This window comes from Oryzias latipes, chromosome 18 (genome assembly GCF_053564925.1).
Source record: "Oryzias latipes strain Hd-rR chromosome 18, Olatipes_Hd-rR_3.1".
NCBI lineage: Eukaryota > Metazoa > Chordata > Actinopteri > Beloniformes > Adrianichthyidae > Oryzias > Oryzias latipes.
Window position 1 is genome coordinate 29563239 of NC_136254.1, and position 287463 is coordinate 29850701.

The following is a 287463-nucleotide window of genomic DNA, read 5'->3' on the forward strand; positions in this document are numbered from 1 at the left end:
TGCTTTTCCAAAGAGGTCTGTGGGCTGCTCCTCATCCATCAAGCCTCGCCAAACACAGCACCTTGGTTGCAGTTCACCTTCCCTCCATAGACGGGGTCCCTGGGAAACGCACCCCACTGCTCATCAGGGAGGCATGAACCAAGGGCACATTCTTGCTTGAGACCTGGAATTGCCCACTTCTGCCTTCCTAAGAGCCTTCAGGACCCTTCTTGCTCTGCTTGGGTTCTCTGGGATGCTCAGAGGGTGTCTGTGGGACATTCTTCCGACCTGGAATCAAATTTTCCTCCTCGTCGGAGTCACCTGTTCATTTTTCAGTTTGTTAAATAAACATATCTCTGTTCCCCTCGTGCTCCCCTGCCCTCTTGGCCTTTTGTCCTTCAACAAAACAGGGATCCCAAACGGTCGCCGCCTGCCCACTCGTTTCAGCGCCGAGGCCCGTTTCACATTTTCCTGCTCCGTCCATTAAGGCTGTTTTCATTTGTGAGTCATGTGCGTTATAAAACAGGTCGTTTTTTTCCCGTCGCCCTCTCAGGAGGGCGTTTTTCTGATGAGCCGGTATGCAAATGTCCACATTTGACGGAAGGAGCACTTTCCCGCGGCCATATGTACCTTTTTTGGGACCAATCTGCAGCATAATTTCTCAGAGCGCCGCGCTGAGTGAGGACTCTCGCTGACCTTCTATGGAAGGCAGCCAGGGTACAAGTGGTGTGAAATTTTTCACGATGGATTGAAAAATGTCTTTTAAGGATGCCAAAGCTGTCCTTCTGGCGCATCTCAAAGTAACCGGGATTACGTTGGCATGATCACATTCAGAGTCGACGGAGTGAAATTCAAATCAGATTTCCTTTGAACAGCGTTTGCTTTGAACTCTGCCCGAGCATCGTTTAGAGGAAGGTCTCATGACACAATTTGATCGCTGAAATGCGTGCAGGTTGAAATCCACCTCTCTCCCCGTGGTTAGTCCTAAACTTTGAACTTGACATGAGAAACTCTGCAGCTCCTCGTGCAACCTCTCATCTGCTCCCTCGCAGCAATGGAGGCGCGTCAGAGGTTTGAAATAGGTGCACAAATCTGGGATTTGGAAAAAAAAATCAGCAGAACAAGTCAGTCGTCGTTAATTAGTTTGGCTCTGAGGGACACGAAGCTCCACGAACATTCCTGAGGAATTCTTTTGGACGGTCCAGCTGAAAATGCAGCAGCAGAGACGAAACTTTTGGTTTCCAGGAGCAGAGCCACAAACAAGCTTCAAAAGACGAGACTGCTCCTCATCCAAACAGCTTCTTTTCCTCACTAGTCGCAGGAGCAAATTGCATGCTTTAGCTGTTAAGACTAATCCCACCAGCCTGGCACTCGCTTGTCCTAAAGCTCTTTCATAAAGGGGGGGGGGGGGTCACATCTGATTTGAGTATCTGAGAATGGAAAAGCTTTTCTGCCTCTCATTGACGAAGGCTTCACGGCGATCAACACCAACACGCCGGCATTTTGCTTTTTTTATTTCCACTGTAGAGACGAAGGGGAGGGTAGATATTCATGTCAGGCAGAATTAAGGTGGCGTTGCAGGACCCTTCAAGGCCCGCCCCCATGAAAATTGTGTTTTTACATATTTGGGGACATTTATTTTATGATGGAAGACACATGTAGAGAAACTTGGGGTTCAAATTGCCTTTCTGAGTCCTGTATTTGCTGCACTTAATTTAATAAATACATAAATAAAACTGCACCTTATAACTCATCTGTGATGCTTTTGCTGTGCTGAACCCTTGTGCTATCCTAGGCACGTTAATGTTGGGAGTGGGGTTCATCTGGACCCCACAAGATCGCATGAGGGTTAAGAGCATTTTCAGGCTCTTTTTAAAAGGCGTGTTCAGATAAACCATGCCCAAGTTTTGCCTAAAAGGGCCACTGATTTGGTGGAGACACTGCAACGAGCCTGACGACGTCTGGTTTGGCAATTAAAGACAAAAACCAAGTCCACTCTCCGGACACGACGGTGATCCATGTCCGCCATTGCATAGACGCCTGCCGAACCATTTCCATTTTGTGCCTAAGCTGCGTAACTTGCAGCGCTTCGACATTTTGCACCAACTGTGGAAGAAGAGGAAAAGCCCCTCCCCCGCTACTCCATAGTTACCCGGCGTGTCCGTAGAGTTTTAAGTTTGGTGCAGAAATCTGTTTTTTTTTTTTTTATTCAAACTTTGTGAATCCGGAGCAGACAAAAAGAAAAGCTTAGTTTTGTAGTAAATTCGCTGGCTCTCCATTCTGATGCCTCCACCTGCAGACAAACAGATCCATGAACGTCTTTGTCTTCCTGGTCTGAGCTGGAATCTGGATCTCAACTGGACGGTTGGATGGCTCCATGAGTGCTCGCCACTTTTTGTTGCACCGCTAGTGTTAGGTTGAAGTTGTGAGGGGCTTTAAGCTAGCAGGAGAGAGTGTAAACAGAAAGCTCTCAGCTATAGGCGATTGGAATGGGGGCGGGGTTGCTCCACACCAACAGTCCGGCCGACAACTCAAAGGGGAATTTCTAATAAGCTCCTGCAGAAACTTTCAAATTTTGGCTAAAAACAGCGTCGACAATGAAAACAGGACTGGGAAGGATTTGAAAATAGAAGAAAAGCTGATGACGGCGGGTCTTTCAGTGCTTCCCATTAGCCGTTCTACAGCAATGAGCTGCTTGTAATACAAATGTTTATTTCTGTACATGAAGTCTTTGAGTGTGCTCCGTTTGCAGCCATTGTTTCATCAGGATTTGACTGACAGCGCCTTTGGGCGATGTGTCCTGTCGCATCCATTTCCTCCTCTTTAAAGGGTGCAGGTGCAGCAGCAGCAGCTGAGGCGGCGGCGGCGGCGGCGTGTGAAGCGCCTCATATCCGGCGTGACTCCCTCACGTTTGTGCAATAGCGATGTAACTCTGTGAAAGACGGCAGCCGTCTGATGCCACTGCCTGTACTTCCCGCTCGGCTGCCTTGTGCGAGCCGGTTCCAGCTTCTTACAGGTGGGCGGAGTCCACCGGACCACCCCAGAGCCTGTGCCCCCCCTCCAAAAGCAGGGGGCATTCCTGCGCTTTGGCCACGACCTTGTAACCCGAACGTTTTCTACCATAACATGACGCTTGGCGAGCGTTCAACAAAAGAGCGGTGTTTTGGACATAAACTTCAGTCATGACGCAGCGGAAGAGGCGAAGGCTTTGTTTTGGTGGTTTACGCCGGAATTTCTCTGGGAATGCGGCTGAAACAAAAGTCCGCTCTGGTTTGTTCAGGGTTTGCCGTCGGTTCGCCGCCATCCTTCAGTAACCAGTGAGGCTCACACGGATGAAATGTCCTTGTTGGGATCTGCGGCTTTCTCTCCCGCAGCTGGGAAAGCTCCCCAGAACCCGAAACAAGTGAATCCTGGTGCGTTTCACTGTAGTGGGAATGCAGGTCAACTGCAGTGGATAAACAGGGATAAACCAAACCAAAAAGGGCTCTAAAATGAATAATTTACCTAATGGAGACGCACCTTTCAAGAAACCAGTACAGAATAAAGGAAAACAATAAGTAAAAAGAAGAAAAATGAAGAATGAAACCATAAAAACAGTTTTTTAGAAACGTGAAAGAAAACAAATGTCTTTAAAAAAGTGAGACAAAGTTTATGTTACTGACGTCAGGAGGGAGAGACTTAGAGTCTGATGGAACCAAACGCAGGAAATAAAGCCGGCTGGAGGAGGAATATCAAAAGAGGGTAAGAAGGAATGGAGGTCATGGAGGAGGTCATGGACGACTGAAACCACCTGGGAGGATTCAGGAAGTGATTCTGTGTAACTCTGTGTTGTGGGCGGGACTGTTGGCTTAGAGCAATACCGCCCCCCCTCCCATCCCCTAGAACTGAGAGCTCTCCGTTTTCACACTTTCCCAATAGATTACAGCCCCTCACAACCCCTACCCAACGGCGAGCAGAAACAAAATACTCTGAAACATAATGGAAATATTCATTTTCTTCATATTTGTCTTCAATTATGAATGAGGACGTTCACAACAGCGTTTTTCTCAGAGTGGGTCTTTAACGTCTTTTTTACATTTCGCATTCAGGTTAGATGATTGCATCGAGTTTCTCCGCATTTTGACTTAATTTTCTCTTAACCAGCCGTCCCATGAACAAGAACTCCAGACTTCCATTTTCCGACTTTTCGGGTCAAATCCCGGCGGAGCGTCGGGTTCAGCTCCGGTTAGAAGCGTTCGATCGGCTTCGGGACGCCTCTGTGCACGCCGGAGGAATCCAAAGCTTGACAACCTGCCATGCCGAGTTACTGGAAATCATGACGAGACAGTTGCCTCTAATGCAGGAGAAGGAGGAGGAGGGGAGGGGGGGTAGTTGGCACTCTGCAATCTGTGCTTACAGAGGAAGAAAATACCCACAAATCATTGCAACGTTTCTGCATCGACGGCAGTGACAAAATGTTTCCGAGTGAGCAAAAGTCTGCTTTAATACGGCCGTCCTGCAGCTGCGGTTCGGAGTTTGCATGACAGGTTTTTTTTTGTGTTTTTCTTTGTGTGTGGGGGGGGCTGGTTGCGTGACAAGCACAGGCGCTGATAACTTCTGTCTGTGGAGTCTGCAGCGACAGCGTCCATTTCAGCCATATTTAATCATGTAAAAACAGACCCCCCCCCAGCACCCCCAACACCACCCTGACCCCCAACCTACAGCCGGCCCGTCCTGTAGCCGCCTCATCACCGAGCCCAGGACAAAAATGTTGTTGTGGGGGGGTTGGGGGGGGGGGGGGGCGCAGAAGATGTGGATTCGATAACCCCCCCCGTCTCGCTCCTCTGTCAGGGTTTAATTACCCCTCCCCTCTGAGCTGCCTGTCCCCCCGCAGGAAAGCTGCTGCGTCCGATCAAACGGCGTGACCTTTGACCCGTCCTCTCCTGCCCTAACGTCACATTTCAGGTCCACCAGGTGCGGGCCGTCCCCCCCCGCTCGCGTTGTTGTGGGGCTCCGCTGTATTAATCACGCCGGCGTTGTAATTACAGCAGCTCCAGTGGACGTCGGCATCCGTCTGTTGCTCCTCTTCCTCTTCTCCCTGACCTCGGTGGTGAAGGCGCCACGTTCTCCCGCGGTTTTGTTTGGGAAGTCAAGTGGGCCCGTCGTCGGGTTTGACGCCGCGCTTCAGCGCCGACGCCTTTTCAAAATGTAATTTAAGGGATTATCTCTCTATTGATTTCACTTAAAACTCATTCTTTTTTCTTCCTTCTGCTGCTGGGATCAAATATCTGCCGTTTTTTTTTCTTTTTTCTTTTCCGTCCTCGCCGATGCCCGGGAAGAGCCGCCTCGCCTGGCAACGCCTTAGCGCACGCCGAGTTCCGCCGCCAATCTGCATCTGCCGCTGTGTGTGGATGCGGCCTCCGCGGCATTAATATTCATCTGTGAGTGCATAGAGCAGAACAGATTAGCAGCAGTAATGATGAGCGTGTGGCGATAAGGGGGCGGCGGCGGCGGTCCCGGCAGTCTGAATGGGCCTCCCCGAAACCCGACTGGAAGGAAGCGAGCGAGCGAACTCATTACGGCTTAACAGCTATTAGATTAGCATTAGTTCCCCTTTGAAAGGAGAACTGCTGCGGTGATGAGGCATTCAGGGAGCGCCGTTAGCCTGTTGTTGACGGCTACCAGGAACAACCGAGGAGGAGGAGCCGCAGCCCAAAGCAGGACGAAGAGTCTCTGAAAATGCTGAAACTCACCGTAGGGGTTCGATGGCAGGAGAGGAGCTTCCATCGGTGGGTCTGCGGTTCTGCTAAACAGTCGCAGAGATGTTTTCCACGGCTGATTAGTGAGATCTGCAGCGTTTTATGTCCATTTAAACGACGAGAACACGACATAAAAAGCTTCTACAGTAGCACTTTTTTAAGACTGCCATAATTCTAACAAATTTAAAAGTTTTCATTTCAATTATGACAAAAATCGTGCATTTTACAAGGACTCACCAGCTGCGTTTCCATCGACTATGAAATTGAACAAATTGGATTTGTGATCATAAAATCGCCTAATAGAAACAAGATCATGACGTGGACGTGGTAGACGTGGTTTTTGAGGCGTAGCGGAATGACATATTTGGCAAAACCGCAATGGAAACAATTAAATGAGTCACTTGACAAACAACCGTGTACTAAACTGTGCAGCGGGCGCCGCTGGAGGTCCCACAGCATCACAGCTCATCAAAAGTTGAGCGTGTCATGTGGAATTGTTGGATCCACAGCTCCTCTGTGAAATCACCAACCACCATTTCCCAAAAACTCTTCATCTGTAGCCCCTCCCACATGTGAGAAGCTTGACAGATGATGAGATGATGGCAGAAATCTGAATGTATCTGCTGTCAATCAAAGTATTTTTCCTCCGTGTTTTCGATTGACTCATCACGTGGGCTGGTTTGTGTTTATTCACATCGTTAGGAAATAATGGAAACAGAAGTACGAATAAACCATGCAAAGAAGACAGAAATCAACGTAAAAGCGAAATATTGCCCAAAATCTGTGCGTCAATTACGTCGTTTTGACGCGATGTAAAAGTTAAACATCAGTGGTACATTCGTGAAAAGTCTGTTTACGCAATTTACGCATTTTTAACATCGTTCATGAGCAATTGTTACGTAAATCTTACCAAATTGTGCGTGACTTTTGCAATATGCGAACGCAAATTTGTGGCTTTGCCTGACCGTTCCACGTATGTCTAACGGACATTTCACGAAATGTGTATGATGTGTAACTTTTATATCGTGTCAAAATGTCGTAATTGACGCAAAGATTTTGGGCCAAATTTGGCTTTTACATTGATTGACATGTCCTTTGCATGGTTTATTCATACTTCTTATGGGTTGTAACCCTTGTGCTATCCTAGGCACTTCACCATTGGGAGTTGGGTCATCTAGACCCACTAGACAGTGCTCTGAACCTTTTTTCTTCAATGATTTGTGATCTTCACTGGTGTCCATGGATTACATGAAATCTTTCCACCTTTATCCACCTTTGTCATGGTAGGGAGAACACGTCAAAGTAAGGGTGGGGTCATCTAAGATAGCCCAAGTGTTAAATTGGTTTGTGATACATCGTGAGAATTTTACGTAAAGAACCACAACTTTTCCCATTTCCTCCAAATTTTTTCACGTATGACCAGTTTTCATCCGTGTAATATGCACCAAATCTACATAGTGGCCGTACATTTTGAGATGCACACGATCTTCTCCATGACCCTCCATGAGGACGGACAACCCGAAAACCTGCAGCACTCGTACCGATCGTCCCTCTACATGGGTGCATGTCACAGCAAGAATATCAAATCCTGACATTCCTGTTGTTCCCAACCCAACAAATCTAACCTCAAAGACGGAGCACTTTTCCAGGTTGTCATTCCACTTTCAAATCCAATCGTTTGCTGTCAAACGTTCCTTTATTTCCTCTCATGACCCTTTTACTGGCGAGTTTGGTGAATGTAATTCTTAACGTCACATCAAAGTTAGAAACTATCAGAGGTTTTATTTAAAAGCCACATTCCACTTATCTGCGTCGGTTTGAGAGTCACTGGTGTTTCTGTGGGAGGTGAGCTCCACCGCCGCCGCTTTCAGTTGTGAAGGAGAAAAAAAAACCGAAAAAAATAAGGTCTTTGATGTCAGGAATGAGAGATAAAGAAAGACGACTGAGCCGACTCTAATTAGAAAACAGTTCTCCGTTCCAACCCTCAGTCGCAGTAAATAACCTTTTAGCTTTACAACCTGCGTGTGATTGCGCTTTATGAGATTAGAGCCAAACGCTTCCTGCTGGACGCCGTTTGAAAACGAGAAAATTGCTGCAGGGGGGATGCCGGAGACAGCCTGCAGGTGGCGGCTGGATAAGCAGCCTCCGCAGGTTGACGGTGGGCACATTTCCATCGTTCTCCAGGACAAAACATCCTTCCGGTGTTGAGTCGGATAAATGTGGGTTCTGCGGACGGACGCGACTAACCCTGGTGCTATCTTGTTGGGTCCAGATGACCCCACCCTTACATTGACGTGTTCTCCCTACCATGACAAAGGTGGATAAAGGTGGAAAGATTTCATGTCATCCATGGACACCAGTGAAGATCAAAAATCATTAAAGAAAAAAGGTTCAGAACACTGTCTAGTGCAGGGGTGGGCAATTCCAGGCCTCGAGGGCCGGTGTATCTGCATGATTTCCAGATAGTCTTGCCCTTCTCATGGCTGATTACCTGGTTCAGGTGTGTCCAGCCAATTAGAACATGCCAGAGCAGGGTATGCTGGAAAACATGCAGGAATGCGGCCCTCAGTGCCCACCTCTGGTCTAGTGGGTCTAGATGACCCAACTCCCAACGTTAAAGTGCCTGGGATAGCACAAGGTTTAAGCACGGCAAAAGCATCACAGATGTGTTATAAGGTGCAGTTTTTTAAATTGTATTTATTAAACTAACACTAACAACGTTACCGTTGAGGATGGGGTCATCTAGACCCCACAAGATAGCACAAGGGGTAATAATCTTGCTTTCGTGGATCACAGATCAAAGGGAGCAGAGACCCGTGGGGTTTCCCCCCGGCGCTGACCACTGAAACGTGGAGGACCGGAAGATGCCGACGCAAAATCTGCTCTGTCAGTACGTTGCCCAGGCAACACTCCACACTAACGGAGCTCTGTTTGATAAGTCGTTGATAGGAGCGGTGGGAGAGCCAGCGTGTGTCTGAGATGCTATTAGCAGAGACGGTGGAAAGGACCCCCGGCGGGCCCAGCCCCCGCAGACAGATAAGGGCAGGGACCCGCCATTTAAAGGCGGGGTCAGCAGGCCTCCGCTCGCTTTCTTCCCCCCCCCCCCCAGAAACCAGTCACGCAACACAACCAATAAGACCGCCTTCAACTTTTTTTTTATTCAATCTTTTTTTCTTCCAAACCAGGAATGTTTTTCCCTCTCTTTAGAGGCATGTTTGGGGGGGGGTATTATGGAGGGAGGCGTGATGGGTAGATAAGAAGAGAGGACACAAAAATAGCCTCTCACGCACAAAGGTGTCCCAAATCCCAAATCTCTGCTGGCACAGAGAAGCACTCACACATTTACAAACACGCACTTTCAGCGAGGGAGGGGGGGCAGCTTTTTTATTTTTAAAGTCCCACTCTGATCGTCTTTTATTTTCAGTGTTCTCAGTGGTTTTTTAACTGTGATTCGGCCGTTTTTAGCCAAAATCCAAAAACCTGTCATTTTCTAGGACATGCTGTCTGCACGAGTTCATTGGAAAAGTGACCTCTGAGTTGTGGGTGGGGCCAATGGCACAGAGCAACCCCGCCCCCTTTCCCTTTGAGGACAGCTTGGAGCAGGTGATACACAGAGTGTTTTTTCTACATCACAAATAAGTAACGAACATCTTTTCGTTATGGAAATTTAACGGGAAGGTTTCAAAAGGTTTTTAGCTTTGGAATTTTTGGTTTAAAAAGGAGCATAACAAGAGTTATGACACAAAATTAAAAATTATAAATCCCTTGAACCCTGAGTAGAGGTTCGCCTGTTTTGCTTTTCTTTATGTAATTTCCACATTTTTTCTTTGCTTTGTTTGCGGATTTATGCATTTTTTATTTATTTCTACATGTCTGATCCTTTGTTTTAAGCATAAAATCAGCTTTATCTCAATTTTTGTAGTTAAAAAAAGACCAAATTTACTATTCAGTATTGACATTTTTGGACAGTTTCGGTTAATTCTGAAATTACAGATAATATAATAAAGATATATCTTTTAAAAAAAGAAGCTATAAGGCACACTAAAAGCTGTAGTTTCTTTTTTAAACAACAACAATCTGCCTCATAAACTGGAGAGCGCCTTGTATATCGATTCATTGTGCTGCAAACGAGGGTGGTGTCATTGTGAATATGCTAGCGTGGCTAACATGAAGCGTGTTGGACTGTGTTTTTTTTTGTTGTTGTCACTAATAAGGTTGGGATTAGTTTTGTCACGGAACTGTTTATTTTAGCGGTATAAGTTTGTTTTTTATATGTTGTAAACACAGATGGATTATACAGGTGTTGTGATGCGCTAACGCGATTCCTGCATGGCTAACGTGTAGCATGTGGAAATGTGTTTTTTTTTGTGTGACAAAGATGGTTGGGAGTTAGCGTAGCAACTGTAACACTAAATTTAGCGGAATCAGTCAGTTTTCTATGTGTTGAAACGAGATTGGTGTCGTTGTGAATATTTAATTTGGTTTTATTTATATAGCCCAATATCACAACAATAGTCGTCTCAATGGACTTCCAACCGCTAATTAATTGTATAGTCAATATGAAATCATAAAGAAAATGAGAGTCGTGCAATTCAATAGGAAATGGCTAAGCTAAACTGGGCATCCCTGCCCTTCGACCCCATATGCTAGCCTAGCATATGGGGTCGAAGGGCAGGGATGCCTGTAGTATGTCAGTACGAGTATGTCAGACTGAATTTTTTTTGTGTTACTAACAAGGTTGGGATTAGTGCTGTCACAGAAATGTTTATTTTTGTGGTAAAAGTCTGCTTTTCATGTGTTGTCAACACAGTAGGATATTACTAGTGTTGTGAATATGCTAATGCAGCTAATGCTTCTAACAAGGCTAACATGTAGCATTTGAAAGTTTTTTTTTTATCCCTTGTAACTAAGAAGGTTGAGAATTAGCGTAGTCACAGATCAGTTTGGTTTAGCAGTATCAGACTGTTATTTGACGTGTTGCAAAGACATTACAGATAGCCTATTGTGAATATGCTAACCTGGCTAATTTGTAGCGATGTTGCACTTTTTTTTTTATGTGGTTGGGAGTTAGCATAGTCACAGTAACGTTTGTCATTAGGGGATTTTTCACGTGTTGCAAACACCGTTAGCAGTAACTAGCGTTGTAAACATGCTAATGCGGCTAACACTTAACATGGCTACTGTATGTCGTGTCACAAACAAGTTCTAGAGTTCCTGTGAACGCAGTTATGGACTTGGTCTATAGTTCAGTGTGTCTTATATTTCAAAATTTGCCCTTCCCATAGTGCAGAAAATACAATCTATGTCCTCCATCAGCAGAAAACAAGAACACCTTAAAACACCAAAAGCGCCATTTTTATCGGAGTGGGTCTTTAAAGCTGCTCTTTACAGCCCCCCTCTAAACTATTTCTCTTTAAAACATCAGCAGCTGCGTCAATGTTTGCTTTTTTCATAAAGAAAGCCAGACATCACACCGACATGAAAATCTAAAGAAAAAGAAAGTTCTTTTCTTTTACTGAGGGAACAAAACAACAGAAAATCGGTTATTTGTTGTTGGTTTTTTTTTCTGCCGTAAACACTGAAGAAAATGATCAACAGAGAAAAGCAGACACTTCATTTGGCATGGAGGAATTTTTTAAAGTACTCTGAGCATGTTTAAACTGACACAGACTCAACAGGATACAGAAAAAAACACAAATTGGTACAAAAAAGAAGAATTTGAGGTGCTTTTTTTTTGTTTTGTTTTTTTGTTGTTGTTTTAAGACCCACCCAACTTTTCTGAAAATCAACTTTAATACAGTCAAGTACAATCCGAACTCTTCCTCCTCCGATGGAGTGAAAAAGCATTATGGGAACATCATCATCATCATCATCGAGTGCCAAACAAATTCATTTCAGACGAATGTGACACGCAGGTATGAAAGATTATATGATACAAAACACAGCTGAGAATTGTTGAAAGGTTTCAGGTTTAACACTGGCTTCACACAGGATACATGGCAACAACACTGGAGGCTTTGTGTGTGTCTGTGTGCGTCTGTGTGCGAGTCTGAAAGGAAAAGCGGTCCACCGCCACCCAGTTTACACATAAGCCATAAACATGTTTGAGCAACACAAAACAGCTTTATTAGTATGCACATTTGAACACCTCTGAACTCTGCGAGCTCGCGGCGCCGGGCACTGGCGTGTTTGCGTGTCTGTGTGAGTGTGAGTGTGTGAAGGAGGAAAGAAAAACGCACAATCGCTCGTTTCATCCTTCCCGTGTCCGGCGGGTCGATCACGGGAACACAGAGTCACATGACGGCGATCAGTATAGGTGAGAAGTGTGTGTGTATGTGTGAGAGGTGGGAAATTGGAAAAGGGGGGAAAAGGGGAGGGGGTGACGATGCGCCGCCCGCCCGACGCGGCTGAGAGGCGTTTGCGACAGTCATCAAAATGTTGGGGAATCGGCGTGTTTGGTGGAAACGGGGCGAGGCTCATGAACCGTCTGAACGGAAAGCGTGGCGGCGTCCCGGTGAATGTGTGTGTTTGAGAAGGTCCGTTCTTTCTGCTCGTCAAGAGTCCAACCCCCCTCCCTCCCCCCAAAGTCCACTTTGGCGGTCGGTCCATCAAAGAGGAAGTCTCTTCGGTCTCTATCCATCCTTCATCTTTCACTCTCCTCCTCCTCCTCCTTAGTGTGCAATTACTTCACAGTCTTTCCTCGTCTTCTTTTATTTTTTTTAAGTTCTTCATCACCCCCCTACCCCCCTTTATTAATTATTTCCCCTCCCCCACCCCCGCATCCGTCCTCTCCCCCCTCCCCCACAGGAAATTAAAAATAAACAGAAAAACTTTCATAAATGTTTCTACCTCAACACTTCCACGAACGAGGTCTAGACCTCAAAACTACAGCATAGTACAAGGAGCTAGAAAAATATACAGTGGACCCTAAAGGGGCGGGGCTGAATGGGGGGGGGGGGGGGGCATCAACTTCGCTAAAAAAAAAGAAAAAAGGATTAAATTATTGTACAAGGCAAAAGGCAGGAGATCAGGTCAAGTTTGAAAAAACAGATAAAAATCAGTAGAGGTGGACTGGAACGGAAAAAAGCCAAACATGGAAAAAAAAAAAACAGAAGAAAAGAAAAACATCTAGAAATTTTTTACTGGATATTCATATATATATCATCTATAAGTGTTGATAGCCATAAAAAATCTAACCTTTTTTTTCTTGATATTCACTCACTAATTTGTGTTTTGGTATTTAAGACAAGTCTAAAGGACACACATACACACACACACACACACACACACACACCAACCTGCTGAACACACTCGTCTAAAAGTGCGGCAGCAGTACCATAATTATTATCCAACCTGTATGCGCACACACACACACTCACACGCACACTCACACACGGCTTAATAAAATATACAAGATTCTGAGCGTCACCGATTGTTCCGACCACGTCGGGCCTGGGCGTGGTCATGTGAGCGCCGCTCGGGCGATCGAGTCAGACGAACCAAAGGCAGCGAGGCCCTGCGGTTTGAGTTAGTGGACTTGCCGCTTGTTCTCTGAGGAGGCGGGGCAACGGACCACGTGGGCGTGGCCTCTAACAATCAGAGTCTCCTGAGGTTTTTTCTCTTTTTGGGAAACCTCACATGACTCGGCACCAGGTCCGTACCCTTCCAAAGAAGGGGGTGTGCTGCGCTTGCAAGTTGGCCCCAGGCGGTGACGGTTCAGTAATGCACGGACGGGGCGTGTTTAGCTCCTCTTGCCCCTTCCTGAGGGCCTCAAGAAGGGTCGTGTATCACCGAACACACTTGATGGCCCTCTTCGGGGGAAATGGGGCGGCGGTTTGTTCAGCTGGAAACTCAACTGTGATTGAGGGCCAAGAAGGGTGGGACGAGGGGGACAATACTTTCAGTATTGAGGCGATCGGGGCTGAAGCTGGGATGGCAAACGCTGGGATTGGCTGGGAGGAGGGAGGTGGGCGTGTCCAGTCATCCAGAGTGACAGTTCTCTCATACTTTGTAGTAAATGTTGGCCGGACTCTGAGGCGGCATCTCCTGGACGATGTACACCGGGTGACCGTAGTCCCCGCTCACCTTCTCGTAGTGAGGGCAGTAGGCTGAGTCTGAGGTCCGCAGCGGGATGATGATATCGCTGGGCTCGGAGCCGTTGTTGTTGGAGCTGGTGATGCCCCCGCCGCCTCCCCGTTTGGGGCTGGTGAGGGAGGACAGGGTAAGCGGAGGATGGTGGGTGTCCGAGTGTTTCGCGTGCCGGCGCCGGTAGCACACGAAGCAGATCACTGCGGTGACCAGCAGGAGGAAGGCGGAGCCTCCCGCTGTCCCAGCGATGACGGCGATGTTGGAGCCTTGGAGGGGGCCATTCTCACCTCCGCCATCCCCTCCGATCGGCCCTCGAGATTGGGTGGAGTTTCCTGCACCACCTAAAACACAACAGAAGAGTTTTAGTCCAGGGACCGACGAAGATTACACCAAATACACCTTTTGGCCTTTTTTAAACTGAGAGGAGCAAACACTATATTAGTGGATGCTCATTCCAACAGAAGCAGCAATTCAATGTGAGGCACAGTTTTTGGAAACTATCATTGAACAGAAGACAAGCCAAAACACTTAAGCCATTTCAATTATTCATAGAAAGACTGATAACTATTCCTTCAACTTTAGCCCAAAACAAGCTCTAAATCTTTCTACCGTCTTTATTTAAATATATGCCTTTATTTATTTTTTTATAAAAAGAGATATTTAAACAACAATATTTAAACAATAAGTTGCTTGTCTGGGCCCATAGAGGGTCATAGAGTAGGGTGGCCGCATCTTAATCAAATCAAATCAAATCAAATCAAACTTTATTCATAAAATAGTGCTTCTCGTGCATTTTGTGCAGCTCGAAGTGCTTTAACATTAAAAACAGAAAACACACAACATTACAGTAAAAACCCAACCCACCCTTCACCCTTCCCACTCCCCTCCGTTAAAACACATGACCCATGGCCCCCACGTACAAAGAATAATGACTATGTAACTTTAAATTAATAAATAAGCAAACAAACAAACAAGTATGGCTTGGCTCTGCTGTGAGGAAACGGTATTTGGGAATCTCTTCATACCAGGAGCCAGCCCGGCCACGGGAGCATCGCCACAGCGCCCCCCCCAGACTGGGACAACACTGGGGTCCACTTCACAGCCATGAAGCTGCAAAATTAGACCCCAGCTGCCCCAGCAAGGGCGAGAACTGCAGCAACAACCGCCGACCAAGCCAGCAAGCCCTGGAGGAAAAAATCCCCACAAGAAACACTGGAGCTAAAATCATGATAAGATACTAATATTAAAAACATAAGATGTATATAAAAACATAAAATTGAGAATAAGATGCATAAAATGAAAATAAATACATAAAATAGCCTAGACTAAAACTAATAGAAAAAATTAGCAGTTAAAATCAACTAAAAGCTAAATTAAAAAGGTGGGTCTCTTAAGGGGAGCGCCGGTGTGTCTTCTAGTTAGCTTGAGACTTGACCGTACTAAAATGGAATGTACCATTGTCGTGGGTGTGGTGGATGTATCGTCCAGTATTCGTAAGGCTAATGTAAGTTGCACGCACTTTGATATTTTATGTGAGCCATCTGCGCGCTCCGTACAGGTTTGACTAGTTTTTCCACCACAGACATCCCGTACCCACCCGTAAGGGAGGTTGTGACTCCTTTATACACTTGTATAAAGAAGATCAGGAGGTTGCGATGGACCAGCCAGAGTGCAGACCTCAGTCCAAATAAAATGCTGCGGTTCAACCACGGTGAGCTGTAAAAGGCTCCATTCCTGTAAACCTTAATGAACTGAAGCTGGAGAGCAGAGACTGATCATTACTGCTGCTGAAGGTGGATCCAACACAGACTAAGTCGTCTTGGGTTCATGTTCCAGAGATTTCTGCTTTTCATCTCAGTTTTTTAGGAATCTGTTTTTAACTTTTGTTGCTCCTCTTCCTTAAATTGTCCTTCTATCTCGACAAAGAAGCAATAACGCTGTAAGCTTTCCGATAGTGTGCGTTTATGAGTTCTTAAAAAAACAGCAGAGCTCTCTTTGCACCACAATAGCATGACTAATGGTGATGGTTTGGCTCCACCAGTAGAGGCTGCATTGGCTTGAGCCGGTGGAATGCTTTAGGTCTCCAGCAAATCTCACAGAAACTCATTTGCGGTCTCTTCACTTGTGTGATGAAGTGGACGGCGGCGCATAGAAAGCGGAGAGGAATGTCTGCGGCGGGACGCTGCACGGCGTTTGCTCCTGTGGAAAGCCCGGCTGAGCCACAGAGCGTGTGCAGGTAACACTCGACTCCCCAACCCTTAGGAACTGTGTTTTCTTAGTATTACGGCCCACCACATAAAGAGTGCTCCACTTGTACCACCAGACCACACACTCCGCCCGTCGTGTCCAAGTTGAGGTCAGAACTCGGCAGGTGGATGAAGGCCGGCACTGGTGTGTTTATGGAAAAGGGGCGCCGGACTGTGCTGGAGAGAGCGGCGAGCTGGTTACGACTTTGGATTGGCCCATCATTATTCCTGGCACACGTTGCTTTCTTCTCTCTCCATCTCCAGGTTGTCATGGCCGTAATGACCTGTCTTCCTCCAAAACCGGAGCTGAATCCACCTGAGCTCCCTTTACTACGTCCGCCTAATTCCAGACGTCGATTAGACTCCCCTACATCTCCCACTGCTTTCTTCCTCTTCTTATTAAACCCTCATCCCTTATTTTCCATCTTTGACGGCCTCTCCTCACAGGCTGACATCAACATTTTGCTCTTGGTTATGGTCACATGAGTGGGGGCTTTGATGTCTGTTTTCCTCACTGTGTTTCACATCTTTTCTGTTTGCCAGCCCATTGAATAACTAATGGCCTAGAGAGGGTTTATACTGTAGATCAAGTTGTCCTCAAGCACTGAAGGAAAAGAGTGTTTTATGTTATCAGGGACTGCAGTACTGAAGAAAAACACGCAGAAGGTTATGGTAAGTGTCTATTTTTTGCCGACATTACAGTCTTGAAATGGGAACACGTTGTTGGGATGCTTTGTTGAGGTTATTTATTAACCCTTTAACACCAGAGCTTTAGCTCCCGTGTTGACATTTTTTGAACTACTGTAACTCTTCAACCATTTAGGCAATTAACCGTAATTCTATCAGATTCTAACACTTTATGTTGAAATGCAACATTTTACACTGATGACACTCAAAGCTTTGTGCCAAGACACACCACTTTCCAGTAGTAACCATCGGATTGTGACAGACGCTCAAAGTGCTTGCAATGTATCTCCATTATTCATTCTCTCCTCATTCATACTTGGTAATGGTAAACTACTGATGTAGCCACAGCTGCCTTGAGACACACTGACAGAGGCGTGGCTGCCACTTCGCGCCACTGATCATCACCGGGACATTCATAAACATCCACCGACCAGTGGAGCCACACTGGAGGCGGAGAGGTTGAAAGGTCTTGCCAAAAGACACAACGACAGTTGGGGAGCGGGGTTCGAACTGCCAACCCTTCAATCATTGGACGACCTAGTCACCCACCTGAGCCACTGCCTCCCACAACTTCACAGTAGTTACGTGTTTACGGAATCAACGTAACTCAACGAAAGCAATTTTGTGCCATTACGCTTTACGTTAGTAATGATTCACCTTGATCGCGTATATGATTGAAGATTTACAGTATGTCAAAGAGCGTGTGTTATTTAGATTTCGCTGATGTCATCTCAGTGGCTAAACGGTAAAAGCATTTCGGTCAACGTCATCTTTGGGTTAAGTCATAAGAATTGAGCTTTGTTGACCAAAAACATTTTTTCCATTTTACACAAACCCTTCTGTACTTCTGTAAACTTGGAAAAAGCTAATTTTCTTTTTGGTCGTTTTGAGCTTGGAGTCTTCGGAACTTTTCCATTAGCTCCATGAGAGGAGTTAGCTTGGCGGTCACTTGCTCCATGAAAGGATACAAAGAAGCTTTGATATAATCAAGAATCTTTTTAAGGTCTTCGTAGTCACCTGTTGTTTGGTTTTTCTTACGGGCCATGGCCAGTTCTCTTTTGTTTTTGGAGAAAATCAAGTTTTAGTCACTTGAAGATAGATATATTGCCGCCGTGAGCCACACACGTCCGTGCTGTAACCCGCAACCGGAACTTGTGTCTCTGTCTTGTTTATTCTGGTAAACTATGAAACCACACCACCTAATGGATTGTTGGAGCTTTATGGGTACTGTAGTCCCAGTTGGAGCGCTAGTATTATTTTGTATTTAATGTGTTAGAACGGAACAATGTTGAGTTATTGTCAATAAAGTTTGTCTGACTTCTAGGTTTCATTTTTGCAGATAAAGGAGACAAAAAACACAGTTCACTACAAAAACTTCCCATCAAACCCTCTGACCAATTGCCTGCCTCTAAGACCCTCTAGGCATTCTGGGTGATGTGGTCATACCGCATTATCTGTGTTGCTTATGTATAAAAGTTGAACTGTTCATTTTTCGTAGTGCAACTTTGTTAATCCTTATGGTCCCAGTACATATAAAGGTAAACTGTAGTTTTGGGACTATAGGGAGCACTGGATCATAAAGAGCACCATCAATGAATGATCTACATTCAAACTTGTCATGTAGAAGGCGCCCCAAACTATAAGACGCATTAGGCGAGACAAAAGATTCAGAGATAAGTCTGTCAGTCCGACTTGATTGACTGCGTAACTTTAGAACTTGGTTGGACCGTGCTACATGTTAGCCACAGGGGAAGCATTAGCATACCCACAATATCCGTAACTCCCAACCTTGCTTGCAACACGTAACAAACAGACTGATCCAGCTAAAACAAACATTACTGAGACTAACCTAACTTCCAACCTTGTTGATGACTTGTACCAAAAAACAGGCTAACATTTAGACAGAGCGCTATGTACCTCTCAAAATCACTTCAACATCAGTAAACACAACCAGAATTTGTTGTGGTTCACCTTTTGGCATACTCCTTCAGGGGTTCACTAGAGATCTTCAGGGCGGAGGCCTTTCCTGACACAACCCTGTATTTTATCCGGGCTGGGGACCAGCACAGGGAGACCCAGACTTCGGCCCCTTTGTACGAGTGAAAGGTCTGGAGGAGGCTCACCGCACCCCAGTGGAAATCGAACCCTGGTTATCCTATGTAACCAGCCCTTTACTTAAGCAACCGAACAATTCAAGCAAAATGAATCCATACAGAAGGCGTTCTGCTGTTTTTAGAAAAATCCTATGACCCCACCATTGCATTGACATGTTATCCCTACCATGACAAAGGTGGAAAGATTTCATGTACCGTATTTTCCGGACTATAAGTTGCCCTTTTTTTTCATAGTTTGGCAAGGGGTGCGACTTATACTCCGCAGCGACTTATATTAGAACTAAATTCAGTGCGACTTATCTGTGTTTTTTTCTACTTTATAATGCACTTTTGGGCTGGTGCGACTTATACTCCGGAGCGACTTATAGTCCGGAAAATACGGTAATCCATGGACACCAGTGAAGATCATAAATGATTGAAGAAAAAAGGTTCAGCGCACTGTCTAGTGGGGTCTAGATGACCCAACTCCCAATGTGCCTGGGACAGCACAAGGGTTTAAGCTTTTAAGTTTGCCTTATAGTGTGGAAAGAAAGTATGGTTTTCCAATATAACCTCGTTTAACTTTAAAAAAACAGAAGTAACAGTTGGATTCCAGAGCCTTTTAGCGCCTTTGTGGTTAGCTTTTCGAAATCTTGTGATTATTTCTTTTACTCAAAAAATCAAAACCGCAGTAAATGGCTGTTTAATCTTTAGTTTCGCCCACAAGGTTTCTTTCTACAACCTTAAAATCTCTTTGCTCCTCCCATTTTGGCAGAGTTCAGAAATGTTCCCGAGCCCCGATGGAGACAATAACTAAGCGATAACGAAGCGGTCTTCAGACCAGCCCACTACAGATCAACGGGTGACATTTGTGTCTTTATCCAGCAACAGAGAAGACCTCTAATGAGCAACCACTGCAAAAGAATAACAATCAGCATTAAGCCTTTCTTTAAAAAGAAAATTCATTAACCCAAACTCACTTTCATATTTATCACATCAATGTCAGGTAGGAGCAAAAAACCCAAATGGCTTCCACTGATAACTGCGGGCGCATCTTTATTGTCGATTGAACAGAAAAGATTGCGGGGAACGTCTGAATGCTGCGGAGCTAGCAGCTAATTTAGATAATAAAAAAGTAATGCTGCTTTGGCAGTTCTTCCTTACGCGGCGCAGATAACAATCATCAGGAGCGCCTTATTCTTCGATATGAAACAAATTTATGGATGTGCATCCTCAGCGGAGTGTGAAAAGTGAATTAACGGGGAGTGTATAATTGTCAGCGTGTTTTGATTTGGCTGAGTGGAGTTTGTAACAAATTAGCTGACAGGGAGAGAAAACTCCAAAAACAAATTCATATCAATCAGAGAAAGAGAAAGAGAGAGAAAGAGAGAGAAAGAGAGGGAGGCTGGTTTTTCCAAAGTCGGGGTTCGTCCTTCCATCTTAAGGTAGAGGAAAGTCAGAAAATCTGCGTTTTGGCGTCCAACCGGTCGTTTCACACGTGCGGACAAGTGCGTGCGTTTTTTCCGCCGACTCCTCACATGCTGAATGAATCATATGCATATTTATAAGGAGAGTTGTTCACACGTTCTAGTCGAAGCATCATTGTTTTCTCACTTTGCACACTCGCCGCCTATGGACGAAGGTGTGAACGCGTCAATTCACGGCTCTGCGGATCCAAAGAAACCCACAGACTTTCATGTGCAGCTGGAAACAGCCGCCATGTTTACCTTCTCCAGATCCTTGGAACGCACGGAGCTGCAGAACCAACAAACTCCTCACAAGAACTCCCATTTGCTGCATTTGCCCTCTTCCCCCACTTTTCCTCCTCTCTTTTTTTTTTTCCTTGTCCTTCTCCCAAGGTAGCTATTATCCGTCCGTTCGCCACCCGCAGCACTTAGCTGGAAGGGCCGGGTGCAGAGACGAAGGAGCGGAGAGAAATATGGAATTAAACGGAGAGATCGGCAGATGTCACCGCTGCACATTCTCCATCTGTCGCCCCCTCCCCTCTCTTCCTCTTTCCCTTTATATCCAGCAGCCTTCGTTCATTCCTTCCATCCATTTTGCGGATGGATCTGCTGGGGATTAACTCCATTTGCTTTGCTGCTTACCTGGGTTTCTGCTGGTGGTGCGTCCCGCTGGAGGCTCCTTCTTTGGGGGGAGCCCATATGGGCCTGGATGGAGGGGGAGGGGAGAGAAGAGACTCAAATCAGACGGGTACTTTTCTCCACAGCAGTCGACTTTTTTTTTTTTTCGTTTAGTAAAAAAAAAAAAAAAAGAATCTAAAGAAATATTTTCTGCTGCTTTGACCCGAGTGCAGCTTTGGCGAGGCCGCTCGTAATCTGCCGACGTTAAATCGGGCCATCTGTCCGGTGCCGGCATTAAAGAGCGTTCACGAGCGCCACTGCATGAGATGCTCTGATGTTCGCATGGTCCTCAACCAGAATGTTCCGGCAGTCTGCTGAGCAAGCTGAAGTCAGGGGGTGACTGGGGTCAATGCCCCTCTGTAGTCAACAGGGTAAAAAGGTATTTGAAAGCCCCATTGCCCCCCTTTTTACCTGACTGACCTGCTCCGACACACACCCCCCCCCCCTCCTCTGCCAGCCTGGTCAGAGCTGCACCTCACAAATGCATAAACCCCTCCCCCACACTTTTGTTTTTCAAAATGGTGACTTTTCTAATGCTTTAACTCCATAGCAACCATTTAATGTTTTGGTCACCTGGAGGTGACGAACAGGTCTGTGTCATTTTTGGAAGAATTGGCAAAAGTAAATTTTTGGATTTCCTTAGCAACTGACGTTTTCTTTTTCTTTTTTATTAACCAGGCCCACATTCATAATATATACATATCAAATGTCATATTGTTTCATTCAGCTGGAGCCAACAATTCATGTTTTACAATTTCACATTATTCCAGTAAAAAAATGTGGGCGCAACAAGGGAACACCTATTTTGTGAGCTCGCCATGCTAACGCCACGCAAAACTGACAAACTTTACTTCCAGAATTGTTTTTTCATAGGTAGCTTCCCAATGGTGCGCATGGATTAGGAGATGATAGATGAAGGATAGGATAAGGATAGATAAAATTGTAGATGGAACTAAAGGTGGCTTTTGTTTGGGGTTGGAATATTCAAGATGGTGGCCTTTTCCAGAGGTCAAAGGTCAACAAAATTCGGGTGATGGTTGTAGACTGTGTGAAATTCTGTAAAAATCGTTTGAACAAGTTTTTCTTTACACACATTGAGTGAAAATGTGAAAAAAAAAAAAGAAATTTGACACTGTGCCACAAAACGGCTGACCTGTGGCCATCCCATAATATTTTTAAAACTTCCCTATGATATCCTCGATGCATTTGTTTTGGTTTCATTCGTAGATTTTGAACTTTTTTTGCTTTGAGCGACAAAATAACTTTTTGGTCCCCTTAATTTTTTTTGACACTTGTGCTAGCTGTGATGTCATCATTTTGTGTGTGTGTATGTGTGTGTGGGTGTAAATTCATCTTCACCAGGTTCTAGGTAAAGGTACTAGGTCCATGACTGCAGTGGGCTGCAATAAAACGAGCGGTTGAAGCTAGGCGCCTTATCTCAGCGGGCGCGAGGCCCCGCTTCTTCAGACGACAAACAACACGGACGTGACCTTTTCGCCTGATAAGACGGAGGTAAGCAAGCGCGATGGAAGATGGAGGTCATGATGAGGAGAGGGAGAAGGGGAATTTGGAAAGGAAGCAAAGAGGAAAGGGTTTGTTTCCACGGCTGGCGAGGAGAAAGAGTCGGGGGAAATAAAGGGAGCGCGGGAGGTGCTGCTTCTGCGGCGCTGACTCGGCTGATGTTCCGGACTGATAGAACTCAAACAGAACCTCCGATAACATGGATCAAAGACGCCGAAATTCGCAGGGTTCTTTTTTTTCCCCGTGTGTACGTAAGGGCGGTCAAACTGAGGACAGGGGGCCATTATGTGCAGAAACAGGTCAGAGAAAGTACAGAAAATGCCTAAATGGGCCTTTTTATATGTATTTTTTTCTTAAACCTCATTCTGGAAAAGCAGCATGTGAGAGCCATTAGCCGGGAATATTTTCCGAACAAATTAGACGCGCACGAGTCATTAAAAAAATCACAGAGTGCGTGCACTAACGCCAAATGCAGTCATTTAGTTATCGCGCCTCTGCTGCGTGGGGTCATGTGTGTGCGCGTGAGTCCGGGCGCCTGCGTCGACACCTGCGCATCACGAGCGCGGTCGACGGCGTCCAGTGTGAGTCAGTGGCGGCTAAAAGGCAGCGGGAGGAGGGAGTCAACAGGCCTCATTAGAGCTGACTGATCCCACACTTGTGCGTCGTTCTTGCCACTTAAAGAGCCCCTAATGTGCTCTGCAGAACGCACACAAAGGGAGGTGAACACACGTGTGTGTGTGTGTGTGTGTGCTCGCACCAACAAAGTAAGATTACAGCGCAAAGAAATAAAAAGAGAGGTGAGAAGACTTACTCTGTCCCACTTTTAGGACCACCTTCATGCCTTGTGTGGCGCACACGCCTCCTCTCATGCTATCTAGGTTCTGACGCGTCCCATCCGACGTGGCTGGAGGGGGAAAAAAACACAAGAAGAACACAATGAATCAGTCTGAGCACACACAGCTAACACTGGGTCACAGGTCTACAGGATGTTTGTAGAAGTTTTTAACTTCTCCTTGTTTTAGACCATCTGATCATCTTTAGACCATCTTGTTTTTCCAAACAAGTGCCATTATTAGAGGAAAAAAACTCATTAAAAATGAAGTACAGCACATGCAAATATCCAGAATCACTTTCTGATCCAACACTATTCACACAAAAATAGCTAAAAAATATTTCAATTATTACAAAAAGCAATCATTCCTGATTTTTTGTGGTTGGAATAAAAGTCACTACTGCTGTGAAGCTTTTTAAAAAAAATTCTTTTTAGTATTTTTATTATTTGGTACTGCCCGAAAAGAGTATCATGAAGAAAAAAAAAAGTGCAGTGTGTCTGCATTGACACTGCAGCAAATCGCACCAGAGTTCAATTGCAAGTACAGCAGAGTGAGGTGGTTTGGTCAACACTAAAGTAAGCACCTGCAAAATAAAACAAACCAGTTGAATTATATCTGATGATGCAAATGCTGTATGCTGAAACAGTTTGCTAAAGAGGCTAAAGCTAATTGTGTAAAATGCCAATTTATCTAAAACCAAAAATAGCAAAAAATGCCTACCAGATACTAGCAAAATTTGCCGATTAATCTACCATGATACTAATATTAGCAAAAAATATTTAAAGGACTAAGTATTATTTCCACTATAAAAAAATACACTATAAGAGTTAGCTTTAGTTTAATATTAGCAACATTTGTGTATCAAGCTCTCATGATCCTACAATACTTCACTCTAAAGCCAAAATGTGCTTAACAAGCTAGCAAGATACAAAAATCAAACATGAGTGTCAAAATAGATGAAAAACGAGAACTAAAACTAGCTAAACAAAATAGAAAAAGCTTACATCACCAAAATCTGCTAAGTGAGCTAGCAATTTGCTAAAAAGAGACAAATAGCCTAACTCCAGCCCTAAAACTAAGTACCAAATTATCTTGAAAAATGCAGGGCTACTTAATAAATTGGTGGTAAAACCAGAACTAACATCAGCAAACTTAGCTAAAGACCCAGCGAGAATTTAGAGCTATGAGCCATATTATCTTAAAACATCTAATAGGGAAACATAGCTAAAATAATAAATATAATACAAAAAATTAATTATCGAGGAGCATAAGCTGACTTGATGCTAATATTAGCTTTTTTTTTATCCAACTAATCCAACATAATGCTAACATTTCATGAATAATCAGCTAAAGAAAAACTCTGCATGCCATATTTAGCCCAAACAAATGTATTTTACTGGATTAACAGCACAACGTGCAGGAAAGCTGGTTCATGCAGAATGGGCTTTTATAAATGGTAAGATTGCTTGAAATATGTAAAGTAAATTGTTTATGCTGAAAGTCTGAAAAAAGCTCAGGGTTTTTACCTTACTATCATTTCATTTAAAAAAAAGCATAACCATCTATCCAAGATCAGAGAAAGTACACCAAAATACCAAATAAAAAAAAACTAAATACACACTACATAGCTCCACGTCTCAATTTGGCTCCATAGTTGAACTCAAAAGTTGTGGGAGAAAATAGATTTCATTGCAGACGTTGAAGCAACACGGCAGCTGACTCAAATGAAGACCTGAAGACGTCAGAGGTGCAGAGGTAAACCATGAATAAAGTTTGAATAAACTCAGAAAAACCCCGAAAGAAACTCATGGTGTGAAAAAATAAAATAAAATAAAAAGTTGATAAGCTGCTGAATGATGCTTGAAAAAAAAAACACAAGGAACAAGAGGATGTATTTAAACATCTGCTTGTCACAGCAACAGAGCCATAGCGCTGTGTCTCCGTGACACAAGAACCTAAAAAACTGAGTTTCAAACTGTGAATGCGATCGCACAGATATCTGCATTTGTCTCTGTGATCAGAAGTGAGAAAATCCAGCAGGACGTCTGTGTGACCCATTCAAAACATCTTGCTTTATAGTCCAGAGTGCTTTAAGTCTTACATATTACACATATGGATTAGGGTTGGGTGTTATTGTGAATACGGTAACGCAGCTAACGTGTAGCGGTGTCGGACTGTGTTTTTTTTTTTTTTTTAGGTGTTACTAACAAGGTTAGCAGTTAGCATAGTCACACTAACGTTTGTTTTAGCGGTATTGGTCTGGTTTTTTACGTGTTATAGGTTAGGAGTTCAAGGTATTGTGAATGCGCTAATGCAGCTAACGCTTCTAAAGTGGCTTAAGTGTAGCGGTGTCAATCTGGTTGTTTTTTTTATGAGTTACTAACAAGGTTAGCAGTTGGCATAGTCACACTATCGTTTGTTTTAGCTGTATTGGTCAGGTTTTTTACGTGTTATAGGTTGGGAGTTCAAGGTATTGTGAATACGCTAATGCGGCTAACGCTTCTAAAGTGGCTTAAGTGTAGCGGTGTCAGTCTGTTTTTTTTTTACGTGTTACTAACAAGGTTAGCGGTTAGCATAGTCACACTAACGTTTGTTTTAGCTGTATTGGTCTGAATTTTGACATGTTATTAACAGGTTAGGAGTTACAGGTATTGTGAATATGCTAACGTTTCTAAAGTGGCTAAAGTGTAGCGGTGTCTGTCTGTGTTTTTTTACGCTACCAACAAGGTCGGGTATTAGCGTAGTTTTAGTAACGGTTATTTTAGCGCTATCAGACAATTTTTTATGTGTTTTAAATGCACATATGCATAATGCCATAAACATTCTACAGTTCCTGAGCTTAAAGGTTGAAGCAGCGATTTTCATTAACCCTTTAACGATTGAATGAGTTTTACAGTTGACAGAAATCTGGAGATTTTTATGACCAGATAGTGTACGATAAAAATAATAATCATACAGAAATCTTTACAGATTTACGACAGCTGCCCTGAATACATGTCGCTGCATTCACACACACACATCGAAACATGGCGCTCCTGTCCGTGTGGTCAACTGTTCCAGTGACATTTGCAGAGGCGGAGCTTATAGATCGCCACCAGAAGCTTAGAAATGTCAAACTATAAGGGGCCGGTGCTTTAATAAGTCCTCATTTACCAGTCTGCTGGAATTCATTAACACCCTGGCTGCACCGCATGGACTCTACCCCTGCATTCATATGCAACTGCTGCACAGGCTGCAGCTTATTTGACTTACTAAAAAGGAACTGAGCATTTTCAGGAAGGAAACCTACAGCATCAGCTCTGCAGTATTGGACTATAAATCAGGGGGATCAGGGGTATTAGCAGGTTTCCACTGAAATGTCTGACTTTTCTGAACAAATCAAGTGAATTGAACAAGTTGTCAATGGACTCGGTTAGCATGGAAAAGCTTTGGTCAGCAGACAGAATGACTTCCCGCCCAAAAATGCTCAGAATAGTTCAGGTATGTCTTAAAAAATGTAATGAGAGATTCATCTAATCAAAATTAGAATGTCTCTCTGTAAGTCCCTACCCAAAATGAGTAGCAGTTTTGAAACCATTAAGCCCTTTGAAGAGGCCGCACAATCCTTCTTGTCGCAAATTTTTTTTAAAGTCCTCAACTAAAGCTGCAAACCTCGTGATGCGTTTCAGAAAATAAATGCAGCTGTAGAATTGTACAGTACTAGGACTAAAGTGACAGCCTTACAGGTCCAAAGCTTCATCATCAAAGGCTCCCGAGTTAGGGAGCAGGGCCCTGAATTAGAGGAAAGGGCCCCAATTTAAGAGAGCATGGCGTCCGAATTGCATTGGGGAGGCTGGATTTAAAGCCTTCTTAAAGGAATTTCCTGCTAGCTTGTTAGCTGCTAGCAAATATTGGTACTTTATCGGTGCCAACCCACAAGAAGGAACATTTAAGCAGCAAAGCAAAAAAAGAATTAGCATGACGCCTTCAGTGCATGAGCTAAACAAGCAACAGGGCGTGTTTTCCTCCTTAAACACTACAAACTCCTGCAAGTGTTCAGAATCCGTCGGAGGCAACGTTCATTAGAGCTGCAGAACGCTCGCCGCTGATTCGCGGCGGCAGAGACGCTTTGCCTTCAGGCTACAGCCGTCTGGAGCAGGGAGACGGGCATGGCAGCGGGAAGGTGTGAAAAAGTTCCAGCCTTTGCTTGTAACACCTCTCTCTCCTCATCTCCCCATCCGTGCAGGATTCAGAGTGTGAAAGTAGGAGGAGGAGGAAGAGGAGGAGGAGGAGAGAAGCAGGTGGAGGTCAAGGCGAGCAGCAGTGCAGTGAGAAAAAAAAAACATAAATAAGAAAGACTGAGGTGTAAAAATGGATTTGAATAAATTGTAGAGAACATTTTCTTTTAGGAGAACCTTTTCAGGAAGAACGTTCTGGAATAGATATTTTTCCAGGCTTTGATTGATTCTTTACTGTCTCTGTCGCGTTCAATCTCTTCTTTATGGGGTGAGATAACTGTCAGAATGAAACATTTAACAACTAGAAAAGTATTTTTGCAAAAAAAGATTTCTTGAACGTTTATCGTGTCTGGAGAGAACACAGTTTGTTTTTAAAAACAGAATTTATTAAAACCCAACAATTTAAATATAAGTAGCTATAAAACTTGGGAATATTCCAAGCACAGAGAGGTGAACAAGACAAGTGTTAAAAAATAGTCTTTATGTTTACCATCGGAAATAATAACTTATATGTCAAAAAACACTTTTGCCAGAATTTGGGGACATTTCATTAATTATGTCAGAAATAAGGATCTGACTGATCTTTTTCAAAAGCTTTGAACACAATAACACTTCCTCTGCAGCTCTAAAATGTTGCATTGTACCATAGTTTCTTATTTTGGAAAGACTCTGGAGGACTCAGTCATACTGAGGCTGATTGTACCTGTTTTAAATGATGCTCACCTGTTGTATTTTCATTTCATTTTCAACTGTTTCTATGCTATGTTATCTACGTATGTAAGACGTAAAGTCAGAAAATAAACATATTGATGGAAAAAAAAACAGAATTTAGTCAAAAATACGTCACGAGGATAGGAAACATCGACTCAGGAAGGTGCAGGTGAGTCCTGAGGCTCATTATTTACCTAGAATAGAGGAAAATAGAATAGAACAGAGTAGAATAGAAGAGAACAGAATAGAATAGAATACAATAGAGTAGAATAGAGTACAATACAATGTAATAGAACAGATTGGAATAGAGTAGAGTAGAATAGAATAGAGTACAACATAATAGAACATAGTAGAGTAGAATATAATGGAGTAGAATAGAATAAAGCAGAATTGAATAGAGTTGAATAAAATAGAGTAGAATAGGATACAACAGAGTTAAAGAAAAGTCTTAAAGTCCTATTAAAATTTAAAGAAGTTGTATTAAAATAAAACGAAATAAAATGTTAAAAAACATTATAAAATAAACAAAATGTATCGATGAAACAAAGAAAAACAAACGTATTTGTGTCCATTTCTGTTCTTCTGGTGCCTTCAAGCACTCCCCGTAAATGCAGTTTCGTGTGTTTTGCTAGTCGAGCACCACTTTCGACTCTATTTAGAACGTGTTACTGTGAAACAAATGCTAATTTTTTGGTCTTTTTGACATCACTTCCTGTGAGGAGTCGACTCCCACTGAGGTGAAAGAGCGGACATTTCTAGAAACCTTCAATAAAGGCTGCAACGGCAGTGACTCCAGCAGCTTACCCCCCTGTAACCCCGACTACTCTGAAAGTAATAACTGCTGGCACACTGAGAAGGACAACAAGGTGATGGGAGACGTGGAGACGCGGAGATGGAGGAGGCCGTGCTGGGAGAGGAGGCGCGGGAGACTGATTGCCTGTGACAAGCTGTCGGTGATACGATGGCGCCTATGTGAGAGCGTGGAGAGACGGAGGGAGGCGGGAGGAGATCCACGGGACGGAGAAGTTAAAAACGGAAAGTGAGGAGAGAGCTTCAATGACACGAAAGACTCTAATGTCTCCATTTTGGAAAAGTGGAGCAGTAATGGATGGAAAGGAGGAGAGGAGGAGGAGACAGGGGAGGCAGATTGAAGCAGGAGGGCTGCTGGAGCATTTTTGTTCCCCCCAAAACCCATCAGGCGCCGTTACAGGTGTCACTATTTCCGGGAATCTCCCAAACAAAGCCGACTGCGGCTCCTTTGTCTACAGATCCAAAGTGCGTTCTTCCCAAACGCCTCAGATCTCCCGATACATCTGTGAAACCCTGATGAGGGACGGAGAAACTCGGGGAGGAGATCTTCTCCACCTCGGCTTTGGACGATGGGAATCTGGGTTTAGATAAGAGGCGAGGAGAAAGGAGTTGGGCCGGGAAAAGGATGAGTAATTGAGACAATGATCAGCAGCGATGGGATGAGATGAGGAGCGCCGGAGGAGAGGGGAGGGGAAGGGCAGGGAGACGGTGGGTGGAGGCGGGGGAAACGGAGAAACCTAATTAATGAAATAATCCCACAGTCGGCCTCAATCAAGCTGCAGTTCATCCCAACGGTGGCGTGGAAGAAGTTAGCGGCGTTGACTGTATGTGGGAACTGGACTGAGTGACCCCTCACCCCTGGCGTTCCAAACAGGAAGTACCCGCTGGCTAAACATCTGATCCTCAGTCATTCCGTTTGTCAGAATAACCATCTTTGATAATCCTGTTTTTCTGTAGTTCAAGTTATTCAAGTCATAAACCGACCAATCGGATGCCTCCCTAAAAGTAGGCGGTGCCTGCTGGCCCCCCATGCCCCGCGTTCAAAAACTTTGACTGATTATGTGTTGCCTGCTGTTAAAGGGTAGGGGTGTGGCCTTCCAACAAGTGGGAGTGGTTGCCATAGCAACTCAGACGGACTGGGACCAATCACTGCATACCGACGACGTCTGGATCCATATTGCAAAAAAAAAATTTTGTGACAATTTTTCTGCGAAGTGGAAGTGTGCAAAAAAATTGGCGACTGAATGGACGTCATTTGGTTGAAGCCAGAAGTGAACCGTCTTCTCTGGATGACATCACACTGCCTCCTTCCAGGTCTCGGATACAGTCGATGGTTAGCGCCGAGGACAGGGATTCCTCTGCGCTTCCAGTTTGAAAGGGGGGTTGGATAAAGCTTTCTACCATACAACAATCAGAGTTCAACCGTAGCAGAGGATCATGGGAAGTGGGTAGATATATGCTGCCCCCCCCCCCCCCTACATGCAGCAAATCAGCTGAGTGACGGCCTAAACCTGGCTCTTCCTCCCAGATGGAACAAAGGAGAACTTTTATTTTTGTTTGTTTTTTTTGGCAGTCACTTGCTTTCAGAAAGATTTTTTGCTTTTTCCTCCACTCCACCGGAACCGCGAAGGACTCCAGCATAAACCGACTCAAGGACAAAGCTGGTAATTCACATCTCTGATTAAAGAAATAAAAGCACAGTCAGGTAAAAAGACCAGAAAAAAGTCCTTCAAAGAGCATAAATATGCGTATAACATCAAAATACAACTCAATGGAAGCAAACATAAGCTTGAAAAGTTGCACATATTTACTCTGAGTTTACTAATTAACTCGTTTTGAATGATTGAAATTATTTACAGGCTTTATTTTGTGAATGCTTCTGGTGCTTCAAAAAGTCAGTCTGTAAAGAAAAAAATCTGATTTCTTTCAAGAAGCTAAAGCAACTTTAAAGATTTGATCAATTGTGGGATTTTTTCAGTCGAACAACAAAACAAAACCCGTTTTAAAAACATTTTACGGCTTAAGTCCTTAAGTCCTATGGACAAATATTATTATATGTGTAATGATCATGAAAAATGGAAACAGGCAACCGCTCCCAGAAAAACAAGCTGAAGCTCGGCACCCATCCGAGGCAAAAATGACTTTTACTTTCCCCCACACCCACCAACGTGGTCCAATTATTGCTTTTGACCTTTGACCTTTATTTTACCCGGTCTACATTCCTAAAAAGCGTATCTACGGTTTTATTTCGCTCCATTAAATCTAGAAAAAAAATCTTGTGGGTCAAAAAGACCCACTTCATCTTATTTTAAAAACAAATTTCATCAGATAGAGGTCTCTTTTAGTTTTTAGTTTTTTTTTTTTTTTTGGGGGGGGGGGGGGGGGGGGCTGTAATGAAAGTTTTCAGTTTAAAGTTTAAACTTCGGTTGCTAAGGAAAACTTTCCACTTACTTTAATGTAAAGGCATGAAAATTGGTGAACACATTCATGAGCCCAGAACACGTCAAAAACAGTATGGTTGCTATGGTGATGTCATCTTTGATAAAACTAAGGTTATGATTTAAGGCGTGGTTTTCATTTAGTTTATATATAGTAACACTACAGCCATCATTTTAATCACTAACTTGGATGGTTTGTTCTTAGGTCACAAGAGGCGTGAAGCGAACGTGAACTAAAGGTTCCTGCTATGGTAGCTACAATATTTTAGGTTAATTATGCTCACTTAAAATAGGAAATTATGATCATCAATAGATTTGAAAAGTATCTACACCTTATTTAAAGCTTAAATTACCTCCTCAACCAAGTAGAAGGGTAGGCAAATAACATCTCCAGAACTTGGAAGGCAAAACCGAGGGCAGAAAATCCTCAAAAAATGAGCAAATAAACGAATCAACATTTCCGTGTCTGATCTTTTACCACTTTTGACTCTCATCTGGGTTTTTTTTATACAAATGTTTTTGGGATTTGTTTGTATTACCAAAGTATGAAATGGGAGATGGGAAGATGACATCCACGGCTAAAATCCCACCCGCTGACTGTGTGAAATCTGACTTTGGACAGTCGCATCATTGCTAAGAGGCACTGAGGCAGATGATCATCACTGCAGATGCTGGTCTTTGTTTTGTGTTTTTTCCTTTTTGATCACGGCTGTTTCATGGTTTCGTGTAACAAAGCCCTGATTCCCACACAAACTAAAGAGTTCCTTAAACCCAGCTGTGGTTGTGCCGTCCCTGTCCGCTGTCCCTCTGACGCGTGACGGAGCGTTTGCTGCGTCACGACTGTGTCGTGTTAGCAAACACTGCAACGACAGATGTAGATGCGATGTGAAAGGAAAAGTGGGCGTCGGGTTTTGCTCGGGGCGCTGTGGTGGAGCGTGTCTGTCTCTGTGCTCTGAATATTCCAGCCAGTCAGCATCCTTCTAAACCGGGTTCAGCTTCTCCAGGAGGTTTTGTTGCTCAGGAAGGAGGTCTGAGACCCCCCTTTGCCCTGAGAGGCAATCATTTGAATGACGAAAAGCGTAAAAAGTGGTCTCCTCTCCCCTCAGGCGGCGCAGGAGGATCCAACCTCGCTTCTCTCCGAGCCCCTTTCACACACACCAAACCCCACCAACTTGCAGCTGAAATGTCCTGTAGCTACAATCGTCTTCATAAATCTCTGCTGACACTTTCATAACCCGGCTGTGATGCACTAAAAAAGCCGTAATAAGCCGTTGCCTCGCTGCGGCGGTGGCCAGACTGCGGCCCCCTTGCTTTGGAAACAACCCCGACCCGCCTGCCTGCTGCTGCTTTCACCAGCAAAGCAGTTGTTTCTCAGAAGCTGCTGCTACAGGCCGTGTCGCACAGCCAGTACCTCCATTTGACGGATTTTCCTCAAATTAAATTTCAGTCTTTCGTGATACGGCTGTGGTGCAGCGGTAGGCCGGTCGATCGCTGATCAGAACATTGCAGGTTCGATTCCCGCCTTGCCCGCGTATGTGTCGAAGTGTCCTTGGGCAAGACACTGAACCCCACATCGCCCCTGGTGGAAGGTTGTCGCCAGTGTTCGGCAGTGGAGCTGCCACCAGTGTGTGAACGTGTGTGTGACTGTAAAGCGCTTTAGGCCTTCGAAGAACGTAGAAAAGCGCCATACAAGTATTTACCGTTTACCATTTACATGCGTGTTACACGTAATTTGTAAGTGTTTCTGGCGTTCGTCGATGTGTGCAGATGACCGGCGAAGGTTTTGGTGACGGGTTTTTATCTGAATTCGGTTCAAAAGTTTTGGTCTATTGAGTTTGCACGCAATCATGATGTAAATCTTACGCAAATATGCGTAAGATCGTACTTCCTCCGTGGTTTCAACGTGGTTCATCTGTGAGACATCCGTGAAAATTTTGCGTAAAGACCAAAGCTTTTCTCAATTTTTCCACATATATTGACCTATGACCAATTTTCATCTGTGCTATATGCACAAAATGTGGGACACGACCTTAAGGACGAGTTTTCCGAGGACAAAAACCCAAAGTTGGGAGGTTGTGGTCGATCCACGGATCAGAACAAGAAGGATCACAAGTGGAAATGGAGGGAAAAGCAGAACTGCAAGTCAGAAATACTTGAATTGCACCAACGTCTGAGGGCATCTTGGGTAATTTGTTTCTTGTTGGGGAGTTAAACATAAAAAAAAAATGAGTTTAAAACACGAACAAAGAATCAAACTCACATGATAGAAAATCTCACGGAAAGCCCTTCGATTCCATCCCCCACCCCCACCACCCCCCGCCACCTTCTAAAAAAGCTCAGCGCTGACACGCAACCCCCCCCCCCCATCCCGCTAAAGGGGGGGGAATGATCTCCGTGTCTCTGCTTGCGTGCTCTCCATCCTTCTCTGTGCTCGATGGCATTTTAATTCTCAGCCGTTATCGTCTTCCCGTCTATCCATGAAGACAACCTATCCTCCACAGCCATGCCCCCCCCCCCCCCCCAAGCCAGAAGATTAAAGCGATGAGGAGTCACATCATGTTAATATGGAACCCCTCCCCACGCTGAAACCCAGTCCTCATAGTTCAGCTCCATTCCCTCATTTTTCCGTCGTAATCCAGTTGGGAGTAATCCCGGCGTCCGTGTGGATAACCTCTGTCATGTGGCCAAGAGGTCGGGAATGTTTACGTACAACGCTGTGCCTGGACAATAAATCTCCCGCTCCGTAATCCCGTTTGCCTCTTTTTGGGGATGATTGCAGCTTTAATGCGGCGTACAAACTTTATGCTTCCACACACTGATGGACGTTCCTGATCTTCTTATGCTCCCTTTGGGAGACGGGTTTGCAGAAACTTATTGGAGAGTCATAAAGGAGGTCACCAGCAGGCGCTCCCGTCTTTGGGTTAATTACACGACGGAAAACAAATCGCAGCCAGAGGTTGAAATAATCCACCCCAAACATGATGAGCGCCGGAGCATAATGGACCGCAGAGGAGGAGCATCCAGCACAAAAGAGACGAGAGAGAAGAAGCGGCAGGGTGGAGAGGTCTTGTGTAACGTCAGTAAAGTGCTGCCCATGTAGGACAGCCACGACCAGTGTTCCGTACAACTGGGTCAACCGTCCCGTCTCGGGGCGACGAGGACATTCTGTGGGTTTTGTGTGTAGCCGCATCCGCAAACCCACGAGAAACCGCACTTCCTGTCAAGTGTACCTCCGAGTGGACTTCCAATGAATACTTCAATGACTGCTTATGAATTCTTAATGGATACTTATCGCACAGTTCCTGGGCGACTTCTACAGCAGTGATTCTTGGAAAAAAGAATCTATTTAAAGACATAAAAAGTCTTTTCAGTCGCGTCTGAGGGGAAAATGGACCGCAGAGCTCCTAGTCAAACGTCCGAACGGGACGGTTGAGCGCTGGTGTCAAACACGGAGAGACGTTTGAAGTGATCTCGCCGTCTGAAGACCCCAGTGTGTTTGTGTACGTCTGTCCACATGGATCCTTGTCTGCGGGCGTGTATCCGCCTCAGATACATTCATGTGTATTTGTAGCTATTCTCCATTATATCAGGCACAAGACCTGGAGAGCCTGAAGAAATGGGTCAACACCGACCCTGTCGCTACTTCCCGTTGTCTTCTCTCATGTTTTACTTCCCCAAACCTCTCTGGCTCCCAAGTGGCTCCAGGAATAAAAACACCTCTGGACGTCCGATGATCCTGCAGCTGCCTGGATCTGGGTTAAACATGCAGAGAGCGTCCACTTGTTTTCACTCTAGTGTTTCGGTCCTGCGTAGATTTACTGCTAACTTGTGGGGGGGGGGGGAAACTTGCTAACTTGTGCGGGGCCTTTGGGAATGACTAGAGTAGATGTTAGTGGTATCCACTCCCCAAAGACCCTGCAGTTACATTCAAAAAGAAGAATTTGGTCACTTCTGAAGGGTTCTGGTCCCCAGAAACTAACAGCCTGGGCTAAAACTTAAGCGCCGTGGATTTAACTGATATCTGCCGTTGGATTGGTTTGGGGGCTTGTCCGGGATAAAACTCAACACTTCCTGAAACTAAAAAGAACTTTGAGTCGTATATAATTGGTGCTGGATCACACTGTTAGCAGGGAGTTAGAGGACAGATCGAGGAATAAAATCACATTTTCTGTAGAACATAAAAAATGGAGTGTTTTATTTGACGCGTTTGAAGGTCTGATCCCCCAAATGGAAATTCAATAAACACAAAGACCGAGATAGTCACAGATGGTCTGAGAAGGACTTAAAGGAAGTTTCGATAGAAAAGGAGGTCGGACAATCCCTGCTTAGACTGCTGCTAACCTAGAAAAGCAGAAGAAGGTGCATAAATAAGCCCTTTGGACACCAACTCAAAAACACCAAACACATAAAACACACATTAAGATAAAAAAAACCATCTATGATCTTATATTTTATATGAGTTTACTAAAGTTTCCACTTTCAGTTTCAAACTTTGACCCAAAAACCTTGCAGGTCCTTCAAAGACCACTAGGGGGTGGTTGCAATAGTGGCCAATTTGGTCAATTCCATGAACTCCAATGTTGCAAACGTAAACTAAACAAAAGCAAGGTGCATTCTGGGTTTATAACCTTTTTTATGTTTAATGATTTGTTTATTATTTAGGACAACTAACCATTTCTTTGTATTTTATGTGGATTGGCATGCAGGTCGATCGATGGATGATCCCAGCAAACTTTATTTTAGTCTAATTGCAGTTTTTGGTCGAAAGGGGCGTGGAAATCTCCAGCCAACAGGCCCCACCCACTTCAGGCTTTCTTAGAATCCAACCTATGGCTCCTCCCCGAACAATCCAAGAGTTTCAGGACTGGAACGTCAGGCCCACATGATAAAATACCGCTGCCTCATGATGGCAGCTTGATGCATGGATGTGCCGGGGTTATGTCTGCCTTTGCATGATCTATGTGAAACGCCACGACCCGCCGCCACGGGCGCGGAAACACCTTCAAACTTTGGTGTATGTAGTTCAGGGTCAGGCTCACAGGGAGCGGAGTTAACCGTTTGGTAATGGTGGTCTCACACACTCATAAATACACACCTGTAGATGAAGCGGTCAGGTTAACAAGACCATAGAAGTGCCCCCCTCCCTTCTTAGATTTATGCCTCCATCATCCATGCTGCTGTCTTCTGTGGGGTCCTGCTCACACTCCCGGCCATCCCTCTGTCCTCGCACACAAACACGCCGAGCTCCGGACACCCACACACCTGTGAAAGTGCGCCGTGGCGCCGTAAAAGCCCGCGGTCTCGCATTAGCCTGATTTACTAGCTCAATTTAAGCGTGAGTCGTGTGCAGCGAAGAGGAAAACAAGAGACAACTGCAATTTTGACTCGTCTCCCAGACTTCCCTTCCTCTTTCCTCTCTTCTTCTTCGATGATTGCTTTACGGATTCACGTGGCGTTGTTCCGGCATCCTCCCAGGCGGAACCAGGCTGTGGCTGTTCGTCACCGCAGAACTGCAGCGCTGGCGCCGGGAACACGCCAAAGTCGAGCGCCCCTTGCAACACCTTCAATTGTTTCGTTCCAACAGGACAGATCTTTTTACCCTAGATTCAAACCCCAGAGAGGAGACACTCTGGACGAGTATTTCCTCCAAAGGTCAAACAGTCTGCAGGTTTTCTGCACTTCTGCTCCAGAGAAATTTGAAATCAAGACGATTCCCAGGGACGCCGCCGCGAGGAGGGAAGTGGGTCAGCGGCCTGAAGGGAGGACGGCGAGAAAGAGTGGGAAAAAATGGCGGCCAAGACGAGGTGAGCTTTCTAAACACAGAGGAGAAAGGTTTAGAAAGAGGAGCCAAAATGTCCGAACAAAAGAGAGTCCACGGGAGGCCAAGGGCAGGAGGAGAACAGGACCCATAACTGTCACTTCTTTACTGTGGGACGTAAAAACAGCAAATGTCAAAGAGTCGGAACGTGTGTTCCTGAACGCACAAACCCGTGTACGAGCGCGCAGACGATGACTTCTGAAAGGAGGCAGTGACGGAGAGGCTCTGCGGAGGAGCTGTACATCCTAAAGACTGTAATTACACACAACTGTCAGTCTAATTAAGGCTTTTAATGAACTCCACGAGAGCGCGGAAGGGATGGCGAGCGGCGGGCGCCTCAACACGGATTTGTTTCTGTGATGGACGACGCGCCCGGGAAGGAATGCGCAAGTAGACGCCGGCGCGATCGACCGTTTTCATGAAGCCGAGGGGGGGTGTCTAGTAAACACATGTACCTTTAAGGATCTCTGGTCTCCCACGGCAACGCCCTCAGGAAACAAACGATCGCTGTCACCTTCTGCGGCGATGGAGTGCTAAAGCTCACGGCGGCTATGGGAAGGACCTTTGGAACGATTGGATTTGCCATTAAGGAAAACTTTATTTAGGGTTTAGCTCCGCAGCAGAGGGTTATCTGCATGGCACATCTTAAGCTCCTTAAACCGCTGGCCGCCCTCTTCAAGGGAAATAGGCTGCAGTCAAACCCTGGAAAAACGCTGATCTCACCGCAGATATGGAGCAAATGTGAAAACTATGTCTGACTGTAGGTGGGCAGATTCAATTAGCTAGAATGGCGGCACAGAGCGCCCTTTTATGTGCCATTTGATATAAATATGTAACAGAAAGCAAGCCGTGGGTTTTCTTGGAGCGGAAATAGAGATGAAAAAGTGATAAAAAAATATATATATTTTCTCATGGCTCAAAAAGAATTAAGTGTCATTTAGCTAAAGCTCTCAGTTCTATAAATTAGCTTGCATTTTAACAAAAAAAAATTAGTTTTGGATCAAGTTTGATTTAATTTTGCTGCTTATTTTGTATACATCACAAGTGTAAAACATACTAAATGGGCTACTTTTTTAATGCATATTTTTTAACAGTGCATTGGCACATTTACTTCACTTTCTATGCGTCAAATTTCCTTGGATTGATGTAATCTATTGAGATTTCCCACCGTTGATTTACTTCAACAGTTTTGTTCTATTTTTAAGCTCAAATCCTAATTCAGAAGCATTTTCTAATATAACACTCATTTTTTATAGTGCAATACCAGTTCACAACTGCAACATTTCAGCAGATTGATGCAGTATATTAAGATCTTCCTCGGTTGCTTGATTTTAACAGTATATATCTATTTTTAAGGTCAAATTCTGAATCAGAAGCAAGTTTTTAATATGACCATTAATTTTTTACAGCGCAATGGCAGTTATCTATTGTTTTCTGTGTTGGATTACATAAGCTATAGTGGGACAACAGATGTAGTTGATCAGAATTGTTCACTTTTCTCTTAAAGTGCTTAATTTCAGACAAGAATTACAACTTAAAGCAGTTTAGAAAGTCTTAAGTTATTGATTTATTTAATATTTACAGTAAAAAGAATCCCAACTGGGACCTTTGTGGCTCCCCAGTTTCCTAACACAGTCCAAAAAACCTGCTCCATACTGGTGTCTCTAAAGTGTCCCTAATTGTGCATATGTGCGGTTGTGTGGTCCTGCAACACACCAGTGACACGGCCTACCTAGGATAGGCTCCAGCAACTCTGAGACCCCAAAAGGCATTCAGCGAGTTCTGAAAATGGATGAAGAAACTACACTTTACATTAAAATAATGTGGTTTTAGGGACAAAATGACAAATGAGGTGTAAAATCAAAGCTTCCCTCACATTTCCACACATAAAGTCCCCCCGTACCCACAAGAGTCTCGCCTTTAGAAGCAAACTTTTTGTTTTTTAAAGCAGAAACTTCTGTCACGGTGGTGGGGTGGCTCGACAGCCGGTAGGACCCAGAATGCAGAGGCAGGAGGCACAAAGTTCCGGGGCAAGGGTGTGACGTGGCATGAGACAAGGAACGAGGAACATGGCATGAACACCATAACAGGGGTAACTAATGGACCAACACAGGAGGAAGGCAGAGACAAGACTTATATACAGACAGGGCAGACAAGACACAGGTGGACACGATCAGGGCTGAATGGGAACCAAAGGAAGTAAAACTCAAGAAACCAGACAAGACAGGAGACTTTCAAAATAAAACAGGAAACAGAAACAAGACAGAACAAGGACCAAAAACAAGACAACAAAATCAAATCATGACAGTACCCCCCCCCTCAAGGAACCGCTCCGAGGTTCCAAAAGTCACAAGAGGGGGGGGCCCCGGAGGATAAACCTCGACGGGCATAAGAGTCCAGAAGACGGCCGGGGGGCCGCGCCGTCCGGCGAGGCAGGTCCGGAGGGCGGCCGGGGGGCCGCGCCGTCCGGCGAGGCAGGTCCGGCGGACGGCCGGGGGGCCGAGCGGTCCGGCGAGGCAGGTCAGGCTTGGAGGCGTCGTCAGGCATGGAGTCTGGCATGGAGTCAGGCATGGAGTCAGGCATGGAGTCAGGCATGGAGTCAGGCATGGAGTCAGGCATGGAGTCAGGCATGGAGTCTGGCATGGAGTCTGGCATGGAGTCTGGCATGGAGTCTGGCATGGAGTCTGGCATGGAGTCTGGCATGGAGTCTGGCGGGCCGGGCCAGCAGTCAGGCTCTGGCGGGCCGGGCCAGCAGTCAGGCTCTGGCGGGCCGGGCCAGCAGTCAGGCTCTGGCGGGCCGGGCCAGCAGTCAGGCTCTGGCGGGCCGGGCCAGCAGTCAGGCTCTGGCGGGTCCGGCCAGCAGTCAGGCTCTGGCGGGTCCGGCCAGCAGTCAGGCTCTGGCGGGTCCGGCCAGCAGTCAGGCTCAGGCGGGTCGGGCGTGGAGCCGAGCTCAGGCGGGTCGGGCGTGGAGCCGAGCTCAGGCGGGTCGGGCGTGGAGCCGAGCTCAGGCGGGTCGGGCGTGGAGCCGAGCTCAGGCGGGACGGGTGTGGAGCCGAGCTCAGGCGGGTCGGGCGTGGCCTTGGCAGTGGGGGTCGGTCGGGGTTCAGGCGGAACCCCCCTGGGAGCCGGGACGGGTCGGGGCGCAGGCGGCACCCCCCTGGGAGCCGGGACGGGTCGGGGCGCAGGCGGCACCCCCCTGGGAGCCGGGACGGGTCGGGGCGCAAGCGGCACCCCCCTGGGAGCCGGGACGGGTCGGGGCGCAGGCGGCACCCCCTTGGGAGCCGGGACGGGTCGGGGTGCGTCCGGGACCACCACTGAACGTGGGTGTGGTGCATCCGGGACCACCATCGGAACATGACGGGGATGGGGTGCATCCGGCACCACCACTGGAAAGCGATGTGGTGCGTGCCGGACCACCTCTGGAACAGGAAGGGGACGGCGGGGACGACAGCGACGACGACCCCCCCTCAGGGCAAGACGGCTCCCTGCGAAGTCCAGGTGGCTCCCACTCCAGGCATACGAGGCAAACTGGGCCTGGTCAAAAACCCAGTAAGACCTCGTACGCTCGGCTTCCTGGCAGTAAGCCTCAAGCAGCTGCATGTCCCGCTCTGCTGGGTCCAGAAAAATTGGTTGGTCCATTCTGTCACGGTGGTGGGGTGGCTCGACAGCCGGTAGGACCCAGAATGCAGAGGCAGGAGGCACAAAGTTCCGGGGCAAGGGTGTGACGTGGCATGAGACAAGGAACGAGGAACATGGCATGAACACCATAACAGGGGTAACTAATGGACCAACACAGGAGGAAGGCAGAGACAAGACTTATATACAGACAGGGCAGACAAGACACAGGTGGACACGATCAGGGCTGAATGGGAACCAAAGGAAGTAAAACTCAAGAAACCAGACAAGACAGGAGACTTTCAAAATAAAACAGGAAACAGAAACAAGACAGAACAAGGACCAAAAACAAGACAACAAAATCAAATCATGACAACTTCAGCTTTCATGCCGATAAATTAGTCATTGGTTGCCGCTCGTCGACCCGCCGCATGAAGTGTTCATCTAAACACGCGAGGGATGAATATTTCAATGAGACCACGTTTCCTGATCCACGCTAAGGTCACGGCTGCTTTTCCGGGAGGGAAAAAAAAGACGAGCAAAGCGGCCCAAACCCCCACGTCACCTGAGAGTCTGGCAAATCCGAACAAATAAAAAGTTTAGGAAAGATGACGCTCGCCAGCCCTCTGCTCAGATCAAAGCCACATCGCCGCTGTCAAAGCACCGCTCCATTTCCATCAGCAGTCTGGTTTTATTTCTTTCCATTTTAGCCGACCTCCATCCCAGAGTCGGAACGGAGTGGCGGTGGTAGAGGGGTGAAGAAAACGGTCTTTCTTCTCTCGCCGGCGTCGGGCTGCGGCCCAAACGGAGGCCCGGCGAGCACGGAGGTCCGTGTGACGGGCGGAGGCGGCGCCCCAAACCGTCCTCCAACCGCTGCCGTCACGGCAAGAACCGACAGAATGTTTCGCTAATCTTTACCAGTGCTGCCTCCACCGCTGCCATTATTGTTGTTTCCAAAAGAGGACAGAACACAACAGGAACACACACACACACACACACACACAGATACAGTACAATATGGGAGCCAGCGATGCGAAATAATACATCTTGACATCTGTGCCTGCATGCTGCTGCAGGGAGAGACTGCAGAGGGAGAAGAGGGCTGGAGTATGAGGGGGAAGATGATGGACAGCAGAAAGCGTGGGGCAATTATCCACCGTTTGTGTGTTACGTTGTGTGTTTTTGCTCCTCTGATTAAAGGAGAAGCTCAGAAAAACCCCACAAAAAAAACCCCAGCAACATCTAGTTTTTGTCGCCATGTTTGAGTTTATATTTACTGTGTTTACAGTTGTGTGTTGTTGGGTTTTTTAACGTCCCAAGTTGGTCTGGAGGTGTGGCAGAGCGCAGGCTCCGCCCCCTAAATGTGTTTCAATCGCCTGGTTCATGGAAGGACAGGAAAAACCTGACGCCTCGGCTCTGCTTGCGTTGCGTCCGTTTCTGTGACTTTGATAAGATCGTTTTTCCCGAGCGGCTCTGCCGAGTCGGATTAAAGGAACGACTCCCAACGTGTCACCGCTCCGTCCGGGAAGAGTGGTGCTGGCGGCAGGGAGGGAGGGAGGGAGGGAGGGAGGGGGACGACTCGGTTTGACAATGAGGGACCCGCGCGCCTGACACGTTCAAAATAAATAAAAAGGTCAAAGGATTGATTGTGACTCGCTGGACGGAAAATGCAATCCTGCGTCTGTTAATCATGACGATCAAAAAACAGATGCTGGAGCTGCCAAAGCCACCTTTATTTTGTTCTTAGTACTTTATGAGTCCATAATTTTAATTATTTGCATTTTTGTTTGAATACAATCGATTGGGCTCTTGTACTTCTATTCATTTTTTCTTTTTTCCACTTAGTTTTTACATAATCGTCTGTTATATAAAATAATTTTGGCCTCTTGCTGACCCTAAACGGGTGTTAATGCACCGTGGTCATTTCACTGCAGAGCCAATATTATAGTGTCTACTATTCTACTTTTTCAATGAATGAACATTGGATGTTTGCAGGTTTTTTGTATTTAATTTTTAATTTCTTTTTTAAATATTTTTTATGTTTTATATAAACATTGTTCATCTTTTCTTGATATTCTTTCATCTCCTTTTTTTGTTGCATTTTTTAAGACGTTTATGTAACAATTTAGACTTTTACCACCTAACATTTAGCTAGTTAGCTAAAATGTATGGATGTATAATATCACTTTTTTAGCATTCTTTCAGCTTTAAACTCACTTTTGTACCTCTTTTTGTGGCTATTTAGCATCTAGCATATAGCTACTTCCCAGCTGAATGTTACTTCACTAAAATCAATTTTATTGTTAGGCGTGTTTTAAATAAATATGCCTATTTTTCAGCACTTTTTAAACAGTGTTTGATGCAAATTAGCATTTAGCACTCGGCTAATTAGATAAGCTAATAGTGTTTACTCTGTCAATCTGGTTTATAGAGGACTTTATGGTCTTTTTCACATCAGCTTTTTATTTTTATTTTACATGTTTTGTTAAAGGCAATGCCTTTTCTTTTTTTTTAAGGAAATACCAATATTTCAGGGGTTTTTTTCACCCAGGTGCCGGCCATTTCTAGCCCATGTTTTCCTGACACCTGCACACACACAGGCTGAAAGGTGTCAGCTTTGTGCTGCAGAGAAGGGCGCGTATCTTTTCCCAGCGCAGCGTCGAATATAAGAGGTGACGGGGCATCTTCAAGAGTAATGAGTTTGCTGTGCAGTAGAGGGGCAACAGACAGAATGACAGACACACAGAGTGACGGAGACAGACGAAAACAGTAAGTGTACCACCTGACCGGGCGGGGATAGTTAACGGAGTCAAAAGTGCGACTGCGGTGCAACAACATCCCAGCACTGATGTTCACGCAGAGTTCCTGAAGGCTCTCCAGGCCACCCGCTCTACCTCTAAGGACGTCTGGCCGCCCTTTTACAGTCCTCCTGTTATCTTCATTTGTGAGGAACAGAAATGGCGTTCCTGGGTCAATTTGACCCGGTGCATGTTTAATTATCCAAACGTTATCTGAACCCAAAGACATCCTGACAAGCAGTGTGAATATCTCGTTACTAATTAGTTCATCAGTATACAGTGCAATAGTGTTCCTCGTTTCACTACTTTTTTGACACCCTTGTACCTGCTGTGTCAAATTGGCCCGAACAGTATCTATGTGATATAAATACCCAGGCGGTGGTTGCAAATATGAGAGATTAACCATTTTCAGATTATATGTTGAATACAATAATTAAGGCAAGCAGAAGAAGTCTCATACTGATAAAACACTTTTAAATATTTTTCCTAGATGTTCAATATTAAAACGGGTCAATTTGACCCACAACCGACAGCCAAAACATCACCAAACCAGCAAAGACGAGGCGAAAAGTCAGAAACTCGTGTTGCCTTCACTGACTTTTTCCCTGCTGGTAGAAAGGAAATCCTTCAATCCTTTAGAATTGTCAAAATATTTACATTATCTCAGGGTGAACAAGCAGTTTAAATCTGTGCCTTCAGAAGAAAATCATGGTTCCACCTACAGAAATACAGAATTGATGGAAATTTGTTTAAAAGGGAGAAAAATCTGCTTTTTGAATAAAAGACAGTTGGAACGGCGGTGAACCTCACTGAAAAGCACCAACAGACACCAGAAAGCCAACACGGACTCAAAGCATCCATCATACATGACCTTAAAGTTCAACACGTGAAGAACTGCACGCCTCACCTGACTCAACGTTAAGTAATGGATAATGGTGTGCATCATCAGAAGCTCACACTTCCACGAAGTGCGTTAATTTCTGATGATGCACACTTTGAAGCGTATTATCCCGCTTATACCATGGTCACTTATTCAACCAGTTTTTAGTACTTTATTCTAGCTATTTTTCGGTTTAGACTATTTGTTACGCGTTGTCCTGTTACCGGGACAACGCGACGCTTAGCCAATTTTGTCCAAAAGATGAAGCAAAAGTTTGTGTTAAAGAAGCCAATGCAGTGATTTAAAACATTTAAGCTATATGACCGGAACTACTTTTTTAGGCGCGCGGTTATCACTTTTTAATACACACCCAGCAGCCAATAAGAACCAAGGATTCACCCGGACCATGGTGTAAAGGAGGAGATACCGCAGACCAAAACAGACGCAGGCCACATCTGACAAAAATGTCTGGATTATCTCCAAAACCTTTGGACAAGTACTCAGGTCCATGACCTTTAACCCCTTTAAACTGCAGCTGTCAGCGATAACGTGGAATAACGATCGGTTATCGCAAACTACCGTGGTTACTACAATCTATCGTAACTCTTTCAGTTGTATTGATAATTAATGTAAATAAAACGAATTACTGTGACTCTTTAATCGTTTCCACAATTTACCGACTCATTTTTAACTATTGTAACGCTTTAGTTAATTCAAACTTTCGTGGTTCTTCAGTCGTTTCTGTAATTAGTTGAAACTATCGTAGATCGTTCACTGTTTCCACAATGAACGTAACAAACTTAACAACCATAACTCTTCAGTCGTTTCCACAAGTAACGTAATTACGCTGAACTAACCAAACTATAAACGCAACTAACCCAAAATGACTTTTTAGTCGTTTCCACAATCAAAGCTTAAATATTTAAAACTGCAGTAACTCTTCAATCGTTTGCACCAGTAATCATATACATTTGCGGTACTATAATTATTTCATCGTCTCTGCAATTCCCATAAGTATTTGAACTACCGTAACTCTTCTGTGATTTTTGCCGCCATGGTTTTTCCAACCATAAAGTGCTGCGTAACGCCGCCAAGCTGCTTTTGCCCGCTTCAGAATGACGTTTTAACGACACAAACGGTTAAAAAGTTACAGTAGTTCAAAGAGGGTTAGACCAAGTGCGCACCCCGTCTCAAAGCTTTACATAGAGATGGCACGGTGGCGGTAACATGATAGTGTGGGCGTTTCTTTCCAGCTTCAGGATGGAACCAAAACTTCTGCTCACTACCAGAGAAACCCCTACCAGAACTGAGCGAACTCACACCAGAACCAGGACTGAAACGCAGACAGGTTTGCTTTCTATCGTCGGTAACTGGAACGTTTCGGATGTGGCCACGCCAAAGAATTCTGCAGAGAACCACTTAATGGGAGTTGTGTACCACCCACAGGGCTACAGCCTGTAATTATCTATTTTGGGGGCAAATATTTTACACAATGACGAACGACCTGAAAGGAGCAAATACTTTTTTTCCGTAGCGTTGAGCGAGTTGACATCAATTTTCTCTGCAATCTTTGATTACTTGGTGAGCAATCTGAAAGCTCCCCCTGAACACGGCGGATCCGTCACGCCGCTTCAATCTGCGGCTCATCTTTCTAACCGGCAATAACAGACCTGGAATATCTTCATCTTTAGAAACAAGAGCTCAACCGAACGTAAGCCGTCTGAGGTTCACGGCACGACCGGTGACTCAGACGATGGTTTTTTTGTTTGTCTAGGAAAAAAAGAGGAGGCTTTTGCTTTTAATTAAAGCTTCATATGATTGATGTAGCAGCGCTTTCTCGGCAAGGTCAGGCTTGTAAACAGCGTTCTTCAATTTGGTGAAGAGACCAACCTTGATAAATAAAGGTTACACCGATGAAACGGCCACAAAGTGATGTTGGCGGCGGCGACGCCGCGCACGGGGCATCAAGAGAGCAACCGAGCGGGGGCCGGAGGTGTCCATGAATTAGTTCACTGTTTTCACTTCTCCCTCCCGCCTTTATTTACGGCCTTTTCTTCATCGCTGACTTGTCTGGCGGTTCCCGCTCGTAATGAGGCCACGGCGGCGTCTGAATGTGCATTTTTTTCCCTGTGAGTGTGTGAGTGAGTGTGTGAGGATTATGGCAGCTCCAAAGCTGTGAATGGGGGCCAATCTGGGCCGTGGCCCCGGCTGAATTAATTACACTAATTAGCTCCTTAATTGCATATATTAAACCGGTGGTTAGAACAGGACTGAAGCCGCGGTTAGGACCTGGATCTAAAGCGGGAGCCCCGGGGGCGCCGAAGGGGGCGGCGTGGGTGAACAAAAGGCTGTTTCACACACACGTATAAAAGTATAAGTGGGGAGCCCGCCCCAGCTTTGCCCCACCCAGGTGGGAGATAGTCTGAGCTGAGGGCTGCCCCTCAGCGGCGAGGGTATTCAATTATCCCCACGTCCCCCCTCATCAATATATAATCACTGCATAATGCTGCGGCAGATGTGCGGCACTAATGTGGACGATGAGCCCCCCCAGAGGGAGAAGAGAGGATTAATATTGAATCTACAGGGAGCGCTTCAAGTCATCTCCACTATATCAGTAACTCCTCCACGGTGGAGGTGCCCAGCCCCCCCTCCAGCTCTGCCTACCCCCCAATTCAGATCTACATGAACTACGACTGCACCATCACTTTCCCCACACAGACTGACTCACCACATGCAGTTCACCAAGTGTCCAGTAGGGGGTTTGTTAAGTAATCCCTATTCCCTCCAATGGAAGAACTAAAAATACAGTTTCTGTACATTTCTACAAAACAACTGAATGGGAGTTGAGTTTGGTCAAACTTCAGTTGCTGTTGCTGGAGCCTATCCCAGCTGACTGTGAAGGAAAGCAGGACACATTTCAGGAGGGGTCAATTTATATTTGACTTTTGACTGACAGCCTTCCAACTGAAGGAGAACTATTTCACTTCCTGTTTGAGCCCATGTTAGAAAATTTAAAAAAAAATGATGTAATTGGAGCCAGGTGCAGTTCACCGAGAATCCTCCAGGTGGCTTGACAGTCTGTGTATATTGAACCAACAGCTCCACCGAATCCTCAGATGTGGAACAAGAAGTGTTCTAACCAAAGTCCTTAAGTCTCACTTCCTGCTAGGGCAACTTTGATTTAAAGGTGCAGTTCACCAGGAATCCCCTAGGGGGTGGGGTTAATGTCAGTCCCTGTTCACTCCAATGTGTAACTTTGACAACAGAAAAAAACACATTAGTTTCCCATGGATGCACCTTAATCTATTTAAAGTTATTAAAAGTATGTAAACATGCACTAACGTAGGGGCGGGGCAGGGGGCGTGGTTTGTAGACCAGAGTCCAACACTCTCACTTTTTGGAACTACTTTACGAAGCCAATAAAATGATTGGAGCCAGGTGCAAATCCCGGAGAATCCTCCGGGGGGCTCCCATTCTGTCCCTATTCACTCTCATGTGAATTAGTCCAACTTTACAGCAGGAATAGACACAGTTTGCCTCTGTTTTTTCTATTAATGCAGCTAATTGTGTTTAACGGAAGTGTTTGTATTTGCATACAAATGGGGGGCGTGGTCTGTCAACCCACAGGTGCGTCAAATCCTCAGCTCTGGAACGAACCGTTTTAGTTTTTACACAAAGTCTAACACTCACTTCCTGTTTAAGTCCACTTCAAAAAAATGATTGGAGCCAGGTGTAGTTCACCGAGAATCCTCCAGGTGGCTCGGTTCACAAACTAGTCCGTCCTCGTTCACGTTCCTGTAAAACCAATGAACTGGATTCCAGCAAAAGGGCGTATTTGTTTTCCAGGCTGCTTTGGTTTTGGTTGACCCTCAACTGGAAGCTTTCTGGTTGGGTTTTGGGGGGGGGCTGGAGGGGCCTCACACTAAGAGAGAAAATGCGTAAAATGCCTCGTATTGGTGAGCCGTACCCACAGCCCTCACAACAATGGCATTTAGCTGAGAGCGAGTAAACAGCCAGCCCGCTAATGAATCCCCCTTCAATAAACAAGCGGAGCGTACATGCGCGTGCGCGAGCGGCTGATAATGATGTTCTTTGTGGAGTTTTTTGGGGTAATTAGAGGTGCTTAAATGCTTGGTAAAAAGGATTTGCAGCCGATTGTTTGTCCTCGTGCCTTTGAGCCGTGGGCCTTGTTGCTGCTGAGTGTCACTGTCTCTTTCTGCTGCGACCTCACGCTTCACAAAAGTCCTTTTCTCTTCATCCTTCAACAGCCTTCGTCTGCTCACCTCCCTTACTAGCACTTTTGTTCACTGCGCTGGAACTGAGGTTCTTCTCCACAACGGCGTGTTCTGGTGCGGTGCGTTGGCCGTAGCACAAGTTTTCCTGACAACAGCCAGGTTGGAGAAAAAAAACTGGTTCTATTGAACAAAGCTCCCAAATCATGACCAACAACTGCTTTAGCTACATCAGAAAATACTTTTGGACCGTTAATATTTCTACAAATTAAGCAACTGGAACAATGACGTTTGTGCTAAACTCCTGAGTTTTGACGTTCTTTCAATCACATCAACTCTTCAATCTATTATGCAATTAACGTAATTCCAACAGTTTCTGAAGATGAGAAAAGCAACTTTGAGCTGACAGAAAACACTCTATAGAGTAGTACAGTCTTTACGCAATCAACGTAAATCAGTGAAGAAAAGCAGCTTTAGGTACGTTACATAAAGTATGTACAACTGTTTTATATCCTGAAATACGTAAATGGTTACATATTATAAAATACGTAAATTATTGTATACGTAAAATGTTGCATATCGTAAAAGACGTAAAGTGTTACATATTGCGAAGTAATTAAAGTTTTCTCTCGTACAATTTGTAAACTGTGTCTTGCAAAGTGTGTGAAGTGTTGCATATCATGAATACAAAAACTATTACATATCGAGAGGTATTAAAGAGTTGCTTGGCGTAAAATACGTAAACTGTTACATATTGGAAAGTACTTAAAAGAGTTGCATATTGTAAAATATGTAAAGCGTGTATTGTAAAGTAGGTGAAGTGTTGCATATTGTGAATCCGTAAAGAGTGGCATATCGTAAAGTACGTAAAGTATTGTTTATCGTAAAATAAGTAAACTGTTACATCACATGAAGTACTTAAAGTGTTGCATATCATGAAATATTAAACAGTTGCATGTAGTAAAATACGGCAAATGTTATATATCGTAAAATACGTAAACTGTTGCATCTCATGAAGTACTTAAAGAGTTGCATATTGTAAAATGCGTAAAGCGTGTATCGTAAAGTATGTGAAGTGTTGCATATCATGAATTCATAAATTCTTACATATCATCATGTATTAAAGAGTTGCTTTGCGTAAAATATGTAAACTGTTGCATCTCATGAAGTACTTAAAGAGTTGCATATTGTTACATTTGTCTGTTTGCTACTGGTTCCTACGCTAAACCATGCCAAGGAACCGCCGTTTTCCTCTTGAACACGAGTTGTCCACCATCCTGATCATCGCCCAGCTCACCTTCCTATTGCTACACAAAGTCGACGACCACATCACCTGTTAAGCCTAACCTCACGGATCGTCTGACTCTCATCTGGCCGTCATGAATCAAACCCCCATCAGAACATTTATATTCTGATGGTATTCAGTTCCTTTCTGTGCTAAAGTTTCCGTTTTTGACCGTTTCCTTTGAACCAGGTACTAAACCCTGACTCAAACCAACATCTAGCACACAACTTAGCAAAGAACTATGATTAATTTCTAGTCAAACCTCAAAGAACTCAAAGAAAGACTTTGATAAAAACTTCTGTGCCAAACGGTAGAAATACTAAAGAAAATGTTGTGACTGTAGGCTAAACTCATGAAAAAAAGAGCATTTTTTGTGAAGCGGGTCTGGCACTTTCCAAAGATTATTGCACAAAGACTGCCTTTCAGGACATCGACTCGACTTTTTTCCAAAGAAGGAGAGAGATCCAGCTCAGCAATGACGGTAAAATCCTACAAAAAAGTTCTCCCTTGCATTTAAAATGATCATTTTCTTTGATTTGATTTTTTTTCCTTATAGAGTTGAGCCTCAACAATCAAGTTTAATTTTAAAATGCAACAAGTGAACAGAAGACCAAAGGCGAAGTGGACAACGTCCCAAAAGAACCTCTAAAATAATAAAAAATGTGCTAAATATGTTCCTCCAGAAGGAAAAACGTGATGCGAATTGACGCCAAAGCCTCAGAAAGGCGAGTTATTTTAGAGACACCAGCTGATCTTGGTGCTGGAAGAACATATTTCTTTCCTTTTTTGAATCCTCGCTGAGCTCGGCTAACCTCACTGGAGGCCGTTTTTATCCCTCGCAGAATCCCCAAAATGGTGAACAGATGGGAAGATCTTGAAAAGTTTCCTTATGAAGTTCATCAGTGTGTGAAAGCAAACACACAGGACGCGTCTGAGCGCCGGGACCCAACATCTGTCCGCGTGAGCGCGCTCATTAATGCCCATCGGGGGTCACGTTTGCCTGAACCCGGCAACTAAATCACGGCTGTGTGAGCGACGGTGACGCATGGCGCCGATGGCAGGGGTCAGCCCAGAGGTGCGCTGGTTTCTGCCGCCTGATTGCCAGGAAACACATCCCCGAGCAGAAGGCGCCGGCACAGTGATGGCTTTGTTTGTGGCGCCCACGTTTGTGTACCGACAGTGGGGGGAGGGGGAGGGGGGTTAAGTGAATTGTACGATGCTAACCAGCTCCAATCCAATTAGGGAGGCATTCTTCTCGCCTGACCTTCACCACGGGAACCGGCCTTCACACTCAAGCCCAACTGCGACCGCGCCCGCCAACGACACTGCCAGCAAAACCCGACAGTCACGCAAGCCCCACACGAGCACCGGCCGCCGCCGCCGCACACACAACCGCAGACGGCGGCGGCGCTCTGATTGCTGACCTAGATCGGCCGAGCGATCTGTCACTTTCTCTTACTCACACTCAGCACACATCTTTTTCTTTTCTTCTTTTGCTTTTTTTTTTTTTTCCCCCGGTCTCCTCCGGTGTCTGTTCACATCAGCTCAACTCCCGTCCGGCTACTCTGGTTGCCGCACGCGGGAGGCCCAACGCGGCGCCGCTGCGGGGTCAACAGAGGCCGTATGCTGCGTGCTTTCACAACCTGCGCCGAGCTGCATGTTCATGCAATAAAGACAGCAGGGGGAGGTGGTGGTGGCTGGAGGGACACCCCCCCCCCATCAGACATGATCACAGACTGATATTAGTTGAAATGAAGTCCTCTTTTCCTGATAAACTTCCCCTCTGGGGGTGAAATTATCATCGGTCCGTTAACATGTCGGGGTTTAACGGAGAACCCCCCCAAAAAAGTCCTCACGTTCAGTGGAACGAGCGAACGGGATGCAGGACAAAATTGAAAACAACCTCCACCTTAAAATAGCGGTTGGGGGGCTGGACAGCAGATCAGCAAGGTTTGTTGGGGGTTTGTCCGGGTAAAAAAACAAAAGAAAACTTCCTGTTTGTAGATGTCTTTTCTAGATAGTCATGTTTGATTGTTTCCAGTGGGGGTACGATGAATATGTTTTTCCAAATATGTCTTTGTTTACCTAAACAAACGTCGGGCGGACAACAAAAACATGGCTGCAGAGCAGACGGCGAGGTTTGTCGGAGTCTTCTATGGCTGTGAAAGAATTCAGAGCCGTTTCTTTGCTGTGTTGTTCCAGTTCATACAAGTTCAAGGGTTTTTGCTTAGTGGCTACAAAAGCAAACCCAGATTACCATCCTTCCACCGCCGTGCTTGACAATGGATGTGAACACATCCTGCCAAAAGAAGGTTTTAAAGGTTTGTGGTCTGTTGAGGTTTCAATGTTGTTGGTTCTTTTCTCCCACTGCTCTCTGCTGCCTTGCTAAAGGTGTGATGAGGCCTTTATTACCCATAATCAGTGTATAAAGACGATTTCCAAACCTCCATTTCTATTCTTTTCATGACGCGGATTATCTTTATTCCTAGGATTCCATTGACAGGAGGAGGATGATGGGAAATGCATGACGGGAAACGGCCATCATAGTAAAGGCATGTTTTTTTTGTTTAACAATAATCTATTTGTCTTTAGAAACCCAAACAACAATCGTCTGATATACTTTTGGACTTTTTATTTTGAAGGTTCTGTTTGTTACAGAGATTTCATCAACTTTTCCTCTTCTGGATCATTAAAAAGTAGTTGAAAGTTGTGGGTTTAGGAGGAAAACACCATAAAGATGGATTCAACTCTGCAAGAACAAATAACATTTAGCAGTTATTTCGAGGTGGCAGAAACGAGAACAAAGTTCTTTCTGGCTAGAACCTTTCCACCTGTAGGAAAAATCCCAGATGTTCTGTTCTGTTGTTCCACCTTCTGATTGGTTGAAGTCACATGACTCAGGTGTTGGAAGCTTCCGCTGAGCTTTGGTCAGACTTTTCAACCTGAAAAGATTCGAGTCTGTGCTCTAAAATGTCTCTCAGCTGTTTTTAAATCTTTTCTAAGGAATATTTGGTCACAAATTAAGAGTTTTTTTTCTTTTTCTAAGCTCTGCCGGTGCATTTAGAATGAGATAACTAGTCAAAATCGGGAAGAAGCAAAAAGAGGATAGGTAGCTACAATATTTTGATAAACGTTTGTTTACTTTTTGTCCAGTTTTTGTATATGAAATTATTTTATAGAAAAAAAAAAAAACATAATATTTTGCCCCCAAAAACAGACAGAACTGGAATGTTTCTGCCCTTTTAGTTGTAAAGTTACGCACAGAAATAGAAGGGAGGAGAAACAACTTTGACTCTTTTTTTAGATCCCCTCTAAACTGCTCCTCATCGCTCCCTGCAGGGGTCAAAGGTGAAGGTTTCCCTTTACGACTCTCCCCTCCCTTCCCTGTGGTCATCTTGTTTCCCTCCCTGCTCCTGCTTCAGAGCCTGGCAGGAGGCTCAAATCAGGGGGGCTTAAACTCCATCAAATATTTAGCAGCTATAGATTTCCCAGAGCCCCCCCCCCCCATGCAGCTGCAAACAAAGTTCTGCACAGCGGCGATGTCGCATTCGCACGGCGGGAGGGATGAGGTCACTTGGATGTGGAGGAGGAGCAGCATTCAGACTGCAGTGCAGTGCTCCTCTGCACACCCGCCCCCCTCCCCGTCAGAATCCAGCGTCGCTCCTTTCAGCTTAACCCTGATGAATAAACCAGAACGCCGCTGCATTATTGAGCGCACTGACATTACCGCCCAGAAATTAGACTGTGCCAAGTTTTCTGACAGAGTTTAAGGTTCTGGTGGAGAGGAGCAACAAACCCAAAAGGAGACACTGAAATTGGTCGGCGAAAACGAGTCCAGAACGTGCACGCATATGCACCGGCACACATTTCTGGGTTTGCAGGTGTCTCTATTATTGATATAGTGAGGTTGTTTATCTCTGCCACTGTGCGACTGCAAGGTCCCCGGGAGGGGGCGGGGGCCCGCTCTGTAAACACCCCACTGGGAGCCATTCATGCGAGCGCGCCGGCCCAGATATTTCACGCTTGTCCCACACCTGCAGGTCACGCACAAGAAACACCACCCCTTGTCCCACATAAACAAACAAACAAACACATCTGTAACAGCGAGTCACAACAACAACAACGCTACGACTGACCCAACGCGGTGAACTTTAGGGGAAAACACCTGACTTTGGGTCCTTTCTCTGAGGCCGGTTTGCACTGTCACGACCCGATCCGTACCGCAAACCCGATTTGTACCACAAATCCAATCTGTACCACAAACCTGGTTCATACTGCAAATCCAATCTATCAAAATCGCGAGCTGTACCGTGAACCCAATCTGTACCGTAAACCCAATCTGTACCGACTCTTGATCCATGCTACAAAACTCAATCTGTACCGCAAACCCAATCCATATTGCAAACCCAATCTGTACCGACTCTTGATCCGGATTGCAAACCTCCATTCATACCACTAATCCAATCTGTATCAGAATCCCGATCTATGCTACAAAACCCACTTCATACCGCAAACCCAATCTGTACCGCAAACCTGGTTCGTATAGCAAATCCAATCACTATCAAAATCGCGAGCCAAACTGTGAACCTAATCTTTACCATGAACCTAATCTGTACCGACTGTTGATGTGTATAGCAAACCTTCATCCATACCACAAACCCAATCTTTATCAGAATTCTGATCCATGGTGGAAAACCCAATTCATACCACAAACCCAATCTGTACCACAATCCTGATCCATACTGCAAAAATTTGTACTGAAATTTTGATTTGTACCACAGAACCCAATTAATACCGGAAACCCGATTTGTTCCAGAAACCCAAACCTCATGTGCAAATTGTACGTCACCTTTTCTCATCGGCAAAATTGCAACAGTTAAGCAATTTGAATCAGATCAGCTCTCTGTAGCATTTCCCGACAATTTGGCCTCCTTTTTGACGTTGTGAGCCATTGAAGCCCTTAACTCCGGAGCTGTCGCCAGCGGTGAACCTTTGACCATTTCAAAGTTTACTGCGCAGACACTGCACTACAGAAGAGTCGCATAAAAACGCAAAGCTGCTTTTCTCTGCTTCAGAATCCGCTGGAATTACGCTACTTGTGTAAATTAGACCCAAATTTATGATTTTCCTCAACAATGCAGGAAAAGACTTTCATAGATACGTTATCATGTTCCCTTTTTTAGATTTCCAACAAATGTCCGACATTTCTGTCGCCTCAATCTGCAACTCTATTAGTCTTTTTCATTTTCATCTGATGATAGATGAGAGACTCTTCTCCACTGGCCCAATGCAGTGCATACTGGGAAATAAACTGCCAATGAACAAAACAGATGAAGAAGAAGACATTTGCAAGTTGGAGTCAGTCAGCAAGCTGTGATTGGTCTGTGCCGGTCTTAGTCACCGTTTCTAAGGCAACCACGCAGGGAAATTAACAGTGAGCTTGTTGAAAGTCCACACACCGACCACTTGGAAGTGGGCTACACGAAATCTGCCAATCAAACGTTTGAAACATTGGATGTGGCAGGCTCCACCTACTCTTATTGAGGCATCTGATTGGTCAGTTTATAGCGTGAATAAATTAAAAATCATGTAAATCCATCCAGTTCTCAGACACAGTTACTGGTAGTCCCATCAATCTCTCGACTTTCACGTTCAAATTAAGAACTGTGCAGTCTTGTTTTGTGAATGATTAAAACTTTTTCATTATTGTAAACATTTAAAAGGTATTTATTTATACTGTTAACATTTCAAGAGATACTTTGACCTGTGAACACTCTAAAAAGCTTTGAGCAGAGGCAGACGCCGTTTGTGCTTGCGCTGTATCAAACTGGTTTCCGGTACAGATTAGGTAGCGACGTGTATGCTTGCCAGTGTGAAGGCCTTCATTTCCCAGAAAGCCCTGCTGCGCGGCTCACATCATGTGCCACAAACAGAGACGTCCACGTGTTTGCCGCGTCACATTAAAACAACAGATTTGTCTGTTACCCTACTGGGAACCGGTCGGTACGCTCCAGATGACTGGTTTTTCCAAAATAAAAGTCAGCTTCGCCCCATTTCACGCTCTCTCCTGCATCATCCTCGTCTGCTCCATATTTAGAAAAGCATGTTTGGACCCTTTTTCCTCCTTAATCCCGGTTCACAAATCCACTTTAATAACAGGTGACGCCGCCTGGCGCAGGAACGCGCCTCCACCTTCCTCTGATTCACGCTGAAGGCATTCCAACCGTACATCTGGATAATCCGCAGGACGGGTTTCTGTCAGGTCTCACCAGAGCTTCCAGGCGGTTCAAGCCGAGGTCACCGCTAACACGGCGGATTCTCTGCCGCATTTGAGCGAAGGTTTACCTGCTTTGACCTGCCGTGACCCCTTCAGTCACTATGATTTCAATACCCAAATGATTGTTTGGGTGGTTTTTGGCAAATTTTTAAGAAAACCAAAAGTTTTTCCGCACAGATTGTTTTATTTGATTTGAAAATAAATTTTAAAGGCTAAACGTTTTTTGAAGAAAACCAAAAAGATTTATCAATGCAAAGATTTATGTTACGAAAGGGACACCAAAACCTTTTTTTTTTTAACGACTGTCAGAGGATATTGGGAAAATCTCTACTTCAAAATAAAAGTATACATCCCATTATTATGGGACCTATTTTTCACATTAAATAAAAAAACATAATATTCTATTTATGAGTAAACACGTTTTTTTCTTAAAGAAAGAACCATCTTTTTGTTCTTAAAAATAATTGTATTTTATTTTTTAAAAATGCCTAAAAACGTACAGATCTGACTTCAGTCAATTTAAATGAAGGCTATTGACGTTTGTATTCATTTTAGTTCTTTATAAAGTCATGTTTCTCATTGTTTTCTGTTAAAGACTTACATTTTCTTTTTTTTTGAAATGTCAAATTGGCCGCATCTAAGCATGACCTGATTATTTCATATAAAATTCTGTACCTGGATATAAATATAAAAACAATCTTTGTTTGGGCAGAAAATAATCCACCCTTGACCTTGTAAAGCCCATGACTTAAAAAAGATAAATTGAGATGTTTTCACTCATAACAATGTTAGTTTTGGATGTCAAAATATTGACACGACCCACACATTTTTAACAAGGTTTAACTGTATTATAAAGAATTAACAAATTTGGCATTTTTTCAATATAAGTGGTCTTTTAAAAAACAGTAAAAACAGCAGTTTAGTTAGTTAAGTAAATTTCCCTTAAGTTTTTGCCGCCAAAAGCGTTTTTGAGATTTCACGGAAGCAGCCATTTTGAAATGAGCAGGCAAAAACCTTCTACTGCCCCTAGTGGAAGGATGATGCACTACAGGGTAAAAAAACATGGACTTGGCTAACTTCCTGGTCTTTAACTGTCAAATTCTCACGCAGAAGACGACTGTGTGGCTCCAAAAGAAAGAAGAAGTCACTTCTGTGTGAAAAAGGAAAGAAAACTGCACTGAAACAAACCACAAAGCCTCTGAAGGACGTTTAGAAGGAAAATATCTTCCGTTTTTTGTTTTTTTTCTGCAACAGAAACCAAAAGTAAAGAAGCTGTGGTAGTTGAGAGGCAGATGCCAGGCCGGAGGATCGCAGACAAAGCAAAGGATCGTGACACAGAAGGGGCTTTACGTACTTGCCTTAAGAAAGAAAACATCAGTCATCAAGCATGACTAATCACTTTCTTCCCCCGAGTAATCAGATTACGCCATTAAGGCATCTGTCTAAGTCTTCAAAAACAAAGGACAGTTCCGCTTTTCTCTGGACTGTTTCTACTTTCGACAAATAAATAAATAAATCCCGTCTGCTATGAGGAAGGAGATCTGAGAGCGAACAGGAAGATGATCAGTCAGTGGCCTTTAAGCAGGAGCTCTGTAATGGCTTTCACTTGGAAATTAACCTCCTTCGACCTATTTCTTGGCTCCGTCACTCCACTCCACACACATTTCGCCTCCCGGCAGATTAAATTACAGCGTCCTGTAGTTCTCTACTGGATCCTAGAACTGACTTGTAACCATAAACTATGGATTCTGCGTTTGGAATCCAGCAAACCTGGACTTCAGGGATGAATGGTTGATCATCATCTGAAAGGTCTCATTAAGAAAAGTCACGTTTCTTCATTAGTGTCAGAACATTGGATGTTATCAATAACCGGGAGGTGCAAGCAGAAATCGATCCGTCTGAACTTTACAGAACTCGCAGAGGAAGTGGGGGCTTGTCTGTCATTGAACTTCTCATAAGTTACACCGGAACGTGGATTTTGTTCCAAAGCCTGTTTTTCTTTTTCCTTTTTTGGGATCTGTTGGATTCAGGTAAAACTGGAGCTTCTACATGCTGTCCCTCTTGAGAAAGCGGTCTTACAGCTTTGTGCTGGAGGACGATGATCTAATCAGGGAGTATAAGACTTTTAGAGAAAAAAAAGTCTGTTTCTTCAAAGGTTTTGAGTTTGGAAAAACATCGGACAAAAGACAGACTCACGGTTAGTGAACCTGATAAACCCCGAACCCGACAGCAGCGACAGAACGGCAGATCCTCGTTTAGCTAGCGTAACTCCTCAACCGTTTACGCGATAAACGTGAGAGAAAAGCTGCGTTGCGCTAATATGAGACACTTTATGTACTTTACATAAGTTTTAGGTATTCGTTGCTAAAGTTCCCAACTGTACTAGTAGCGTTAAATAATGTACATGAAGCATAGGTGTATGTTACAGAAGTTTACATAGCTGTATTGGTAATGTAAAGTAATGTACGTAAACAACGTGTCACACAGCCGCTAGGTACATTTTGCGCATTTTGCACAGATGAAAATTGGTCATACGTGAATATCCGTGGAAAACGTGAGAAAAGTTGTGGTCTTTACGGGAAATTTTCACAGATGTTTCAAGAATGAGCCGCATAAAAACCACAGAAGAAGTACAAATAAACAATGCAAAGAACACGTAAATCAACGTAGAACATGAACCGTGTGTGATTATTGCACTGTTTATATGCGATTCACTAGTGATTCATGCATCAATTACGTAATTTTTTTAGTATTAACATTTTTTATTGTTATTTTGAGAAAAATAAACAGAAACAAGAGAGAAGAAAAAACATTAAAAATAAAATAAAAATAAAATAAAATAAAAACAAGAACATTTCCAGCACAACAAAGTCACAGCACGGAGGCAACACATCAGCCAGTTACATACAACTAGTAAATAAATAATGACATAAATTATGTCATGGGGAACCTAGTCATCATTAGTTCAATCAGAGGACAACATTTGGACTGCCTTTATAAAGAATGTTGACTAAATCACCAGGAAGATGATCAAGCAGAGGCTTCCATAATTTATAAAAAGCATCAGAGTTGCCCTTTAAGAGGGCACTGAGGCGTTCCATAGGAAGAACTTTGAATGCCTCTCTGTACCACTGTGTGACAGAAGGAGGTTGTCCCTGAATCCACTGCAGCAGTATGCATCGTCTCGCCAGGTGTAAAAGCTTCTGTAATAAAACCATCTCCTGACCAGATAGAGGTGGTCTCTCCACTGACACGCCAAGAAGAAATAACGCTGGGTTCAGAGGGATTGTTTTATGAAAAATACAACTGACTTCTGTTACAATATTTTTCCAGAATCTAATGATCAAAGGACATTGCCAGATGCAGTGATGGTATGTTCCTAAACCAGTTTTACATTTTATACAAAGAGGGGAAGATTGAGGATTTAATCTATGCAGAAGCTCTGGAGTGTATTGAAGTCTGTGCAGAATTCTATATTGATTTTCTCTAAGTCTGTTGCATGTGAATACTGTCTTGGCAGATACAAAAGCTTTAGACCACGTTTTACTACTGAGCTCCACTCCCAAATCCCGGCTCCAAAGAATCCTAGTTCCTCCAGTTGAGAGGGGGTTTAAAAGCATTAATTGTTCGTGAAAAAGTGAAATAAAGTTCTTTTTGGTTGTGGCATCGTCATTAAATTTAATAAGGAAGTTTTCAAGGGAATTCAATATAGGTTGATCAGCTGGAAAGGTGAGAGATGATTTTACAAAGTGTCTCACTTGGAGAAAGCCAAAAAAGTGTTTCTGTGGGATATCATATTTACTTTGAATTTGTCTAAAAGACATAAAATCACCTTTTTCAAAAAGGTTACTTACAAATCTTAAGCCCTTAGTGTACCATTGGTCATATATACTAAAGCTTATACCTGGTGGGAAAGCTTTATTTTTAATTAGAGGTTGCATTGCACTAGAAAACTTCCTTCGTCCACAAAAAGTCACAATGTCACGCCAAACCTTAATTGTAGTGAGCATAACATTATTGTTCTTAACCTCAACTGGGAGACCAACTACATCTGTGAATAAGAGACTGAGAGGTGACAATGGGTCACAACACCAACTGTCCACAGCTAACTCCCCCTGATGTAAAAAAGCGTGTAACCACCCCGACACTATTCGTGCATGACAAGCCCAGAAATAAAATAAAAAATTAGGAAGAGCCTGACCCCCCCTCTCATATGGCAGTTGTAAAGTCCTAATTTTCAATCTAGGTTTCTTCCCATGCCAGATAAACTTAGATAAGCATTTCTCCAGTTCTGAGAATGTTTTCCTATTAATTTTGAGAGGTAACATTTGCATAGGATATAGTACCCTAGGCAGAATATTCATTTTTATCAAACTTATTCTACCTAGCCACGACAATGGGAGGTCAAACCACCTATTAAGGTCCCTTTTCACCGAGGCCAGAACTGGACCAAAATTTAATTTGTATAGTTCAGCAATATTTGCACTAACTCTGATACCCAAATAGGTAAAGCCAGTGCTTGACCGCCTAAATGGAAAGTCTAATGGAGGAACCCACTGTTTTTGATCCGCCAAGAACAAAGCTTCAGATTTATCAAAATTAATTTTATACCCGGAGAGCTGACCAAATTTGCCAATAATTGCGGTTAACACTGGGATCGATGTCACTGGGTTAGTAAGAAATAATAGCACGTCATCGGCATACAGGGAGATTTTGTACTCCGTAACTCCTAATTTGACCCCGGAAATCTTAGGATTGGTTCTTATGGCTTCCGCTAATGGCTCCAATGCAAGCGCAAATAATAAGGGGGACAGCGGGCATCCCTGACGTGTTCCCCTGCCCAGGGGAAACATGTCAGAAACTGAACCGTTAACCAGTATCCTTGCAGCTGGTGCCCTGTATAGTAATTTCACCCACCGACCAAATTCAGAACCCAAACCAAACCTGTCAAGAATCTTGAATAGGTACTCCCACTCCACCCGGTCAAACGCCTTCTCGGCATCTAATGAGATTGCTAAAGCCCTGTAGTTTGTGTTTTGTGAAAATTGCAGAACATTTAAAAGGCGACGTACATTTGAGTGGGAGTATCTGCCCTTGATAAATCCTGTCTGGTCAGACTTCACCAGTGATGGCAGAACCCCCTCTAGTCTCCTCGCCAAGATTTTTGATAAAATTTTACAGTCAACACCAAGCAGACTGATTGGTCTATAGGAGGTACATAGATCTGGAGGTCTGTTTTCTTTCAGAATTAGGGTAATGTGGGCAAGATTCAGTGTGGGTGGGAGCGAGTCCCGCCTAAAGGCTTCCAAATACATATTTAATAATGGTTGTGCAATATGTTTGGCCATTTTTTTGTAAAAATCAGCCCCAAATCCGTCTGGGCCAGGGGCCTTTCCAGCCTTTAAAGATTTAATTGCCTCTATGACCTCCTGAGTCTTTATAGGTCTGCAAAGGTCTGATCTGTCTAGTTCAGATACTGTTGGAAGATTAATATGGTCAAGAAAGTCTTCAGGGGGGCTGACAGCTTCTTGATATTCGGAAGAGTACAGTTCTTGAAAATATTCTTTTAAGATTTTACTTATTTGTTTGGTTTCATAGTGCAGGTTGTTTTTTTTGTCTTTGAGGGAAGATATCAGATAGGATCTGTTTTTCCCTTGTGCCAGTCGGGCAAGAAGGCGTCCTGGTTTATTACCTGAATCAAATAGTCTGTGTTTTGCATAGAATATTGCCGTTTGTGCATTCTGAGTCAGTAGTTGGTCCAGAGCTGATCTAGCAGCATCGAGTTTTCCGAGCACCACTATGGCACGGGACTGTTTAAAATCCCTCTCTAGAGTAGCAATGAGTTGTTCAAGTTCTAACTGTCTGGCCAGGGTTTTTTTCTTTTTTGCTGCAGTAAAAGAGATGATGGAGCCTCTGAGATATGCTTTACCTGCTTCCCATAGAGTGGAGGCACTGACCTCAGGTAGGTCATTTTTGGAGATCAATTACGTAATTTTAATGTGATACGTGAGCCGTTTACGTGATATGCATCGGTGGAACATGCGTGAAAAGTCCGTTACACGTGGAACGGTTGTGGAAAGCCACAAATTTACGTGTGCATCTCTTAAAAATCACACACAATTGCATAAGATTAACGCAATAATTGCATTTAAACTACATAAAAGACGTGTAAATTTAGTACGGACAAGCAGTTCTGCTTGTGGCGTTATGCAACACTACTTTACCAAAAATGTAGGTTTATGTTACTAAAAATTACGCCACTTTACTAGTAATGTAACGGAAAGTGTTTATTAACGTAACATTATCGAACACTTTACATAAAGTACGTAGAAAATTTCATATCAGCGCAAAGCTGCTTTTCCCCTCTTTGTTGAAAATACATTAATTGCGTAAAAGGTTGAAAAGTTACGCTAGATCAAAGAGCGTCAACCCCGGTGCAAAAGCTCTGACGTATAGGGGTAAACAAATATGTGACGATATGGGAACAACTGGTTCTTTTTCCGAAAAAAAAAATCACAACTTAAATGTGAAAGGAAACAGTAGTGAACCCACACAGCTCCTGATGGATTATGGGTAAAATCTCCCGCTTATTTGAAACGTCAGCAGAGGATTTTCTTTTGTTGTCGTTGTTTTAGTTTATAATCACGATTTGACTCTTTTGATACAACGCTTTAACTTTGCGAGCATCAACCATGACTCAGCAGTTCCTGCATTTTGGTTCACAACCTGTATATAGTCGTTTAAACGTCATTGTGAAGTTTGGAGGCAGAACTGTAGCTTTAACTGCCAAGTACTTCACACACAAACGCGATAAAAGACTTTTCAGCGACCAGCTCCTTTCCTTGTTTGTAAACATTTCAGATCTGATTACTGAAGTAATCTGATTACATACTGTCATGCGTTTGTGTAAACAGAGTTTTTATATCTGAGGGACAGCGAGTGTCTAAGTGGGAGCACCAGTGGTCCTGAGAGGAAGGTGAATTTGTGGAGAGTTGTTGTTTTTCCGCCAGAAGTCACCAGAAAACCTGAAGGTTGTCGGTTCTGCTGTGGATCAGGAACCCTCCTGCGACGCCAGGAAGAGGTGCAGCTTCTTCACAAGTGAGGTTTTTTTTTTCTTTTTTCTTTTTTTGCACAGGAGCGAGTTGGTGTTGAACTTTAAAAGGATGCAGCACATAATGGTGCGCCGAGGGAGCGCGGTTAAATTTAGCTGTCTGAGAATCTGTTTCATGCAGGCCTGTGAAGGAGGGCTGCTCCACTTCTGGCCGCATTTGTGCGTCACCGAATCGAGAACGAGTCCGTCCTTTCCTCTGTGCTTTTCGGGGACAAACTCCTGCACATTGATGTGCATTTGACGGATTTTGGAGGCAAGAGTCTGACCTCTCCTCTCAGGTGAGGCGTTGGTGAAAGAGTGCTGGAGGAGCCAAAAAAGGAAGAATCTTCGTCTTGCCACCTTCGTCATAGCTCGGATGTATTTTTGTTCAAGCGTCTGCACACCTGACTGAGGAGATTGGAGGTGCGTGGGAGGAACCAGACGAGTCTGTCTTTGACTTCTTCCAATCCTGAGGTGTTTTATTTTCATAGAGTTGCAACTCCATGAAACATAAAACACTTGCACGTATGCAAGCAAGCATGTTTGCTTGCCTTTCTTCAGTTGCGACCTCTAAACACTCGCAGTACCGGTTTTCCAAAACAACCCGCAGGTTCCCATTGCCTTGCAGATGAGTCGGTGTGATAAGAAAGCATGGACCGCCCTGCTGGGTGACCACAGCGGAGGACGAACTCCAAACAAACCTGGCGTGCAAACCCAAACAAGCTGTACTCTGGTCGTTTGCGGTTACCGCCAAGCCGCCACCGACAATAAACAGCTGCTGGACAAAGGCAGAGGGACAGCTCGCCATTGTTCGACCCTGCAAACTAAATCCCACACTAGTGGAAGGAAGTGAGGAGGAGGACAGAGTTAAGCCTTAGTCATACTTATTGGTGGATAAGGTGAAAAATCTTCAAACCTGTCGGGGCACGCAGTTGACAGTTCAAAATATCGAGGCCGTAGACCAGACAATGAGGTTGTAGACCAGACGACGACGTCGTAGACATGACAACGAGGTCATTGACCAGACCATGAGGTCATAGACCAGACAACAAGTTCGTAGAGCACACAACGAGGTCCTAGACCAGACGACGAGGTCTTAGACAAGAGAAGGTCGCTCGCAGAAAAGGGCTTTCTGCGAGCGACAAGTTGTAGCGAAAAACATACGCGACACGTAACCCAAATCCTGCGAGCTGAGCAGGTAGCCCGTTAGTGCTGTTCATGTGATAAATGATTGTTCTAAATGACCAAATAAGCAATCAGAGTGTAGTTCGTGGATGTCCCACAAGCACTTAGGTACCTCCTGAACATGTGTACGCATTGGCGTGGGGTCAGTAAGGATCCAGTATACGCGCCGTCTGACTGCATCACCCGTCTGTCATAATTGAATTTGACCAAAACGCTCTTATTACAGCATATTACTCCAACATTCGCCCCATTCTGGAATACGGCAGCATCATCTGATCTGGGGAGACCAGCTCACAATTAAAAGGCTTAGAGAAGGTAGAAACCAAATGATCAACATCCCTTAACACAACCCGTTATGAACCTAGCATCAGAGGAACTACAAGACACACCTCCATGGGCAAACGAAAAACCGGCACCCCTGTATGGGTCAATCCCCCGTACAGGTGCATGTGACTAAGGCTTTGGATCCACCAAAGCTAAGGTGGCGTTAGGTCTGCACCTTCATCTGTTCATTTTTATAGCAGCCTTTCTGTATGGAACAGCTGGCAAAGAGGCTCACCGATGATGTAGTAGTCGTGCATGCTCTTGAACTCATGGCCCCACAGGTTGGGGGAAAACTCCTGGAACTTGATGGTGAAGCGGCGCTCGCGGGTGGGCTCGTCGCAGGTGAGCACGATGTTGGGGGAGCCCATGACTTCGCAGCGGTCCGCCTGCTCCCGTGACGACACCAGGTACAGCTTGTAGAACTCGTACTCCGGCGTGGACCTGGCCGTGTCCAGAGGAGGGCAGATGAGGTCCAGCCGGTCCCCGATCTGAGGATACAGGATGTAGCCCTTGTCGTCCTTGAACCTGGACGGAGAGAAAAACAAGATGGTTCAAATTAGACGGCAGAGTGAGCAAGGATTTGTTCATTCGAGTCTGGATCAGACACCTGTTTTCGCTGCTGAACGAGCAACAGATGGGTCCTTTAGCTCCCATTCCCAAAACAACTTTACCTTTTATTCCCCCCTCCCTCACGAGAACAGGTGTCTGTGCAGAGCAGGAGCTGTCCAGTCCACAGCACAAATATGATGATCCACACAGGGAAAATACACTGCCAAAATAAAAGTCTACACTGCCAAAATAAAAGTCTCCTAAAAGAGTTCAGAGACAGAAGACGGAAAGGTCCAGATCTTTTTGGAAATACTCCGATTTCAACAATAAAAGCTTTTATTTAGGAAAATATTCAACTGATCAAACAGACTCGAAGCTTTTATTTATTTATTTTTTGCCTCTTTCTAGTTTTTGCCTTTGAAAAGGCACCTTTGTGAGTCCAAAGCACACAAGGACGCAAACCTGGAACTTCTACCGTCTTTGCACGTACAAGAACCTTCTGTCTGGATTTGAAATACTACAGCTGAAGCCGCCTGGAAGCCTCAACAACAGCCTGTTTAGTCAAACGGATCTTTACCCGGGTTCGGGTGAATTCTCCATCCTGATTGGCTGTAGGCTGTCCATTAAAAAGTCATAATGAACACCTAAAGAAGAAAGTTCCAGTCTCATAGCCTGAATGTTCAATCTCAATTGCGCTGGCCTAAAGGGCAGTTGGTAACCGTAGCAACAGAGACTCAGAACATAGGTGGGCATATGTGTTAATAAATAATTTCATCAGTAACTACTGAAAGATGTTGATATGCATTTTATGATCTTAGTTATTGGTGGATATTTCTTCAATCAAAGTTATCCGGGAAACTATTTTCCTCTAACATGTCCTGACATTTAGCTTTCCTCCGCTGGTTACACCAGCTGCTGCAGAGCGATAGAAAGATTTTAGCAGCCGTTACCATGACAGCCCATCATGTCGCGTATTCAGTGTAAAAAACCTGAACTTGAAAAACTAAAATGACATGATTAAAGTACTAATGATTGATTTAATATTTATTTTTTGTGTATGTAACCATAGTATTAGCAGGATAATGCCCAAGGAGGTGTCCGCTCTAATGGACACCTTCTTGGGCATTATCAATTAAAAATGTTTAAATTAATTTGACTACTTTTCTCCAACCCCATCATCTGTTCTTTGGTTTATAATTGAGTAACAAACTTATTTTAGTTATTTCATGGAAACAAAACTGTTCCTCAGAGAAACCGATTCTAGATTTATTCGTTTTTTATTGATAATATTACTATCCCAATTTTGGTAACTTTTAACATTCATCATGAAGTCGATGGGTAGCCTGAAAGTGATCCCACAGAGTTTCCTGGAGTTGATTTGTCCCCTGATTGTCATCCGTCAGGTTGATTTAATTTTCATATTCTTATCTTACTTGTCTGGTTTTGTAGATATATTTGTGGAATATAAAGAAACATTTTCCTGCTCTCTGGAAACATCTGCGTCTTCTAAACGTCAGTCTTTGCTGGAGGATCTCCCGCCTGAGCTTGTTTCCTTTTCCCTGCATCTCGTGGACGTGGGAAGTGGGGCGTGTCCATGCAAACCGCTCTGCAGCAGAACAAAGAACCGCCAGGCCTCCGAATCGGAGGCCCGCTCGTTTAATTAGCTTGGTAATTAGCCGCCGCGGTGATACTCTGTCCCCCACGTCAGGATGTACGGTGAGTAGTGTATGTGACACCTCCACCACGACTCCATGACAGTCCTACTCTGAATGTCTTTTGATCCGTTTTCAAAGTGGATCCCAGCGGTCTTTTAATTATGATTATGCCATTTTAGCCAAAAATTTTAAAAACCTGCGTCGTAGTGCTGCACGATATTAGGAAAACTCGCGATATTTACTGTATGATCAATATTGCGATACATGAACAAACAGCAAAACATCCAAAAACATCATTTCCATTTCACTGCTACAGTTTAAAAATTATACACCAAATGACCCCCGTCGACATAGGAGGTGAACATCTAACATAAAAGGGCTCCATCTGATTGGTCAAATGCATAAAGGGATTGCTTTGATCCGTCAAATACTTCAAGCTGCCATAAGATTGTTTTAGCACAGTTCACGACTTTTGCGATATGCGTATTGCACAGCTTAATACTGCGATAACGATAAATTTGCGATTGATTGTGCGAGCCTAGTGTGTCGTTGTCTAGGTCCTGCCACCCATAACTGAGAGCTCTCTGTTTACATGGTCTCCCGCTACACTCAACGATTTCAATAAAGAAATCCTCAGATATGCTCTTTTTGAGCTTAATTTCCCAATGACATCAGAAAAATGCTACAAAACCCAGATAAAACATGAGTCGTGTGTTTTTAAACACAAACGTTTGCTTTGATGCTGTCAAACGGACTCATCGGGGTTAAAATCCGGGGTTTCTTCCGCGTCAGGTTGGAAATAAAACCTGCCGACGGGCTGAGCTTGTTGCTCGCAGGGGCCGAGGAGGTCATGGCGGTTTTTACAGAAGCACAGAAGAACGAGTGAGTCACACACACATCCCTCCTCCCAGGACATGGCCATCTTTCAGGCCCAACACTCTAGAACGCTCTCCAATTCGAATCCTCTGAGAGTCTGCAGACATCATCTCTGTTTGGAAGCGGTGTTCCTCCTGTCAGGAAACGGGTTCGGAGTAGCGGCGGCTCACGCATTTGCAGCAACGGCAGCTTCTGTTAGTAATCTAAGTGACACTTTGATGTGGAGAGGAGGAAGCCTGTAAAAGTTGAGGAGCAGTTGTCCGCTGCCTCACAAGTCATTTCTGTTTTTTTTTTGTCTCCCGGCAGTAAAAACCTGCTTAATTATTCTCTGTGTTCTGCTGACAGACGAGCATTGGAGTATTGAAAATAAACAACGGAGGAGGTTATGTAAGTGCTCTGTCAGACAGGACGAATCATGCTAGTGTCACAGCAACTGACAGTTTCATTTGTTAAATTAAAGGCAACAAAAAAAAAAAAAACACCTTTCAGTTCAGCCTGTCAGGATTATTACATAACGGTTTAAGCTAGCTGCAGGCACTTGTGGAAAATGCTGTTTGTTTGTTTCTTCTGCAGCAAAATAATGACAAAAAGTAAGACGATTTTCTACTGTTTGTACCTTAAACGAGTTAGTATAAGTACTTCATAGATGGTAGTGCTACGAAGCTAAAGCCTTACAAATACAGCTGCCATTGCGCCATGGGGATGCATTGGCAGAATCCTTAAGATTAGCTGGCGCCAATCGATTTTTTTTAAAACCATTGCCGTTGTCATGAATGTAGACGGCTTTACGAAATCGGGCGGCCACAGGGCAGCGGCAGCCGGATCGCCGGCCGGCAGCAGCTCTGATTGGACGATGTCTAAGTGTCTCTGGACGGCGGCCGTCCACATCAAGTGTCACAGGCCGCCAGCTGCCCGGCAACTGGGGGGTTATATAAAAAGAGGGCCGTTCAGCACCACAGGTCGTTTGCAACTTTTGAGCGCACAATATAATCCTGTCAATTTAGAAATGTACATATTTTTAGACAACATGCCTCCCAAGAAAGCACAATGTCCTGTCTTCTTCGTATTTTTCTCAGCATCAGTTCGTCTGACAGTCGCCATGATGCCGTCAACGCCATGATGACTTTTGTGCAGCATCAACGCCGTCTCCCCCTTTAGACCCCATGGTTGCCCAAATCTCCAGATTGACGTCTGGTCATTCCCGTCGTGCTGCTACCGCACAATGTCTAACAGTCGGACGGAGGCAGTGGAACGGCACCACGGGGGGGCAAAAAGGTGGCAGGGTGAAATCGGCCGACTATCAGACGATTTTGGGGACCATGAAGACCCGGCTATGGGTCAATTTTCTCCCTACCTGCCACCCGCACCCACACAGGTGGTTGTCCCGAATGATTGACGATTGACGTAAATTTAGCAAATGAACACATTCTGTTTAGGAGCCACGCCATGGAGGACATTGACCATCCTCTACAGCCAATCAGGAAGCAGAATACAAAAAAAATGAAAGGTGAAAGGTGAACATAGCAAGAAACTACTGTAACAATGCGGACAAAAACAATTCCACTTAAAGGTTTTCCACTATAATAGATATTGAATGGAGCCATTATATTGGAGTGACTGACTTCTGATTTTGTTCGGGAACCGGCCCCCTAGTGGTCGCCCGATAAACTGAATTGGTTGCAGTTTTAAAATCAACCTTAAACAGGAAATTAAAGTGTGGATTGTTGATCAAAGTGAACATAAAATTTTCTATTAGCAAAAGACGTTTAGCTTAAACCGCGTGGCGCTAGTTATCTTTGAGACACTATATATCCGTAAATGTGAATTATTATCAAAATCTATTAAAGTTTTGAAGTTATGGAGATGTTTTCCTTCTCACTTTTTTATCTGCTCCATTCGAGATCATGTAAATATGTCTGATTTGTTTGTATCTTTCATCTGCGACTTTAAAGTAAACGAGACGTGAGCTTGGCGCTTTGGCATGCGGTGGAAGGGGAACCGGAGAATGCAGACAGAACGGCGGTAGAGCTTTAGCTCAGACGGGCTTAGAGGCCTGCTGGGAAACCACTGTTCCCCTTCTCATTACCCAGGTCACTCGGGTTATCGGGCCACACTTGGACTGGAGAGGCAGGCACTCGGCGTCACTCAACACCCATAAACAGACGCGTATCTCGCCTTCCTGTCGGCCTCAGACTGGCATTCACACCATTTATAGAGGAGCAAATGTAAACACCGGCAAGTTCCCGAGGCGTCTGCAACAAGAAGAAATCTCTTAAACACACACAGGCCCAACAAAAGCCCAACTGCAGAACACAAAAGGTTCGCCCAAGCACATCCACCCACCTACGTCCAAACGCACAGGTTTAGATTTCCCTGAACAAGAATAACAAAAATCAACCGGCGTGCCTTTCTATTTTTTTTCTTTTTTCTCCGACTGGAGCACCTATCGCTTCCTGCACGGCGCATTGTGTCAGGTTTATCTGATGGTTTCCTGAGTCACAGCCGGGCTTCACTGCAGAGCAAACGCACACACTCAATGAGGGGACGCAAAACGCCACTGGGCATGTGCGGCGCTTGAAAATGAAAGACGGAGAGAGAGAAAAAGGGAGTAAAAAGGGAGAAGTTAGTGGAGCGAGAAAGCAGGAGAGAAAAAATATTGAACTAGCAGCAAATAGACCAAAGAAACAGAGCAGTTGGAAAATGTGACACACAGGGGGCATTTTTAGCATAGATTCACCTCTAAATTTACTCTTGGCGGTTCAATTCGATCACTGGACGCTCGTAGATGGTTTTACCGGGTCAGATCTGACCCCGGATCAACCTCGGCCACCAAAACTCGTATTTAAATATAAAACTCGTTTAAATGTTTCCCTAAAGGACTTCTTATTTTTAATGTACCAATTATCTACATTTTAAATAAAGATTTACATGTCTGTATGTCTTGGACTGGATTCAATCACCTTTTTCATCAATAATTTTAAGTTTCAGACATTGGAAAGTTGTATTTCTTTTAAAAAGTTGGGGAAATTATCTTTGGACCTTTCAAATTAAATCCTAAAGTGAATTTTACTCAGGATTCAATTTGATATTTTGATTTGGTCAACAAAATAGATAAAAGTGTTTTAAATGAGTTTCATTTTGGTTATAAGTACGACTTTGGTAAAACGCCGACGCCCTGAGGTTGTTGAATTTCTGGAGCATTATGGGTATTGTAGTCAGGAGCCTGGCGGAGTGATTCGTACCGTGCTGCAACATAACGAAATAAGCACTCTTCTCAGAGAGCGACTATCAAAGTGAAAAAGTGAAAGTATTGTTTTGTATTTTTTGTGTCAATAAAGTTGGATTTATCTGTTGTTTTTCTCTCGACAAAGGCTGATTTTTGCCAAAGACATGAAGAGTACAGTTCACTAGGAAAACTTGCCTGCCTCTATGCATTTTGGGTAGTGTAGTCCTAAAAATAAAAATAGCAATAACTGCATCCATCCTGCTTTTCTAAATCTGGTGTTCATGGCGTGAACGACACAATAAGGCCAGAGACGCCTAAATGACACTAAAAAAACAAGCTTAACTCTGCCATCGTCTACGCGATCAACATGAACGATTTGAAGGTAGAAGCAGCGGCTTTTGATGTTGGCTTTGCACCGAAACACTTAACCAGTGTTGCACAATCACGCAAAGCCGCTTTTCTCCAGCACACTATCAGCTGATTCACATTAACGCTTCAGTAATGTGAAGTGTTGCATGTTAATGCAATTCCAACGGATTCTTAAGCTGATATACAACACTTTAAACCAAAGAAAAATAGGCAGACAAATTTGCGTAAACTTGTTGTGCGCCTGCATGTCTGGAGTTCTCCACGTCTTGTGTAGACAACAATTTCCTTTGGGATAATCCATCCATCCATCCATCAGGATCGGAAACGTGCATTCAAGCGACCATTACCAATGAAAAGTCTACGTGTACATGTGTGGTCTTCCGTGTTCTCACGTTTAAGTATCGCTTGGCAAGTTCATCCATCCGTTCATCCATCCATCCATCTTTTTCTACTCATCCGGGACTGGGTCACGGGGGGCAGCAGTCTAAGCAGAGATGCCCAGACTTCCCTCTTGCCCCAACCACTTCCCCCAGCTCCTATGGAGGGACCCCAAGGTGTTCCCAGGCCAGCTGTGAGAGCGTGTCCCTGGTCTCTCTCTCCAGGGAGGCGTCCAGGAAGCATCCGGACCAGATGCCCAAGCCACCTCAACTGGCTCCTTTCGATGTGGAGGAGAAGGTTCTACTCCGAGCATCTCACCCCATCTCTAAGGGAGGGCCCAGCCACATTTCAGCCGCTCGTATTCGGGACCTCCTTCTTTCGGTCAGCGACCGCATAACTACAGACGCTGCTCTGAACTTGGCAAGTTTTTATGTCCGGCACGGCCATTGAACAAGCGCTGAAAGTTAAACCGACTGAACTTTGACCAATCAGGGATTCGGATTGGGTGGTGACGTACTAAAAAAGTACCAGCCCTTTGCAAATTGATCATTAATAATTGCGGTTTGTTTCTGGCCGGAATTTATGACATTGAGTCTTCAATTTATGGGAACAGAGCTGCTAAAATCAAATCTGAGGGAAGATTCATGAGCTTTGCACCGCTTTGACATTTGGCACTCAGCATCTTCCAGCTGTGAGTATAGGGACAGTGCAGTGTGAACATTAAAAAAAATATGCGACCCTGATTCCCACCTAAGAAAGATTGACTGTAAAGTTTATCCGGATGACAAATGTTTGGAGATCCCTGCGGTTGGGAGGGAGGAGGAGGAGGGGAGGCGGACCCATAAACAGCTTTATGGAGCTCTTCCACGGCTGCATCTAAATAAATCATCCCATTCAGAAGCAGCCCTGAGCAACGTTACGTTTTCTCTTCCCTCTTCTCTTTCGGGCTGGTTCTTTCCTTTCAGAGCGTCTCTCCTTTTTCATCTCTCCGACCACTCGGCCTCGCTGCCCCCCCCACCCCCCCACCCCCCCCTCTCTCTCTCTCCTTCCCTTTTTCTCAGCTGTTAACAATAGAGCCATTCATGTGGCCACACTTTGAAACATGGCATGGAAGGTTGGAGGGGGCCAGAGGTGACACCGAGGCGGAGGAAGAGGAGACCAAGCGAGGCGGAGTGAGGGGGGGGGGGGGGGGCAGCTTTCAGGCCTTTTCTTCTCTGAGCTCTTTCATGGCAGCAGAAACATCATTTTCTCTACCGGGCCTCGCCCCGCCGCAACCCCCGAGCTGAGCTGAGAAGACTCAAGTGTCAGCCCCCCCCCCCCCCCCCCCCCCGACCCCTCCACACCTCCACCGCCCCCCTTAATGCTTGTCCATCTGCGTGTCGTCTACCTGCTCCTGACAACATTTTGCGGATTCCACAGCAGGAAACCCGAGACTGAAGCCGGGTTCACAGGTGCGTCAGGCAGAGCGCCAACAAGGGACGGGGCTGTTTTCTGACCAACATGGGGGGTTGGAGGGGAAAAACAAAACAAAAAGAATACACAAATGAGTCAAAAAGTGGAGACAACGTTTACCGAAAACCAAACCAGGAGACGCCTCAGAGCAAACCGAGCAGCTGAGCGGAGACATTCGGATTGAGCGCCATTGGCTCCGGCGTTGGGGTGGATTTATGGCGGGCTCTTGCACATAAAGCTGTCCTAACTAATCTTGCGGTATACACAAACGCAATCAAGCGCGCTGGGGCCCGAGATGACCCCCCCCCCCCCCCCTTCATCTTCCTCCAAGCTTTTTTTAATGTACACACGCTGTCAAATGATTGGGAGGAGCGAGCCAAAAGGCGCTCACCCGCCAAACACCTGCAGGCCATCTAGTAGCCGTCCAAAGTAAATCCGTTGGGTCTCATTTAGTGGAGAGCTTCTCTCTGACTTTCACCACAAAGAGCAAACAGTCATTTCCAACATTTTACTTTTAGCTCTGATGAGGTAAAAAAAGACTTCCATCCAGACCCGCAGCATTCATCTCCGTCCAGCTAATGACTGTCCAATCAAGTCCCGGTTTAACCCTTCAACGACACGGCGTTAGCTGCAGTACTGACGTACTTTGAGTCACCATAACTCTAGAACCGCTTATGTAATTTCCGTCATTCCAACGGAATCCGACACAGAGAACAGCAGCTCTAAACAAATGTGCAAAAATGAAAACAATTAAAGGAAACTAACAAATTCTAAAGCGGTGATAAGCAGATTTGCGTTGATATGCTAACTTTTACGCTAGTACAATATTTACGCAACCAACATAAAGCAACTAATTACGAAGTGGAGAAATGCAGCTCTGCGCAATTATCGTAAACCCACAGAATGACACAGAAAAAAAGCCGGTGACATTTAAAGTGAAACAGAGCAGCTTTCGGCTAAGATGTTAACTCGTAAAATGTTGACGCAGCTAACGTAAACCAACTAGCATAAACCAACTAACGTAAAACATTTACGTAAACCAGCTAACATTAAACAACTAACGTAAAACATTTACGTAAACCAACTAACATTAAACAACTAACGTAAAAACAACAAACGTAACCCAACTAACATAAAACATTAACGTAAAACAGCTAATGTAAACCACTTAATGCAAAACATTAACGTAAACCAACTAATGTAAACCAACTAACGAAAAACAACTAACTATGAAGCTGAGAAAAGCAGCTATATGCTGCAACGCTACATTGTTTGTTAGTAAATTCCTTAACGTAAACCATCAGACTCACTGACGCAGAAATAAAAATTAGCTTTGTGTCGATTTAAATTTCGTAAGGACTTTACGTTCTTAAAAACTCAAGTCAAAAGATTTTGAAGTGGAAAACAGTGGCTTGCGTTGATATGCAACATTTCACGATAGTTTAATTAGGCAATTAATGTAATCAACACATTCCGAGGTAGAGAAAAGCAGCTTTGCACCAACGTGCAAGACTTTACGTTACTTTACTGACATAATGTTGCATATCAGAGCAAAGCTGCTTCTCTTTGCTTCAGAATTCGTTAGAATTTCGGAAATCGCATTACCGGTTGAAGATAGTTTGAAGAGCGTGGTTGTTTCTGCTTTTAAATGGTTAAACGCTAGAAAGAGTGAGGAATGGCCACTCAGGTACAGAAAAAGACATAAATGTAAAAAAATGAACCTCTTGGATCCAGTGAGGGGCAGTTTTTTGAGAAAATATTATTTCAAGCTCCACTTCTGGGTTCGATCACCTGCCTGGACGGGGATTTCAGAGCTGGGCACCGGCACAGAGAGGGGAGCTTACTCCCGTTTTTTTTTTTTTTTTTTTTACTCTCGTTTGCTGGAGCAATCACCCGCAACTCCCAAACTCCAGCTAAATGTGAAACACATGCTCCAGCATATATAAGACACGAATCCACATCATTGGATCCTGACGCGGGCTTTTGGCAGCTCCACGGCCTGACCCGTCACGCTCTGCTCTCCTTACCTCCATCTCCCGCCTGCCGCTCCATCTTTGCCATAAAAGATTGAGGAGCTTTTAAATTTTACTCATGTTGTGCCCTTTTAAAAAAAATTTTTTTAATCTTGACCTCATCTTTGATCAGCTCTGTGAGTGAGAGGGAGGGTTCGAGTGCATGTGCGAGTGCTGCCGGTAAGCCGTCGCACAGCCTGGGTCAGACTGCAGAGCTCGGAACAAATCCATGCTGCAAATTACCGCTAAAAAGCTGATCGTCTGGTCCCCCTTTAAAAAAAAAAAAAAGGTTCCTCCATGCCTCACATTGGAGATCCTGCGACTGCAGACGGAGCGGCTTCTGCTCCCATAAGTGCAGACGGTTTTAAAATAACCATAATCATTATTACTGTCTTCATTAAAGAAGCATATACCCCGAAGAAGAGCTGCAGAAAGTGGTCTTTGACTGTGTGTATGGAGCTGCAGAGGGATGGAGACACATTTGGATGAGATGGAAGGAGACAGAGAGGAGTTAGGAGGAGACGCTGAGGGGGAGAGAGGGAGCCGTAATGTAAATTGATGAGAGTTTGAGTCTCTTCGAGCCGTGGCCCAGATACCTCTGAGCATTTCCATTATGGATGAAATGTGGATTGGATGGATTGGAGTTCCTCAAGGAGTTAAGCAGAGAGACGGAAAGTTTTCCGGGATGACTTCAGTTGGAGGCTGGATGAACGAGAAGCTGTTCAATCGGGATGTTAATTCATAAAAACGTGCATTGCTTTAACCCTTTAACACTGGCAACAGTCGCCGGCAACAGCGCAACAAAACGCTCTTTGAAGTACTGTAGCTCTTCGACGGTTTATGCAATTTTAGTAGTTCCACCAGATTCTGACACAGAAAAAGAAGCTTAGCTTTACGAAATTTACTTTCGTAAAGAGTTGTGTAACGTCAACAGCAAATGCGATCTTCAAACTATTTGTATCTCTTCAACTGTACTCGCGTTTGAGGTCATTTTAACAGATACTGACGCACAAAAAAGCAACTTCGCAGTGTTATACAACACTTTACGAAATTTCGTAAAGGTTTTTGTACTCGTAAAGTGTTGTGTGACAGCAACAGCGAAATAACACGCTCTTTGAACTACTGTAACTCTTAGACTATAGACGCAAATAGGGTAGTTCGAATGGATTCTCACGCAGAAAAAGGTAGCAGTCAGACAACCCTTCACGAACTTTATCTAAGTTCGTAAAACGTATAAAGACAATAGCAAAATAACGAGCTCAGTTTCTGATTTTTGTTTATTTTAGATTAAAGCAAAACTGGAGAGATCTTTTCACAGTGTAGCTTCATGAAATAATAAAAATGTATGGCATGTCTTTGCTAATTCCTTCTTCTTGACCTTGTCAGACATCAAAGATGGAAAAAGACCCAAAGGAGAAATTATGAGACGTCTAGAAATGAGTTTTTAAAGAAATCTTCAACATTACATCGTTTTCAACAGTGATTCAGAAAAAATAACATTTTCATTGAGACAAATACTGAATGTTTTGTGAAACCATCTTATCTTTGACATCACAGAACCTCTGTCATTTTGTTTGCAATATTTATCTTATATTTCAAAATAATTTGTCCCGACTTTAGATGATTGGAGAAAAATAAACGGAACCAGAGGTGAAAATGTTTTTTTGACTGTAGTTATAAGTTTTTATTACCTTTAATACCGCTGGTGAATAAAAATAAGTCATGCTCTTTGAATTTGTCAACCATTGACACAATTCCGACGGATTCTGACGTGGACAAAAGTGGCTTTGTGTTAATTTGCAACTTTATGATATGTAAGACTTAACGTATTTGAAAATAAGAAACACTTTAGAAACTTTACGATATGCAACACTTTATCAACATAACGATTTGAAACACTTTACGTACTTTTCATTTTGCAACACTTTACATACTTTAAGATTTGAAATACTGTCAACTTTACAAAATGCAAAAACTTGACGTACTTTACGATATGCAACACTTTACGTATTTTACGATACGAAACACTTTATCAACTTTACAAAATGCAAAACTTTATGTACTTTACTTAACGATATGCAACTGTTTACTATATACACAACTCTACGTATTTTACATTACACTTTGCATACTTTACAGTGAGCGACACTATACATAATTTAAAATATGCAACATGTTATGTTGTAAAACAGTGGCAAAAAGCTGCTTTTTTCCGATTCAGAGTCCGCTGGATTGACGCTAAATGTGTAAAAGAGTTCAGATAATTCCGAGAACATCAACTAAAGTTCTGGTTTTAAGAGTTAAAGTTATAGTAGTTTACCTTCAAGGCGATGATAACTGATTTGCTCATGTAAAAGGCCATCTAGTGGCTACTCGGTGAACTGCATTTGGCTCATGTTAGTTTCGTTTTTGAAGGTGCTTCAATGTAGAAGTTGGAAGGTCGCTTCTCCTTCACAGCGTCAAACAAACTGAGCAACCATTATTATATTAAACAAGGAAATGTTTTATTCCAAGTGACACTCGCAAAAGTTTGTGAAACACGTGGATAAAGATCCAAAAGAAGGAACAGCAGCATCACAAAGAACTCGCCTGCGGAGATTTATGACCGACATCTCCAGCTGTTTTTGTGGGAAAATAAATGGAGTGAAATGGATGTTGAGAGGAGATAAAGGTGAAAGGACAGTCCGTGTCTGCCACAAGCAGCGGCGTGAACAAGGCGACGGCAGCACAAGGTTGATGTAAAGTCAGTGCTCGCCGGAAAGCCCCCCGGGAACGTCGGTGGGTGGGAAACGACGATGGCTTTAATGGCTCCCATATGCTGAGAGCAGGAGAAGGAGGGATGAGGAAAAGGGAGGAAAAACGGAGGAAACGTTGATGAGGCGTGCAGCAGGAGGAGCAGGAGGTGGCAGTCAGCAGGAAGGGAGCCTGTTTGAATAGTTAGTTGGCATCATGGGACTCTGAAGGTAACCGTGTCCTTGTCATGGCTTGACACACACGCATGTGCGTGCACGCACGCACGCACATCCGGAGGCGCCCGCTGTCCGGAGGCGGTCCAGAAGGCTGCGGCGTCCGTGTCACATCCAGTACATATCACACGCCGGATAACCGCGGCGAGGCGGGATGGAGGCCCGCTGGATGCCTTGGCATTTGAAAAGAGCAACTTCACACACACACACACACAAAGACACACTGTGTGTCTCCCCCATAAAAACACAAAAAAGCTCATCCTTCATCTCCCGGTGCCCCTGCTGCGTTCAATACACTCTGTAAAACACAATGCCGCAGACGGGCGTATCACGGCAGGCTGAAACTTGTCGCAGCGGAAAAAAAAAGGCAAACCGAAGACAAACCGACTAAATAAGCGCGGAAAAAGACTCCTCTTCCTCTTTGAAGGCACCGAAGTGCGCTGCCATATTCAGGTCAACAGAAACTTTCCTCCACGCTTCCTCGCCTGTCTCTCATTTGCATCCCCCCGTTGACTTTTTTTTTCTGTTTCTTCACCTTCATGTCTCCTGCATCTCCTGCTCTTCTTTTGATTCGATTCTTCTTTTGACTCCTGCAAGTGTTTCTTATAAGCGACTTCTAGAAACTTCTCTGCTCTCTCCACTTTTTTTTCCCCCCCTCTTGTTTTTCTTCCCACTTCTCTTTTCCACAGGCCTGCTCTCTGGTTTGAAACTCCTCCAGGGTATTTGTTTTCTGTCGAACGCTAGAATGTGCAGGAATCGCACATTAAAGACAAATGTTTATCATCCCGTCATGATGATGTTTTTGCTAGCTTTGGAGTCGATCTCTGAGGCTTAAGTTGGTTTGAAATGTGTTTGTTTACCAGCTTTAAGTCAAGCGTCATCAGACCACTGCAGCTGACCAATCAGGGCACACTTTGTCTTCAAGGAAAAACTCTTTTTTTCTACAATGAAAACTGTGCTGTGAGCACTTTTAAATAAAGGTTTTTACAAATTCATTGTTGGTAGCATGATAAAAGTTACATTTAAAGGTATTTACATACTTTTGTCGATAAGATTTTATCTGTAGAGGTAATTTTTTTTGTTGCATGTAATTATTTGCTTATTTCAGTGATGACATCATTTGGGTGGGCGGAGCCTGATCAAACTGCTGGAGCTGAGTTACACAATTTAAGATTTTTTAGACCATTATTCTCTTAAATCCTGCTAAAGATCTGACTAATTTAAATTGGGATGTTAAATACTTAGAATCAAATAAAATATACTAAACTCTATTGATAATGATAATAATTTACAGTATTTTTACAGTTTTGATAGCAAGCGAGCTCTTAACCCTTTACAATTGTAAGGGAAAAAAACACGCTCTTTGAACTGACGTAACTCTTCAACCATTTATGGGATTTCATTAAATTTGCACATTACTGTCGTTAATCAGCGCTTTTCTCAGCGTTATTTGTGTAAAAGGTCAAATTCTTTTCAAAGAGTGTCGACACTGGAGCTAAAGGGGTTCAGTATTTGCTAACTGACTGTAAATGAGAACTGGACTGAGTGACCCCTCCCACTTAATTATTCAAGTTATGAACTGGCCAATCAGATGCCTCAATAAAAGTAGGTGGTGCCAGCTGGTTCGTAACGTTTGTTTGATTGACAGATTTCATGTACCGTAATTTCCGGACTACAAGCCGCTACTTTTTTCCTGCGCTTACAGCCTTGTGGCTAATTCAGTGACGCGGCTAATTTATGGATTTAATTAGCGGCCGCCATGTACGTACTTTCGAACTCAGTGAATAGTTTGAATTCTCCATCTAACACCAAGCACGAGGCATTTTTATTCAACACACCTCTTAGCAGCCAAACAGCATGGACTTGACTTCAGGTCTTAGACACTTCAGTCATGGTTCAACAAAACGAAACACGCATGCCCGGCCGCATCCCAGAATCCTTTGGGGCCATGAGACCCAACGTGCACGTGATCGCCGCTACATTATGATGAAGCTTTCAAGTTAAAAGCAATCGTCTAAGGAAACCGTAAAAGCGGAATTTTGCTTTGAAAAACTCACAGCCTCCGTGTGAGCTGGAGACATCTTCTCCTGCTGATTGAGCTGCGGGGCCGATGGCAGTCTGATGGCTCCCACACGTAACAACGCATCCGCCCCTCATACACAAAACGTACAGTATTAAGTCCGATTGCTTTGCACAGAAACGATTTGCTCCATCCACCGGCGCAACGGGGAAGAAGTGCCCCTCCCTGAAGCCGCCCTGGCCAGAGGTGTCGGAGTAGATAGGAAGGGGAGACAAGGAGCGCGCGGGGCGGGAGCGGAGCGCAGAGGCGTCCGCGGAGTGCAGAGGCTTCTGAATTCTGACGCACGCGCCGCACTGAGGCGCGCGTATCACGCTGAGGCGCGCGCTTTTCAGTCGCCGCTGCTTTATTTTACCGTTGTGTTTTCTAACCAGTCCTGTTACTCCCATAACGCTGCTGCGACACAAGCGGAAGGAGAGCTTTTCCCGTTCACCCCTCCATGCACTGCTGCTACTTGCTAATTCTTAAACACGTACAACAGAATGGCGAGCCGGGCGTTGGCCCCGCCTTTAGCCCCTAAGACTCATGGGAAATGTGGAATCGCGGATGTAAATTTCCTCATTATAACTGAGGGATGTAATGTTGATTATATGGTTACTGTTTGTAATTTTATGTTAGATACCTAGATTGTCAATAAGTAAAAAAAAAATGAAATAAAAACACCATAACTGAGGGACTTGTGAACAGAATATAGGTCCATGCTGTTTGACAGATGTCGATACACTCAAATACGTGACCCAGAGGCAAAGCTGGCACCACCCACAATGTGCTAATGAACTGCACTCACTCTGGGATGCTGGGCGTGATCTGTCAGGATGACAATATCGGCTAACACATGCGCGGCTTGTACTCTGACGCGGCTTGTGTATGTATAAAAGCAGTCAAACACGTGAATATGGGTGGGTGCGGCTTGTAATCGGGTGCGCTCTGTAGTCCGGAATTTACGGTAGTTCGATTTTAAGCCGCAGTGGTGTGGCCTTCCAACAAGCTCACTCCTGATTGGCGAGAGTGGTTGCCGTAGAAACACTGCCTCAAACCGACAAATCCCGCCTATTGACGATGTCTGGCTCCGACGCGGCGGCGTCTAAATGGCGAAAATTAAGGAAGGAAGTTATTTTATGGGTGACATCACACGCACTCTGTCCAGTTCTCGTGTACAGTCAATGGAACTAACGTACAGATTGTGGGCGGAGCTATGCCTGACCAATCAGAATTTTTCTGGAGTCAAATTACTGGACATGATTTGTCTCAACACACCTACAGCTTTGTTGTACATTTTTGAGCTTCAGGGCATTTTTGGAATCAAAAACCATCGTGCTTAAATGTTGCAATAATTACTTGTCTTGAATTTATTTGTATTCATTCATTTTTTTGATAAAAAAAACCCTCATGGCCTTAGGCAATAGTTTTTCACCCCCTCCCTCACAGCATCCCTAATCTTTTTCCATTCTCTAAACCACCTCTTATTCCTGCCTCCCCCCTCCCCCAAACGTCCTCCCTGTTTTCAGCATGTACTCTGGGTAATTTACAGCAGTCTGGATTGGTCCCATTACGGTTGGTGTGGTGGAGGTGTTAGCTGACGGAGACCCGCGCACTCTGACAGCTCCGCGTGTCCGCGTGTGTGCGTGCCGACACGCAAACGTATACACCTTCACGTGCGCAGAAACTGGAGGTCGCCCTGGGGGCCCCGCGGCCTGCAGACTCCCTGTAACCCCCGCCCGGCTCCTCAGCATCGGCCGTGATAGCCTGCGACAGCGCCTGCATGAGTGCGCCGGGGCGAGCACGCACGGAGGCAGCTGCTATGTGCATCGAGTGTGAGAAAGGTCCTCCACTCGTTCACTCCAAACACCTCGCTAATTGAATTAGGCCGCGGCGGGACGCACAGACATGACGGTTGTGCCGCATGCAAACCTCTACTCTTCATCCCTCTGGGAGGGAGGGGGCGAGGTGAGATGCTGACCTGCCGTGCCGTGGGTCACCTTCATTTCTAAAGTGTGTGTTTGGGGGCGTCCACATGGATTCATGCATGGAGGCTGTGCACGACCCCCCCCCCCCCCCCCCCCACACACACACACCTTCTCATGTGTGACCTGATAGGCCTACCCATGTATGTGTGTGTTCGTTTTTCCTCTGCAGGGGCCACAGGGTGCAGAGAGTCTGAAACGTTAGCTAAAGGCGACTTAGCTTAAGCTCCACCGGGCCACGGTGTCAGGAGTGCAATGTAACCAATAGGGGCCCCCGGGGCCACCAAGTATGTGGGCCCCCAGAGACTTTTTTTCTTCTTTTAAATCAAGCAAGCAAAAGAAAATGAACGTAGGTTATTACTCGCTTTTAACCACATATTTGTACGTCTGGAATAATTAACCAAAAGCTTAACCTTAAGACTTTTGAGGGCACTAAAGGGTGGGGGGGGGGGGGCCTTACACCAAGCATGTTCGGTCTAAACCACACTATATTCTTTTTTTTAGGCAGGTGTGAAAACTCAACAAACCAGCAAACGTTTGTCCACGAAAAAATATATAAAACAGCCTGTGTTTACTTGCAAGTGAACCCTGGTATGTTAGGGGTACAGTGTGATTGCAGATCAACAGTAAACTAGCAATAAAAGTGGCGCAAATGCAGTTATTTTGAAATGACGGTGTGAAATCACTCGTATACTTCATTGGCAAAACTTGAATATTTTTCGCCATAATCTTTGCTAGCTGACACAGTTTGAAATTACCGGGTCTCTGGGACCACGGGGCCAACTTTTTTTTGTTTTCGTTTTTTTTAATCAAAAGTGTTCCTTATGTGGGAATTCTGAAACCCATTTCCTGTGGTACATGACGCTCAAAAATGTGTCCAGTTGTTTAAGTTTGACTTTGGTAAACTATGAAGCCGCACCGCTTCATAGATTGTGGGAGCATTATGGGTACTGCAGTCAGTAAGTTTTACTACTGAACAATGTTGAGAGTTGATGTCAATGACTTATCTGTTGTGTTGCTCTCTGTGAAGGCTGATTATCGTGGAGAAAAACATGAAGAAGCAGTTCACAAGTAAAAATGTCGCATTGACCCCCATCTGACAAATCCCCCCTTCTCTTGGCACCTCTGGGCATTCTGGGTAGTGTAACCATACAACATTATTTAACGGTTTTGTTTCGCTAAATGGATCTAACCCTAATCGAAAAAATGTGTTTCTATTCCGTTACTTCTAATTAGCTAATCCAATGTGTTGTATAACGGCACTGAGCTGCTTTTCTCCACGTCAGAATCAGTTGGCGTTACATTAATTGTATAAACGGTTGAAGAGTTGCGGTAGCTTGACGACTATTTGTTATTTGGCGTCACCAATGATATCTCCAGTATTAAAGGGTTAACCCTTGCATTGACGTGTTCTCCCTACCACAACAAAGGTGGATAAAGGTGGAAAGATTTCATGTAATCCATGGACACCAGTGAAGATCACAAATCATTGAAGAAAAAAGGTTCAGAGCACTGTCTAGTGGGTCTAGATGACCCAACTCCCAATGTTAAAGTGCCTAGGATAGCACAAGGGTTACAGCTAAAATTACTGGATTAGTTTGACAGTAAGTTACTTTAGAGTTTAAGAAAACCCATTTAAGGGTGTGTTAAAAATGAGTTCAACACTAGACAAACACCTGCTGTTTGCCTGATTTTTAAAACAAAAATCTAAAGCGACAAAGGAAAAGTTCTACAAGTCTAGTCGAGTCGAAATTTTACATTTAAAGGCAATTTTTAGAATTATTGATGAAAAATCTACGGTCAAGTCCTAAAAGTTTTAAGGAGGAGTTTCAAAAGATCTTTGAGGAAGTCTCTTAAAGATTCGTCTCCATTTGCTACTTTGATTTGTCGGGACTCGTTCACAAAAACATGTTGGAACACGTCCAATGAAGGAAAACATGCACCTTTGTGCCGACACCTAAACTAAAGTATGAAAGCTAAAATGTCGATGTACTGTACAAGTTCCTAGAAGTCAGAAAACCCAACTTCCAACTCCAATTATTACAGTTATTTGTCTGAAAGTTGATGAAATGAATACAACAAACACTTTCCTAAACTCTTATAGTTTCTGGTGCTGGAAGTTCTTTAAAGAAAACATCTGGGAATGCAGTTAAAAAGTTTAAATCAAGGGGGGGGGGGGGGGGGGGACGTCTCAGGGTATGGAAAAGGATTTACATTTCGAAGAAGCAGTCAAAGGATATGTGTGCGTTTTCTGTGTGTGTCCCCAAAGGAGGCTTGTATATCTGTAGCTCTGCCTAATCCACCATTGAAAATGGGAGCCTGGCCTCCATCGGCTTCCCCCACAGCAGCACCAACCCCCTCCCACAATCTCAGCTTCTCCGGATCGCATCTTGAAGCGATTTTGGGGCTCAAACCCAACCTTTTCTCCTTCTCTCCTCATTTTTCCCTCTCTGTTTATAACTTCTTCCTCCACCCTAAAAGTCTGATTTCCGCAACGGGGGAAGAGGGAGACGGGTTTAAAGACCCTCTCCGACCTGTCGTTAAAAGTGTTCCCCGGGGTCTTTTAGTTATGATTTTTGCCATTTTCAGCCAAAATCAAAGAACCCTAGTCATTTTCTAGGACATAGTTTCATCTGTAGTCTATTAGAAATTCACCTTGGAGTTGTGGGCATGACCCCCCTCCCCCTTTCCCGTCACCCATCTTGCTAGCTTACAGCCCCTCACACCGCCAATCTAACATTAGCGGTGCAACAAAACTGTCGAGCATCACCAGTGCTGTCAGTTATGAGCCAGATTCCAGCTCTGCTCGCCGCGTTTTGCCACGTCTTTTTCAAACGACTTGAATGTTTGTCTGCTCCCGATTTCCTATTTGAATAGAGAAATACTCAAAAATGCTCGGCCCCATATTACCACAACACCACCACCGTGTTGGACTGTTGATTTTTCTCCCGTGAATTTCATCCTAGTGGGTCTTTAAAGGAGGACGCACTCGATCCTGAAAGGCCTTGAAAGAAAGCACACCCATTCCTGTCAGAGTGAACGCCCGCTTCTTTTGGGGGGGGGATTTGGGGCCCGTCTAATACCCGCAGGTAAGCAGGTGAGCTGTTTTCTTAACCCACATCAGCTCTTCTTCTCCTTGTTCTCTTTTATCAGCTTCTATCACTTTTTTGTCCTTTGCTTACCTTCAGGCACCCCCACCCCCCTCCGCGTCCTCCCCCACCACCCTCCCCCTCCATGCCACTCGTAGTGTTTGAAGCAGAGTGTTTGTCTCTAGGGCTGGATGATTGACAGCTGAGAGAGAGCCAGGCAGCTCTCTGGTGACAGATAAGGACTTTGGCTCTATTACGCACCGGGTCTCACACAAACATTTGCGCGTAACGCACCTCCCGACGTGCACGCCCACGCCGCCTGTGCGCGTCCCACGTCGCTCGAGTTCAACGGGGAGCAGGAGGAGCCTCGTTTGCATAAGGAAGCTGGCGTGTAAAATAAATAAAGAATCAGATGAATCGAGGAATAAATAGACGAGGAGGGGGATGGGGGAGCGCGGCGTAGGGAGGAGCGCGCGCACGTGCACGCTCTGTGTTCTCAACCCCTGGGCTCCCCGAGCGCAGGGAGCAACGGTGCAGCAAGAGGAACCGGCCGAACGCTCAACAAACACGCACTCCCGAGTCAAACGTGAACTAAAAGCCCGAATCATTATGCTAATAGAAAAATGAAAGCGTCTAAAAATACTTTTTTTTTTTTTTAATTCCTCCCTTTGTTTGAGGGAGCTCCACAGAGACCGCAGGAGGAGAGGTTTGCGCTCCCGTCTGCTCTCCCGCTCCTCATCTCTGCTTTGGAAACACTCAGCCTGCATCAAAGAGAGGACTCGGATTGAGTGCGACTGCTTCAATTTGGCACACAACACACACAGAGACACACACACACACACAAAAGCCTTGGCAACTTGTTGATTGACAGCTGAAAGTGAGAGGAGGATGGCGCACAAACAGGTGCGACATCAGACGCGGCAAAAATGAGAAAAAAGTGGGGAAAAATAGATTTCTGGGAGGAAGAGGAGGAGGGGCTGCGGCGCTACAGGTGCGAGCGGCGTGGGAGGAAAAGTGAGTAAGGTTTAATTAGGACAACCCCCTGCTGGGGGGGAAGGGGGGGGTCAGGTTATATGGATGCCATGAACAGAAAAGATTGATTGATGGGTGGGGAGATGAAGGAATGCGGGGATGGAGTGACGCAGCAGAGGTGTGTATGCGGGGGGGGGGGGGGGGAGTGAAAACGCTCTTTGTGGTTCCTTCTGGAAGACAAAGGGAGTGTCGGAGCGCGCTCCTTTTTTTTCCCTAGCACTTCCTGGATGACAAAAGCATTTGTCTCCTCATTAGATAGTGGAAGGAGGGAGGGAGGGAGGGAGGGAGGGAGGGAGAGGGGGACGCACTGTTCTCCTTTCCATCTCTGCACACGCACACACACACACCCCAACACACACACTACCTTGTCCAAATCTCTCTTTCAAAACTCTGTTTCTCTTTTCTGGACATTTAACCCCCCCACCCCCCTCTGCTTTTCTTCTGTAGGGGTCAAAAGGTCATGCTCGAGTGCTGATGGAGCAACCAGCCAAACAAAGCAGATTAACACACATTCTGGACCCCCCCCCCTCCTTTAGGTCCTATCTCTTGAGGGAGATAGTGTTGTGCATGTTGGAGTTGCACAAATGGGAGGTCAGCCCCCCCCCCCCCCCAACTGATTGTCCGTGCGGTCAGCGGTCAAAGTAACCATGGCTACGGGCGCGGTCGTAAAGCAATTCACTTATCTGCAATATTTGTCAAGTTTAAGATTCATCAGGATTTCGTTTTTACTTAAACTGCCGCAATTTCTCAACATTCTACGCAATTGTCGTAAATCCAAAGGCCTCTGAAGCAGAGAAAAGTACTTTTGAGCCGATATGCGACACTTTACTGTAGTGGAGTGCATACGCAATCAACCGTGATCGCCCAAGTCCTTCACTACTTAGTGCACTATATATGTGTATGTATGTATATATATATATATATATATATATATATATATATATATATATACATATATATATGTATATATATATTTATAGGGCGCTCACCATTTTGTAGAGCTGTCCAAATCTACAATTCTAAAATCGAGTGCCCTATAATTTTCCAATCTAGTGTGCTTTGTTACTCACTAGACTGGCAAATATAGAGCATAAGAGAGCATTGCGTTCGAAGAATTCTTGCAAAAACAAAAAGTATTTAAATGTATTTATGTAATAAACCTTTAACGTTTCGTCATCAGAACACACTTTGTATGGATTCATAAGAAGCCTTCCTATTGATTCGATTTTCACTCTGTGAAATTGGTGATGCCGTCCAGGGCACTAGATAGTCCCGCACTATATCGTTTTTCAGTAGTTAGGGAGCAGGGAGGGAATTCGGACTTTGTTAATGGAAATCAACCGACTCTGACAAAGAAAACGGACACAGATGAAGCCTTGAGAACCTTTATCGGCTTCTTGGTTGAGCTTTTGTTGTATTTTCTGCTGATTTTAGTAGATCATAGTACTGTAGATGTTCTCACCGTGGATCCTTGAAGTGTACCTATTCCAAGACTAATTCATCTTTGCTTCTGACCTGTGTCTGGCCTTCTTTAGATGGCATCTTCCTAAAAACAGCTTTTGATCATGTGACTTCTTGCATAACCAGGTCAAAAAGTGCCATAGAAGGGTGCACAGTCGGATTCTTGGCAGTAAAACTTACATTTTCTGCAAGTTTACATGTGGCTCGTGGAATCACATGATCCCCGTTTGCTTCTGTAGATCCAGGAAAGCATGTCACTCTGAACAAACGCTGAAGGCAGAGGTCAGACACTTCCTGTTTTCGCTCTGAGCGTTGTGAGATTACCAGATTCTGACATCCCCATTAATTCCTGTTGGCCATTTATTCTGATTTGTAGACTCCAGAGAATTCTGGGATTTCTGCTGCATTGATCTTGTTTCCCTCACAGCAAGAAATAAGAGCTTTTCTGATATTCTATTAGTTTGGAAGCGAATAATTACTCTTTATCGTACCCAGATCTTCCTCTTTCCCATTGACCTCAAGGGGGATTTAGTAGCTTTGGTAACACTTTTGATCGTATCAAACCCCAGCAGTCAGGAAAACGCACCAGAACAAGTGTTTTTTCTGTCTGTGTTCCCTTTGTTGTTTCAACAAATTATTTTAAGGAGTCTTTTCTACCATTACTGCTTTCCATTTAAATAAATACGGCCAATTTCCAAGGAAAAATACACTTTTAGGAGGATTTTTTTATAAGTTTGTAAGATGCCTTTACCCTGGAATCAAGAAAAAAACGATTTAATGCTTTTGAAAATAACAGAGACAAGTGGATTCTCGGCAAAAACAGCTTGAAATGTCTTGGCAGTGATGGGGAATTTTTATTTTTTCCTACAGTAACAGTTGAAGGGGGCGGAAAATGACTCCAGAGTATGAAATGTAGAAACAATTGATCGAAGCTGGGTTCCTTCGCTCTTCTATTGATGTGAATGTGAGGTCCTTGTGATCTGGCTTTGGTCGGCATCACTGCCAGTCTGATTAGAGGTGCTAAACGCCCCCCGACCCACAGACGTCTGTTGTTGGACCCTCCTGCTAACTCAGATTGGCATCGATGCCCATGCTTGGCATCGTCAATCGGTACGAAACACACAGAACATTGCTTGGAGGCGGACGCGCCAGACACAGGCTCAGTGCCCGACGGGCGCTCAGCGGTGGCCCGCACGGCCAATGAGCTGCCTCCTCCTTCCGCGTTATCAGCCAGATACCTTCCGCCTCAGTCTTGCACACCGTACAGTCATTAATCATGATTCCCATTCATTATCTCTGCGCCCGGTTGGCTAATTAACACATCAGTTCAAGCAGAACTAATGCTGCATGCTAGCCCACCTCCCACTCACACCCAACACTCTCGCGTGGGGGCGTGTTGGGTGTGAGGAGCTTTAAATCCTGCCTCTGTCAGGCTCAACTTCCAGCGGGAGATTTCTGACAGAAACATTTCACCTAGAAACACAACCGAGGGAGGCCGGCTAACGTGCGCTCTCTCCGCTCTGAATGCTAAATGTAGTTCTCTCCATTTTGCTCTCAATGTCATGTTGTTGAGAGTAGAGCCCTGCGCGGGACTATTTTCTTCATCCCGCTCCCGCCCGCGCCCGCTGAATTTCTGACCAATCCCGCCCGCTCCCGCAACGTATGCGTTACACTCCCGCCCGCTCCCGCAATATGTATGTCCACTCCCGCCCGCACCCGCAAAACTCATAGAATTTAGTCCCGCACAGTAATAGAGATGCATTGATTTTGTATCGTCTCCCGTCCCGCAGGAAAAAAACACGTATTTGTATTGATATTATTATAGAGATTCATGTCCCTCCTCCAGCCTCATCTCTTCATGCATTCCTCTTGTGTAATGTGCAACATAATCATTAAATATATTTTCACATTCCTGTTCGGTTAAAAGTGTGCGTGTGTGCGCGCGTATACAGACGGCCTGAAGCGCTCTTAGTAAGAGGCGGGGCGGGGCGTTGCACACCCCCAACAACAGGTTAGATGACAGAGGCCATTGGCCGTCTCTACCTGGTGCTTTCACGGAGCTTCAGTACATAAGAATCCAACAGCCGCACAGCCTAACGTAGTCCGCTAATATATATTCATGAGATATTCATGGCAGCACTGATCCCGCGGGTTGTTTTCTTTTGCCGCCCGCTCCCGCCCGCAGCACAATTCAAACCGCCCAATCCCGCGAGATTTGGGTTGGGTCCCGCGGGACCCGGCGGGACCCGATCCCAATGCAGCCCTCTAGTTGCGAGCCTGCCCCCTAAGATTTTTGTGACAGACACTAAACAAAAACAAATTGGACACAAGCTGCTATTGTCACTGAACATGTTAAGGCTAGCTGACAAACGCACAGGTATGCGTCACTAAAAGACCAGGAGCTTTTGCATGATTTACAAGAAGGCTAGCTAACAAAAGCATGAATACATGCATCCCTAAAACACCCCAAGTGTCTTCAAAACAAGATCTTTTGTACGTTTGGATTTCTGCTTTTCTAAATAAAAGTGATGAGTATTTTTGCAATCACTCTAATTTGCATGCTTCTAGTTACTGTTTTTGTTATTTTGGAAATGCATCAGAATAGACAGCACAAGTCAGTCTGGAGTCCTGAAAATACCATGCAGAATGTTTTCCTGTAAATCTGTACTGTAGAGTACCACAGACAGACATATATGCATGCCTACTTTCAAAGAACACCGGTCCAGTACATATCTGTGCAAGCAAAAAACATCCATTGTCCACAAATGGCACACACTTCAGGTTTTAAGAGAAAAAAATGAAAAATGAGGTGCCAACCTTCATAAAATCCTCACTATTGGTCCCTAGGAAGACCAAACATTTAACCCCAAGCCATGACCCAACTCTGCAGCTTGTAGAAGCTGCTGTTACTGACGCTCAGGAACATCGGAAGAAAACTGGGGCCTTAACCCCACCTCGCAACGATCGCCACAAGGGCGCAATTTTCATTTGCTCTTGTGCTATTTGGGGGCTTGTCCGGGCGGTTTGGGAATTAAGGACATGCGGGAGCAGAAATTGCTAACCAACAGTGGTATCGATTGAAATCCACTGTTTGGACAGAGGAAAGTCTCCTGCTGGCCACTTCATGTGATTTAAATTCAGGTCCAGGCCCCTGCTGTATTTTCTCCCTTTTATCTCCCATGAGGCCTTGGGGCGAGAGTGGGATATGCGCCTGGGGGCAAAATGGAGGGTAATTCACACTAAGACATGGAATTATAATGTTCCCATGCATGAAGCCTTTGAATAATTTACAACTTCCAATGGCTTTCCATTACTCTTCCCACCCACACACACACACACACACACACACTTGCAGGTCTGGGGTCTGCTCAGCCCGCGGTGCAGATTTGTCCCTTCCCAGCTTCTCACTGGTGCATCACTAAACACAGTCCCCCTCATCTCATTCTTTCTGACAGGCTGTGCAGCGTGTAATTATGTCCCCTCTGAAACCAGAGCAGTAATCTCGCACACTTGTCTGGCCATTATTACGTCGGGCTCCTGCACCTCGCTCATGCACAGCCTGCCCTTTCAGCTGAGCTCTGATTTCTCCATCTCCTCGTCTTCATATCTCTGTCTCCTCCGCCCTCTCTACGGGCCAGGAGGCTGAATGAGAGAGGGAGAGACCGAGGAGGAGAAAGAGACGCTCTGACATTAACGAGATTGCTCGTTAAGAAAAAAGGGAGGCGCTCGGAGGGGAGGGAGGTGGAAAATGGAGTGGCTGTAATTGGGAGGTTTTTGAAAAGGAGCAAAAGAAAAGGACAGAATTAGGTTTCCATCTTGGCTCTGTGTGTGTGTGAAGTCACACAAGGGACTAAATATAAGGTGAGAAAATGACTTGTTGGATTTCACAAGAGGTGCTAAAGGTCACACACATCTATCAATCAGGTCCACACAAAGACCCCCGGTCTGGCCACCCACACCTCCCCTCCTGCGTCCTGCACCCTCAGACAAAGAAACACTTTACAGTAACAGGCTTCTGGAGAATATTTCCTCGCATTGCTGCTGTCAGCAGGGCCATTACACAAACGCATTCCACTGGCGTCTTGTTGGGCAGAAAGGCCGCTTCAAACACCACACACACCCTGCAGAGCCAGCTTGGTTCAACACCGTCCTCAACCAATTAATCCCTGAAGCCCAAAGTGTCTGAAAAATCGCCCAAAACAGACGGATATTCCCTAAGAGAACATTAAAAAGAATTCATACGGTGCAATTTCTTTTACTCTTTAAACTGTAATACTAAAAAACTACATTTTAGGCTAAACTGACATAAACTCTTTAACTGTGCCACAATCCTAACCTCAGTGTAAACACCTTTCTTTGGCTTAAATTTCCACCAATAAGTTACAAGATTAGCTTTGCGTATACGAAGTTTCATAGACATGTCACATTGATCCCTTTGGTCAAATTCGTAAAGCATGATGGATTTGCAGTTCCAGGCTGACACCTGTGGTAAAAAAATGGGCAAACGTGTTAGGAGTACGCAGGTGCTCTGCCCAGAAATATCAAGGTCGTAGACCACTACGTGAGCCCATCGAACCAAAATATTCATACACATTTCTTCCTGCAGGCAACAGGCCGTAAAAAACACTTAAACATGGAAGGGTCAAGTAGGTGAGACGCAGGTGTGTCAAACTCACAAATCCTGAGCAAGGGGCCGATAGGTGCTGTTTATGTGATGGGTGCATGGGCCTTACGAGCCCCGTACAGATGTCTCCATTTTTCTTCCATAGACAGTCCATGTCCACTCATAAGGGTGGAAGGGCACTAAGCAACAGCGTTGTACGATGTGTGGAACTTACAAGAGTCTTACAAATACTTCACGATACACTTACCACACGCAGGACAATGGTACGTTCCATTTTCTACAAGCCTAAGACAACTGCAAGACAACTATAGTACAGACCAAAAGTTTGGACACACCTTCTCATTCAAATGAATGGGAAGGTGTGTCCAAACTTTTGGTCTGTACTGTACCTGCACTCCCCTTAACCCTTGTGCTATCCTATGGGGTCCAGATGACCCGATCCTTACATTCAAGTGTTCTCCCTACCATGACAGAGGTGGATAAAGGTGGAAAGATTTCATGTAATCCATGGACACCAGTGAAGATCACAAATCATTGAAGAAAAAAGGTTTAGCAGACTTGTCTTGTGGGGTCAAGATGACCCCGCTCGCAATGTTAAAGTGCCTTTTGATAGCATGAGGGTTACGATCTTGAACCGGACGCTCCTCTCTACAACCCTCCATGGGCTGGATAACCCAGAAATGATGGATACAAGCCAGCCATAAGGTCCTTCACTTAACCGTACCCAAGTATGGATCGATTAAATGAATGAAATCCTGATAATCTACATCACCGAGATACGGTACGAAGCACTTGATCTGAGGTGATCGTTTTACCTGGCAGCCATTTTCTGGTTCTAATTAGGGGGAGGAGCTACAATATGGAGTGACACCAAACATGTTATGGACTAAAACACTAAATTCTGCTAAGACAATATGGCTAAATAAATAACCCGAAAAGTTGACAGAGTCAACATCAACACTGGCTGTTGCAGGAACTCAAAAACCGTTTTGTGTCGACTACAGTTGTGTACTTAGAATATTTATTGAGTGAGTTGTGTGGTCCTTTGTGTTTTTATCTGTATTTTATCTGCGTTTTATGTGTTTGATCTTATTTTCATTCATTTTATGGTTGTACTTTGCTTGTTTTTATTTTGTTTAGTAATTTTTATCTATTTTTAGTCACTGTAGAGCACTTTGGAAACTGTTTGGGAAATGTGCTCCATAAATAAAGTGGTCTGGATTGGATTTTTTAAATCTTTTGTACGATAAAATTTGTCGATGAGATAAAAGGATCTCATTTAGGGACAAATATTTTCGTTTTGATGATTTATTTACAACAGGTAATATAGCACAAGGTACATTTCTAAATAAAAGTTTTGGCTCCATTTCAATTATGTTTTTCTGACTTACGCCTATGTTAGCTTCACCCTTTGACCAAATTAACAAATATTTGACATAGAAGCAGTTTTACCGTCCTCCATCAAATAGAAAAATAAACCAAGGCCAGAATCTTTTTTCCCCCCCATAACCCTTGTGCTATCCTAGACACTTTAACATTGGGAGTAGGGTCATCTAGACCCACTAGACAGTGTGTTAAACCTTTTTTCTTCAATGATTTATGATCTTCACTGGTGTCCATGGATTACATGACATCTTTCCACCTTTATCCACCTTTGTCATGGTAGGGAGAACACGTCAATGTAAGGGTGGGGTCATAGGATAGCACAAGGGTTAAGGCTTCCTCAAATTGATTCAAGCATAGTGGCAAACACTATAGTTCTGATATGGGCTCAGGTTCTCAGATGTCCTTAGACTACATAATATGAGCCTTACAGTTGCAGACAGTTTATTTATTTAGCTTTTCATGTTTTTTTTAGGTCTGAAAAATGCAGGTGTAACAGGTGAAACCATAAGAACAGAAAGATGTTTTTGTCTGAAAAGCTCCAAATACATCCTGATAAATGTGCAGTATCCTCTTGCCCAAATGAGCAGGCCACCCAAAATATGTGCCAGTAAATGTGTGTGTGTGTGTGTGCTATGTAATCCCTCAGCCCCCCCCCTCTTCTTCTTCCAGAGCCAGATGAGGAGATAAACCGCCAAATTTGATGGGCAAGCAGGCTGCCAGCTGTGAGCATGCAGCTGGCATCTCCTCAGGAGAAAAGCCGAAATCTTCCCCGGCATGTCACGCACGCACGTGGGACACAAAGGGCCTCTGTGCACCGCATACGCATGCCTGAAAACTCCGTCTTGGGCTGCAAAGGTTTGTTCTTGTCTGCAGGTCTGGAAGAAATGATGGCGGCGGTGGCAGTGATGGTGGGGATTAAGGAGAGAGCTCCAAGACATACAAACAGGTGGAGGAAAAAGTTTGCAGTATAGAAGAAGCAGTGAAAAGAGGTAAATCTATGGTTCATACAAAAGGATGGATTATCTCTACCTCCATTTCTCCCCCCTTTCTGCTCCAATCTCTTCATTGTGTGACGCTATGGGGGGGAGGGATTGAGAGAAATTCCTTCTTTTACCACTTCTAAATTAATAATTTCAAGTTTTCCATCCTCCTCGGTGTGTTTTATCCCTCTATTTGCCCCCCCCCCAAAAAAAAACCCCATATCCGCCCTTTATCTGAGACTGTGTCTTGGTTCTATTCTTCTCTGGGCTGTTTACCGGAGTCGTGGAAGGATCTGCTGGTGTGTGTGAGGGGAGCGCATTCAAAGCGGGCGACACGGGCTGCACACCAAACGGAGCATGAGAGGTTTTCTTTTCTGGGTAGAGACTGCGGGACGTGAGAGAGGCGAAGTGAGAAGCGGCGGCAGAGGTAGAGAAAAGAGAGAAGTGAGTAAGGCAGGAGTGAGAATAAGTGGGGGGAAAAGGAAAGTGGCGTGCTCAGGGAGAGGTGTGAGATGAGACCCAGCAGATCAGAGTCACAGAGTCCGACGCATTTTGTGTCTGCGTGCTTCCTCACCGCAACGTTTCTGCCTTTTTTCTTGAGGAAACGTGAAAAATAAAAGTCGGAAATGCAGGAAACAACCGAGCAAACCCACCAAACACTCAGGAGACCAAATCATATCATTAATAATGAAATACTTTGGTCAATTTATTGCCAATTTAAAACATTTCTTTAATCATTTGTCAGATAATTTTATTTTATCGCACTGTTATTAATACTACTGTTCCATTTCTCACAACACACATAATAAAACAAAGCACATTATATTGATTAAAAAAAACAATTGTTGTAAGCCTCCGCCGCCCCATTTTGACCCGCCCTCACTGGCTGAGCGACAGCTCCACACCCCTCACTCTACCTCTCTTGCCCCTACCAGCCTGATCAGCTGCAAAGTCATTTACAAAAAAAGGCCACTTTTTTGTTGATACTATCTCCATAGCGACCATTGTTTTTTAGATGGCCAAATTTTACACGTTGCTGCAAGATGGCCACCGAGTTGAAGGAGGCCCTATGGCCATCCCATAATCATTTTAAAACTTCCTTTGGATATCCCCGACAAGTATGTTTTGGTTTCACAACTTGATTTGACATCGAAAATCCAGGAACTCTCCAGCTGTGTAGACAATATCAAATTAATGAATACAATATATAGAATTAAAAAAAAACTTGAAGAACTATAGATATATACATGTTACATTACCCTTTTTGTACTTCCTTTGTATTTTTTTTTCTTCTTTTCTTACTCAAGGTTCATGTTTTGTTAAACAGGTTGACTCCTTCAGTGAGTAGGGTTCTCCTGCTGTCATGTAATCATTTCTGGGTGGGGGGCGGAGTCGTTGTCTATGTCTAAAGTTCCTTTTCATCAGGTGGGCTATTAGAAATGTGCACTTTTCTGTGTTTTTGAGTGTATGGTGCGAGTGAAATTTTGCTTTAAAGTCGCAGTTAAAAAGAAGAATTGCGAAAAGAAAAAAAAGATCTAGTTCTTGCAGTCCAGGACTACTGCAGGCCATAATTAAAAAACGTCTTTTAAAATAGGAAAAATATGAAAATGTAGTACATATATCCATATTTAGGGCTTTTCTCAACGTAACCACTAATGGCTACATTAATTTCAATATAAGACTTGAAGCATTTATTCAGAATATTTATACACTAAAATAAAGTTGTGAGAGTTCCAAAATGCTGGCTGGGTTTTAATACGAGGGAAACATCTCTCATTTTTGTCACAAGCATTTGTGCTTTTATGCTACATTAACTTTGTATATTAAGGGCACAGCCGAGCCTAATTATGTTTTTGCTGCCTAGTTCCCGTATTAATGTTTTCATTTTGTCATTAACCATTAGAAAAGTCAACTGCCTTATTCATAACCTCACAAAGTAACAGGTCGTTGCTAATGCATTGCTAACATATTTTCATGCTAGCATGTTCACTTGACAGGATGTCATTTATTAAACCAGTTTCTTTTTTAAATGTATTTACTCAAATCCTGTTGCTAGCGTGTTTCAGAAAATTAATTTTATTAGCTTTGTATTTATAACAATTTATTTAGCTACAATGCCTAGTTACGTTCAAGATGCTAGCTTTAGCAGATGCTAATTCCTTTTGAGAAATCATTCATCATCATTTTTATAATGTCAAATGTGATGTTAAAAAGGTTAAAAAAAATAACTTACCAGAGGATAAAGTACTTCATCCAGTTCTGAACTATGTCAGAAGTCATAAAAATATCCCCTTTCCTAGTAAAAAAATAAAAGCACTTTTATTCAGGCTATGTCCCAAATCGTTCACTGCACACTACATAATGCATTATACAGTGCGTTTGCCATTTTGTAGTGCTGTCCAAATCTACAATTCCAAAATTGAGTGCCCAACAAATTTCCCAGGCATCTTTGTGAAAAACCAGTGTTCAATGATGCTAACTCGATTGGCAAATATAGACCACAATGCATTGCGTCTTAACAATTTTGCCAAAAAAAGTCTTTTTCAAAGAAACCATCAATGTTTTTATCTTCAGAAGAAAGTGGATTTATAAATAGTTGTCGCAAAACGCTCACATCAATTAGAATTTTAACTTTGTGAAATCGATGACGTCATATTAACCGTTAAAAAAAAAGTAGTGAGCAGTGTGTCCGAATTGCTTTTAAAATCCAGGGCACTAGATTTTCCCGCACTATAACGTGTTTTAGTAGGGTGGGAATTTGGTCACAGCCTTAGTTTCAGTCCGTATGCTAGCTAAGTCACAAATCTGAGACTTAAAAAAAAACAACTAATTTAACTCTAACTAGTTTGAAGCTACATTAACTTGATGTATTAATGTTAGACTGAATGATTACTAAATCAATGTTTTTATTTTATAATTAGCAAGAAGGCTACATTTGATTGCTTGTTTCACAGACAATTACTGTGGCCAACAACTCATTGCTAACAGATAAATGGACACAGATAATGACAGTTCTGTAGAAATTGGACTTGCAGGAATGTCGAATTTTCAAGGTCATATTATATGAAGCATGCTAGCTTGTTGCTAACTTCTTGGTTAGCATTAGCAAAATTTTCTTCTACATGTCTATAGGTTTATGTTAATCAAATTGTTCTTTTTTTTGTATCTTCACTGACAACTCACATTTCTTTGTAAAAACCTGGCTTTTTGTTGTGGTTAAAACGTCAAGCTAATCCTTTGAATGTTTTTGGCCAATATGCTAATATTATCATTAGCATGATGATTGAGGGTAACTTAAATAAAAACAGTTTGTAATCCAATTTTTTTAAAATTTCCTTTTGGGTTGTTGGTATTTTATGGAAAATGCTTCATTGTAATGTTTCATTTAGGCAAATTTCCCTTATCACAGTAATTCAGAAGAATATATGAAAAAAAAAACAGCAAAAAGGACCAGCATTGTGAGGTACAAAGGTAAGGCCACAGAGATTCCATTCGAAATTTGTATAAAAACAGATTATTTTTGATAAACTATCCAACATTTATTAAATACTTGATTAAAATCTAAACCGACTTTGGAAATGTGGAGTCTTGTTGGTATGTGTAATGCATGCTAGTTGTTTTATCGTGCTTTCCTGATCTTATCATTTGTTCTGACTTCCATGTTGGAATGGAAAAACACCTCGGTCAGTGTTTCTGTCAGCCCTTTTGTTTTTAAAATTCAGCTGTTTTTGGTTTTGCTTTCAGCAACATGGGAGCTGTTTTGCATTGTTGCTAATACAAACTGACATGGAGGCTTGGTGTTTACTGGAAAACATTGTGTGGTTGTTCAGCAGACGTTTGCTCAGACTTAACCCCCACCAAAGGAGTGTATTCAAAGGAAGTGTGTTTTGTCATAAAAACATGAAAGTCAAATAAAAAAAAAATTCTATTTCAAGTTAGGTTGTCATATGTTATGTCGTGCTGTTGACTGATAAAACGTTAACACCCAAATATTCCTTATCGTGCAGCTATCCATGAGATCACAGCCAACTGTTTTTTAAAAGCACAACACCTACACCAAAGGGATTAAGTATTTGATCTCTATCTGATTTTGTAGGTTTGCCCACCTATAAAGAAACTGACCGTCTATCGTAGAGATAGAATCTATACAGATACTTTTCCCAAAGAAAATCAAGACTTTATAGAATTTATATACATTTATTTGCATTTCATTGAAGGGAATAAGTATTTTATCGCCTCACAACCATTCAGAGTTCTGGTTCACTCGGACCAGTTTGATCTGATCACATGTAGAAAAGACACCTGTCCACAGAATCAGTCCATCAGTCAGACTCCAAACTCTCCATGGAACCATGGGAAAGACAAAACAGCTTTCCGGACTGGACTACAAGACCATCAGCTAGACGCTGTGGGTTCAGGTGACAAAACACAAGAACATGACCAGCAGTCAACCTTTAGGTCTGGGGCTCCAACCAAGATCTGACTTGGTGGAGTTTCCATGATCATAAAAACAGTGAGAATTTGGCACATGTTAGTTAATGATCCCAAAGCAGCTGAGACCACAGTCACCAAAAAAAAAAAACATTGGTAATACTTTACGCCACAATGCCTCACAGGAAGGCCTACCTGAAGTTCACCAATGAACACCTTCATGATTTACAGAGTGACTAAGAGATGGTACTGTGGTCAAATGAGACAAAAATGGAGCTCTTTAGCATCAACTCAACTTTCGTGTTTGGAGGAAGAGAAATGCTACCTATGACCCAAAGACCACCGTCCCGACTGTCAAGCATGGAGGTGCAAACATTGTGGTTTGGGGGGGGTTCTGCGCAGGGCTACTACGTGTTGATGGGAGGATAGGCGGAGCCATGTACCGTCAAATCCTGAGTGGAAAAACTTCTTCCCTACACCAGGAGGCTTAAAATGGGTGGTGGATGAGTCTTCCAACAAGATCTTGACATAAAACATAACAGCCAATACACCCAAGGAATGGCGGAAGAAAAGAGCATATCGAGGTCATGGTGTGGCCCAGCCAGTCTCTGGATCTCAATCCTATATTAAACTTATGAAGAGAGCTAAAGCTCGAAGCAACAGCCACCAAATTTAAATGATTTAGTCATCTGCAAAGAAGAGTGGACCAAAATTCCTCCTGATAAGTGCAGAAACATGCTGATCAATTACAAGAAACGTCTGATCTTTATGCTGCTAACAAGGTTGTGATCACAAAGTACTAAGTATTTCTAGCAAAAGGGTTCAAATACTTGTTTAATTATTTGGTAAACTGGATTTTTTTTCTAGTTTAGATAGCAGCCTTCATTGAGATTAAAAAAATAAATGCTGATATATTGAAGTTCAAACAGGAATTTAGTCCTGTATCTCTTGATACCAGTGGTTCTTCCTTGTTTGGATCATTTATGATATGAGCAAACGTTCATCTACAAACATTCAAAATTGGTTCAAATGGGTCTTTAAACATTGCTGATTTGGTTTAGTTTTCAATTCTCTATCACGACATGAAATTATTTGAGTGAGTAGTTTGGATTAAACTTGGTTTGAGTTTGAGTTTTGTTGCTTTTTGATCTAGCAGCAGCTTTTTTCATCTCTTCAATTTAAAAAAAAAATAAAAATGAAAGACTTGGATCCATTAGCAATGAAGACAATGACTGACAAGCGATTATGGCTCTGACAGTAAAGTGCATCAGCAAGAACAAGGACACTCAAAGGGCCGTTCCGGTGCCCCTCTGTTTCCGCCGCCTTCCCCGCTTTGTTTCTCTGCCAGAGGATGTCTTTAATCAGAGCGTCAATCAGGGAACAACACATGTAAGAGAATGAAGTTAAACCCAATACAAGATGCACAAGATAACGCAGCTGCTAAAACCGTCAGCCGCCTGCTAGATAACAGCCCTGTCAGCCACGTTAAACCCCCCCTCTCCGTTCTGTCACCGCCTCTCCTCGCCTCTTTCTCCCCCGCTTCTCGTCGTGGTCTAATCTTACCCTCTTAATGGTGAAATGAAAGGTTGTTAAATCTCTGCATCTCTTCGTCACTTTATTTTTATTATTATTAATATTGAAGTGGCGTTACATCATAGTTGACTGCAGGGTTATTATTGTTGATGATGAGAAGTCTAAATCTCGCCGTTGGAATTGGGTAAATGGGATTGGGAAAGATCTGAAGTGGAAAAAAAAACAAAATTCCAGACATCCGTCTGTAAGGATGTGCCAATGTCTGACTTCTAGCATGATTTTAACCCTCTGACATAAAAACGTTCGCTCCGGTGCTAACATTCTCTCAATTATCGTAACTCTTGAGCCATTTACGCAATTAAAGTAATTCCAACGGACTCTAGAGCGAAGAAAAGTAGCTCTGCGTTCATATTCAACACTTTACAGTAGTAAATTGTTTACGCAGTCAACATAAAGTAACTGATTCTGAAGTGGTGAAAAGCAGCTTTACGCTGATACCCAACGCTTTACTTACGTAAATATCGTAAAGCGTTACAGTAGAGTAAAACACTTAAGTAATATAAACATTGTAAAAAACTAACGTTAAGAGGTAATCTACAAAGTAACCAATTCTGACGCGATGAAAAGTAGCTTTTAGTGGTCGTAACGCAATTAACGTAAACCAACTGATTCCGACACAAAGAAAAGCTGCTTTTCGTCAAAATGCGACACTTTACAGAAGTCTAGTGTTTATGCAATTAACATAACTAACTAACTTACATTGATATGCAAGACTTTACTTACACAAATATCATAAAGCACTAAAGTAAAGGAAAACACTTTAGTGATGTAAATATTGTAAAGAACTAACTTAAAGTGTTGCTTAACTGCTTTTCTCTGCTTCAGAGTCCTTTGGAATGACTTAAACGGTCAATAGCTCGTGTTTTAACATTTCATCTTTGAATTTAGTCCCAACTACATAAACAAATATTCTCCCGCGGTTTTTTTTATTCAATTCAATTTAATTATGTTTATAGCCCAATATTACAACCTAGTTGGTTCAACGGGCTTCATTCAAGGTGATGCTAAATTTGGTAGACTGCTGGATTTAATGGTTCATTGTGAATATGAAGGGGTTTAAGAATCCTAATTTAAATAAATAAAAAAACTGAACTCTGTAGAGTTCAGCACGAGTACAGCTTGGACAGAAAACAGAGCATTGCTTAAATTCAGAGTTCCTGTCCTTCAAGTTTTTTCCCCTCCAACTCTGTCCTGCTCTCACAAAAACAAATCGTCATTTCTCCTGATGGCCTAACGGCTGATTGTTGGATTAATGCGGCGAGATTATTCCTAGGATTGGAGCGGATTAAACAGTTGAGGTCCAGCAACAAACGCGACCTGCTGGCAAACCGAACGGATTATCCGTGGCGGCGCAGAGAGGAAGAGGCAGAGCATGGAAAGCGGAGAGTCGGTGTGGAGCCAACAGCGGGAGATAAACAGGACCAAAGGTGGGCCGACCGGTTAGAGGAAGCGAAGACTGAGAGCTCATCAGGGCGTCGATAGCTGCTTAAACCAGAGAGACATTTAACAGACAGATAGATGGCGAAGATAAAGCCCGCCGCAGCAGAAAAACACAGAGTTAATGGAGCTGAAGCAGATGCTCCCGTCAGCACCTGCAGGAGCTGCAGGGCTTTTCAACGGGAAGCCCAAAGAAAGGGTGATAAGAGAGGACTGTTGGTCATTCATCACATTTACTGAAGACGTGGCATTTAGCTGCCTGACGGCGTGGCGAGTGCGTGTTGTGAGGATGCACAAGCCATGAAAAGAACAAGAAAGCAAATGACAAGAAGGAAAAGATGGATTCTTCCTATTCTGGTGTTCATTCTTTCAAATGTGCAGATTAGTGCGAGGAATCTCTCATATTTGATATGTGATAAATTACTCAACTTTATTGGTGTTGAAGTCAGAATGTAGGGTTAATATGAGTGGAGGATCTGATGGTTCCATTGTTGTGTTGGAATCATCAAAAGATCAACTCGCTTATCGTTGAATTTGAATGGTATTAAGATGCATTGTGTCTAATGAAGGTGGATGGAAAAACTATGACTAGCATTGGTTCATTATGGGGTAATTTGACCCTCCAGGTTGGTGTTATTGAATATGATTTTAGGCTAAAAGGGCCTGTTAGCCTAGAGATGGTTGGAGCACACCCAATAAGTCTGTTTTTTTTAATCAAAAAAGCACAGAGGTTAACCACAGATGTCTGCTGGTCCGTCTGCTGTGCACCTTGCTTGCGTCAGTTGTCTCTGTTGCGTCTCCAGTCCATCTCCCCTCCCCCGACTCCTGCAGAAGTGGTTTTGCCAGCTCCACGTCTAGTTCGTCCAGTCCTCTTCACTCATCCAAAACTGAAGCAACCCGGCCCGGTGCCGGTGCAGAAATGGGACTAATTAGCTTTTTTTTTTCCTCACTGAATCCTGCATGTTTTGTGTCATAAATGATGTTAAGCTTTTGTATTTCCAGAATTAAACCTTCGTCATCCACGGCGTAAATGGACGGCAGTGTTTTCCGCCGTGTTAACGTGAGTTGTCGAGAGGGCGTGCTATGTTATAAATAAAATGTTTATAAAAGTTTTATTTTGTTTGAAAGTACAAAGGAAGTTTTAATTTTGAAACCGAGACCTGTATCGCCTTTTTGTGGCTGTTTGCCTCAACATTGACGCTGGACTGAAATAGACTTCTTTATTGTGCTTCTAGCATAGGGTGTCCACAATGGATTGTCACTACCCAATGCTAGAAAACGTGCCTTCTGCAAAATGTCGAAGTGGTGCAAGTCTTGTAAATCTTTCTCCCATGTTTATCTTTCACAGCTCTATTCCGACATAAGAAAAACTTGTTGTCATAGAATTCTGGCCGGGCAAAAACCACAATTATCAATTTCTCCTCCGTGATCAATTTTCCAATGGTTGGCACTTTTGTGAATTAAAAAAGGCGCTAAGTCACTATCAAATCAGATCCCTCGATAGGTGAAAGTTCAACTGGTTTAACTTTCAATGCACATTTCTGTGTAGAGCCCAAAATCTGACTTGAAAACTTGCGTAGCGACATATGACATATACGTATGAACGCGACGTACGAAGGCGACGTACGAACGCGACGTACGAATACGACGTACGAACGCGACGTAAGAACGCGACGTACGAACGCGACGTATGAACGCGACGTATGAACGCGACGTATGAACGCGACGTATGAACGCGACGTATGAACGCGACGTATGAACGCGACGTATGAAAGCGACGTATGACCGCGACGTATGAAAGCGACGTATGAACGCGACGTATGAACGCGACGTATGAACGCGACGTATGAAAGCGACGTATGAACGCGACGTATGAACGCGACGTATGAACGCGACGTATGAACGCGGGAACCCGATGAGTGCATTTCCATAGACTTTACATTGGTTGTGGTCGCTTTTCACACTTTTCACAAACCCAGTGTGAACGTAGCATTGGAAACATCCGCAGTCAGCCTTACTGAAACTCCAGAGTGGACGTCTGTATTTTTTTTTTCATTTGACTTCCTCTAAACTTTTTGTTGGGTTTTATAGCGGAAATCAGCTTAGTGGTAATTATAATTGCACAGAGGTGCAACGATCTGCTGCTGTTATAATCATAGAGCAGGCAAATTACACAGTGCAAAAGTAAACTCTTTTCATTCCAGAAATACTTCACTTTTACTGCCTTTTAGTGGTGTTCCTAAAGTAAATGAATAGCTACCCTGACACTGAAGTCAATAAAAAGGGGGGAGGCCCTTTATTGTTTTGTCAGGAGCTCCTCCGTCATCTCCTGAAGACACACGGAGGCGCACAAACAAACACCTGTCCCTCCGCTAGGGGAGAAGGAAAGCACAGGTGGGAAAAAGAGATAGAGAGAACGGGGGCTTAAGCAGGAGAGGGATGGAGCTTAGTGGGGGGGGGGGGGGGGGTGGATGGAAAGCTGATGATAAACGGAGCTTCAGACGGCGAAGGTAAACCTGTGCGGAAGGAGAGGAGCACTTTGTTGTGAGAGGAGTCTGAAGGAGAAGGCTGGACGCCAGGAGTGGCGGTGATGGTGGGGGGGGAGGAGATGAAGGAGACAGAGTGATGGAGAGGAGGGTCCACAGGTTCATAATCCCCTCACAGACAGCTTTGTTGAGTGATTGACGTCCCGGCGCGCCACGTTAGCGCCACGGGAAGGTAGCGGTGGGATGAAGGCGGAGGGAAGGGTCGTCATGACTGGAGGGATTATCTGTCCCGCGGCTTACAACCCCCCCCCCACCACCACCACCATTCCCAACACCACCTCATCACCACCTCATCACCTCCCCTCTCAACAGGGTCAAGTGGTACAGGCCGGTCCTTGTTGTTTTCACTCTTCTTTTTAACTGAAAAAAAAAAGGCTCGGCTTTGTCTCGCATGATTGTCTTCTATCACAAATAATGCCTAATGTGATGATGGAGGGGGGAGATTGAGGGGAGGGAAGGGGGCGCACACAATCCCACGCAGGGCATGTACACAGGCCGCCCACGCATGACGCATGCCTGACATGCACACAACAAAAACAAGCGCGCGGAAACTCTTTCAACTCGGCACCGAGAGGGCATGGCGGGGATTCAGAGGCTCTCCAACAAAACCTTGAGCGAATCCTTTTATTCCCGCTAAGTGCCACTATAATGGAGTTAGCCAGCTCGCCGTGGAAATGATTACATTTAAGCGGAAACATAAGGAGTACGCAAAAGTCTTGATTAAGAAGGAAACACCATTAAAATGTAAAAAAAACTGAAGAAATGGGAGCGCTTGATATGAACCCAGTTTGGCTGCTCAACAAAGCTGCGTTCAGGCGCTGAGATATCAGATATGTCTGATTTACTGCGCGCCAGGATGCACTTTAGAGGCTGGACGCCAACCTCAGCTGTGTACACAAGCGCGTACACGTATAACGGCCACCCAGGACCACGGCTCCAGATGGGCTAGGCCTAACCGAAACTGGTGGCTCTACTGAAACATGCAAAACGAGCAGCAAAACACAAACAGCACAGCAGCTGTTTGTGTGTGTGTGTGTGTTTGTACGCGCTTGAGAACCCACATAGAGGTTATCCGTGCCATGCTTCGGAAATAAGCATCCCACACGTACGGGGGATAAAGCCTCGGCCCCATACGGTACAGGATTGCACGTTTGGGCGAAATGACCACTTCCATCAACCAAAACCAAACAAAAGAGGGACTGTCCCAAAACAAACAATACAAAAATATTTGTATAGCACTTTTCCAATTGACGTAACACAAAGTGCTTCACACACAAACATTTTCCAATTTTAAAAACCAAAAGCAAATAAAATAAAAAGAAAAATTCCAAAAACACATACAACTTGTTGCTCCTGTTTGGTGGTTGCTATAGACCTACTGGGTTTATCGTGGGTGGCCCCCTTTTCTACGCCCTTCTTAACCACCCTTTTAGACTTTGGACTCTTCTCCATAAGGCTTTCGTTGATGTTCTTTGTGAGGAAGACGGGGAAAGATGGAGGAAAAGAAAGAATGGCGCCCCATTTGCTTTTTTTCCTCCTCTTCTGAAGCTTTAGACTTACGATTCAGCTGCACCCCAGTGGAGATTGATAAAGGGGCAAAAAGGTTGGACGCTTTTGGAATGACGGTGACAAAACTGCTTCTTCTGGGGATGGATACCGTTTGGATTTTTATCCACTGCCGAATCGGTACTTTGGAAACGGTTCCAGTACTCAAACCAGTGCTTCAAAAGCGATACAAAATTTTCCCAAAAACATGTAAGTGTAATGAAGCAGTGTCACAGAGGGAAAAGGAGCGCTTCACTGTGTCTGAGACGCTTAATTTCCTTCTTTCTGAAAGTCTGCAGTGCAGTGATCTATATCTATTTTCACACACGCTGAAGTAAGCGCATATTTCACCAATCATCGCCATGACGACGGCCTTTTTCACCCTATCATCGGATCCATTTGATCGCTGGATTTAAAGCTTTGGCTGTGAAGTATAGCCAAACTTTCCCTGGCTTCGCCTTCTGCATTTCAACTGAAGCTCCGCCCATCCTTGCGACCCCACCTATTCTAATATGAGCCCACCCACAACTGCTAGGAAGGTAAAATGATTGACTAGAATTGTACAGTGGCAAAACTCAATAGAATACAAATGATGTACAAATGATGTAGAAATGAAGCAGCAAAATGTAGCACCAAAATTTGTGTTTTTTCTATGATGCCAGTAGTATATGTTGGTACTTGTAGTATCGTATACATTGGGACAAGTAGTACCATATACATTGATAACAGTAGTTCCGTAAATGTTGGTACTTGTATTATTGTATACGTCATTTTAGGCAGTAGTTTAGCCGTTAGCAACGATAGATGACAGTACATGTATTAACATATACATTGGTACCGGTAGTTCTGGTTGTTCTGTAAAGATCTGTACTTGTAGAACTATATACATTGGTCCCAATAGTTTTGTATACATCAGTACAGGTAGTTCCGTAAAAATTGGTACTTGTAGTACCATATATGTTGGTAATGGCAGTTCCATATCTCTTGGTTCTTGTGGTACTGTATCCGTTGGTAAAGGTAGTATTGTATACATCAATACCAGTAGATCTATGAACTTTGGCACTTGTAGTACCATATAAATTGGTAACAGTAGCTTTGTTAATTTCTGTACATGTAGTACAGAATACGTTTGTACAGGTAGTACTTTAAATGTCTGTACTGGTACATCTTAAAGCATCTGTAATTATAGTACCCTACACGTTGGTTACGGTAGTTTAGTTAACGTTGCTCCTTATAGTACCATATACATTGGTACAGGTAGCACCATTTCTATCTGTACTGGTAAATTATTAAACCATCTATAACTTTAGTACTGTATACATTGGTACCGCTAGTTCCGTATATGTTGGTCCAGGTACTACTGTATACGTCTTTGCCATTATGACCATAAACGTCGATTCCAGTAGATGCATAAATATCGGTACTTGTACCAAAAAGGCTTAGTACAGGTAATACCATGTAAGACCATTTACGTCGGTGTCAGTAGACTCGTATACATAGATACCGGTACCAACTTGGCACAGAATGCTGGTATCCATCCCTAGCTTCCTCATTTGCAGCAGATTCAGAAGAGCCATGCATCTGTTTGCAGAAATGATCTTCGGCTAACACTCCCAAATTACTTTGACCCAGCAGCGATAGGCAATCAGGATTATTCACTCCCCCTTTCCACTAAAGTTTTATTTACAGCTGGGCAACAGTGGGGACTGCAAATCAAGAACCATCAACAATGAAACGGAAACAAAAGGAGGAACGAAGAAGGAGGATTTGAGAGCAATTAAAAATAAAAAGAAGGAGCAAGGCGATAAATTTTTAGTGTCTTCCAACCAGCTGTAACTCGATTACTGCCGGGATAAAAAAGGAAACTAGTAAAGCTACGGGAAAAGCAGTGAAAAAGACAAAAGAAATGAAAGGGGGATTAGAGGCGAGAAGTGGACTAGTTTTTCCCAAACGATGAGTGTGTGTGGGAGGCAGTGGAGCCGCGGTCGAGTGTGTGTGGCAGCTTTCAGTGGATGCTCCAAGAGCCCTTTTGTTACTGAGGAACACAGGGAAGGGAAGGATGGAGAGCAGCAGAAAAAAGACTGGAAGAAGGGATGAGGGGCTACTGACAAAGGGAGAGAAAGGGGGGGGGGGGCCTCTGAGGAAACTCAACCCCTCCGCTTGGACTTTTTCCAGCCCTGGAAGCAATAACATTTTTCATCTGTGCATGCATGAGTGCGTTTACAAGCTCTCCTCTGTGTGCTTGAATGTCTGGATGAGTCTATCCCAGAGTATATATGAATGTGTGTTAATAGTAAGACATGAACACAAAGAACACACGTCTCACAGGGAAAGCCCAGGTAGTAGATGTGAGAGGGACGATCCACTTCACTCTTTTCCCAGACAAGACGGGCCACAAGGCAATCGGTGTATTCCACATGTAATACAAATATGCTAGTTTACTTTTGGACACGGTCTTAATTCATTGCTTCAGGTTGAAATGCTTTTATCAGCAAAAATGTCTGGTTTTCTGGAGGAGGGAGACGTTGTTTTAGTTTGACAACCATGCTTCTTTGAGATTGTCCACAGCAGCTCTGAAAGGGGTTCTGGATTATTTTCTCAGACCACAAGAACAATGGACTGCTTCATGTTGAGTGGAAGGCTGTGCGAGTCTACGGCAAAAACAAAGTCGCATTTCTTTTATCCTAAAAGTTAAAAACTGGACACATTTTTTAATCAATCTTAGCTTAGCCAGATGTTTTCTGAGATTCAGGTAGCGCAGGATCCAAAGTTAGCAAATATTTATTTAGTAGCATTGGATATAAATAAACATATTATTTCTGTTTTTCTATTATTTTAGACATTTTTCATCAAAATGTTACATATTAAGGTGCTAAGCCAACTGTACGTAGCGCTAGCTTAACTGTCAGCATTAGCTAAAAAAAAAAAAGAGAAATCATAAAAATATAAGTTGATAATGTTTAATAGAAAGAAATTTGGGGTATTTACTAATTTTTAGATAATAAATGTCTTTGCATTACAATGTTTTTGTTTGCAGCGGTTCAGCGTTAGCTAACCAGTACATGTTGGCTAACTTTTTGGATAAAAGACAAAGCTTAAGCTCTGATGTTTATAACAGTGAAATGGTTTAACATCATTCAAAATGAAAATGAATATACAGCGGTTCCTCGTTTATGGCAGGAGTTATGTTCATGAAGTAACCCGCGATATACAAACACCGCAGAGTAGTAATCTTTCTTTCTACAACCTTTTAATGCTGTAAACCCCCTCACTACACACTTTCACACTTGTCTCAGACAGACAAGATTATTTTTACACTTTAATTATTTAAACTTTTACAATTCAAACTTGCATTGAAAAATACGGCCAGTTTTATTGACGGAAAACAAAAATCTAATTGCGATTAAAGACCTTTGGAAATTTGGCTAATTGTGTACTGGAGAGATGACACACAGGAGATTGATTGACATTGGTCCACAGCCACGATCCAGTGTAAAAACAAAAAATAACACATAAATTGCGCTAAACAAATTTCTAAAACGCGAGGGATCACTGTATAGAAATAGTTTTTCTTTGTTTTTATGCTAAAAGTAGATGTGACTCAGCAAAAAACAACAACAAAAACAGTCCCAGCGACATGTATTTAGAGCTACCGTGGCTTAGTATGCTAGGCTTTCACTTACAAGTCGTCGAAGAATGTAAACATATAGGATTTCATCGATCTGTGGGGACTTGTAAGTATAAGTTGCGTGCACAAAGCAATTAGACGAAATACTAGTAGCATCGTCCGGTCTATCTTGTTTTTGAGCAGCTGAGCCGGGCTTTTTGGTGGATTGTAATGAGCCAAAATCCTATTAGTACATCGTCTAGGAAAATTCCATTTCGTCTTCTTAACCTCTCAATCTTTTTTCTCTGTTCCACTTAATTTGACCTCTTTGATGAGCTTTTCTCCCCAACCAAACACAGAGTATCATATCCGTCCCTGTGAGCGGAGCGCCATTCTGTCACTGCTGCTCAGATTATAGCCCAGAAGCAGCTGCGGTCATAAAAAAGTTAGTTTGGTGGGCAGACGCTTCAGCTTCCCGATGCGTCCATTCATGAAGCAACCCCCCCCCCCCCCCCCCCCACCACCACTATATATAGATATTTTTGAAGCAACGAGTGGGAGGTTGTCTCTTCATAGCCTCAGGCGAAGAGCACACATCTGCCGTTTCTAAAAGAGAATATTATTCCGCTAAAACTGGAATTAATAAGAGCCGTGACCACCATTTAATCGACAAAATTTCTTGAGACAAAACTTCTCCGTCACAAATTTAGAAGCCAGCCAGTTAAGGGGAAACATGTGGCGCACTTCAGCTACCCTTCATCTCGGCGTGTGATCTCCACATACCCAGATAAATCACAAAAAGCGTTCGCATTAAAGCCGGGCCCCGCTTAAAAACAGAATTCATCTTAATCTCAGCATTGCATCATCATTTTGCCCCTTTTTTTCTTCCCCCGCAACGTCAGCTCCACTTAAACGATATCAAATGCAGAACCGAGCAAATGAAGCTTGATTTTTTTCCCCGGCTCGTCAAGAAAAGCCAAGGTTAGTTTCCCCAAAAGACTAACAATGATGGTCTAATGCCAAAGCCAGATGCTTCGCGCACACTGTACGGTCTTTCAACTCCTAATTAGAAGTGCGCATTTGTACGCACACTTGAGGTTCTCAGAAAGGAAAGGGAAAAAAGAACGAAGCAAAGCCTGGAAGAATAATCAAGGTGTTGAGAGACCCAGGCGTGGGGAATATTGCGAAAGATCTGAGGTAGGGAAGCGGGCCTGTGAATGTATGGGCCAATAAATCTGCTCGTTTATTAGGAAGCCGCCTTTCAAGATGACTGGGTTGTTACTGACGCGGCACAGAGCACGACAGGGTTTCCCACCAAAGCCTCCTAGCATGAGGATAATCTCCGAGTCAATGGTAAAGATTATGCTAAAGCTAAGATGCTTGGGAGTCTTGGGAGTGAGACGTCTCCCCCCCGTCTCCCACACAAGAAGTCCAGAGCCAGAGGACGAACCCTGGACACGCCGGAGTCAGACATAAAACGGGAAATAGTGGCCTGGTTTGGTTTGCAGACTCGTTGCAGGCGGAGTGATTCATGGGCGCTTACGTTTGTGGCTCTGCACTCCCCGGATAACAGCTCCTTAAGCCAAAAATAAACATGTAAAATGATGTTATTTAAAGAAACATCCACCTGTAAGCGCTTCATCACGCTCCAAAAGCGGCTGCCGGCTGTGCGCAGAGCATTTTTACCGTCTTATTTTTGTTGGAGTGTTGTTTTCTGCTGGAGATACTCCTTCAAAAAAAACAAAAAACAATCCGGTTGAGTTCAGTACGGCGAAGATCCGGAGTGTCAACATCGATGAGCATCAACGAGTCCGAAACTCGCCAGCCATCGCGTCGGATGAAATCCATCAAAGTCCGGGCAGAGACGCGGTTTGACTGCAGCCTCAGCGCTGCAAGAATGAAAGCTGCGCTTTGGAAATGAAACGCCAGCTGAGAAAAAGTCAGGGTCACGAGTCTTCTGTTTTGTTGTATTGTTAGAGCTCTTCTGGCCTTCTGTAACGGCACATCAGAGCGGTCGACCGCTTCAAAAAAAAGATGTAAATTACAACGCTTCATCCTGGAGTGAACTTTGAAAAATGGATTACAGAGCGCAGCAGTAGCTTTGCCGTGAGAGGCCTTTAATCGAGCTTTTGGCAAATGACGTTTCTAAACATATTGTTTTGTGTTTGACATCACTGCTGCCTCTGTGAGTCATGCAAGCGGCGAGGAGTTTGCCTACGAAGGACGACAGAGATGGGAAACCGGCCTCCAAACGCAACCGACCCCGTTGATCAAAGGGTCTCCTCGTTCTGCCCCCAACAAAAGTCAATGAATTCCTTTAAAGCTTCCCAGGTTTCATGCTGGACTTCACAGGGATAAATATTATGGGATGTGTCAGTAATGAGGAATGAGGGGGCCAGCTCGGTTGTAGCTGAGCAGGAAGCGGCTCGTCATGGCGGTGACCTACAGATCATCAGTCACTCTCCCCGTCTGAGCCGTGTCACATCAGCCAGTACTTTTGTCAAACCCCGGCCCGGCTTCCACACCATCCATCTCCCTCGCAGCCCCCCCCCACCACCACCACCACCACCACCACCTTCATGGTTTTCGTTCTCTCCGCTGTCTTAGCCTCATCTCACCCTAACAACACCCACTTCTTCTATTTTTGCCCTCCTGCTCACATTGGTGGGAGAGGTTTGCCGAAACGTCAGCTGTGACGAGGCCCAGCTGTCTCCCTGCAGACCCCACTCATTTGTCTCTCTAGTGTTGACACCCACTTGCGCTCGCTCCTTCACTTTGTGTTACAGAACCATTTTAGGCCTTCGTCCGCCGGCAGACGGCGGTAAGCGACGGGTAGATGGCGGCGACGGCGCAGAGAGTTCAATGCAAAGATGGAAGCACACATTTTTTTTTGCTTTCGGTTATAGGAAATGCTGGAAAATGTTAAATGAGGTTTGAACTGCTGGCTTTTTAAAACAAAAACGGACACAAAACCAACAGATTCCATATAAGTCACCAGAGCTAAAGTGTTGACGTTCTTTGAAATGCCGTAACTCTTGAACCGTTTACGGATTTAACATGATTAAAATAGATTCTGACAACTGAGAAAAACAGCTCTGCGCTGATATGCAACACGTTACAGAAGGAAAGCCTTTACAGAATCAACGAAAACCAACTGATTCTGAAGTGGAGAGAAGCTCTTTTGCAGGTAATGTGTTGCTAATACGTTTACGCTGATTGTGTAAACCCTTTATGCTAGTAAACACTTTACAGTACTGAAGAGTTACTAGCGCAACTTTAAAGTAGTAAAGTGTTTACTAGCGTAAACCCTTTAAGCTAGTAACACTTTATAGCAATAAAGTGTTACTCGCATAAACCCTTTACGCTAGTAACACTTCACGTTGGTAAACACTTTACAGTAGCATTATCACGTTACGCTAGTAGCACTTTACGCCAGCAATACTTTGCAGTAGTAAAGTGTTTACTAGCATAAACCCTTTACGCTAGTAACACGTCACGCTAGTAAACACTTAACAGTATTAAAGAGTTTACTAGCATAAACCCGTTATGCTTGTAGCACTTTACGCTAGTTACACTAGTAGTAAAGTGTTTACTAGCGTAAACCCTAACTCTTCGCTACTGTAAAGTGTTACTAGTGTAAAGGATTTGCAATAGTAAACCCCCACTTGTAAACAGTAGAAAAAGAAGAAGAAGAAGCCCCTCCTTTCTTGTGCATTGTAAACACTCAATGCCTATTCAAAAACACGTTAAATGCAGGTTGTGTATCTAACTATAGATACAGCTACAACAACAATGCTAACTTTGGAGGTAAAATGCACTGTAAAAAATACAGAAAGGCAATTAAGCTTGATGCAGGAACATTAATAACGCTTGAGGTCAGCAAGGACATAAAATAACCAAAAAGAAGTGAGTGGAGAGTCAAAGAAAGACAAGAAAAAGCCCACAAAACTGAAAAAAGATGAAATTTCAACCCCTGTACTAAGTTCATACACTTTGGTACAGCCTTCCTGATACACCAGTCTGATTCTTTGCCACCAGAAGGGGGGGGGGGGGGGGGGGGATTGACCAGGCACCATCCAAATGTTGCCAAAAGGATAGGACGACCCTCCTTTTTTTTGGGGGGGGGGGGGGGGGTGAAGCAAGCTAATAAGAGGCCCATTAGTGTGCCTTTGTGTGTGTGTTGGCCGTACTTTGCAAAGAAGTTGCGAGTTCAGCAGTCAAGGGCAATCTGCCCACTGACACCGGGACACATGACCCCCCCCTCAGTCCCTCGGCCTGGGTTACCCCCCCCCCCCCCTTGTAAACCCATGTTTTTCTGTGGGGGGACGGGTCTTGTTTCTGCTTGTTGCCTGACGTGTTGAACCCACTCATCATCATCATCAACACTTTTAACTATTACTGAAAATCCCAAAGTCCCTCCTAAGACCTGGACGGGGTGGGGCGGGGTACATCAGTTATTTAGCTAACCCCAGCATATTTACAGCGGCACTTTCCAGCCATTATTATGTTGATGAATGTGCACCGGCCCGGCCAAATAAACCTATAATCGAGTAATAAAATAATGAATGAATTCCGTGTGGAGCTACAGCGCTTTGACGCATGCAAATAAGATCAGATCCCCGGTGTTTGTGTGTGTTTGTGCGTATGTGTGTTTACCACTTTTACAGCGCGCCCGAGCAACAAAGGAGACATATTAGTGCTGCACGGTCTTTAAATATGTGTCCGACTTGAGAAGGGAGAGGTCGAGCCCCGCGAGGCTCGTTTATTTGTGTCTGCAGACGCCACTGCAACACATCCTCCTTTATTTTTACAGACGGGCTGCAGACCATCTGCGCCAAAAAAACACACACTCAAAGACAGCAAGAAACCAGCCGGGTCGGTTGTTTCTCCTCCCTCTCGTGGCATTTCCATCCTGCCACATCAGCTGAAACTTCATTTTCGCAGCTCCTGTTGCTCTCAGCTCGTAAACTTGCGTACACTCTCCTCTATTCTTTTTTTTTTTTACTGACGGGGGACCGCCTGCTTCTCCCTCAAAAGTGCCTCTTGTTCTTCTCTTGTTTCTTCAAGAACAGAAAGCAGCCCCAGGAATCGCAGGCAAATGCTTCAGCCTGAGGTTGCAGGCCGACACCCAACGGGGGTGAGGAGGCCGTGCATTATTCACGGCGGGGGAAGGGTGGCTTTCACACGGGTGAAAACAGTTTCGGGTGTCGGAATGCCGCAACCAACAACCCGTCTGACCTACAAACGCTTTGTGAAAATGTCAGCGAGGTTTTCCAGCGATTCCACTTCGCCGCTTCACCGAAGCCGTTCAGCCTAGTTAGCTAGACTTTTATCCGGCGCCAATTAGTCTGTGAATAATAAATTATTGAGCGCCAGTTAGAGGGGAGGGAAGGGGAGGGGGCGAATACATTTTAATGTAGATCTTAAGGGGCAAAGTTGTATTACAAGTAACGGGGAGCTTCGCGCGTGCAGCCACCCACCCCGCGGCAACCGTTTATGATAATCCACAGACGTTTGCTAAAGTAAAAAAAAAAAGACAAAGGGGAAAAAAAGGGGGGGGATTTCCCCCCGGGTCTGGATGACCCGTCAGCCTCTAAACTCCCGAGGAGTAATGCAAGATTCGATCTTTCATTAGGGCGGCCGTGTAGGAGCGATAATAGGAGTTGCTGAGGTAAGGATAATGTATGTTTAGGTGGAAGTGGTGGTGTTGGGGAGTGGGGGTGGGGGCTCCTCCCAAGGTGATCGTTCTGGTTCAGTTCCCTCTTCCTCCAGCACAAATGGTATTGGCACTTGAGTCTTAACTGGTATCGATTTCCTTAGGGTTAGGAGAGTGTCTTCCTCCGCTCTCCGCCTGTTTTTCCCTCCCTGGCTGGAGACGCTACGCCCGATAAACGGCGTCTGATGGCGAATACCGGCCACCGTTTACTGTAGACGCGTGCCCCTCCGATGTAACCATAAAAGCCGGCTGTTCCAGCTCACCGCTGTCATCCCCAACGCGCTTCAAGCTGCATCAGTGGCTGCCGGCGTGCTATAATTAGCGGCTGGATGTGACACATGTTTCCAATTTGCCATGTTCAGTCAACGTCACGGAGAGGTTTGAAAGGTTGACGGCCCGTTTGCCGCGTCGGGCGGGACGGGAGGCACTCTGCAGCCACCTGAGCGGCGGACTGCTGCACCTTCCTGCTCGCCGGGCTTCAGGAGCACCGACCGGTTGCGTGTGCGGGCTCTGGCAGCTCCTCCGCTGGAAGATGCGCAGCGTTTAAACACGCAGCCCGAAACATGTTTGGCCCCAAGGCAGCTGACAGAAGAACAGCTCAGAGTGAGGAGGAACAAGTGTGCAGAGGAATGTAAAAGGACTAAGAAAATAAACTGAAGGAATGACTAAGCTGATTAAGCATGAATAGTAAGCTCCATGAATAAGCTTTATAAAGCACAATAGGCTTTGTACTTGGAATATATGACTGAGCAAATCTGCAGGACTAGCTGTGAAGTCGAAGTCTCCACCCAAGCCGATTCCGTCAGTGCAGTCATTTTTCTCTGATTCGTCTGAAACGCCGGAGGTTTTCGGGGCTTTTGGTTTGGTTAGCTCTCACCGTAAAGCCACAAAAGATGGGAGTAATAACAGGTGTGGCTGGGGGAGGGGTGCAGTTACTGGCCAAAGTTCGCTTAGACCAGAAAAAAACAAAAACAAGCGTTACCCTTCCAGACCGGTGTTTTAGCTCCGGTACCGACGTCCTGTAATCTACGATAAATCGCTGAATGTTCACGCAATTAATGTTATTCCAACGAACTCTGAAGCTACGAAAAACAGCAAAACTTTTACCACCGTAAACACTTTATGGTAGTAAAGTTAGCTGCATAGACACTCTTTAAGCAATTAACGTAAACAGCCGATTCTGGGAAAAGTAACGCAAAGTTCTGGTGCTAAGAAAAGCAACTTTAGCCATAACGCAACACTTTACGATAGTTAAGAGTTTCCGTATTCTACGTAAACTTGCCAATTTTAATGCAGAGAAAAGCAGCGCTGAGCCGATATGCAACACTTTATGTAAGGGGCAGACGAAGTGCGTTATCAGAAATTACCATACGTCTTGGAAGCCTGAACCGTCCAACGCAAAGCGGACTGCATTGATTCTGATAATGCACACTTCGAAGGCCATAAACCCGCTCATATCATGGTCACTTACAAAAGAAATAGATATTCAACCAGATTTTAGTACTTTATTCTTGTTATTTTTTTGGTTTGGACCAGTTTTTCCACAAAAAGCGTTACCGTGGCAATCTGCCCCTTAGCTAGCTCGGACCTCGACTGCAGCGGCAAAGGAAAGTATTATATCTATGCTGATCCTCATGATACGTTAAATAAAGCATCAATTCAGAGAGAAAGTTCACCTCTAACCGCTTGTTTTTGTCAAGATTATGAAGAAAAAGTTTGTTTTAAAGAAGTCGGCGCAGTGATATAAAACATTTTAGCTATGTGACCGGAACTACTTTTTTAGGCGTACAGTATTGTGGTACATCACTTTTTAATGCACACCCATCAGCCAATCAGAATCGAGAATTCTCCCGGACCATGGTACAAGTTACAATAAAGTCACATAAGGTTTAACACATCGGCAAAAAAATTAAATCAGTGTAAATTATTTTGATTGCGTGTTTACGAAGTCAACATAATCTAGCTGATTCCGACACGGACAAAAAGCGGATTTTCATGGATATGCAACACCATGTGTTAGTACAGTAGCTCAACGTAAAAGTAACATAAAGTTTCGAATACTGGCAAAGAAAAAAAGTGTATTTCTCTACGCCAGATAATTGCGTAACCGTAACTCAACGAATGTAATTCCAACATATTCTGACAGCGAGAAAGACAGCTCTGTTCCGACACGCAAAACTTTTGTTAGTAAAGTAACGAAACGTAAAAGAAAAAGGCTTTCCTCTGCGTCAAAATCCTTTGGAATTGTGCTGAATGCACAACTACTCGAACTCTGTAAAGTGTTTACGCAATCAACGTAAACTAGCCGATTCTGACGAGGAAAAAAGCAGTTTTTCACCAATATGTAACACTTTGGGTTAGTAAAGTTAAGTAACGTAATGTAAGTAAAGTATTACATATTACATGAAAAAAGTGCTGTTCACAACAGAATGCACTGGAATCACGTTGGTTGTGTGAAGATTTACAGCAGTTTAAAGAGCAATTGTGATTTTGTTGTCGTTAGCGATATCTCCAGTGTTAAAGAGGAAATTGTATCATCCTTTATATTGTATATTAGAACGCACTTTGACCTTACGTCAATTAAAAAAACACATTTTTAGCATTTCTGCACACTTGCTCCGCTCGGTTTTGTTTCCTTAATCAGTTCTGCATTCACACTGTAGCAAACCACATCACAATTCACTTGCAAGTTGGCCCGAACCCCTTTGTTTCCCGGCAGATCACTGGTTTGAGTTCAGGTGAAATTTCACACCTGTGAGTGCGGAGTAAACCAAACAGAGTGAGGAGCTCCGCTGTCCGTGGCTGCCAGAGGCAGCAACATGTCAAAGTACCACAAGGCCCGCTCGGATGGAGGAAAGTGCTGTCACAGGGAGCAGAGGGATGGGGAGCAGTTTCCTCGGCTCATGCCCGCCACCTCCAGCAGAGGAGAGGAGGACAGAGCGGGAATGATAATGAGCTGGGTCCTGAGTGGACACTCTGGGTGTTGGAGAGGCCCAGGCCTTTAATCAAGGTCATTGAAGGCATCAAAAGGCTGTCTTTTTATAGCATCTCTGCGCCCTGGAAGCGTTTGCAGCTGGATTATCAGCAGGAGTGGGGGGGGGGGGGGGGGTCGGGTCAGAACACGGAGTAGATTGCTGAGATGGTCTTTCATCTTTTCTTTTGGGGGGGGGGGGGGGGGTCTGCAACTGGAAGGGGACTTGATGCCCTTGTCTAACTTTGTGCACGTCACGTTGCATTACTTGCTGGTTGCATGCTCAACAGTTGCCTGCATCCCTCCCCCCTTCCCCCCTGTCATGCTGTAAAGTTAAACGCAGCTCCTCCTGGGCGCGTGCTTACCTCTCGTTCCGGGAATTCCAGTAGATCGGCTCCATGTTGCTGGCCGTCGACCCCAGTAAATCCAGTAGGAAAACCAGCGCGATCCACAATCCATTCCCGCTCCCGCGAAACGCCATCGCCGCCGCGGCGCCCAGCACGCGCAGCCCCATCCGGGAGAGAGCTCGCTGGTGTTTCTCTGCGCTTCAGCCGCGGAGGGGGGGGGGGGGGACGCTTCCACACAAAGCCGATCGGCCGCAGAGGAGTCAAAGTGTGCGCAGAGATTCTGCTGCGCGCAACCACATGGATCCACAAGGTGGACGGAGGGGGAAAAGGACACTTTTTCTACTTCAACCGTCTGGATCTCCAAAAGGTGCTATTTCAATCCCATGACATTCCCATCCACCAGCCTCCCTGGAATACTCCACAAGATTCTCCCCCCAAAAAGAAGAGAAAAGAAAAGAAAAGCTACTTCTGATTCCACTCGGTGCGCCCTGATTGTCTTCTCCCGAACAGTGTTCCCTTGTTGTTCTGCTGGACTCGGAGGGATTTCTCTCCCATTACCTTGTAGGAGGTCTTCCTTCACGCATCTCCAGGTTCCCGAAAAATAAAATAAAAAACACAAGAAGGAATAAAAAATGTTCGTTTTTGGTTCGAAGGATCCAGTTGTGTCGGCAAGTTTAGAAGGAGACGGCTGCCACTCGTGTCCACAGCTCCATCCTTCGTGGAGAGATGCTGCTCTTCAGTCCGTGCGCACGAGAATCCAGCTGTAAATCCGCAGATCTTTCACGAGAGTTTAGAAGATTAAAAAAAAAAGAAAAATCCAATCTGGGGATAAATCCGAGAATTTGAGGAGGAAAAAACAAAACACACACACATGAAATGTCAAGAAGTGATGAAAATAGAAAACAATCTAGAAAAAAAGAAAGTAATGATGCGCGCTGAGAGTCCGGGATGCGTCGCTTGAGGTGCGTGGTCGGAGGAACGCGCTCCCGTGCGCGGTCTCATCCGTCTGTCCTGCTCGAAATCCCACCGTTCTGACTCGCCTTAACGCTCGCGGCGCATTGACAGACCGACTGGCTTGTTTGAAGGGAGGAGGAGGGGAAAGGGGACGTGGATAAATGGGAGAAAAAAATCCCCATCCTCCGACTGGCAGGCAGAGCGCACTGACGGAGCGCGGCGCGCCTCCCAGGCTTGCGCGCACACACACACACACACACACAAAGGGGGGGGGGGTATCGCGTCCCGTTCAGCACCTCCTGTCTTCTTCTTAAGAGTCTCCCGGAGACCCACCACCACCCACCCCCGTACACCTCTCGGACTCGGACCTGTGGACTCCCTTGTTTTGTGCGTCTGCGGCGCGCCAACAGAAGAGCAAGAGCGCCCTCACCGACTCAGGAGCGGCGCGCATGACAACAAATCACTGAGAAATGTCAGAAATGTATTATGCAAATGTCAGTGATCCTATAGGATTGTGGGTAAACGCAGCGTCAAAGACCTGCAGGTGACCCCACCCCACAACACTTCAGAATTGACGCTCCAGCAAAAAACTTTTCCCGCAACTTCATGAAGGAACAAAGGGCGCATGTGCAGTCCAGACAACACGAACCCCTTCAGACCTCCAGGCTGAAGCTCAGCGGCGAGGATCTCTGCTGATGAACCAACTCCTTTCCCTCCGAGGACTCCTGTCTCACCACTAACGCCAGACTGGGACTGAGAGAATGCAGACAGGTACATGGAGGGGAGTCAAAGCTGGAGCTGCACTGCCCCCTCGTGGCAGAAAGGGCGCATGCGTCTCAGACACTTGGCCCTCCAGGAGCAGAAACATCAATCTGAGGAGGCAAACTCCTGACTTTATGGCTGCATTTACACTGCAGGTCTTGATGCCCATATCCGATTTTCTGACTATATCTGATTTTTCTGACGACCCGCTTACATCATCTTATAAAAGTGACCGATATCCGATTTTTGCATTTATACTATACAATGCTGAATATCAAACGTAGATGTTGTGACCTGGAAAAGGAAGTAAAACAACACTCGTTTTACTTCCTTTTCCGGGTCTGAACGTCTCCAATGGATACCGACAATAATACAATGGATTGAAAAATTATACAGTGTTTTGCTTTCCACACTATTTTGAAAAGTCAGCAAAAAAATCAGCTAAACATTGGTCTCGTACGGCGGAGAAAAAGAGGAGAACCCTTGTTGCAGCCTGGGCGAATTTAGTGATGATCGCTGCAACATCGGTTCAAAGGAAGGTTTGGATGCAGCAAAGGACTCAAGACTGGTGACTGTTGACATGTGATCTCAGTTGGTGGTGTCCGGCAATGAGAAAGCCACTGTTGAAGAAGACACACCTTAGAGCTCGACGGGAGACTCCACGATCAAGTGGAAGAAGATTCTTTGGTCTAATGAGACCAAAATTGAGCTTTTTGGCCATCAGACAAGACAACATGTTTGGCGGAAACCAAACACTGCACATCATCAAAAATACACCATCCCCTCTGTGAAGCATGGTGGTGGCAGCATCATGGTGTGGGGATGTTTCTCAGCAGCAGGCTTGTAAAGATGGAGGGCAGAACGAATGCTGCAAAACACACAGAAATCTTGGAGGACAATCCTTTTCGGTCTGCAAAACAACTACGGCTTGTGAGAAGATTTATTTTCCAGTGAGACAACGATCCAAAGAAAACTGCAAAAGCTACATATGAATAGTTTCAAAAGAACCAGATAAATGTTCTGGATGATGTCAAAAATTCACTTTCACCAGGTACTAGGCATGTGCTGATTTTGTTAGGCTTTTGCATTTGAGGCGTGGGCGAAGTTTCTGCACAAACAAGAAGGAAGGAGGAATTGCAAAAACCTGATTGCTGCAGAAAACAATCTTTTTTTCTTCCAGCAGTATTCCTCAGCTCTTTTAAATCACTAAGTTCTTCTTTTTGTCTTAGATTCATCGACTTCCCCACAGCGGAACCCCAGAGTCACCTCTGCCATGTTTGATTCCCATCAGCTCCGAGCTGCAGCAGCAGCAGACGAGAGGCGGCAGGAACTTCTCATATTTGTCATTGGAAGCTCGCCGCCGCCGCCTCCTGCTGCTGCCGCACAGCCGGGGGAAATAAGAGAGAAGCAGAGGACGGGCGGGGAAGTCGACGCGCCATCAGAGCTGCGCATGAAAGAAGGGAGTCGTGCTCAAGGGCACTGCGGCAGAGCAGACGAGCTGTGCCTGCTGGCGATGGAGCTGAGACGGAGTCGGCTCACATGCCTAACATCTCTGCTCTGATGACCTCTAGTGACCTCTGCAGGACAGAGGTGGAGCTGGCAGGAATCGCCTGCTGGTGGCTCCTCCACCTGCTGCTCCATCATGGCCCGCAACGGCGCTCGTTTATTTGGGCTGACCTCATTTACCGCGTCGACCTTTAACTCCTCCTCACAACCACGTCCCCCCCCACCCACCCACCCTCGGCGGCTCCAACAGAACCTAAACAATCACAGTAAGTGCAGGGCTAATGTGAGCCTCTGCAGGGATTACACGCACACCTCTGCAGTCTGAAGGGGGGGGAAATTCAAACGCATGCATGGTGGTGCAGATCCGTGGGTGGGGGTGGGGGGGGCTGCACGCCATCATCCCTCAGCATCTGGCGACCCTGGGGGATCCGCGTTATTGACTGTTACGACGTCCCCGGAGCTGAAGGTGCAGATTCCTTCGCTTTATCTGACCTCCTGACTGAAACCAGGTGCATTCTGGGACGGCTAAGATTTACTCAGCCTTTGATGTTTTTCATTTTTTACTTAACCTCTTTGAAACTGTCTTTCCCTGGACTTATTGAAGCAACATCCTGGTCTTCATGGCATTTATTTTTGTTTATCTTTACGATCATTTCTTTCACAGATTAGATCAGAAACATCTTTTCATTACAAAATAAAAAAACGTTCACCCTTTTAGAAAACTAATTTTTTCATTTGCTGTATGATCAAAATAAAGAATTTAGGATCTGCTGATTGAAAGAAAACACCCAAAATAGTCAAATTGGTTAAAAAAAACCTAGAGAGTTAAAAAAAAAAAGAGAGTAGAAAGTCTGTGTTGCCCAGCAACAGCACCAAAACATCACTGCTCTAGAGGAGATCTGCATGGAGGAATGGGCCAAAAAACGAGCAACAGTTTGTGAAGACCTTCTGAAGACTGACAGAAAACGTTTGACTGCTATCGGTGTCAAAAGAGGGTATATAACAAAGTATTGAGATGAACTATTCATTTTGACCAAATACTTATTTTCCACCATAATTTACAAATACAATCTTTAAAAAATCTGACTTTCTGGATTTTTTTTGTCACTTTGTATTTAATAGCTGAGGTTTACCCATGATGAAAATTACAGGCCTCTAATCTTTTTTTTATATTTTAATATTTTTGGTTTATTTTGTTAAATTATCCCAATCATCAAGACAAATTAAAAATAAAAACCATAATGTAGCGACAGGCACAAAAAAAAACGGCATTGAATAAAGGAAATTTAAAACAATACCAAGAAGATCGATCAATAAGCATTATGATTGATCCCCACAAGAACAGAGCAGAGACCCTCCCCGTTCACGCCCCCTACAGGCTGACCCTATGACCACCAGTTCCCGTTTGCACGCTTACATGAACTGCAACATTAGCTATACGCGGCGTAGCATCATTACCAAGGCTAAACTTATCTCGAATGTTAGCATTCTCTTGTAGTTTAACTCTTTAACGCTAGAGCTTTAGCTCTGATGTTGGCGTTTTTTTGAAAAATCATAACTCTTCAACCAATTAACGTCATTCCAGCGGGTACCGATGCGGAGAAAAGTGGTTTGGCATATTGGTTTTGCGCCAACATTGCATATCGGCGCAAAAAAAAGCTTTTCTCAGCATTAGAATCCGTTGGAATTATTTTGACCGTTGAAGAGTTACGATAACTCAAAGCGCGTGCGCTAGCATCGCCGTTACATGGTTAACCGAAACAAGGTGACTAACCGTTTTAACCAAAATTCCAGAGGAAAATGAACTACACGGTTTCCCGGTGTGCTAGCAAAACACACGTTTCCTTTTTTTTTTACCTCGAATGCAAACACTTGTTTTTTTTTTGTCTTTTCCCACTAAATCTATGACTAATTTCATAACCAAACTACGATGCAAAAAAAAAAAAAAATCAATGAACAAGTGAGAAGAATGTAATGAAATGAAGTCCTTCCTGCTTCGTCTCAGTGAACACTGATTAGAAGTGACAGTCCAAAGTCTCCCTCTGACATCCTTCCCTGCCAGCAGGAGCTCCTGCATGGATGGACACAAATAAAAGAATCTATTGTCATTGGACACCTGAGAGCAGCCCTGAACAGAGACACGCATGACCGCGTGTTATCAAAGGGCCTAAAGTCGGAGCTTCGGTCCGCTCCTCGCAAACTACACATTTCTCTGACAGCTGAGTAATTCCAGCCACAGAGAAGAGGCAAAAAAAATGTTTTGGAAACCCTGAAATGGGTTTCATTTTAAGTTTGTTTTCCTTTCCAACAAAATTCGCCCAAAGCTATCATTTATTTCCTCCTCGGTCCATCTGAGAAGCTGCTGGAAGAGCGAATAGACGAAAAAGTGAGCGTTCCTGTCCAACTCCTGTCCGTCGTTCCAGCGCAGGGATTTACAGGCTGCCTGGGAGACGGCGTTGGACGCTCTACTTCTGGTTTTGGCTCCTTGTTTTGAGCCAAAGCGGGATGCCCGTACGTTTCTTAGGATCATATGTTGCCCCAATACGCAAAATTACGAATCATCGTGATTTGAAGGACTGCCTCTTTCTACAAACTCATTAGTGAAGCACGATTGCAAGAATACGGAAAGAGAACATGAAAGGGTTCAATTATTGTGCTTTTTTGCATTCTTTCAAGGGTAACTGTATCCATATATATGATATTATATTACCTTTGGCACACTAACAAACAAATGTTTTATGAAATACAAGTCATTTCATTTTCTCTACCCAGCAGTAAGATGTCTTGATCTCTGAGGCTCCGTCTTGTGGGCCCCGCCCATGTCATGACGTCAACCTAGAGTCAGCCTCGGCAGCCTGTCTGCAAATAACATACAGACTTTTGCAAAGATGGATGTGTATATTGTGCATTTAAAAAACAAAACAACAAATGTTAAGCCAATCACCGCTAGCCTTGTGGAGAAAGTGGGGGTCTGTGTTAGCATGGGGCTGGTGCCGGCAGTGCAACTCTTCCTGGAAGGGGCTGTTCTTCACTTACACTACATTATCAAAAGTATTGGCTCTCCCATCTGGTGTTCTGATCCCGTGGTCTGGCCACAGGTGTGTAAAATAAAAACACTCAGGCATGCAGACTGTTTTTACTAACATTTGTGAAAGAATGGGTCGCTCTCAGTGAATTCCAGCGTGGAACTGTCATAGGATGCCACCTGTGCAACAGATCCAGTGGTGAAATGTCCTCTCTCCTAAATATTCCACAGGTCACTGTCAGCTCTATCAGAACAAAGTGGAAGAGTTTGGGAACAACAGAAACTCAGTGGTAGACCATGTTAACTGATGGAGAGGGGTCAGCGGATGCTGAAGTGCAAAGACATCACAGACTTTCTGCACGGTCAATTGATACAGAGCTCCAAACTTCAAGTGACCTTCAGATTAGCCCAAGTGCAGCACGCAGAGGGCTTCATGGAATGGGTTTCCATGGCCGAGCAGCTGCGTCCAAGCCACACATCGCCAAGTGCAACGCAAAGCTTTGGATGCAATGGTGGACTCTAGAGCGGTGGAGACGCCTTCTCTGGAGTGATGAATCACGCTTTTCCATCTGGAAATCTGAAGGACAAGTCTGGACATGTCGGACTGCATTGTGCCGAGGGGGGAATATGGCGGTGGAGGAATTATGGTGTGCGGTTGTTATTGAGGACCCCTTCCTCTCCCAACATGACTGTGCACCAGTGAGCAAAGCAAGGTCCATGAAGACATGGATGACAGAGTCTGGTATGGATGAACTGGACTGGCCTGCACAGAGTCCTGACCAGAACCCCATTGTACACCTTTAGGATGAATTAGAGCGGAGACTGAGAGCCAGACCTTCTCCACCAACACTAGTGTGTGACCTCACCAATGCGCTTTTGGAAGAATGGTCCAAAATTCCTAGAAACACACTCCTGAACCTTGTGGACAGCCTTCCCAGAAGAGTTGAAGCTGTTATCGCCGTAAAAGGTGGATCAGTATCATATTGAGCCCTGTGGGTTAGGAATGGGATGGTACTTCAGTTCACATGTAAGTCAAGGCGGGTGAGCCAAGACTTTTGGTAATACAGTGTAACTACATCAGAGCGCAGGTTTTAAGAGAGACAAACTCAGAAATGTGTGAATGAATGGATAAAAAATACCACTTTGGGGTTGTTTATAGTGAGGAATTAACATTATAATACACTTAAAATCTAAAAACAAAGTTGATTTTGAATGATGTAGGCCCTTTTAAGTAAAAAATACCCAGAATGCTTCTGGAAACTGAACCTTCAGAACTTTACAAATGCACTTCCGGCAGAAATTTGCGATAAAGAGACAGAAACAGGAGACAAACTGCAGAGTGAGACAGTTCCGGTTTGGTAGAAGAACTTCCCATCGACTCCTCTGACCAATCACAGCCTTCGTGGACCCTCTAGGCATTCTGGGTAGTTGTAGGAATTTAAGTACATAAACATAATGATGCATTTGCTTTTTTTCTTTTGGATTCTACAATTCAAAAAACAAATTGTAGCCTTGTACTAGGACAAAACATGGCTTTTTGATTAAGAAAAATCTTTGAACTCTCACTCCGATTTTCTCCACAGAAATTCTAATCCTGTTTAATTTAGATGAACTGAAACCTCTTAATCCATGAACCGATTCAAAAGGTCGAACAGAGGTTGATCTTCAGTCAGGTTTGGTCAGTGCAGCTTTAAAGGACGTCTGGCGTCTTTATCAGACCTTCGGTTGCGCCAGCACACTCTTCCCAGACTCATCGTTCCCAACTTTGATTTTGCTTCTCGCTTCCTTTGCACGCCTCTGCCTCCCTTCGCCCGCCTGCCTTCTCAGGTTCCCAGCGTGACACCTCCTCCTCCTCCATTTGCCTCCTCTGCGCCCAGCAGAGCTCCTCTGACCCACCTCCCTGCCCCCGCCTGCCCCCCGCGAGTGCGAGGAAGGGATGAGAGCGGGCCATGCTGCCCCGAGGGTAGGTAGAAGGATGAATCCAGGCTCTTCTGCTCTCTAGCTTTCCCCCCAGAGTGCAATTATGCGAGCAATTATTATCCCTGGGCGTCGCACACACTCTAAACCGCCAAGATCACATCCAATCTGCCGTGGCCGGCTGGGAGACAGGATTCTTAATGCACTTCAATAGGCTCTCTCGGAGGATAACTAGCTAAGGAGATCGCCACAGGGAATGTGTAGAGCAGAGGAGATGAGAGGAGGATGAGATGAAGGCGAGGGGACGTAGAGATTGCACATGCTCAGTCGATACTCTATATGTATGAGGGCTTATTTATCCGTGAGGGAAATATCAAAGCGGAGCCGCCCGTCTCCCCTTGTCTGGAACCACAGAACAGATGATGATATGACATGTCTCCAAGCCTGTGTTAATGCTCCGAGCCGTTTCAGATAGACATCCGTGCGTGAGGCTCCACATCTGGATGGAAAAAGGGGGAGATCAGACTCCGGGGTGAAATGAAACCTCGATAGCGGTGCCATTTCCTGGTTTCTCAGACCATGTGCAGGTGCCAATTATTTTCACATCTAATGTAAACCAGAGAACAAGAAGCCGTCGATCACATCTGCTGCCTTATGGTGGGATATGGGATATCTTCACAGGAAGAAGGCTATTTCGGCGGCAAACTGGGTGGAAATGTCCCTGCAGCCAATATCACACCAGTTTACCTATGCTGAGCAGAAATTGTGGAGGTGACAAAAAATAAATGTTTTACCACAAAATGTGAGACACTAATGCATAAAAATGCAACACACTGCAAGTATCTATTAAACAACTTTTTGACTTACCTCAGAATATACCTTATTTTGGTATTTATGTAGCTATGACACTAGAGGTGAATGTCTAGACTAATAAATTATTTTTTATTACACCTGAAGGCTGCATTTTAGCTAAATTAATTGTTTCTCTTGTCTTCAAGGTCTAAAACAAAAGTGTTCATTTGATTTTATTTTTTTCATAAAATGTGTGACTTTACAAAAACACAAAGGGTCAGTCTCCTTTCAAATATTTTGTTTTTAAACGTAATTTTAAACAAAGTTAATACAAAATAACTTAAAAAGCTCGTGCTATCTAGATTAAAAGTTGTGTGCGCTAGCGAAAATTTGATAGCTAGCTTCGGCTTAAGTTTGCCACTGCTTTCAAGTAATTTTTTTGTTAATTTTAGAGCAAAATAAATATTAGAATCACTCTTATTGAAACATTTGAGGTTTTGAAACTTTACAAAATTAAAAAAACAACAATCTTAGGAATTAGACTGGTGGGAAAGAATGTTTGCTAGCATTAGCATGCTAGCGAATTAGCATTGTTACTTTTTTTCTGTCACTTCTGGCTTTACTGAAGTAATTTAAGATAAGATAAAACAAAGCAGATAATAATCATAGATAGATTAAAGTTGCTCTAATAGTATACATGTTTTTGTAGATGATCTTTTACCAATAATTTCAGCTGGAAGTTGAAAATTAACTACCTGACCTTGATAGGGTTTTTTGTTTTTCCCCTTACCTTGTTAGGTGGATCAGATTTGTCGAGCATATGATGCCATTATTAGAATTAAATGCACCTTAACATCTCCAAAAGTCGTACTTACATGTCAAATGCTTGAACCTAAAATTCACAAGAGACAATCTTGTATTAGTGTACAGGATATAACATTAATATAAATGCAGAGATGAAGCTACCTTCAAGTTGGAGGACCACGTCCAGCTCCTGAGAAAACCAACTCCTGCAGGGGCTAGCTTTGAACCACAGTAAATAAATTACAAATGATTTATAAAAAACATGAACACATAAACGCATGCCTGTTGTTATTTTTTTACATAAAAAATCTTTTGATCTTCCTGTAAGCTAATAAAGGTTAAAATTAAAGAGACCACAGCCATGTTTTAAGGGTTTATTGATAGGAAACAGAACATCTTTTCAAATGATTGGTGCCCAAAATCCCATTTGTGGTGGATTTAGCAGGGCCGTCAGAGCCGGGTCAGAGGGAGTTCTGGTGCTAAGCGCCTGAGAAACGCAGTCAAAGCCCGGCAGAGATAAAGACGCTTCCCCTCGGACAAATGCCGAGCTTGACGGCATCTAAGAGCAACAAGCCGCCTGCTTCGTGTCCTCAAAAGCACATTTTCTTTGAAAAGCTTCGTGCGAGTGACAAAGCAGAGAGCCGTCGAGGCGTTTTAGCTTCTTGGCTCCAAGCTTTGAGCGCGCCCTCTTCTTTTGCGCTAATTCAGCCGGAGGTCACGCCGCTAAGTGTTTCTGCTGAGTGCTTCACGGTGGGAACAGGAGATTCAACCGGCAGCCAGCCATTTCCATAATTGTTTTCAAATGTCTTTCTTAATATTAAGATCCCATTACTTACTATTCTGCTCGCTCCCCGATGAGGAGCGGCGGAGCTGTTGGGTTAGCGCGCGCGTCCCGGCTAATGGAAGGCACTTATGCGAGGCCATGGAGACTCTGCTCAGGATGGAAGCGCGGGGACCAAACAGAGGCGCCGAACACTTCATGCGGATTGGCTCGTTAGCTGCACGGGTGCAAACACAACAGCGCGGGCATCACGGGACGACCACGGCAGCCTTGCTGTCGAAAGGTTTGGCTCTGCGGAGACGTTGGGGCGGCATCGATGTCACGTATGTGTGTAAAACTGAATCATATGTGGGAACGGCTGGTTGAAAAACATTGATTTGGAACTTCATTACTGGGAAGTGCACGTCTTCTGCACATTCATCACAAGCAGGAGTCGGCGCCGCTGGCACCGTCTCCACAGCAACAGAATCCTTTAAGACAATAATCCACAACAGCAGGATATTAAGGAAGCTCACACATTTACAGCTGCTCATAAATATAACTACATTTCCCCAACAGCTGGGCGGCACAGACTCACACAACGGCCCATCTTCTGCTTTATTTGCTGCATTAAATTGAACAACACTGTAACTCCTTATAGGAAATGTTTCATCTAATCAGAGCACACGCAACAACGTGACCTCATCAAACGCCGACACCGTGAATCGTTTGGGGGGAACAGCTGTTTGTTTTATGAGGAATCCAGAGGGGACAGGAAAACTACAAACAGGAAATTATGAGACACGGCTCGTCTGCAGGAATAGCAACACCGACGAGTTATTCATACTTTTAAACGAAGTTTCATTAAAAAAAAATTTTTTTAAGAAAAAGTGTCTTACAAAAAAATCTGAAAGTGTTCATTCTTTCATCTTCTATTCTGTTTTGTTCCCTTTGGGGGGCGACGGTGCTGCTGGAGCCTATCCCGGCCACTTGCGGGCGAAGGCAGGGGACACCCTGGACAGGTCGCCAGTCTGTCACAGGGTCACAATCACAAACACATGGACACTCACATTCACACACCTGTAAGCATTTTGTAAAAAAGAAAAAAAAAAAAGCAAGATATGGTTTCAGCCATGATGAAACCATAAAAAACAATTCTAAAGAACAAAACAAAACTATATGATCAGAAGGAATTATTGGGATTTTTTTAATTAAAAACACTGATGGTTTTTGTTTAATAACTAACCTCTGAAGTGATTATAAGGTTGGAAAAAAGGAAGGAGCAGAGAATCATCTGCATAGAAAGAAACCTAAATAGCCTCTACTCCCTTTGTAGCATGTCAACTTGCATTATTTTGGCTTCGTTATTTATATTTAATCTTTTAAAGTACAAATTGACAAACAAATTCATTTTCTACCCTTTTATCCCTTTCGGGGTCACGGGGCTGCCAGAGCCACACCCTGGACTGTTGGTCACACTCACACCGAGGGGACAAATAAGAGTTGCTAATTAACCTATGAAGCATGTTTTTGGACAGAGGGAGGAAGCCGGAGATCCCGGATAGAACCCACGCATACACGGGTAGAACATGCAAACTCCACACAGAAAGGTCCCCCGCTGGTGTTCTGTTTCAGGTCCCCCAGCCAGGACTTAAACCAGGGGCCTGCCTTCTGTGAGGCAAGAGCGCTAACCACTGCCCCACCGTGCAGCCGACTAACAAATAGTGTCATATGTAATGGAAGATGTCCCAACTATGAACCCTGGGGTACAACTGCATGGAATCACACCTAATGCTTTCAAGAATGATTTTAAGCTTTACCCTTCCTAATGTTGGATCCGATAACTGCGAGTGGAGTGTCACACGGATGGAATCAGACTTCTGTCCTTTAAGGAAAAAGGATAACCCCCATTTTTCACACTTTTGTCATTTGCGTGTTCAAAATGTAAAAAAAACAATTAAATACTTCCAACAAATTGTTATGATATGGAAGATGCCCCAACTACGAACCCTGAGGTACACCTGAATATAATCAAACAAACAAACAAAATGCTTTCAAGATTGATTTTAAGCGTCACTTTCCTTCTGTTGGATCCGAGGTAGCTGGTATGGCAGTGTCCCGCAGATGAAATTCTGTTCAAGAAAAACGAACAAATCCCCATTTTCCCCCCCAAACAGCAGTAGTTTGGGGGACCATTAAACATCAAAGACAGTTGACTTTTAATGAGCCAAAGCTTCTGCTCTGTCTGCAAACTTTCAACTCCACTTTTAACTTTTGGGAAGCCGGAGAAACTGATTGGTGCAGTTGTCAATCTCACAGCAATTTGTACAGAATTAGCATACGGTGCTGCTACTTTATTGATTAACCCAATCACGGCTCAACGTGGGATAAGTGCGGAGCCGTTCCAATCATCAAACGATTTGGGATAAAAAAGCATTCAAACACAAATCAAACTGAAATGTCTCTGCAGTCGGCACAGATTTGGCGGGTTTTCTGGGGCTACAACAGGTCAGCTTGACACCTTTCTGTGCTGCACGCAGGGATTCAAACGTTCATCAAAGCCTCCTCAGATTCCAAATCATTATTTTGCGTGGATTCAAAGCCTCTGTTTCACCCATTTATCAACTTTGATGACGTCCTTTTGCTTTTGTTTCCTGTTGAACTGCGTGATTGGATGTAATTTCCACTTCAGAGGATGAAGGAAGGCTCGCCAAAGATCCTGCGGCGGCTGAAAAAACCTGATTTCGTTTGGTCATTAAAGCTTTTTGATGAGGGTTGTGACCTCCTTGTCTTTTTTTTTGCCTTATGGTTGAGGTTAAAGTCGAAATGTAAATTTGAGTTGACGTGGCTGCTCAACAATCGCTACTTCAAGCGCCGAAAACCCTCTTCATCCAGGAGAAACATCTGGAAAACGTGGGAGAAAATGAACGAGTCAACGAATGAGAAAGAAGATCCGACTTCAATTCCCTCCACACGCTCTGAGTGGCGGCACACGCCTGGCGGCGGCGGAGCGTAAACGTGTTTTTCATTATGCAATCGCAGTTTTTGTAAGACATGAAACTGTGGAGGGCTTGAAAGGGAGGATACAAGGCTAGCGCTGGAGCGTGACGGGTTTCTGCCAAACCGGCGGCAAACGCCCCGCCCGCCGCGTCCGACTAAAGGACTGAGAAAACACGGTAACCAAGCAACGCTGGATGCAGCCTCCCTGTTCAGAGAAAACAACACAAACCCCGAAAACATTGACTTTGCAGGTTTAAGCGAGTTTTTTTACTGTGAATACATTCAAGAATGATCACGGCTCTACGAAAATATACGTCTGTAGGCACAGGTGGGCGCTGCGCGGAGCGTCCGACACATTAAAAACTTTTCCCAAAAAGCAAAGCCTGATAACAAAAATGGCACAAAGGTTTATGTGGCAAATGCACCGTTCGGACTCCTTCCACACAATCCAACCAACAATTCATATAAACTTGATAAGAATCCGGTTGAAGACAGAGACAAAAAGGTTTGACTGTAAACTAAGGGGTTCGAACTGTAAACTTGGAGGAGAAGAGGTTCTTTTTGTGTTGTTTTTAGGAATGGAGTTGGTGAAACGTTTGTCAGTCCGTCTGCGCCGGCTCCTCCCGGCTCTCCTCAGCCGGAGCGGCGAGCGGTCCGGCCCACCACAGAGTCAGGGCGTTGTCCTGCCGCGCCTCCTGCTGGGGGGCGGCGGCTGCCGCCTCTACCTCGGTGTCCGAGGCAGAGTCGCTGTCGTCGGGCCACGGGAACTGCCGCTGGCCGCTGGACGTCACCAGGAGGGGCATGAAGGGGTGCAGGCTGCAGAAGCGGCGAGAGTGAAGAGGATCAGGAATCGGGTTTGTGTGGAAATTGATCCAATAAATAAAAAAAAAAGGCGGAGCTTAAACGCTCAAAAGCTAAAATAGGGATCGTCTAGTTTTATATAATTGTAGATAAAAAAAGAGAACATACCTGATGCCGTTGGTGCAGTCCCAGTGAGCCTGGAACCTGAGCTGAGGCTGCAGAAGTCCTTCTTCGCCATCGGGGGGCGCCGTCTGGGTGTCCCACACCGACACCCCCCCCTCCGTGTCTCCACTCAGCAGATACTTGCCCGACCTTAACCAGAGGAAAAACGCCAATGCATTTTAGAAACAGGGAGCATCAAAGGTTTGGACCCACCCCCTCTGGTCATGTGACCCTGTGTTTGAAAGAGGTGGGGGGGCATATTTAAAACAAAACATGGCTCCACTGTTGCTGTAAGTCTGTATGTAGTGGGCCCCCACTTTTCCAAAAAAAGACAGCTAAACCAGGAGAAGGTCATTTTAAAGATGACACATTGTCAATCTAAAGGCCACGCCCCCATTTTACCACCATTTTAATAACGGGATAAAAAAAGCAGACATAGTAGACCATAAATCCCACAGAGGAGTACATATATTTTTTAGATCCAACTTTAAACCCCTAAATGGACATCAAGCCCCCTAGTGGTGACACTGTGAACTGAACTGGTTCCAAGAGTGAGGAAGTGTGTAGAAGGTGAGGGCAAAAAGTGAGTGTTTTAAAAACAATCCATCAACATATTCTCACTTTTGTGACACAATCTGCAACACAAAATCTTCTAAAAGCATAAATATTCCTACAGATATTCCAAAATCTGTTAATTCAGCTGCACTTTTCTGGTGAAAATGTGCAGAAATTAACCTTTCATGGTCCAACATTTTACAGGTTTGACTGATGGCAGCTTTTATTCCAGGAACCGTTGCGCTTCTTCTTCTTCTTCAGGTCATTTTTGCAACCTGCAGGGTGAACTTACGGGTCCAGGTCAAAATAGATGCGCTGGTTTGTAGTGACGTTCCTCTTCAGAGAGAACACCACCTTCCCGGGCTCCCTCAGATCCCAGCAGAGGATCTCTGGATCCTGGTGGCACAAGGACGCAGAATCCAATCACAGCTTTAGTACGTTTGTTCTTAAGTGTTAGGGCCACACACACACAAAAAAAAGAAGCAAAATTACGAGATTTAAAGTCTTAAATTTACAGGAAAGAAAACTTGTAAAATTGAGATTTAAAGTTGTAAATTTGTAAGTAAAAAAAAAAAAATCGTAAAATTACGAGATTCAAAGACATAGATTTAAAAGAAAACACTAGTAAATTAGGAGATTTAAAGTAGTAAAATTACGAGAGAAAAAACGTGAATTTCTGAGATTTAAAGTCTTAAATTTACGGGGGGAAAAAACTCGTAAAATTATGAGATTCTAAGTCGTAAATTTGCAAATAAAATAAAAAAATCGTGAAATTACGAGATTTAAAGTCGTAGATTTAAAAGAAAACATTAACAAAATCACGAGATATAAAAGTAGTAAATTTACGAGAATTTTTTTTTTTTAGAAATTTCCGAAATTTAAGGTCTTAAATTTACGGGAAAAGAACTCATAAAATTACGAGATTCAAAGTAGTAAATTTAAGAGAAAAAACATGTTAAATTTACGAGATTCAATGTGTTAAATTTACGGAAAAAAATATATGACTTTTTTCATGTAAATTTATGAAATTAAAATTGAGCATGTTTCAATTGTATGCTCGAATTGAGCATACAGAGCAGCAGCAGAGCGGACAGACTCAACCGACACAACAGGTGAGCTGAATGTTCATTGATAACATTACAATTTTTTTTGATTTACAATTTATCAATGTTTTATTCATTGATGGGTGTCCCTGCAGGCAGATGTCCACTTCAATCCGTTCTACTTCCATAAAAACCAACACCTCTAAGTCTTTGTGACACTTCCGTCTGAGGAGGAGGAACACTTTCTGGCATTTTCAACGTTGTAATGCTAATAGAACAACACATTGGTGTTCTGATGACAGATTCATGAGGTAATGAGACAAATGCACTTCAGGGTGTGTGAATGGAAGAGAAAATAAAGTATTGGTCCTCTACACCCAAACGTGTCTCTTGAGTTCCTTATTTTACACATGAAACTCCGACACTGAACCTCGGAAAGGCGACTACACTGACAATAATCTCATTCTGAGTCGCCAAGAGGTTCAGAATATCTGTGTTTTTGAAACCTATCCAGAAATAAAACCTCACAGAACGCTCCACATATTTCATCTTCCAGCAAGGCTCCAATAAACAGGCACCTTTGAGGTTTTTTCTTGTTTAACTTTTGACTTTTTTCTTGTTAATTTACGCGTTTTAAAGTCGTAAATGTACAGCTCAGCTGAACAGGTGAGCTACAGCCAATAAGACACACACGCCTCCTCTGACTCTCCAGCTCCACAAACACCACAAAGGAAACCAGGGAGAAGCGTGAAAATGTTGACCTTGCGCCCCCCGGTGTACAGGTAGTTGCCGTCGGGGGAGAAGAGCAGGTGGGTGATGCCTCCGTGGTGCAGCGTGGGCAGCAGAGCCAGCAGGGCGCCGTCCTGACAGGAGTACAGGCCGGCGCAGCGCGAGTACGAGCCGCAGGCGTAGACCGACTGGCACGGACTGAAGGCGAAGCAGGAAATGATGCCGTTCTGGCCCCGCCTCTTCACTGCAGCGAGGACAGATCATTAAAAAATAAAATAAAACTTTTTGTCACAAATAGGCTAAAGTTATTTTTCTGCAGACGGAAAAATCTGCAGACGGACGACCAGACGTCGGCTCCGAGAAGCTTTGGTGGCCTCGTCATGAAGCTCCGGTTCCAGCAGTAGGCGCTGTTGGACGGAGAACTTTGGCTTTTCCTGCAGTTTCGCTGTTTTGATCGAATCTCTTCAATTTCTGGGTTGAAAAATGACGAACCGCCTCCTTGAATGCATTTTTTGTTCCTGCTGATTCTTCAGATCAGAGATTCTTTAAATTCAACACGTTGTGGTTTTTTTAACCACAAAAAAAAACCAGGCAGAAGCTATGGTTTCTCATGAATCTGGCATAAAACCTGCAGCAAATCCAGTTATTTCTTCAAACCTGGATCCTCTCGATTCAGCGGACGGATCTTTGCAGAATTAGCAGAATCCCGTCCAGCTTTATTTACTGTCATTAAACCTTCAGTTTCAGCCAAATTCTGCACTGAATTCTACAAAATTGTACTATTCTGCAAGTCAAATTGCTGCTCCACTTTAATGGGTTTGAATTTACCGTATCATTATTTATTTAGTTATTTTTTAATCACTTTTGTCTCAAGCCGATTTTTTCAGGGAACTTCAATGATTTTTTTTTCCTGTTCCCTACGATGAAGCGTCAGAAATCTGCACATTGGTAGAAATTTTCTGATGAAGGTCTTCATCAGGTGTTGATGGAATAAAAACAGATGTTTGCTATAAATCTCACCGCATCAAAGTCATACTTCGATCTATTGTGAAAAGGGTTCCCTGTGTTTTTTTTTTAAATTACAATTTGAACGTTTCTTGGCCTGAAACCGGCGTTGTGTTCTAGGACATAGTTTCTGCAGAGCGGCTGAAGTTCACTAGAAATTCACGCAGTCCTTATTCACGACAATTTCAATAAAGAAACGCTCAGAAATGCAGAATTTGAGCTCAGATTTCTTTACTTGAGAAAAATGCGACAAGATGGTAAAAATTAAGCCTGCACAATAAATCTAACGTTATCGCGACATCAAGATGTGCAAAACTCGGTGAAAATTGCGATAAATGCTAACCTAATGCGTTGAATGCTATAAGGTATTCAACCCCTTGTTTTCCTGTATCTCTCTCTTTATTATAGTGCCTTAACTCCTCCTCCAATGCCACAGCTGGGTCTCAAACCTGCGAGCTTCTGCACCAAAAATTCCCCATTTATTTCAATGGAGGCAGAAATCCTGGAATATCTTGAAAGGTTCAGGGATTCAGCGGTTCGCGCTCTTTCCTCACAGCAAGACACCACCCCGGTTCAAGTCCCGGCTGGGGGACCTGAACCAGAACATCAACGGGGGGCCTTTCTGTGTGGAGTTTGCATGTTCTCCCCGTGCATGGGTGGGTTTTCTCAGACATACTCGTCTACATAGGAGGCGGACATCTAACATCAAAGGGCTCCATCCGATTGGTCAAACGCATGAAGGGATTTATTTGATGCGTTAAATACTTTAAGTTGCCATGAGATTGTTTTAGCACATTTAAGGTAGCCATTTAACGCAATTTTCGCAGACTTTTGCGATGTGCGCTTCCTCCGCTGGTCGGTGAAGGCTTGGCGGCTGTTGCCATGACAACGCGTCTTCTTCTAAATGTCCGCTAACACTGACTAACTTTGCACGTGAGCACGGTACGAGCGGGATGGCGTTAGGGTCGGGCGATGTCCCCTAAATTGGCCGTTGACGATGATTGCTGTCAACCATCGGGATGGACGATGACATCGTCGGGGGGGGGGGCTGTTTTTTACATTTTTCGTTCTTGTATAACTGCTATTCGTTATTTTATTTTTTTTATTTTATTTCCCAACCAATGACTAATCTGTGATGATCCAGTTTAAACTGAAGGAAGTGACTTTAACAAAAAAAGTAACAAACAAAATAGAAAAGAAGTAGTCCGCTCCCGCACTTAACTAGTCAAGTGGACCGGCGGAGCGCGGATTTACAGCTTTGTGTTTGATGGGAAGGGAGGGGGGGGGGGGTGCTCTGTTACATAGCGCTATGTGTGGGAGATTTAAGACTGCGATCCGTCCCGCAGCTCTAGGGGAACGAGCTACCGAACTCAGAACCGGGTCTAAAAGTGTGTGTCTGAGCACAGCTCGGATCGTCAGCACACACAGCGGCAGTGTGAGCTTCAAAGCAGAAATGTCGCTCAGTCCTTAGAAACCGTTCAAACAATCACGTGGATTTATGTTTCCAGTTGTGTCCCAACTAAATAAAGGCTGATGTTATTCCCACATGTTTACGTGTAGCGCCAACCAAAGCTAATGTTGTTAGCCCGTGTTAGCATACTGCTAATCCTGGCTTCTTTCCGGCTCCGTTCAGAAAAAGCATTGACCACACGGATTAAAATTCAAATGATAAGCGAACAGGTGTTTCATAATAACCATAACATTCTTAAAAGCAGGTTTAGAAGATCGTCTCGTATATTACCGAGCTGACATGTCAATGTATATAGCCGCTCAGCGCTGTTTAACATCGTTTTGTATTGAATTGTTGATGATATCGTCCATCGGCACAACCCTAGATGGCGTCTGACCGGGTGTCAAGAATGAACGTTTCGGTCCAGACGGAACCCCCCCCGACTCACCCATGGTGGGGCGCTCCTCGCAGTCTCGCCCAGGGCGTTCGGTGTGGAACACCCGCACAGTCTTCTCGAAGCCGCAGTACAGCCGCGTCCCGTCCGGACAGAAGCAGAGAGAGTGCGCCGCCGTCAGCTCGTCCAGGTGGTTGTAGGGCCGGAAAGTGGCGCGAACGTCGCCGTAGAAGGCGTCCCAGACATGGACCGGGTTGTCCCGGCTGCTGCTCGCCAGGCTGCGGGAGAGGGGGGGGGGGGGGGGGGGGGGGGGGGGGGGGGAGAGAGCGGGAGGGAGGAGCTTAGACACCCGCAGACGGAAGAGGAAACAGAACAGCCGAAGATGGCGTTGGAGGCGGTTTCAGAGCGGCTGGTGTGAGCGCTCACCTGAACCCGTTTCTATGCTTCACTTTAGTGTGAAGGAATCAGAGCACCGACAGGAAGTGATGTCAGCGCTAAGCTGAATACAAAAGTAAAAGCCTATTTGACTGACACATTTCACCTCCACAAATCTCCAAACGTTTTTCCCGCCCAGCGTTCCCGTCAGGTCGTCTCGCTGGTCAATGACCATAAATGCTTCGACGCGTGTTTTTTCGCTAAGCTCACGTCGCCACCGGCAGTGAAAAGTCGACGTGGGTGCACGTTTAAAACGCCGTCAGTGTCTCTACCAGCGCGTCCACGTAGGAAACGTTTGGCCGCTGAACGTGCGTTGAAAGTTAAAGCAGGTTGACCAATCAGGGACTCGGATTTGGTGGCGATCTATAGATGGCGCCCCCTCGTAATTCAGGGAAGGGCCGACCGTTTGAAAATTCAGGAGAAATTGATAATTGCGGCTGGATTTATACGACGCCAAGTCTTTCGTATGTCAAAATAGAACGGAGAAAGAAAAAGCCTGGAGCCGGATTCACCGGCCTCTTCCAACCGTACTCTCTGCTAGCATGCGCTAGGAAAGAGCAGGAAAAGAAGAAGCCCCTCCCTGCTTGTCCAGTGTGAACCCCAACGCCATGTCAAGAATGTGCCGGTAGCCCTTTCATTGAAACGGTTTGTCCTCAACCTCCATCAATTTACACTTTCCCAGAATCCCCAACCGGCGAGCAGGAACTTATTAACCAGCTGAGGTTAACGACCAGTTATGACACGCGTCCTTGACATGTTTAGTCGTGCTGTGTTGACGAGAAAAACCGATTCAATTGAATGTAAGAAGACAATGCAAAGCTTTCTAAAAGGTCATACTTTAGCTTTTAGTGAAATGTAAACGTAATGAATCAAATGAACTAACGGCGTTAAGAAAAAATAAAAATACGTTTCTAAATGAGACGAATCGATAATCAAAAGTGGAAAATGGTATTTGCATTGAGACACAGTAGGTTTATTTTACTCTAACGTAGCGGACAAACGCATAAAAAAAAAGGATCAACCGTCGTTCCAGTCCAATGGATGGAAACACTTCAAAGTCATGTGACAAAACAGAATGTTCTATTAATGTTCCCTATGGATGTGGAAAAACCACAGTGGACTTTAGGAAACTAAAATGGGAATACATTTGATATTTATTCTTGTTTACTTGTTTGTTTGGACATATGTTTCATTTGCACTTGATTAAGTGAGGCTTAATGTCGGCCATTAACCTGTTTATACTGTGGTCACTTAGAATAGAAATAAATATTCAATCAGTTTTTAATACTTTATTCTAGGGCTGCACGATATGAGGAAAACTTGCGATATGCGATATTAGTGATCAATATTGCGATAACGATAAATTTGCGGTAAATAAACAAATAGAAAAATAAACAAAAACATCATTCCCATTTCATTGCAACAGTTTAAAAATTATACTCCAAATGACCCTCATCGACATGGGGGACAAACGTCAGGGTGGCTAACCCTGGTCCTCAAGAGCCTCAACCCTGTCTGTTTTCCAATTCTCCCTAGACTGCTCGATAATGATAACCAAAATCAGGTGTGTTCAGTCAATCAGGATGTGAAATCACTTGAGTCAGCCAATCAACAGCAAGCTGGTTAAGGAGAGCTGGAAAACAGGCAGGGTTGAGGCTCTTCAGGACCAGGGTTAACATAATAGGCCTCCATCTGATTGGTCAACAATGGGAAGGCGTCCATCTGATTGGTCAAAGCATAAAGGGATTTATTTTAAGCGTTAAATGCTTCAAGTTGCTAGAAGATTGTTTTAACACATTTTGGGTTTGCGATTTATTGCGATATTCGCCGTCTTTTGCCATATGCATATTGCAGAGCTGGATATTGCGATAACGATAAATTTGCGGTATATTGTGCAGGCCTAGTTTATTCTTACTTTTTTTCCTGTTTTGGACCGCTTTTTTCACAAAACGTGGACTATTTGTTGCGTGGCGCGTAGTCACGGCGCCATTCCGACCTCCGACCCTGACTGCAGGGGCAAAGGAAAGCGATAGATTTATGCTGATGATCACGATGTGTTAATAAATAAAGCATAGTTCAGAGGGAAAGTTCACCCGATCGCTTGTTTTGGTCCAGATAAAGTTTGCCTTGAAGAAGCCGGCGCAGTGATACAGAACATTTGAGCGGTGTGACCGGAACTTCTTTTTTAGGCGTGCGATTATCACTGTAAATGATGACTTTTTAATGCACACCCAGCAGCCAATCAGAAGAACTTGCAATATGGAATCTGGAAAACTTCCCCGGCACTGTTTAGGACCCCGGGAATTCTCTCCGAGTCTCACTGGTTGAAGATGTTCTGGATCCATTTTAGGTCAGATCCCGTCTGATTCTGTTTCCTCATACTAAATCTTTTTTTTGGAGTCGCTTATATATTTTTCCTCATTTTGGTCTCTACATTCTCCGCGTTCATATATCCAATTGTTGCTGTTTTTGTCTTGTCTTCAAACTGAAAAGGAAAAACTTCTTAGTTTTCCTGCTCACAGCTCTTTTACTGCCCCCAAGTGGACATCTCTGGGACCTGCAGGCTTTGGTTTTTATTTTTACAGCTTTTGTTTTGGGTAAAAATCAAGGAAAGATTCAATAAATAATTATTTTTTTAAGTCAGAGTGAATAAAAAAAAGTATAATTTTATACTTTCATGGTGCAATTTCCAACACAAAGAATGTCTTTGTGGGCCACGGGGGATGAATTTGAGTGACCAGATTTCAGGCGAGCCTTCACACCTGCTAGACTCGACACACTTATGGACTGTGGCGAGGGCCACAACCGAGAGGTGATCAATGCTGCCTTCAGGCTCCGGCGTGGAACTCACAAACACGTGTCCGGCTCCACAGAGTTCATGTTGGGGTACCAGCAGTAGTCGTAGACGGTGTCTCCTTCAGCCATCCTCAGCACCGGACTCTGAGCCCACAAGACAAGCAGAGATGGAGAGAAAGGTGATGACGAAGGCTCGCTCCACGTGTTCGAGGTGATTCGACGTCTCCGCCTTCTAGAGCGGAGGACAAAGAATCTAAAGCTGTTAAACGCTAATCATACAAACTGGGTTTTGACATCCTGAGATGTTGGGAAATGCCTCCAAAACAGCCAATTCCTTCTAGTCCCATCATCTCAGACTCTTTTAAAGTCCAAAACCTTTTCTCCACCTCCTCCTTCCTGTCCTTCTATCCCCTTCGGTGTTTTTTCTCCACAAATTTCTGCCTGAAAACTTGACTTCCAGAGAAACAGGTGTGAAACAAAACAAAACAACAAAAAAAAGACACAATTGCTCCCAAAAATATCAACAAAAGCCTTATTTGAGCCTCTTAACAACTGAAAAACTCTGTTTTGGCCCCATTTCCCTTCCCTATGTAAAGCACGGGGGTGGCAGAATCATGGCTGGGGGGTTTATTTTGCTTGACAGAAACAAGGGCATTTTGAGGCTAATGTGAGGTTGGACAAAGTCCACAACAGGTTCTAGATCTGTTGCCACGGTAACCAGGGTCAAGTTCTCCACGGGGATGAGTGGACAGCTGTTTGTTTTGATCTGAAAAAAATAAAGGGGTGCAAACGGGTTTCCATGACTACAGATGCGGTGAGGCTCGGTAATCCGGACGGGAAAGGCTGCACCGCCAAACTCAACGGGTGGAGGACATTTGGAGTTTAAATGCAATCCCCAACAGATTCTTTTTTTTACGGGTCCCAAACTCACCATCTCAGAGAGCGCCCCCCAGCTGTAGCTGTACACCTCTGGCGGAAGGTTGTAGAGGCGGAGCACGTTGTCGGCGCTGTTGGTCAGGACGCAGGAGCCGTCGGGGGCCCTGCAACAGGAGACGGCGTCCGTCAGCAGCCCGCTTACCGGGACTGTGGATTAGACCATTTTTTTCCAAAGAACGGGGGGGGGGGGGGGGGGTTACCATTTGCACCCTTTGAGGTAATTCTCCGTGAACTTGGAGAACTCCGTCCAGGAGCCGGTCAGCATCTGGGGATCGTGGGTAAAATCCAAGCCGAGGCTGAAGGCAAAGCAGGACAGTTTTCAAACACGCCTTAAAAATAAAAAAAATAAAAAAGGAAGAAAATCCAAAACTAGAAATGAAAAATCTTCCGCGTACGACACGTCTACGAGAACTTCATCTGCCTTAACCCTTGTGCTGTCCTGTGGGGTCCAGATGACCCCACTCCCAACGGTAACGTGCCCCTGAGGCACGGGGTATTCACTCCAGTTCATGCTCCAGATCCACCTACTGTTGTTCTCCAGTGGGGCTGTCTGCAGATCTGTCACTCCTGCCCCCCTCCTCCTCCTCCTCCTCCTCTGGATCTCCATTCTGGTGACATCCCTCCCATCTCTGCTGCTCTTCCTCCTCCTCCTCCTCTCCGCCCTGCTGCGCCCCCTCTGCTCCTTCTGGCGGCAAAAGTTCATGCAGAAGAAATCTTGTTGAAGCTGAACTCGTGAAGACCTGTCAGATGGTCACGTGACTGTACCATGTTCGGACGGGGGGGGCTTTTCCTGCCCATCCTGATCCTCCTCCTCCTCGCTCCTCCGGGGCCGCTTGGGGCTTGGCGGGGCCCCCTCCTCTCCACCCGCCGCCGCCGTCGGTTGGGGCGGCTCGCCGTCCGCCTCAGAGTCCTGCCCCGCGCCCGTCACCCCCCCGCTTTCACACCCATCCCCCAAATCAGACATGGCCTCCGTTTTACCCCCCCGCCGCGCTCCAGCGTCTCGGTCGGTGTGGAGTCCGCGGGTGGAGCCGTCAGACGTGGGTGATGTAGGTACTACTGGGGTAGTGCTTCCTCCTGCAGTGGGGGTGTTTGAGTCTGCGGGGGTTCGTGGACATCACAACACCCGAACACCTGGAGGGGAAGAACCCAAACACCTGTAGCTAGTTGTGTTGTTGTGACGCGAAACACTCACCAAACGTGGATTAAGTCCGAAATTAGTGACGCACTTTCACTCAATAAGACACAAACTACCACTAAACGTGTCGAGTACTTCAGTTTATCGCTAACAGTCTGTTCTAAAGTGAACTTACCAACATACTGAACAAAACTAACACTTCAGTTAGCACCGGCTAGCTTTAGCCGACGCTAGCACTGTGAAGCTACGTACCTGCGCAGTAGTTCTCCGCGCAGTTTGGCAGAAATCCTCTCGGCGGTTTCGATGTTTCACACAGAGGCGGTGAAAACTGCAACTCTTTCGCGCGGAAACTTTCAGCTCACGCGCTCATGGTGAGAGGCAAAGACAGGTCTTCCATGTGATGTCTGTTAAATCTCGCGAGAGTTCCATCAATTTCCCAATGGCTCACGTCGTGATGTCTCGCGAGAGTTCCGTCGAGTTGTCTGAAAGTGTTGCGTTTACTGAGCGTCGAGGCCCGACAAACAAGACGTTTCCACAGCTAAATACTATTTATTTAGTATTTGTTTTGTTCTTCAAACAAACAGGAGCAGAACTATTTACAAATCTTTCAGTTGTTCTCGGAAACAATTTTAATTATTTCTTGTTTATATTAAAATACTTAAGCAGAGGAGCTGAGCTGACTGGGGCGCAGTCACTCGCTGAAGTTCGTTTAACCGAGGAGGTTGCGAACGCCACAAGCTGACTTCATCTGACTTCAAAAGTTTCCAGTACAGTAAAAGCGACGTACAGCCCAGAAAACAAACATTTTTGCCTAATCACAAATGGATTTTGAGTGGAATTTCATTATTTAAACGTTAGACCATTAGCAACTGGAAACTAAACAAAATTGAGGATTTAGAATTATTTACAGGAACATTATTTTTATTTAAAATCTGCATATTTCTTTATCAAAACTCAATTTGTTGACTAAAAACCTTACAATCAGATTCATAAGTGAGAAAGCCGGACTGGTTTCTTGTGCATAATCTTTTTCTTTTGGGGGGGGGCATGCCACCCCCGGTCAGCTCAGCTCCACACGCGACAGACGTCAGCCCTTTTTGAGCCTTCAGCGAAACCCCAACAAATTCACCCTTTAATTAAAAAAAAAAGAAAAGAAAAGCCAACCACCAGCAGAGTTTAGATCAAAAACATTTGCAGCTCTAGTCTGTACTAGTAAAGTTGATCAAATGCACATGTAGTTAGATGACAATCCTCTTTTTTTTTCTCTTTTTTTTTGTAGCTCGAGTATAGTTTCCAACTTAAACTTAGCATTGAGAGAAAACTTCAGTTAGTCATTCGGGACTCAACTATACAATTTAAGGCATGTTGAACAGAGTAATAAAACAAAAAACCCACTGAAGGAAAAAAAAAAAAAAACATCCATTATTTACAGAGCTCAGCGTTTATAGTGACGAGCGTCGCCGTCTGGGTGATTTCCCCGTTACAACCGAGCCTCCTCCCATGTGACTTCTGCTGAACGTGTGCACGTAGTGTGAACCTTTGGGTTGGTGTGTGGGTTGATGCCCCCCCCCCCCCCCCCCTCTCTCTTTTTGTACAAAATCTTTCAGTTCGTCCGGCTCCACGGCTGCAGGAGTTCCTCCAGTGTCCCCCCTCCCAACGAAGACAGAACACCTTAGTAGTTCCACACTGAGGTGCATCACAATCTTCTTCTTTTTTTTTCCTCCAATGGAGGCTGGAGAGAGTTCGGCCGAATCCTGAACTCTTCCGCAGATGGAATGATAAACCTGGAGACTCCAGCGGATGGTGCCGGCGACCCGTCCAGTTACAGGTCTGGAGGTTTGAGTCCGAAAGGCCCGGTTCTCTGACCGCCGCGTGGGCCGGCTGCAATATCGATAATCCCCTACAGGGGGCAGCAAAGGCCTCCTGGAGGGAACAAAAAAAAAAAAAAGGAAGAAGTCAAGAGATAATCCAGCAGTAATGAAGCACCAAACAGTTTGCATCAAACCGTCGGCTGGACTGGACCGAGTGATGTCATCTAGAGAAAGATGGTTCACTTCCTGTTGCAGCCGAATTCAGTCGCAATTTTAATTCGTTATATAGATACCACCATGTTGGAGCGGGACATCGTCAATAAGCAGTGATTGGTCTGAGTCATCGTTCCTATGGCAACCGCTTTCGCCAGTCAGGAGTGAGCTCATTAGAAGGCCACACCCCTTCCACTTGAAAGCAAGCTACACAAAATCTATCAAACCTTTTTAATCGAGTGGCAAGTTTATAAGTTGAAAAACTTTCACTGCCAGAAAAAATAATTACAAAAAAACATAAGGTTACCAAGAACTTGGTATCATTGCAAGAATGGTTGTTCTGACCAATAGGAGGACCTGCTTATTTTCTCTATTATCTCTATATTTGGGATTTGGGCTTCTTGGAACCAGTGGTCACTTCCTGTTTGGAATGCCAGGGGGAGGGGGGGGGTGTCACTCAGTCCAGTTATCATATACAGTCAATGGGATCAATTTAAGACTTTTTCAAATGGTTTTAACCCTCAGTAGTTGGTTGCAGTCGGTTGTTTTTTTTAAACTAATTTTAATGTATTTATTGACTGTTGCAGGATGTTTTTGGCTTCTGTAGAAACTTTATGCAGTTTTTTTTATGTGATCAACTATTATTATTAGCACTTTGACACCTCGGCTGTTAAGTACTTTAAAAAGATTTATTAATTCGGGTCACTTTGACCCAGAAGACAGCTAGAAGGCTAGAAAGTCTTTTAGAGAAGAATGTTTTTCATCTTCTTGAATGTAGAATATTAGAATTTTATTTTTATAGAGGTTTTATTCTTTTTTTTTCTTTTCCCCCAAACGGGTCAACCTGACCCAGAACACAACAGGAGGGTTGAAATTTGTTTTACAGGACAATTTGTTTCTAAAAAAGATAATATTTTTTGGGACAGAATTTCTTTGGAGGCATCAACTTAAACATGAACCAAAGACTTTCAAAATGGCTTTTAATGGTAAGTAGTTGGTGGAATCTTAATTTTTTTTATTTGTTTAAATCGTATTTGTCTTATTTTATAGTCTTTAAACATTTAAAGCTTTTATAAAACTAATTTTTGCTCAATTTTACAAACATTTTCCAGTGGAAAAATCCTTATTTTCTAATATATTTTTAAATGTGAAAGCGGGTCAATTTGACCCTTAACATAACAGGGGGGATTATAAAGTATTTTTCAAAAACAATGGTGTAAAGCGTGGAACTGAGAGCAGGATCTCACCATGCGGTCGTCCTCCACTCCTCCCATCGCCCCGCCCCTCCACCGTCAATCAAAGGCTCTGCTTGGTTTGTTCCGAGAGTCCGTACCGGAGCCACGGCCCACGTGGGTTTCCCTTCCGTGCTCCATGTTTTCTTTGCTTTTTTTTTTTTTTTTTCCAAAGATTACTGGCAAACCAAAAAAAAAAAAAGGAAACTCACAGCAAGTCCCCCTAAAACTATATCAAAAAGATTGGGTTTTTTTTGGTGAGGAACATTCACCCCGTATTGTCATGAATTCTTCTTCATCCATTCCAAATGTTTTTTTTTTCCATCTTTTTCTTTTCTACTCCGAGATACAAAAATATATACAGGAGGTGGGAGAATCTCCTTTCAGTTCGGGAATATCGTAGCGATCCTCCTGTTTGCGATGTGCTCCCGTCTCCCCAAAAAACAAAAATAAAAAGGTACCTCACAGCTTGAATGAACCAAAGTGCATAGGTGAGTTGGTGAGGGCAGGTGTGAGCGTGCTCAGTCGCCGTTCTGTGCGCTCGCACGGACTGTCAAGTCCAGAGCGTTGTGACGCCTGCCGCTTGTCCGTGGATGGAAAAAAAAAAAAAAAAAACCTTAAAAAAAAAAAAACCACACCGCTCAGTGTCCGTATGGCAGAAGCGCACTTGCAAACCCCACCCGTCTTGATGTGGGAACAAAAACAACCAAAAACTGCACCGACAGCTATCCATGTGGCTTGTAAACAACCAAAGCTCCAGTATGGAATAGAAAGAGTCTTTTACTTGAAGTTCTTCATCACTACAACCAGGATTGTAGAGGCAGTGTGTTCAATAGTTTCCATTCTGAGTTTTTTTTTTTTTCTTCTTCATCTTTGAAACTTTTTGTGTATATTTCCACTTTTGAAATCTTCCGAAGGAAAAAAAAAATCAGTTATCAGCATGGATTTCTTGTCTTTTTTTTCGGGTTTTTTTTTTTTTGGAATACATTCAACATTTTAAGAAAAACGAAAACAAAACAAAAAAAAGTACACACTTCACATGGCAAAAAAAAAATTAAGAAAAAAAAAATTTAAACACACGAAAAAATAGCAGCCCCAAGTGCTCATCATCTTAGTCCAAATACTTTTAAACTTTGTATATAATGTATATATTCATATATATTTCTCATCAATTAAAAAAAAAAAAAAAGTCGTCATTATCAAATTGCAACAACGAATAAGTAACACAATATGCTTCCGTTGTGTGCATTCGCACACCAGGATGCTGTAATTTCTCTTTTTTTTTTCCCCCCGTAGTCAGAAACTTTTCATTCACAAGGAAAAATAAAGAAACCTTCAAATGGACCCCCCCCCTTTGAACTGACACACAATGTGCTGAGCACACACACAAACACACACACACTCAGAAAGAGTTAATGTCTCGATGGCCATGCACGCGATCAGAGTTCTTAGGCACAAATGTGCATTCACACCAAAACACGTCTGCTGGATGAGTACCTGGAGTCTGTTTACGAGCAGGAAGTGACCCCGCCCCCAAGCGCGGGGTAAGGGGCGGGGCCTCGTCTCACCCGTTTAAAAAAAAAAGAAACACTACGAGTGGCGGTTACGATGAGAACAAGGCTAACATTTACAAAATGCCGTCCGTCTTTTCTTTTTTTTTTTTCTTTCTTTTTTTTTTTGAAAGAAGTGGAGAGAGAGAGAGAGAGAGAAAGGATGTTTGTGCAAAAGCCCCGCCCCCCTCTCTCGTTTCAGTCAGAACCGATCCCTGTTTGGAAAGGGAAACATACAAACAAACAAAAAACAAAATGGCCTCTTATGTCTTATACATCCTCATAAGCGGAAAAAAACAAAACATGTGCAGATGTTATTTTACTCACTCATTCACAAAAATACTTCTACAGCTAACCCCTTTTTTTTAATCTTTTTGTCGTTTTTTTTTTTAGGCAAGTGCAAATCTTCAAGTTTTTTTTTTTTAGAATCCATTTTTCAATAGCTTTAGTTTTATATAAATGTAAAAAAAAAAAAAAAAAAGCTCCAAAAAAGAGAAATATCAACAGTGTTTGTCTTTCGAGAAAAGGATTTGCTCTCTGGTTTTCAAACTAAAAGGTCCCCCTGACTGTGAACAAAACAAACAAACCCCCACCGTTTTTTTGCTCTCCGCCCGTGGCCCCGCCCACCTCCACCCGACCCACGCAAAACTGTTCAAATCCCATCTCAGTAAAGTGCATTTAGTTCAGTATAAGGTGCTTAAAACGTTTTTTTTTTGAGTGCCGGAGGTATCCGCCCGTCGCCCCTCTCCCCTGCTATAGTGATCAACGGGGTGCAGCAGGGAGCCCCCTTTTCCTCCACCCGTAGGGTAGGGAGGGGCCCCCCTCCCCCCTCGTGCTCACCCCCCTCCCTCCCACCCACCCCCACCCCCAGCAGTGCACATTCGTTATCAGGTTTGTCTGATTAAAAGACAGAAAAGGCCTCAGGTAGCTATTGCTGCTGCGCTGCTTCACATCAGTAATCCTCCACCATCTCCATCTCGTTCAGGCTCAGACACTCACTCGTGTTGGGGAATGAGTACCCTGTGGAGGGGGGGGGACGAGAGGGAGGGAGGGGGGAGCAAAACGAGAGGGTGAGTGAAACAAAGAAAGATTCAGTTTGAAAGTACACACTGTGAACTTCCACCTCTTGTGTCATCTTGTGTCCAGATGACCCCACTCCCACCCCCACAAGATGACACAAGTTCTCATATTCGGTCCAACGTTTTCAGCATCTCCCTCTTAACCCGGAACCGAACCATCGACTGTACGTGAGGACTGGACCGAGCGACAAAAGGAGGACAATTCAGCTTGGCTCCCGAGTCGGTCTGAGCCAACGTTTCCATAGCAACCGTCAGGACTTAGCTTATAAGGAAGAACACGCCCCCACCACTTGAAGGTCAACTGTGTTGAAGGTTGGAGCCAGCAGGCTCCACCTACTTTTATTTTATATACTTGAACAACAGAAAAGACAACTTTTGTAACTAAAAAGGCGTCAAAAAAGGCGTCTTGTATGGAAACTGGTTTGTATGGAAACTGGTTTTCTAAATATGATTATAACGTTAGTCCAAATCCATGGTAACAGTGATCACATAATGCATTATTATTATGGTCTGCGGGAAGGCTGCTGCAATAGATCCATATGCAAAGTAAAAGACTTCTGGTTTTGTCTTTTTACTGCAGACTTATGTTGTTTGAAGTCTTCCGTTTCCTCGCTGTGTAAACAAACTTTCCGAATACGTTTGCTAGTTTTTGCTAGAACTACTGCAAGTTTTTTTCTTTTTTGGGGAGCTCAGATTTAAAACGAGTCCATTTGCCTTAACGTCCAAAAATTGAACATGAAATCCAACATTTCCCTCAGGAAAGGAGGCGTCCGGTCCGCTCACATACCTAAGATGCTGGGGTCAGAGTGCAGCATCATGGGCGGCTTCTTCTTCATCTTTCCTCCCTGGTTGTCATAGAGACCAGCCTTCCCCATGTGGTTGGCCTGGAACATGGACTGCAGGGTGCTCGGGTTCATACCTCGCATCGAGTCCTACGGGGCAGAACACGCCGTCAGGGCAAGAAACAGTCTCGACAACATTTCATGGGCCGGTCTGAACTGGATTTTCTGTTTTGTTTCTGAAAATTTAGTTTAAAAAAATAAATACATATAAATAAAACGTTTGTACCCGTTTTTGTTTTTTTGACGAGGAATTAGTGAAGGAAGATTGGTGATTTGTAGAAGTAGTTTCTAATTTGCAAATACTTCAACATTTTTTAGATTAAATTCGTTTCTCACATGGAGAACTCAACCGTCCTTCAGAGCCAAAAGATTCTTCATATTTTGTTTTTGCATTGTTCCTGATTTATTGTGTATTTGTTGTCGTCACAGGAACATTTTCTGTTTTTAGGTTTCTTAACAGCTTCCTGCCTCGTTCACCATTAATCTCCCTTCTAGGGTTGTGCCGATGGACGATGGTGATGGGTGACTGACATCCCGATGGAGAGACACCATCGTGATGCCACGCCCCCGCCACGTTGCGAGTCGACACCATAATCCGCAGTTACATGTGCAAAATATCTTGATGGGATCAATGGTCGGATTAGAATCCAAACGTGTACATGGTTCCAGAAAAATGTTTTCAGAATATAACAAATGTTCACATGGGTCACACTTTCGGTCGGAATAAATCATTCGCACATGCGCAGTAGGGTTTGAAAAACCGGAAGCGGATATAATTTCCGCCGAGCGGCTATTTTTTTTTCAAACTTTATTGAATGTAACAATTCAATACAAAACAATGTTGCCGAGCTGCTATATATATTGACATGTCAGTGGCTGCGGGACGGATCGCAGTCTTAAATCTCCCACACATAGCGCTCATGTAACAAAGCACCCCCCCATCAAACACAAAGCTGTAAGTCCGCGCTCCGCCGGTCCACTTCACTAGTGAAGTGCGGGAGCGGACCACTTCTTGTCTATTTTGTTTGTTACTTTTTTTGTTAAAGTCACTTCCCTCAGTTTATATTGGATCATCGCGGATGAGTCATTAGTTGGGGAATAAAATAAAGTAATAAAGTAAAATAACGAATAGCAATTATGACAACGACAAATTTAACACACACACCCCCCCCACGATATCATCGTCCATCCCGATGGTTGACAGCAAACATCGTCAACGGCCAATTTAGGGGACATCGCCCGACCCTACTCCCTTCCACACGTTTCCTCAGATCACAAACATCTTCAGCAGGTCGGCAACTTTTTTTGGTCGAAACACACGGATTTTGCAGCTGAGCGCCTCTTGTGACCGACTTTTAAGGTGTGACAGATAAATAAAGCAAAATAAAACCAAAAAAAGAAAAAAACTATCCAAATACATTTTGTTTGCTTCTTAGCTTTGGGGTTTTAGATTTAGCGGTCTGGGCAACAGCTTCAAGTCACGTGTCGCGTCAAAACAGATGGATCGGGTGAAGAGAATCCGGTGGTTTTTCAAAATAAAACGTTCTTCAGTTTTAAAAAAAGAAACAAATAATCAAAGTACCGGTACCGGCCCGCGGACCACTGAACGTGTGTGGGAGTTCACCTGCAGAGGGAAGTTCATGTTCAGTCCTCCCACGTCCTTCGACAACTGGAAACCAAAGAGAAGAAAAGGAGCCGTTTAACACATTTTCTACATTATTTGCACTTTATTCTCCGTTTCTGAAAAGAAAAAAAAAGAGTTAAAAACCAGAATAAAGGCATTAAACTGTGAGCAAAAAACTGAAATAGTCGAGCTTTTTGAGAGAAAAATGTATCTTTAGACATGTTTCAACACATTTGTAAATTATGGGTTGAACTTTTCTCTGAAAATGTTACGACTTTAGTCGAATAAAATTGACTTTTTCATCATTTTACCACTTTCTTATAATTTTGACTTTAGTGTAATATTTTGACCAATTTTTCATGAATTTGCTGTTTGTCTCAGAATTTTTTACTGTTAAATTTGGACTTTTTTCAGAATTTCCCAATTCTTTTCAGATTTTATGACTGTTTTAAACAAAATTTTAATTTTTGATGATAATCTTACAACTATTGTAAATCTTGACCCATTTTCACTTTTTCTTTTGAATTTACAACTTTTACATCATTTCATGGCTATTCTCGCAAAAATTTTATTTATTTATATATATATATATATATATATATATATAAATAAAATTTTTAATTTTAATTTCTCTTTAATTTTACGACATTATTCTCAGAGTTTTACAACTATTCTTGTAAACATTAGACATTTTTAGTAGAATTTTTATGACTATTTTCATAATTTTATGACTTTTCCCTCATAATTTTCTGTTATTTAATGACTCTTCTTGTTAAATTTGGACTTTTTCATAATTTTTTTTTTTTAAATTTAACGAATTTATTCTCATAAAGTTTTGATTCATAATTTTTCCTGCTTTAATTTTAAGATTTTTCTAAAATATTCATCTGTGTATTCTTCTGATCTGCTTTCAGGAGGGCCGTGGCGTGTTCTCTGGACGCCCGGTCGTGTCTTGTGGCGGCGCCGACACCGACCTGCTGCTGCTGCTGCCTCTGTTGGTTGGCTTTCTGTTTGGCACGGCGCTCCAGAAACTGTTTGGCAAACTCTTTGGCTTCCACGGTGTCCCCAAGGTAAGACCGGATGAAATCCAGCACTGCATAGGGAGACTCCACCTCTTTCAGGTACGCCACGATGGTGGCGACTGTGCAAAGACACAGCAGAGGGCTGATTAGCCATGGGAAGACGGAGGGGGGTCACTTCCGGGCGGAAGCTGAGCGGCCTACCGTCCAGGGAGCAGGAGGAGTTGTTGGCGGAGCTGTTGAGAGCGTGCAGCATCTGCTCACACCAGGTGGTGAAGCCGTCCTGAGGCTTCATGCCCTGCAGCAGCTTCAGCAGCTTCTCCTCCTCCTCCGTCCTCTTCCGGCGCATCATGTACTGCTCGCTGAAGGAGACGCCACAGGTTACAACACCAAGCGACGGGATTCGAACCCGCCATTCCGGCCCGCCACCTACTTCAGGGAGGGGCTGCTGCGGCTGTTCTTCAGGCCCAGGTTGTTGCTGTTTCCGCGCAGACTGGCCTGGTTCTTCAAGGCCTCGTCCCACAAGCCCATGCTGCTCGACGAGCCGCCGCTGCCGCTTTTGGACTCCAGCGCCCCCCACATGCCCACGCCGTCTGCCCACTGCCCCCCCATGGAGGAGCTCCCCATGGACAGGCCCGAGTGCTGCGGGCAGAAAGGGGCGTGAGCGTGCGAGCGGCCCGCGGCAGCGTTTTTTTTCTCCGAGACTCACCCGCTCTCGCTGCTGCTGAACGCGCTGCTGCTTCAGGAGCCGCTCCGCCTCCTGCTGCATCTCCAGCAGGGCCAGCGCCGACGGCTTCCCGGGCTTCGACAGGCCGGACGAGCCCCCGCTCCAGTTGGAGCTTCCCGCCCCCGTCTGCTGGGGCGCCTGCTGCAGCAGCTTCATGATCAGCTCCTGCTGCCGCTGGACAGAGGAAACGCGCGTCAAACGGACCGCCTACTGGACACACAGATCAATAAACTCCCCAGCTTCGTCTCACCTTGCGCCGGAAGAGCTCCTCTTCCTCCCTTCGTTTCTGCTCCTCCTGTTGCCTCCTTTTCTCCTCCCTTCTCTTGCGCTGCTCCTCCTCCTCACGCTTTGCCCTGAGTTCGGCGTCTCGCCTCTCCTGGAGCTTGAAAGGAGCACATCAAATCAAAATCAAACGACCAGTGGGGTGAAATGTAGGCTCCCTTTGCCCCGTCTCCTGGAGGAGCAGGGAGCTGCAGTCACTCAAAGAAAAGTTTCTGCTGTTTCAGCTAAACTACCTTCTGAAGATGTTCCAGAGTTGGACCCTGAGTTGAAGAATTCATTGTTATGTCCCAAAGACTGGCTTCACCGCCTGCAAGACCAAGATCAGGGAGAAAAAGGCTCTTTAGCTTGAATTGAACCTCTGAAGACGAAGCGACGGCAGGCAAAACCGACCTGACGGCTGTGAAGCTGAGGTATGCATGTCCCACATGGACCCTGTATCTGGCACAGACATCGACCTGTTCATCGAAGGCATCAAACCCTGCTCACTGCACCTGGACAACACAAAAAGTTAAAAAAAGTCTACTCTTAACACCAAACTAGTTTACATGTAAAAACCTCCAATTATCAGGCTTTCAACATAAAAGTCAGACTTAATCTGATGAGGTTTCAGATTAGCAGCCCCTTTTAATCCAACAATTAGCACAGGGCTGTAAACGAGTATCCGAACATTTGCAATCGGTTCCTAAATAATTAAGTGCAAATATTTGTGACCTCTGAGATCGCAGATTTGCGTTTTTTTTGGCAATTTTCATTTAAAGTTAGAACTGCAACGAGTATCCTAATAATCCAGTGTACATGATCTCTTCTGTAAAAATAGAGTATAAATATTTTTGACGTCCAAGAGCGCAGATTTACGATTTTTTTAGGCATAGTAGAGTTTTGTCAGGACAGTAACGAGTATCCTAATAATCCAGTTTACGTGATCTATTTAAAAAAAATGGAGTTTGAATATTTGTGACGTCCCTGATTGTAGATTTGCGATTTTTTTAAATATAGTAGTGTGCAGTCAAAGTGAGGACTGTAACAGGTATCCATATACTCGACAATTTGCAATCGGTTCTGGAAAAGTCGAGTACAGATATTTGCTCCATCTGAGATCGCATATTCACGATCTTTATAAATATAGTAGTGTAGTAAAAGTTAGGATTGCAACGGCTATCCTAATAATCTGATATTTGTCATCTGCCCCCACCAATAAAAGGGGGGTATTGCAAATCTATATAAATGTAGTATAGTACAAGCTAGGGCTGTAAAGAGTATCCAAGTATTCTGATATTTGCGATTTGTTCCTGAAAAATCGTGTACGAATATTTTGTTTTCATCTTTTTGCGGGGTGTTGAATGAACCGGCATGAACGCCGGAGTTAACGCAGAACAAAGCAACGCTAGAGCTCTCGTCGTGGACCAGAGCTCTTCAAAATAAAAGTTTCTGAAATCAATTCGATGGCAGACTCTACAAAGGCGCTGGTGCGGGTTTTGTGATCTGGTTTTCTGTGTAAACAGGCCGGGGTGTCCCCCCCACCTGTTAATGAGCTGGAAAAGTTGCTGCTGTTGTTGGAGCTGCTGATAAATAGCTGCTGCTGCTATCTCCTGTTGCTTCTTCAGGCGCTCCTGGTCCAGGTTGCCCTAAAATTTGGGGGACAAACATCCAAAAATTAACATTTTGTAACCAAGCATTCTGCAGAATTTGCACAAAAACCAGCATGTTTTAGCATTTTAAAAAGGCATTTATAGTTTTCTCAATAACAAATATTAGCTTTAAGACTTTTATTTTATTAAACAAACACCCCCTCCCCTCCCCCCTCCCCTCAGAAACCCTCCAGGTTGGCTGAGCTGTGACTCACAGTCCCGGCGGGCCCCCGGTTGGGCTGCGGGCGCTGCGTTGGTGGGAGCTGTCTCACCAGCAGGGGAGGCGGGGAGGGCCCGGGGGCGAAGGGCACGCGGCCCCACATCTTTATGACGTCCCCCAAAGGCTGAAAGCCCTCGTCGCAGCCCCGCTTCACCAGCAGGCTCATGGTGAAGTAGCCGGCCTGGAACCACTCGCACATCTCCACCGTGGTGAAGGGACCTGGTTTGGAGGTGGGGGCGTTAGCTGCGGCGCGGTGCAGGCGTGCGTGTGAGCATGTGTGCTAATGATTGAGCGTACCCTGGATTTCCCCCTGCGGGTCTTTGTAGAACCACTTCATGGCCGCCTCGTGACTCAGCGGAAGAGCGGCCGCCGTGTTCCTGCTCTCCTGCTGCTGCAGCGCCTGGGTGAAGCATTCCTCCTCCAAAGAGGTGTCCTGCAGCGACGCCACCATCTTCTCCGCCTCCTACGCAAACGTAGCGCACAGCAACACAATCATCGGGAAGTTTTGCTTTGAAAACAAACCACTTTCATCGCATCGGTTTCGACCAAAAAAACCCCCGAAAAAGGTCAAAATTCTGAAGCTACAGAAGCGATGAGTCAGCACAAACAGCCGTTCCGCCGACTGCCAGTGTGTACCTGCTGCAGGTGTTTCATGCCGTCATCGTCCTCAGCGTCTCCTCCTGAAGGAGGAAGGAGAGGAGCAGCAGCAGCAGAGGAGGAGGAGGAGGAGGAGGAGGGAGCTGGAGGACGCAGACCAGAGGACGACGAGGAGGAGGAGGGCGAGGAGGAGCCAGGACTCAGCTGGGGCTTGGAGATCCCAATGGGAGCCAAGTCTGAAACGCAAGCGACACAAGATGACTTCTACTGCTAACCTGATGATGTAAGTGGACATAAAACCTCTCATCATCAAGCATTCCTGAGGTCTTAATGTTAAAACAACAACGATTTGCTATTTTTCTAAACACGGTAGTTCAAAGAATGTCTTTGCTTCCCGGCTTTATCGACTCGCTTCCTCCTGTTTCAATCTGATACAACAAATTAGCTGTCGGGTTTTAAAAGGGTTAAAGAGTAAACGCTAAAGAGCGGTCGAAAAACAAAACAAACGGTTGTTTTCAGTTCCCTAAGCCGTTAACACCAGACTGCAGTGGATGCAGTTTACTTTTCACAGACAGAACGGTGTCTCTGGAATTTGTTGTTGCTTCTTCATGAAGGGCAGCAACAACACTTAACAGTAAAAATGATTTTTTGATGATGATGTCATTCTAATGGATTCTAAAGCTTAGAAAAGCACATTTGCGCTGATATGCAACACTTTAGTATAGTGACATTATTAGTCCAGTGTGCACAAACTAAACTGTTGCATATCAGCGCAAAGCTACTTTCCTCCGCTTCTGTATTTGACGGAATGGCATAAAAAGTTAAACGGAGGTTGCACAGACCCACAGAAGCATCGTAAAGATTTAAAATGTAATGCAAAACGTTTTCCGGTTTAATTTCCAAAAGCCCTGAAACATCACGACACGTCTTCGATAGCTTACATTGTTTGCCGCTTCTACCAGGCTAAATAGCTAGTTTTTCAAAACAAAGGAGCAAAGAATGCTGGGAACTTACCCTCATGAGGTGTGCTGTTGCTCTTGATAGAGTGGCTGATGCTCAGCTGAGTGTTTTCCACCACCTGAGCCACCGGCTGAGGCTCCAGAGACGGAGGAGCGCAGTGAGTCGGGAGAGAGGAAGAGGAGGAGGAGGAGGAGACGGCAACCGGCTTTGCCTTGTCGTCCACCAAGGCGGATGAGACATCTTTACTCTCCGGGAGGGAAAACTGAGGAACCGCTGTGAGAGGAACCACAGTCTGAGATCAAACGTCTGCGTTTAAACATGCTGCCAACGATCGGAGAAGAATATTTACCTTTGTCTTTCTCTCCTTCTGTGTTGTTCTTCTCTGCCTCTGGCAAAATCTCCTCCTCTTCCTCCTCCTCCTCCTCTTCGATGCCCTTAAACTCAAACTCGTCCTCCAGGATTGTCTCCTTACCGCCTTTCTGTTGAGTAAACAAATCCACACAGGTGATTCTAAACGATGCTTCGCATAAAAAAACACCGAAGACGGAAGCCTTTACGCCACTGAAGACCTTCTTTTAATCAATTTGAAGCACGTTTCCGTTCAGCCAGGATTCTTTTTGTCAAAATCAAAAAACCCTCCGCCGTTTTCTAGGACCGTTTCTGTAGAACTGCAATGAAAATTCACAGCTGTGGGCAAGGACCAAGCCCACCCTCCTTCCCCTCTTCGTTGATGAGAGCTCTCTGTTTACAAGCTCTCCCGCCGACTTACACCTCCAAACTAAGCCTGCACAGTAAGTCGCAAATTTATCGCAAAATCAGCCATCAGCAATTGCGATAAATGGTTACCTTAAATGTTGACGTTACAATCGCAAGGCGGATTTACGCCATGGCCCCGGGTGAATTCTTGATTCCGATTGGCTGCTGGGTAGAGGTAAGATCGGGCCTAAAAAATCCGGGGGGTCAGGCTTAAGATTTTACCTCTACTGCTGGGTTTGTTTTAAAAAGTCATAATCTACGCTGATGATGCACGCCTGAAGAAGAAGTTCCGGTCACACATCTTAAATGTTCTAAATCAAGGCGCTGGCTTCTTTAAAACAAACTTTATCTGGACAAAAACAAGCATAGATCATCAGCATGTACAGAATGGAGCGGCTGCCCCGCCCAGCGTAATTTCTACGTCGCAACTACGATCATTTCCAAACCTCATTTTTTCGTCTGCTCCTGGTTCACAACAATTGCAATGAATAAATACTTAGAAATGCAAATTTCAGTTCAATTTTCTTCATCCATCATCAGAAGGAAACCACAAGAACCTGTTAAAAACGACGTTTTCACCGGAGCGCGCATCGTTAATACCTTAATGGACATAAAAGCCCCCGAGGAGTCAAAGGTGCCCATCTCTCCGTCCTCCTCCGCGTCCTCCGTACACCACTCGGGCAGACCGTCCCTGTCGTCCTCGAGTCCCTCGCTGCCCGCTCGCCGGCGCCCAGCAACGTGACCGTCGGAGTCCCGGAAGTCGAAGTCGAACTTCCTCCTGCGACCTTCACCCGGGCCGCTGTGGTCCCGCCAGCCTGCTGAGCGCGGACCGCCATCTGAGGAGGACATGGAACTCCCTCAGCTCAAAGATCGTTTACCCGGACTCAAACCTTTGGTAATTTACTGAATTTCTGTGAATATTCGTGCATTTCTGATCGTGGCGGTTTTTAGTAGCACAGAAACACGCATTAATGTCAGATATGGTCTGGTCGTACCGTCCCTGCGGGGCACGCCGTGCCTCCAGTTGGTGCCCGGCTCCCCCTCTTCTTCCTCCTGTTCTTCCCGGAGGGTGCGCCAGTTATCGCTGTCGGCTCTGGTGTAGTCCTTCCTCCCCGGAGCCCCGGGACCTCCAGCTTCCTCAAAGCCGGGACGCCCCGCCTCTCGTCGCAGAGGCTTCTCAAACCGAGCGTTCCCTCTGAGGAAAGAGCGGGAGGCGGGAGGCGGACAGGAAGTTAAACGTAGAAAACAGAAACACAAAGGACGAGTTTACGGAAAGACGGACTGAACGACAAAGGAGGACTGTGAGCGGCACAAGAAAGTCTGAGGGCGCCGTCGTCTTACCGGTCGTCCCAGCTTTGACTGCGGTGAATCTCACGGACGCCGCGACTGAAGCCCACCTCCGTTTCTTCAATACTTCTTTGGTAGAATCCACCTTCTCCACGACCTCGACCTGTCCGGAAACACGGACGGGGAGCTTTTATTTTCACATTTAGAGGGTTAAGGAGGTCACTTTCCTCAATTTGAGAAACTTTGGCTGAAAAGAAAAAAATTTGGAGCACAAAATGTTGCAGAACCCTGATTTAGATGGAAAAAAAGACAGTTTTTTGAATCCCTAGACTGACTTTCAAAAGAATAAAAGCATGTTTTTGTTGTTGTTTTTTTTCTAAGAAACCCAATGACCTTTCAGATTAAAAGCCTCGGTTGTTGTATTTGATTATTTTCTGGCAGGTTTCTCTTTTACCTCGTCCGCCCCGTGTGGCCCCTCGTCCACGGGCCACTCCAGCGGGGGAGGCCCCTCCCACACCTTTTCCCATGAGCCTCAGCACCGCCACACTGTTCACAGACATGGAGAAGTTCCTCTGCACAGAGCGGAGGAAGGAATGTGAGAAATGCGAGGAAACATCCAGCGGGGCAGCTTTCTGCAGAACCGAGCGGCTGTTTACTGCAAACGAAAGGCAGTAAAAAAAAAAAAAAAAGTGATGCCAACCTGCTCTTCCTCCGTGAGAGGCACCAGTGCCAGCGGCTGCATGGGGTCATTCTGCAGAATAGCAGCAAACTCCTTATCCTGCATGTCCTCTGGGACCTGAGAAAACCAGGAGCTGCGGTTAACCTTTCAAGTTAAAAGCCTCTAAAAGAAACAACCACAAAAAAAATTTTTTTTTTAAACAGTTATCATGATCTTTGTGTTTCAGCCATACGGTTGGGCGATGCCCCTTAAGTTGGGAGTTGACGACTTTTGCAGAATTTAATTTTATTACTACTATTTTATTATATAATTATTATTCGTTATTTACTTTTATTACTCCACTTATTTTATTTCCCAAATGATGACTCATCCAGTATAAACGGCACAACCCTAGTATCCGCTAGTTCTTTTTTTTTTTCTATTGTAGAGTTATTTCCAGCGGTGTTTCACGTTATGATTATGCAGCTTTTAACTGAGTCGGTAGCTCAGTTAGAAATTTACTTTTGGGCAGAAAAAGTGTCTTAATAGTTCATCTCCATTTGCACAAACGTCAATTATTTAACTTCCGTATTGAAGCCCCTTAAAAAAAGCCAAGGGGCAGTACACCAAGCAGCCACTGGGGGCTTGTTGAAAAAAAAAAAAAAAACTAGAAATTTCATGTGATGTAATTTAATTTTATTGTTATCGGTTTTGTTTTGAAATTGCTGCCTCTTGGCCACGACTCTTACTCTGAAAGGGACCTTCCTGGTTAAATAAAGGTTGAATGAAATAAACGAAAAAAATATCTTATTTTTGACCCCCACACACCTATCTCATATACATACACATATATCACAGCTGTCCTTTCCTGCTAAGATGGAGACGACAATCGTCTAAAAATAACAATAAACAGTCATGCATCCAAACGTTCTTTTCATCTTTATCTCCACCAAGTCCTAACAGGAGATTTTTTTGTTGTAGCTAGTCGTTTGTTATAACAAGTTGAAGGTTCTCGTTTATCCAGGAATCGTCGTTTAAATCCACGACGCAGCTTCAAGAAACCAAAGGAAAAGGGCCGAAATAATTGGGGTTTTGTTTCTCGGCTCACCTTGTCGTCTTTGACATAAAGTGCTAACATCTCCTCTCGGCCGTAGCGGTACTCGGCCAGCTTGTACTTTGGCATGGCGGGGGAAGGGGGGGGAGACGTCACACTCCCCCCACTGGACAGTGCACGGAGCCTGGGAGAGGAAAGCAGGACATTTAGAGCAAGCATCGGGTTTTCTTGGAGGCTATCCTGAAAGTGCATATCGGGTTACCTACGACATTTTAACAAAAAAAAACAATAAAAAAACAGAATCCAGCTCAGAAACTGAAGGTTTGTCAGACTTTGATAGAGTCTCCAGCTTCTCAATGTCAAGATTTCATTTTAAAAAGTCGGTGCAGGTCGTGAAGCCCGACCGCCAACAATGGCTCCTTTCACGAAGCCGCACAAAGTGTGTCATTGATTCTCGGCCCCACATCAAAACCATATGCGGCCCAGAAACGCTTCTGTGCTTCCAACGTTGACGTTTGGCTCACGCGTCTACACAACTCCACATCTCTGTAAATCTGCTTCCACCAAACAGACGCTCGCTCCCTTCTTTCTGATGCCGGCGCTCGTAAACGCGCCCGCTCTGGCGTGCGCTCGCTCGCTCTGTGACAACAGAGACAGGAAAGCAGCTGCAGATGTGGAAAAAAAAAGAGGGAAATATTCGGCGAGGCTGGCGGACGACCAAGAATGCACAGAGCCGTCAGAGGCCAGCAGCTACCAGAGTGGAGCCAACGCCCCCGATAATGGCTGTGCAAACATCCACCGAAGAAAAAAAAAAGCAGAGGGAGACGATGCTGCAGCAACACCTTCCATTCTGAGTCTTTGAAAGAGGAAGTGCAAAAAGCGGCTTCAGTGAGGCGTTCAGCTTTACTGCGGCTGGCATTTAGACCGCTGCAGGGATTTGCTGGTCACATGGTTAGCTGCTTAGCTTGAAGCCAACCGCTGCATCTGACCGTTATGATGGCCTTAAACTGAGAAAACGGCTGCAGAACGTGGGTTCTGGATGCTCTTCAACATCTTTCAGGGAGCAACGGTTTCAAGAGCCCCCTCAGAAGGAGAAGGGGAGGAGCCAAAGGTCAAGTGGAACAGATGAACGTTCTAGCAGCGGGGAGCTGCGGACACAAATGGAAATTCTTCATTTCTCATTGATGATCCATTTCTAAGCAACTGGTACTTCCATGAATAAAATTAAAAAAAAGGGATGCCCCCCGTACATCACTGCCAAACCCGAGTCCCTGATTGGTCAAAGTTCAACCTGACTGTACTTCGTTCAAAGGCCACTCGTTTTGGATTTCATAGAATTACAAGTGGGAGTTTTGGGGATTTTGGCTTCTTGGAGCCAACGGGTACTTCCAGTTTGGAACGCCATGGGGGAGGGGCCACCCAGTCCGGTTCTCATATGGTCGACGATTTAAATCAAGGCTTCAAACTCAATTTTTTTGAGTCAACCTTAACCTCGAGCGCCATGAAAGGCGTCTGAATAAAATCTGGATTTATTACTATTTCCACGCTTACAGACATTGAGATAACATTTCTAATCACACAACCGTGAAATGTAGCCGCAAAAATCAAAACTGTTGTTGACAAAAAGATTTTACACAAATAAACATTTGGATAAAAAATTGGTGTAATCTACAAAAAGAGCAATTTGTCTCCTGTATTGATTTTTAATACATTTTCTTTTTTAAACCAAAGCCTCTGACAAACTTGTATTTGTGTTCCAATAATGCATTTAAGAGCGCCTGAAAACCTGTGTTGGTAACATATGAACTAATTTAAACCATAATCGCAGCAAAATGGCAACTCGTTTCACGCTGAACATTAGAATAAATGAACAGGAAGTGGTTTCACGTCACTCAGGGACGAGCAGTGAACTAATCATCAGTGAAAACCCGGAAAAAAATATTTAAAAAGAACGGAAGAAATGGGAATTCTGGGTCAGGTGAAGCAGACGTTGGTGACAACAGGAGAGAAAAAAGGGAGGGCTCACCATTCTGGGCCGAAGTTAAGAGTCTCAGCAGTCATATTCCTCCCGTCCAATGAGAACTGAGTATCTGTGGAAACAACGACACGGCGTTCAGCTTCTGCGTGGACGCTTCCTGCGTCAGGAGGGGCTGAAGTGACCCTTCTTACCCTGTCCAGATAATCGGAGCAGGCTGGACTGGGCTGGACCGGGCTAGAGCTGGCTGGCTTTAGTTAGGCTTAGGTGACTAGAAAGGCTGAGTGGTGCTTAAGCTGTGGTCACAGAGCTCCCCAAACACACCGATACAAAGAGAATAGCTGCCAGTTTCAGGTGCTTGAGGAATCCCAGGTTATCGGAACCTAACGCGGTTAAGGAAGGGCTCCCAGCTATGCTAGCTGTAGCCGAATGGAAGCTCCTTCTCACAGCCACAAAAAGAATTTAAAATAGAACAAAAGAAACAAAAACAAAACAAAAAATCTCTGGAAATCAACGATTGAAAAAAGGAAAAAAAAAAAACACCTAAAATACTCTTGAAATAATGATTTTGTTCTATTTGTCTTACAGCAGTGTCACATTAAAAATACAAACAGAAAAAGCGACGCTGGAACAAAACAAAAAACAAACAACAACAGCCGAGCGGCTGCTGAAACAGCTGCCAAAAGCAGACGCGACTCGCTCCTCCGCTCTGCCTCGTTCCCCCGCCCAAAGTCCTCCTCTCCCACTCCTGCTGATATGTAGATGGATGGAGAACCTCCAGGTAACTCCGTTCAGTCCGGTCCTCCTCCCTTTGCACCACTGCGGGAAAAAGGAAACCTTTTAGGAAGAAAGACACAACTTTTTAAAGTTCACTTTTAAAGACGCATTCCAATGAAAAGGGCGTTTAACCACATTCCTGTTGCATTTTTCTGATGACAGAGGACTCGTACTGTGTTTCCCACCCCTAAAGCCTTCCTTTAAAAACCACGGTGTATCTTATAATTCGGAGTGTCTTAAAAATGGATTAATTCTGGCTGTGTTTACCGATACTGAAAAAAGTTTGAGAGGGACAGGGCGTCCAAAGTGCGAGTTTGTTTTCTAACGTGTTGCAAACAAGGTTGGGTGTAATTGTGAGTCTGCTAACACGGCTAATGTGTAGTGGTGTCAATGTTTTTTGGGGTTTTTTTGTTTAACCATTACTAACAAGATCGGGAGTTAGCATAGTGACAGTAGAGTGTGTTTTAGCGACATCAGTCTGTTCTTTGCGTGCTACAAACAAGGTCGGGTGTTATTGTGAACACGCAAAGACGGCTAATGCGTTGTGGTGTCGAACTGATTTCTTTTTAACCATTACTAATAAAGTTGCGAGTTAGCAAAGTCATAGTGACGTTTGTTTTAGGGGTATCAGTCTGTTTTGTGTGTGCTACAAACAAGGTAGAGAGTTAGCATAGCCGCATTAACGTTTGTTTTAGCTATATCAGGTTGTGTCCTAATTCCTTCCCTACTCACTATACAGTGCGTTCACCATTTTGCAGTGCTGTCCTAATCTGCAATTCCAAAATCGAGTGCCCTAGAAATTTCCCAGAAGTCTCTGCGAAAAACCAGTGTGTATCGATGCTCACTAGATTGTCAAATACAGACCACAATGCATTGCGTCAGAACAAATTTTGCAAAAAAAAATTTTTTTGAATGTATTTTTTAGTAAACCATTAACATTTTTATCTGCACAAGACACTTAACTGATAAATGGTCGGCGCAAAAAAGCTCATATCAAATCCAGGACACTACATAGTCCAGCATTTTCTTGTTTTTTTATTAGTTAGGGCTTAGGGTTACAGGTATTATGAACGCGCTAACGTGTAGCGTGTTACAGACAAGTTTTAGAGTCACTGTGAATTCAGTTAGTCTGACGTATCTCTGACTCTTGTTGTTCAGTGCGCCTTACAATGACATAGGTAAAAAAAAAAACAAAAAAAAAAAAAATACCTTTTCACGGTGCGCCTTATAAACTGGTGCATTCTATAGTACGCAAAATACAGGGTTTAGCACGGGCAACAAAAGTAGCTAGCACCCGGCAAAAATTACCACTCGCCAATTACAAGCATTTTGTCCTGTTTAGCTAGTTAAAAGGCTAACGTTTGCGTTAAATTAGCCATACTTATTAGGCTTCCTTTACGTGATTTGAGATATGCAAGCGATGCAAGAACGTAACACCGCCCCCCCCCCCCCGCCCCATTGCATCCTTGTTTTCTCAACGTGTTTTAATTTGAGTTTACAATTAGAATACTTTATTGTTCTTACCATTTATGATTTATTTTTGCGCCATTTAATTTTTTTTTTTGTATAAAAAAGGTATTTTTATCATCTTCAGCAGGTAAGTTTCAGGTGACTGACGCTGTGCTAAAGAAACCATTCCCGATAAAAAATTAAACACCTCTTTGACGGTGTTACACATAAATGCACTCAAACAGCTGTGCTTCTTCAGGGGCTCCTCCTCAAAAGTTTGGAAGTTGTGTCGTAGATAAGCAGTCACAGCAAAACAGGTTGGGGGAAAAATCATAGATGTCAACAGCGACAAAGAAGTAGTGAAATAAATACTAAATCCTGCTTCTCTTCTGCTTTCAAAGAAACTGCTTGGAGAATGCTTATAAAGAGCGCAAATTTTTGACATTTTAATGGGGGAATTTCACCAGAGTCACCTCAGTCAACAGCTTGAACCTTCAAAGGACTGTAAACCAGCCTGTAAACAGAGAGCTCTCAGCTATGGGTGACAGGCAGAGGGGCAGGGTTGCTCGGCACCAACAATAATTTAGTAAAAACTCCTGCCGCTTTGCAGGAAACTATGTCCAAGAAAACAAAACGGGTTTTTGAGATTAAGTCGGCATAATTATAATTAAAAGACCACTGGGAACGCTATTTAAATAGATCTTAAGATGATCGAAGTGGCTCTTTAAACAAACTCCTTTGGCTTTGTTTTGGTTTAGGCGGTCAACCAAAGAGGACATTTAAGGGAATCTGAGGTTTTTACTGCAAACCGTCAAACTGAAAAGTCCCAGACGGATCAAATCAATGCGTTACAGCCCAGCGAGCAGACAGAACTTCACAGCGGTGTTCCTTTACTAAATACAAAAAAAACACCAAAATTTCTTGTGGATCTAAATGTGATGCTTCAGTGTTTTTGCAGCTCACAGGAGACTTTTTCCCTCCACGTAGGAAGCCTTTTTTTTGGTGCGGCTCTTAAAACAGCTGCTCCTTAAGTTGTGCAGATGCTTGGAGATACTTCCAGAAAGTGTCATGGAAACCAAAACATCCAGGCAACCAAATGAATCGCCGCTGCTGCTTACACAAGCTCGGTCCTCTTTGAGTAAAGCAATGGGTTTGTTTTAAACACCCAGGTCTTTCTCTCGAAAACAGCGGAGTTGTGGTGAATAGGGACGGGTTCTGTTTAGATTTTATCCGGAGAAGAACTGGTACTTTTGAAACAGTTACGTTGCTCGAACCGGTGCTTCACAACTAAATACCAGTGCAAATTAAAATAAAATAAAATAAAAACATTAAAGCAGCATCACAGGGTGAAGGAGAGCGTGAATGTGTCATGGATGCTAAATTTCCTTCTGACAGCGCTGCGTCTCCGTTTCGCACATGCTGAAGTAAACGCGCATTTCTCCGCTCATCGCCGTGACAACGGTCTTTTCTCGGAGCGTTGTGCACGCCACTGTTATCCATAAGGTAGCTGAATTGGAATTTTACACCATGTACAGCAAAACTTTTGCTTGGTTCAATGAAGCTCCACCCACTCACACCTATTCTTATATAACCCCATAGGTTGGAAACCAGTCCAAACTATCCTACTCTTGGCCTTTAAGGCCTCCTCTGAAGACTAAAGGATTCCTTTATTCAATGAAGTTTACAAGTGTGCCGTATTTGTCCCAACACGCCATCACCTTCAGACAGATTCATACAGTTTACATCATGTTGACTAAATAGGTGATTAACGTTACCATATACATTGGTACCGGTACCAGTTGGCACCAAGTTTCCGTACTAATCATTTTTAGTGAATACAGCTAAGTCAGGTTAGGGCACCGTGAAGATGGCGTTCCAACACCTCTAAATGTGGAAGCTGAAGCCCGAAGTAGACATTGAACTCCAATCATCAACCAATGAGCAACAAACAGGATGAGACTTTTAATCTAGTTTTTAAAAGCCTCCGGATTACCCTAAGTGGTCAGTACCTCCATTGTATTGTATTGCAATATATATATATATATATAATATATATATTATATATATATTATATATATATATATATAATATATATATTATATATATATATATATATATATATATATATATATATATATATAATTTCTCTTTACTTTTAAAAGGGATTTTACAAACTGAGTTAATATTGTTATTTTTTAACAAATGTCAAAACTCTTAATTCTATTTGTACTTCTAGGAAGTTTCTAGGAGGAGGTTTTCAGTATTTTTCAGTCCTTCGTTTATCGTAGGAGTTACATTCTAAAAATAACCTACCATAGACAAAACCCACAAATTGGTCAACTTTAAAAAACACAAATATAGATGTTTTAAGGCCATAAAACTCCTCGCTACACACGTATCCACTTTTGTCAGACAGACATGAACACTTTTCCCTCTTTTTTACGCTCTCACAGAGATTAGTGATCAATATTGCGATGACGATACAACTTGCGATACATAAACAAATAGCAAAACAACTAAATAAATCATTTCCATTTCGATGCTACAGTTTTATTTAAATAAGATTTATCATAAATTAAATTACACTCCAAATGACCCTGGTCTACATAGGAGGTCGGCATCTAACATCAAAGGGCCCCATCTGATTGGTCAATGATGTAAAAGAGTCCATCCGATTGGTCAAATGCAGAAAGGCATTGTTTGATGTGTTAAATACTTCAACCTGCCATAAGATTGTTTTAGCACATTTAAGGGAACCATTTATTGCAATTTTCGCCGACTTTCTTTTTTTGGATTCTAAAATATTTGCATATTTACAACAAATCACCTTTTTTTTTTAATGCTAGATGTAGTAGTTTAGTTTTATTTTTGTACTTTCCATTTTTGTTGCAGTTTGTGCGCCTGCTGCTTCTTCTTTTATGGCATCTAACTTTTATTGTTCCTTCCACCATCAAAGCATGCTACCATGAATCCACTAAAGGTAACTTGATTCTTGGGAGGGGGAGAAAATGTCTTACTTCACTATACATTTTATAAATATTGCGCATGTTTAATAATGAAGATATTGGCTGCAGAAAAGTTTGAGTCCCTTTTAAGTAAGACCATGCAGCTGTAAAGTTTACTTACATTCAACAGAACTGTAACTGTTTACAAACTTACAGTAACTTCATGGTTTATAGCAATAAAAGGTGAGGTTATCACAAAGCTTTATATTGTCAGGGTGATTTATTTAAAGATATGAGCTCAAAGTGCAAAAAAACTTTTTTTTTAAAGGAAGCAGCACAAAAATATTTTGTTTAGTGATTTTTTTCCTCCATCAGTTCTATCCCTTTTTCTTTTTGCATATACATGAATACAATTCATTCAGAGCCATTTTAACCCCCTAAAATGAGCGGCCAGAACAGCTCTAAAAACACTGAACAGAGGCTGTAAATGTGAAGTTCTGGCTCCACTGACACACTTAGATACCGCAAACCACAAATAGATGTTCATATGGTGGATATAAATACAGACTGGTACAAAAAGAGCAACAGGGGTAAATATAGTTTTTTAAAATACAGAAAAAATGATTTTTTTCTGTATTTTTTAACCCTAACCCTGATTGCAGAAGTCGTTTTGATTAGCTCAGAGATTGTGGTTAAGTGATGATGTAAAAGAACTCAAATATAGGAAGACGGACAGTTTCTCCAATGTTTTTGTTTAGTGGTCAGTGTTCATTTCTGCCAGAATCGACCACAAATTGACAAAAATTTACAATTGTTTTCTCGGAAGTTTTGCCTCAAGCCTTTCAATTGTTCTCAAAAGTGCAGTGTGAAAGTTAACCTTTTGTTTGGGTGAGTCAGCGCTCACATTTTAAATTGAAATTGATCTGTGAGTTTATCATACAACTAACTTATCAATCTCATTTACAGGAGGCCTATGGCCGTTCTGGCTGATGCTTCCACAACAACATTGCAGTCCGAGTGTGATATTAAAGCTGGGGGGGGTAATCAATTCAAAGTACATGGTAGAAATCTCTGAATAATCGCTTTCTCCAAGATTCAGCAAGCTGAGGCCATTATCGTGTCAGCTCTAAACTAAAGCAACATTTTTCCTGATGTTTTTGCAACCAGCAGTGCGTCATAAATAACATTGAGCAACACTGAATACATTTAGGAAGTAGATGAGGTTATGCCTTTAGAATAAAGATGTTCAGCTTGCTTCATTTAAGCAAAAAAAAAAAAAAAGGAAAAGTCAAACTTTTTTTTCTATAAACACACTCAGTAAATCGCAGTTTGCTTATGCCAGAAATTAATGCAAAAGATTTATATACATTTAGAAGAAAGACTGCTTACGCTCTACAGATTCATTCCAATACAAATTTACATGTTTTTTTTCTGACTAAAATAGCCAATCTAACCATAAAAACAGACATGTAACGCATACAAAAAGGCAGAATCTTACAATCAAGCACTGGAAGTAGTTTTAGCAACAATATTTTGCTTTTCCTGAACAGATTTCCAGAAGAATTAGAGGGTAAAGAGGGAAATGGATTCAATGTTTGACCAAGCTGAGATCAATTCAGGCTAAAAAGAGTACACCTAACTACAATCATGCAGTTATGAAGCACAGATGCATCCACATTTACGAAACATCTTCACAGTCTCTACTCAAAATGGTGCTGCGATGGTGTATAATCCTCAAAATACATTTTTAGTCAACTTCTAGGAAATGTTTGAGGAGGGACACGGCGGGTTATTTGCCATTTGAAGCTATAAAAACTGTATAAGAACGCATCTATTCTTTTACAAGCACACGTACCTGGTTGGGTACTGGTTTCGGTAGATACACAGACTAACTTTTAGCTGCCACACACTCGTTATAAAAAATGCTAAACTCGCGGTGGCTAACGTAAATACGGCTCGAGGAGCTTCTGTGAGCCGCCGTAAACTCAAAGTACACATTTCATCACTTATGGAACAACAAAATGCCCCAATTTAACACTTAGGAATCAAACACGCAAATGGTTTCGGGAAATTGACGTAATTCGGTTTTCAAAAGAGTGAAACTGGCTAACAGGCTAGCATACACGGCTGCTGGTTCAGGCCTCTGGCTCGTAAGTTCAAATAACAGCAGATATGATGGCGGAGGGGGAGGGGGGCGGAGTGTTGGGCTCGGACTCTCCCGGCCTGCTTCGCAAATCTGAGGACGACCACCTCCGCCCCGCTTCGCGCGCTCTAGCCACGCGCGTGCAAACTGAAAAAAAAAATCTCAACGAGCAAAGAAAACGAGACGCAAACGCAACATGATATCCGCCATTTCTGTCCGCGCGGTTGAAACATTCCAGCAGGGTTTTTTTTGAGGCTGCAGCGGTGGAGGTTAGCTAGCCTTAGCCTAGCTGGTTAGCACAAAAAAAGCTGCAACATGGCTGGCTTACCTTCTGTTTGTAGCTACCAGACTGCTCGTCTCGGCACGTCTACAGCTAAGATATCAGTATGCATTGGTCTCTTTAAACACTGTAAACGTATTCATCAGACAGAAAAACCGCTTTTAAGAAAGTCGTGCTCTGTGTCTTTATTTATTATTCTTTCCCCTTCGCCTCCAACGGTCGCTGCTGCTGCGTATCAGTTTGTGTCTGCTAGCTCCCAATCGCTGCTCCTCTTGTTGTTTGTGTTTCGGAAACATGGCCGCCCCTGCGGCACCACGTGACACGGACGTTGACAAGCCGCGAGCCAATGTCGTCGCAGAGCAAACACACCCCTGTTTAACAGCGCTGAACGACACGGGTGTGTGTGTGTGTGTGTGTGTGCGGTTGTTTTACAGTCTGTGGTCCGAACGGGAAGCGAACGGTTGGATTAAGTCGTGAAATAGAAGCGACACTGTAATATACGACGTGTACGGAGTCAAGTTTACACCACAGACACCATTGCGGAGTCGTTTCTGCTCATGCTAACTGGTTTTATCGGGGTCGTTAGGGAGCCCTCGCGCTGTACCAGCGCGGGTCATTATGGGTAATCGGTAGGGGGATGTTTGTTGAAGAAGTGTTTTTGAAATTCTAATCAATTAATTTACTCTTGTTCTTTTCATGACCAGAAGAACGTGTAAAAATGAAAGAAGAAAGTAGCTTTTGATGTCTTTCTTTTACTCAAATATGCACATAAATCCACATCTATTCACATAAAAAAATAAACATTTATTTACTATATTCCTAACTAAACATTATGTAAATTTCATCCTTGCAATATTTGATTTGATTCCTCCCAAAGGTCAGAGGGAGCTCTGTGTAAAAGTCAAGTTTGTCCAAATTAAACTGTCTCATCCACATGGAAGGTAGAGTCCATTAACCGAAATGTGGAATAGTCCAAACTCTCTTAAGCCTCGTTTCCACTGAGCTGTCCGGTCCGGTCCGGTTTAGAATGGCCCTTGCAATTCAGGCGAGCATTTCTAATCAAAGTTGTACTAACATGGGGAGTAGAGCAATTGTAGACTAATTGCATATCTGGCATTTTTTAAATGGCAAATATGACGTCACCCATTTGCAGAATTAAAAACCTAGTACATATTTACACTTTACAAAGAATATTTCTGAATCCGGTGTGTTCTGATGATAAACATGGAGGATTTAGAAAAATAAATCTACATGTTTTTTCTTTCAAATGACAAATCGTTCAAACGCAATGCATTGTGGTCTCAATTTGCCAATAAAGTTGTCATCGATGCGCACTGGTCTTTCACTAAGACTTCTGGAAACTTTCCAGGGCTCTGAATTTTGGAATTGTAGACTTGGACATCCTAAAAAAGATGCTGAATGCCCTTTATGGTAGTGAGTGAATTTGGAAGCAACCATACATGATCAAAGAGAAGATCTTAGGTCTTAACACTGATCCCTGAGGAACACCACAAGAGATTTGAATTTGGAGGTAGCTTAATAGATGATTAATTATTGCTCTATAAACAATAAAAGAAAGCTAAAGGAAAACATGAGCTCCAGCTTCCATCCGTCCATCTTCTGCTTAATCCCTATCAAGATCACAATGTTGCTGGAGCCTATCCCAGCTTTTGTGGGGCAAAGGCAGGGTTCACCCTGGACAGTTCTCCAATCCAATCTGTTGCAGGGCCATACAGTCACACCTTTTACCTTTAATGTTTACACTTGACCCACATTTAAAACATTTCCTTATAAAGTATATATATATATGTATAAGTAGGCCACACAGTGGTGTAGTGGTCAGCACTCTCGCCCCAAAAAGAGAAGGCTCAAATCCCTTCTGGGTTCTTTCTGTGTGTAGTTTGTATGTTCGCCCCGTGTACGGGGAGGTTTTCTCCGGGTTCTTTCCACCGTCCAAAAACACGCTGCACAGGTGAATTGGTATCTCTAAATAGTCCCTCAGGTGTGAATGTGGGGATTGAGCGGGTTTAGAAAATGGATAGATGGACGTTTAAGTGAAACTTTTCACTTAAAACTGTAATAATTGTTTACTTTAGGCGATACATGCAGGTGAAATGTCCAGCGGCTCCCTTTTGCCCTAATACCACCAACAAGTTAACTCAGACTTTCAGGATTTTCTGGTCTTGATTTTCTCAAAAAGGAAAAAGTGTGTAAAGTCTAAAGTAAAGTAAAGTGTTGTCAGAGGCTTACAGCTGACATGGTAGCAAAACAACTTTTTAAATTTTAAATTTAAATAAATCGGCGACCTTGACTTCAGAGAAAGGTGCCTCATAAAATATATGTGTTAATATTATTATTATTATTATTTGTCTACCAGCTGGAAACTTCAAAATGACAGTACTGACTTATTTGTTTGGTCTAATAATTTTACACTCATGTTCTAAATTCTTCATTAATACCATAATTTGGGTCAAACCAATATCTGTAGTTTATCAGTAGTTCTTCTTATTATTTAAACAGTTACAGCATTAATGATAATGTTGTTGTTCTTCTGAATCTATCTTTTCAAAGCTCTATATCAGGGACTTTTTCTTTTCTTTTTTGATTGTGGTTTAGTAAAACCACAGATGTGACAGAGGGCGCTTTCCTTGCCACATGGCTGTAAGGCTGCAGCGTTATTCATTTGCTGACGGTGTGAAAAAAAACACCAACATGTGGCAACAACAGGAAGCATCTCTGCATTCAGAGTGACTGTCAGTCGCGAGCACAAACGCATATCTGGCAGCAGAACGGTCGGATTGGACCACCTCTTTGTTTTTAGGAAGCTCAATCTGCAAAAAAAAAGGTCAATAAGATCTTGCAATTTGAACAACTGCGCAAAAGTGTGAGACGATGGATAAGTCTGGATCTGAAACAGGTTTTAATCATAAAAATACACATTATTATTTGGATTTCAAACTGAATTATAAGACTTTTGCAAGCATATTTATTGATTTAGGAGTTAGTTTTTCCATTTGTCTCATACCTTTAGACGTTTATCAGACTATGGTCACATATCTCAAAATGCCACAGCGTGGCGAACCAAACACAAGTTTTTCAGAAAATTCGGCAGGTGGCCACGCAGCGGCGTTTCTTATTGGGAGGGGGCAGATAGAGTTTTTCTCACTGCATGGCGGCTGCAGAGGTTTTAAGAAAAATGTAAAATTTTCAGCGACAGAGCGATGTTTTGACATCAGGCGGTGGCCGCCCGGGCACATTTGTAGGTGGCCCGGTGGCAGCCCAGCAGGTGGCAGGAAGGCAGCAGCGGGACTTGACTGATAAGAAGGTCTCCAAGGACCCCAAAACTGTCTGATTATCAGTCAATTTCAGGTCGCCACCCTCCAGCCACCCCCCTGCCCCTGTGCTCCCGTCCCCACTGCCACCATCTGATTGTTAGAAATAGTGCAGTAGGAGCTATAGCACACGGGCCGAGGGCCCAGCAATGACCAGGCATCAACCTGGCGATCCCAGCCCCCGTGGGTCCTGTGTGTAAAAGGGGGCACGGCATTAACGCTGCATTGATGCTCTTCATCCAATGGTTGGACCGCTTTGTTTCAATGGGCGCTGGGGCTTTTCCTTACCTCGGTTTCTTGGGAGGCATGTTGTCTAAAATTTTGCAAATTTGACAAGTGACAAGATTATGTGTGCCCGAAATCTGTGTTAGAAAAAATGGCCAGTGGTTCAGAATGGCCCGCTTTTTTGTATATACCGCCGGGGCTACCAGGCGGCTGGTGGTACTTGATATGGATAGCCGCATCTCAAGACATTTACACATCGTCCAATCAGAGCTGCTGACTAACGCCTGAGCGCCGCCATCTACATTTATGACCACGCCAACCATCTTCAATCAATCTTGAAGATTCTGCCAATGCCTCCCCATCGCACGGTTGCAGTGTATTGTATGTGACCGTAGCATTAAAAACCTCAGCTATGCATGGACATGTGAAATATCCCGCTCTCATGAAAATGGTATTTTCAACATGTTCTAGTCACGGTTTTCTCATAACGGAGGACATTTATAAAAAAAAAAAAATAAGCTCAAAATAGCATTTCTGAGTATTTGCTCCTGATTCACAGCGATTTGGCTAAAAAAATAATTTTTTCATCATACCGAAGAAACAAACAAGCTGTTTTGAAGAAATTGAAAGCTAAAAGGTGCACATTTGTTCAAATCTACAAAGTGAACGTAACCACAATGCTGTCATGCACATGCAGAAGGGAACAGCAGATAAGCCAGGAGCCAATAGGTCTACCTTGAACCACTGCTGCTTTGCATGGCTGGTTTGACTCCAACTGTCATCACAAACCAGCAAGAGCAGCACAAATGGAGCATCTTATTATTTGGAAAAAGCGAAATAATGGATTTCCTGAAGTTGCTGGGCTTTCTGTGATGGGCCTGCTGACATGAAGATGAATTTGTTCGACCTGCTGTCTTTCTGCCTGCTGAGGGTCTTCTACCTGGGGAGTGCCACTGTGTCCAACAGCTTCAAGGACTGCAGCCAGTTCTTCTACATGCAAACACCTCCTGCAGGGATCAGGGGGTCAAACCTGAAGTGGATCTGCCAGACGTATGGCGATAAGCAGCGCTATGCCACGCTCTACGACTGCAGTCGCCGTCTCCCGCTCTACTCCGCCTATGTTTTCAAGAAGTCGGACGGGCAGAGGAGAGTGGACACGCCGTGGATGTTTGAACCTCAGGTAAAGAGAACAAGACAAGTATTTGTGCAGCGGTCCAAAGAAAATCACATTTTTGACAAAACAGTTCAGCATTTTTTGTTCAGTTGGAACAACATTTTTAGTAAAAAATAAGGAACAATGAGAGACCAGTGGACCCGAAAAAGCAGGCACTTAAAAACTGGAAAAAGTGAACAGTTTATTCGGCTTAGAAGTAGTATGAAGTAGTATCCTGGCAACCAGGTGGCAGCAGCGACTGCTCTGGGAAGTAGATGGTGGTTAATGTCTTTGCTAAAGGAGCGTGCGGGATGAGGGTCTGCATGCATCCGCTGAGGGGACAGGTGCACCTGGGGGCCGTAGGGACGGGTGTGGCTCAAAACCAGGAAGGGTGACGGGGAGGCAGAGGAACCCAAAAGGAGGAGGCAAACGTATAGTAGCCGTGAAGACCGACGAGACAGTAGACGAGGAGCCAGTCAGGGATGTGATGGGAGGCGCAGAACCGAGGACGTAGTGGGGGTCGAAAACCAGAACAAGACAACACATGAACTGTAGGAGAAGAGCTAGATAGCAACCGAAGCAGGGCAGGTCTGAAGAGGTCCTTAAATACTCAACAGGTGAACGTGATAATGACATGATCCGCAGGTGGAAGGGACCAGATCCGGACAGCTGTGTTGCTGACACATACTACCAACACTTTGTCTGGTAGTATGTGGATAGTACATAAATAAATAGTTTGTTTGATTGAATCGAAACTACTGAAAGTACCAGATTAGAGTTTAAAGTAAGGGTGTCAAATTCCAGACCTCAAGGCCGCCTTGGTTTTCCAGAAATCCTGCCTTATCTGCTGCTGATTACCTGGATCAGGTGTGTTTAGCCAATAAGGAGTTTCAATGGCAGCTTGGTTGGAAAACAGGTTGGCCTAGAGGCCTGGATTCTGACATCCCTGATATACAGCTTAGGTCAAATGCACCCGTACATATGGGTTGACCCGTATGGGTGCTGTGGGTTTTTGGGTTGTCCGGACCAACGAAGGCTTGTAGAGAGGTGCAGCCGAATCTTACGGGGAGCGCAGGAGTTTCTTTCAGTTCCCTTAAAGACTCCTGCAGCCATAAAAATGGAACGTACCATTGTCATGTGTTTTGCAAGTGTATTATGAAGTCTTTGTGAGGATAATGTGAGTCACCCACACTTATGACGTACAGGTGAGGCTGTCAATAAGGTGCCAGCATTCGTATCTTACCAACGACTGGAGTGCGGTGTTAGGGCACTACAGCATCACCAATGGTACGTTCCACTTTCACGTCGTCCCATATAGTGACCGTCCCATATAGTGATGAGAATGATAGTGACAAGAGCCTCAAGGGAACTGCAAGATTCCCCTGCCCTCCTCTTAAGAAGTAGCCCCACCTGTCCCCAATCCTCAATGGGCCAGGAAACCTCCCCCCCTCCAAAAAAAACACGCACCTGTACAGATCAACCTCTGTACCTGTGAATGTGACCGAGGCATTCGTTTTAGAATGATTCCAACTATTATGAAGACGTACTCTACTGCAACCCAGTCTTTAAAACCAAAGGAATATCCAACGTCTTAAGTTTAAATGTCTGTTGAAATGTAAAACATTCAGATGATAAACACCACATTCCCATCCTTTCATTTCCAGCTGGCTTCTGATGATGAAGGCAGCAACATGAGGGTTCTCCCTCTGAGTGAGGACACCCCAGCTCTGGTGGAAGACAGTCAAGCTGTGTTGGAGGATTACACGGATGCCGTGGAGTACAGACGCGGTCCACTTAACCCCGACTTGCACCAAGCAGAGCCCGACGACAAGTCCTCCACATACACCCTGACCAACGTGGTCCCACTGATCACAGACTTCTTGGATTCTTCATGGAACCCCTACTTGGAAACCATCCGCCGGCGCCTGAACAACTTCTGCCACGGCAAGTCCTTCATCGTGACGGGAGTGACTCTTCCGGGGATCGCCATCCGACGAGACAACAGGGACCGTATGACGGCACCGAAACACCTGTGGCTGGCGTATTGCTGCCCCTGGTTTGACCGTAACTCCCCATACGAGGTCAGGTTCATGTTCCCAAGCTACGGAGGCTACGCGCTGAATGAACACGTGGGTTTTAGCGTGGTCGAGGTGCCACTGAAGACTCTGGAGAGTTTTCTGAGGAACCAGGTGGACATTTACAGGGACATGACGGTTTTTTACAAGGGTTGTTTGTCAGAAAAAACATTCAAAAAAAAGAGGAGAGACTTGACGGTCACCCAACCACAACCAGAAGAACGGAAAAACGAAAGACGGTCAACTTGAGCTTTAAAACAAAGCTAAAAATTCCTGAATTATACAGTTTGACTTCAATAAAGTAAGATTTACCAATTTAAAATGTTTTTTGTGTGTTTTTGAGTCAAATTCGTCAGCTAGAAATTCCTCATTTTCTATAATTATCCAAACTCTTTCTTAAATCTCATGGCTTTAGTTTTATCCATTTCTTCATGGTAAAATACCATCAATATAACAACAAATTGAGATCATCTTTGTAGGATTGACTGTAACTGAAAGAAAAAAAAGTACATTTAAAACCATGATGCAAAATCAGCTTTTTTGAGCTTTAAATTGTTATATAATGGTAGTTCCTCGCAACAAACACCCCCAAAGCGTTATTTTGCTCCATTCATGCATTTCTGAGCATGAAGACCTGTGCACTGAACACCAACCCCTCCCAATCCCAGAACATGACCCACATTCATACATATGGACGCGGGGAACAGCCCCTTCCAGGAAGAGTCTGGCGATAGTCAGGTGTATAGTCAGGCTAACACACAACCACTTTCCCTGCGGAGCTAGCGGTGAGCAGCAAAAACCCTTTCCTTTCATATGCACAACAAGCGCATCCATCTTTTGGATGTTTTTTGTTTTCGCGGGCGAAATGGAGATACGATACCAAGGCCGGCTCTGGGTTGACTTCATGAAATGGGCGACACCCACAAGGAGCAACAGGCGGAGCCTCAGAGATGGAGTCATCTTACTTCCGGGTAGTAAGAAAATAACTCATATTTCATTTAAAAAAAAATCATTCCTTAGTGTGCCAAAGCATAAATATGGATATAGTTTACTCTGAAAGGCTTAAGAAAAGCATTACATAAGTCTTTTAATAAATATTTTATGGTAATCATAATTATCATTACTATTACGGTAACCTTTATTTAACCAGGATTTTCCAATTGAGATTAAAAACCTCTTTTGGAAGAGAATCCAAGCTAGTCAGTTCAGTTTATAACTAACTCAAAGACACATTAAAACAGGCATGTCCAAAGCCCGGCTCGTGGGCCAAATGCGCTCTGCGTTCAAATTTCTCCCTTATCGTGACTCCCATCATTAAAACCAATAATAGGCGGCCCCCAGTACTGTCTAAGAACATTAATTTCTTGATTCTTGATTCTGATTGGCGAAATTACGTTTTAAGCCATTGTAGAAATGTGGCAACAACCTTTGGCTACTTGACCTTTAGAGGTTTTAGGGTCAAATAAGAAGAACAGATTTCTTTCTTTCTTGGACAATACTAGGATAATAAAAACATAACAGCCAAAAAAACCATAAAACAATGAATCATAAAAAACAGTTAAATCAGAGATCAAGTGAAACAATTAAAGAATTTAGTGGAATTGACTGTTTCTGTGAGTTTGGCCTTGAAGACATATAACGATGGCAGTTTGGTTAGTCTCCAACTTTGCGTCTTTCCTCCCAAGCTCTGTTGGGGCATTTGGGCAAATTGAAAGTGGGTGTGAAGGCGGCAGTGATCCAGCCAAAGATTACAATAAAAATGCACCAATGGTACTGCCTCCCAGTGGAAGGAGAAGGCCATGCTGTTTGTTAATACAGTTGATAGTGATGTGTCATTGTCTTGCAGTTGGTTATGAACTGTAAATGGGACTGGTAAACACTGCAGTAACCCTTGTGCTATCCTAGGCACTTTAACATTGGGAGTTGGGTCATCTAGAACCACTAGACAGTGGGCTGAACCTTTTTTCTTCAATGATTTGTGATCTTCACTGGTGTCCATGGATTACATGAAATCTTTCCACCTTTATCCAGCCTTTTCATGGTAGGGAGAACACGTCAATGTAAGGGTGGGGTCATCTAAGATAGCACAAGGGATAAGATAAGTTGCATCTCTGAAAACAAAATGTATCATAATAGTTATGCAATATCCAGTCTAATAATCCATTTAGTCTCAAGGAAGATCTAAAAAAGAAGAGGTGCAACTGGATTAATGTTTAATCCCTTAACGCTGTCAACAGTGATGACATCCTTTGAACTCCGGTAATTCTTTAGCTGTTTACACAATTAACATAATTTGCAACAGATCCTGAAGCTGAGAAAAGCAACGTTAAGCTGAATTTGTGTCAGAATCTGTTGGAAATACGTTAATTGAGAAACCACCTAAAGAGTTACGGCAGTACAAAATGTGTGTTATTTTGCTTCGTTGGTGACAGCTCAAGTGTTAAAGGGTTAATATAAGTGACCGTTAATTAACCATCGATTGTTTCTTTTTAACTGTTTTCCCTCTGACGTTCCGCTTGTTTCAGGAATAAATAGTTTTTCCAATCGTTTCTTTGGTCCACTCTCAAAAGTGTTAAAGCTAATTTTATTTCAACAAGGGTGCGAGTATTTTTGTCTTTTCCTGCCTGATTGGTGTTGACCTCCTAGACCAGGTAAAAATAGTTTCTTTTATAACTTGTGCCTGAGGAGTGCTCCGGCTGTTCTGTCTGTGGGTGGATCAACCGCGGTGTGAGGTACTACCTCAGTCGCTTTGCATACTGAACCATGATTACCTGCGATAGCTGCTCCACTGAGCTCCACCGGCAGACGTAAAGTCTACACCTAACTCGGCTCACTATAGAGGACTATTCGCGAGAAGACTCCTGTAGAGGATGGCATTGGGTTTACACCTTAGCTTTGTGTTTCTTAGCACACTGATGTCGGCGGCGAGATGCAGGGTGGAAAAAGAGCTGTCTCCCGAGTGCAAAGCATTCTTTTACATGGAAACACCACCGAGAGGACTGGAGCACCACCCTGTGCGATATATTTGCCAATTTTACAACAAGAAAGCCCGTTATGTGACTCTGTACCACATTGGCTTTCGTATACCCGTGTACTCTGCCTACACTTTTAAGCGTACGGATGGGGAGAGATGTGTGGACGTCCCATGGATGTACGAACCTCAGGTAAGGAAAGCTGGAAAAGTCTAAGCTTGACAACCAGTAGCTTTAGCTCCAGGCTTGATCTTATTTGAATTACCGAAACTTTTGAACCATTGACGCAATAAAAGTAATGGATTTTGAAGTGAGAATAGTAGCTTTGCTGTAAGACGCAACACTTTAAAGTATTACAGTGTTTTCATCATAAACGTGAACCAAATTATTCTGACTCATAGAAAAAAGTGGCTTTACGCCAAAAAGCAACACAAAGTGCGAAATGACACATAAAGTGTTTGTATCGCAAATGCGGTAACTAAGAGGAAGAAGACAAAAGTGTTCCCAGTGGCGTCTTAGTTATTGGGAGCCAGTTTAGGTCAATTGGGGAGTTGGTTTAGCTCGTGCTGGTTTGCGGCGCCTTCCGTCCGTGAAACCAGGGTTCGACTCCGGGCTGCTCCCTGTTCCCTTCTCTACCTTTGTGCCGGTTCCAAGCCCGGTTTGAGAAGGTTGCGTCAGGAAGGGCATCCGGCGTAAAACATTGCCAAATATACCATGCGACTTGTTCCCTGATGGGAGAAGCCGAAAGAGGAAGAAGATCGCATATGCGGTAACTGATTTTTGTATAACTGCAAAAACCATGTTGGCTTATTCTTTGTGTCAGAATCCATTTGAGTTATTGCATAATCGGTCAAAGAATATCGGTAGTTCAAAGAACGTGTGTTATCTTGTCGTCGCCAGTGACAACGCTAGAAATAACCATTTAACACTGGAGCTATAGCTACGAATTTTACATCTTCTCGAGTAACTCTTTAGTCGTTTATGCAATTAACGTAATTCCAACTGATTCTGAAGCGGAGGAAAGCATGTTGGCTTTGCCTTTGTGTTAAATATCTGCGGAAAGCCCCTTCTCTCTGCGTCAGAATCCGTTGGAGTTATTGCGTAATTGGTCAAAGAGATATGGTACTTTAAAAAACGTGTTATTTGCTGTAGCCACAAATTTTAAATTTTTATAAGTAATGTAACTCTTTCCCTTTTACACAATATCGACTATACTGATAATATTCCATAGTTGAAATTATGTTAATTGCGTAAACAGTTACATCAGTGGAAAAGTTATGGTAGTTCAAGGAGTGTGTGTAATTTTGCTGTTGCCGGCAACAGCACCGATATAAAAGGGTCTAATATGAGGAGCGTTTTACTGATTATAGATTTTTACCTTATAGTGTTTCTCATGCTCATGCTTTGTTTTATCCAGCTGTTTAAACGTGCTTTTCTATTTGCACAGCTGTCAACGCTTTCCGAAACAGATGAGATGCAGCCCTTCCCGCGCAGAATCATGCACTTGAACTTTGAGGACTCCCAAGCGATCCTGGAGGATTACACCAACGCCATACATTACGAGCGGGGAACCCTGAACCCAGACGAGCATCAGGACGAGCTCGACGACAAAGCCTCCACCTACACCCTCACCAACGTAGTTCCCATGGTGCCCGTTTTCACCAACATAGTCTGGAGCAGACAGGAGCACATCGTCCGTAAAAGGTTGAACAACTACTGCCGCGGCACAGCTTACATCGTGACCGGCGTCACCACGTCTGGAAAGAGGATCCGCCGGGACAACATGGATCGCATTGCGGTGCCCAAGTATGTGTGGTCGGCCTACTGCTGCGCCGACTACGACCAAAACACGCCGTTCGGTGAGCGCCACAAATTCCCTTCTTTCGCACACTACGCCCTAAATGTGGAGGAAAACAACAACGTGGTGGAAATGTCCGTCCAGAAGCTGAAGGACTTCCTCGAGAAGACGACCTTCGTCAGCAAGAACTTCCAGATATTTGCTGGCGACTGTGTCCCACCAAAAAACAGATGAGGAGCAAATTGTGTTTCTGCGCAAAACTACACATGATGTCATCAAGATTTGTGAACTTATAACAGAAAGATTATGAAATGAAAAACAATGTTACAATAAAAACAAAATATAACAAATTAAATAAGTGGGGGGCTTCTAGTTTTATTCACCCATTTTCATGTGAATGTTACAGATTAAACTCCTTATTGGTTGAATGCTATAAAGCATTGTTTCCCCGTTTCTCTTTCTTTATTATAGTATCTTCCGCCAGTTTTTACAGCTTAACTCCTTCTACAAAGTTTCAGCTATTTTAACCATTCAACTATTAAAATGTTTAGCTCTTTCAGCTTTTGGTCCTTGAAACCCTTTCAAGATTTTCCAGGATTATATGAATTACATGTCCTGTCAAGTGTACCTGGTTGGTGGCGTAGTGGCATGACACGTGACACAATTTCGACCGTTTTGAAACCCAGCGGCTGCATTTCTCCCAAACATATCTTTTTTATTATTGTGCTGTCTCCACTTTATTTATAGCCAAATTTGATTTTTTCTTTCTTTTCTTTTTTTTTTTTTTTTTTGCCAATTATTACTCTTTAAGTGTCATTTTCATTCAGTAATATAGCATTCAACCCTTCTTTTTCTTCCGGATATGCAGCCACTGCTAGTTTTTCCCTGCTTTTCAATTTTAGGTTAATTTGTTTCAAATGCTTTCTCTATTTCCACTCATATTTTTTGTTTCGCATTTTTCTTCATTTATGTAGCGCTTCATATTTCATGTGGTTTAAACCTACCAATGGTTATTTTCTGCTTTTGCTCTCAAAGGCCCTCAGCAAAATGCTTATTTGTGCCCACAAAATGCCAAATTGTGGTCTCAAAATACAAAATTTTGACCACAAATTATTAATTTGAGGGAAAAATATTTTTTAATGCCATGTCTTTTTCTAGAACATAGTTTCTGAAAGGTGACAGGAGTTCATTAGAAATTCATTTCTGGCTTGTGAGCTGGGTCGTTGGCACGGTGCATCCCCGACCCCCTTTCCCTTCACCCATCCATTTTTATGTGCTTCCCGCTAGCTTACAGCCCCAATCTAGCATTACCAGTGCAACAAAAATGTTGAGCAACTTTGGAGCTATGCAGTCGTACAGTTTTGAGCCAGATACCGGCATGTACATGGATCCTTTTGTCTCCAAGTGGATGCAAGGAGATTGTGGCTTCTACATCACTAATACAATCTTTTTCAATCAACATGGCTTTTCCCCCCATATCACAACACTTTAAATGAAGAATTGCATGAAATCTAATTCTAAGCTCACGTTTTCCTTATATATAGCCTTCATCGTGAGAAAAATGCTACTAGAACGTGTGACAAACACCATTTTCATTGAAGGGGGTCTTTAAACTGCACCCTCATTTTCATAATAATAGAAATCAAGCTAAAGAATCTAATCGAAGTTCTAAAAAATAGTTCTTGTGTCTTTAAAGATATAAAAAAAAAATTGGAAAAATAAGGTGGAAATTTTAACAAAAAGACATAAAAGAAAAAAGCAAAGTACAGCAAAAATGCTAACTAAACCATGTGTGGATTATTTGCACACCTCTTTTTTTTACCTGATTCTTCAAGACATTTTTTTCTTCGTTTATGGATCTTCCACAGGCACATTTTAGCTCAACCTCATTGGTTTACAATACGGAAAAAAAAATCATTTGCATGATAAAAAGTCATAAAGAGCTTTTTCTTTCTGCCCCATTTGATTCCCTTGCAAAAGATAAGAAGAATTTGCACATCGACCTACAACTACAGGAGTCTGAATGTAACAGACAGCTGCTCACTTTCTGCACAGCTGTGGTGATAAATTCATGTGCAGTGTTGCCAGATAGTCATGGTTTTTCAGCCCGAAAGTCATCTAAAAACCACCATAAAAAGTTCATTAGTCATTAATTAGCTGCAATCACTAATTAATCATCCTCAATCTATTACTTCCCCATTTGATTGAAAGTCCAACTTTGAGACATCTGAGACATTTTTAATATTACATTCACAAAACATAACATAGTGGACTCCCATTGAGCTTCAGTAATGACCACAGCAGACCAATCATGCGCTTGTGTACCCCGCCCCTCTTCCTTTCCCCCCTAAACATTAAGAACATTCAGAAAAGAAAAAGTAAAGGCAACCAAAACCTTGTTGGTAACTTATTATCATGATCAAAAGTGGAAAGTTTTCCTGCAGTTTCACTTTTTCTAAATTTAAGTGAAGTAAGCAAAGGTCCTTATGAATCATATTGAAGAGGAGTTCAGATTTTACAAACCTGTTTCTGTGAATCTACTTTATTTTTTTTAAATTGATAAAACATTCAAAACTATATCAAAAATCACCTGGGATCACTCCAGAAACTATTTGGTGTTATCCTAATTTTGTGCAGCACCAACAGTAAAAATCCTCCCATAATTCATTTATAAACTAATGATGTTGTTTTCATAAAAAGCTCGGCTGTTTTTCTCCTTTCATGTCTTTTCGGTCCAGCTTTATGTCAGATCTGAACACTAAATTAACCTTAGATATATATATATATGAACTAATAAATGGAAAGTGATAGAAAATGTCAACAATGTAATGAAAATTAATAAAGTATTACATTAAGCTGAGTAAACTGATCAGCCACTATATATGTTCCCATGTGTTCTCAATTAGGTAGATCTGTTTAAGCAAGTTTGTTTGTCTGTTCAGATGTCTTCTGTTAAATTTAAAGCTTGAGTTGATTTTGTTACTTTGACCTCTTTTAAGAGCCCATTTTTTCCCATCTACATGTTTTGAAGAATAAATTTAAATATTCTTGATGTGACTTTTTCGCTGTCCTTGCCTTATACTGATCAGTCCATCACAGACTACGTACACACTGGGCATTAACACATGATGTTCACACTGGGCAAGCAGGGAGGGGCTCCTTCTTTTTTTGTTTTGTTTTGTTTACTAGAGAACGTCCGAAATCTACAGTTGGAAGAGACTTGGTGGGAAATGTGAAAAGCGGTGCAAATGTCGCAATTTGGGCACAAAACGTTAACATTTCGGTTCATTGCTGGGGTCCTTTCAATGGCGGATATGGATTACCATCATCTTATTTTATTCCTTATTTGAAAAACAAACGCAGACATCGTCCGGCTGGTCTGGGTTCACCGGATAAATCCAAATGTCACCACCAAATCTGAGTCCCTGATTGGTCAGTTTGACCTGGTTCATCGCTTGTCCAATGGCCGAAATGGTCATAAAAACCTGCGACGCTACTTGCGAACGCGAGTTTGTAAGCGGAATCCCGAAACTTGTGTTTACATAGACTTTTGTCGGAAGTGGTGGCTTGACCAGGTGTCGCCATGGGCGGTGTGAACGTAGCTTAAAATGCTGCAATTTCTGCAAAAACAAAAAAAACAAACAAACGTGATTTGATTGTTAGAAGATCAGGGCTCTGGGATCAACTGGTGACCTGTCCAGGGTGTACCTTGCCTTCGCCTAACAGTAGCTAGGATAGGCTCCAGCAACCTCGTGACAACCCCCCACCCCCCCAAAATGGTGAGCTACTTTGAAAGATAAAAGAATGAAGGGTTGGGGCTTTTTTCACACTGTGATGTTCAAAAAACCCCTTCCTGCTTCATCTATAACAAAAACACGTCCCTATAATGAAAGTGCACCATGGAGCTCCTTTCATGGAGGATAAATGCGGGATAAAGGTGAAGCTGAAGGTATCGCAGAAGCAGCTTCCATTGAGTCTACTCTATGGCTTGTCAGAGTCGTGGATGAGGCCACAGATAAAGTGATAACATTCACTCATTTAGAGCTGCTGCAACCATCTATGCAGCCATTTGAATATATGGAAAGGACTCCATCATGGGAGATTATATTCCTTGTAGCACAGATGAGCCAGAAAGGAAATGTTAGGTGTGATCGAGCTGAGAAGGACTTGCAGGTACAGCAGTGCGGCTGAGAGCAACTAAACTGCAGCGATGGAACCTGGATCTGTAAGCGGCGCTGCTGCCTTGCTTCTCACCATCCTGAGCTGTGTGGTCCTGCAGGGCGTCCAGACAGGCGTCGTGGGGGATTTCAACCATGTGGAGCGCTGCAAAGACTCTCTGTTCATGGGCACCCCGCCGCGGGGCTACTTCATCAAAGCCTTCAAGAAGATCTGCCAGAGGTACGAGGATCAACCGCGCTACGTCACTCTGTACGACACACGCCGGCACATCCCTGTCTACTCTGCCTATGTGTTCAAGAAGACAGACGGGGAAAAGAAGGTGGACTTTCCGTGGATGTTTGAACCTCAGGTGGGTTTGGGCTCGATCAAAAAATAATTTCGGTAATAAAATTGGACAGTTTCCTTGAATCCAACAGGAAAATGCAGCACATTTCATCAAACACAACAGGTACTAAAAACAAAGAACAACCGAAAAGTCTACGGTTGTGTCAGAATTCCCACACGACTCCCCAGTTACAGCACCATATGAGGCGTTCACCAATTTTCCAGGTGTCCGAATCTACAATTCCAAAATCCAGTGACCTGTATATTTCCAAAAAACCAGTGTGCACCGATGCTCACTAGATCAGCAAATATAGACCACAATGCATTGTGTGTGTTGAACGATTCGTCCTTTGAAAAAAATAAATAAATTATGCTGTTGTTAAAAGGGGAAATTACAATCCAGAGCGCTTTATTTATGGATTCATTCTTGTTGTGTTAACTGATGTTGAAGCGACTTTCAGAGGAACACAGCGCTCTGTCAAAATGTCAGTCGCTTACGCTTTACGAGTTGCAAACTAAGTTGGGAGTTATTGATACTGTGGACATGCTAACACGAGCAACAGGGTCACACTGTTTGTTTTTTGCGTGTAATCAACAAGGTTGGGAGTTAGCGTGGTCACAGTTATGTCAGTCTGAATGGTATCATTAGATGCGTTTCCATTGTTTATGAAATTGCGCAAATTGGATTTGACAATTTTGAAAAAAACTCGCATTTATCGAAAAAATGTTTTTGGGCTAGGAGGAGGGGGTTTTTGAACCGATACTGACATATTTCACAAAACTTCAATGAAAACACTTTCTTTTAGAATTAAAGTCACATGTCCAACAACCGGATGGCGATTTGCTTCTTGGTAGGAACTGGCTGTCTTGGTCGCTGCACGGCGGGCGCCACAGGAGGTCCCACAGAGTCACAGAGCTCATCAAAAGTTGAGTGTGTCATACGGAATTGTTGGATCCACAGCACCTCTGCAAAATCATCAACCACCATTTCCCATAATCCCTTCATCCGTAGCCACTCCCACGCTGAAGTCTCCTTTGATAGATGATGATGAGCGCTAGTGCCGTGGCAGAAATTTTAAAGAATCTGCTGTCAATCAAAGTATTGTGTACATCCGTTAGCGTATTTTTGAATGACGTATCATGTGAGCTGGTTTTATTTGCATGGTAACGATTTAATGGAAACAGTGTAATTTCAAAATTGAGTTTTTTCGACATTTCTAGAATTTCAGTAAAGTTTTGCACATTTGCGTCATGGAAACGTAGCTAATCTGTTTTATTACGTCTTTCAAACAACGTTGGGAGTTACAGGTATCGCTGACGCTTCTAACATGGCTAATGTTCTCTCTGCGTCAGAATCCGTTGGAGTTATTGCGTAATTGGTCAAAGAGATATGGTACTTTAAAAAACGTGTTATTTGCTGTAGCCACAAATTTTAAATTTTTATAAGTAATGTAACTCTTTCCCTTTTACACAATATCGACTATACTGATAATATTCCATAGTTGAAATTATGTTAATTGCGTAAACAGTTACATCAGTGGAAAAGTTATGGTAGTTCAAGGAGTGTGTGTAATTTTGCTGTTGCCGGCAACAGCACCGATATAAAAGGGTCTAATATGAGGAGCGTTTTACTGATTATAGATTTTTACCTTATAGTGTTTCTCATGCTCATGCTTTGTTTTATCCAGCTGTTTAAACGTGCTTTTCTATTTGCACAGCTGTCAACGCTTTCCGAAACAGATGAGATGCAGCCCTTCCCGCGCAGAATCATGCACTTGAACTTTGAGGACTCCCAAGCGATCCTGGAGGATTACACCAACGCCATACATTACGAGCGGGGAACCCTGAACCCAGACGAGCATCAGGACGAGCTCGACGACAAAGCCTCCACCTACACCCTCACCAACGTAGTTCCCATGGTGCCCGTTTTCACCAACATAGTCTGGAGCAGACAGGAGCACATCGTCCGTAAAAGGTTGAACAACTACTGCCGCGGCACAGCTTACATCGTGACCGGCGTCACCACGTCTGGAAAGAGGATCCGCCGGGACAACATGGATCGCATTGCGGTGCCCAAGTATGTGTGGTCGGCCTACTGCTGCGCCGACTACGACCAAAACACGCCGTTCGGTGAGCGCCACAAATTCCCTTCTTTCGCACACTACGCCCTAAATGTGGAGGAAAACAACAACGTGGTGGAAATGTCCGTCCAGAAGCTGAAGGACTTCCTCGAGAAGACGACCTTCGTCAGCAAGAACTTCCAGATATTTGCTGGCGACTGTGTCCCACCAAAAAACAGATGAGGAGCAAATTGTGTTTCTGCGCAAAACTACACATGATGTCATCAAGATTTGTGAACTTATAACAGAAAGATTATGAAATGAAAAACAATGTTACAATAAAAACAAAATATAACAAATTAAATAAGTGGGGGGCTTCTAGTTTTATTCACCCATTTTCATGTGAATGTTACAGATTAAACTCCTTATTGGTTGAATGCTATAAAGCATTGTTTCCCCGTTTCTCTTTCTTTATTATAGTATCTTCCGCCAGTTTTTACAGCTTAACTCCTTCTACAAAGTTTCAGCTATTTTAACCATTCAACTATTAAAATGTTTAGCTCTTTCAGCTTTTGGTCCTTGAAACCCTTTCAAGATTTTCCAGGATTATATGAATTACATGTCCTGTCAAGTGTACCTGGTTGGTGGCGTAGTGGCATGACACGTGACACAATTTCGACCGTTTTGAAACCCAGCGGCTGCATTTCTCCCAAACATATCTTTTTTATTATTGTGCTGTCTCCACTTTATTTATAGCCAAATTTGATTTTTTCTTTCTTTTCTTTTTTTTTTTTTTTTTTGCCAATTATTACTCTTTAAGTGTCATTTTCATTCAGTAATATAGCATTCAACCCTTCTTTTTCTTCCGGATATGCAGCCACTGCTAGTTTTTCCCTGCTTTTCAATTTTAGGTTAATTTGTTTCAAATGCTTTCTCTATTTCCACTCATATTTTTTGTTTCGCATTTTTCTTCATTTATGTAGCGCTTCATATTTCATGTGGTTTAAACCTACCAATGGTTATTTTCTGCTTTTGCTCTCAAAGGCCCTCAGCAAAATGCTTATTTGTGCCCACAAAATGCCAAATTGTGGTCTCAAAATACAAAATTTTGACCACAAATTATTAATTTGAGGGAAAAATATTTTTTAATGCCATGTCTTTTTCTAGAACATAGTTTCTGAAAGGTGACAGGAGTTCATTAGAAATTCATTTCTGGCTTGTGAGCTGGGTCGTTGGCACGGTGCATCCCCGACCCCCTTTCCCTTCACCCATCCATTTTTATGTGCTTCCCGCTAGCTTACAGCCCCAATCTAGCATTACCAGTGCAACAAAAATGTTGAGCAACTTTGGAGCTATGCAGTCGTACAGTTTTGAGCCAGATACCGGCATGTACATGGATCCTTTTGTCTCCAAGTGGATGCAAGGAGATTGTGGCTTCTACATCACTAATACAATCTTTTTCAATCAACATGGTTTTTCCCCCCATATCACAACACTTTAAATGAAGAATTGCATGAAATCTAATTCTAAGCTCACGTTTTCCTTATATATAGCCTTCATCGTGAGAAAAATGCTACTAGAACGTGTGACAAACACCATTTTCATTGAAGGGGGTCTTTAAACTGCACCCTCATTTTCATAATAATAGAAATCAAGCTAAAGAATCTAATCGAAGTTCTAAAAAATAGTTCTTGTGTCTTTAAAGATATAAAAAAAAAATTGGAAAAATAAGGTGGAAATTTTAACAAAAAGACATAAAAGAAAAAAGCAAAGTACAGCAAAAATGCTAACTAAACCATGTGTGGATTATTTGCACACCTCTTTTTTTTACCTGATTCTTCAAGACATTTTTTTCTTCGTTTATGGATCTTCCACAGGCACATTTTAGCTCAACCTCATTGGTTTACAATACGGAAAAAAAAATCATTTGCATGATAAAAAGTCATAAAGAGCTTTTTCTTTCTGCCCCATTTGATTCCCTTGCAAAAGATAAGAAGAATTTGCACATCGACCTACAACTACAGGAGTCTGAATGTAACAGACAGCTGCTCACTTTCTGCACAGCTGTGGTGATAAATTCATGTGCAGTGTTGCCAGATAGTCATGGTTTTTCAGCCCGAAAGTCATCTAAAAACCACCATAAAAAGTTCATTAGTCATTAATTAGCTGCAATCACTAATTAATCATCCTCAATCTATTACTTCCCCATTTGATTGAAAGTCCAACTTTGAGACATCTGAGACATTTTTAATATTACATTCACAAAACATAACATAGTGGACTCCCATTGAGCTTCAGTAATGACCACAGCAGACCAATCATGCGCTTGTGTACCCCGCCCCTCTTCCTTTCCCCCCTAAACATTAAGAACATTCAGAAAAGAAAAAGTAAAGGCAACCAAAACCTTGTTGGTAACTTATTATCATGATCAAAAGTGGAAAGTTTTCCTGCAGTTTCACTTTTTCTAAATTTAAGTGAAGTAAGCAAAGGTCCTTATGAATCATATTGAAGAGGAGTTCAGATTTTACAAACCTGTTTCTGTGAATCTACTTTATTTTTTTTAAATTGATAAAACATTCAAAACTATATCAAAAATCACCTGGGATCACTCCAGAAACTATTTGGTGTTATCCTAATTTTGTGCAGCACCAACAGTAAAAATCCTCCCATAATTCATTTATAAACTAATGATGTTGTTTTCATAAAAAGCTCGGCTGTTTTTCTCCTTTCATGTCTTTTCGGTCCAGCTTTATGTCAGATCTGAACACTAAATTAACCTTAGATATATATATATATGAACTAATAAATGGAAAGTGATAGAAAATGTCAACAATGTAATGAAAATTAATAAAGTATTACATTAAGCTGAGTAAACTGATCAGCCACTATATATGTTCCCATGTGTTCTCAATTAGGTAGATCTGTTTAAGCAAGTTTGTTTGTCTGTTCAGATGTCTTCTGTTAAATTTAAAGCTTGAGTTGATTTTGTTACTTTGACCTCTTTTAAGAGCCCATTTTTTCCCATCTACATGTTTTGAAGAATAAATTTAAATATTCTTGATGTGACTTTTTCGCTGTCCTTGCCTTATACTGATCAGTCCATCACAGACTACGTACACACTGGGCATTAACACATGATGTTCACACTGGGCAAGCAGGGAGGGGCTCCTTCTTTTTTTGTTTTGTTTTGTTTACTAGAGAACGTCCGAAATCTACAGTTGGAAGAGACTTGGTGGGAAATGTGAAAAGCGGTGCAAATGTCGCAATTTGGGCACAAAACGTTAACATTTCGGTTCATTGCTGGGGTCCTTTCAATGGCGGATATGGATTACCATCATCTTATTTTATTCCTTATTTGAAAAACAAACGCAGACATCGTCCGGCTGGTCTGGGTTCACCGGATAAATCCAAATGTCACCACCAAATCTGAGTCCCTGATTGGTCAGTTTGACCTGGTTCATCGCTTGTCCAATGGCCGAAATGGTCATAAAAACCTGCGACGCTACTTGCGAACGCGAGTTTGTAAGCGGAATCCCGAAACTTGTGTTTACATAGACTTTTGTCGGAAGTGGTGGCTTGACCAGGTGTCGCCATGGGCGGTGTGAACGTAGCTTAAAATGCTGCAATTTCTGCAAAAACAAAAAAAACAAACAAACGTGATTTGATTGTTAGAAGATCAGGGCTCTGGGATCAACTGGTGACCTGTCCAGGGTGTACCTTGCCTTCGCCTAACAGTAGCTAGGATAGGCTCCAGCAACCTCGTGACAACCCCCCACCCCCCCAAAATGGTGAGCTACTTTGAAAGATAAAAGAATGAAGGGTTGGGGCTTTTTTCACACTGTGATGTTCAAAAAACCCCTTCCTGCTTCATCTATAACAAAAACACGTCCCTATAATGAAAGTGCACCATGGAGCTCCTTTCATGGAGGATAAATGCGGGATAAAGGTGAAGCTGAAGGTATCGCAGAAGCAGCTTCCATTGAGTCTACTCTATGGCTTGTCAGAGTCGTGGATGAGGCCACAGATAAAGTGATAACATTCACTCATTTAGAGCTGCTGCAACCATCTATGCAGCCATTTGAATATATGGAAAGGACTCCATCATGGGAGATTATATTCCTTGTAGCACAGATGAGCCAGAAAGGAAATGTTAGGTGTGATCGAGCTGAGAAGGACTTGCAGGTACAGCAGTGCGGCTGAGAGCAACTAAACTGCAGCGATGGAACCTGGATCTGTAAGCGGCGCTGCTGCCTTGCTTCTCACCATCCTGAGCTGTGTGGTCCTGCAGGGCGTCCAGACAGGCGTCGTGGGGGATTTCAACCATGTGGAGCGCTGCAAAGACTCTCTGTTCATGGGCACCCCGCCGCGGGGCTACTTCATCAAAGCCTTCAAGAAGATCTGCCAGAGGTACGAGGATCAACCGCGCTACGTCACTCTGTACGACACACGCCGGCACATCCCTGTCTACTCTGCCTATGTGTTCAAGAAGACAGACGGGGAAAAGAAGGTGGACTTTCCGTGGATGTTTGAACCTCAGGTGGGTTTGGGCTCGATCAAAAAATAATTTCGGTAATAAAATTGGACAGTTTCCTTGAATCCAACAGGAAAATGCAGCACATTTCATCAAACACAACAGGTACTAAAAACAAAGAACAACCGAAAAGTCTACGGTTGTGTCAGAATTCCCACACGACTCCCCAGTTACAGCACCATATGAGGCGTTCACCAATTTTCCAGGTGTCCGAATCTACAATTCCAAAATCCAGTGACCTGTATATTTCCAAAAAACCAGTGTGCACCGATGCTCACTAGATCAGCAAATATAGACCACAATGCATTGTGTGTGTTGAACGATTCGTCCTTTGAAAAAAATAAATAAATTATGCTGTTGTTAAAAGGGGAAATTACAATCCAGAGCGCTTTATTTATGGATTCATTCTTGTTGTGTTAACTGATGTTGAAGCGACTTTCAGAGGAACACAGCGCTCTGTCAAAATGTCAGTCGCTTACGCTTTACGAGTTGCAAACTAAGTTGGGAGTTATTGATACTGTGGACATGCTAACACGAGCAACAGGGTCACACTGTTTGTTTTTTGCGTGTAATCAACAAGGTTGGGAGTTAGCGTGGTCACAGTTATGTCAGTCTGAATGGTATCATTAGATGCGTTTCCATTGTTTATGAAATTGCGCAAATTGGATTTGACAATTTTGAAAAAAACTCGCATTTATCGAAAAAATGTTTTTGGGCTAGGAGGAGGGGGTTTTTGAACCGATACTGACATATTTCACAAAACTTCAATGAAAACACTTTCTTTTAGAATTAAAGTCACATGTCCAACAACCGGATGGCGATTTGCTTCTTGGTAGGAACTGGCTGTCTTGGTCGCTGCACGGCGGGCGCCACAGGAGGTCCCACAGAGTCACAGAGCTCATCAAAAGTTGAGTGTGTCATACGGAATTGTTGGATCCACAGCACCTCTGCAAAATCATCAACCACCATTTCCCATAATCCCTTCATCCGTAGCCACTCCCACGCTGAAGTCTCCTTTGATAGATGATGATGAGCGCTAGTGCCGTGGCAGAAATTTTAAAGAATCTGCTGTCAATCAAAGTATTGTGTACATCCGTTAGCGTATTTTTGAATGACGTATCATGTGAGCTGGTTTTATTTGCATGGTAACGATTTAATGGAAACAGTGTAATTTCAAAATTGAGTTTTTTCGACATTTCTAGAATTTCAGTAAAGTTTTGCACATTTGCGTCATGGAAACGTAGCTAATCTGTTTTATTACGTCTTTCAAACAACGTTGGGAGTTACAGGTATCGCTGACGCTTCTAACATGGCTAATGTGTATGAAATGAAAGTGAAATCCATTTTCGATAAATAAGCATCAAAATCAAAATGTATCTTCAAAGACTTTCATTTTTCTTGCTGTACAAGAAAACAACAGTTTAGTCCGTTTCACGCATCGGCCCGGTCAATGTGGCGTAACACGTGTCTGTTGCGTTCAGTTCTAGACTCAGCTTCTATATCACCCCTAAAAGTCGGTTTACTTCTCGCTCCAACCAAAATGAATTCAATTCAGTCGCCGTTTTTTCACGATACACGTTGGAACCAGACATCGTCAAATACTAGTAATTGGTTCCAGTCAGTCTGAGTTGACGTTTCTATGGCAACCACTCCCCCCCAATCAACTGTAAAGTTGTAGGAAGTCCACACCCCTACCACTGGAAAACAGACCACACAAAATCTGTCAAACATTGGACGTAAGGACAAGCCGGCTCCACCTACTTTTTTCGAGGCATCTGATAGGTCAATTTTTTAACTTGATCAACTCGAACTACAGGAAAAATATCATAAATAAAATGGGGGTTATCAAGAACCCAAGAATGGTTATTCGGACCAATAGAATGACAGTAATGGGAAACTGGCTTTTTGGAGCCAGAAGGTACTTCCTGTTTGGGACACCAGTGGGGAGGGGTCACTCAGTCCAATTTTCTTACAAAGTCAATGGGTGATAGCTTGTCTAAAACGAGATATGTAGCTATAAAAAAGTGTCTCTTATATGAAAATGGAACTGTTATCCTGTCCACAGTTGGCCTCGGACCAGAGCAGCAGCAACATGGAGCCCTTCCCTCAGTCTTCAGGAATGCACATGAACTTTGAGGACACTCAAGCGGTTCTGGAAGACTACGCTGACGTCGTTCAGTACGAGCGCGGCCAACTGAACCCAGACGAACACCAGGCAGATCCTCTGGACAAAGCCTCCACCTACACCCTAACCAACGTGGTACCCCAGATCCGGGAGTTCAACCTGGGTCCCTGGGCCGAACACAAGGACCTCATACGAAGGCGCCTTAACAACTACTGCCGCGGCAAAGCCTTCGTGGTAACCGGAGTCACCACGTCGGGTCACACCATCCGCCGTAACAACCAGGAGCGCGTGGCCGTTCCCGAGTACACGTGGTCGGCCTACTGCTGCACAGAATTCGACCAGAACGCGCCCTACTTTGTGCGCTACAAGTTCCCCGTGTTCGGGGCTTACGGGCTCAACGATCGGGTCAATAACCACATGGTTGAGGTTCCTCTCAAGAACCTGGAGAAGTTCCTCAGAGGCAGGATGAATGTGGACAAGAACTTCCAGATCTTTTACAACGACTGCGCCTCAGAAACCTGAGCTTAATCGTCCGCTAACCTTCCGTGTCAGTGTGGGTCGGTACCGCCCAAAGCTACACTAGAACCTTCCATATGTGTCAAAATTGAACGGAAATTGGAGAATTGTGGATATTTCAGGATTGATTGTTCTCTTAATCTAATAATAAAGTTCAATCTTTACAAATATCTGAAATCCCCAACCTGTATTTTGACTAAATAAAAATAATGAGTGATGACAGTAGTTTTGAGAAAATTGAAGCTAGATCAGTGGTTCTTCAATTTTTACAAGTATGAATGTATTAACCCCCAAAGAGGACTGGAATTTAAGAAAACCCAAACAAAACAAAGAGAAAACAATTTTGTAAAACTCAATTAATAAAACTTTACATTAAAAAAAAAAAAAAAAAAAAAAAAAAAAAAAAAAAAAGAGTTTTAACTTGTAATAGCATCAAGCCCCCTCTAGGGGGACCTGAATTACAGTTGTTGGAAAATTACTTTCACTTTTATTAAAATAAAAGCTTATGGTCAGAATTTATAACCTTAAACATTTAGGTGAGTGATACCAGCCTGCAGGGGTCCTTATTTTTTATGATTGAAAGGAAGCTTTATTTTGAAAAACTACTGGATTCTCCTTGAAACATCCCACCCATTTTAAGCTGATGTAGTCGCTCAAACAATGTTTTGAAAATACTTGCTCAAAAACCAATTCTGATCATCTTTTGATCTATTCTACAAGCATTCTCTGCTATTATTTAATTGTGATTATGACATCTTTAGCCAAAACTACGGAGCCCTGGACAGGGCATAAACATTTTTTTCTTTAATTGTTGTTTATTTATTTTATTGTGTATTCGTATGTTCGATTCTTGCTCCCTCATTAATGTGTCCCCAAAAATAACACCAAATTGCACCCACAAAATGCTGACTTGTGGTGACAAAATGCTAGTTTGCGCCAACAAAATAGTAATTTGTGGTCACAAAATTCTATTCAATTCAATAATTCAGTGCCACAAATTATTGATTTCAGGGTTGTGGTTTTTTTAATGTCACGTGCAGGGCTCCATAAGATAAAAAAAACAAACTTAAAATGCAAGACATACTTTCTGCATAGCTGCAGGAGTTTATTGGAAAAACAGTAACACCGCCCCTCTTCCACTCCCCATAGTTGAGAGTTCTTGGTTTACACGCTCTCTTGCAAGCTCACACTTAACCTCAGGGTGGATCCAAAAATGGCGAGCAATTTTGAAGCTTCCCAGTCCTACACCTCATACAAGGAAAACAAAGTTGTATGTGGATCTGGTTGTCTACAAGTGGAGCGCTTGTGGCTCGCCCAGCGTATCTGTGATGTCACAGCTTCAATTGCCATTTCTTTTAATCTACTTCTTGTTCACCGAATCTTTAGAAAAAGTTATTTTGAGCTTAATTATCTGTATGAATGTCCACCACTATCAGAAAAATGCCGAACCTGTAATAGCACAAAGCCACCTCTAGAGGGCCCTGACTCACAGTTGTTGGGAAAAATACTTTCCAATTGAAGCATAGAGTCAGAATTCAAACACAAACTCATTCAAATCCATTTTTAACTGACAGGCTGTTTTTTTATGGCGTCTTTTTTGGCGTTTGTGGCATACACAGATTATAGAAGGAGGTCTGTTCTAAAGACGACACTCGCTTCCAGGACACCCACCCTCTCCCCTGAAACTCCTGCTTCTCCAGGTGACCCCCATAATAGTGGGGGTCCAGGACCAGCAGGTGGCTCCCGCCCGCCCCGGTGCACACCCCCAAAATTCCCTTGGAGGAGTTGTCCCTGTCGCCCCCCATCATGACAGGAGACCCGTGCTCCTGGAAGTGCCGATGGAGCTCCTGGACTGCGATGCTCTCCAGCTCCGCTCCACCGCGGATGTGGACCAGCTTACAGGGGACCTCATAGAGGAGATCCAGAACCAGGGAGCCCTCAAAGGTCCCGATCCACTCCCTGGAGCCGGAAAAGGAGCTGGGCTTGTCCCTCACGGTCACCAGGGCTTGCTGGATCTCCGGCAGACTCGGGACAGCTTTGCGTTCTGCGCCGCGGCGGTTGCAGCAGATCCAGGAGGACATGGTCTGGACGGTTCGATACCCACACCCCCATCCCCGGTCGTCCTGTCCATCACAGCCATAGTAAAAGTAAACGTAGTCCCCTCTGATCATGGAGCATCTAGCCGGTTCTTTAAGGGGCTGGGGAAGACCTTCATGTACGTTCTTCATCAAGGTTCTCCTGAAGTTCCCCTCCTCTAGTCCTTTCCCACCCCAGTCGATCTTCTCCTCAGACATTCGGTGATTAATTTTAATCAAACACTTGTTTAGCTTTCAGTATTGTTTTCTATATATATATTGAGCAAAAACTACTTAGAAACACCAAACAGCTGTTCGTCAAACCGGGAGCGCTCTTGTGTAACAGTACTATCAGTCCTGACTGAAACAAAACAGCAAGGTTCCGCTTTCTACACTGCTTATTCGCCTTGGTGCGTTCAGTTACACCCTGTAAACAATTAGCCCTATCAATATCTGTTTTTTCTTCATTTTGTGCAAAAAGTATTTTATAAAAGGGCAAACAGTTGTCCGTGAAACCGAGAATGTAAAACCAGTCCTGACTACAACAGAAAAAGTACAGTTTCCCCCCCCGATCTGCGCTCACTCGTATTGATACGTTCAGGGACACTCATTGTCCAAACTCTACGTCTCAAATTATCATTATTATTTTCAAAAACTACTATAAAAAACGCCAAACAGCTCTTAAACCCGACAGAATAATTTTATAACAATGCGTGTGCGTGTTTTTTTACTTTAAGCAAAAACTACTTTAAAAACGCCAAAAACAGTTTCTCGTCATGCCGAGTTCGAGGAAAAAAAGTTGAGTTTTTCAACATTGCGATTTTACTGTAAACGTTACGTTTGAATGTAATTTTTATTGAAATTTACAAATAAAAGTAGATGATTGAAAAAATATTATTTGAAAATTTACCATTAGAAATTAAGTACAAGTATTTTTATATTTTAATAATACAGATTTACAGAGTTTTCTATGCGTCTTCGAATGGATCCTACCAGCCGGCCAGAAATAACGCTAATTAGCGGCTAATATTGTGTTTTCCAGTTCCCCTCCTTTTCCCACAATGTCCACAATATTAAAATATCCTAAAATGAGGAAATTCGTCGCAGTTTTATTGTTCTTCTGTTGCGCATCACAGGAGCACACGTTAGAAAACCCGGAGAACGAGGAGCTTAAAATACAATGTGAAGAAAACAAGATGAGAATAACCGTTCAGAGGGAGTTCTTCCGGAAAACAAACACCCCGTTCAGTCCGGAGCTCATTCGGCTCGGATGGAACTCGACCTGTGGACCCGAGAGGCCCGGAACCGACACCGAGGTGATGGTTCTGTCTGCGGGGCTGCAGGATTGCGGAACCGAGTCCAGGGTGAGAAAAGTTAGCTCAAAACCTGAGTGAGATTTATAATTACCTTTTACAAAAACTTTCTATTGTAGGTTACAACAAATAAAATTATGTTTTAGTCATAGTCATTTTATTTTGAAATGTTCAGATACCTTTTCTGCACCTAATTTCACGATATTTCTAAGGCAAATTAGAAAGTCTGTAAACGTCAACTCCCACAATGCACCACATGGCAGTTCAGGCGATTAAAAAACGTTCATGTTCGAGAGCTTACAGCTGTAGAAGAAACTTTTATTCAAACTCAAAACGGAAAAAAAGTAACTGTTAGGGTCGCCAGTTAGAAGAAAGTTTTTTTTTTCCTCTAGATACGGGGAGAATTCCGTTTCCGGTCGAGGACTTCCGGTTGTGGATGTTCAGGTCTGCAGCTAGGTCCTCTAATTTTTTTTTTATAAATTCCTGCTACTTCATAACAAAAGTGGTATCATTTTCAATTATTTTTAAGTTTTAAAGTGTTTTTGTAAATAATTCTAATAACTCCAGTAAATATAAACTTATTGGTTTAAAAAATCTTTTAAAGATTTTACTGAATCTCGTACTTTTAAAGAGTGTATCTACTTATTAATGAAAATCAATAGTATTTGGTCTAACTTAGAAAACGTTGACTTATTTATTAAGAATAAACACTTTTAAACTACCGTGAGATTTATCAATGATTTTTGGGATATTTTAATGACTTTTCAATTGTTTTTATTTATAAAATCCCATTTAAATGCATTTCAATTATCCCTAAAATGAGGCAGGAAACCTAAAGTTTTTTCTATAAACCTAAAACGTTTTAATTTACTATGAAGAGGTTAGTACACTTACACTACACATCGTCTATAGTATACTTGCTATGCTTATACTCAAGGAAACTTGATAAAATAAACTTCAATGCTACTTTTTACAGCAAATGTATCTTTAAGTTAAACGCAATTTAAAGTATGGCAAATAAAAAGAAACTTCAAAAAAATGTGCCTCAAGAAAGAAGATGTACTGATAAAATATATATAAATGTTTAAAAAGCTTTAATTAAACCAAATTAAATATGAAAAACTGAAAATAAACTATAAATAAGGACAAAGTAAAAACCTCACTGAGATTTAAAATCTTTCTCCTTTGATTTACTATTTTGTATATTTTGTGTTCAATTGTTTGGAGACTAAATGAATGAACAGATCTGAAGTAAAACGTGAAATGATTACTGGTTTATGATTACATAAAAATAAGATGTTTTTTATTGGCCTGCAGGTTGACGGGGATTGGCTCTTGTACTCCAATCAGCTGCTGCTCTTCCCGGCTATCCTTCCCACCGCCACCGGCAGCGTGATCGTCCGCGGCGTGACCACAGTCATACCTGTTGAGTGCTACTATGAAAGGTGAGGCTAGACTATAAAAAAGTGTTTTTTTTTGTGTATAATTTATGTTTTCCTGTTGAGATCAGGAAGCAGAAAGTTATAGGAGAGCCACTGATGCCGACCTGGATACCGATGACGTCCAGCATCCGCGGCTTCGGCCTCCTGCGCTTCTCCCTTCGTATCATGGCGGGTGAATTCATCCTGTTCAGCCCCGACTTTAAAACAACAACAACAACAACAATGTCTCACCTGTCTGTTTTTCTGTGCTCCTCCTGCACAGATGAATGCGCCTCCGCGCGCAGCTCCTCTGTGTTCCAGCAGGGGGAAGCAGTGTTTTTGGAGGCCGCTGTGGATTCGGCGCTGCACCCCCCCCTCACTCTGTATGTGGACCACTGCGCCGCCACCGTGCAGCCTGACCCCCTCTCCGAGCTCAGATACAGCTTCATAACCAAACACGGGTCCGTTTTCTCGGTCAGATGACACGACAGGAGCTGGAGATGAGATCCATGATGTTTCTTTGTCCCTAAATTCCTCCTGTTGCAGATGTCTAATGGACAGTGTCCTGCCAGGATCTTCATCCAGATTCCTGCCCAGGCAGCGGGATGACCGGCTGTGCTTCAGCGTCCAGGCTTTCCGCTTCAGAAAGACACCTGTGGACCAGGTACTGAATAGACTTTTAGCATGGCGGGTATGGATTTAAGGACCGCAGTCTGATGAAAATGGTGTTTAAACAAGTTACTGAGGCATTTCTCTGATCTCAAAATCAAGATTTCAATTGCATTTCCGAGTATTTTTTTATTGAAATACTCATGAATCAGGAGCAGACCAAAAAAAAGGGCGTATTTCTAATTTCTAATGAACTCCTGCTGCTCTGCAGATGCTAGAAAATGACACAGGTTTTTAAATTGTTGGCTAAAAACGGTGCAGTCATGACTAAGAGACCACTGGAAACGCTTTCAAAGGGATCAGAACATGACATCAGGTCCCGGTTAAGGAGACGTCTCTGTTTTCCCTCAGATGTTCATCAGCTGCCACCTCAAAGCCGCCCCCAAGCGGAGCCACCACAGCCACCTGGACAAAGCCTGTTTCTTCCACAGAGCCACCTTCAGGTCAGCACGAGCGGAGCGGCTTTCAGCTCTTTGTTTTATTTCATTGTTTTACGGAGGCGCAGGTTTGTCAGGGTGGTTTCTGTCCTTCAGCTGGCGAGCCACCGACGGGAACGGCGCCGTGTGCGAATGCTGCGACTCGGACTGCCTGAGTCTGGAGGGAGAGGAGAACCGCGGAGACTCCACGTCGTTGCAGATAGGTTTGAACCCCACTCATTTGGTAGAGCCTTTGTCACTTGCACCCGGGCCCCTAAGAGGAGCGGCTGCATCCTAAGGGAAGCGCAGGCGCCTTGATACTTGACCTTGACATTTCCTGAAGGTCACCTGCATACCGCGAACAGATCTGACCATTTGTCCTGCAAACATCGGCCCGGACAGGCAGCCGGGACTGAGGCTTTGGCTCCTTTCAGGTGTTCTGCCGACAGTAAGCTGGCTCGTGATCTGGTTAACAGGTGGGAGGTTTGAGGCCGACAGGACCGTTGGACCACTGCACACTTTGGAGCGCTCTCATTGGACGGGCCGGCTGTCAGTCAATCAGTGAAGAGCTGCCCCCACAGTTTCAGACGGTAAGCAGCCTTTTTTTATTTTTTTATTTTTTTACGATGACTCCAAACCAGCGACTGTTTATGAAAACTGGAGCGAGCGAACTCCTGGCTACAACCAAATAAGGTCAATTTAGCCGCCATTTTCACGCAATCTAGACACCACCATGTTGGAACCAGATGACGTCGCTGAGCAGCGATTGGTCCAAGTGAAGCCACGCTCACAGCGGGCTGAGAAGTCTGTAAAAGCACGTACGTGCGCTTTCTGGTGTTCCGCATTCAAAACCCCTGCGTTCACGCATAGCTACACAAGTTGTACGTCTTTTTTCGGGATATAAGAACAATAGAAATTGAAACCAGTTGACCAATCAGGGACTCCGATTTGATAGTCCAGCCGTCACATACAGCGAATGCTTAGAAGTGTTTGTTAAAACATATCCAGGCCGTTACGATGATAGGAGTTTCACATGCGATGTAGAGAACTCTGGAGCATCTGGACGCGGCAAACATGGCAGAATGTGTCGCTGGATGGAAAACACCGACAGTTTCCCTCTGCTGTGACTTTGAGCAGGTTCCTCCATCTGGACCGAGGAGGTCGTTGGTCAGAGAAGTGAGCAGACCAGGACTTTCCAGAGAGAAGAACCACAATGGATGAACAGAAAAGAATGTGTGTGTGTGTGTGTGCTGCAGGAAGACCTGTGCGGTCCTGGGACAGCAAATGTGACGGAGCAGAGGGGAATCCTGCTTTCGGTTTTGTTTTTGCACACAAATAAATTCAGGGATTGATTTAATTAGAAATAAATAAAAGGATTCTTTTTTTTTCTCAACAGGCGGGTGGGAGCCTGAGCTCCATTTCTGTGAATGGATGAGTGATGTTTTGATTACATAATGTGCGTTTGTGAGTCGGCTTTCTGTCAATATTTGCTCAGAAACTAAAACAATGAAACCCGGTTGTTGCTCTGGGACGTGCGGCCTTTCGTCCCGTCTCTCTGCAGGTTTGACGAAGGCGCACGAACGTGCAGGAAGGCGTTGGGGAAAGACGCCGCAGCCACGTTCATGTCAGCGTCTCAGGGGGAAACACACTGGTCAAAGTTTACGAGTTTCCGCGTAGGATAAACTTTTCAGGCGACAATCTTCACTTTTGTTTTTGGTCCAGAAAAAGTTCTCAGGTTGATGGACATTTGTGGAGAAAAACCAAATATTTCTTCCAGAAATGATCATTTTAAGTCTAAGTGGTTTTTTTTCTGTATTAAAACCTTTTTGATTATAAGACTTAAAGAATTTATTAAAAGAATAATTTATTTTTATTTTTTATAAATGAAGAGCTGTGCAAAGAGCACCTTAATTTATTGTACCAGTGAAAATGCCGATAGTCTATTTTAGTCTAATTTATTATATTCTATTGTTTTCCAATCCATCCTTTTCATTTTTCTATTCTCTACAATTCTACAATTTTCTTTTTTTTTACCATTCTATTCTTTTCTAATCTGTCATTTTCTTTTTTATTCTAATTTATTCTCTCATTTTCCAATAAATTCATTTTCTATTTTTTCTTTTCTCCTTTTTTCTATTCTATTCTACAATTTTTTTTACTGTTTTAGTAATTTCTAATATATTGTTTTCAAATTTTTTTCTAACCTTTTTTTTCTAATTAATTCTCTATTCTTCTATTTTTTTATCGTCTTTTATCATTTTCTTTTCTATTTTTACTATTCTTTTATATAATTTTTAACTCTTTTCTATTACATCCTTTCTTTATGTAATTTTTCTATTCCTTTCTGTACTTTTTAACTTCATCCCTTTCTGTTCTATCCCTTTTTTCTATCATTCTTTTCTTTTTATTTTCTATTCTATTCTAAACAGTCATTCAGACTCTTCAGCAGCAAAGGGCTTCAAGCTCTGACACACTTTGACCAGTTCAGTCTGACTGAAGTCCTACAAAATAAAAGCCTTTTATTTAAAGTCCTTTATGTGTTTTACTTATTTTTAATAAAGTCTCATCTTGTTGAGGTCTGACATCCTCATGTGAAGTTTTGGAGAAGGTTTCAGAAAGGCCCAAAAGAAGAGTTTTCTGTCATTTAACAAGCAGTTTCTGTGAATTCTAGACTTTTCTCTATTCTACCATTTTTGCACAAATTTCTGTCAAACTGAGCTTGTGGTTTTTTGGTGGTTTTATACACATATTGTGTTTCAAATCTAATGTTTGATGCTCACAAAACATAAATGTAAATGTAAAGACCCATTTAGAGTTTATTTTGTCCAATAGTTAAACTGCTTTTAAGGCATGAAACATTAAAACCAGGACATTAACAAGAACTTCTTCACGCCACTGATCAGGTCCTCCGCAGTGCCGTCAGGTGAAGTCTGATCTATGGTTATATTTAAAAAAGAATCTGTAGTTTAAGAATTAAAGACTTATAAAAATCTGTAACCCTGACGTCATTTTCACTAATAAGACATGAGGAGGACGTGGTGAGATGGTCACAGGGTCAAGATAAGGTCAAGTTTGTCCCCAACTGAATGTTTAAGACAGGGTTAGCGTATCTAAATGTGACGTATACGTTTCAAATGTAAAGATTGTAGCCTTTAAGGCTGATTTCCATCTTTAAACAGACTGATGGTCACTAGAATGTGAGGATAAAAGCAAAACTAACATATGTCGCTAATTCACAATGTACCATTTAATCCAGGACTCCACTTAATTTAGCATCACTTTAAAAAAAAACATTGAGTAAAAACTTCTTTTTTTTGTCGTCATCATTGTAAATAAATTTGGGTTTCATCACATACAGAAAGATTTAGCCTTTTCCAGTGGTGGCGTAGTACGCGGACGTGGCTTCGAACAGGAAATACCTGGAAGGGCGGCCAAAAGAGGGGGCAGATTATGAAGTAGAACTAAGAAAGTGTTGAGCGGTCGGGTTTGATAAGAGGTGTGAGGCTGACAGAAAAAGACAGAGACGGCGTGAGAGGTTAGCCGACACGTGGGAGAGGGGTGGACGTGCAGAAGTGAAGGTACATTCAAAATGTTTTTAAATCCAGATATATGGACTTTCTTCCATCTCAGAAGTCCTTCCACTCAGGTTCTGTCACAAACACCATCTTTATCAAACTCCATTTTTTTGTCTGCTCCTGATTCACAACGATTTGCACAAATAAACACTCTGAAATGCAATTTTTAGCCAATTTTCCTTAATATTTTTCCTCCATCATCAGATAAATGCCACGAGAACATGTTAAAGACACTAAATACACAATTTTCATCAGAGAGGGTCTTAACCCTTGTGCTATCTTAGATGACCCCACCCTTACATTGACATGTTCTCCCTACCATGACAAAGGTGGATAAAGGTGGAAAGATTTCATGTAATCCATGGACACCAGTGAAAATCACAAATCATTGAAGAAAAAAGGTTCAGAGCACTGTCTAGTGGGTTTAGATGACCCAAATCCCAATGTCAAAGTGCCTAAGATGGCACAAGGGTTATAGGACAAGATTTGGAAAGTTTAAGATGTAAATTACTGTGACATATTTGGACCATTGGTCTGCAGTTTTCCTCCATAAAGACACATTACTTTCAGTTGGTTGTGATGGGGGGGGGCAGCCAATCAAACCTATATACATCAGTTTGAAAAAAAGGGTTGTAATCATTCATAAAGGTCTTTCTACAGCAAAAGAAAATCATAAATATCTCCTTTTTCATCTTACCTTGGAGGAGGGTGTTCCTGACCCCACAGGTGTTGTCAGCGTGCTAAACGAGTCCATGGCAGCACCGCTTATGCAATCTAAAAATAAAGCAGTTTATTTGTTGTTAAAGGTCATCGGCATAAAGTCTTTAAACCCACTGTGGAGTATTGTGGTAGAAGGTTGATGGTTTGGGCGTCTTTTGCTTGTATGTTTTCAAAGAACTCTTAATGTCATGATGCTCTGGAATCTGTCTGAAACTAAAGCACAAATGCACGTCTGAGCAGAAGACCCTTGAATGCCACAAACCACAATGGGAGTGATGTAGATCTCGCAGTGGTCCCTCGCTGCATCGGCGTTCCTCTTTCTGTTTTGCAGATTTTTTTGGTGCAATTTTGCATGCTTTATTTTTTTTGGCAGAGGATTGTGTTCTGCGTCCTGACTGGCTGTCGACTATTGTCAATCAATCTCCTCTGTGCCGGTGTTATGAACTTTATGTTACAAAGTGTTACAAACGTAAAGTGTTACTAACATTAAGTGTAACCCCACTTTACGTCACAAAGTGTTACTAGGTAACATAATCACCAGGAGCAATCTGGGGTTCGGGGTCTTGCACAAGAGCACTTCCATGCGTGGGCCCGGCAAACCTGAAATCTTCCAAAAAAAGAGGTGGACAGCTCTTGCCTCTGCACCACGGCCGCCCCACGCTGGTTAAAATCCCAGCTGAGACCTATTTGGTTGAAGTTGGCATGTATCAGTGGGTTTTCTCCGGTCACTCTGGCTTCCTCCCATAGTCAAAACTCTGTAACCCTTGTGCTATCCTAGGCACTTCAACGTTTCTTAACGTTGGGAGTTGGGTCATCTAGACCCACTAGACAGTGCTCTGAACCTTTTTTCTTCAATGATTTGTGATCTTCACTGGTGTCCATGGATTACATGAAATCTTTCCACCTTTATCCACCTTTGTCATGGTAGGGAGAACACGTCAATGTGAGGGTGGGGTCATCTAAGATAGCACAAGGGCTGAGCTGCCCTGAGGAGTGCCTGTGAGTGTGGCCCTGTTGACAGACTGGCTACCCGTTCAGGATGTACTCCGCCTTTATCCAACAGCAGAAGGGATAGGCTCCAGCAACCCTATGGCCCCCATAAGGGATTCAGCAGATTCTGTGGTGGATGATGTCAAATTTTCTCCACAATATTTGGAAGGGAATTACCTTTTTTTTTTTTTTTAAATAAAAGAATTAGATAGAAATGTACCGATTCCACCAATAGGTCAAGACACAGAATACAGAGTTAAGTGTTTCTCTTTCCATTCCTGATAACTGCTGCATTGTTGTGCTGTTAACTATCCAGGATTCCATAAGGGTATTTTTAAAGCTCAGTGGCTGTCATTTCGTACAGTTTCTCGTAATAAATTGAATAGGACCGTGAGATCAACAATCGCTTCCGACCGCGTCGGTGGCTACTGTCTGAGCTCCCGTCTTGGCTCCTGTGTCGCTTTCATTCAGTCACCTCATTCTTTTATGTCAGCTTCCTGTCTTGTGTCGCGCCAGAGGAGGAGACCTAATTGGCCGAGAGCCCAAAAAACCTGGATAAGAAAGCAAGACGTATAAAAAAAAAAAAGGGGCCATAGATGTCCACTTTCACTGCCTCTGATGCATAATACAGCCCACCCAGCGTGTTGTTTGTCCAACCTGGTGGTCTTTGTTGGTTAACCAAGTGCACGAGGGTTCATCCCCGACTCCCATGATTCCCAGATTCGGTCGCTGCGTCCCATTCCACACCAGGAGCCACTGTGGCTGGACACCCCTGCCCCCGCACATCCCTCACCTCCCACCCCAATCCTTTTCTGTGATCGTGGAGCATGGCTCGCAGCACGTACCTTGTCTCCTTTCGCTCTCTCTCTCATGTTGGCTCAGACATAAGCAAACAGTGCTTTAAGCAAACAGTGCGACAAAGCCGCCAACAGGGTCTTCAGCTTTGCATTGCAGACAATGTTCCCTTAAAGCTCCCTCAGCCTGACCTGAAGACCACCCATCCTCCTCTCAGTTCTGTAGGTCTGTGCTTAAAAGTGGATCCTTAAGCACGTCTGCTACAGATTTACAAAACTCCCACGCCACGTAAACCTGAGCTATATTTGGCTTATCGGTTTCCAAATATACTTTTTGAGGAATGCCGTGCATTCCACTCAACGTCACAATGCCGGCGTCCAGTAATAAATAATGCAAACATGCTTAAACTTCCTGGCAGATGAAGAAACGGGTGGTGGAGCGTCCTCTCCTGTGAGTCAAACAGGGAGGACTTCCCGGAAACCTCAATATACTTCCTTCCCTTTGGTTCCAAAGGGCCGGTCAGCGGTCAGAATGAGCACATGCGATATTTGCGTTCCTATAGGCTCTACAAAGATGAATATGTTTGGACTGAATTGATATAATATGAAAGATTTAATCAGAAGTATGTCCACGACATCAGTTTTGATGGTATAATTCAGGGGTCTGCAACCTTTAACCTTTGGTTATTGATCCGCTAGAAAAAACACGTAACCCTTGTGCTATCCAAGGCACTTTAACATTGGGAGTTGGGTCATCTAGACCCACTAGACAGTGCTCTGAACCTTTTTTCTTCAATGATTTGTGATCTTCACTGGTGTCCATGGATTACATGAAATCTTTCCACCTTTATTCACCTTTGTCATGGTAGGGAGAACACGTCAATGTCAGGGTGGGGTCATCTAAGATAGCACATACAATTACAACTCATTAAAGTTTTTTGCGTAACATTAAGCTGAAGTTTTTAACCAGCTTTAAAGGCATGATATACGTCAGTGTTTCTTGCCATTGATGTTCATCAACGGTTTCGGGCGACGGTTCTGTGCGTGAATTTGGTTTTGAGCTTTTCAGAATTTTTGGTTGGTTGAGAATCACGCGGTTTATGTGTATTCTACATTTTACGTAAATCTTACGCAACTGTGCAGGATTTTTGCGAGATACAAACACAAATTTGTGGCTTTCCAAAATCATTCCACGTGTGTCTAACGGACTTTTCACGCATGTATCACCAATGTATGACTTTTATGATGCGTATACGGCGCACATATCACGTTCAAATTATAGCACAGTCTCTGCGTGGTTTATTTGTACCTTTTCGGTGGTTTTGATGTGGTTCATTCGCGATGCATCTGCGAAAATTTCACGTAAAGACCACAACTTTTCTCACTTTTTCTACGTATATCGATGTAGGACCAATTTTCATCTGTGCTATTTGTGCAAAATGTATGTGGTGGCTGTGTGACACGGCCTTAACAGTGCAGCTGTCACAGGTGAGAGCAAAATAACACTTACACAAGAAACAAGATTCCAGTGAATTCTGCTAAAAAAGCAGTGTTAGGTAACATGTATACAACACTTCACTAACAAGTTTTTTTAGTAAAGTCTTACATTAGTAACGTCACAATAGTTAGTTGCTTTAGTGTTATTAATGTTAAATGTAAACAAATTTACATTGGTAAGTGTGGAAGCGCTGCACGGTGGTTATTAACCCTTTTTTCATCTTGTGGGGTCCAGATGACCCCACCCTTACTTTGACGTGTTCTCCCTACCATGACAAAGGTGGATAAGGGTGAAGAAGATTTCATGTAATCCATGGACACCAGTGAAGATCACAAATCATTGAAGAAAAAAGGTTCAGCACACTGTCTTGTGGGTCTAGATGACCCAACTCCCAATGGTAAAGTGCCTCCAAGGCACTTTAATGTTGGGAGTGGGGTCATCTGGACCCCACGAGATAGCACAAGAGTTAAGGGACGGCGTGAAAACGGATATGTACTTTACGAATGCGTTTGGATTGGTTAAACTAAAGATTTAATTAGTGGTTTGTCCAAAAGATCAGAGGTCAGAAACCTTCAACAGTAAAAGAGTCATTTGATCCAGTTATTCCTGATCAACCCTTATTTGGAGCCACAAAGTCTTATTTTACTCTATTGGAACATTTGATTCTGCTTTTTATTTACTTCTAGTGTAAATATGAATTATATTTCTTTTTTGGCATGACTAAAAACAGAACATGAACGTAAACATGAAGTCATTGGTTCACGATGCACTAGAAAAAGTATATATGGAAAACATGCAGGTATCCTCAAGGGAACAGCAAGACACACCTGCGACTCCTCTCTATGACCGTTTACGGGACAACCCAAAAAGCCACACCATATGGGTCAATCCCTGTATGGTTGCATGGGATAAGGCTTAAATTTAACTAATCTAAATCAACTAATCCTAATAAAGTAACCCTACCTTATAGAAAATAGTAAAATTTTACTTTCTTCAGCCAGAGAGCTACTCTGGAGGGGTGAAAGAGCCTGGAACCTCAGGTTGCAGACTCCTGGTATAAACCTTTTTGAGAAGTTTGCAAGTTTTTAGAAAAAGTTCTGAAGCTTATTCGTTTTTGGGATGGATACCATTCACAATATAAATGTAAAAGTACATTTTAAAATCTTTCAAATTGTATTGTAACTTAATGTAACTGCCTCCAGATCAAAAGATAAATACACTAAATGTTAGCAGCATTGAAAAAACTTTAGAGTATTAATGTTTAGGTCTTGGTGCCTGATTTATTTTGAATTATATAAAAAGATATTGTTGAATGTTTTTTTCCGTTCAAGATGATGCTAAATGAAGTGGAGTTCTGGATTATATGGTACGTTCTAAATTAGTATAGCACACGGCATGAAGGGGTTACATTTCTGACAAACTGGGTTACATCAAATTAAAGCTCAGGAAACATCCCTGCAATCTAGTGAAAAAAAATATTTCTTGAAAAGTCAATTTTCTGCCAAGAAACTGTTTGAAACTTGGGTTTTCGGGTGTCTGCCAGGCACGTCTGCAGTCTGCGATTTACAAAAAAGAAAAGATCAATGCCAACTTTGAGAAAGTATGTTTATCCCAAAGCCCTCAGTAAAAACAAATCACTTTGATGGTGGCAGAAGTCTGGTTTTTATCCGTCTCTATCAGCAACATTCTTCCAAGACTCCAAGAGTCTACAGGGATGCGACCATGACTGAGACACCCTGATGGTACGATTAGCGTCCCTTTCAGCATCTTACATTTTGACATGTCCTGTTATGTTTTATGCGTTGATAAAACTCTCATCCGTTATCTGTTCTTCAAAAGCAGCTGAAAACAAATGAAACACAACAGAAACAGCAAACCTACATGCCGCCTCATGTCGGAGATTAGTTTATATTTATGCTTTCACTCCAAACAGGACTGTACTTTCTCAAGTAGCACACCAATCAAAGATTTGTCATTATTGTCATGGATTTGGACAGACTACATTTGTAATGGACAAAGGTGCTTGTTGCTGTTTATAGTAGGTGTGTTTCCACTGAGCTGTTTGGTCAGGACAAATTGGTTTATCAAAAAGTGATTGGTCGGTGTGAAAATCTCATCTGAACTTAAAAAAATAAGTAAAATCTAGTCCACTGATAGAAAACCATCTGTTCACTTGCAAGTGAACCCTGGTGTGGTTGTATGCGTACTGTCAAATATGAAGGCAAAAGAAAAATCCAGCACATTAAAAATCAGGGGTGAGCCATTTAAACTATATTCACACCGCCCTTGGAAACACATGATTAAGTGGCCATTTCCTACGAAAAGTCTATGTAAAGTCACAAGTTTCTGTGATCATTTTCGAGCTGTATGTACAAACGGTGTGGTCCATTTTCAGTTAAACCAGGTCTAACTGACCAATCAGGGATAGCTTCCCTTGTAACCCTTGTGCTATGCTAGGCACTTTAACATTGGGAGTTGGGTCATCCAGACCCACTAGACAGTGCTCTGAACCTTTTTTCTTCAATGATTTGTGATCTTCACTGGTGTCCATGGATTACATGAAATCTTTCCACCTTTATCCACCTTTGTCATGGTAGGGAGAACACCTCAATGTAAGGGTGGGGTCATCTAAGATAGCACAAGGGTTAAATCACGGAAGTGTCAACCATTTGTAAACTGATTTGGAAGGAGAAGTTAATAATTGCTGTTTGTGCCCGGCTAGAATTCTATGACACCGAGTCTTTCATATACTAAAATAGAGCCCTTTCCTGCTTGTCCAGTGTGAAAACCATGGGAAAAACCATGCAAATGTCTGGTGTGTACGTACTCTGACAGTTAGACGCACTGTGCAATTTAGCTATAGGAAAAATGAACAAATGTTTAAAAAAAGTTATAGAAGAAATAGGTGGATGGGCTTATCAACATATAATAATTATCGGACTAGCGGCACTAGCCGGTGTTCCTTTCTGTGTTTTTTAGTGGTAGTGTGAATTCAAGCAGAAATATTTGTTTCATCTGCATGATGTTTTATGGCAGTTTGGTCCACTCTCAACAGTGCAGTGTGAAAGTAAACTTGCTGCGAGGCAAGAGTGCTAACCACTACGTTAGCACTCTTGCCTCGCAGCAAAAGGTTCTGGTTCAAATCTCAGCTGGATTCGTTCTTTGTTGAGTTCTTCTCATGCATGCAAAGGTTTTCTCTGGGCTCTCCGGTTTCTTTTCAGTCCAAAAATATGCTTCATAGATTCATTGGTGATTCTAAATTGCCCCTACGTGTAAATATGAGCGGGATTGTGTAGTTCTGCTCATAGTGACACACTCAGCTCAGGATTCTTGTGAAGATACATGGCAGTGTGGACTTTTTTTGTCCACAGAGGTCTTTTAGAGTGGACCACAGAGAACTAAAAATGATAAAATATATTTAGAAATAATCATTGTCATTCATCTTTAATGATCTTACTGGTGAAAGGAGGATTTTGACATGGATCCATTAATCCTCTGCTTCATACAGATCAGTCATCCTTCCCCCAAAACATGATATTTCCACCGCCATGCTTTACAGTGGTTATTGTGTTCTTGTGATGCAACTCAGGACTCGTACTTTCCAAACACGGCGAGTGGTATTTACACCAAATCAGTCCATCTTGGTCTCATCTGACCACCTCCCAGTCCTCCTCTGGATCATCCAGATAAGGGCTGGACAACTCCAGGCGACAAGGGTCCATGTGCCTGCATGTTTTCCTGATATCCGTAATCCTACTCATTGCTGATCACCTGAATCAGGTGTGTCCAGGCAATTAGGTCATGGCAGTTTGGAAAACCAGCAGGGATGCAGCCCTCAATGCCCATCCCTGATCCAGATGGTCTCTGGAGAACTTTCAATCCTTTTGGATGTACTGGAGCAAACAGGCAGACCTTTGGAGCTCTGCAGGATTTGAATCCTTGTCACCATGAAGTTGAAGCTGAGGTTGTTTGTTACCATGGTAATGTTTGTTACCATGGTAATCTTTGTTACTGAGGTCCCAGCTGTCTTCAAGTGATTGACCAGTTTCCCCGTGTCTTTCTAGACTGTTTCTTCAGAACATTTTTAATCCACCAGGTGAGATCTTCCAGGAGAAGATTGTCAGTGATTTCAGTTCCATTTTCTAATTATTATCGAACAGTTGATCTGTTCTCTCCAGGCTGGTTGCTTATTGTAAATCGGTTCACCCCAGTCTTGTGCAGATCTACAGTCTTGTCCCTGGTGTCTTTGAAAGCTCTTTGGTCTTGGTCATAACGGAGAGGTTATAGTCTTGACTGTTTAATGGTGTGGACAGGTGTCTTTTATACAGATAATCAGTTCAAACAGGTGACATTAAGCCTTGTGCTATCTTGTGGGGTCCAGATGACCCCACCCTTGCATTGACGTTTTCTCCCTACCATGACAAAGGGGGATAAAGGTGGAAAGATTTCATGTAATCCATGGACACCAGTGAGAATCACATATCAAGAAAAAAGGCTCAGCGCACTGTCTAGTGGGTCTAGATGACCCTACTTCCAATGTTAAAGTGCCTAAGATAGCACAAGGGATAACACAGGTAACCACTGGAGGATAAAAGGGCTTCTTAAAGAAGATGAAACTGGTCAGTGAGGGGCAGAATTCTTGATTCGTTGGAGCTAAATACTTCTCCTGCTCCATTATATCAATAGATTCTTTCAAAATCAAACAGAATTTCCTGATTCTCTTTTTTTGCATTCTGTCTCACAGTTGACGTGTTTCAGTGATGAACATTACAGACCAAACTCATCTTTTTAAGCATAACAACTTAGAGAATCAGTGACTGATGTACTTTTTTGTTTCTTTGATTGGAAAAATTGTAATGTCCACCTTCAAGCCCTAACTCTGCACTGACACATTTATATGTGGATTCTTAGTAAAATGCTTCTTTTTAAGGGCTGATTGTAGTCTTGGCTTGAAAATTGCCTGTGCTGAAATTTGTTTAACTGCTTCTTTTCAGGTTTCAGGATAGGGTAACTGAAAGTGTTTTGTAAGGAAATGTAGAGGCCTTGTATGGTGTGGAGAACTCCCTCCAGACTGTCAGCTGCAGAGGGGAATCTTGTGAGGACATCTACTTGTCTTAAGGGCTCTATGACACAGCGACATGTGACGGCTGCTTTTGGATTCCTGGAAAATTCGGGCCTCTTCATGGGAAATACAGCATGTTTAAGAGCGTAACCTGAACGAGAAGTCTCACTTAACTATTCAGGAAGCTGATGAGCCCACACCAGTTTGCTGAATGGACCGCTGAATGGTCATTAAGCTGTTTGAGATGACCCAGGAAACAAAAACAAACCAAAACAAAGAACTAAAGGGGAAATCCACAACATGACATTTTGGTGCACAAGATCCCAAAGGTAGGCTGCTGTTATTGGTTTTGACGTAACCCTTGTTCTATCCTAGGCACTTTGACATTGAGAGTTGGGTCATCTAGACCCATTAGACAGTGCTCTGAACCTTTTTCTTCAATGATTTGTGATCTTCACTGGTGTCCATGGATTACATGAAATCTTTCCACCTTTATCCACCTTTGTCATGGTAGGAAGAACACGTCAATGTAAGGGTGGGGTCATCTAAGATAGCATAAGGGATAAAGTTGATCTGTGTCCATAATTAGAAATGTTAATCTTTGAGCTCATTCAAATCTGGATTAAAACTAGGGCTGCACAATATGAGGAAAACTTGCAATGTGCGATGTTATTGATCAGTGTTGCGATGCTGATGTGACTTATGTGATTCATAAAGACAGCAAATCAATAAACAACGAATACATAATTTCCATTTTACTGCAACAGTTGTATTTAAATGAAAGCCTGTATAACTTTAAATTAGACTACAAATGACCCATGTCCACATAGAAGGGCTTCATTTGATTTATGTCAATGTCAATGTTGCGGCAAAAAGCCAGAGAAACGGCAAACAGGTCCGGGTTTCAAAATAATAACTTCCTTTGTACTTTCAAAAAAAGTGTCAAATTTTATTTTATATTTAAGGGACGACGAAAGTCTAATTTTTAAAGTACAAAAACGATATAATTTCTGACAAAAAAACAAGCATTTTACAAGGACCTGGTGAGGAAGAAGAGGGCATGGAACCTTATCGCTTACGTTTTGGATGAGCGAGGAGAGCGGGACGTACTATTCGACTCAGGGGGCGGCAGGACAAACCACTCCCCCTGGAGCCAAGGGTGAGGGGGGATCGGCAGGAGACGCAACGGAGACAATGTAAACTAAAAGACAGCCGTGAGACAGACTCCCCACACAACACAACGTAGACACACCGCAGAAAGACCAGTGTCAACTTGAGGTAAGGCCTAAGGTAACATTTTATGCCAACAAATGGTTACCGTAGAGCTTACCCCGATTTTACGCTGGTCTTTTACAGTGCATGAATTGCATAGGCTGATATGGCGATGACGATACATTTTCGATTTTTTTGTACAGGTCTAATTAAAATTGCTTGCTTTTCTGAAAGGTTGTCCAACAGAAGGTTTTAAGTCCCACTTATGGAACATAGTTTCTTCAGAGCGGTAGAATTTCAGAAGTTCGCCTGAGTTGTAGGCAAGCAACTCCGCCCCTTTTCCCCTCCACATTGCTGAGAGATCTTTTTTTTTTTTACACTTGCTAGCTTACAGCCCCTCACACCCCCAGCCTAAAATTACCAGTGCAACAAAAACGGTGATAAATATCGGAGCTGCCTATCCGTACAGTTTTGATCCAGATGCCAGCTTGAAGGAGGAAAACAAAGACGTACATGGAAGATCTATTTGTCTGGAAGTGGATGCATCGGAATGGAGCGGAACAGGGTGCCAGAGTATTTTTGTCATGATAAATTCAAGTGTCATTTTTTTCGTCTGCTCCTGATTCATACTCTAAATACTCTAATATGCAGATTTGAACTTAATTTCTGTTAAAAAATGCCTTCCATCATCAGAAAATGCCACAAGATCGTGTTAAAAACACAATTTTCTTTGAAGTGGGTCTGTGAACACGTGAAGACTTTTTTTGTCTCTTCAAGCGAACCGGACGGTGTGTCGAACTTCAACAATAAAGAATTTTTAAGATGCTGTCTGTCATAAAAACTCAACACTTCTGGCTTTTTCTCACAACAATTGAGTGCCACACTAATGTTGTGTAAAGTGATGTAAATGTGGGTTTATTGGCTGTGATGAGGCCTCCTCAGAGCTGTCAGACAATGACTGGGAAGTGACTGGCCTTCATGGGGACACGATTCCGTTTTTTTTAAGGTTATAACCTCCTTTTTGGACAGCCATGAAAGAGAAAACCCAGAAAAGGAGGGAGGGAGGAGGAGTAGTTCGTGCTGTCATCAAAACAATGCAACTTTATTTTCAAAGTCATCAATTAAAAAAACAAAAACGCATCAGTTTGTAGAAACACCTACCGGATAAGTGCACAAAAGAGCTCGGTTTGCAATTAATGGCAGATAGACGCAGCGATTGGGCAAAGCGCGCGGAGCCAGTGAGGGGCAGGCGGACGCCGCCATGGAATTTCCCCGTGAGTTCAGGGCACGGCCTCGCGCTTTCTTGGGGGGGCAGCATGGGGAGGGGACGTAAAAAGGTGCGTGCACGCTCACGTTATGAGGGGTGGGGGGAGGTAAAACAAAAAGGTTAACAGAGCAAAGCTGGGATGTAGAGCCTGTTAGGTGAGTGCAGTGGCCGGCAGGAGGGAGCTTTACCTTTTATTTTTATTTTCTTTGGCAGTGGGCGCGCGGCTGCTGCAGTTTGGACCTATATAGATATATATATCTATATAGATATAGATATAAAATATATTTTCCTAACCGGTGCCTTTGAGCAGGACACCGGCGCGCAGGTTGAATCCTCTCACAATGGTTTTAAAAGATGCGGCTCCTTTACGCGAATGTTGCGGAAAACGGGCAGAGGTAAGCGCGTGCTCCTTCTTTTTGGAGCTTTTAAAGCGTTTGCAGACTTGGAGACACTTGTGTGGCGCGCGCGCCTGTGCAGAACAGTGTGATGCTGGAGCCGGGAGAACGTCAGTGGAAAACGTCTCCAAATGTTGGATTAGAGAAGAGTCCAAGCGGGGCTCGTGCAGACAGATTGTGTAATTCCAGCGTGGACATATCCACTGCGGCTCCAAGTACCTCCAGATCTGTGCCAACAGCAATTATCAGATAGTAACAGATTTTTTTTTACTTGGAGAGACACGTGCACTGCAAAAAACAAACAAACAAACAAAAAAAAAAAACACCTAGGAAAGTTTGAATCTAAAGTTTATAATTTTGGAAAAATATTGATTAATTTTTCCAATTTTCCATCCAAAAGTGAACAAAAAAGAGCAAACAATCAAATGACTCAGGTGATCATATCTAAAATGATTTATCTATAGTTACTTGAGAAAAAATTAGGTTACATGTCCCCCCGCCACAAAAAACAGTCTAATTTCTTTTTGCATTTAATCTGATTTAAAGATCAAGATAATTTCCGTAGACCTATAGGAATACTCTGAGACTGTGGGTGACTTTAGAAGAGAATATACACTCACAGTCAATGACCTTACCAGGAAAAGTCTGGTTGGAGTCTTAAATCAAACTTCAATCTTAATATAGATTAATAATCCAAACCCAGGGTTTTTCCAAATATCAGATTTCTAAAGTGCGTTCAAACTCATCCAGTCTAATTATTGCAGTAATCTGATTACTCCCCGTGAACATGTAAAAAATTTTTTTTTGGGGGGGAGTTCTTGGAGGTTAATGTTTGTGTAAGTCTGTAAAATCCAATTTTTGGATGAATGAAGTTCTTATCTGTGAGATTAGAGGAGCAGAACATGCAGCTTTTAGTTTGAATTTGTTCCAACACCACCTGTAGGGAAAATTTAACATTTTTTAAGTTTCAGGTGAATACGACATGACGATATTTACTTATTTCTATTGTGGGTAATGTATTGCTTTTTTTTTAAGGGCTTGTAAGGGTCGCAGAGACGATCCGCAAACTTATATATATGTATATATATATATATATATATATGTATTTATATATATACATATAAACCAGGGGTGATATATATGTGTGTGTGTATTTATAGGAGTGGGCGTGATGAAGACGTGAAGCGGTTAACCCCTAAGTGGAAGATTGCCTTGCACACCCATGTGTCAAAGTGTCGTTGGTTGGCACTAGTGTTCGGTAGTGGAGTCGCCATCCGTGTGTGAATGTGTGTCTGTGTTAAAGTGTGAATTGGACTGTGACTGTAAAGTCCTTTGGGTCTTCTAAGAAGGTAGTAAAGTGCTATATCAGTATCATTACCATTTAGCATTATTCTTTGGTATATTGGAAGGGAATACTATGGCATGTTTGAAATTGGGGTGTGTACCACTTATAGACATTTAACTGTGGCGACCTCTGAAGGGATTTGCCAAAAGGTCAACAAAATGAAATACAATCAAATTGATGTTTTACAGTGTATAAGATAGATAATTTGAATGAAAAGTGGCTTAATCTTGAACTGACTTTATTTAGACTTTGAATGTCAGAAAGGATTAGCTTAGACTGTAGGAAAAATCCAGCATTTCTGATGGGACGATAAAGAAAAAAGGTGTCATACCCGTAAACGGTCAACGTGTAAAAAAATGTACATGAAAAATGTTGTTTTCAGAAACCTTTGGGTGAAATCTGAGTGGATATTGAGAGTCCTACTTGATGTAAATTTTTGAAATCCTCTGAGTCACACGTGTTTGTCAGTCGCATCATTTCTCAAGCATGATGCAGCACTCTGTTTAAAATGGGGGCCGCTATGCTGGCGCTGATTCTGCGCTTTTTGGCAACAGTCATCGCATAGTTTGGTCAGCAAAAAAACCAGAGAGGTTATCACAAGCCGAGGTTCAGGAAGTGATGTCACAGCCGTGTCATGTGATAGCTGCTCCTTTACAACTTTTTTTTTTTTTTAACTTAAGCTCAAAAAGCTCTACAAACAGCACTGAAATCACAGGATTTGAACCGGCATCCTTATCAGCCTTTCCTCCCGTTCAACCGTTAATACTACACTGGTTTGCCTGGTTAAACTGCTCGGCTCTTGTTTGACATGGGATTGTTAAAATAGCTCTTCCTAGGCATCTGTCACATACCTGGAGTGAAGTTTGCACCCATCCAAAGTGCAGTCACTTATAGAATACCGCCACTAATCTCAAATAGCCGCATTGTTTTGGCAACTAATATTGGCGGACAAGAGCTGCAAGCTTGCAGTCCGGGGATTCCAGCAGCGAGGTGCGAAAGTCAGGAAGGAGAGTGTGTGAATGCGCTCTCTAGATCGACGCATTGTCACGTAGGCAGCGGTGGAAAGGTCACAGATAGCCGGCAACCCTGAAGTCGCACACGTTAACACATGTCAGAGCACGTGGAAAACGGGGCCGCTTGTCTGTGGCCAGTCACATTCGACATCTTGAATTCATCACAACTAAATCAATTCCAATGAAAGTGACGAAGCGTGCAGAAAGCCTAGTACTGCGTGTAAAGGAGCGGTCCTGCCGTCTACTGACGGTTTGGGATCCAGCTCTGTTTGTTCAGATTATTTGGAGATCTAGGAAGGTTATCTGGCCTGGATCTGCCCTTCTTCAATCAAGCTTTTACGTCACACGGACGGGCTGCAGTGAAAGAGTTCATTCAGCATGTGGCACAGAGGAAAAAAGCTGAACTTCTGTGGCTAGAAGTCTCCTTCTAGGCGTCTAGAAGAAAGGCTGCACTTTGAAGTGTGTATATTTCTGTATAAAGCTGTCGCTAATACTGTTTTAAGCGCAGGTCAGACAAGGTCTCGCGTGCATTGTCATGCTGTTTCCATTCAAAACCCCAGGAATCACATGGTGTCTTTATGAGAAACTGCTTTGTCATGCTTCCACAGTGCTGACCTGACTGGTCACAGCGGCTTAGAAGTCCCCTTGGTGAGCACCAGCGATCTTTGAAATGGAAAGTTTGAATCTGCAAAATGCCTTGAACTCTTGCTTTTGAAGGTCTAATCATAAAAAAAAAAGAAGTCAAAAGAGTTCAACGTAACTGTGACATGACAAGAATAGCTCAAAGATATGATCGATGAAGAAGAGAAAATAAATAAAAACGTGCTTTTGTCTTGGTAAATATCATTTTGCGCCTTTGTGACTGGAAGAGCAGTTAGCTCCACTGTGGTGGGATTTCTCACCTCAAAAACATATAAATATCCTGGGATTATTCCACAGAACTGTTAGTGACATTTAAGGCTCTTTCCCGTTGTACTGATACTGTTCTTTTAGTTTATGTTGGACACACTTCTCTGGATTGCAAAACTGGAATATTGTTTCCATTTTTCAAGGAGTAGAACCAGGGATTAGACTAGATCTTTCAACCCTTGAGCTATCCTAGGCATTTTAACATTGGGAGTTGGGTCATCTAGACCCATTAGACAGTGCGCTGAACCTTTTTCTTCAATGATTTTTGATCTTCACTGGTGTCCATGGATTACATGAAATCCTCTTCACCTTTATCCACCTTTGTCATGGTAGGGAGAACACGTCAATGTAAGGGTGGGGTCATCTAAGATAGCTCAAGGGGTTAAGGTAAACTCGGGTCAACTCTTTGCTGAGGTAATAGTCCAGTTTGGTTTTATCCAGTAACAGGAGTACAACATCTGCACCCTCCACTTCAAGAGAGTCATTGGTGTTTGCATATGTGACTGTGTTCATTGGAATATCTTCTTTTGGATTGGATCCTGAAACTGCTTTAAAAAAACAAAAACAGTTGGATTCCGTAAGGTCTAGGACTTTTGACCTCAAGGGTCAATGTTCTGCTTCTTTTCCTAAACACTCGTGGCCTTCAATGAGCAGGACAGTGGAAATCCTGCCTTAAGGGATACAAATTATATCTTTTGTAGAGAGAATTTCAGTTTGATGGGGTCAAGATGGCATTCCTGCCTTACGCCGATGATGCAATCCTTTCGGTCTAGCCAATCCATAAGTATCAGACATCTTCGGATTTCAGGCAATGTTTTTTTGTCAGAAAGATCTCATATTTAGGTCATCCTCTTCAAGAGGAGTCAGTTCAGGACATGTTATATCTTTCTGTTGGTCAGTGATCCTTCTGCACTTATCTCTATGATCTACAGAGAAGTGTCTGCTGGGGATGGAGTTTTGCAAATTTCTGGAGGGATGGAGGTGCAGAAATCCTAGAAAGCAGATACCTGTACCCATAATTTCTTGAAAAATATAAATGTAAAATTACCCCCTAAAGAAAATGCTTTTCATGCTAGATTAAAAAAATGGAAAGGTTCAAACAAGTTAATTAGTTTAACTGATCTAACCATTACGGTATTTAGTTTTAGTGAAGAAACTAGATCAGACTAGTTTGTAAAAAAGGAAATAATAGCAAAATTAAAATAAATCTAAAGGGAAGAGCTAACAGAAGGGCTAAATCTGTAAGGTACAGAATAAGACAAAGGGAAGAGGATCCTTATCGTCTATTCATGAAGGTGACACAAGTCAAATTGGAATACTAAAGCAATGAGGTAACATTTCCTGTTTTCTTTGAAAAGCATTGCGCTTGTTTCCTCTCTGTAATAAAAGGTTGATTTGTTAGAGTTTATGAAAAATGACAAAAGCACAATATTTCTTTTTTAGAAGTAACGTATAGAGCTATTTCATTTATACATTTTTGTGAAATAAAAAGACAAATTTCTGAAAGTTTTTGGACCAGTGTTGTGGTCTCAAAAACCTGAGATGTTTTATCTGGAGGTACCTTTTTGGGGCTGCGATGTGGCGTAGTGGTCGGCAGTCTTGTTTCACAGCGAGAAGGTTCTGAATACCGGCCAGGTTCTTTCTGTGAGGAGTTTGTATGTACTCCTCATGGATGTGTGGTTTTCTCCGGGCACCCTGGCTTCCTCCCACAGGAAGCCCACAAGACTTGCTTCATGAGTTCATTGGTGTCACTTGAAATTGGCACTTTGGTGTGAATGGTTTCCATTTTGCCGTGCCATGGACTGGCAAATTGGCTGGGTCGGTGTTGCCTTCACTCTTCAGTAGAGGGTAGGCTCCAGCAATCCAGTGATTGGCACTACAGCAGAATTAGAAAATGGATGGATAGATGGTACCTTTATGATCATGCAATGCTGCCTGGAGGTCCTATATGGTGGCCAAAGATGCCAGTAGAAGTCGAAGTTGTTTAGATAATCAAAGACTTAGTTGGAAATTTTTTGGCTGCTGAATAGACAACGTACTGAGAAATCAACTGTATGAAGACATACAGAAAAAACAAATTAACATGACCTTTAGGTCAATTTTTGACAAGGAAATTAGCTAAATAAAATAAAAATACTTCTGAACATTTATTCATAGAAATAAAGACTTGTATGTCGACATTTCGTTGTTGTAATTTGTAAAATAAGACAACAATGTAACGTTTACTTTGGGGTTTGGGGGTTAACGACTCAAGAAAAAGGTAGAATCCAAATTGCTTCCCTACCTCTGTAACTTCTCCCCATCCCTACATTTATCCCTCTAAGTGTAGAGATAGGGAAAAAAATAGTGTCGGACGTTACCACCGCTCGATGATGTCATCAATAGTCACAGTCCTCAGAAAATGCATTACATCGCTTTTGTAACTTTGAAAATTCATGCAAAAACAAAAACTCAATACTTAAAAATAAGTGTAAACTTTAGTGTTTAAGAGCACAACCATGTGAAGAAATGCGTTTCACCTAAACGGAAGAGGTATAGCAGGCCTACGATGCTGTGGGTCTCCCTTAAAAAACACTTTCAGACACTACTACTGCTTCAAATGCCATTCGCACCAATAGGGGGTAACCAGAGGGGTAGGGAAGCAATTTGGAGTTTGGCCTAACAGTTGTTTGCTAAAATGGGTAAAAACCCAATACCGCACGGGATTGTGGGTGAGGGTATCTAGGTTACCTGGAAGGTTGTATTTATGGACTAAACACGTGTGGGAATTGAGGACATTTCTGCACCAGGGAATGAAATCTAACGCTGTTGAATTGTGTGATCCATTTAGTAGTGGCCATCACGAGTAATGGGTTAATGGACAAATAGAAATAAACAGACATAGTTGGATACTTACAACATTACATTTAGTTTTATCTCACTTGTTTAGTTAGGTCAACCTAGATTTGATATCCTCTAGACTTTGCAAAACTCCTGTTGTGTGTATCTTTGGTGGCAGGACTGTTTGCCTTGCTGTTGATTGTGTTGGAGTGGACCTGCCCAGGCCTACTATCCCCACTGCGGCCAATCTGTGACCTGAGGGTCCTAAACCATTTCATCCAGGAAGCACGAGACGCAGAAGTCGCTATGGTGAGTGGAGAATGTGTGAATGGGATCCACAAGTGGTGACTGTGCATACTGGATGTTTGGATCCCTTTAATTAGGAGGCTTTAATTATCGTGTCTTTGTTTGCACTTCCTTAGAGGTCATGCAGAGAAGGATGTGGCCTAACACAGACGGTCTCTGTTCCCCAAACTACAGTCAACTTCGAGGACTGGGAGAAGAAAAATGTAAGTATCAATTTGAATAAATGCTATGATTGAACCTTCTGATGATGTAGCCAATAAAAACATGTTACATTGTGATTTTTTTAACACGTAAAAATGTTGTTTTGCCTGTTTTCTTTATGTAATAATATTTTCTTGAGCTGTGAGTTCTGATAATTTCCAGAGGAAGAGTTAATTGCTTCCTACATCCTTTGATTCTTATCTTTTCCGAGATGAGACCCCCACTCTTTGCTCTTGTTTATCCTCTGGGAAGGCACTAGAGCAAGCTGAGGAAGTGCAGACCGGCTTGTGGCTGTTACAGCAGGCCCTCGGCTCATTTGGACCATCGGTCACCAACACGGCGCTGAACAACCACATAGACAACACTGCCAGAAACCTGGTCAGCATCAATGCTGTGCTGCGTAGCCTCAATTTTCAGGTGAGGGGCGAATGGGACGGGTGACTCTACGGTTCATTCCTAACGTTGAAGTGACAATGACAACTTTTTGGTAGAATATAAACCAAATGATGAATTATTTGAGTTTGTGGCATATGCCAAAGTTGAAAAAGGAAACACTGATATTACTTTTTCATGGTGATGTGATACATAAGAGGTTGTTTTTCTTTGTGAGGACCTACTCAGGATCTCAATTTGTTCTTTCTGTTGTGGGGAGTTGCATCTGTTCTCGCCTCTGGCTAAAGTCTTAGATATCCCTTGTGCTATCCTAGGCACTTTGACATTGGGAGTTGGGTCATCTAGACCCCACAAGACAGTGCGCTGAACTTTTTTCTTCAATGATTCAGTGATCTTCACTGGTTTCCATGGATTACATGAAACATCTATTTTTGTCATGGTAGGGATAACACGTCAATGGTCATCTTGACCCCATAGGATAGCACAAGGGTTAAAATACACTATTAATACTATAGGGGTTGACCTGTATGGGTACTGTCAGTTGTTGGGTTGTCCGGCCACATGGAAGGTCGTAGAGAGGAGCGGCCAAATCTTTAGGGGAGCACAGTTGTGTCTTGCAGTTTCCTTGAAACTAATGCATCCACCTTAAGGGACGTCATGACAGTGGAATGGACCATTGTTGTGTGTGGTAAGTGCATCTTAAAGTATTTGTAAGGATACTGTAAGTTGCATGCACTGAATGACGTAGGGGCGGTGCTGTTGTACGGTGTCCTTACGCTGTACTTTAGTCGTTCGTTAGGTGCGAGTACTTACTCCTTACTAACCATTATGATTACGTAAGTGCTCACAGGATGCTAGTTGGATGCCCACACAAACTATACTCTGATTGTCTAATTTCCTAAATTCTAACAGTCTATCTGCATGCAAGGAGCACGCAAGGGGCAGCATTTCTGCAGAAAAATGTGCATAAACATTTCCACTCTGTAAGGTCATCAAGAGGTCTACGACCTTGATACTTTGTGCAGTTAACCTGTGAGCCGCTTACAGTTTTGCCTATTTTTGCCCGCAGACCCTATCCACCCATAAGGGCAGTTGTGACTAAGGCCTAATACAGACAGTAATACGATGCATGGAGGCCTTCACACATTTTGTCTGCTGTGAGTCACGGCTCGCCTACATCACCATGGCGTAGTTTTGTCAGAGCATTGTCAAGGCCCGTTCACACCGGGACGAATTTCGCCGGCGATTTTCGCCGACATTTAACGCCTCGTGACTAAACAAAGGGCACCAATGTGAGTGTGCACACTGACGCGAAAAAACGCCACGCGTCAAAGCGTCAAAAAAAAAAACGCCTCGGGTTCGTTTTTTTTTCCCGACGCGTCGCGTCGAAATCTATTCGACCAATGAGAATGGCGCTTTTGCACGCGTGTCTGGAGCTTCTGAAGTTACAGTAAAACACAGCTTGGGGGCGCTCAAACACAAAACTGCCTTGCTGAGCACACATACCAGCGAAGAAGATAGACGCCAAGTAGCGTCAACACTGCCGCAAAGAAATAATGACGGACATTCTAAAATATCCCCGAACCATGCACCAGTTGGAGCTACTGGTGCTTGAAATATTCATGTTTTCTTTGTATTATTCTGACAAGCGCGTAAATACTTGCTCTCTTCTTCTGAGTGAAAAGCGACTTTAAGAAGCGTAAAGTTGCGCAGCGCCACCTTGTGTACAGGAGTATTTCTGTTTACATTAAGCGCCATCTAATGTCAGGGAAGGAAATTGCATGTTCGCTCGGCTCATCGTCAGCGAAAATCGCCTGGGTGTGAACACAAAAAACGTGGCGAAAAACGCTGGCGAATAACGCCTGGCGAATATTCGTCCCGGTGTGTACGGGCCTTCAGGTGGTCTCATTCAATTATGGCGAAAATTCAAAACAAAGCAGATTTTTTAAAGCAGTTCCTTGACTGTCCTAATTGTCAATGGATATCATGACGGAACCAGAACAATTTCAGCAACCAAATAATTTGTAGTTTTAGGTAAAAAAAACTCAATCGATTGGTGCTCTCGTTCATTTCGTATCCAATTCATTTTTTCTGGCCACATCACCCTAATCTACTTTAAGGATGGAAAATCAAACAAAACAACCAAATTAACAGAAGCACATCGTAATACACTGCAACTCCTATCTTCAGACCTCATTAGTTGGTTTGAAAAGTGTGGTATCAAATGTAAGAGGAACTAGGGGTCAAATCAACTTATAATACATTGTTTTACTGTGAAAAATAATCAGGAAAAGAAAGTTTTTATTGGTGTCTGTGTGGCTGAAAACTAATGACAGCAGGTGTTTGCTCAGTAAGCAGAGTGGTCATCCTCTCACCAAGGACAGAATTTTGAACTTTTGCTTATAGAGCAGTTTATTGCTGTTGGTTTTATGCTTTGTTTTCCTCAGTTTAGTGAAAATGAACTTTGTTCTGTTGAACATGCTCTTTTAACAAGCAAACAGATGACCTTTTCTTTGTTTTATTGTGCTTTGACACTTCTAACTGGCTCCCCTCAATACTAAGGAAGAGGTAGAGGTCAAAAGACCATAAATGTCCACTTGGGACTTTAATTATTAACTTTTGACAGATAAAAGTATAAATAGACATTTAAAAGCAAGACTGATTACGCAAGAACCCTGAGTGAACAGTTTTGCTAATTACAACTTTTTTGTAAAGGCCAGACAATGCAGATTAAGAGCCTTATTTGTGAAGAAAAATCTACTCCAGCTGTTTAAAATATCTGATGCACTGTTGATATTTCTGGACATTATCCCAAAGTTTAAAGGTAGATGATTGGATTTGTAGATGTTTGAGATAATTAGAAGAACACTATGAAAAATTCCCATAACCTTTTTGCATGATATTAAAGTCGAATCTAAACCTGTTATGTGTTTTAAATCAAACTGAAGAACTTTAATAAAGAAGTAAGTGGATAAATCCACAATCCCACAGAAATTTAAAAAACCTTGTTATAAAAGTTTCTGATAAGCGGCAAGTTTTTGTTACTGATAAAGGCAAATTAAAAGATTTGGGTCAAATTCTGTAGTGTGAGTCAATATACTCGAGGTTTTAACTCTGAATCTGCAGTAAATGTGTCGGAATTGTAGCTTAGTAGCACAGGGATTTTTTTCAATATCAGAAAGAAGATTGAGAGAAAGGTGCAGAACAATCACACTTTTTCGATTATTAAAAACAAAAAGTTACAAAAATCTTTTCAAAAGTCTTCCCTATTGTTAAGGCACAAGTAGGCTAAAATAACAACATGTTGGAATTACGTTAATTTCGTAAACAGCCGAAACGTTACGGTAGTTCAAAGAGCTCGTCTGTCAGCTCCAAGGGCTAAATTGATTTGTAATTAGGTGAGGTAGCATGTGGAAAATATCTTTATAATTTCAAATTACAAAAAAAATTGGGAAAGATCAAAATGAGCTAAAATACTGCAAATTTAACCCTTTAATGCTCTTTGATTTACTGTAACCTTTTCACTGCTTACGGAGTTCCAACGGATTTCGAAAGCTGAGAAAAGCAGCTTTGTGCTGATACGCTACACTTCACTTCTGCAAAGTGAAGCTGATTCTGATTCCCCATTGTCGGCGCAAACCTTAAATCCGTTGGATTTACGTAAATTCCGTAAATGGTGGAAGAGTTACGGTAGTTCAAACGAGGGTTTGTAATTTTCTGTCAGCTCCAAATGCTAAATTGATTTGTTTTTAGGTATGAAGTATAGAAAATGTCAATAATTTTAAACAACAAATGAAGGCTACATAAAAATTAACAAAATATATTAAAAAGATCAAAATTAGCTAAAATATTTCAAATTAAACCTTATAAAGGTTTTTTTAACTGTAACTTTTTGACTGTTTGCCCATTTAACGATAGTCCAACTTAATTTGAAAGCTGAGAAAAGCAACTTTGTGTTTCTATGCAACACTTCACTAAAGCAAAGGGAAGCTGATTCTGATTGGCCATTATCGCCGCAAAAGCTGAAAGTCGTTAATTCGTTAATTCTGAAAACGGTCGAAAAGTTGTGGTAGTTCAGAGAGTGCATGTCATTTTGATGTTGCAGGTGAAAGCTTTGACACAAAATTTTTTTTCATCACAAAGTAAAAATTGTTAGCATTTGGCAGGAAACGGAAAACGGAAAACGTGATAGGTGATAAATATTGTTGCTATTTTGGAACAAAACAGTTTTCTTTGTTAGCTGAGGCCTGAGGTCAAAGAAGGTCGTTTTTTTCGGAGGCCTTTTAGGAAAAATGCTGCAGACGTCTATGACGCCGCGTTTGCGACAACACAACCTTTGACATCCCTCAGTCAACACGATTCTTTTGCGTTCCCTTCCAGGAATACACACCGCCGGCAAACGCGTCGAGTCTGGACGGCACATGGACAGTGTCCTCGGCAACGGAGCTGCTTCAAGTCCACGTGAACTTCCTGCGAGGAAAAGTGCGCCTTCTTCTTATGGACGCGCCGGCGTGCCAGCAAGATGTCAGCTGATACCTCCCCCCTCCGCCACACATGCACACACAAACACAACACCGTGGAGAAATGTGACACGCTGGTCGCTGTGCGGGGGGAAAAGACCGCAGTCTTGTTGCACAGAGGACGGTCCCCCAGCAAGGCTTTTGGACAGATGGGACCTTGGACTGTAGATGTGACTACACGCCCTGATAAAAAACCATGCGGGGATCACCGCACCAATAGCCGTTCTAACAGGCACTCCCTTGCACTTTGCGTATGGATGTACTTTTGTATGTTAGCAATGAGGCTGGTGGTTTCCGTGGGTTTGACCCCTGCTCTTTCCTTTGTGGAGGTGGATGGTGGAGTGGAACACTTGGAAGATATTGATCGCATCCTGGAAATCGGTGACGTAGCGTAGAAAAAAAGAGAAAAAACAAAGTGGTTTTATCTTCACGTGCCTTTTTCCAGTCTCCACGAAAACATGTAATCTCACAGAAATTGTATTTTTTAAGTGATGTAAAAGTTATTTATACAGTTTTTATATGGTTTAAGACCTTTTTCACATCCTGCTGAACATTTGCACACAAAGATGTTCTCATCAGTCGCTGCTTTTCTAGGAAGATCCTGTGTGTGAGAAAGGCTGAGTCACACCTCACGTGACTCAGCGTTTCAGTCGGTGTGTGAGAGTCCCCCTCGACTGTGAAACTGTTTGTTCAATTTCTGCCGGAAGATCCGTGCAACGAAACATCCTGTGCAGCTTTAATCGCCACTTTCCAGAATCTCGACGCCATGCAATCAGCTGATCCTGGGAACTTATGCTTTGACGTTGAAAAAGGGATTCTCGCAGATGGAACTCGTTGAAGGGTCTTCCTTGTTTTTGTACTTTGCTGCGTAAGTCGGAGACGTTTTCGACGATGTTTTTCCTCTTTTCTTTCCTGTTTAGTTGTACTGTTTTTGTTCCGTCATTGTAAAACTGGCTATTTAAGTGCAAACAAAAACGTATTTTTCTTCCATCATATTTTCAAGACTTGAGGCTTATTTTTTTCTGATCTCGACCCTGACACGTATATTTAAACGTAGGTGTTGTATTTAAAGAACGAAAAATTACTTTGAAGAAAACTGACAACTTGTGATTGGAAAACCTCTGTAGCTAAATACTGACATCTAGTGGACATTCATGGGTATGACAGTCAATTGAAAAGTTATTTTTACGTTTGGTTTTTTATTTTTTCTGAGTACATGCAGGCTTAAAGGTTTTTAAAATAAATAAATGTGGCACATGTTCACAAATACATCGTAAAAGTTTCACTTGATGATTTTATGAAAAGAAAAAAAACAACAACAATGGGAAGTTGAATCTTAGCAGAAACTAAGGTGGCCTGCAGCTCCTTGAACTTCACAATAAAGGTCCCAAAAAGTTATTATCAGCATAAACAGATGGTGGAAGCTGTACAGGGTCTTCATGGTGGGTTTCTAGTCACTAAGGTTCAGGGTAGAAGACTTTAATGTGAATGGCGGAGTTGTTGCGCGTGCGCGTCATGGGCTCCCCGCTCTCATCGGGATCTTCGGGCTCCAGGTCGTCGACGAGCTCCACGGTGGAGGTGTTGGCCGCCAGCTGCAGCGCTCCCTGGCTGCCGGCCTGCAGCTGCAGCGCGATGTTGATGGCTCGGTTGATGGCGAGGCCCAGGCCGTGGACGCAGATCTCCCGGTGGCCCCCTCCGTCCAGGAGCTTCTGGCAGCGCGCCAGCTGGGCTCGGAAATCCGTCTTCATGTTGACGTAGACGTCGTTCCGCCGCTTGGGAAGCTTCCGGGGGAGCCGCTTCCTGAGCGTGTACTCCACCGGGTCCATCTCTGCTGCCGGGGAGCCGGACTCGGAGTGTGGCAGCGGCGTTGGAGCCGAGGACATCCCGGCGTGATGGGCCTCAGTCATGTTTGTTTGTGAGAGTGGAAAACACGCACCTGAAGGGAGCATAAACAATCAAATCATTGAAAATACATTAAATATGCTGCAAATTATCAAACATTTTTGACCAGTTGACAACCTGTGAGGATGACAAACTACATAGATTTATATTATCTTAAACACTAACAAAACATATTTATTGTAGTTATCCACATTATAAAATACACACTGTTTAATAAAAATATAAGCTCATTATAACCCGTTTATTATAGAGTAAATATAACACATTCTACAAGATGCACAGACATAATCGAGCACGCTGACGTTTATTTTCAACAAAACTCTAAAATGTTCAAATGTATCGTTTAATTTACGCAAAAATAACGGTTTTTTTAAAGTTTTAACCGATTATTTAGACTAATAGGAGCGGAGCTGTGTTCATAAATAGCATCCGGCTAACGCCTCGAAGCTAGCCGCCGCGCGCGGAAAAAAACCCCGTTCCCGCCTCACTTTCTGTTCTTCTTTCACACCGTCACGTGATGCAGAAACATACCGTGAGGAGACAGACTTTGGTGAGGCCGCGTCTTTAGTTCCTTTCATATTTTTAAGGCCGCTTCATGCTTTTTGAGTGTGTGTGTGTGTGAAGGCTCCTTCCAGCTAACGGATAGCTTTTCTTCTGGTGGAGCTGCAGCAGGAGCGGTTGGAAAACGGTGAATGGGCGCCACACCGCCACCCGCTGGCGCGGAGTCGCAAGGACACTCAGACGAAAAAAAAAAAAAAAAACCCGAGCGGGAAAAACAACAACCTCATCAAATAAGGAAACGTTGGAACATTTTTTTTCATGCAATTACTCAAAAGAGTTCTGAACTCACATAAGGAATGGGATTAATTTACAACTGAACATTCACCCTTTTAGTATTTCTGATGTACAACTGTTAATGGAAAATCTAGATGATTCTAAAATATCATTATCATTTTACTTTTAGGAAAATACCATATCCACTGTTGCAAGTAGAGAGGTATCAGGCCCTCCTTCCCAGGCTTTATCAACAAATTTAAATTATATTATTCCTCACTAAAAAGATTACAATCCTCGGTAGGTGCTAAAATAATATATAAACAAATGTCCTTGTGGCTGTTATTCTGTCCTGTGCTATCATTTGGCTCCTGTTTTTATTTATTGTTTTGATTTTTTTTCTCTCATTTTAATTTTGTAAGTGTTTCAAAACTGTATATCTATGACATCTGAGAGTATGATATACCCCCCCTCCCTTTGAACCGATGTTGCAGCAATCATCGCTAAATTCGCCCAGGGCTCTCCTCTTTTTTCTCCGCCGTACGAGACCAATGTTTTGCTGATTTTTTTGCTGACTTTTCACAATAGTGTGGAAAGCAAAACACTGTATAATTTTATGTGCATCAGCATCCATTGTATTATTGTCGGTATTCATTGGAGACGTTCTGACCCGGAAAAGGAAGGAAAACAAGTGTTGTTTTCCTTCCTTTTCAGAACATCTGTCATGGTTTGGGTTTCTTTTGTCTTGGTTTTTGCTTTATTTCTTGTTCTGTCATGTTTGGTTCTGTTTCCTGTTTCACTTTGAAAGGTGTTCTGTTTGGTCATGTTCCTGAGTTTTACTTCCTTGTCCCTATCTGTCCTGATCTTGTTCACCTGTGTCTTGTCTGCCCTGTCTGTATTTAAGTCTTGTCTCTCCCTTCCTCTTGTGCTGGTCCATTAACGTCACTAACGTTGTAACGTCTCTTCCATGTAAGTCTTCTGCCATGTTTCATGCCACGCCACAGTAAGTTTAGGTTTGTGTGGTTATCCTGCTCTGCAGCGCCTTTTGTTTGCAATTAAACCCTCTTGTCTTGGAACCGTGTGCCTCGTGCCTCTGGGTCCTACCTGCTCTCCTGCCCCCCATATCCTGACAACATCTACGTTTGGTAGTTTTTTAAATGCAAAAATCGGATACGGGTCACTTTTAAAAGATGATGTAAGCGGGCTGTCAGAAAAAATCGGACATAGTCAGAAAATCGTATCTGGGCATTAAGACCTGCAGTGTAATTGCAGCCTATTTTTCCAGTCAAATTTTGCAAACTAACATTACCCTATATGTAAGGGTTAATGTTGCTTCCGGGAAGTGTGTTAAAAAGTGATAATGCACACTTCGTCCGCCATTAACCCGCTTATACCATGGTCAGTTACAAAAACAATAAATGATATTAACCAGTTTTTAATCCTTAATTCTTGTTTTTTTCCCATTTGGATCCCTTTCTCACAAAAAGCAGACTATTTGTTACGTGGTGCGGCGCAACAAATAGTCCTAGCAGCACCACCGATGCAGTCCAGATTCGTCGATATAAAGCGATCTATATATATGCTGATTTTTATTTATTGTTTTAATAAATCCCAGCTGTTCTAGTATATAATGTCAGCCGGTAAAAAGCACATTTTAATCTACAACCAGTTGGATTTAAAATCACAGTTGCAAGTTGGCAAAACAAACTGCCTTGAAACACTTTGCACTGAAAATATAATGCTGAGAAGTCAGAAAAGTGGCATTGGGGACGATGAATAAATCTCATCTTAATCCCATTATCTGAAGAGAATTGAGTGTTTGTTTTCTAATCTGACGAGATCCGACATGGAGGTCCACGCAGCAAACAGAAATGTCTGCGTGTCGACGGGAATTCAAAAATGGAAGAACGCTGTTGTGAAACAGATAAGGGAGTCGAACCACAGAAAACTCGGAGCAGATCAGGAGGAGAGACTCGACTGACAAACACAGCCAGAGATCTGTTGAGAACACTGGGGAGGCATCGAGAGAAAAACTGAGAGGGAAATCTCCTCGAAATGAAATGTCAAGGGCATCAACAGCAGCATGTTTTACCGCTGTTGAGCAAATCTGCTCTTGAAGGAGGTTAGAGGAGAGAATTTCAGTTAGCCAAGTCAGAAAACTCTAAACGAAATGTTTCAAACTCTGAAAAAAAGATGATTCCATTCATGAAATGTTGTAACAGATGAGCATAAATCTTCCAATGAAAGGTAAAACGTAAACTCAAGAATATTTTCTAGGCATTTTGCAAAAAAAATTAAAAAATAAAGATTTTTCACTCCTTGATGCTGTGGTCAAGTTCTTGATTGTGAACATTTGTTCATTTTCTTAAACACATAGTGACGTCTTTGCAACAGAAAGCCTCTGAAGAAACACCTGCAAAGCTGCTATGAGGCAGCAAATCACACTGACGGAGCAAAAACATCTGTTTTTTGATTCTTCAAATCTATTGAGATGTTCAACAAATTCGTTTTGGGCTGAAAATAACCCCTAAAAGAATCTTTTTTTCTTTTCTTTCAAAGCATTTTTACACAAAAAAGCAGTGGATGCAGTTTATTTTTGTACAAAGCTAGATTTATCCCAAAGCTGCCCCATTAAATGCACTTAAGCCAGTCATGAGTCTGCTAAATAGAACGTTGATATGTGTTTGATAATGGATTGAAAACTAGAGCGAGTGAGTCACCCACTGAAAATGGTTTACTTCAGGCTTCAAACAAATGTGGTCAACTTAGTTGCCATTTTTTCATGGTACGGACACCACCATGTTGGAGCTGGATGTCGTTAGGAAGCAGTGATTGTGCAGAGTCGCTCTGTCAAGGTTTTTATGACAACCCCTCTCACCAATCAGGAGTGAACTTGTTGGAAGCCACACCCCTACCACTCGAAAGTTGGCTTGAAATTGATCATTCGACTTGAGACCACCTACTTTTATTGAGGCATCCGATTGGTCAGTTTATAACTTGAACAACTTGCACTACTAAAAAAAATATAACAAATAGGCTTAACAGAAGTTAAAAAAAAGAGTAGAGTAAGAATTGTTATTCTAACAAATAGAATGACGAAATGAATGAATTCTATGGGATTGTGGCTTCTTGGAACCAGCAGGTACTTCCTGTTTGGAACACTACGGGGGAGGAGTCAGTCAGTCCAGTTCTCATATACAGTCAATGGTCGTAACAGAGTTTGCATAATTGAGAAATGTGTTCATTTACACTGTTCTATACTTAAAAAATCAAACACATTCACAGTGGTATTAGACCGGATCCACTGGTGTTGTAAACACAACCAAAGTATTGTAGTCTTACAAAAACAATTACTGTAAGCACCCCAGCCAAGACGCAGTTTTAGGGCCAGTTTACAGTTTTTTTTAAAATACGACTTTTAAGCCGTAAATTTATGAGAAAATAAGTCATAACTGTTAAATTACGGGAAAAAAGCTGGAACATTAACGAGTTCTTGTCTCATAAATTTACGACTTTAAATAACGTGATTTAATTTTTTTTAAATTTTATTTTGGTGGCCCTAAAACTCCGTCGTAAACAGCTGCTTTCACACTTACCTTTTGTAACACCAGGGGTCGGCAGTGTGTGTATAGTAGGGGTGTTACGATACACTTAGTTGAACTGAACCATTTCGGTACGGCAGCTTTGGTTCGGTTCACTTCTGTACTGTTTCGATACGTTTTTTCTTTTTTCCCCCCGCAAATGCATTGTAACGACTCAGCAGCTTTGTCACTGGTAGCGGGGAAACGAGAGCCGAACTGCTTAACTAGCTGCGTGACTGTCCTTGCCCTATACTCCACTCGCCCTCAAACAGTCTCAGAGAGAGAGTAGACAGAGAAAGAGATTGCTCCATCTCTTTTCCGGCATTAAAACCCATTTATCATGAAACACACACGAACAGTGTAACAACATGAACGTCACTTCTCCTCATAGGTCTCTCAGTGATGGTGAAGGATTTACACATACATTTCACACTTCCCATGAGTCTTAGTGGCTATAGGCGGGGCTAACCCCCAGGTTGCCACGGTGTTAACTTTGCGCCGAGGCGGAAGTAATGTTAGCTGTGAGTTTCCTCCAAGACGCTATTAAGTGACGGACAGTAAGCATGTGAAGATATGGCTAATGCAGACGCGAGACCAGAGATGAGGACCCCCAACCCCCGATCTCCTCACGTTCTCCTGTGTGGGAATACTTCGGCTTTGTTGTCAGCATTCATGAAGGAAAAAGACAATTGGATAAGTCGAATGATGTGTGTTGACATTGGTACACAAAGATAGTCTATGCCACAGTAACACATCTAATCTGTTAACGAACTTAAAACGGCATCATCCGACTGTAACAATCGGGTCTACAAGAAAACAAATGTGCAAGTTCAACTGTTTTTTTCAGGCCAGTGTTAAGTATCCAAAGTTTTTGGTTCCTGGCAGCAATTTTTATTTATTGTTATATAAAACCATTAACTGCATTTTGCAAGTAATTCTTTTCTGCCTTAGTTTTTTGTACTAAAAAAATACAGAAAATAGATAGATGGATTGATAAAAATGTCATTAATCTTTCAAGGGAGAAATTCAGGTGTCAAACAGCAAAACACACAATAGATAACAATAAAATTATAGTTCATAAAATAGCAGTTCACATCAGGCAGATTCGTTAAACAGAAGTACCGAACCAAGCCCTATGAAATTCTGAACGGAACCGAATTGAGATTTTATCATTACACCCCTAGTGCATACTATTCCTGTAAATGTGCTTTAAATGTTTAACATTTATTGTCTTGAAATTCAGTGCGCTTAATATTCGACAAATGTTCTTTCTGTTTCTCTCTCTCTCTATACATACACACACACACACCCACCCACACCCACATATATATATATATATATATATGTTGTTTCTCTTTTTTCTTTCGGCTTTTCCCATCAGGGGTTGCCACAGCGAACGAGTCGCATGGTAAACTTGGCAATGTTTTACGCCGGATGCCCTTCCTGACGCAACCCTCTCAAAGCAACCGGGCTTGGGACCGGCACAGAAGTAGAGAAGGGAACAGGGAGCAGCCCGGAGTCGAGCCCTGGTCTCACGGACGGAAGGCGCCGCAAACCAGCACGAGCTAAACCGGCTCCCCACATATATATATATATATATATATATATATTTCTCCTCCAAGCTCGGGTCCTCTACCAGAGGCCTGGGAGCTTGAGGGTCCTGCGCAGTATCTTAGCTGTTCCTAGCACTGCGCTTTTCTGGACTGAGAGGTCTGAGGTCTTTCCAGGTATCTGTTGTAGCCACTCCTCCAGCTTGGGGGTTACTGCCCCGAGTGCTCCAATTACCACAGGCACCACTGTCACCTTCACTTTCCATGCTTTCTCCAGTTCTTCTCTGAGTCCCTGGTATTTCTCCAGTTTCTCATGTTCCTTCTTCCTGATGTTCCCATCGCTTGGCACTGCCACATCCACCACAACAGCTTTCCTCTGTTCTTTATCCACCACTACAATGTCTGGTTGGTTCGCCATTACCATCCTATCAGTCTGGATCTGGAAGTCCCACAGGATCTTTGCCCTCTCATTCTCTACCACCTTCGGAGGTGTGTCCCATTTTGACCTTGGGGTTTCCAGTTCATATTCTGCACACATGTTCCTGTATATTATTCCAGCCACTTGATTGTGGCGCTCCATGTATGCTTTCCCTGCCAGCATCTTACACCCTGCAGTTATGTGCTGGATTGTTTCAGGGGCCTCTTTGCACAGCCTACACCTTGGGTCTTGTCTGGTGTGGTAGATCTGAGCCTCTATTGCTCTGGTGCTCAGGGCTTGTTCCTGGGCTGCCAGGATGAGCGCTTCGGTGCTGTCCTGTAGGCCAGCCCTTTCTAGCCATTGGTAGGACTTCTTGATATCAGCCACTTCAGTTATGGTCCGGTGGTACATCCCATGCAGGGGTTTGTCCTCCCATGAGGATCTGTCCTCCAGCACTGTATCCTCTGCTCTCCATTTCCTGAGACATTCACTGAGCACACTGTCATTTGGGGCCTTGAGCTTGATGTACTCATGGATCTTGGATGTTTCATCCTGGATAGTGGCTTCTACGCTCACTAGTCCTCGGCCTCCTTCCTTGCGGCTAGCATACAGTCTCAGGGTGCTGGATTTGGGATGGAACCCTCCATGCATGGTGAGGAGCTTTCGTGTTTTAACATCCGTGGTCTGTATCTCTTCCTTTGGCCATCTTATTATTCCTGCAGGGTATCTGATAACTGGCAGTGCGTAGCTGTTAATTGCCCGGGTCTTATTTTTGCCATTGAGCTGGCTTCTCAGGACTTGCCTTACTCGTTGGAGGTATTTAGCTGTTGCAGCTTTCCTTGTTGCCTGCTCCAGGTTGCCATTTGCCTGTGGAATTCCAAGGTACTTGTAACTGTCCTCGATGTCTGCTATTGTTCCTTCTGGGAGTGAGACCCCCCCTGTGTGGACTACCTTGCCTCTCTTTGTCAACATCCGGCTGCATTTCTCGAGCCCGAATGACATCCCAATGTCAGTACTGTAGATCCTGGTGGTGTGGATCAGGGAGTCAATGTCACGCTCGCTCTTAGCATATAGCTTGATGTCATCCATGTAGAGGAGGTGACTGATGTTGGCCCCATTTCTGAGTCGGTATCCATAGCCAGTCTTGTTGATTATTTGACTGAGGGGGTTGAGACCTATGCAGAACAGCAGTGGGGACAGAGCATCACCTTGGTATATCCCACATTTGATGGACACTTGTGCAAGTGGCTTTCCATTGGCTTCAAGGGTGGTTTTCCACAGCTTCATTGAGTTTCCTATGAAGGCTCTTAGAGTCCTGTTGATGTTGTACAGCTCCAAGCATTCAGTGATCCATGTGTGTGGCATCGAGTCATAGGCCTTCTTGTAATCAATCCAGGCTGTGCACAGGTTGGTGTGTCGTGACTTGCAGTCTTGAGCGACTGTTCTGTCGACCAGGAGTTGGTGTTTGGCTCCTCTGGAGTCTCTACCAATGCCCTTCTGTGTGTTACTCATGAATTGATCCATGTGCCTATTTATCTTGGTTGCAATGATGCCTGACACGAGCTTCCATGTTGTGGACAGACAGGTTATTGGCCGGTAGTTGGATGGGACTGCACCCTTTGAGGGATCCTTCTGGATCAGGATCGTTCGCCCTTCCGTTAGCCATTCAGGGTGAGTCCCATCTCTTAGCAGCTGGTTCATTTGTGCTGCCAGGCGCTCGTGGAGTATATATATATATATATATATATATATATATATATATATATATATATATATATATATATATATATATATATATATATATATATATATATATACACACACATACATACATATATATACATACAAATATGTGGTGATATTTGCATGTATGTATATATATATATATATATATATATATATATATATATATATATATATATATATATATATATATATATATATATATATATATATATATATATATATATATATATATATACATACAAATATCACCTGAACTGAATGGAATGAAAGTAAAGCGAATGAAAAGAGAAAACAAACTGCTGTTTGGTTATGAATTTCTTTAATGTTTGCCAGATCAGAACCACAGCATACAGTGTATAATAACTTCTAAAGTAACAGAAATATCATCACCTCATTTATGTATATAATTTTTACTTTACTTTTTTTAATATTCATGTCTTTTTCTTTTTTTTCCCATTATTTAAACAGTTTTCTCAATGTCAAGTCTTGGGTTTCTGATGTCAACATAGAATGTACAAACAAGACAACAGGTGCAGACCTGCAGTCTCTGTGTTTCTTACAGATTTCCTCCACACAACGGAAACGGAAAGACCAAAGAAAGGACGTTTTATGCGGGAAAAGCAGCTGGGATGCACTTCTGATCCCACTGCAGGAGAGACTCCACAGTGACGAGAGCACAGTGATTTGAATCCAAAAGGCTGGAGCAATATCATTACCCCATGAAATTATCAACCTGTGCAAAAGCAGCATCCACTTGTATTAGACACACCCAACTCACTTCATTTTTGTTGAATTTGTTCAACCAAACTCAACAAAAATACTTGGGCAATACCCGGTAGTATCCCTTCTAAGTCTATGGGACTCAAGAGGGAAGGACTGGTTGCACTAATTAGTTTCTGCTGTTTCAGGGAGAAAATTGAGAAGATTTCAGATACTAGAGGACATTTTTAAAACACAAACAAATAAAGATCAGAAGGAAGGTTGCTTAAAAAGACATCAGTAGGTGAAAAAACTGTTGATTCTTTCAGTTCTCTTTTTTTGTCTCCAAAAATGTAAAACTCCAATTGAAATGACACGTAAAGAGGGCTATTCTCAGTTCTGTCTTATTAAAAAAAATAAAAGCAGAGAGAAAAATGTAATATTGTCACAGAAGTGAGAAGTATGTAGGTGGAACAATTATGATTTGGGCTGGTATTGAAGCTTTAAGAGCATCCAGGTTATTTAGTCAAACCACCAGCGCTTTAGCTACTGTTTCCGACCATTTACTCAATTAACGCAATTCCAACAGATTCTGAAGTGGGAAAAAGAAGCTTTGTACTGAAATGCAACACTTTACTTTGGTGAAGTGTTTACATAATAAATGTAAATCAGTTGATTCTGATGCGGAATTAGCATATCGGCTTTGCACTGATATGCAACACTGTGCTAAAGTAAAGCAGTAACATTTTACATTATTGAGCACTTTATATTTAAGTCTTTCATATCAGTTTTGCGCAAAAATGCTACACTTTGCTAACATAAGGTGCAAACATAAAGCAACACTTTACATTAGTAAGCACTTTACATTAGCAAAGTTAGAAAAATCTTGCCATACGTTAGTACTTTTTGTACAAATTGTGCTACACAAATAAACTTGCCTTGCCTATGTTGGCAAAAAGTTATATATTGGCTTCAAGCCACTATATAACTTTTTGCTAACGTAAAAAATAACAAAATGCTTACATAAAATATTTTGCTAACGTGAAAATATTAATGTAAAGCACCACTTTACATTAGTAAACACTTTATGTTACAAATGTGTTGCTATACGTCAGTACTTTGTCTACAAATTGTGCTATACAAATAAACATGCCTTGCCTATGTTAGCAAAATGATGTATATTGGCTTCGAGTCAATATATGATATTTTGCCAACGTAAAATGCTAAAGTAAAATATTTTGCTAACGTGAAATTATTAATGTAAAGCACCACTTTGCAACAGTAAACTCTTTACATTAGCAAAGTCTTTTATATCAGCTTTGAGCAAATATGCAACACTTTGCTAACGCAAAGTGCTAACAAATAGCAACACCTTAGTTAGTAAACACTTTACATTAGCAAAGTTAGTAAAGTATTGCTTTATGTTAGCAAAGTAGTGCAAATCGGCATTGAGCCAATATCAAATTCAAATAAAACTTTTTTTTTTAATAAAAAGTGCTTCTTATGCATTGCTCAGCTCGAAGCACTTTACATTTAAAATCAGAAACATACACAGGTATTGCAATAAAAGCCCAACCCAACCTGTACCCACCCCCTCCCTGACATACGATCCATGACCCCACAAACAATGAATACTTGTAAAAGCAACCTTTAAAAGCAACATAAACAGCAAGTTACATGAGTAAAAAATTTCTGTTAGTAAAGTTGCTTGATGTTAGTACTTATATATCGGCTTTGAGCCAATATGCAACACTTTGCTAACGTAAAGTACTAATGTACATCAACACTTCACATTAATAATGTATGTAAATGGTTGAAGAGTTAGGGTAATTCAAATTCAATTGGTGTTGTCGGCAGCATACATTGTTCAAAGGCTAATGCGAGTCTCCGGACTTTATACAACAGTGAATGGAGTAAAGAAAGAACTGTGGTTCTGAAATGCTTTGGAGAAAATCTCAAAAACCTAAAACAAGTTTAAATGTTTAAAATAGACAAAGAGCCAAGAATTGGCTGCTATGAACTGAAAATTAAGACTAAGGTTTTCAGAGCTAAGAGCAGATTAAAAGATTGGTCAACTGTTTCATCATATGGAATACTTATTGGGGTACTTAGTATTGCCCGAGTGAATTTGTTTTCCAACCAACGTCCCCACCATAAAAGGAGGTTGTGTTGGCTCAACCAGTAAAGAAAACATCGTTTTTTGATACACAAAAACTGGACCAAAAGGAGGATGCAATTTCTGCACATTTGAGGCATCGCAGTGTTTCTCCAACCCAAAGGCTACATGTTATCCCTGCTACATGTGAGGCGAGCCGACATCTGACGGCGCCCCTTTATGGTTGGTGTTCGGGTTGGTTCAGAGCAGAGCTGGTTTTCTAGTCTACGCCTTCCATAAAAAACTCAACAGGCAGTAAACTTGGTTTTATATACCAAACAATGAGAAAATGATGTAATATAGCTTCAATTGCAGTGGTAGACTTTAGAACAAATGTGACAGGAAATGGTTGTAACCTGTTGATGTCTGTAAACGACAGTGTTTGGCCCTCTGTGGATCTGCTACAGCGACTTTCCCGTTCAGGAATCACGATGCTACAGGACACTTCGTCTGTCATCAACCATTAAAACAGGTCACAGCTGTTGTGTGGGAGGAACTCTGAGACTTTTGAAAAGCTGCACCTGCTGTCTTTAGTTGTCACAACGTAAGAATTCATTCGCTCAAAATCCCAAACAAACCAACGAAAATAAAAACAAACAAACAAGAAACTGAATATTTACAAATATTTTGTCTGGGCGGTTCTTACAGGTAAAAATGTACACTTTGATCCTCGCCAGGTGTCCGTCCACTTCGGCGCGGGCTGCGCTCAGTTCAACACAATGGCGCCCTCTGGAGGGAGCGCGTGGAATAGATCCGGGTTGTGTTCTGGTTCTGTCCTCCGCTTGGCAGGGGAGTATAAAAGTCGACACGGTGGTCTTGCGTCCAAGTTCGAATCCTCTCTCTTCGTTGCGCCCAGAGTGTTTGTTTTGCGATTTACACATGGGCGCATTTTCAGTCCTCCCCGCCTCCCTTTAGGCAGTAACACGACAGAAAGCAAACGAACACTGGAGCACCAGCGAAGAACGTACTGGCGTGTTTTCGTCAGACCCAGGTTTGACATCTTTGTGAAGCGGTGGGCGCGTTTGAAATCCCTCCAGTGTGCTTAACTGTTGACCTCGTAACGTAAGGGCTATGGAAAACCAGCCGGATGATCCAAGACGGTGAGCGATTTTACAGAGGAGACGCTGTCGTGATGTATGCTGAGGCTTTTGGGAGGGGGGAGCTGCCTGTCTCTGTCTAATTAAGGCCTATCTGATGCAACAGAAAGAAAAATCTGACTGAATACAAAAATAATTGCGTCCTCTGCACCACAGGAGAAGCTGCTGATGGAAGATGAGGGTGTGCTTCATCATCTTTGTTTGGGGGAGGGGTTCCGTACATAGCATCATAATGGAGGACAGACATCTTTAGCTATTAGTGGCCCTTTTGGAAAATCAATGGAGATTCGTTCAAAGGGAGGAAAACTCAAATCGGACCAGAATCATCTGATTGGATTTAGGAAACTGACTGATCCCGCCCACCCTCATCGTTATCTTTGAAAAATAATTCATGCATAGACCCCCGCCCCCTGATAAAACCCACTCATATACTTTCTCCTTTGTACACATTTATATAGAACTATATATAATACTTTTCTCTATATCTATATTGTCAGCAAGACATCCTTCCACAATAAAACAAACACCATAGAAACAAGATGAATTGAAGAAAATACACTGAGGGCCAGTTTGGCACTTTGTCATGGGATCACACGGCCTCTGCTGGTTGACAGGAATTCTCTTTTGTCTCCCCTTGATGAGGAACACAGTAGTACGTACTTGGCACCAAGAACGCCGGCGGGATGACAGAGAGGTCTCCATAGCAACCGTGTGCTCGTCTCGTCCCCTCCGGCTCTGAGCGTCTCGAGAGCGAGGGAGCGCCGCCGAGGAGGTGGAGAATCCAGTCGAACCATAGGACCGGAGCAGCGATAAGACACAGATGTCATCGAAAGAAAAGAAATGTTCACAGAAAACACAGGAGAACGAAATATAAGACATTTCCATTGCAAAAAAATGAATAGATAAAACAGGAGGGAGCGAAACCATTTGTCTGTTTCTGTCTAGAAATAGCAGATGCTCTTTAAAAACTGTTTCTTTGAGTCGCCCTCAAAGAGGATCTGCTTCCATGCAGTTCTGCATGCTCCGCCACTAGAGGGGGCTGCTTCCTTTGAGAAAAGAGACAATAATAGAGAATAAAGGCCCACATCTGGAGGGCTCCCCTCCTGGTAAGCAGTAGGGCCAGTATTCCAGGTCCTTGATTGGAGCTTCGCCGGGCCAGTCCCTACTATACTCTGGTGGTGGAGTGGGGGTGGGGTAGGGTGTTGTTGTGGCCAGTGGAAGGAAAGGTATTGAAAGCATGAAGAGGCTGCATGCTGGTGATGGTGCTTGGGATCATGGTGATGGTGTTGGGCGTCATCAGTGGCACGTCGTCAGGGGCCCGACGCAACGCCAGGGTGTAGTCGGGCGGGCAGGCGGGCCGCAGAATGTCGTGAGGCCTCAAGGGCTCCATGTCGTGGTGGGCGTCATGCTCGGAGTGCTTCATCTGCAACGACATGATCTCCTCCTCCTGGCTGTGGGCCAGGTCGTTTGCAGGCCCGCCTCTTTGGGGGGACAAACGATGCCGCCGCATCTCGTGTCGCTTGTCGCGCTTGTAGTACAGAGCTGCGAATGCCAGGATGTTCAGGAAAAGCAGCGAGGCTCCCACGGCCACCGTCACGCTCAGTTCAGTGGAGTAGTCGCGGGTGTCCCCGGGAAACAGCTCCTGGGGAGGACGGTCTGAGCCCTCGGGGTCGGACTCGGACGGGAAGGTTGGGTAGGGGTATCGAGTGGTGCGAGGGCCCGAGGGTCTTGGCCCTGGTCTCATAGTCCCTGGACCTCCTGGGGGTGAACGGGTGGTCGTGGGGAAGATCTCATGTAGACTGTGAAGATGTGGCACCAGTTCTAGCCAGAAGGCCACCTTGTTGGCCCTGTAGTTGTCTCTAACTCGAGGTTTCAAGCCGATGTGGAGATACTGTTTGTCCTTTGAATTGAACTTGGTCCAGATGACTTCTTCAAAGCGGTTGGGTTTGGTGTGAATAAACTTGGTGTCCTGGGGAACTGGGAGGTTGGGATCACTAAGGGACAACAAACAGAACATCTTAGCTACAATTCCCAAAATACTTCAAAGTTCCACTCTGATCATCTTTTGATGTATTTTTAGAGTAATGGTCTTTTAATTATGATTATGCTATTTTTAACCAAAATCAAAACACCTGTGTAGTTTTTTAAGACATAGTTTCTGCAAAGTGGCAGCAGTTCTAGGCTGGACCACTGGTATGGAGCACCCCTCTTCCCATTGCTGAGAGCTCTCTGTTTACACTCTCTACTGCTAGCTTACAGCCCCTCAAACCCAAAACGTCACATTACTTTTGCAATAAAAATTTGAGCTATCCAGCTGTACAGTTTTGATCCAGATCCCAGCTCAGATGAGGAAAACGAAAACGTTCATGGATCTATTTCTCTAAAAGCGGAAATATCGGAATGGGGCAGAGCACGGAGCTTGTGGCCCGCCCAGTGTATTTGTGATGTCACAACTACATTTTTTCATCTACTTCTGAATCACATTTAAATCAAGAAATCCTCAGAAATGGTACTTTAAGCCTTATTTTCTTCATATGTGTCATCAGAAAAATGCAACAAGAACATATGTAAAATACTATTTTCATCAGAGTAGGTCTTTAAAGATTTGAAATTGATCGGTTTTATGAGCTATGACATGTAGGCTTACCCTGTCTTGGCAAAATTGGTCCAGTAAGTCATGACCACGGCGCTCAGCATCACGTCGTTCTTGGAGAAATTGCACGGAAACAAGTCGGTAGCGCCGATCATGGGCACACCGAAGACGTAGGGTATCTCATCCCCGTGAGCTGCATCTGCCCACTCGGGTCTCGTCTCTGTCTGGCAGTGGTGGTAGAAGGTGTAAAAGTAGACGGGTGACTGAAACTCGGCATGCAGTTTGGCGGTAGCTATTGCCGGCGCCACCCACTGGTGATCGGTAAACAGGGCTAACAGAGTTTTCCTTCGCATGTCTCCGTTGTCCCTGTCCGCCCAGTCGGTGTACATGAACTTAATGGTCTCCCTCAGGATGTCTTTGCCTGCAAGAAAAGACAAATCAAGCCAATAAAGTTGGAAACACCTACGATGAGACAGGTAAAACATTTTAGATGCTTAAATATCTGACAAAGTTGAAAGTAAAGGTCGTGTCACCCAGTAACTACTTACATTTTGTGCATATTGCACAGATGAAAATTGGTCACATGTGAATATACATGGAAAGAGTGGGAAAAGTTGAATGACATACATCAACGCATGCATCACGAATGCCCGAAATTTCATACGTAGAAAATGTGCAAAATGTACGCAGTGGCTGTGTGACACGGCCTTTAGCATTACTAAAAGTATTTATCTTGATATAAACTGTCAACCTTTATCCTGGGCTCACACTGCATCCAGTCCAGCTCCAGTGCAGCCAGTGGAGCGCTCTAGCTGTGGCAGATGACTCACATTGGTTATTGATGGCTGCAGTCCTGATGCAGTCCTATATGTTATCCGTATAAAAAGCATGAGCTGTATCATAAAGAAGGGGATGGCTGTGATCAGCCTCTCGTCGTCGATGGTGTTAAATGACCGATATGACTCTCTATTAAACCCCTTTTTGACCCGTGTCAGCAGAAAATGACGTAATGTTTACACCACAGCAGGTACAGCCGAAAATTGGTTTCATTATAAAATATGTTCCGGATGCACTTAACCCTCCCTCGCACAGTTTCCAGTGTAGGTCGTTTCATTTGCCCCAACTTCACAAAAAAGTGCTCCAGGGTCGCTCCGGTGTCCGGCCAAACTTTGAAGCCAATAAAAAAAAATTTGGAGTGCCAGAGAGGCCAGACTGGACTGTATGCCAAGTGAAGGCCTCTCACACTTTTCGAGTTGCGTAAAGACTCCGGCAGCTGCACCGCAGATGGATTGGATGCAGAGTAAGCCCAGGGTAGGATGCTTTATTCTACTTTAAGGGTTGTTTTTTACTGTTCCTTGTCTGACAGATTTGACCCAAAAATCAAAATAGCCATGGATCCTTCTGCCCATTTAATCAAGGGCGGTGCTGGGGGCGTTCCTCACCCTCGGGGTACCCATAGAGGTTGTCGACAAAGTTGGAGATGGTGTAGTCGAACGCTGCGGCAGTGATGCCGTCATTGTCCTCACTGTCATCCACAAACTTCAGCCCTTCTCCTTGATTCACTCCTATGAGGATGTCATAGTTGAGGAACTCCCCCTAGTGGTACAAGAGGGGAAGAACAGGTTTTTGAGCAGATAGAGGGGGGAAATGGTTTACAGTGTGTTTTTACAATTATCTAAACGTCTAATCTTGATATTAAAGTTAAAGGAAAATGGAAATAACATTAAATCTGTCCACAAAAATTCATTCAAAGAGAATACTTTCCTTAATATTATTTTCTTTACAGAGCAGAAGAAAATAGCTGTTAGTTTGGACTCATTTGAACCAAAAAGAAAGACAATAACAGACTGATAACAGAAGACATTATTGTCAAGCTTTTATTTTGAAATACTTCTTGCTTTTTTTTTTTTTTTTAATTCAATTGGCCCCCATTGTTCTCCAGAACTGACTTTCAGATTAAAAGCTCTGGATTCAGCAGCACGACACAGGAGCAGAGCAGCAGAGGCAGCGAGGACTGTGGATGTGTGATGGACAACAGGAGACTTTTACATTTCAAAATAAAAGAGGAGGAAAATGTGATGCTCTGATCCTGGAACAGACTTATTTTTGTCTCCTTTTTCTGTTGAACACAAGGCTGTTAGACCACCTGTCATACTAAATCATCAAAATATTTTAAAAGTAAATTCTAGATGTGTTTGCTTCTTCCCACTCCTTTTCAATCAACATATCATCTCTACTGGAATTTAGTTAATAACCACTTTATTTAATGTGTAATTTAATGTGAACTTATTATCAGACAGAATTTTTTTCTTCTTACTTTTCTGTTAATTTTTCTTTGCTTACGTTTTGTTAATCAATGCATTTAATCATTTCTGTAATGAATTTGATATATATGAGTGTTTTTGTTATATTGTGTCCAATCAGTCAATGCTTGAAACTATCTAATCAAATCAAATTATAAATGATTGCAATATCTTTAGATAAATAATGCAAAGGAATACTAAAATGAGAGGAAACTACTGTATAGAGTAGACAACAAGAAGGTAGAGCTCTAAACCTTAATCTCTCTAATCTCTAAAGGTTATTTTGAATCAGTCGTCTGTAAAAACATGTTTTGCTCTTCTTTTTTTTTGGTGGTGTTTGAGCTCACAGCGGCTGATAAACGTCACCAACAGACCTTTAACTCTTTGCAAAGGTTATCGCCACACCTCTTTGGCGTTCTCCTAGCCGTCCTCCATCTGCACTGTCACGGCAGACCCTCACCTGCTGCATGAGGATCTCGGGATCGTCGGGGACCACGTCTCCGTCCACCACGGGGCCGAAGGCGATGTGGTAGCGCGCCGGCTGGATGTCCTGATCCACCAGCTCCCTGAAGGTCTTGCGCCTCAGGCAGTCGACCAGGTCCACGGTGTCTGAGTAGGTGCAGCCCACCTTCCTGGCCAGGATCTTAGTGTACTTGAGGGGTTGGTAGTTGACGGACCAGCTGGAGATGGCCGTGCCGCTCTGAGCTATGGCTCTGTGGAACAAACCTGAAAGAAAATGTTGGTGTTTTAGCTTTCTGGTGTCCAAAAGAAAGAAGGAACATCGCTGTAAAACGAAGATCCTGTTGATGGAGTTAGGACAGGTCAGGATGCCACCAGTTTACACTGATTCGTCTGCAGTGCGCCTCCATTGTGTTTATCTTAAAGAGCTCTACAAAAACATCAGTAATCACATCCCCATGTCTGGGTTCATGACATCATCCAGAGACTCTCCCAGTATGGTGAGCTTCACCATCTACAGCAGGAGCTGCGTCTGAATGACGGACCGTCTTCCAGCTCTCTGTGACCCCGTTTGACGACTTGGTGTCACGCATTAGTTCAAGGAGGAAAAATAATGTAAAAAAAGAATAAAAGTAGTCGATCTTTTTGCTGTTCTCTTGATGGAAAAAAGAAAAATATTACAAAGTTAAGGAGGATCAGAATCTCCTCCATGTTTGATTTTGGACTCCACCCACTGATGGTGTCAATCAACACACGACAGGCCAAAGTTCATAGTTTTGAACTCTCACTGGACTGCGACACCAAAAACGCGATGCTGCCAGACCGCTGCAACTGATGCTCACATCGCACAGCAGGAACGTCTGTACATCAACCCAACATTGAAGCTGGACGGCCCTGACGTTCAAATTGCATTAGCTTTGCTCAGGAGTTCTACTTCCAGTCCGTCCACGCGTCATTTCTGAGGGGAAAAGCCAGAGAAACTGGAAACACTGAAAAAAGGACCGACTTTCAACATAAAAACTTCCGTTGTCCTTTCAGAGTATAACTGTCTAAATTTTTACTTCGGGTGGCCGTGGTGCAGCGGCAGGGCGGTCGACCCACGAACGTTAGATTTTAGGTTCGATTTCCACCTTGCACGCCCATGAATCGTTGTGTCCTTGGGCAAGACACTGAACCCCACCTTGCCTCTGGTGGTAGGTTGGCGCCAGTGTTCGGCCGCGGAGCCGCCACCAGTGTGTGAATGTGTGTGTATGAATGTGTGTGTGACTGGGTGAATGGGACTGTGACTGTAAAGCACTTTGGGCCTTGTAGGTAGAAAAGCGCTGTATAAGTATACGCCATCGTACTTCATATTTATGATGACCTGCCCACCCGATAACGAATGTTAACATCACGCATAATGCCGTTTTTGTCATGGAACACGAAAGTTTCATTTTTGAAGTAAAAAAAAACATCATTTATGATACAAAACATGCATTTTACATGGACTTTGGGAGGACGGCCATGAGCGAAGAGAGCGGGACGACCTGCTCGACATGGAGGTGGCAGGACAAACCAATCCTCCGAAAGCCAAGGGGGAGGAGAGACGGACCAGAGACGCAACAGAGACAATGTAAACTAACCAAGGTCTCCCAGGAGGTGCACCGCAGACGGACCAGTGGAAATCCGGCTTTATGGCACCTGATGCTTTTAGAATACTGTGTTCACACTGGACTGTTGCTACCCGATACTAGCAAATGTACCCACAGTTGGAAGAGGTTTGGTGCAAAACGTCGCAGAAATCCTGCTCCAAACTTTTTCTTCCACAGCTCTATTCCGATATATGAAAGACTTAGCATCATAGAATTCTGTCCGGTATCAAATATGAGTATCTCGGTTGTTATTTCCGTGTTTAGCATCCATACTCACTATCAAATCTGAGTGTCTGATTGGTCAAATGATTGAACTTTTGCTGCTTGCTCGATGGCTGCATGTTTTGTACATAGAGCCCCCAAAACAAACGTAAAAACTTGTGCTGCGACACGTGAATGAGAGAGGGGAAGACCGAACGCACGATTATATGGACTTTTTGTTGGAAGTGGTTGCTTAAATGCCGAGTGTGAACGTAGTGTTAGTCGTCAGCACATCCATTTTTCTTTCAGCTTCTCCAAAACACTATCTTTCTCCTTTCTTATCTCTTTAGTTTTTTCTGTCCTGCGCTGCTTAAAACACTCGAGTGGCTTGTTAAAGGGCCGCCTGCCTCACTCTTTTCCTCTGCACTTCCCTTTTCTCCTGTCTTCTCCTGGGCTGAAGATTGGTCAGTTAATTATTAAGCAGAGCCGCAGAGCCTCCTTCACTCCTTGGAGATCAATTAGAGTCAGGAGTGGATTGGAAACAGCTACACCTATCAGCACGGAGAGCAGAGATAGGATCGGGTCCAGTCCAGCAGTCTTCAGGATCCGTTTACCTGTGACTGTTCAACACAGTCCCTCAACCAGCTTTTTTTCTAACCCTCCAATCTTCGGTTTCCCATCTTTCCTTAACTGATTGCACCAGAGCTTCACAGCTCCTCCCTACTTTATCTGACACTTTCATCCTGTTTTCCCCCTCCCCTAACACGTCTGCTCTTCACTTGTGGTTCAGTGTTTTTGTCCCTAAAGAATGGAAGACGTCTTACCTGCATCCCTGGCTGAGGGGGGGAGGGGGAGCATGACAGACAGGCGGCGCCTAGTGGCTTGATGTTACATCGTTAGATGCTGATGATGAGGAAAGTGACGATGAGGTGAAGACAAAGCGGAGGGATGGCAATGGACAGTTGGCGGTTGGGTGAGATCATCAACAACAAGAGACAAAGGGTTAATTTGTTGTTTTTTGCTAGAGAAAGGCCCTACCAAAACAATCTTAAGCCTTAGTCACAACTACACATACGGGGGGGTTGACCCTTGGAGGGTCATACAGAGGAGCAGCTTGAGGTGAGTTCAGGCGGGTCCTGTAGTTCCCTCGAGGCTCATACCGCCACCCCAAGGGACGTCAAAAAATGGAACGAACCATTATTGTGCGTGCGTGTGGTAAGTGTAACGTGAAGAATTTGTAAGGCTAATGGAAGACACATGCTTGTATGACGTATGGGTGATGCTTTCAGACGATGCCCCAACGTTACACTCTCGTTATTAAGTAAATTGGAGCCTTTCAAGTCGGGTAAGACAGGTCAGAAGAAGACTCAACCAATAAATGCTGAACGCCTGGGGTTGCTCGTATGATACGCAAGTTCCTGTGGGGCTTCTTGCACAGTCTACAAGGTTTGAGGGGTTCAACCATAACAAGAAATCCGTACAACACGCCTGCATCTCACCTACTTAACCCTTACGTGTTCTATAACCCTTGTGCTATCCAAGGCACGTTAACATTGGGAGTTGGGTCATCTAGACCCACTAGACAGTGCGCTGAACCTTTTTTCTTCAATGATTTGTGATCTTCACTGGTGTCCATGGATTACATGAAATCTTTCCACCTTTATCCACCTTTGTCATGGTAGGGAGAACACGTCAATGTAAGGGTGGGGTCCACCACAACTTGTCACTCGCAGCACACTTGTAGAATAAAGTATGCATGAACATTTTGAGCCGGAAGAGGGAGATAGTCCGTGCACAAAATATTTCATGTGGGTCACCTGTCCATTTTTAAACCCCTATCTACCCGTAAGGGCAGTTGTGACTAAGGCTTTAGATGATTTAAATCAAATATGGCCGCTACCTCACAAAGGGTTGATCATGTAACACACAGTTACTAAAAATTGTTATTTGCGTCATTTCATGATACATTTCGAGGGCATGCACAACACACAAGACCAGACAAACAGACATAATGGATGAACGCGAGGGATCAGACCTAATGCCTTCACCCTCACCATATAACTGGCTCGTATAAACCCTTTAAAGACTCATAGGAAAACCTCCAGTAAGGTTTTAACCTCACCAACAGACTTTTTAGGTACGTTCTAAAAAGAACCCTTGTTAGACGAAATCTACTTAGTAGTCACCATTATTTTATTACAACAATTCTAGATCTTTTAAGACTTTAAAACTCCTCTCTACACACTTTATCCACGTTTATCAGGCAGACACGAACCTTTTCACACTTTACTCTCTTGTTTCAATTCTCAAGGTTCAAACCGTCGTATACACATAAGTCCAGTATTATAGAATAACAGCAAAAATCTGATTGGGATCGATGACTTTTGTAGATTTGGCAAACTGAATGCATTCTGTACAGGAGATTCATTGACAATATAGCCAATTAGGAGGCAGAGCACAATACTCTTTAAAAAAAAAGGAAAAGAAAATGTGTGAAGCAGCGAGACTGCAAAAACTGATCTTGGATAAAAGTGACCAGGTTTTGGGGATGAAGAAACGCCACCTAGTGGTAAAATGGTGAACTCATTCGGCTTTAACTGATTTAGATGAATAAATCGGCACACAGAACGTCCAAGTGTTGCCTTTACTATTTTTTTTTGTCTTTCTAGGATGTCCACTTTTATGGGCAACACTCACAATCATGGATACTGCCCTCAGCAAAGTGGCTGTGCAGTACGGTCACCACCTGTTTTGGATTCTACACAAACCCTGTTTGATGTAAAGTTTTGATTTTTGAGATAAAATCCAGGAGATCTTAAACAAATTAACTTTCAAGCACAAACACAAGAGCTGTTCATCTCCATCTTGGTGACCCCGGTAGAAGAGTGTCAAACCAGAGACTGGGAGATTGTGGTTTAAATTGTTTTTAAATCAGGAGCAGACAAGAAGGTGTTGTTTGAAAAAGATCGTGTTTGTGACGCAGAAAATACGGCGGACGGGACACAAGCTCCCTGCTCAGTCCTGATTCGTCCACTCGCAGACGAACAGATCCATGTACGTCTTTGTTTTCCCCTTCAGAGCTATAGCATCTGCCTCTAAACTGTGCAGGAGCTGCAAGCTAGCAGGAGAGCATGTGATCCAGGGGTCCCCAAACTATTTCCAGTGAGGGCCACTTGACGTTTCCATTCTCTGATCGGGGGCCAGCGTCAGTTTAAACAGAAAAAAGTGTGACAGTCGCAGGGTTGCCTAAATGTAAATATTTATTGTTTCCCAGAAAGCCACATATAACCAAATATATATAAACCGATCTGACATCAAATAATCCTCTCTGGGTTCTTCACCAAAAAAAAAAGAAAATTAGAAGAGTCAGCAAACATACAATAACTTAATTGCTTAATAGCTAAAGTAGCTTTGAGAGTTTGTCTGCTCGCATTTGCAAGCTATCATATTTCAATTTGTGACGTTTAGCTCGTGCTGGTTTGCGGTGCCTTCCGTCCATGAAACCCAGGTTCAACTCCAGCCTTCTCCCTGTTCCCTTCTCTACTTCTGTGCCGGTCCCAAGCCCGGATGCTTTGAGAGGGTTGCGTCAGGAAGGGCATCCGGCGTAAAACATTGCCAAGTTTACCATGCGACTTGTTCGCTGTGGCGACCCCTGATGGGAAAAGCCAAAAGAGAAACAACATTCATAATGTCGGTATAGATTGTATTCTTTGAATGCCGCCACCGTCTATTGGCAGATGATACACAGCCTTTTCTTTATGTTGAACAATAAAAAAATACTTGGTTGTCCACCACCGGTTAAATACCCTGCATTTCTCCTGCCTAACCTTTTTGTCATTTTTCCGTTCTGATTGGGGGGGGGGGGTCTGTCCCAGTCGCCTGGACAGAGAGCCATTTGTCCCTACGAGTGGGAGCAAAGGGAGGTTGCAGTAGCAGCATTTTTAGGTTGGCTGACATTTCAATTAAAATAAGCTTTATTGACGTGAGGAAACAATTCCAGGGATTCCGTTGGGCAGGCCTAGTTCACCATGCTTCACTTTTTCATGCTTCCATGGGTCTCGATCACGTGGCCATGTAAAAAAAAAAATGCAACAACAAGTAAAGGAAAAAGGGTCCCTCTCTGGTATCATTCAGGGGGCCGGGTCAAATGCATGGGCGGGCCGGGTCCAGCCCCCGGGCCGCAGTTTGGGCACCCCTAATGTAAGCGGAGAGCTCTCAGCAACGAGGACAGGAAGGGGGGAGGGGTTGCTCCGCGCCGACGGCTCTGCCCGCAACTAAGACAGGAGTTTTTGACGAACTTTGACAAAAGATGATCGGAGTGAGACTTTTCCAGGTCAATGGCAGGAATGAACCTCACACTCCGGTTCGGGGCTTCACCTGGCTGCTCGATATTCGTCAGTTCAGTGACATCAACATGAACTTTCGCTTGGTGGTGTTACGTCTGGTTCAATATGAGACACAATGACAGTTAGAGAAACCGTGTTAATGGTTCACTCTGATCACATACTCCATGCAGAAAATCTCAGACGAGGTTCAGAGGCACAAAGCAGCTGTGTGTGGGCGTGAGCGCGCTCTCTTCGCCATCTCCTACTCTTCATCTGCCGTTTCTGCCACTCGCAGTTTGAGACCCCGAAATGAGGAGCGACGAGCGCCGGCGTCAGAGCGGCGTGATCAAAGGCGCCCGTTTGTCTGCAGATCGCCAACGACACTGATCTCTGTTCAGATCAAAGGCGGGTTTCGTCCGCGGGCTAGCAGGCTGTAGCGGTGCCATTTGAACACTTGGCCCTCGGGGGCCAATTGCTGATAATGGGTAGCGTGACGTTGACGACGGTTCCTACAGAGGAGCGCCGGGAGCGTCCTTGAAGGTCAGGCCTCCTGTGCCATCTACCTTTCAGAGACTTCAGCCTCCAGCCTGGATCTCATTAGCATCTTGACGACAGAAGCTCCTCAGCTTCAAAGAACAGGTGGCATCCTCCTTTGGGGACAGCTGCCTCGCTCGGGCTAAAGCCAGGTTTGGGACGTCCCTCTGTGGTGCGTCTTTCAGCAATCAGAGGATTTCTGTTCTTCATTACATCTGGACCTAAAAGGTTCTCCTAGAACTCAACCACTCAAAGAGCCATTTGGATCAGTTTCCCACAGAAATGAGGAGCTGCAACACCCTGTGGATCCAGTGAACGGCATCATTTCACTTGTTTTTGAAGTCCTTGAAAAGATGTTTGATTTTTTTGTACCCTACTTTTTGTGTGTCATTTATTGGATTCCGATGAGAACTATTTCCAGAGAGTGAAATATTCTGGATCAGGATGTTTTTGGGCAAAGCTGCGTGTTTCCGGAAAGTCTCGCCATGTTTGAGACTTCCTCATTACATATTAATCAGACTGATAAAGTCGTTGAAAGCAATCAGATCTGCCCAGGTGCCATTAAACGTACTGTTTTCTTCAGAGAACTTCCATTTTCCATCGCTGTCCTGCCTGGGCCGGAACTGGCGCAGGTTGATGGTCACATGGAACTTTACTTTGAAAATGTCTACATTTTGATTTTTTTAAACCTAATAGCCGTTAGTATCTCCCCCTCCGCGTGCTCATGCTGCTCTTCCTCTTGCTCGCTCACACATCCCGACGGTGATGAAGCTACCACTACAGTCTTAGAACATGATAGTTATTTTACTAAAGACAGCCGCAGCACAGGGATGAAAGAGCCGCATGCGGCTCCGGAGACAATCCGGACAATTTGCAACAGTAGCGCGGTGCTTACGCAATCACGTAAACAAGCCGATTCTGAGGCAGAGAAAAGCCCCTTTTTACGCTGATATGCGACACGTTACAGCGGTAAAGTGTTTGCGCAATCAACATACAGAGACTGATTCCAACACAAGGAAAAGCAGCGTTTTCGCTGCTTTGCAACCCGTCACAGCGATAAAGTGCTTCTGCAACAAAAGTCATTCCAGCAGATTCTGATGTGAAAAAAAGCAGCTTTACGCAGATTTGCAACACCTTACAGTAGTTTTGCAAATTGGTTCCAAGAAGCTTTTCTATGCTTCAGAATCCTTTGGAAAACGGTCAAAGGCTACGTTCACACTGCAGGCTGAAACGACCCAACTCCGATTTTTTTGCCCCTATTCGATCTGTATCTGATCAGTCTGAACAACACAGATCCGATCTTTTCAAATGTGACCCAGGCCACTTGGGTATGTGGTCCTGAATCCGATACTATTCGATATTTGGAAATGCGACCGCCGTCTGAACGGCCAGGCCAGATCCGACCCGTACGTCCTCGATACGCTACAAACATCATCATTCTGCAGACGATGCTGCTGAGACCAGTCAGTGGAAGGGAAGCGAGGTCACCGATTGGATTCATATTTGGGGTGACAGCTCTATTCAGGCCAAACTCCAGGACTCTTATCGCAACCGGTCGGTTTTGGAAAACATTTTCATCTTAATGGCTGAGCGTGGGTACAGATGATCCTGGCTCCAATGCCAGTGAAAAATAAAAAGCCTCTGAGCCAAATACAAGGAGGTTAAAGACTGGAACAAACCAAGTGGCCTTCAACGTATCACCTGTCCATTTTACAAAGAGCTGGACCGCATTTTGGGGGTTAAGCCCAGTGTTGTTGACATTCATCGTTAACGTTAGCTACTTCCGCCGCAACGAATGACGTCGTTCACCGTTGAGTACTCTTCTGCGCATGCGGGTCACTTCTGGGTCATTTCACGGTCACACAGGGGATCACAAAAGTTTGCATCTAATTGGAAATGTGAACGGCCTTGCAAAAAAAAAAAGAAATCGTATTTTTTGATAAAATCGGAATTGAGCATTAAGCCCTGCAGTGTCAACGTAGCCAAAGACTTACGATATTTCGATGAGTGTGTTTTTATTTGGTGTTGATGGCGACAGCTCTGGTATTAAAAGGTTAAAGTTTGTAGAAGAAGAAAATAAAAGAAAGAAAAAACTGTTTGCATTGGCTTACATAGAGCATAAATTTGCTCTGTGGGGTTTTAAGGATGAGTATGAGACGACCCTAGCCGTCAATGATTCAGACACTCGTGTCTGCACCCGATTTGATCTAAAACTGTGAAACACTCAAAGGTGGATCCAGGCTGTTAGCAGTAACACAAACACTGATAGACAAGAAGGCATATGACCCAAACCCAGTGGGCCTTCTGCCTTTTCCAGCCGTCTCCAGAAAAACAAAAAGCTGAAGTGGTATTATGACGATGGTGGCTGTGAAACGACGGAAAACAAGCGTGTGGGACCGCATGGTGTCCAGTTTACCCTCCGAGTGGTGCGACAGGATCAGGAGGTTGACGCAGGAAGCGCCGGCTCCGGAGCCAAAGATGGTGATCCTCTCCGGGTCTCCTCCGAAGTGGCCGATGTTCTCGTTGAGCCAGCGAAGGGCCTGGATCTGGTCCAGCAGGCCGTAGTTCCCCTTAGCGGACTGATCCCCCGTGCTGAGGAAGCCTGTTCAGGGAACACAGAGAATAGGAAGAAAGAAAAATGAGCCTGAATGTGAATGGATTCCTCCAAAATCAGAGGCAGCAACTCGATCAAAGGAAACAAAATTAGTATTCAGTTTTTAAATGCTGGAAAATAACATGAAAAAAAAAAGGAGAAATAAGCTTTGATTCATGATGATGCAATTTATGCCGGAGCTTAAATTGTGAATCAATCCGCAGAATGCAGCCCAGCAGGTGCGACGCTTAAATCTCCATGGAGAATATTTGCCTTTAAAAAAAAGAAGAACGTCAGTATATATTAGTTTTTGAAAGATTCCTCTTTAAGAGGCAGGAAAACTGAGCCTGCAGCTGAGAGCGGAAATCAAAACACGCAGAGAAAGTTGGACTTTTTTCTGGGATTTCCAAACCAAATATTGATTTTTCTTTTTCTTTTTTATGCTGTTTTTCCCCCCATGGTTGTGCTAAAAGAAAAAGTAAAGCAAAGGGAGGCCTGAGCTCCAAAATAAAAGATCTGATAGTACGGGGTGAGGTTTTGAAGAGCTTTACAGGTAGAGCTGCTGCTTGACATGTTTCTGGATGTGGACCGCTCCACACGTCCTCACTGCTCACTCATGTTCAGCGCTGCTGCTTGACATTTGCAGCCTGTGTTGATCCTCCACCAAAAGACACGAATCGTTTCTGATTCGCCGGCGGCTTCCAAACGCCGCCTCTTCATGTGAGGTCAAGAGCTTCTAAAACCAGCAGATGGCAGGGTTGGGATTACAAGCAGAACACAAGGTGAGCTATGTGGCAGTTAAGAGGGGGAAAACTAAAACTAGGTTTAATTCATTTGAACCCACTTCTCTGTTGACTGATAGCTGCTGCTTTCAGTCTACACATGATGGTTTATGGAAAACTGCAAAAAGAAAGGGAAGGCTGGAAGAAATGAAGTATTTATGCATTATTTGTCTTTTGAAGCGTCAATGGAAAACCCCAGACAGCAACATGAAATATTAACCTCATTCTAGTCTTGAAAGGTGAAGTAGTTACAGAAATGCAGATTTGACGCATTTATAACACATAAAACATTTAATTATCAGGAGTGAATACTCCGGTAATTGAAATACTGCTAATTTTAAATAAGACATCAAATCTATGGAATGTATTTAGTAGGAACATAAATGCTGTGACTGCTAAATGTGATGGCCCCCAAAAATCCACAATAGTTAAAGAAATACAAATTACCCCCCCTCCCACACACACACAAAACCAAAAAAACAAGGAAACAAAAAATTACAAAAAAAATAAATAAAATTAAAGACAAAAACCCCATCGGAATGGACGGACAAACAGACACGAAGGGGGAAAGAAAAAGCAATGTGCAGCCTCAACAGGCACAAACCAGTGTCCTGCTTGTGCCTGTCCCAAGCCCAGTAGATGCAGAGTGTAGTGTCAGGGAGACCACTGAACATTAAACTTTTAAGACCTATCGAGTAGATCAAACGAGAAGAAAGATATGTGAACTTATATGATGAAAACATGGTTTTCTAAGCATTTTAGGGGCTCTAAGAGAAGTAACACCCCAAACTCTCAGCACACCTGCACCCGATACTGAGGCTGGCTGACCGTTTGTTTTAAAGCCTCTGGACCCCTTGACATCGTCTGCCACCAACCCCAAGCTGCTAATCCACCAGCAGTAAGAAATCCCCAAACTAAAACGTAGTGAGCCATTACTGTGATAAATGCCCAGTATCCACAATAGAGTGAAGAAAAAGTATAAAAAGACAAATGAGATAAAAAGAAGTCAGGACAGACTTGACCCCCCCCCACAGCTGCTTTAGCCGTATTGGCAATTCAAGTTTCTACAAGAAAAGGTGAAGAAATGGAAAAGAAAAGAGGAAGAAGCTGATTCAGCAACCTAGCAGAGGCTTCAATTAGCAAAAAAAGCACAACTTAACAACCAAACAGACATTCACCAACAACGCTGTTAAACTGGTAAAAACACCAAAACAAACGACTTCATTCATTCATTCATTCATTCATTCATTCATTCATTCATTCATTCATGTCCATATGCTCTATTAACTATACTTGCAGTATCTTTGTTGGGGTCACAGGGTTGCCGGAGCCTATCCCTGGTACTGTTGGACGATGGTGGGGTACACGCCAAATGGCTCGCCAGTCAATTGCAGAACCACACAAAGACATTCCCACCTCAAGACAAATTACAATTCAATTCAATTCAATTCAATTTTATTTGTATAGCCCAAAATCACAACAACAGTCGTCTCGATGGGCTTCCAAGTAAAACATGAACTCAAAAGGATCACGAATACAAAGAGTTCAATAGGTAAATACTAAAATGAACTAACAAACTGACTAAGCTATACTGGCATCCCTGCCCTTAGACCCCCCTTCGCGGTAAGGAAAAACTCCCAAAAAAAACGGATTCCGGAAAAAACGAAGAAACCTCAGGGGTGCCCACATGAAGGAGGGATCCTCCCCCAGGACGGACAGGCGATTTACCAGAAATCTTAGAGAAGAATTAACTCATCTAAATCTACAACTACATATATAAATTATATATATATATATATATATATATATATATATATATATATATATATATATATATATATATATATAAATTCTATATATATAAATTCTATATATATATATATATATATAGATATATATCAATTCTAGTTTGCTTATCCCTTGTGCTATCCTATGGGGTCCAGATGACCCCACCCTTACATTGACGTGTTCTCCCTACCATGACAAAGGTGGATAAAGGTGAACAGGATTTCAGGGGATCGATGGACACCAGTGAAGATCACAAATCATTGAAGAAAAAAGGTTCAGCGCACTGTCTAGTGGGTCTAGATGACCCCACACCCAAGTGCCTAGGATAGCACAAGGGTTACACAAAGTACCAAAAGCCAACTGGAAAAATAGGATCTTCTGGATGACCTCCATTGTTGTTCTTGTTAGCTTCACCCCACATGCGCAGTGACGGTCCAGTTTTGAGTGGAAACGACCACCTGAATCGCCAAGTCTATTCTAAACCGGACCGTACCGAACCAGACTGTACCACTCAGTGGAAACGAGGCTAAAGAGTAACCTTTGAACCTGTTGAACAGAGACGATTCCTAGCAATTTTAACCAAAAAAAAAAGTCAGTTTGAAGGTTTTCCATTTTGAAAGAACATATTTAAAGCTAGATAAACCCAGACAAGAGAACAAGCCCAATAATGACTTCTGTGAAATCCATAAATACAAGCAAATAATCCCAGTGTTGGGGGTTTATTAATTGAGCCAAGCACAAACAAGAGGCAGCAAAGCTCCCTAAAGCCCTCATGTAATCACTATGATATATTGAACTGAGCGGTTATGTTAAATAGGTCATTAATTAAGCTAATGAATCTAACACATGGCAGTAACTCTTTGTCTCATTTTAAACTCACCCATAGGAAAAATCTGTTGCTCATATGTTGCTTGATCTCGTCTCTTGAGATCAGTTTGAGCGTCTCATATTCGTATCATTCTGTGATCATTTGCTTCTTAACTCTTGCTCCTAAGGGTCCCTTAGGAGCAAGAGTTAAGCTATAATGAGAAAAGACATCACTGAGACAAATGAGGTTGAGTTGAGACAACTTTTAGAGCAATAATTAAGAAGTGGGAGAGACGAACCTAAGACGTTCATGAGACAAATCTGAGAAGAATGAGTCCTAAAAGAGATCTCATCGTTGTCTGTCTGATGTCTCTTTCATGTCTTAATCATTTCTCTTAAATGTCTTACCAAAGCCGTTAATGAGAATGATATTTGAGATGTATTTGAGAAAGAAAAGAGAAGTTATTTTTATAGCAGTGGTAGCCAATCCTGGTCCTCAAGGGCCACCATCCAGTAGGGTTTAGATGTTTCTTTGCTCCCCAGATGTGAATCAACAGGTGATTAACCACCTCCTGCAGAACTTGAGGAGGCAATTCAACCACTGCAGCAGATCTGTTGGAGCAGGAAAACAGCTAAAACATCCATAACAGTGACCTTCAAGGACCAGGATGGGAGACCACTGATATACAGTAACAGTAAAAACAATACTAGAAATGTAAATGCTTTACACTTTATTTGGGCAGCACCATCATCAGTACAGCATTTGAATTGTGGTAGCAGTATTAAACACTTTTTAAAATATTAAATGCATTAAGTACATGAACTGTGGCGTACTCAATGTGGCTGACATGATGGTAAAGAAAACTTCCATATTTTAAACAACAAACACACTGACATCACTGCTGAGGTACAAGGAAAAAAACAAGATTATGTAACCACATAAAAAAGTACCTGATAAAAACATTCTCCTAAACTTGCAGCCTACCAAATCCATGGACCAATTTGAGAACCAAATTAAGATAAAAAATAAGAAAAAAGATGGAAGAGAAACCAGTCCGCATACTGTAGATCATAGCAGTGGCCTTAGAACCTGCTCTGCCCTACATTTGTTGACAACGGCTTTCTTGAGCTTGGCCTCTTCAATTTGTTCCCAACCAGGTAGAGTGGCACATCTTAGGACATCAGCTGTAAGACAAGAACATTAAAATCTGGCATGAACAAATTGATAATAGACCGCACATAACAAACAAAGATAACACTTCAAGCTAGAAGCAAACTGTAGTTTTATAAAAGCAGCTGCATAATGCTACCATAAGATTACGTTTCTGTCATCCCTAAAAGCAGCCACACGTCGCCTGAGAGGACATCTGTTTCAGTTAAAAGAATTGAAATGCAGCATTCTATGGGCATTAACTATTTAACAAATAAGGTTCAAATCTGTTTCATTTCATTTTTTATGATACAGTCCAGATCAAACATTTAAGAAATGATCAAGTCACATTTTGCATGGTTGGCTCTTAACAAGGGAAAAATAATAACCATGTCTTAATTGGGACGCTGAGGGCTGATCGTGTCAGACAGCAAACTGTGGAATAAGATATTTCAACGAATATATATTATGGTATCATTAAGAATTTTGTGGTCAATATTTTTTGGATTGTTCAGAATATTTCCATTAGTGTTTTAAAGTAGAGCACTTTGGCTTAGGTCTTTGTTCTGTTTGAGACTGAAGAATTATCCCTTAGTGGTACAAAAGTAAAGATTGGAAAAAAGTCTGTTATACTTGGAAAACTTCATAAAGCCACCCTTTAAATTGTATTTTATTTCTTTTAATGTGACACAATCTTACTATTTAAATCAAATTACCCCAAAATAAGGATTTTCAAAGCTAAATTTTAGGTTAGCCAGGGCTGCTCATTCCTGGTCCTTGGGATCCATCACCCTGACTGTTTTCCAGATCCCCAAGCCCTGCTAGCTGTTGATCAGCTCAACCAGATGTCTCCACATACTGATTGAATGAACACACCTGGTCCAGGTAATCAGCTGGAAATCAGGCAGGCTGGTAGATCTCAAGGACCAGGGATGAGCAGCCCTGAGTTAGATTAATACAAGATTAATAAGAATAATTAACTGCAGGTCATGATTAACTAACCACACCCAAAAATGAATCGCATGACAGCACTCATAAATATGTACCTTTGCAGAAACTCCAGGGTTGAAGCCAGCTCAGTTGGATAATGACGGTTAAAGCAGAAGTAGCTTCTGAACATCAGGCACAGTGCTGCAATGTTGTTGTGTACGATGGAGCGGTCCCAACTCAGCATGAACCTCCTTGGGGAAAAGCAAGACTGTCCTAAAGACAGAACAATGGATAAAGTAAACATGTCACTCATGTACAGTGTACAAAGACAAAACCTTTAGAATAATTTAACACTGGAAACTTTACTTACCACATACAATAACAGTTGGAGTCAACGGCACCTGCTGCAGCTGGACCTCGTCTGCATCTTCTACAAGAACATGGCATCCTCCTCAAAGTAGCAGAGCAGAAGAAAGCGCATCTCTTTAACATCTCATCTCTTCTGAGCAGCCACTCTGCTCTCCCCGCATCATCTGCAGCCTTTTAGAGTTTGGAAAACGTCTTGCTTTCATCATTTCTGCAACAAGAGTGCAAACCATTTCCTTCCTTAGTCTTGGGCCAGGTCTCTTTCCAAAGACTGCACAAATTCCTCAGAAAACTTACTCCATGGAATTTCAAAGCTGTCCTCCCAGTCAATGTACGTACAGTCCTCGGCTTCTGGAAGATGTGGATGACGAACTCCTCGGTGACTATAACAAAAGTGATGATGATTGTGTTGGTGAGGTCTCAACAGATGATGATGTGCTGTTCTCTGGCGTTTGGTCTGCAACAAAAAACAAACAAACAGTATAAGTGTATTAAGTTTACACTGTACTGTCAGTGTGTTACCCATTCATATTCATATCCACTTCTGTGCATTACAAAAACTCATTTGTAATGTTTGAGACTCACATTTCAATTTCCAAAGAGCAAGACCTTTCCGGGCTTGAACAGGTCTCAAAGCTGGCAGCAAGTCAGCCTCTTCTATGAATCGTAGATCCTCATACAACTCCATTTATTCCAATGGACTGCAAGTGTTCTTCCAGGATGTCTTTTGTGGCTCTGGTAGGACCTCCATAATGGCAGTGTGGAGGAACATGGGTTCTGATTCACTCATTTTCACGTGTATTTAGATCACCTTTAATCAGAGAGGGGAAAAAAAACATCATGTACACACATTTTATACAGCACAAAGTAAGATCTGGAAAGGTTTTTAAATATGATTTATGATTCACTAAAATCCTCGTACATATCAGTGTTGACATTTGTTGGCTTAGCTACATCTGTGCTCTCTAAACATCTTCACCACTGACAGAGGGCTGAGAACATGTTTCCCTAATATGCATACTTACATTTTCAGATTATGCTTTCTAGACATGTGAGCAGTTAATGATGACTTTACTTTAAACACATGTCCATAACCAGTTTCAAAAGATGACATGACAGGCCAAACGTCTGCAAGATGATCTTTTAAACAAGATAAAAGCTTTTTACAGCGTAAAAATTGAACATACAGTGAAACTGCACATTTTGAAGTTTGGAATAATGGTCTGTGGTGTCGTCACACTGTGAATGGGATGAACCCTGCAGACCCTTAACTGAAGAGCAAAATGTCTTCCAACAGTTACTTAGCACTCACGCGTTTGGAAAAATATCGAGGCTCATTCTGTAAACTCTGCACTGCAAATAACTCTTCAATGTCTCTATTTTTTATTACAAAAAGCACAAGTAAACCTTTGTAAAAAGTAATAATTACTTATACAGCCAAAGCCACCGCGAGTAGCCCAGACGTCTGCATTACTGGCGGAGCTAGCTTAAAACACCTTTAGCATTCAACTGAGTTCAGAGTTGGAGGGAAGAAATCGCAAACTTACCGTGCAAACTTCAAAGATTTTACTTGAATCTTTTCCAGACAAGCAAAAAAAATGTTGGAGATTCATCACACGGATTGTTAAAACGCAGAAAAAATACGACAAACGGTCGTCAAAAGTCTCTCGTTCTCTGCACTTCTCCCGCTTGCAGATTCCGGCCCGTTGGTGACGTCAACCACAGAGTTTTCCCTCCCACCGTGATCAACCAATCAGAAATCTGTGTCAAGTGAGGCTGTGATACAGTTTAAAATTCAAATCGGGTTACTCCAGGCTTCTGTTTGTTCAATATGATGCAGACTAAAATCAAGAAAACAGAAAATATTTTCAGCTTGTAAGGCTGCATGAAGGGTGATTTTTAAAGACAAAGATAAATTAACTCAAACTGAACCCCATAAATCTGTACCGCCCTAAAGTTGATTTATTAATTTGATTATTTTTATTTGTGTATTTTATTTGTTTGTTTCAAATGTAAATTCTATTTTTTGTTCACTTTAAGGTGATCCAAATATGATCCCAAATGTCCTTTATTTAGTTCAGACATCAATGTGTTAAATGTTTTATACCCACCAACATATAAGTGTGCGTATATGCACTTGTGCGTGCATGCATGTGTGCCAGTGCATGCGTGTGTTTGTGTTTAACTAAACCTAGCATCATTAACCCAACATACATTCTTGTTCATTTATGTTTATCTAAGCAGTCACAAAAAAAGTTTATTAAATCGACACTGCAACGTTGTCTTGAAATTTCATGTTTTTTAAAAAGTTTCAAAAATATGTCTTTTGAGGACATGACCGTCTTAATGATTTAACTTTTTTTTCTTGAAATTGTAATTAAGTTATATAAATATGTAAGCAATAAACAACTTTTTTAAGTTGAACATAAATAAAATAAAAAATATTATTTTCTAGAGATGAACTGTAATGGTGTCATCATGAGACTCATTTTAGGGCTTGTACTACTCTAATTTTTCTTTTTGCTGAGACAATAAAAAAAAGGCTAAAACAAGATCTAAATTATTGAGCAACGAGAGACAGAACCATTGATGTCTTTCACTGAGACATAACTGAGATAGGGATTTGAAGTAAGGATATCAAATTGAGACATACTTGAGCGCAACATAATATGGCTCATTTTTCTCTCAATTGAGATCTGGAGAAGAGACAGTTGTGAGAGAATTTTGAGATCTCAAACAGTGCTCACTGTGAGACTTATTTCTCAGGAGAAATGTTTGAGAAGAATGAGAAAAGCAGTTTAGTCTCAAACAGTTCTCATTTATGTCTAGGAGACGTAAATGTGACAGAAACGAGATCTCATCTTCAGTTTTGCTTTGCTATGGGCATTGTCATTGCTTCTTAGAGGGGTTGCATCACTGCTACCATGAGGTTCAGGCCCCCCAAAGGTTATGAATAAGCTTTAGAATAATTGCTTCTTTTTTTTTTTTTTCTTTTTTGCTGGATCCATCGTGAAGCGAGTCAGCGCAACAAGAGGCCACTTCAGCTGCCGCCCATCCTTTATGATCTGATGAAAGGCTGCAGAGAAAACTCAGGATCTGGTTAAAGAGCGGCGGCGGCGGCGCCACACGAAAGCCAAGCCCCCGCGTGAATCGTCTTTAAAAATGGCTTTGGGTTCGGGAGCGGTGGTCCGAAGGGTGAGCCGCCGGGAGAAGGCCAGCGTAAAGGGGGGAGGCGAAAGGGGGACAGTGGGTGTTCTGTCAGTCCAGGATAGAGGCGCTCAGTGTTTCATCTGCCTCCAAGACACCAGGGGGGTTGCTTTGTGTGTGTGTGTGTGTGCATGAACACACACTCGCACGGGGACACTGATCAAAGACTGACACTACAAAAAAAAAAAAGGAAAGAGTCCACCATCTTCCTTTCTTCGCCCACATACTTGGAACCGAAGAACACGGGCAACAGGCAGCTGCAGCTTCAAGACCCACCGACAGACAAATTCCCAATAAAGCTCCCATGTGCAGTTTTCCAGGTTTCAATCCATGGCGTTTGGTACATTCGTCCGTGTGACAGACGACGCTCCCTGTGCGGCGCTTTCCCTGTCATTTTATTGTTAGCTGCGGACACAGGTGCCAGCCCATTCTGTGGACGCCTGCGTGTGTCCTCGCCAGCATAGTAATTACAATTATCAGAGGAGTCCAGAGAAATGAGCAGATGTGGGATCTGAATGATGCATGCAGGGACACACACCTCACATGGTGGTGGTCTTCTCCATGGGTGCATTAGCAGTGACCAGCGCCTTCCTGATCTATTTTGTGGACTAAATGTCGGATTTCCACATTCAAGAAGGAGAGGGATTGGAAAGTTGGAAAAAAAAGGGAAAGAATTCTTATTTCCATCTTCCTTTTTTTTTAATTCTCCACAAGCCATTTCAGCTTAGGCAGAGCAATTGGCCGCGGATAATTCCAAACTCTCTTCTTCCTTTTTTTTTTCGCTTTGTGCTTCTTTTCCGCTCTCTAAAGTTGCTGTTAAATTATTTGTGCTTTATTCACATTTTATGCCTGCATACTAGAGGAGGACTTCTCTGCGAGAGCCTCTATTACCGTCCTTTCATAACATCTCTGTTCATTTAGCTGAAAACTCTTATTTGTTTGTTTGGAACCCCATTAGCTTCCACCTCGTGGTCGCTAGAGTCTTCCTGCATGGTGTCCATAAGCATAAGACACACAGATTTTACCGGTTTCACAAAAACCTAAAATGAGTTCACAAAATACACAAACTAATTCATCATATTTACATTAAAAGCTACACAGTTCTTCTCGTATATTTTGGATCTTGAAAAAGGACCAATCAAATCACCAGAGGATGGCGATACCCACTGTATAATACTTTTGTGGGCATTTTTTTGTGTCGTTGCCCCATGCTAGCGCGTGTACTCATGGACGGAAGAAGCTTAGGGCGAAACGTCACAGCGGTGCAAATCTCGGGAATGGCGCTCCGGGCTTTTTCTTCCACAGCTCCATTCCAATTTATGAAAGACTTGAAGTTATTATTAGGTCTGGGCACAAACCACAAGTGTTCATTTCTCCTCCATGATCAAATTTTGAACGGTTGGTGCTACGGACACGACATCCACAAGTCAATAGCAAATCCAACTTCCTGATTGGTCAAAGTTCAACCCCTTTTAACTTTAAACATGCCTTTTGTACATAAAGCTCGAGAACGTGGAAGTCTGACGTTTACACAAACTTTTACTTGCCATAGGTAGCTTGATCCCGCGTTGCAGTGTGAACGTAGCATTGGGTTGGTGTGACTGTGTCGCCCTGTAAGGGGGGGTAGCAACCTGTCCAGGGCGAACCCCTCCTTTGCCCAACAGTAGCCGTGAAAGGCTCCAGCAACCCTATGACCCCAAAATGGTCACGGCAGGTATGGATGGCGTTTCCCTTTTACCAACGACTGTATTTCTCAGAAGGATTTTGTTATCAACCATTCATTTCAGGTCTTATTTGGAATCTACCTTTAGATTCCAACCGTGACTCCCACCTGAGCTGGTCATGCTAAGAGGACAGATCAAAGAATCCGATGCTTTTATCTTCCATTCTCCTGGTTTTATCTGCTTCCTTCTAATGTGTAAGGTTGCCCCTCTGACGATCTATGCTTTCATCGCATCAAACAGAAATGGGTAACTATCAAATATTCATTTTTTTTTTGCTCTCTGGCTTAACGTTCTAGCGAGCATTTTCCCTTGTATCATCTTTTTTTTTCTTTTATCTCTTCCCTTCCCAGAGGAACGGCCTCTTCCTGAGATCAGTGTGGAGACGAGGCTGCTGGCCTCTGAAGTCCTGACACTGGTGAAAGCCAAACCAGGCCAGCACCCGGCAGAGCGGGACCATATGCAGTGTTCTCGGTTTGCCCGCGGACCTTTACGTCTGCTTCCTGTCCGAGTGTGCGTTCAGAAAGACGCAGAAGTAATGCGTGAGCAGAAGAGATGACGGTCTGTTTGTGTGTTTCCCAGAGGAACTACAAAGACTGGTCTTTAATTCCTTCTTCTTCTTCTTTAACTGGTGCCTTTATAGCTTGGCAGTGAGCTTCTATTGATCCGGTTAGGTTGCCAAGGAACCAGGTTTCATCTTCAGGATCACACGCCGCCACCACAAACCTTTGTGTTGAGGATAGACAGGTCCTCACCTCCCCGTCTTCTTGGTTTGCATTTCCACATCTTCTCAGACTAAATCACTCGCTCTTGTTTATCTGTCACTTGGCTCCCTTTGGGCGTCGGCGGCCCCCAGTGGGCTCCTCTGCAGTCAGAGGGTAATGGTGGGTGAAATAGGGGTGCCAGGGGTCAGATTGCTCATGATGTATGATGCTCATGATGGAAGGCACTTGTACGGAGACAAAGTGATTGTTTTCCATCATCGCCGTGTTTGACGTAACTTCCCGCTGTTCCGCTTTGGTGCCACAGTCTGGGTCTGCGACAGTCCAGGGAAAAAAAAGAAACATCCTGGTTTCTTTTTAGGATCCCAGAGCGGTTTGATGTGATTTAAAACAGAAATGCAACATTTACAAGCAGACGTTTTTATGGACGAGATGATAGTTGTCCAGAACCTTTCCCTGCTGAATTGAAATAGAACTTAAAACTTCACATTTTTCTATCATTCAGATTTATAAAGATAAGATTAGAGATTAGAGAGATTCTTTATTGATCCCACATTGGGGAAATTCAATTGTTAGAGCAGTTCAAAAAGCAGAGAAGAATGACAGCGATGTGCAAAAGAATGAGGGGTGTTCAAAATGTGCAAAAATAGAAAAAGGAAAAAAGTAAGTAATAACTTATGTACACTATGTGTGTGAATTACTTTATATACAAAAAGAAAAGAGAACATTCACAGTCAGGACCATAAATATTTGCACTGAGACACATTCTTCCTCATTTAGTTTCTGCACATTACCTAAAAAAACTCAGATGCCATTGAAGTGCAGACTTTCAGCTTTCATTCCATGCATAAAAATGTGAAAAACTAAACTAAAGTGTATGTTCACATAAATGTTCAGCATGGGGTTTCATCTAATTCCTGGTGTCTCCACAGCAGGTTCAGTCTCCTACTTGAAACCTCGCAATGCTACGGCTCAATGCTTGAGTAAGATGGATTCTGTGTTTCACGCCACTTTGAGGTTTGTAACAAACTGTAAGGCCTCGACTCATCATTGTGACCTGCACTCTTGAGCGGGATGGTCTTCACTGTCAACCAGGAGGTTCACACACTGGTGCATTTTTATTTACAAATCTCCTCTTGGACTTTCATCATCTTACATTTGCAGCTTGATGGAGTGGAGGACTGTGGAATCATACGGACGGCGTTCCAATGACCGTCTGTTGCTCGCTGTTCCATTTGCCCGTCCAGAACTGGGAAAAAAGGCTTTTGTCTTTTCTGCCCCCTCCACATGTGTTAGGGTTATGAAATTATCATTTGCTTACACGCTATTATCACCATAATATTGTAGCGACCTGGGGGTTGGCCTTGCCTTCAGCCCCAAAGGCTCATGGGAAGTGGGGAGCTTTTGGGTGAAACCTTGAGTCAGAGGGTTGTGAACCTAAGTGACACTCCATGCTGTTTGGCTGTTTGTGAATGCTGGAATAAATGGGCTAGATGCTCAAAAGGAGACTTTGCCTCTCTTCCCGTTTATTTCTGCTTGAGACTGACCGGGGTCGTGCGGTGTATGGGGCACGGTCAGCTCTCCAACAAAGCCATCTGAATTAGCAGTTGGCTTTAGCTACCCCACGAAAGTGATGGTCTAGCTGGATCGTTACAATATGTTCGTCTCAGTTCTATCTTAAAGTAAGAAAACAATAACCAGGAAAGTTCTGATTATACAAGAATATGATGTTCCTGTACTGCTTGATTGAATGACCCACTTTTATGTTATCAACCCTGGCCACCAATAGAACCAGACTGGATAGACTGAGAAAGCAGAACTCCTCTGTGACAGTTCGCACTGTCACAGACTGATTCTCCTTCTGCAGAAGTTTAGCAAAAGTTCTCATCTCCTGTGTGGTTCTTCTCTTTATTAAGGAAAAAGTCAGAACCCTGACAACATGGATTCCACAACAGAATCAGTTTACATCGATTGCGTCAACGCTTCACTACTGTAGCGTGTTGCATGTCAGCGCAAACCTGCTTTTCTCCACATCAGAAACCAGTGCAAGTAATCGCGCAAACGGTTGATGATTTACGGTGGTTGAAAGAAACGTCAATGCTGCATCTAAAGCTTGGGTTTTGATGCATTCAAATTTGACATTTACTATGGGATAATTGGACCAATTAACTCTCAGCTAAATGTTGGTGGTGCGTCCATCCTTTAGGCCTCTATTGTAACAACAGACAGACACATTTCCTCATCGTCTCTCCAGACGTTTCCAGACGGGTTTTATTCCACGCACGCATGCAAGAGTTAAAATCTTTTAAAAGTATAAAAAACTATACATGCTGCCAAAATGCAGCGTTTTTGAGCCGAGATGGCGGAGGGAAGAAAACAAGAACTAATGAATCCCCTCATCTCAGAGTTTCCCCGCACCAGCAGCAGCTGCGTGCTGCCTGGGATTTACCAAGAAAAAACAAACAGCTATCATAAATGGCTAAACACTCATTGTGGGTTGTGGTGTGTGTATGCATGCTTTGTGTGTCCTCAAGCGTCGTCGTGCGCCCGTCTGCGAGTGAGACGTTTATTATCTTCCTATGTGGATCCACATCTGCGAGTGTTTCTGACGGTGTCTGTGCACGCCGACGTCTTCCCGCCGCCTTTGGTGCGGCTGAAGCTTGAATGACTTTTTGTTGTGTTTGTGTGTCTTGGGAGTTACTCTGAGATTCCTCCATGAGCTGCTAACGTTATGCAGCACACGGCGTTCATGCTGGGATGGCCTACATGCTGTTGCTGCTTCACACTCATGGCACTGGGTCTGAATGCAACCTCCTGAATTAGCTAACCAGGGAAATTCAAAACCATTGTGTTCCCTATTTTTGTGTTTCTCCTTTGTTCAGTTTGTATTGATCTTTTCAAAACCCAAACCTACCAATGACAGAATAAGAAAAACGACACAAAGCTGTGAACCTTTTTACGCTGGAGATGTACACGGGCGACACGTACATCACACACGCTCTTTGAACTACCGCGCTCTTTGACCGTTTTTTTCAGTTGCCATAATTCCAACGGATTCTGGCGTGGACTGAAGCAGCGTTTGTACAGTCAGCAGAGACGGCCCCGTATCACATGACGTCCCAGCGCATGCCTGAACGCCTTGGCTGCCATATTGGGCGTCAAACTGTGGCAGTCAAACAGGAACCTGCGATGCTACGTCCTCACGTTTGCATGTTTTGGGAAAAATGTACTTGTTTTTTCCGTTATTACAGGTTCCAACCAGCACCCTCTCAAAAATAACAGATTGGCACCTGGATATAAGCCAAAACGATACCCCTCCCTTAAATATATCACCTTTAGGACAATTAAAATATGTAACCATTGGCCTACCTGGCATCTGTTGGCTGCCAGTCTTCCCATTTTGACTGCAGTAGACCATCGTTTTTTTTGTCTTCATCCCATAGAAGTCGGTAAACAGAGACACTTGATATTTCTGTTGTTGATAACAAACAGCTTCATGGCTACTACTGTACAACAAAGTCACCGATTTTTCCCCTCGGATGTATCAAAACAATGTGTGTTTGACTCCCAAAAAGGCAGACAAAGGTAAGAGGTCCATATGGAACACTCTATGGTAGTAATTATGATATAGGTATGTATTTTACTAGGACTAGTAGTAGTAGGAGTAGTAGTGACCTTTTTATTTTGGACAAGTGAAAACAAGTGTAAAATAAAAAACAAGACAAAATGATACGATACAAAATTATTAATTAAACTCAGTACACCCTCCATCAAAGTCCAGTGTCCTGCCCAAGTGTATATTCGCTTACAGCTGAACATGTAATTCTTATTTCCAAAAACACACAAATGAATAACAAAATCTTATTTTCTAAGTATGCAGATTTACCAAAACTGATGTTCTGTATTGTTTTGTATTTGTACATATCTATCAATGATCATATTTCTGTATTTATACTTGAATTCTTTTATGTTTGGACATTGTTTCAAGCATTTATTGGTTCTGTTCCACAACTTCACTCCACAAACTGAAACACAAAATCTTTTTTTTATACTTGCTTTATGTATGAGAAACTTTTTTTCCCCCTAAAATCGTATTTTATCTTCTCTTTTAATAAATAACCTTTGGATATTTGTTGGCAATAAATTGTTTACTGCCTTGGATATTATTTGAGCTCCAGAACACTCTACTAGGTCAATTTTGATTGTATGAATAATTTGTTTGTGTGCTCAAGGTAACTGACTTTGTGTATGATTCCTATTTCTCTCTTTTGAAGTATTGAAACTGAATGTAACGTTGTTCCCCCAAACCTCTACAGTATGACATGTGGAGGGATTTGTGGTCCAGAACCAGTTTTGCTTTATTCAACACAGAAATACTTCTGGATATTTCACGGGTCTGGACTGGGTTGATAAAATGTATTAATTGATCTGAATCGATCCAAGCTTAATAAATCAATGATAGATCCATAAAAATAGAGATTGATCTTTTATGCCTTTCCTTTTAACGCATAACATCAGTAAAGCCAAAGTCCGCTAGCTTGATGTTAACGTATAATAGAATTTCCCACAGGAACGCTAACGCTCGGCCGACCTCAACATACGTTACAGACCAAATGAACAGCTTTAGAAACTCACAAGCATGAATTTTCCAAAGTCTTTTAAGGTCTCTTTTAAAGTAATCGTTCATGGTCTAGAGATTGCTTGTTTTGCGTAACCCTTGTACTATCCTAGGCACTTTAACGTTGGGAGTTGGGTCATCTAGACCCACTAGACAGTGCTCTGAACCTTTTTTCTTCAATGATTTGTGATCTTCACTGGTGTCCATGGATTACATGAAATCTTTCCACCTTTATCCACCTTTGTCATGGTAGGGAGAACACGTCAATGTGAGGGTGGGGTCATCTAAGATAGCACAAGGGTTAAATCTTTTGGTATGAAATGTAACGCTATACTGCTAGCTCCACCTAGTGGCCAAACTGAAAAGCCCTCCAGGAGAGGAAGAGAGAAAATAAAGATCTGCACTTTTTTGTTGGAGTTTGAGAAATCCTGTAACACTGTATGGTTTTAATAAGATCTCACTGGTTTATTATTAAACTAATACATTTTACAGTATATAGACTGCACCAGGCTAATATAAATATATAGATCATTAATGTATTTGTATACAAATATGTCAAAATGTGTAAACTGTGTACATTCAAAATTGAATCGAGGGAATCAAAAAAATCATAAAAAACGAGTCAAATTGAACCTGGAAATTATTGGTGTTATTCAGAAACCTATTGGGCACACCAAGAAACTCTGTATACACAAAAGCTGAGATCACAAAACTGTCTTTTCTGCATGGCTTTAATGGAGGGGTCCCCAAATCCAGGCCTTCAGGGCCAGTGTCCATGTCTTCCAACCAACCTCCTCATTGGTTAAACACACCTGATCCAGGTAATCAGCAGCAGATACTGCAGGGGTTTCTGGAAAACTGCTTTAAAGGTTCTCCGTCCTGGTTTGTTCTGCTTAGTGTTTCTTCGGTCTTCTCTGTTGCTGATTGAACTGCTCCGCCGTTCTTTACCTCCCACCGCAGACCCTCCCAGCAGGTTTCCTTCACCCAGAGCCAGATCTCCGCTTTTACCCTGTGGCGGCGAGGAGAACAAACAGACCTGCTTCCTGCTTGCATCTGTGCTCTTGGATTTAGCGCCTCTGGACTCTGACAGCACCATAGCTTGTGAATTAAAACTTTGTTTCTTTTTTTCTTTTCCCCCCTCCTACCTGCCTCCAGCTACAACGATGCATTTCAATCGTCTCCACAAATTTGCGGTTATGAAAGCCGTCTTCCCAGAATTCATTCTGAGACATCAAAATAAATTACGACACGCCAGGCTAATAGTTATTGGAACAGAAATGAAGCCCCGCCACTAATAAAGGTTTGGTATCTGCGGCGGCCGACGGCTTCTGCCCCTATGCCATAAATGCAGTCTATCATATTCTCAGTCTGCATATTTATATTCTTATCCTGTCATTCATGGATAACACAGGGAGTGACGCTTTCCAATCTTGTGGTGCCACAATTACAATATGCAAAAGCAGTGATGGTGACAACAGCAGTTACAGCAAGTATCAGTTTTGGACGGTTTGTTGTCAGATAAGGAGGTCGTTGCGGCACAAGTGTGAGCTTCTGCTGCGCGTGAAGAGACTTTGTGGCCTCAGACGACCGTGAAGGACGGCTTCCTTCACGGAGACATCTCTATACGCCCCCCCCAAACACACACACACCACCACAGAGCCTTCAATTATTCTGACCTTCTGCGCATCAGGTAAACAATTTAGATAAATAATCTCCCTGGTAGAAACGCTGCACTGTGTTTGTCCAGTTTGCAGATTAGTCCGGACAAGATTTTAACCCTTGTGCTATCCTAGGCACTTTAACATTGGGAGTGGGGTCATCTAGACCCCACAAGACAGTGCACAAACCTTTTTTCTTCAATGATTGGTGATCTTCACTGGATTACATGAAATCTTTCCACCTTTATTCACTTTTGTCATGGTAGGGAGAAAACGTCAATGTAAGAGGGGGGGTCATAGGATAGCACAATGATCACACAATATCTATATATGTACATATTTATATATAAATATATGTATATATCTATATTTACATTTATATATCACAGGCCAACTGTGAAAGCTGACAGACGACTATATGAATATATCCAACAACAACTCGCTGTCCTCCAAAGAGACTGTTTGATCACGAACTCTGCCACTATCCTAAAGGGGAACCATTGACTGTATACGAGAACTGGACAGAGTGTCCCCTACCCCTTTTGTTCCAAACAAGAAGTACCCTTTGGTCCCAAAATGTCAAAATCCCTCAGACTTCTATAGAGAAATAAACACCTGTCACTCAGTCATTCTATTGGTCAGAATAACCATTCTTGATCTGATACCTTCTTTTTAAACATGTTCTTGATAATAAATAAATAAAAATAATACATTTTCTATTCATGAAATTTCTGTTGTAGTTCAAGTTATTCAAGTTATTAAATGACCAATCAGATCATAAAAGTAGCTGGTCTCCCTAACTTTCAAAAGCTTTGATTGGCAGATTTCATGTGGTCCCCTTTCAAGTGGTAGGGGTGTGGACTTCCAACAAGCTCACTCCTGATTGGTGAAAGTGGTTGCCATAGAAATGTTGACTCAAATCAATTACTGCCTACTGACGACATCTGGTTCCAACATGTGGGCGTCCATCTGGTGACTGAATTGACCTAATTAGGTTGTAACCAAAAGCAAGTCGTTTTCTATAGGAGACATCACACTCACTCAGTCTAGTTCTCATACGCTACGTTCATTCCAGGCTCAGAAAGGTGCGTTCAAGTGAACGCTCTTAATGAAGAGTCTATGTAAATGTGCACTAATGCGTGTTTCTGTGTTCAAAGCTCTCGCGTTTAGGCGTTGCTGCTCAAGTTTTGTTTTGGGGTGCTACGTACAAAACGTGTTGCAACCTGACGCTCGCTGAAAGTTAAACCAGTTGAACTTTAACCAATCAGGGACTTTGTAGTGACATATGGGTGGTGTTTTTTTCGAAAACACAAAGTGCCAACCGTTTGAAAGTTCATTGATAATTGTTGCTTGTGCCTTTCATATATATGGGAATAGAGCTGTGAAAGAAAAAGCCAGATTTGCACCAAGCCTCTTCCTCTACATGTGCTAGCATGGGGTAGTGACAGTCCAGTGTGAACACCGTATGCTAAAAGCGCATACACGACCATTTGCTGGGTGTGTACGTCCCATAAGAGCGAGTGGCGCTTTTGCATTGCTGTCAAATACACACATTCACACAAATTCACACCCCTGCATATCCATATCCATCCATACCCACATGGATAGGATGTTTTTAGTTCTGTTTGACTAAAGTACCATATCTTACTTTTATTTTTCCTCTCATTTGATGATTTCACGATAGAACTAATAAAAATAAAACAAGTCATATAGAAACGTACGCAGAGGGACAATGACTTGGACGTCCTATGTGTTAAAAACTAAAAGAGCCTTTGGTTTCTGCTGCATTTGGTGCGGCTCATGTAAATTTCATGAAGCATTTTGTTCTTTCAGCAGATTTCTGTCGGTTTAGATCAGAATGAATTCCTGCTGAGTCTGCAATTTTTGTTTATGTCTTAAACTTCCCACTTCAGAGCTTCCTTTGTTGGAGTTGTTTTATAGTGGATTATATTTTAAGAAAAACACCCTGCTGAATGTTAAAATTATGTAAAAACTGTGGGACTGATTTGGATACATTTCACAGAAAACTTCTTTGGATTTTATGCGTGTAAATATCTGAATAAATCAAGGAAACCACGGCTCCAGTGCACTATATCTATATTTAAAAGAGAAAATATTCAACAAAAGAGTAAATTTGCTATCTTTGACAGAAAGGATGTGTTTAAAGGAGGTTCAAAAATGTCAGAAATGTGCTTTCACACTGCACTTTTGAGAGCAGATTATTGGCGTAAACAACAAAACAGAATTACAACAGCTGCTCTATTGGGTAATATTGCCCAAAACAAAAATTAAATTATTCAGATGAATTTAAGTATAAAGGAGAAGAAAATCAGACTGTTTTTTAACATTTTTAAAAAAAAATGTATACGCTTAATTTGGAGCGCTTTTTTTTTGCTCTTTTTTAAACAATCTGTCTTGTTTTAGATCATAGAGAATTTGTTTTAGACTTTTACAGATGAACTAAGACCCAAGACTAAAATGTGATTTTTTTTATAGTTCAGGTGAATGTTTTTTCTGCCGCATGTACAATATTTGGATTATCGCCATTTAAAGTAATGATCTTACCGCCGTTACCGTAACTAACCGTTACAGCCGACACGTTACTTTAAATTCGTCCGATAAACAGCTCAAACCTGCCGTCGTGCGAAAAGAGGCCATTTTTCCAGAAGGAGAAACTGGTCGGGTTAACAAAAGGAGAAACGACTCTGATTGGCTAAGGCAGTTGGAAATCTGAGAACTACTTTATGCCCATCAGGGGCAATGTCAGCTACAGTTCCCGTAAGAATATTGTTTAACCCTTTAACACCTGGAGATGTGGCCGGCAACACAAAAGCACGCTCTTTGAGCTACCGCTACTCTTCAACCGCAATCAATGAAATTACAATGGATTTTGACGTGCGCCGACAAAGGGGCATGGCCACCGTTTTTTTGGGTGGTTATAAACCTGTCAATAAAACGGCCTGACGGTGTGGCGTCGGAGGCACCGTTTCCTCCCCACCTGCATGGACGCCTGCCCGCGCTGGATGTCAAAGCCTGGGACTCGCAGCTGGAGGTAAAAGGATGAAGTCGCTCCGAGGAAGAGGAGGGTCACACTCTTCCCACTTTATGATCCGCTCATAAAGTCCCGGTCGGTCTCGCGTGGAAAGGCGCGGTCTATAAAATCCATAAGACAAGCACGCCGCTTGAAAAAGCAAGGCTCAGATTTATGTTAAGGAGCCTCCAAGTCGCTCACACAGAGATGATTTAGGAACTGACAAGATGGAGACGCATTTCAGGTCTACAAGGCTTTAAAAATGAATCTGATGACCGATGAGACAAACACCACTGAACTGATTTATCAGCCACTCCATTATGATGCCAACTTTGGCCATTTTTAACCAAACAACAATAGAGATCACTCTACATCAGGCGAATTCAAACTATCCACTGATATATATGCTTAACACAGTGCGGAACAAACAGGTCCAGGTTTGGTTCCAAAAAATGCCGCATTAGTCCATTTCTTCTGATCTCAGCTAATTGTGGCTTTAGGAAATGGCTAAACAACAATGACCATTTATTCATTCATTCATTTTCTAATCCGTTTGTTCCCTCCCTTGTTGGAACCTGTCCCAGCCACTTGCTTGCAAAGGGTTGGGAACAGGAATGAATAATTATTAAAAGTGTCTACGTTTTGATTGAAATATAATGTTGATGATGTTATTGCAGTAAAAAGCTAAACATTTTCATCTGTTGTTTATTATCGAAGTCCTGTTAATATGAGCTTTTAAACATCATATTCAAATACATTTTGAATCCATTGTATGAATTACTTATTTCAAGTTTTTCAAAAGTGTTAACATCTAAAATGAACTTAAATTAAGACCTTTCCTGTCTTTAAGTCAGGAATGTTGTTTTTTTTCTAGTTTTGCCTGTAAAATGACTAATTTCTAGATTTACGAACTGAAAAAGAAAGACAACACATATTTTTTTAAAACAAGTTGAATAATCTTACACATCTTGCTGTTTATATCTAAAATCAAGATCAATAAGATTTTACAACTAGTTTTAAGATTAATAATCTTAGATAGATTTGCAGTGTGGGGACAACCTGGACAGGTCGCCAGTCCTTCGTAGATGAACAAAGCTAATAAAAACAGAATAAAGCTGCAAAATATGCTTAGTAGAGCTAAACATAGATGAACAAAGCAGGACAAAGCTGAAAAAGCTAAGAAAGTTGAACAAAGAGGAAAAGAAAACTGAGCAAAGTTTGAAAAAGTAAAACATTGCTGAAAATAGCTAAAAAACAAACAATGCTCGACACAACTAAAAAAGCTAAACAAAGCAAAAAAACAAAAATGATCTACACAAGCTGAACGCTTAAAAAAGCTAAACAAATAAAAAAAAAAACAGAGCTTAACAAATTTTAAAGAAGCTTAACAAAGCTCAATGTACCTACATTGTAAAATGCTACATGCAAAATTCGCTAAAATCTATGAAAGCTAATCAGAAAAGCCAAAAGAACTGAACTAAGTTTGAGATGAGAGAGAAGCTGAATCTGGATCAGTGATGTAAATACAAATTCACCATCAACTGTTGACCCAAAACTGTTTGACTTTTAAATTTATGGACACATAATGTTTCACTGGGTCATTGTTTTTGACAGTTAGAATGACTTGATCAATGGTTTTAGACTCAAGTACAATAAGAAAACACATGTCCTGCCCCAGATAGACAACAACAACAAAAAAAAACACTCAAATGTAACGGTGAAGGAGAAAACATTTCAATGCTCCAATCAGGAATGGATGTTGGCGTTGCAATAAGCATGGTTCCTTGTGTTGTTCTGAACATGAAGTGCAGCGATGAGCTAAATTTTCCACGTGACTTATCTTTTATTTTTTTGCATGCCTTAACAATGCACCTGGCATGAAGACATACCCTTGCAGGTATGAAGCGGTCACCAGGTTCACTGGTCAAGACAAGAAAAAGAAAAAAGGCAGAGGGCGAACAAACATGAGAAAAACTGGAGTGAAATACAAAGACGTGAACACGCCTGAGGGCAAACAAGTGCAAATAGAGAGCTGCTGTCAGGAAGCAGAGTACAGTGGGACCCCACAGGTATTGTGCTTCCAGTGCTCCCCACATCTCTGTTCACGTCCGTTCCTTTCAGAGCCAGATGTGTTAGACAAGTTAACACGATGAGGTCATTTCCCGCTATGTGCAGGACTCACCACTTCAGAAAGTACTGTGCTCCCACTTCTCTGTCAATAATTCCACTTCCTAAACGATGAAATGCATCCGGTTGCTTTTCTTTGCTACAAACTTTCACACCAACCTGCTGCGAGTGACAGGTCGCAGTGAAAACACTTAAACAGCACGTAAAGGCCGTAAAGTCACACAGCCGCCACGCACAATTTCCACACATTGCACAGATTAAAGCCAGTGATACGTTATTATTTGTGTAAAAAGTGAGAAGACTTGTGGTCTTTACGCGAAATCTTCACAGATTTATCACGAATGAACCACGTTCAAATTCGTAAACATTGAATTTCTTCACTTTGACATTCAGAGCACTGAGCAGGAACTACATGGCGTCAGCACTGTGGTCAGCGCCACACTCAGTATAGCCTAGGGGTGTAACGGTCCACGTAGTTGTGCCGAACCGTTTCGACACAACTACGTGTACAGTTTTAACTTTGCGCCGAAGCGGAACTAATGTTAACCGCAAGTTTCCGCCGAGACGCAACAGTGTCTGCGCTCGCGCGAATGTAGGAACGGGGGGGGTAGAGCGCGGCAGGACGCAGTGCAAGTGTGTGTGTGTGAGTGCACATTGAGGGGGTGTTGTGCAGTTCACCGGAACAGTAATAAAGAAAGGTTTCCTCTAAAAGAACAGAGACTGGTTCTTTTATTGACCCGCTCTGGAGGCTCTGAGGGTCCGAATGGGGAAGTGAATCCCCCGAAGGAAGATCTTCGGTCCCGGAGAGAGGATCTCCCCGGTCTGTGTTTTTTTCAACTACGGTCAGTCAAATGTCAGTGCAGTTCAAAGCGTATGCCACAAGTAACACATCTAACCTGTTAACTCACTTAAAAAGGCGTCATGGGTCTACAAGCAAAAAAAGTAAAAAAAAAAAAAAATTCAGGCCAGTGTTATTTATCCAAAGATTTTAGTTCCTGACAGCTAACAGTTGTATTATTTTATAAAGCAGTTCCCCTACATTGGTCAATTTTATTTATTGTTAAATAAAACCAATAAATGCATTTTGCAAGAATTTCTTCTGCCTTTGTGTACCGAAAATGTACCGAACCCTATGAAATTCTGAACCAAACCGAATTGAGACCGTACCGTTACACCCCTGGTTTAGACTGCTGAAGAGGTGGAAGAGTGAGAGAGTCACGTAATACGGCAATCATGCATGACCCGTGCTTGATTATTGCGCTGTTAATATGCAATTCATTGGTGATATGTGTGAGATTTCAGTCATTTAACATATGTGCGGTGTATGCGCAATATAAATGTTACACATTGGTGGTACATGCCTGAAAAATCAGTTAGACATGCATGGAACGGTCGTGGAAAGTCACAGATTTTTATATGCATCTCGCATTTAGTAAGATTTATGTAATAATTATGGAATGATATTTTTGCCACCACGTTGCACACAAAACTTTCTAAGCTGAAAATAAAAAGAATTAAATATTTGCTTTCAACATTTTTTTTTTTTGCATTCAAGATTTTTATGTTTGCTTTCAAAAAATATTTTTGCCTTTGCAAAACAAATGTTTTCGCATGCGTTGTGCTTCATCTTGCTTTTTTTCCCATCTTTGATTTTGCTCACAGAAGTTTCAGTTTAGCGTGACAAAGCTGCTTTTGGAGAAAAACAAGTTTTGGAAAGCAAAAAATAAATAAATTTGAAAGCAAATATTTAATATTTTCATTTTTCAACATAGAAAGTTTTGTGTGCAACATGGTGCCATAAATATCACTCCATAAATAATTATGTTTAAACTATGTAAAAATGTGGAACAGCTCAAATTCACATAGAGACCGAAAACCCTCAACGGCATCATGATGAATGACGAACGGAAGACACACCTATGAACGCCGTACATGGCACATGTATCACGAAAGACCGAAATTTCATACGTGGAAAATCTGCTAAATGTAGGTAGTGGCTGTGTGACACGGCCTTGAGGCTTAAGGAAAAGAAGGAGATTGGTTCTGAATCCTTTTGAAATATGTCTACATAAAAATATTAAACTAAATCTGAAGTTCTAAGATCAGCGACACTGAATCAGTGTAAACACAGATATGCAACACCACCCTAAGATAAGAGAAATCGTGTTGTTCAGGGAGTCACAAAACCAAAAACCCATGAGCCATAACTGATCCATAACATAAAAAAATCATTTGGAAATGATGCTGTTATTTTCAGGAAGGTTAGGCTCTCCGGCTCAGAGAATGAAAGAGAGCTAGACTACAAAACAAGCTCATTAAGCCACTTAATATTCACACCAAGCCTCATGGTTCACGGCACATGAATAGTTGCTGCAAACACTCCGCCATCAGTCACTCAGTCAGGCAGGCAGGCAGGCAAAAGTCGGGCTCGCACAAAGCCTGCTTCCAATGATGCCGCCGGGGCATAAATTACAGGCTGCAGCTGTTTATTTTTGACTTCTGCAAAACTCGGAGATGCCTCTTCCAAACGTACGTCTTCCAGATCGCCCGTGAATGAGGTTCTCTGGGTTGCCAAACCCGGGCCCAACTGGTGATTCCGGATCGTGATCGACCGATTCTGCAGGAATTGATGAGGAAACAATCTAAAATCTAAGAAAAACCAGTAAGGGTTTGCTCAGATGGTAAAGGATGTGAGGATCCGACTGCCATTTTTGATTATATACAGTTCTGTGTTTTTCTGAGTACAAGTCGAATCTTTTTGCAGAGTTTGGGGTGTGACTTATACTTAGATGCAACTTCTATATGATTTTTAAAGGAAAAAGTAGGCTCATGTGTTTCCCAGTTACAACAGCTAGGGGGCACTGTAGGTGTATCAGTATTTGCTACAGACAGCAACACAGAAGAAGTATTTTCGTTTTAAAGCGATGATGAAGAATTCAATGGATTTAGTGATTTGAAATGATATAAAACGTTTAGCTCACTCGTTAGCATGTTTTTATGCTTTGCTTATCAGATTAATTGATTAAGTGTTGTGCTAATAAACTAAAGCATGCAGGAATGCGGCTCAATACCGTTACGGTGGTGAAGTGTGCAAATATTTAGTCCTTTATTGCATTTATTCTATTTTATATCTTCCCACATTCTGTTAGATCATTTTTTTTCTATTACTTTACGATTTTTATTTTTTATTGTGCATTTTTTGGCTTAATATATGGAACTACAAATGATGTTTGGACTGAACCATTTGCCCACTTTGCTTTGGTTTAGTAGGCCGTAAAAGGGTCCAAATGCTCACAGACGCATTCAGAGTTTGACACATATTTACACTTTAGCTCAGAGCAAAGAGATTAGATGACCCGAAACCGACGAAAGTCACAGTTTGGCTGAACGATCGGCCTCTTTGTGTGCCAGCAGAGGTTGGCAGCAGCTTAGGTTGCTGATGGAAAGACGAACAAGGACTTTCAAAACCAAAAAAAAAAAGTGATCAACATCCTTTCTTTTGGCAGAGACACACTTATGACGGATCCTCTGTGAGCACGGATTCTTGCTTAAGTCGTGCTCCGGGCTCTGAATGTGCAGGCAAGGGGGTGGGGGGTGGGGGTGGGGGGTCTACCTGCATCGCATAGCAAAAGGAAAGCATTTTCTTTAGCTCGCTTCCCTCAGCAGCTCAGTCTTACCTCCCCGCCCAGCAGCACAAACCAAAACCCATCAGTCTTTGAGGCCGGCTGCAGTCTATCACCTTCCCACAGTGTGGGCCTATTAGACTTATCTTAGCCAGAGTTGCTCCTAATTTGGCACCGTCAGAGCAACGGGCATGTTGTGTTGAAAGTTATCAGAGTGAGGCCAGCTCCCTATTTGGCAGGCAGAGGGGCAGTGCCACCTCTGTCTGCCCGCCAGTTTGATTAATAAGAAGCAGTTGGAGCGGCTGTGCTAACAGACCGGCCGGCGTGGACGTTTTCGGAGCTCCGCACCGCCGCAGAAACACAAACACCCTCAAGGGGAACAATAACGAACATGACGGAGCAAATCAGCACCAATGGGAGGCCATCGCACATCGGCGTTTCCTTTGAACTCCAACGTTGGGGCTACCGAACCCGCACCTTTTCTCCGGGGGTTTTCGGTGGGATCTTTGAGCGGCAGCTCATCATCGGTTAATGGAATCAGACGAAAAGGAAGCATGTCTCTTAAGTGGAGCAGGCAGCCAGGCATGGCGGTGCACTCCCTCCTCCCGTTGCCATGAGTAACTGTCAAACATGACGCTGAGTTAAGGGAAAAGCTGTAATTATGTTTTGTTTGCCTCATTTCTGCACGTCCTCCGATTATCCATCAATGGGTCACAAAACAGACGAGAGCGGTTTTTCGTGGTGCTCCCTCCCTCTGAAGAAATTAAAAAGCACCCATTTGGCATGTGAGTAAATGACAGCTGAATCACTGATACCATTCACGACAGACGCACTGTCTCATTCTTGGTTCTATTAACGCCGTTATTCCCTCCATTCACCCACCGTTATGTGAAGGTGCCTCTGAGTGGGGAAACGGGGAAAAAAAGGTAGAAAGGTGCGGCCATTGATGAGGAAGCGTGAGGGAAACTTCACAGGCAGAGTTCCGACGATTTTCCTCGTAAGAAAATGTCGGAATCAAGTTCTCTGAATCTGTTAATAAACGTGGCGTTGCTGTCTACATTTACAAAAGTTTCTGAAAAAATCAATGGGTTCCCTGCTCGGGCATGTTCTAATTGGCCGGAAACACCTGAACCAGGTGATCAGTAGTTACGGCCGTATTTGCTTTTGTTTGTTCTGTGTTTTGTGTATTTTATTTCTATCAGAGTGGGACTTCTGTGTTTTTGTGGATCTTTGTGTGTGCACGTCTGTGTCTGATTATTTTCAGGTGTTTTGCTGGAAGGGGCGTGGCCTCCATTTGAAGCCAAGCTGATGGAGGCAGCCTTCTAAAGCTCCATGTGGACATCCAGTCTGCGAGAAGGAAGTTTGGCTGCAACCGGCCTCCACTGCAGCTTGGCCCTCTTCTCCATTTGTTTTGTGTGATCCACTTTGTAATACTTTGTGTTTTGTGTTTAGGCCCACTCTGTAGTTTTGTTTGATCTAATTCTGTTTAAGTGAAGCTGTAGGGGAGAACTGCCATTTTCTTCAGTACGTGTTTTCTCCTGTTGATGTCAGTCCAGGGAGGTTGGAGTTTGTCTTTGTTTTCCCTTTTCTTTTGGTTCAGGTAAGAAAACAGATTTCAGTTAGGTGGGGTTGTGTTTGTTATTTTGGCCTTGGTTCACCCTAAAGTCTTTTTGCTTCACTTTTAATTATTGGTGTTTGTTGTTCATTAATTTGTTAAAAAAAAAACTTGTTTTATTTTATGGAGACAATTCTTTGGTGTTTTGTTATTTTTACGGGCAAACACATTTACTTTTTACGTTGTGCCCCTCTAGGTACCCCTAGCCCTAAAAAGTGGCGTAACACAGTCATGAGTAGGGCTTGGATATCTGGAAATCATGCCGTGATTGCCAGTCCAGGGTAAACACTGTACTTTAAAGCGCGCTCAAAAACCTGTGTTCATTGCGTTTTCTTCCAAAAAAGGTGGAAAGCTAAAAGGTGATCCTGTCGCATGCGTTGTACCCGTCGGTGTGACGATCTAGCACCCCAATGCTTTAGTTGTAGATCTCCTGTAGAAGTCCGATGTAGGTAGGCTGATTTTCTTTGTGTCTTTTCATGAAAAATCCAACTCGGATTGACCAAACCGATGAAGAACAACTAGTTCCAGAAAGGGGGAAAAAAAACAGAGCTTGTTTAGGGGATGAAGCATAATTTAGCGACATGTTTTCAATTCAGTATGTCTACCGGGAGCCAATACTAGAAAGTTTTCATGCATCACCAATACACAACAGGAGACGAGAGCAGTTGTTTGTGTCCCTCCCAGTTGACTTTGATATTTAATTCTCTTTCTATTTACTTACTGTTACTGACACTAGAGGGCATTTCTGCCCCCCTACCACTGACAGCCCTCTTTGTGACTCACTGACAGTATTCCCATAAGCCACGGGTGTCAGCAGTGGTGGGTCTCTGTTGAGACGTTTGCTTGGAGACTAGAAAAGGAGCCCTGGCAGGTGGGCTCACACTTGGTGGGGTTTGGAGAAGCACACTGTTTCAGAGAGATAACGTCATACGAGAACACACACTCCCAGGCAGACACGATAAATCGCAAAGCCACCGCGCAGGACAGAGGGTTGATAGTTTGGGCTGTCAAGATTACACTATCCGAGGCACCAAATGTAAAAAAAAAAAAAAGAGAAAAATGGCAACATCTGACAAGTTATTCAGCTTTTAAGTCTTTGTGAGGAAATCCTGCCTGTTTTTCAATAAATAGAAACAAACCTGCATTTACCACTTAGCTGGTTCGGGTGAACACTGGACTCTGATTG

The 287463-nt window shown here is 43.2% G+C and overlaps 12 protein-coding genes and 1 long non-coding RNA gene across 26 annotated transcripts in view; 6 read left to right on the forward strand and 7 right to left on the reverse strand.

Moving 5' to 3' along the window:
- Positions 1 to 11196: 11196 nt before the first annotated feature.
- Positions 11197 to 129147, reverse strand: efnb3b (ephrin-B3b). Of its 5 annotated transcripts, none has more exons than XM_078936302.1 (5): positions 129130 to 129147; positions 65245 to 65534; positions 23308 to 23400; positions 20940 to 21002; positions 11197 to 14146 (listed from the first exon to the last, which is right to left on the reverse strand). In XM_078936302.1, coding segments are annotated over exons 1-5 (876 nt in total). In that variant the 5' UTR covers positions 129132 to 129147; the 3' UTR covers positions 11197 to 13718. The 5 variants fall into 5 exon arrangements, with proteins under 5 accessions (XP_078792428.1, XP_023804800.1, XP_078792426.1 ...); XM_023949032.2 differs by lacking the exon at positions 129130 to 129147 and adding an exon at positions 119317 to 121017; XM_078936300.1 differs by lacking the exon at positions 129130 to 129147 and adding an exon at positions 66136 to 66173.
- Positions 129148 to 132758: 3611 nt separating this feature from the next.
- On the reverse strand, positions 132759 to 144526 carry wrap53 (WD repeat containing, antisense to TP53). The gene is made up of 11 exons (XM_023948933.2): positions 144435 to 144526; positions 143890 to 144255; positions 143653 to 143809; positions 143325 to 143420; positions 143120 to 143228; positions 142244 to 142332; positions 139012 to 139235; positions 136141 to 136352; positions 134629 to 134732; positions 133788 to 133931; positions 132759 to 133634 (listed from the first exon to the last, which is right to left on the reverse strand). Exons 2-11 carry the CDS (start codon positions 144086 to 144088, stop codon positions 133418 to 133420), a joined length of 1551 nt encoding a protein of 516 aa, XP_023804701.1. The 5' UTR covers positions 144089 to 144255; positions 144435 to 144526; the 3' UTR covers positions 132759 to 133417.
- Positions 144527 to 144788: 262 nt separating this feature from the next.
- Positions 144789 to 171653, reverse strand: gigyf1a (GRB10 interacting GYF protein 1a). 3 transcript variants are annotated; one of them, XM_023948931.2, is made up of 26 exons: positions 171416 to 171653; positions 163968 to 164592; positions 163825 to 163888; positions 161853 to 161982; positions 160787 to 160882; positions 160541 to 160658; positions 160141 to 160249; positions 159795 to 159994; positions 159400 to 159635; positions 158393 to 158522; positions 158098 to 158316; positions 157123 to 157319; positions 156784 to 156949; positions 156539 to 156705; positions 156160 to 156263; positions 155029 to 155129; positions 154872 to 154945; positions 154607 to 154738; positions 154339 to 154530; positions 154063 to 154271; positions 153834 to 153991; positions 153585 to 153751; positions 152611 to 152655; positions 150932 to 151076; positions 147531 to 150085; positions 144789 to 146182 (listed from the first exon to the last, which is right to left on the reverse strand). In XM_023948931.2, exons 3-25 carry the CDS (start codon positions 163857 to 163859, stop codon positions 150018 to 150020), a joined length of 3198 nt encoding a protein of 1065 aa, XP_023804699.1. In that variant the 5' UTR covers positions 163860 to 163888; positions 163968 to 164592; positions 171416 to 171653; the 3' UTR covers positions 144789 to 146182; positions 147531 to 150017. The 3 variants fall into 3 exon arrangements, with proteins under 3 accessions (XP_023804699.1, XP_023804697.1, XP_023804698.1); XM_023948929.2 differs by having other exon boundaries at positions 156482 to 156705; XM_023948930.2 differs by lacking the exon at positions 171416 to 171653 and adding an exon at positions 170800 to 170989 and having other exon boundaries at positions 156482 to 156705.
- A 300-nt stretch (positions 171654 to 171953) lies between these two features.
- Positions 171954 to 178462, forward strand: LOC101159225 (endonuclease domain-containing 1 protein-like). The gene is made up of 2 exons (XM_004079723.5): positions 171954 to 176104; positions 177742 to 178462. The coding sequence occupies exons 1-2, from the start codon at positions 175811 to 175813 to the stop codon at positions 178399 to 178401; spliced, it is 954 nt and encodes a 317-aa protein (XP_004079771.1). The 5' UTR covers positions 171954 to 175810; the 3' UTR covers positions 178402 to 178462.
- A 2433-nt stretch (positions 178463 to 180895) lies between these two features.
- On the forward strand, positions 180896 to 183354 carry LOC101158975 (endonuclease domain-containing 1 protein-like). The gene is made up of 2 exons (XM_004079722.5): positions 180896 to 181316; positions 182572 to 183354. The coding sequence occupies exons 1-2, from the start codon at positions 181023 to 181025 to the stop codon at positions 183154 to 183156; spliced, it is 879 nt and encodes a 292-aa protein (XP_004079770.2). The 5' UTR covers positions 180896 to 181022; the 3' UTR covers positions 183157 to 183354.
- A 5660-nt stretch (positions 183355 to 189014) lies between these two features.
- Positions 189015 to 189931, forward strand: LOC111949307 (endonuclease domain-containing 1 protein-like). The gene has a single exon (XM_023966281.2). It carries the CDS (start codon positions 189042 to 189044, stop codon positions 189726 to 189728), a length of 687 nt encoding a protein of 228 aa, XP_023822049.1. The 5' UTR covers positions 189015 to 189041; the 3' UTR covers positions 189729 to 189931.
- A 3469-nt stretch (positions 189932 to 193400) lies between these two features.
- Positions 193401 to 196827, forward strand: LOC101158726 (endonuclease domain-containing 1 protein-like). Its single transcript, XM_004079721.5, has 2 exons — positions 193401 to 194022; positions 196082 to 196827. Exons 1-2 carry the CDS (start codon positions 193705 to 193707, stop codon positions 196661 to 196663), a joined length of 900 nt encoding a protein of 299 aa, XP_004079769.1. The 5' UTR covers positions 193401 to 193704; the 3' UTR covers positions 196664 to 196827.
- A 911-nt stretch (positions 196828 to 197738) lies between these two features.
- On the reverse strand, positions 197739 to 199179 carry ufsp1 (UFM1-specific peptidase 1). The gene has a single exon (XM_004079720.5). It carries the CDS (start codon positions 198949 to 198951, stop codon positions 198241 to 198243), a length of 711 nt encoding a protein of 236 aa, XP_004079768.1. The 5' UTR covers positions 198952 to 199179; the 3' UTR covers positions 197739 to 198240.
- Positions 199180 to 199312: 133 nt separating this feature from the next.
- LOC101161757 (zona pellucida sperm-binding protein 3) lies at positions 199313 to 205080 on the forward strand. 3 transcript variants are annotated; one of them, XR_013651067.1, is made up of 10 exons: positions 199313 to 200096; positions 201363 to 201490; positions 201556 to 201659; positions 201750 to 201927; positions 202013 to 202130; positions 202487 to 202578; positions 202669 to 202775; positions 202986 to 203141; positions 203689 to 204007; positions 204113 to 205080. XR_013651067.1 is itself a non-coding variant. In XM_011487312.4 (9 exons), the coding sequence occupies exons 1-8, from the start codon at positions 199794 to 199796 to the stop codon at positions 203114 to 203116; spliced, it is 1161 nt and encodes a 386-aa protein (XP_011485614.1). In that variant the 5' UTR covers positions 199313 to 199793; the 3' UTR covers positions 203117 to 203141; positions 203689 to 205080. The 3 variants fall into 3 exon arrangements, 2 of the variants coding, with proteins under 2 accessions (XP_011485614.1, XP_004079701.1); XM_011487312.4 differs by having other exon boundaries at positions 203689 to 205080; XM_004079653.5 differs by having other exon boundaries at positions 203028 to 203141; positions 203689 to 205080.
- Positions 205081 to 217539: 12459 nt separating this feature from the next.
- epoa (erythropoietin a) lies at positions 217540 to 230850 on the forward strand. 2 transcript variants are annotated; one of them, XM_011487309.4, is made up of 5 exons: positions 217540 to 217676; positions 224330 to 224460; positions 224574 to 224660; positions 224911 to 225075; positions 229432 to 230850. In XM_011487309.4, exons 1-5 carry the CDS (start codon positions 217664 to 217666, stop codon positions 229582 to 229584), a joined length of 549 nt encoding a protein of 182 aa, XP_011485611.1. In that variant the 5' UTR covers positions 217540 to 217663; the 3' UTR covers positions 229585 to 230850. The 2 variants fall into 2 exon arrangements, with proteins under 2 accessions (XP_011485611.1, XP_004079700.1); XM_004079652.5 differs by lacking the exon at positions 217540 to 217676 and adding an exon at positions 217804 to 218064.
- On the reverse strand, positions 230751 to 232189 carry pop7 (POP7 homolog, ribonuclease P/MRP subunit). The gene is made up of 2 exons (XM_004079651.5): positions 232005 to 232189; positions 230751 to 231507 (listed from the first exon to the last, which is right to left on the reverse strand). The coding sequence occupies exon 2, from the start codon at positions 231476 to 231478 to the stop codon at positions 231029 to 231031; it is 450 nt and encodes a 149-aa protein (XP_004079699.1). The 5' UTR covers positions 231479 to 231507; positions 232005 to 232189; the 3' UTR covers positions 230751 to 231028.
- Positions 232190 to 239844: 7655 nt separating this feature from the next.
- The window catches only part of nlgn2a (neuroligin 2a), a 238719-nt gene continuing 191100 nt past the window's right edge, over positions 239845 to 287463 (reverse strand). For all 3 annotated transcript variants that reach the window (XM_020711522.3, XM_011487310.4, XM_078936303.1), the window contains 5 exons: positions 257956 to 258141; positions 248850 to 249115; positions 247529 to 247682; positions 246141 to 246507; positions 239845 to 245487 (listed from right to left, as the gene is read on the reverse strand). In XM_020711522.3, coding sequence (XP_020567181.1) covers positions 244659 to 245487; positions 246141 to 246507; positions 247529 to 247682; positions 248850 to 249115; positions 257956 to 258141 — 1802 coding nt within the window. In that variant the 3' untranslated portion in view covers positions 239845 to 244658. The remainder of the gene's footprint in view (positions 245488 to 246140; positions 246508 to 247528; positions 247683 to 248849; positions 249116 to 257955; positions 258142 to 287463) is intronic.
- On the reverse strand, positions 262226 to 265686 carry LOC111946354 (uncharacterized). 3 transcript variants are annotated; one of them, XR_013651069.1, is made up of 6 exons: positions 265503 to 265686; positions 264541 to 264766; positions 264253 to 264412; positions 263960 to 264037; positions 263706 to 263862; positions 262226 to 262694 (listed from the first exon to the last, which is right to left on the reverse strand). It is a non-coding gene; the product is annotated as an uncharacterized LOC111946354 (long non-coding RNA). The 3 variants fall into 3 exon arrangements; XR_002872033.2 differs by having other exon boundaries at positions 263960 to 264040; XR_002872031.2 differs by having other exon boundaries at positions 263960 to 264166.

Excerpts from the sequence above, each read along its gene's own strand:
- efnb3b (XM_023949032.2), bottom strand. The coding sequence starts at position 119,465 with ATGGGGCTGCGCGTGCTGGGCGCCGCGGCGGCGATGGCGTTTCGCGGG. Across the intron at positions 65,535-119,316 it reads TGGAATTCCCGGAACGAGAG|GTTCAAGGACGACAAGGGCT; the intron begins GTAAGCACGCGC and ends CTCTCCGTCCAG. Across the intron at positions 21,003-23,307 it reads GGTCCTAAAAGTGGGACAGA|GCCCATATGGGCTCCCCCCA; the intron begins GTAAGTCTTCTC and ends CCCTCCATCCAG.
- wrap53 (XM_023948933.2), bottom strand. The coding sequence starts at position 144,088 with ATGTCTGATTTGGGGGATGGGTGTGAAAGCGGGGGGGTGACGGGCGCG. Across the intron at positions 134,733-136,140 it reads TGTACACCGGGGGGCGCAAG|GATCCAGAGATCCTCTGCTG; the intron begins GTCAACATTTTC and ends TTGTGCCACCAG. Across the intron at positions 133,932-134,628 it reads ATCTATTTTGACCTGGACCC|GTCGGGCAAGTATCTGCTGA; the intron begins GTAAGTTCACCC and ends CCTCTGGTTAAG.
- gigyf1a (XM_023948929.2), bottom strand. The coding sequence starts at position 163,859 with ATGACTGCTGAGACTCTTAACTTCGGCCCAGAATG. Across the intron at positions 155,130-156,159 it reads CTTTTCCAGCTCATTAACAG|GTGCAGTGAGCAGGGTTTGA; the intron begins GTGGGGGGGACA and ends TGTGTTGTCCAG. Across the intron at positions 153,992-154,062 it reads CGCAGCAGCCCCTCCCTGAA|CGAGCAGTACATGATGCGCC; the intron begins GTAGGTGGCGGG and ends CGTCTCCTTCAG.
- LOC101159225 (XM_004079723.5), top strand. The coding sequence starts at position 175,811 with ATGAAGATGAATTTGTTCGACCTGCTGTCTTTCTGCCTGCTGAGGGTC. Across the intron at positions 176,105-177,741 it reads CGTGGATGTTTGAACCTCAG|CTGGCTTCTGATGATGAAGG; the intron begins GTAAAGAGAACA and ends TTTCATTTCCAG.
- LOC101158975 (XM_004079722.5), top strand. The coding sequence starts at position 181,023 with ATGGCATTGGGTTTACACCTTAGCTTTGTGTTTCTTAGCACACTGATG. Across the intron at positions 181,317-182,571 it reads CATGGATGTACGAACCTCAG|CTGTCAACGCTTTCCGAAAC; the intron begins GTAAGGAAAGCT and ends CTATTTGCACAG.
- LOC111949307 (XM_023966281.2), top strand. The coding sequence starts at position 189,042 with ATGAGGAGCGTTTTACTGATTATAGATTTTTACCTTATAGTGTTTCTC.
- LOC101158726 (XM_004079721.5), top strand. The coding sequence starts at position 193,705 with ATGGAACCTGGATCTGTAAGCGGCGCTGCTGCCTTGCTTCTCACCATC. Across the intron at positions 194,023-196,081 it reads CGTGGATGTTTGAACCTCAG|TTGGCCTCGGACCAGAGCAG; the intron begins GTGGGTTTGGGC and ends TCCTGTCCACAG.
- ufsp1 (XM_004079720.5), bottom strand. The coding sequence starts at position 198,951 with ATGTCTGAGGAGAAGATCGACTGGGGTGGGAAAGGACTAGAGGAGGGG.
- LOC101161757 (XM_011487312.4), top strand. The coding sequence starts at position 199,794 with ATGTCCACAATATTAAAATATCCTAAAATGAGGAAATTCGTCGCAGTT. Across the intron at positions 200,097-201,362 it reads ATTGCGGAACCGAGTCCAGG|GTTGACGGGGATTGGCTCTT; the intron begins GTGAGAAAAGTT and ends ATTGGCCTGCAG. Across the intron at positions 202,579-202,668 it reads TTCCACAGAGCCACCTTCAG|CTGGCGAGCCACCGACGGGA; the intron begins GTCAGCACGAGC and ends TCTGTCCTTCAG.
- epoa (XM_004079652.5), top strand. The coding sequence starts at position 218,043 with ATGTTGCGGAAAACGGGCAGAG. Across the intron at positions 224,661-224,910 it reads AGGACTGGGAGAAGAAAAAT|GCACTAGAGCAAGCTGAGGA; the intron begins GTAAGTATCAAT and ends TCCTCTGGGAAG. Across the intron at positions 225,076-229,431 it reads TGCGTAGCCTCAATTTTCAG|GAATACACACCGCCGGCAAA; the intron begins GTGAGGGGCGAA and ends GTTCCCTTCCAG.
- pop7 (XM_004079651.5), bottom strand. The coding sequence starts at position 231,478 with ATGACTGAGGCCCATCACGCCGGGATGTCCTCGGCTCCAACGCCGCTG.